This window comes from Acomys minous (genome assembly GCF_964271855.1).
Source record: "Acomys minous genome assembly, chromosome: 17".
Taxonomy (NCBI): domain Eukaryota; kingdom Metazoa; phylum Chordata; class Mammalia; order Rodentia; family Muridae; genus Acomys; species Acomys minous.
In genome coordinates, this window is record NC_140500.1 from 40,728,552 (window position 1) to 41,016,909 (window position 288,358).

Here is a 288,358-nt window from a genome sequence, read left to right on the forward strand (position 1 = left end):
GAAAAAATATCAAAGATGGTAAGCAAATGTTAATAAAATAAAGCTTAAACCACAGAGTGATGAATGCTGAATAATGGAGGAATGCGTGCCCTGGGCTCGTTTTGAAAGTCTCACAAAGCTTCTCTAAAGAAATTACACTAACCTTAAACACAAGTTAGTGCATCTATTGAGGGAAATGAGACATTTCATGCTCTTGGGACAGGAAGGGATTTGGTGGGCTGATAAAGGAGTGAAGGTTTATAGCCTGGGGTCCTAACAGCAGAACACGCAGCCACCACCCCGTGACACACTCATTCACTAGGGAGTGTGTGCCTATGCAGCCAGCATGAGGGGAAAAGAGGGACAGGAAAAGTATGGATCACCACCTCCCCGCCTCATGAAAAAAAGGTCATGGCTGAGTTTGCCAGCACTGAGGATTGTGGTTGCTATTTCCTTGAGAACATGCCGTGTGACAGACAGAACAAAGAGGCAGAGTAGGAGATAACTTAGTTAAGGACTTGATTTACACTGTCCCTTTCCACAGTAGGGACATGTATGTCCTGTGAGGTATTAACACCTTCATCCTCTGGGCTAATCATCAGTGGCCTTTAGGCAGCCTCACAGCATCTTCTGCCATCACACCTCGGAGAAGTCCCAGGTGAGGTAGGTCCTAAGCTCTCTGCACTCAGTCTATTCACATTTGCTTGCTTCAATAGAGACTGACACAAGGTTAATGGAGGCTTAGAGATTCCAAAGCTGCAGAGAAGTAGAAATTTTGATTTAATTCTCAAAACTAGGATGAAGACAGAGAAGAAGATGGAAAAGAAAGAACCTGAAAATTACATCAGACTTTGAAAGTTAATGGAAGATTCCTGCCTTTTTAAATAAAGGAATAGAAAGCCATTCTATTTTCCCCATGTTCATAGTAGAGAAACTTTGTGAGTATATTTACACCTTTAAAATAATCACCTTCTGCCAGGTGATGATAGCATATGCCTTTAATCTCAGCACTCAGGAGGCAAAGGCAGATGGATCTCTGTGGGTTTGAAGACAGACTGGTCTACAGAGTAAGTTCCAGGCTAGCCAGGGTACCAAGAGAAACCTCACCTTAAAAAAACCAATAAAAGCATAATTAATAATAATAATAATAATAATAATAATAATAATAATAATAAAAATACCTACTTTCTACCTTCTGAACTGGAGAAATGGCTCAGTGGCTAAAAGCACTCTCTGTTCTTTTGGAAGACTGAGTTTGGTTCCTTGAACCCATGAAAGTAGCTTCTAAGTGTCTTTAGCTCAAGCTCCAGGGGTCAGGCATCCTCTTATGGCTTCTGTGGGCACCTGTACACATCTACCATACACTCACACAGACACCCATATGAATATAAACATGAAAATGTCTTTAAACAAAAATTACAACCTGTAGATGGTGGACAAGAGATAAAGGGAACCAGAGCAGACTAAAAGTCATTAGCCAAGAGTGGTCTAGGTAAGGTGCTCAAGGTGTGGGAGAAGGGAGAAGATGCAAGAGTGAACAAAACAGCAATAGAGCCTGGTAATGCAAGTAATAAAGAACAGATTTCTCTGGGTAATGATGTCAGAGGTTTAAGCTTGGATGAATTGGACCACCATTCACCAAATTGTACAGTGTAGGGAAACAGGTTTGGAAGCGGAAAACGACGCCTTCATTTTTGAGTTTGAAGTTTCTTTCATAGGGAAAAAAATCAGAGCAAAGAACCTCACAATCCAAAAGAGCACTAGACTAAAAAGTAAGTTAAAGTCATCTGTCTGTACATGGCAATCAAACTCATGGATGGACGAAAGTAATTTTGGCAGACAATAGAATGAGAAAAACCTGCAGGCATAAAGACAGAACAGATAGAGCAGAGGTTGAGGGAATGTCCAACCAATACCTGGCCTAACCAAAGATCCACCCCATGGAAGAGAGCCAACCTCTGACACTATTAATGATACTCTGCTATGCTCGCAGAGTTGTCCTGTGAGAAGCTTCACCCAGCACTTCCAAACAGATGCTGAGACTCATAGCCAAACGGGCAAAGGATAGGGAGTCTAGTGAAAAAGCGAGCGGAAGGATAAAAGGACCCAGAGGTGACAAGAGCTCTGCAAGTTCAACAGAGTCAACAAATCAGGGTCCGGAGGAGCCTGTGGAGTCTGCAGTACCAATCAAGGACCATGCATGGACTGGACCTAGGTCCTCTACGCGGATATAACCTATGAGCAGCTTAGGCTTTATGTGGGTCCACTAATAAGGGGAATGGGGGCCGTCCCTGACATGTACTCTGTTGTCTGCTTTTCGATCATTTCCTCTGGTGGGACTGCCTTGCAAGGCCGTAGGAAACGAGAATGTGCTCAGTCCTGATTTGATTTGATGAGCTGGGGTGGGTTGGTAGGGAGATGTGGGAGGGAGGGTGGCAATGGGAGGAAAGGATTGAGGGGGTTACATCTAGGATGTAAAGTGAGTAAATAAATTAATTAGTAAAAATAATCTTTCACACTGAAAAAAAATTAAAAAAAAAAGAACCTATGATTGAGTCTGCAAAATAAATCTTGGCTCCCATTCTTCCAGCAATTAGCAATGCCAAAAATTTATCAATTTCATTATTTTGTTATTAGCATTTCCAATGTATTTCTGATGAAATTATTATTTTCTATAGAATCAATATTATTTGATATATATGTACATATACATATATATGTATATGTATGTATATATATATATATATATATATATATATATATATATATATATATATATTACCATGGCCGACTTTACATTTTGTATTCTATTACAGACTAGCCAGTAAACCTTACACTCCCTGTAAATTGAAGTTCCTACATACTTGCAGTATAGTACATTATTTTGTTTCTAAATATTTCTTTCAGTAAACACATTTAGGTTTTCCCAGCTTATGCATGTCTTGCAAGAAGGATTCACACATGATTTTAGTACCAAATGCTCAGCCACACAGCACACTAAGTGTCCGTAAGACATCATACTTATCTGACTTAAATCAAATTTGTCTTTGCCATAAGGGATCTCCATAAGTGGGACACCATGAATCCAAAATCATATGGTTTACAAATCTCCGTGTGATACTTTACAGGAAAGCAAATGAGAAAAGCCTCACTTGTGGATATTGTTGCTAATAGGGCAACACAAATATCTCTTTAAAACATTCCAAAAGGCTACTGTGAAAGTCACCCCTGGGAAGAGCTTCTGGTCTTTTTCAGTGCCTCAAAAATGCCAGTGGGATGTGGTATTTCTGGCTCTAGTGTAAGCAACTGAGTTTTCTGAATGTCTACTACTTCTCGGGTGCCCACATTTACTTCTTTGACACAATTAAATACTGGATTTTCCTTCCTTTCCAAGTCGTCACAAAACATTTTAAAACCACTATCATTTGTCATCACATTCAGTAGGTCCACATTCAGCTCAGCACACCTTTCTTCAGAATTTCTAAGTAAACGTAAAGCAGAGCATGCAATAAAAACCGACCAGAGGATAAGAACTACAGATTTACAACTCAAATCACTCCATGTATAATTTCTTGTCCTGGATGGCTCTGTAACATTAACTGACTTGCCGAACTTCCCAGTTCTCTAATTATGTATTTCCAGGTCAAATGTGATAAAGTATCTAATGTGTTTTAGCAAAATATCTTAAATACCAAATTATTCAGTAAATCAGGCATGCCATAAATAAAAGAGCATGTCAAAATTATCTTCTAACCATTTTGTATGTATGGGACCTTGTATATGTTATTAAAAAGACATATTGCTTTTTTTCTGAAAGTAAGTCAACTGAAAACATACACATTGCATTTGTATTCACTGTGACTGTGAACCTGATTGGTGTGTTTTCTAGGCCCTGATGACATCAAGTAGTCTGTCTGTAAACACAGGGATACAAGTAAAATATTTTACTTCTACTGCTTTAAATTTAATTAATTTATGCTTCATTTATAATTTCAGAATCAGCAGAAACCAAGATGAAGCCTAACATGTAAACTCTGCTTTTAACTGAATAGAAAGAGACACAAACATCTTTTGAGTACATGAAGTCAAACTTTTATTTGAAAGCTGAATTCCATGTGTAATGAAAATAGTTTTGAACCATACATGTCCATAAGCATAATACAAATACCGTCTACCACACAAACACATCTCAATTAGGATCTACTGTGAACATTAATCTAAGTGAAAACGGAAAAGCTAATCTGGTGAACCCGCTCTCCATACCTTTTGTCTCTTTGATGATGCAATCAGTTTAAGATACAAAACAAAGTAAGCTTTGGCTCAACCCTACTTATCTCACTACAGGAACACTAAGATACACGTACTACCACAGACCACAAACCAGTCCTATTATAACCAATTTAAAGTTGTTGCAACGCCTTCATGGCATGTAAACATTTTTAGGGTTTCAATTGGCAAATATGTTTTAAATACTTACAAAAGCAGCCGACATCTCTCCTTATTGTCCTCTATCTCTTCCATGAGTATAAAATAGCGTAAGTCCATTGTGCTCTACATTTTTTTTTTTTACAAACATGGGTACATCTAAAATATCAGATGCCTTTATACCAAGAGAATATATCCACCGATTTAACATCTTATAAATATGCATGCAGAATTAGTGGAAAACGCTTTTGTATAGCAAAGACCCTGCTTCATTTTTTTTTCTGATTAAGAATTTTCAATGGCATGTGCAAATTGTACTCCTCACTTAACAGTAGATTTAGTTTATTTTCTGTAGATCTGTTTTCTATAAAAATATATTTATGTGCTTAGAGGGGAAAGAAGTTGAGTTGGTGTATGCGGGGGGTGACTTTTCCATACATAATTTGATTACAGGTTGGGTGATGAAGTTAAAAGGCATCTTAGATTTTGTCACTTGTAAATTTTTCTCGTACAAAAGAACACCCTGTGATAGCGATCATTAGCACTTTGTAGCACAGTTTGAAGTGAATGGTTCAGAAACGTGGCTAAGGTTTCTCTATAAAAATCAGCGCTGGAACCTGGAAGAGAACGTGAATTTTCTTGACCCTTGACCATCTCTCTCTGAGGCTCTCTCCATCGACAACCATTGAGATTATATACAATCACTTACATTAAAGTCATATTGTCAGTAGACTACAGAACATCACTGCAAAACCAACTAAAAACAAAGTCATACATATTAGCAGCTGCCTTATGACTCAGTGGACATTTTCCAAATAATTACTGCCCACTTGTAATCAGTATTGCACATCACAGAGTCTGCCACCCATTGTCTGAGGCAGAAAAAGAATAAAATCTGTTTCAACCTATTGGGTTTGTATTCACTTGAACATATTGAATAATGTAATTCTATAATTAACATCAAAGGAGTCCATAGACCTTGTCCTGCTTTGCTGAAGATTTACAACAGACCAAAACCAAATAGTATTTAAAAGTTTACAGAAGCTAGTAAAAGGTGTTAAAATCCAATCTCACTTTCCAATAACTAATGAAAGAATGATGAAGTCCATTTAGAACAAAATATAAGTATTTGTGTCACCTTCTGACTTAAAGACTATTTAATTCCTAATGAATCAATTTTAACTTTTGGATGTTATTTTCAATCTATGTGACTCTTTCAAAACCACATTTTGACTGATGGCAAAGAAGAAGAGGCAGAATAATAGTGTAATTACTGTCAGTCGCATCTTTTATTTTCTCTGGAGCTCAGTGCTATCGATACAAGGGTACTACAGGTCCTCCCATAGAATAGCATACGGTAATGGCTCTTCCAGAAACCCATGTCCTGGTCATCGGAAGCCCCTGAGGATCACTTTGCACAGCTGGACTCATGGATCCTTACCTCACACAGCATAGGGAACAAAGATGCCTGCCTCTTTTCATTTGGTACTTCCAGGAAAGTAACCGAATATTGAGATTTATGATTAAAAACAAAACAAACAAACAAACAAACAACAACAAAAAACCCAAAGCTTTTTCTGCCTACACATTCTGGAGGATACATGAGATTTAAAAATATGTTTTATATTCATTACTCCATTTGCAATTTTATATGTCCACAATTTTAATCCCCAAACAACATAATCCGTCATATCAATAAAACATGAAAAATGAATAGCATATGCCAGAAATTACACAAACTAAAGTTTGTGAACCAATACCATTTAACATACTAATTTCATATGAGGTCAAAAGTTTACATTAAATGTGAAAGCAAATACTAATATTTACCTATATGTATGCAGAGTCCTTCAAGGCATTTCTAAAACAGTCATTTTAGATGGACTGGTAGCCCACATGCCAGAAACTGAATTCCCTGAATCTGTACTAACTTTGACAGAAGGAAAATATTTTAAAATTGACCATAGCACTACAAATACATCTACAATGTAACATAAACTAACAGGTGTGTAAGAAGTTTTACTGTAAATAACTTTCTTTTGGGGTTGCTGGGGTAGGAATCCACTCCAAAGACTCATTTTGAAAAATATTAGTTCATTTCCTTCATGGTTATACAGTGTGTTATTTTGAGACCACATTCTAGAAGAACAGAATCCAATTCTTCATGTGGTCTTGAATTTGGAATCCCATGTTATGGTGGCTAGCCCCAGAAGAATAAAAACAGTATCTAACTATATATACTCTAGCTGTACAAACATGCTATTCATGTTTTCTTTCTTCAGTTCAAAATAAAACACTATGATTTAAAATGTGTAAGTATTAACATAATTTGTACAATGCATCCATGAAATATATTCAAAGGTACCAGTATATAAACAGAAAGGCTAAAAGCCCTGAACATATAAGTGAGGATACTGAATAAAATCATCAACATCTTTCTGCTCTTAAGATAACCTTTGACCACCACTCCTTTTGCAGCTCCAGTTAGTCCATGTTAAAAAAATAAGAAGAAGAAAGGGAAAGAGAGAAAGAGAGAGAGAGAAGAAGAGAAGAGGAGAGAGATGCAAAGTTGATTCACGGATATGAAAAACAATCATCCAGAAATTGAAAGCATTTAAACTCTGTGTGGAGATGGCAGTCTCTGCGCAAAGAGGAGCTCAATAAATACGAGTTGCATGGTCAGCTAAGACTTTTACTACTAAAAATTTAAATAATAACTTTAGACTGTATAGATTCCATGAATTGTTTAATAATAAGACATTCTATTTCCTTTTTTACATTTTAAATAACCAGCTTGCTTGCTTACAATCTTTTAACCTGTAGTGAATTGAAGTCACTAAAACAGTTTTTAAAAACTAAGTACAATTGTGCATCCAGAGAGAAACCCACACAGTTAGCAACATCAATGTGCACACAATGAACAGGAGAACCAGGGCAGATGTGGACTATGTGAAACAGGAACTTTGGATTAAGTCAAAGTGAATCTAAGTACAGGATTTGCTTTGTGTTCCTCATTTCGAGCACCTGAAAACAAAACCAAAAATGAAACACAGACCTGAAGTGCTTGGCATCTGATTTTTTTTTTCTTTTTGGAGGCAGTGCTATTTTTCTCAGCAAAATTGCAGAATATCAACCTCTAGACATGTGCTGCCACTCCTGTGTAAAAGGCTTTGCTCCCCTGAAGAGACTAGGGAGGTCTGGGCTAGCCAGCCTTGGTGCATGAATGTGCTGGGCCTATGCCCGGAGTGGGAACGTGGCAGTTGAACTTCCATTGCTTTCCACAGATCCTTTCTCCTTAGCTCCAGTGTAGGCCCCAATAAATGATCCATCTTCATTGAATATTGAGTGGTCTCCCTCTCCGTACGCCACTAAACTGTCAGCACTCTCTGTGGGCTGCATGTTCCTATTCAGGGACCGAAGGCTTCCCTTAAGAGGCTTTTCATCACTGTCACTAGAAAACAAAACAAAACAGAACAATAACAACAAAAAAAGTCATTCTCTGGGAGCTCAGATTCACAACCACATATAACAAGACTTCACAAGGTCTAATAGGTTCTATAATTTTCAGGTTAATCATATTAACCTGACATACAGCTGAAAATATACATCTACATGTAAGTATCTAGAAAGGCATAACTAATTGAAGAATACTTTTCTATTATTATTGTTGTTGTTGTTGTTGTTATTATTATTATTATTATTATTATTATTATTATTATTATTATTATTATTATTATTACACTTTTGCTTTCCTTTTAAGTGAGGCATTCCCTTGGGGTGCAGAGATGCAGCATGTTGATTTATATTGAGGCTGTAGTCTGGGTACTCATGTGCTACTAAACTCACAAGCTGAACTGCTAAACCCCAGAATTATAGCAATGGAGGTGGGGCCGTTGGATACTACTAGTTATAAAACAGAGTCCAAGTGAAAGAAATTTGCTCTATTGAAAGGGGCTCCAGAGAGCCACCTTGCTGTTTATGTGGGAGAACCAAAATAAAGGGCACACACGTGAGACATTCAATCTCAGCAGGCATTCCTTCCTTACCTGGATCTCATGGCCCCATCTCCAGAGTTGTGAGAAATGTTTTGTTGTTGTTTATAAGACATTTAGTTATGGCATTTACACCTGTTACTCAGTGGTCAAAGACAGAAGACAAATGTTCCTTTCATTACTTTGTGCTATCCTGTTGCTTCTAGCCCCGTGTTTTGATCGTTTCTCTCTCCTTTTGATTATATAAACTTCCACATTCTTCCACATTTATTCTGTTTTGTTTATTTAGTGTACCCAACAAAATTAATAATTTTTCTTTGATTAAAATTGTTAAAGCATTGTCATTAAATACAGCATGTCACAAGCATACACTCACACACACACAACACCTCTAAGTAGAAGAAACATTTGTTAGGAAGACTAAGGTCTTTATCTCAAAGGAGACGATAAGATAAAATATATAATGAGGAGGTATGAACAATACCTTTAATAATAGAGGAAATGAATGAATTCCTCAAAGAAATATAGAAAAATACAATCAAACAGGTTAAGGAAATGAATAAATCCCTTAAGGAAAATATAAGCAAACAGGAGATAGAAAAAAAAAAACTGTTCAGGACCTGAAAAGGGAAATAGAAACAATAAGGAAAACACAAACTGAGGCAATCCTGGAGACAGGAAAGCTAGGAAAGAGAATGGGAACCACAGATGTAATAATCACCAAAACACAATAAGAGATGGAAGAGAGAATCTCAGGAATAGGAAATGGGATAGAAGAAATCAACACATCAGTCAAAGAAAATGCTAACTATAAAAAGGCTCGGACACAAAACATCCAGGAAAATTGGGACATCCGGAAGAGAGCAAACCTAAATATAATAGTAATAGAAGAAGAAGATTCCCAGATCAAAGCCCCCGAAAATATCTTCAACAAAATCACAAAAGAAAATTTCCATAACATAAAGAGAGAGATACCTAGAAACTTACAAGAAGCCTACAGAACACCAAATAGATTGGACCAAAAAACGAATTCCTCCCACAATATAATAATTAAAACACTAAATGTACAGAACAAAGAAAGTATATTAAAAGCAGAAAAGGATAAGGGCCTAGTAACATACAAGGCAGGCATATTAGAATTACACAAGACTTCTCAACAGAGATCGTAAAAGCCAGAAGGACTTGTGCAGATATCTTGCAGACCCTAAGAGATCACAGATGCCATTCCAGACTACTATACTCAGCAAAACTTTCAGTCACCATAGATGGAGAAGACAATATATTCTATGACAAAAAAAATTTTAAACAATATCTTTCTATTAACCCTGCCTTACCGAGGACACTAGAATGAAAACTACAACAGAACAAGGGTAAATATACCCAAGAAAACACAGAAAATAAATAATTTCACACCATCTCCCCCCAAAAGGGGACACACACACACACACACACACACACACACACACACACACACACACACTCACACACACATACCACCAACAATATTAAAATTACAGGAATCTGCAACCATTGGCCATTAATATCTCTCATCATCAATAGACTCATTTCCTCAATAAAAAGACACATGCTAACAGAATGGATCTGAAAATAGGATCCATCATATTGTTACATACAAGAAACACACCTGAGCAAAAAAGACAGATATTTTCTCAGGCTTGAAAGAGGTTTTCCAAGCAAATGGACCCAAGAAACAAACAGGATTAGCTATTCTAATATCTAATAAAATAGACTTTCAAGTAAAAGTAGTTAAAAGAGAAGGGGAAGGACACTTCATATACATTGATGGAAAAATCCAGCAAGATGATGTCTCAAATGTAAAGGCACCTACATTCATGAAGGAAATACCCCAATGGCTTAAATTACACATTGAATCCAACACATTAATACTGGGAGACTTACAACACTCCACTCTCACTAAAGGACAGATCAAGGAAAGAGAAACTAAACATATAAATAATGAAATGAACCACCGTTGTGAATCAAATGGACCTATCAGATATCTACAGAGCATTTCTTATACTTTTGGTTGTGAGCTTAGCCTTTAATGGCTGAGTGATTTCTTCAGCCCATAATATTTCACCCAAATACAAAAGAGTATGCCTTCTCAGCACCTCATGGAACTGTATCAAAAAATGACCAGCCTCAACAGATTAAAAAAAAATGAAATAACCCCTTATATCTTATAGAACCCATGGAATAAATTTGGAACTCACCAACAACAGACACAAAGCCTACAAGCTCACGGACACTAAACAGCTCTCTACTCAATGACCACTGAGTCAGGGAAGAAATAAATAATGAAATTTAAGACTTTCTAGAATTCAATGAATATGAAGGTACAACATACCCAAACTTATGAGAAACAATGAAATCAGAGCTAAGAAGAAAATTCATAGCACTAAGCACCTTCATAAAGAAATTGAAGAGATCTCAGACTAGCAGCTTAACAGCATACTGAAAGCTCTAGAAGAAACAGAAGCAGACACACTCATACATGGAGTCATGTTCTGCCAAGCAGTTATCCGTGACTCTATACTTTAAGTCTTTACTTATTTCTCTTATGTTGTTCTATCCCCTGAATCCTTGCCATGAAAAATAGTTTTAGTCAGTTATTTTTAATAAATGTTATTTGAACATAGAGGGAAGTAATTTTGTTTCTCTGATTTGTTTTGTTTTGTTTTTTGAAGTCTGGGTTCATGTGTAGAATTTGGTTTGGAACCTCTTTGCTTTTTATAAATGCACATGGCAGAGTTGCAATTTCTGTTTGTGGATGCAACTTTAAATAAGCATTCCCACAATGGTACTACTAAGAATGGATTTAAGATGCTTTGACTAACTAGTTTAAGGGGGACATCACATGTGACATCTGTTTTGCACAGAGCTTCAACAAAGACTATTGATACTAGTTGCTATCCATACGGTAGTTTCAACACACCTCTAGCTCGGTACATAATAATTTGGTTCTTACAAAAATAGATACCATTAGATAGAAAGTAAAAAAGCAAGCAAGCAAGCAAGGAAAAAAGAAAGGAAGGAAGGAAGGAAAGAAGAAACAAAGGAAATGGGGACAGAGAAGTATTAAGAAATCCTTTGGTTAAGTCTACTTTATAAAGTCATCGTGATGTAGTTCCATTACTTTAAGTATAGATAAAGTACTTTCTCCACTTGACAAACCTGATAAAAGTATTCCACCTGATCACAAAATATAAACTTATACTTACCTATATTCACCAAATGTTTCATCTTTTGCTGATTGAACTTCTGGATCTGGGTGTAAGTCTTCCTTTTCTTTTACTGAAACAAAAAGTTTAGAGTAGTGTAACATAACCCAAAGATATTGCAAAGACCTGTCAGCATGGCTGCTGAAAGGTGGACAGTCAAAACACTCTGGCAAAAAAAATTTTAGACCAGTGATACTAGTTTCCTGAGTGATGTGATACACACACACACACACACACACACACACACACACACATGTTCATATATATATATATATATATATATATATATATATATATATATACAGTTACTTTTAAGGATTTTTCTGGGTTCTGTTTTTCTGCTATGGCAGACTTTCATGTAATTCCTCAATATCAAATGAGTACTTTCCTTACTGAAAGAGACCAACTTAGAGAGTTCTGTCCATGAACATAAATACTCAATATTCATTTTTTTATCCAAACTATTGAAGATGTACTTGGCTCCTAACTGACCTATGTCATGAAAACCCTTTACCCCTCCAAATGTTTTGCATTAATATTTTAATTCAACTACCTCTGTAATCAAAACAATCAAGGCTAAGACAGCATTATAAATATGTAATTATTTGAAGGACAGTGAGGTTGGCTCAGTTGGAAAAGTACCTGTCAAACAAGAATAAGGACCTATATTCTACCCAAACACCCACATGAAAAAGCCATACTTGATGAAAACCAGCCATAATCCCATCTCTGGGGAGGTGGAGACAGAAGGATCTCCAAAGCTTGCTGGTTGGCCTGTCTAGCTAAATTTGTAAGTTTCAGGGAGAAATCCTGGGTTAAAAATAAAAAAGCTAAGGTGAGGATGATTGGGGCGGATATTGGATGCTAACCTCTGGCCTCCACATGCATAAACACACCAGAAAATGTGCACATGCCTCCACATTAAAAGCAGTGTAAATTTATTAGAAAATCTGGGACATGAGATGAGTTCTTGATTCTCTTACCTGTAAAAACTCAAGCAAACAAGTCCACATATGCTTACTTTCAGCTGTCCTTCAATGCCAAAGGCTGTTTTGTTTTAAAGGGTCTGACTTGAGGGAGGGCTTCAGAACATGTATGGGCCTCACACTTTGTAAATAGATTTTCTGAAGGATATTCAAAGGGGAATGCTACCTCTCTTTAAAGTTCCTAACGGATGACTTGGAATATCTATTAGTCATTGTGAACATAAGTAATGGCAGTTAAAATTTCAGAGGAACGTTGAAACGTACAACTGTGTCATACTGTTTTATGAAAAATTTTAAGCCTTGTTCTTCATGGTTCTATGTATAAGATAGAGTCCCAGTAAATATTTGGTTGATGAACCATGAGCCAATAAAGAATATTTCCTAAATGTAAACATTATAAAACAAGAGATGCAGGAGTTAAATATTTCTTTCTTTGTAAAAACACAATGAACAGGAAACGAAAGCAGTTAAAATGTACATTAAAAATAACAAGTTGAATTAAAATAAAAATAAACAAGTTAATAAGTAAGATTATTTTATTTTTATTCAAGAGGTAGTGCATTGAATAGAAGTCATGCAGTATAGTAGTGGGAAATGCACCATCAGTAATTCTGTATTCTAATCTAGGTAGTGAAGCCAGTTATCAAAATGTAACAGCACAGAACATCAGAGCCATATACAGGAGCATAGAATCAGAGACATGCTACATGTATATGAGCTCCTTTTAGGGCATTAAAACACACATGTGACTCAGTAATATACCGTCTGTATATCTATGAACAAAAATCTTAAGTGTATAAGTATTATCTCCCTTTAAAGCCTATTTTAATTGTTTTCTATTTAAGATGTATTTCATTTGGTTTATTTGAATGTGTGTGTTTGTGTGAATCCAGGTGCCAGAGAAGACCAGAGGCATCAGATCCTCCTGAAGCTGGAGTTACAGACTATGGTAAATTGCTCAAAATGGTTGCTGGAAACCAAACTCAAGACCTCAAGTATCACTCTAAATCACTGAGCCATCACCCTAGCCCCTATGGTCTCTTTGACATACTAAAAGCAGCCAGGCACAGCGGTGCAGACCATCAATCTCAGTACTTAGAAGGTAGTGGCATAGATGCATCTCTGCGAGTTCGAAGCCACCCTAACCTAACTAGTGAGTGTGAAGCCACTTTTTTGGGTGTTTGTTTGTTTGTTTGTTTTTGAGACAGGGATTCTCTGTGTAGCCCTGGCTGTCCTGCAACTCTCTTTGTAGACCAGGCTGGCCTCGAACTCACAAAGATCCACTTGCTTCTGCCTCCTGAGAGTTTGGATTAAAGGTGTGGACCAGCAGGCCTGGTGCCCACCAGCTTTAATAGTGAAACATTCTTTCAAACGAGTAATTACTTAAAGTAACATTATAGACTATGCATATTTCCTTTGTTTAGTTAATTAAAATGTTTCTCTTTAGTGTAATTCATAACTAATGTACTATAAAGTTTTATCTGTGTAATTAAAAAAGTCTTTTCCATAGAATGGTGCCTAGTAATGAGATCTAAAAGTGAAAAATCACATTAATCCATGGTTTTACCTGAATACTTTCCACCTCTGTTCCTCTTCACAAAGCAAACAGTTAACAATACCAATGTGAGAAGAGCGATTGCACACATCAGTCCGATAAACCAGCCTTGCGTGGAGATGTCATCATATAAGCCGGCGTACTCTGTTGTACAGAGAAGGCACAATGGTGACCTCTGGAATCAGCCCTTGATATTATGTAACACTGGGGAACAATCAACTATAGTATTAAAATAATACATAAATAACCTCTGGTTTCAGGCCATGGGAAATAAAGTCATCTGAAGGGCATTTTGTTGAGAGACACTAGAAAAGCATTCCTTCCTTCCTTCCTAAGGAAGAGACTTTGTCCTGTTGCATTTAGCTCTGAGGATGGGGAATCAGAAAGAATAGTGAAGTTAAATGCAAAAGCAGCAGTGAGCAAACCACAACACAGTTTGCCTGGGTTACAAGAAAATCACCATGGCACCTCTGTGAGCTTTGGTTTGCTTCAGTTTTTCTTTTAGTTTCTGTTATGAACAGGTGTTAATTAGCAGGAAATGCTTTCAGGTGACTACTCTGGTATACCCAGTAAGGGAAACATGGATTATTTTGATGTAATTTCACTTTGGTCATTTTGAAAGGCTATGTATGCCAATAAAATTGAAACCATGACCTTTTTATCTAGTGTACTCTATACTTTTATCACAACATAAAATAATATGATATAATATATATGTAAAATTAAACCATAGGACATGGTGAATTGTCTAATACTACTGCCCGTACAATCTCATTTCTCACCTCTCCCTCTTGTCTCTATTACATCTTGGAAAATGCTATCGTTATCACCCCAATTCTTAGTCATTAGGTGAACAATATGTTCCGCTCCCGGCACAAGTACCTCTACAGGGTGAATCTTTTGGGTAAGATTTACTCCTTCTGTTATCTTCCTTATACCTTTACCTAAGAAAGGTACACAGTTAAATCATGTGAATCTCAATTGTTGAAAAGCAGGAGAGAAATGCAAAAAAAAATCATTTTTTGAGATGAATAAAAAGTCATTTTTAGATTTTTATTTTAAATGGCTCTTGAGTTATCAATGGATCCAGAAAATAACATTTCAAGAATTTTCTCTTAAAATGTTGAAAATGAATAAATGCAATGATGTCATCTCATGGCCATTTACTGATAAAATGATACTATAAATCTGCCTAGTCATGTGAATGGCTCAATACCAAACACAGACTCAAAGAATAACAAAAACAGCTCCAATAAAGTTTTGTATTATTTTAATTTTCACAGTTAATGAAAAGCGGAACACAGCTTCTTTTGGTTTTAAGTGCAGGTTTATAGGTACATTGAGATGGAATTGCTTCACTGAGACTTGAAACATGTGTGAAAATGAATATTTTTCAAGAAGAATTATCAACAATATGTCAAGAACTTAATCATCAAACCTCAGAGTAATAGATGAAAATGAGCCCAGTTTAATTAATATACATTAATTTATGATATTGCAATTAAATGTGTAAAATACTTTGGGCATCAAATGAATAATTTTTCTAGGAATTAACTCAACATAAAAATATAAATTAGTAAATGTTAACAATTTACACATGAAATGAAATGATATCCCTAGTGAGAGTATAATGGATGATGGACGATGAAACTATGTTAAGTGGGCATAGGACACAACAATATTTGGTTATAACTTTTTAATCACAGAATAAAACTTGGTTATATGATACTGAATAACAAAGCATTTCATTACAAATGGCGCCATAGACGAAATAAAGTCAGTTGCAAAGAGAAGCAAAGCCTTTAGAGTGAATTACCATAATAGAATGGAATTAATTATTCCTTCAAAACCCAGAAATATTAGTATATCACTTAATGTAAGTCCTTGAAGAGTAGAAACATAAGTGGTTTATTCAAACCAGAAATGACTTATAAGCATATTCTAACTCCATTCTCCTGACGTTAAGTAGTGAGCCTACCTTCAAACTGGAGTAATAACCAGAAAGCAAAAGTATAAGTATGAAATCCCAATCAAAGGAAGGAGAAGAAATATTTATAGCAATAAATTCTAATTTTAAGAGTTATGCTTTTTTAGAGTTCTCAGTGCAGCTGACATATATATCTTCTGTAGAACTGTATGTATAACATTCAAAAATTACGATGAAGTTTAGTGGAAAAGCAATTATAATTTAAAAGATGGCAATATATGTCTACAGAAGAGAAATCAGTGTCAACAGGGGAAAAGGGCAGTATCGGGAGTACTGAAAATGCACATATCCCTGGAAAAGAACACAAACATCTTAGTACGTTATGTTGTTTTTAAGCAACCAACACAGGGTAGTGAAGAAATAAGCCTCTATATACATAAGCATGTTATCTCTTTAACTTCACTATCTAACAAAGATGTGGCATCAGTTATGAAAACACCCAGAAAGATTTACACAGTCCAAAAAAAAATGTTTGCCAAGCATGATTGCAACCAGCTCCAGTTTTCCAATGTATAAAGTAGAATACAGAGCATGGCTAAGGCAATTCTGTTGTTATTTTTTTCTATGCTTCCTATTGTCCAGAATAGGGCTAACATTTCTCCTGACTGGTGAGCTGTTGCTTCTATCAACACAACAAGCATCTCTATGGCTGGACATCTTAGATGAACAATACGGAAGGTGATTATTTAGTCCAACTACTCTTTGCACTGCTGTAAATTGAACATTTGATGTTAGTTTGAATCCTTGAGAAATAATCTTCTTTAGTGACTAGACCATTGTCATCATCCTAATGTCTAACAATTTTATGAAATTAATGAGCTATTTATTTCATTTGATGTTTGATTCATCCTTAACTCACAGGTTTGAGAGAGATCCTATTTGAAAATACTCTTCGTATATTAGCAACTTTAAGGTTAGAGAAGAAAATATAGATCCAAAGTTTTGTAAATAGGATGGGAACAATAACAGGGAGAAAGTGACAGTAAAGTTCAGATTTAACCATTCCTAGCCGGAACACAATGAGTGATAGTGATTCATTTGTTTTAATGAATCATAACTGTTACATTAATAAATGATGCACGATTTTTTCTTCTTCACTACTCTTCTATTGCCAGTATTTCTCCCACTGATTTGTTTGTAATACCAATCTATAGCTCATAAGACCTCCAAGAACCTAATTATATTTGCCATATATTATTTGTGAAAAAATGAGTTTTCCTTATTGTCCTTTTCTTATTGTCCCCTTATTACTCTTTTCTTTTCCCTTGAATCCTCCTACTCCTGAACACTCTGAACCTCACACAAGTCCCTCTTTCCTAGTTGTTTACGTGACTATAAGTTATTCAGTACATTTTGCTTTACGACTTTTTTTCTTATTTCAGTCTTGATGCACTATGGATATTATATATAGATTAACAAGAAAAATCCAAAAATTTAAAAAAAATTTAAAAAAAGGAAAATTTTGAAATTGTCATTGCAGAGGTAATTTTACAAGGGATATGGTTACAATATAGGGAAAAGATAGAATCATATAATCTAATTATAACTGTACTACATGTGAGATCACAGACTGATAAGTCATTTTTAATTGTTACTTAGCTTGAACCACCAGACAGTAAAATTAAACTTGACAAATGAATTAATGTATTATGAGTCAAGTCACAGAAGTGGTATACATTAGATTCTTTACTGAAAAATACATACCAAAATAAAAGACAAAATTTTTAGACAGAAATATTTTCTAAAGGAAAATATTCTTCTTCTAACCTTGTGAGAACCTATATGATCTCATGTCCACTTATTTTACTTAAGTAGAAATATGGCTCTGACTTCTTATACACTAAGCTATGAACCAGTTGTTCAGAAACCCATAAACTGAACCAGTGTCAACTTTACAAACAAGATCAGGAATGTCTGTATCTACGTCAGTGGTACATAGGAGGGTTGGTTAGTTTGAGACAGTCATTTCTAATTCAGAGACTTGGTTCCTTCACATTAGTACAACTGTGTGAACTTGTAGAAGCATAGGAAGCGTCATGTACTTACTCCCTTCTCCCAGTGTGGCACTTTCCTCACTTATTGGCTTTCCGCATCCTTTTGAGGTGCATGCCCTCAAGTAGAATTTGTATTTGGTTGTTGCATTGAGGTTCGAGAGATGCCAGCTGGATTTAGATGGAGTAGTAACATTGACTTCATTTAATTCCCCAATCTCGTAGGTGTCATTTACTGAAGAAAAAGCAAGAATATTAGTTCTTCAGAGTTCCTCACAGTTGAAGTTACATTGTCTTGAATTTTTTATTTCTATTTATTGAAAAAAATTGCCATCATTATTCATCACTAGCTACTCTTTTAAGGTACAAAGGATTATTATCACTATGTCATCTGAGAGAAGACTGGATTATGCTAGTAGTAAAACTCTTTCCAGGATGAGACTCAGTGACTGGTCATATCTAAACAATTTCATGTCTATAAAGTCTTATTTTTGAGCTATGACTAAAGCTATACTTTTCATTTTGATGTGATGTTTACATACTGAGGTAGAGGGTGTATTGACTCTAAAATGTTCTAAATTTGGTTAACCATTTTCAATCTAATGACACAACTATGGAGAATGGATTATTCTAAGTCTCTCTACATAACTTGCCTGACAAGCAAGCTACTAATTGAGGGTTCTTCACAGGTAAATACGCAGTGGCTTGATATTGGAGCCATTCACGCACCATAGGAAAGTCTGCCTTCTTATGGATCTACTTGTGCTTTGAATCTCCATCACGTTAATTGCTACCTCTGCTCTCTGGCATGTTTGTTCCCTACTCTGGAAGCTGCTTACAGATGGATGGTAAATGCACTTTCCCTAGTGTCTACTGTCTTAGTTAGAAAATAGGAGTCCCATAGAACCTATTATAATTATGAACTGTGAGCACTTAATATCAAGAGAACATGTGGTCTCTGCTACCTGCCTAATTCACATTTACCATTCTTGTGAGAAAAGATATGTGTCATACATAAATGGGTGAACATAGCCCCATTTTAGTAAAATAAAAGTTTACTATTAGAACTCCCAGAGGCTGCAGTTTATCTGTAAGACATTTTCTGAGCCTTGTGTTTTAGGGAATAGTCTTCAATATGGAGCAAGCTAATTCCTCAAACCAAATAAATAAATAAATTTAAAAAAATCATTGGTAAGTTAATTCCAGTTCAAATGTGTACTTACTTATCTGGTACTGTAAGAGATAACCAGTTAAATTTCCATTTAATTTCTTAGGAAGGCCCCAGGATAAAGTGGCTGTATCTTTATCAATTTTGATAACCTTGAGAAAACTTGGCTGTTCAGGCACTAGAAAACAAAAGATCATAAAAGGATACTCATAAACTAATAGATTTCTAGAAAAACAAAGAGCCCCATGAGACCATGCATTTGTAGACACTGAGATGTGAGTTCCTAGGAGCTGTACATTAACTATTAAAAATGAAGGGGACGTTTGACATAGCCATTAGGGAATTTGCATAGATGGCACCCTCCATATTTATTGTCTCACCTCCTTCTGGTGTCTGAAATATATAAGGCTCACTCTCTGGACCAGCTCCTTTGGAATTATAGGCTAGGACTGTTAAGTGAAATTCACTAAAGGCATCTAGGGAAGGAACCATTCCAGAATTGCGCTGTCCTGAAAATCTAAGAATGTTCACTTCTTTGGGATGTGTCCTTCCATCCAACAGACTTTTTGTTTTCCACCAATTTATCTGCAATGAAAACGCAAATCCTTTAACACAGCCACTGTACTAACAGTTGACCTCTTGAAATCAGCTTAAAATCCCAGGCAAGAAACAGATTCAATAGTATCAACTAGGAAGTAAAAAAAAAAAAACAAAATTTTATTTTAAAAAATCAACCTGGTACGAACCTGGTACCCTCTCAGGAGTCCGTGTACTGTTTCCTTAGGAATTGATGACCAGGTAACTTTGACTAATGTACTGTTCATAACATCCACACGATGGATCACAGGAGCTGTACTGGGATCTATAAAGCATTTAAGTTTGATTAGTTTCCAATGATCTGCATACTGGATGACACAATATCTTTCCGAGACTGATCTTCAGAATGTTTAGTCTGGGAAAAGCACTTGTGTACAGTTGGTTTCAAACACTACCAGCAGCTTCTTGTTACAGAGGACTTTCTCAGCCTATAGGAGTTACTGTATTCCATTAAGAAATGATGGTAAGTGATGAGGACAAATGCATGGAAATTTTAATCCACGTACTCTGGGATGTTCCTCAAGGAAAAAAAAAAAGCTCCAGTAACATAAAGTAGCCATTTCAGGATAAGCTTAATATTAATAACCACAGTTGTCTTGATGAGATTTTAGATTATTCATTCATTAATTAGTCAACTTGGCACAAGTAAGGGTCATCAGGGTAAAGGGAACTTCAAACTGAGAAAATGCACCCATTCTCCTTCAGTCATTGCTTTTCGTCAAGTCTATGGAGCAATTTCTTGATACATTGACTGATTTGGGAGGGCCTTGCCCGCTGTGGGTGCCACCCCCACATATGTTGGTGGACCTGGGTTGTACAATAAAGCTGTCTGAATAAGCCAAGTCACCAAGCCAGTAGCAACAATCCTCCATGGCGCGTGCAAGAATCCCTCCCTCCAGGTTCCTGTCTTGAGTTCCTTCCTTGACTTTCCTCCATGATGGAATGTGACCTTAAGAGTTGTAAGCCGAAATATACTCTTTCCTACCGACACTGCTCTTGGTCATGGTCTTTATCCAGCAAAATAAATATACCTAAGAAAACAGTCAACATCAATTGAGCCTGTAATAGGCTTCAGATATTTAGATATTCTGTCAATATCGACTCATATACACTTCTGTAGATTCTTATGGTGTCAGCATTATCATTCCAGTCTACAGAACTCAGATTTCTAACAAGAAGCCATCAAGCCAAATTGCTCATACATGATCTTCTTTGTGTCTTTATACTTGAGTACAATAATTTGACAACTGGTAGAATAATAGAGCACTCATTATTTTTGACTTTTAGCTCTAGATTCAAAGCGTGATTCCAGGTCTTTGAAGAAAGGAAGAATATCTCCTAATGTGCAAAGTTGGCCAATGCTGTCTTTTAATTTTGAAATTATAATTGTAGTAGTTATTATGCTTTTAACATTTAATAATATAACCTCATGACAGCTACTTAAACTTGTGCATATGGGTAGAATATCATATTCAAATATGAGTAGGGATCTCTCCTGTGTTAGGAAGTCGGCAGGCATGCAAGTGTGGCCCCGGGAATTATGTAGACTGTTGCTGTAAGTCCTTGACAAGAAAAGGTAGATCTAACAAAACCTCGAACACCCAGCACCATTGTGTTCCTTCGCTCAGTCTTGTGATGATAGTCCCAAGCCTTTGATTTTCAAAATACAAACAGGTTCCTGAATAAGGCTGACACTTTCAAAGAACTTCTTCTGTTGTTATGATTGGGGTTCTTTTTATTTGTTTTTAAAACTTTATTTCTTTTTTTGTGACACTGATTCATGTGTCCCAGAGCCTCAAATATGTTATGTAGTGAAGGATGACCTTAAATTTCTGATCTCCAAGTCTCTACCTTCTAAATAGTAGAATTATAGCCATTTGCCCTCACATCTAGTGTTATGCCATGCTCACACTCCAACACACAGCTTTGTGCGTTCTGGACCAACACGCTATCAGCAAGCCAAAGTACTTCTTTATCATTCTGTCCTGACCAAGATAAACCTTTCCAGGCATGCACATGTTTTTTTTCTGACTCCCAGGTAATAAAGTCTCTTTGCAAGCAGTAGGTACTTAAAAGTGTTGACACAAACGTGGGAACTTGAAAACGTTCTCGCCGTGTTTTGGATTTAAGGACAAGCCACTTACAGTCTTCCCCTGAATAGAGTGTCACTGACTGCGGCTCAGGCCCAGAGCCAAGCTGATTGATGGCTTGGACTTGAACATCATAAGGAGCATAGACAGAAGGTGTCATCACACGCAGTGTGTGGTTTGTAACTGTTTCCTCTTCCCATTCCTCAGGGGCTCCCTGGGGCTTCCAGCTCACTCTGTACTCCAGTCCTGGCCCATTCTGCTCCATGGATTTCAAAGGCTAAAACAGAAATCATGGTTCATTTGATGTACTTGTTAGATACACTGACCTAAAGACAGCAAGGAATCATGGTAAAGAGTGTAAAAGTAATTGAAAAATAAAGGTAGAGATCTTAACTACGCTCCTTTGAGTCTGAAGCTCTTTTGTCGCTTTATTAGTTTAAATTTACAGGTCAGTCTTCCACCATCCCAAGACATGGGATATCCATACTTTAGGAGCTCTAATTACATACACATGAAAAATATAAATGATCATATGTAAAACAAATAAACTGCAAATAGTTTTTTCAGGTTTTCTCAATCTTCTCCTATATTCTATATTTTCACTACCAAAGAAAAGGAAACTATGTGGCCATGAACTCTTGGATCATGGCTCCTCAAGCAGACTAGTTTCCTCCGCAAGGTCCTGTCCCATCTCCCATGGAAAGAGTGAGATGGGGCCACATTTAATTATGGAAAATGAACAAGTTTGTAGAGACTACGCAGAAGCAGTAATTCCTCTTGCTAACAAATACTTTTGTGACTCCTTGACACAAAACGGCAATTTTGCTTACTTTATTTTACTGTATAGGAAGGCTTTGTGGAAGAGATTGTGACTTTTTTGAAATTGGAATTGGTTAATTCCATATTAGTTTTTAATTAAGAAAAAATTTAAAGAAAAATAATGTGGTTCAAAGCACCAATTTAATTTTAGAATTAGGGGCCATTCATTTAAATGAATGGCTACTTCATTTAAATGATTCAGCTATGTAAAAATTACTTAAAAAGTATTTTCCATGCTAGAGGTTCATTTATATTAAAAGTAATTCTGTCTGTGTATGTGGGTGATTAAATTTCATATAAAATGTTCTTACTATGCTTCTTTATTCAGTAAAACTGGCTAAAATACTTATTAGAAGCATTGGTTATAATTACATTGAAAGCAGCATGCTGTATCAACAAATAATTTTAGTTTTATATTTATTCGAGAGTAACTACTTACACTAATTAGGAGAAAAAATTCAAGGTATAACATGACTCTAATTCCCAGAACTCTTTTTTTATATTTCTAGGTATTAGAAATTATTGCTCAAAATATTTCAGTATAATGTGGGTATTGTATGGGGCCTGGTTTAAATCATTATATCCATTAGGGGCCAAAATATTATCTAAATAAGTAAGATTATGGGATTTTTCAGGATTTATTTTTATTTTGAACTACATGTATGCAGTATGTCTGCGTGTAGGTATGTGCAAGTGAGTGAAGGTTCCCATGGAATCCAAAGATGGCATGAGATCCCCTAGGGCTGAGGTTACAGAAGGTCCTGAGGCACCCATCATGGGTGCTAGGAAACAAAATCAAGCTTCTATAAGACAGTATGTGTTCTTAAACACCCCGCCAATGCTCTAGTCAATGACACAAGATTTTAGATGCAGACTACCATAAGAATTATGTATTTTAATCATTACTGACAATACATATGTAAAATTCAGACTATTCAATTTGATCATATTTTTCCCAAGGAAAAAGACAAATTTAATGTTCTCTGACTCAATTATAATTATAATTAGAAACTGTCCAGTGTTAAGAAAAATTGCTTAGCTATTTTGCCAACTCTTTAGTCCCTTAGCTCCTGAAGGAATTTTGTGCTTTGCTTTGAGGCAATAGTCAACAAGATTTCAATAATTCTCAACAAATATAACAAGAGGTCAGTCTCAGAAGAGCAAGATGAATCAGACGGAAAGGCCGCCAGCCTTCCATTTCACTCACAACCCTGTCCACAAGGCAGAGGTCATCAGAAAGATGTTATTAAGTTAGAGATCTAGGAATCTGGAGATGTCCTTTGAAGGACCTGAGAAGTCTGTGCTGTTGTTAGCAAGACTTATGCATAATATTCTGGAAAAGGAGTCTATGCATCTAACATGTATTCAAAGAGAGCAAAGAGTGAGACAAGGTTATACATATCAATTTAGACACTAATGAGACTGCCACTGTGTCTTAATTATATTTTAAAGAACTACTTGAGATTATTTATTAATTTTAATGACAGAAATTGTATGTGCTTATTGTAGACCACATGTTATTTTGAATGTGTTTACATTGTAAAGAATATAAAAGTTTAAAATCATGTAAGTATGTACTGCACCATGCATATGTATCTTTCTGTAGAGAGAGTAATTAAAATTCACCCTTCTACCAATTTCTAAGAATATAACACATTTTCTAAACAATATTCACTGTGCTGTTTCCTTAATTTTCCATTTAAATGTAGGTGGATTCTTTTTCTTGTAAAACATTCAATGCGTATAATTAAACCTTTAGTGCTTGGGAGTTAAATGCCCGGTCTATGGCCATTTAAGATGATAATTGAAGAACTTTCCATTTCCGTACTTTACCTTGGTGTCTGGGTGAATTTATTCACTTGTTTGTTGTGTAGGTATTATTCATGCATTTTCTTCAAAATTAGTTATGTTATTGAAATCAATTTTTAAAATTTATTTAACCAGGCTTAGCAACAATGGACAGAAACTATCAAGGAAGAAGCATTCTAAAAAGTCCTAAGGTTAAATGTAAATTAGAAGATCTAAATCCATACTTTAATATGACACATTTTTAAGTAAAATAGAATGACATCATCTTACCTTTCTTCTCTCCAACCTCTTCCATGGACTCCTGCCTTGCTCCCTCTCAACATCATAGCCATTTTTTTTATTTGCTATTGTTACACACACACACACACCCTTAAATATATAAATATAACCTGTTCACTACATTTCGATTTACTTGTATGTGTATGATTTCAGGACTAACCACTTGGTAATATAGAGTTTTTATCCATGGGGAAGACTAACTCTTCCTCTCTCAGCATTCCTTAGTTGCCTATAGTTATTTGCCTACAGGTGGAGCCTAAGGCCAACTTAGGTTAAATCATGACTGGGACTGAAAACCTAGACAGTAACTTGAGGCTAGTAAGGTCATTCATGGATCTTAGTGGAGAACCTACCACCACCAACGTACTAAACAAGAATAAGTTTCTAACTGCATTCTTAACATCTATACATACAACTGCAGCTAAGTATGTCTCTCACCCTTCATCAAAGAAACTTCTCTTTGCAATAGAAGGAAAATTTTTAAGAAAATGACCATGGGGTGTCCAGGCCCAGAGGATATACCTAAAGTACAATTCCTGGTTCCAGAAGAAACTTAGAAATTATATAGTGAAATAATGGAATAATGAATGTTATCTCAGCTAATGTAAATTTTTTCTCCAAATTGAAAGAGTGGTTTGATTTAGTGACATTTGCTAGGGATATATTTCTATAGTGTGAGGAATGGAAGATTCTCAGTGTCTGAGTCTAAAGCAGAAAATGACGAGGTTTTCAATCAGAATCAGACTTAAGTGGTCATTAGACCCATGAATCATTTTTTACTGGGGTGGTGGTGGTGTTTGCATGATATTTATTGCATATGATGACTTATTGTGAAAGTTTTTTTCCCCACTGTATTTTAATTGTGAAAGCTTCTAAAATACTTGAAGTAAAATATCAGAAATTTGAAATTCTTCACAACAGATTTCCTCTAGATCAAATTGTTTACCTGTCATTAAATCAATATCCAGGATTAGACCTGATTTTACACCCATTCCTTTTGTCTGTTCTTCAGTTCTTGGAATTGAGCCCAAGCTCTCATTCACTCTATGCAAACACTCTACCATGGATATAAATGTCTAACCCCATTTACAGCAAGTCCAATCACTGACAATAACTCACAATTTTGATTTATTTCCCAATCTTATTCATTGTTCTTAAAAATAATGTGTCATTATAATTATCAAGGCAACTTAAAATGAATAAACAAATAGCAAAAAGAATCAGATTAACTAACACCATAGGGAATACACACCTCCCATTTTATAATCATCTCCTTGGGCTGAGAGGCTTGAACCCTGATGTTCTGTGGATTCTTGTCTGGAGCTGAGAAACAACAAGCAGTAAAAGTTGATTTTTCATTTTATAGTAACCAGTTGGTTTGTATAACTCTGCTTAATCATTCAAAAACCAAATAATTAAATATTTTATTATATTTATTTAATTTCAATAATTCTAGTTTCTAAGAGGATTTAAGACACCTTTGTAGAACACATTTTATGAAGAGGAGTAAGATAGCATTTTCAGAGACCTACAATGGCTATATACTGCATACTACATGATTTAAGACAGGTATCTTAAATTTAAGCCTGCTACTTAAAGTACTAAGCTTGCATTAAAAATGTTTTTGTTTTTAAGATGTACATTCTTTCAGAGTTATTGAGAGAAGTATATGTTGTGCATATATGCCTCTAGGAGAATGAAACTTAATTTCATGTATCAACAAGCAACTTTTCTAGATATCGAATGAAAACAGTATGTAATACCCACTTGAAATACATCCAGGCAGATGTCTTTTAATAGGACCATCCGAATGAGGATTTTAACACTGAGTCTAGTATAAACTAAAGTCATACAAGCACCAGATTCAAAATTTAATTTCCTTTGTTTTTTCCTTAGTCAAAAAAAGTAGATTATATCCCACATGCTTATTTTACTCAAGGAAAGGCAAACACCATATTATGACCACAGTACTACCCAATGCTAACTCAATTATATATATTATTTCTACAATATCTGTGTTGGTGACTCTTAAAATTATTCTGATAATTTATTATTATAATAAGTATAATAAGAAATGCAAAAATGTTAAGTGCATAAGATACTGACACTAATACAGTTTCATATTTTAAAATGATTCTTTATGACCAAAAACATTTCCATAGCTTCCTCTATCCATTGAAACTCCATTTAGAATTTAAATGATGAAATCTGCTTCAAACATGATATTGAGCTGTTGAAAATTAATCAGGGTTGTATTTTCTCACATATGTCCTAATTCCAATCTCCTGTGCACTATCAAATAACTATATAACTCCAAATATTAAGAAAAATACACTTCTGAACTTAGACCCTCTGTTCAGATAGGCAGCACAGTTTTCTTGAGGGTCTCACAATAGAAGAATAGGGACTATTTCTGACATGAACTCTGCCCCGCCCCCACCCCTACGTTGATCACTTCCTGCTGGTGGGACCACAAAGGAAGAGGATACCTTAGCATAGATGAGACTTTATAGGCTGAGGTAAAATGTTAGGGGAGGAGCGCTCCTCTTTCTGAGGACTATGGGAGGGAAAGGAGATGAGGGAGAGGGGTGGGATCGGAAAGCGACGAAGGAGGGGGCTACAACTGGGATATAAAGTGAACAAAGTAAAAGTTAAAAATTAAAAAATCCTCATATCTAAAAAATACAATTCTAACATTGTACATTGCTAATTTGTAGCACTTTTCAAATTATTTGGAGGAATATAAAACCATACATTATATGCTTGATCTTTTTTTTTTTTAATGTGTTCAAAAACAATTGGGCCAATGTAAAATATTCTGTTAGATCCCTGAGGTTGGACTTCCCGTACCTGCTGGTGGAGTTTCATGATAGTCAGATGGCTGGCTTGCGTGACTCCGCCCGACTTCATTCACAGCTATGACCCGGAACTGGTAGTTCACATATGGAGCCAAAGGTAACAAAACCTCTGTTTCATCTCCTTGGACTCTAGTTAGCTCCTCCCACTTTCCAGGTTCCTCTCTGTTCCCTTCAAATTCTACAATGTACTCTGTGGTCAGAAAGTGAACATTACAGCATATTAAATCTGTTGAAGGTCTATCAAAGTTTCTTTGCAATATTAAAAGCTTAAAACAGGAAAAAGGAAAAGGAAATGCCATTGGGGCTGACAGAGAGTGAAGTGTTTTTCTTAAAAGTACGACATGTTCATTTCCCAGAACCTACATAAAAAGTTGGTAGTATGCTGCCAAGAGCCGCCCTGTTGAGGGGGCTCACTAGGCATGTGGGCTGTCTAGGAGGTGATCTGGTGTTTGCAAGGTCTTATACCATGATGTACCCTGAAACTGCTTCCAACCTCTAACATGCTGTCAGGAGCCATTGATTTGGGAAAGTCCAGGAGGCATGAGAGATCTCTGGAGGTGATCCGATATTTGCAAGGTCTGTATCATGATGTGCCCCAGAATTGCTTCCAACCTCTGACTACCCTGTCAATTGTGCACTGCTGCATCTCTCTGAAATCTGGCATTAGAGCCGGGCACGGTGGCGCGTGCCTTTAATCCCAGCACCCAGGGAGGCAGAGGCAGGTGAATCACTGTGAGTCTAAGGCCAGCTTGGTCTACAAAGTGAGTCCAGGACAGCCAGGACTACATTCATGGCCAGCCCGGTCTACAAAGCAAGTCCAGGATAGCCAAGATTACACAGAGAAACCCTGTCTCAAAAAACCAAAAATAAATACATCTGGCATTGGTGTGAATTGTTATTTTCTGGGTACTGACCAGCTCTGATTGAGCAAACTTCCTAGAGGTTCTTATTGAAGATGTACTTTTTGTTATCCAGATGAATTAATCCCTGATTATGGAATTCCTGATTTGGCTCAAATAGTTTTAAAAGTTAAAGTTAGTTTATGGCTGCAATAAATACCTTTGTGGACCTCCAGATGCCTCACTAGGATACCCTACCAGCAGATTTGTGGCTTCAGATAAGCCTCCACCGCAGATGGCACCACGAATCCTGGTATTTGACCATAAATATAGCCAAATTTGTTTAAACTCCATGTGAACTTATGTGGAATGAAGTTACCTAGAGATGTCTGAATTTACTCTGTTTCTTAGAATGAAAGACAGACAAAATTATTGTCCTGCGCTCATAACAAACTAAGAGATAGCTGGATAATGTATAGTCAGGTCCGTCCTAACTGATAAGTTGTATACTCTTGTAAGTGACCCTATTAACCTTAGACCCTGTCAATCTTTGTCATTCTGAACTCACCATGAACTTATGTAATGGATACATAGATAAGAAATGTTTAGATTTAAAACATGTAACCTGTTGTATTTTAGAATTCATCTGCTTTTGTGATTAATTGTACTGTTTTGACTATGAGGTAATTCCCTGTTCTCAGAAGTATAAGTATGGTCTTCTACTATAAACGAAAAGAGAGAGAGAAAAGGAGAGAAAGAAGAGAGAAAGGGAGAGAGCGAGAGAACAGAAGAGAAGAAATAAAGTAGCTCAACTTCAGTTGAAGTTAAGATGCCTGACTTCATCCACCTTTTTTCCTGATCCTCTTCTCTTGAATGTATGTGTGTGAGTGGTTTATTTTCTATCTCTCTCTTACTTCTTATTTCTCTGTAGATTCGCAAATAAGTTAGCAGACTCAGGGCCATCAGCCTTCTATAGCTAATAAGCCTAAGTTTACACCAACTTATTGGAGATCTCCGTAAAGAGGCCTATCTACAGATCAAAGGCCTCCTTTTACGACCCCGTGCAGTTTCTAGCCAAAAGCCGCTTTTACAGCCTCAGCCATAGGAAAAAGGTGGTCAGTTTAAATTCTCCTCAGCCGCGGTACAGCCAGTCCCTAGAGAAGAAACCTTGGGCTCCTTTTCCCTTTCCTTCCTTTTTCTTCTTTCAATCCTGAACGGTTGCCTGAGCCATCAGCTCTGGCCACCCTAGAGATAAAGTGAACAAGAAGGGCACCCGCAATCCAACCCCAGAGAGAATTTACCCTGGACCCTCTCCAGAGCACTAGCCGGGCATTAACAGTATGCATCTGTAATCCTAGGACAAAAAAGGTGCAAACGAGAGAATCCCTAAGGTTCCAAGCAGCTGGCCTAGTCTACAACTCACAGGCCGGTGAGACAGCCTGTCTCAAAAACAGAGAGTCAAACAAACCGAAAGTAGCTAGTGCTTAAGGAAGTTTACCCAATGTTGACATTGATTTCTGTTCTACACACACCCACACATACACGTGTGTGTGTGTGTGTGTGTGTGTGTGTGTGTGTGTGTGTACACACAGGAACTTGTACGCACTAAAACATACACCAGCAACAGAATTGAACAAAGAAGCAATGTCATTTCCAGGAAAAAGAGTAAAATTGGAAAGAATTATTTTGAGTATATTAAGCCAAATTCAGGAATACAAAATTATCTGCCATTTTTCATTCATGGTTCTTAGGTGTATATATATATATATATATATATATATATATATATATATATATATATATATATATATATATATATATATATATGTATGTATGTATATATGATGTGAAAGTAGAGTCAAATCTTTCAAGCTGAACAGGACAAAACATGTGAGCAGGAGATGGGCAGTAGGAGTGAGGGTAGGAAAGTATGGGAGGGGAGTAGATCAAAGTACAGTACATATTTGTTAAAAGACTCAGAAATATATAACCAATCAAATGCACTTTATAAGAGTATTTTAAGGTATTTAATCCACAGGCTGGAGAGAAGAGATGGCTCAACATTTTAGAGCTTGCTGCTTTTACAAAAGACCCAAGTTCAGTTTCCAGCACTCACACAGCAGCCTATGGCCATCTGTAGGCCTAGTTCCGGGACATACAATATCCTCTTCTGACTTCTACAGATATGATATTCATCTATTGCACAGATATACAAGAAGATAAGCACATATACATAAAATAATAAATACATACATGAACCTAATTTATTATGTAATCTACCAATGGTAATTAAAATAGCTATATTATTAATTTGACTTCGCTGGATAAAGACAAAGATCATTTCAAGCCTTCCTACCCCTGATATTGCTGTTGTGGTCATCTCCAGCTTCCCAGGACAGCCGGACACTCCTGTTTTGTCTTTCTGACAAGAGAAGGTTTCCTGGAGGATCTGGAACACCTAATCAGTAAAAAAAAGATTGCTGTAACATGACACTGAGCAGCTTACAGGAGCAATAAGGATGTCGGAGCAGGGACAATATTTTTCAAGGTATTTCAAGATCATTGATCATCAGCCAACTTCAGCTTCCTTAGATGAACTAACTCTCAAAGCTTCCAGTATATTTATAAACCTCTGCTCTGAGGAGGAAGCAGGCTGACGGTAATAATAGTCATTTTATACACTTATGGCTCTTTAAAGTACACAAAGCACTTTTATCTGTGTTATTTTATTTGGTGAGAGTGTTTGTCTCTCTTGGGCACTGATTCAAAGAGGTACCGAGCCTTGGAAATATTTGACTTTTGGCAGTGATTGATGAAAATAACAATAAAATGAAATAAAATACCAAGAAACTACCTGAGAATTTGTCTAAGCTCAGCTCTGCATGTCCTATTGCCGCTATGTTTCTTTGTAAATAAACATAATTTTAATATTTGGGGTGGAAACAAAAGACATCTGTAAAGAAAGTATAGACTGTTGCTTGGTTGCCCTGACCTCCAAACTCCTAGACATCTGCAGGCTCCCTTCCTCTCTCAGACCACTCTGAGCTGTTCACATTTCAGCAGCCCGAGAGCTTCTATTTCAAATGCTGTCTTCTCCACACTATTTCCCTACTGACCATGGAGGTTCTCAAAAGACCATGCTTGCCTGACAGGGCATTAGAATTGCCTGGAGAACAACACTTAACAATAAATGTCACTTGTTTACTGAAAGAAAGTCATCCAGAATGGACACTCGCAGACTTATTGCCTGTGTGATGGTTACACAGGGTCAAGTTTAGGAGACATGGGTCCCTGGTAAATCACTCATTTCTCTGTGAGTGCTCTATGTGCCAACGTGGAACTACAGCATTTTTAAGAGAAAGGATGCCTTATTAATCTTAGTATTGTTCTTGGTGCCTTGCATGTAAGTGTTTTATGACTAAATGAGGATTTGCAAAACATAGTCACTTCAACCATGTATATACGTGTTCTATTAAATCAATAAAAATTATGTCCTGTGGTTGTGGATAAACAAGATAGAGGCTGTGAGCTATGCATAGTTCTTCGACAATTGATCTTAATTTTTATTATAATTAATGACAGTCAGTCCTACATATATTTTCACAGTTTTTGTAGTATGCTTTCCTGGTGTATGCAAAATGTGGGAGGAGATAATTTTATAGTAGAAGATGCATATTAGACACTGGTAGATGTAACATAAACTGGGAAATCAAAGGCGATGACTTATACTTGAGTGTTAAGGTACATGCATCTTTTTGGTACATAATATATATATATATATATTACCAGAGCAAGGGGAGAAGGAGGGAAGGAGGAAGGGAGGGGGCAGGAGGAGGAAGAGGAGAGGAGGAGGAAGAGGAGGAGAGGAGGAGGAGGAGAGGAGAAGGAGGAGGAGGAGAGAGAGAGAGAGAGAGAGAGAGAGAGAGAGAGAGAGAGAGAGAGAGAGAGAGATTGTAAAGAGAAAAATCTTATCTCAAATAAGCTTTACTTTCCAAGTATTCAAGTACATTTGCTTTAGCTTGGAGGAGACGTTAAAGCTACTGTCCACACTGGCCTCTACGATTTCCCAAATTCTTCTAAGTGTTCATTGAAAAAAGCACTTTTTATAGCTTAAAATGGAACATACTTACTTTTAAAGTTTGGTACATGTCTGTGTTCAAATGTCGGGGACTTAAATAAGAAAGTATTTTCCCAGGGCTGGGGTAGGGTATCATGATCAGACTGCTTGCCAGGTGTACAAAAAACCCAGTGCAGTTCTTCCTCCCCCCAAAATGCAGTTCTTCAATAGCATTCTGTACTTGCAAGCTGAGAGAGTTTACTTTACTCTTTAGGACTCACTAAGAACTCAGTCTGTGGTGAGGTTCTCTAGGCCATCACAGTCAATGTGCTCCACTTGAGAGGAGAATCTGATTCCGTGGAACATCATCACATGGAATCAGCAGAGCACAGAGGATTTAGAAGCTGATTCTCTAAGTATTTTATGGAAATAAATTCTGAGCAAGTTAGTTTACATCTAGGCTTTTAAAATATTGTTTCCTAGGATAAAATATTTTAGAAACTACACCTGTGTTCAAAATCATTTTACGGCCAATTATTGGTGTTTTAATCCAACACTAAAAATAAAAAAACCCCACATACTTTAAAACCAAGGAGGCAGTTTTAAAAATTAATACTATCTTATCTAAAATTCTTCAAAATTACTTAAATTTGGCAGATTAACATGTACAGAAATTATATGTATGATCATAGCCACCGTTTATTTAAAAATTACCAGTATCTCATGGTGCCAAATGAAAGATTAATCTGAAGGGTGAATTTTAAGGTTTTAGGGAAATACAGAAGGTGGTACCAAGCATCAGAAAGCCAATCTTTTGTTGCTGCCATCACTCAAAATACTGGGGAAGAAAGCTCCTGTGTCCTAATGTTCTATATTCATGGTGTCTGAGAGGCATGCAGCCTAGCTTACCAAATGTTCAGCTTCTGTGTGTGGTAAATACTGCTGAAATAGTTACTAGATGATTAAGTAGTTACATTTGTAGAGAACTGAAGAAGCTTTCTTACCTAGAGCTAAACATCTCACCCTTTGAATCATGTCTATGCCTTCTGCAATGTAGGATGTACTTGGTGGAACTCAACTTAGTAGCTATTGGCTTCATAAGAAGGGTTCCAACACAGCTGACTGGCTTTTCATAGATGGAAATTGTTAAAGTATCTGTAGCAGGAGAGGTCTCAGATAATAGTTAGTATTATATTAGGAGAAAGTTCTATTTAAAGGCATGTGGGATGAGTGCCCGGAGCCTGTTTCTGAGGTTGACTTGAAATACGAGTGGTGGGAGAATACCTTCAATAGGAATTGTGAAGGAAAAACCTTCCTGGAGGAACTATGACTTTGGCAGTGGGGTTCAGCAAGCCTTCATACAGGAAAGGAGGGGGCATGAGCATCCTCCACACTTCTCAGATTGCTATACATGCAGCATCAGATGAAAACTACAGCTTACTGCTTCTAGTTCCAATTTCAGGTCTTAAACAGTTTTATTCACTTTCTTTTCTCATTTAACTGTATTTTCCTGTATTTCTTTAAGGGATCTATGCAATTCCTTCACCGGTTTGATTGTATTTTCTGGTATTTCTTACTAGACAGAATTCCTAGTGGAGGGAGGGGAACACCAACTCAATCCCAGAAACTTCGATCCAAAATTTATCCTGCCTACAAGATGTGCAGCGATAAAGACAGAGCAAAGGTGGAGGGAATGTCCAACCAATGCCTGGCCCAACCTGAGAATCACGTCATGGGAGAGAGGCAATCCCTGACACTATTAATGATACTCTGCTATACTTGCAGATAGGAGCCTATCAGAGTTGTCCCAGAATGGCTGTCCTCTGAGAGGCTACAACCAGAAGCAGATTGAAACAGATGCTGAGAGTCACAGACAAACTTCGGCTGGAGCACAGGAAGCCTTGCGGAAGAGTGGAGGGAAGGACAAAAGGACCTGGAGGGGGCAGGAGATCCACAAGAAAACCAACAAAGCCAACTAACTTGGACCCAGGGTTTGCTTACAGAGAGTGAAACACCAACCAAGGACCATGCATGGACTGGATCTAGGTCCCCTACAAAGATATACCTGATAGGCATCTTGGTCTTCATGTGGATCCCTTAGTAAGGGGAGCAGGGATATCTCTGACATGGACTCTTTTGTTTGCTTTTTTTTTTTTTTTAATCACTTTCCCCTAGTGAGGCTGCCTTCCCAGGAAAAAGGGTGCACTCAGTCCTATTGCAATTTGAAGTGCTGATGTGGGTTAGGAGGGGGTCTCCCCTTTTCCTAGGGGTATGGGAGGGGGGATATGGGGAAGAGGGAAGTAGACTGGGACCAGGAGGAGAGGAGGCAGGGGCTACGATTGGGATGTAAAGTGAATAAATAAATAATTAAGAAAATACCCTACAGCTTAAGCAATTTGCTGACTTTTTCCACATGGGGCAGGTTTACAGGTTAAAGGGTTGGCAATGAGGCAATGAAGAAAGGCAATTGGGAAACAGCCAGCAGATGGTCTGAAGGTCTGAGAGCTATAAACACTGGTGGTTTCAGGGGGCTAATTGCTATTATTGGCCTAGTGAAGTGTACACACTGTTTTCCAATCAGTACTTTTTAAAAATCAAGTATGTTTGTTTATAGAATACTCGATGTACACGCTCAACTTCCTGGGGCCCTCGGAGGCCAGACAAGTTTCTTGTGTCGAACATAAATGCCAAGCCTTCACCACTGGACACACCCATTCCCCAGTCTTCCACGGAGCTCACTTTTATTTTCAGCTCCACTTCTCTGAACCATAAGAATGGGTGGGTTGAGACCTTTGATTTTTCTTTTTTTTTATCCACTGCCAGCATTGCTTATCTCCTGCTGCTACTGGCAAACTTCTCATGCAGGGAAAATCAATTAAGCATTAATTAAATTCTTTTATGTGAGAAGAGTAGAAATAATTTGAAAATGGTGTTCCAATAAAACAATAACAACAACAACAAACAATCAAATTTCACTGTACGAGCAGAGGCTCACATAATGACTGACTAGAACACGTAGAACCAACGGGAGTCAGGTGCTCAGAGGAAGCAGAGATTTCTCTTCGTTTATTGTCACTTACCCAGGACTGTGACTTGAGTTTCCTCAGAAGTGCTATCAAGAGTGGTTTGGGCAGAACAGGAGTAAATGCCCTGATCCTCCGCTGAGATGTTATATATGGTCAGATTCGCTCCATCAATCACTATTCTGTTGGGGGGTGGGGGGGGGAATGGGAGGCAAACACAAAGTGATTGATGAGGGTAAGAACAGCTGCCAAAGCAGGAATACAGTCTATACACAATGATTCCTACTCCTTTATTGAAGATGATTAAAGGGAGTGATGAAACCAGTTCATCAATGCAAATAGTACCAAGATGGCCACAGATGAACTCCAGGAGTAAAGTATTATAGTATACACACATGACTACACAGTATTAAATGGGATCACATTTTCACAAATTACAAAATCCAACCATCTGTGACCCATGGGTTGTGACAGTGCTCTGGGCTGGCTGCCATAACTAGGAAGCACACTCCCACTGACTGAGCTAGCATGTGTTTACAGAATTCTTATGGTATAAGCAGGGGACCTTATGCAGAATCCAGGAGGATGTACCTGAAAGAACCCCACCCAATTTCACAGGACCATAATATTATAATGGAATCAGATACTACCTCATTTTGCTATTTCTCCTTCCTCTAAGAGTTTGTTTCCCAACTATAATAGTTAAAGCATTTAACGTGTTTGCACACTAGGTGGCAGTCCTGTCCTTCTTTCTGCAAATTATTTCACTTAGCGTTTTAAAATTCAGTTCTATATATTTTGCCAAGCTACAATACTTTGTGCTGGGAACAATTGCATACTGGGCTGGCAAAGCAAGCAAGCAAGCCTCGTGGAGGCAGCCCACTCATTTTTTGTATGACTGACAAATGGATGTATCCCTGGTTTAGGCAAAGCCCCAAGAAATTTTGCCTCAACACTGCTTTCTGTTGCATTACTGCCTTTCCCTGCTTGTCTCATGTATCTGGCATGGCAGATACCTCAATGTCTATAAAGATAACAATATTCCTCCATAGTTGCTACTCTCTCTGTTGGATGAGTTTCCACAGATGATTTTGTAATTCCTGATTATGCTTCTTGAATTGATTCAAGTAAATTAAAAACCCTCCTGCTCTGTGAACCTCCATGTGAATTCCACCAAGAAGGAAAACAAGATTCAAACAAATTAATAATCAAGGAAATACATGCATCCTAGGTTTAGTTCAAGAAGACCCAGGTGTACACCATGATAAGAAAGACCATATGGATATGAAAACAAAGAATATATATATATATCTGTACAAGACAAGACAGATACCTGTTTCTGACAAAAACCTTGACATAAAAATATTATTGCTTTGAACACATAACATACACTTGAAATAAGAAAAAGATAAAACTTCTGCTTTGAACTAATACTGAGAATATATATAAAACTTTAAACTTATAATAAACAAAAATATCTACTTAGATATAGTTCTAATGAAAGAACTTGGACTCAGTAGTCCTACTGAAACTCCTTTTTCATGTAACAATTATATATCTATTTCTGAATGAGGTAACTTTTTCAGATGATATAAAAACCCAGGACAAAAATAAATTTGTTGTTGATTAAAGTTTTCCTCCATTCACCACCCACCAAATATGTGTCGGTCTGTCTGATTGTCTATGTCTTTATGTATGTTTATCAATGATCTGTGGGAGCTCCTTGTGTTTCTGTGAATATGTGGTTTTCTCTTTCTTTTCACTGTGAACAGAGGCACCAAATAGCAAGGCCACCAGCTTGAAAGTTTAAGAGGTAAAGTATAGAGTTTTCCAGTGCAATCAGCAGCCACAAATAGCAAGGCTACTAGCCTAAAATCTTGACAGTTAAAGTGCAGAGAGAAATGGCAGAAACAATCAGCTCCTTGCCCCAAGGGTCTGGAGCAAAAGCCTTTGATCCCTCTTTCTCACCTACAATGCAACTGTCCCACCTCAGTCACCCCTGGACTGCATAGATGGAAATCCTGTTTTGTTTTTTTTTTAACACGGTTTTCACACAAAACACATTCACTCCTTTATCAATTTTATCTTTCATACTACACTTATATACACATTATAAACATGGACCCCCATTACTTTACATCAAGTTCCATTAGATTTAAAATATGTTCACAATATTAGCTATTTAGTTGGAAAAAAAATCCTGTAAGCAAAGTCCACTTTTTGGAAAGGGTGACAGTCCTACGTAACTGAAAATGTTGATGCTAAATTAATAAACTGAAAGTTTTGAAGATCAGAAAACAAATCTTAATCATCCATGCCTGTTCACTGAAGGTATTGCCCCTCATCTGTTTGTATAATGAAAATTTGTCACCAGCACTTTTGTACTATAATAACCTAGGGGCCACAGCTGAGACCTTTGCATTGAGATGTGCCTTATGTATACATACACAGATTTTAACAATGAGGCCAACAAGGTAACAGTTGTGCAAGGAACCAACTAGAGAAATGATGAGTGAATGGTTCAAAAAAAAAATAGTGGTCAATGATGTTAATTGTATTTTTCAAAACCATCAGATCTTAATTCACAATAACATTATCCTTCAGCTGTTTATTCCTTTTTATCAAATCATGTTTTTAAAAAGTGGAGGCAGAAAGACATCAAGCAGCTAGTGTGAGAGTACCAGTATATTAAGTGTCAACATTAGGATCTGGGGATCACTGAGTTTGAGCTCATTCTTTTAAACAAGACCCTGGTGTGGTCTCATCTAAGGAGAGCTTGTGGTGTCTCCAGACCTTTGGAATTACTATGTAAATTCAGATGAGATTTGACTTCAACGTGATAACTTAGCTCTCAATCAAAGACAATACAAGAAGAAACAGAACTGACCTTTGTGCGATTTTAAAAGAAAAAACAGGTGTCTGACTCAATTCTATTGAATTCTATTGATCTCTTTCTATTTTTGATGCACATAAACTCCAGTGATTCTCAACACTTGCGCAAACTTCCTTATTTCTTCTATCTTATGTGTCCCTCCTGTCCAGAATACTCAGAAATGCATCCTCAGCCTTTGCCTACATGAGTTTCATATTCACAGACTCAACCAACTATGGATGGAGAATAGCTTTTAAACTTGTGTCTGTACTAAACAGGTACTTTTTTTTCTTCTCATTTTTCTCTAAATTACATTGTATAATGCCTAGTTGGTGAGCATTCACATTGCATTAGTTATTTAAAAGAATGTAAATAATAAATAAAATAATCAGCATTATATTATCTATATAATTATAAGCAAATAATAATTATAAATCTATAGTTTATATATATATTATATTTAAAATATAATTAAATATATAAAATATATTAAATATATAATCACTTATGTAAAAATAATTATATATTATATATAAATACATTATACACATAAAAATATAAAATAATTAAATATATAAATTAACATATAAATACATAAAGTATATAAATATATAAAATAATATCTAAAACATGAAATCTATGGTTATAAAATATATAATATATGAAATAAATATATAAAATATAATTAAATATAAAATAACCTTATATTTAAAATAATTATGAATATATAATAATATAAATTTTATTGTAAAATACAATAAATAAAAGCATGAGATTTAAATAGACCATCCTTATATAGGATGTTCTTGACTTGACTACCCTTGGACACTTGACTACACAGATTTTGGTGTCTGTTAAGGGTTTTGCAAGCCACTCCTGTATATAGAAGGGCCAGCCAATGTTGGAAATACTTTTAACAGGATGACTAGCATATATAATTGAGGGTTATGGGCAGGAAGGACTTGTTTGAGACTAGCAGGTAGAAGAAGGGAATGGACACCGCCTTTTTGGAAGCAGTATGAACTGTTGTTTTGACAGACAATATGGTACCACAGTTGACCTCTCCTATAGCATCATGGGAGCAGGTAATCTGAGGACAAACCAGTAGTTTTCAGACTCCTGGATCACATACTTACTACCCATGAGCAAGAGCCCCAAACAACAGTTAGAAACACCCTTGACATCTTGTTCTTCCTGTTTTCCCAATGGATCGGGTTGCTCCTAAACCTACGCAGTTAACATGTATCTCACATCTGGCTTCTGCTTCTTACTTTGACAGGAGAAACTATGCTTTACAGAAAATAAATGGCAAAACTAAGAAGGAAAACTTATAAAAGAAACAGAACTAGTAATTTAAAACCTTCTGAGTACTGACTTGAAGAATTAAACATCTGAGTATTTTCTTGTATTTTAATGAAGTTTGAATAATTTTAGCACTATTTTTCTAATGTGTAGTATTACACACACACACACACACACACACACACACACACACACACACTCCTTTCATAGCATTGCACTTACCTGCTATCTTCTGTGCCATTAATTTCAAAAACCTCTCCATCTTTACTCCAGGACAGTTTCAAACTGGGCTGCAAATGTGAGTCACATTGGCTTTCACAGTGTAGCTCAAGAACATGTGATTTATGGATGCGAGGGTTCTTAGGAGAAACTCTGAGCTTTGTAGCATCTGTATGTTTTTCAGTCAAACAAAGGTATTAGTTAGAACTACGGTGCACAGCTCACTTTGTTATTAAACGTCTACAACCTAGGCAACCAAAATTGTCATGACACTGTCACATTCACATGCAAAGTACCCTACTGTAATTTTCTAACCTTGAACCTGAGGAAATCTAGGTGCAAGCACCAATTAATAAGTTAGCAAAATTTCATACTGTTCTTTGCTAAAGTAAGTAACCAAAGTGTGAGCTAATACATGTCTCTAGAAGTTGAAAGTAATATAATTTCTCATTCTCTAGTGTCTAGATATATACTCATGTTATAAGTTGGCAAGTCAGTTTATTTTATATTCACACACTTACTAATTTACAAATCTGAACTGAAATGGTAACGCCCTGAAATAAGTGGACTATCCACGCAAACGTGGAGAACCAGACAACAAGCCCTACAAAAGGGAAGCCTGCATCCCTGCATCTCTGTCCTTACTCAAAGGTGTTCCCAGAGCTTCGGAGGGATGGCACTGTAAATGTTTGATGTTCACTTGTAGAGTGTCTTGCTGAATGAGACAGAGCATACCACTTTAGTATGAAATCAATTGCTACTATCAAAACTATGAAGCCCAAAGACTAATGCATATCAAAGCTGGTCAATCAGCAGCTTTCTAGGATTTCACTGAGGAGGAAAGGCTAATTGACATGGGTGTTCATGGTTTAAGGAGAACAAAAAAGCTTGCCCAAGCTGTCAAGCTGCTTTTTTTTTCTATCCCTGAGATCAAATTTCTATGATCTTGTTAAATGATCAGACAGAAACTGATACTTGGTAACACTTCAAGTTTTCTATTGGAATAAACCAGATCCAAAAATACATCTAGATAGATATTTCTTAACATATATATGGACATCTACCACTAGGGATGTACAGCTATCTGCTAAGAGGACTTAAATCCATAAACGTCACACCTTGCCTTACTAGCACTAGTCTTTCAGAGGAAATGCACTGGAGGGCTTTTGCGAAATGAACAAAGTAATTTCATCAGGTACTCAAAGTTAAATAACAGTGTTTCATCTGAGAAAACAAGTAGCAACTGAACCTCCCATGAGAAGTCATAAAAGAGAAAGACAAAGCAAAATAACAATACTTCTAATATCCAAGTTGGCTGTGATGACGGCTTTTCCCATCGCATTTTCTACCCAACAAGAGTACGACCCTGCATCTTCCTCAGTAGTCCTGTGGATCTCCAGTGTGCCATTTTCATGGGTGTGGTACCGGCTCCCTTCTAGGGGATGTGCTTCATCAGCCACCTCCCTATGGAGATGGAGTTATGAGTCATTTTTTTGTTTGGGATACAATTTTTCCATTATTCAGATATTGTTTATTGATATTATTTAGGCTTATACCTTCTTTGGGTGCTTGGCAGACCTTCTGAAAATTCTGGTGGAGATTTATTTCTTGCTTAGAACTGCCCAGGATGCACATCAGACCTGGCCAACAGACTGTAGCTAAAGGGAACCCAGTTCCCTCCTCATACAGTTGCCAATGTCTGTCTCATAGCTGCTACCACCAAAGAGCTTAATAAATAGTTTCTGGCTTATTTATGGTGAACTCTTTAGTTAATGATCGCTCTAGGATAGCAAATGGGAAATGTAGTAATTGAAACAGATAACCAACCTTCCCAGCCTCCTGCTGTCCTAAGAGAACATTGGTCATTCAGAAATATTATAAGCCAGGGAGTCTTGCCTCTCCTGTGGACATGAATTACACTTACCCTATCAACCTCAGGCTCATTTTCTCCCACATTCATCCATTCTCCAAGCATTTCTTGTCAGAGCCTGATTAACCCTGTACATTTTGTAGTAAGTGATTGCTCGTGCTCACAATTCAAGAGGAAAAATAGGCCACTGGCACAGGCTTTTACAAGTGGGGACTAGGCTGAGAAGGCCATGAGACTTGCCTCAGATGCAAAATTTGAAAGCATTTCAGAAATCAAGGTAAACAACATTTTAATCAAATATTTTAAAAGTCAAAACCAAAACCCCACAATAGGCAAAACATCACAATTTAATTAGACAGGTTATGACTTTGCACTTCCATGGCCTGCCCTCACTACTTTTGCCCTGCTCCAAGCACCATAGAGCAATAACACAAAGATTTCACAGTAAAGTAACCAAGCTCTATCAGTAAAGCAAATAACACAGCAGATGCTTATAGTGATATGTTTAGATTTAAGCAACAATAACATTATTAAAACCAAAACTAATCTTGGTAACATCTTAAGTGTGTTTGTAACTGAGAGTAGACTAATATAAAGAGTTCAGAAGCAATAAGAACCCTTAGACAGACCCGTCACAGACAAAAGAAAGTAATATTTACAAGTGTCTTAGTAAATCATTTTAATTCTTTCTTTTTATGAACACAAATGGCTCTGCAAATTTCATGTGAAAAAAAAATCCTAGAATTCTGGCCAATATTTTCAGGAGAAAAGAGTAATTAAATTTCTTTTTAAAAAATTTTTATTAATTTATTCTTGTTACATCTCAATGGTTATCCCATCCCTTGTATCCTCCCATTCTTCCCTCCCTCCCATTTTCCCCTTATTCCCCTCCCCTATGACTGTTCCTGAGGGGGATTACCTCCCCATGTATATGCTCATAGGGTCTCAAGTCTCTTCTTGGTAACCTGCTGTCCTTCCTGTGAGTGCCACCAGGTCTCCCCCTCCAGGGGACATGGTCAAATATGAGGCACAAGAGTACGTGTGAAAGTCATACCCCACTCTCCACTCAACTGTGGAGAATGTTCTGTCCATTGGCTAGATCTGGGTAGGAGTTTAAAGTTTACTGCCTGTGAGCTAAACAGAGAATTCTCAACAGAGGAATATCAAATGGCTGAGAAACACTTAAAGAAATGCTCGACCTCCTTAGTCATCAGAGAAATGCAAATCAAAACGACACTGAGATTCCATCTTACACCCATCAGAATGGCTAAGATCAATAACTCAACTGACACCTCATGCTGGCGAGGGTGTGGAGAAAGAGGAACACTCCTGCATTGCTGGTGGGAATGCAAACTAGTACAACCACTTTGGAAAGCTATCTGGTGCTTTCTCAGAAAAATGGGAATAGGGCTTCCTCAAGATCCAGCTATTCCACTCCTTGGAATATACCCAGAGGATGCACTACCACACAACAGGGACATATGCTCAACCATGTTCATAGCTGCCTTATTCATAATAGCCAGAACTTGGAAACAACCTACGTGTCCCTCAATAGAAGAATGGATAAAGAAACTGTGGTACATTTACACTATGGAATACTACTCAGCTATTAAAAACAAGGAATTTCCAAAATTTGTGGACAAATGGATTGAACTAGAAATTGTCATAATGAGTGAGTTCACACAGAAGCAAAAAGCGCTAAATGGTATATACTCACTTATATCGAGACACTAGTCCAAGGTGTACGTCCCCATGAAAAACTGTACCTACCAGGATAGTGGGTAAGAGGGGAGGACATCCTATTGAGACTTTAGGTGTGAGAAGCCTGGGAGAAAGAGGAAATAGAAGGATCCAGCGGGTCCTGGAAAACCACAGGCGAGTCTGGGCCCTGGGGTCCTCCACAAACTATGGCAACAGCCAAGGAAAAAATAGGCAGTAAACCTCGAACCCTTACCCGGACTAGCCGATGGACATTCTCCACTGTTGAGTGGAGAAGGAGATCTAACTTTCACATAAACTCTGGTGCCCCATATTTGAACATGTCCCTTGGATGGAGATGCCTGGTGGCACTCAGAAGAAAGATAATAGGTCACCAAGGAGAGACTTGATACCGTATGAGCATATACAGGGGGAGGAGTTCCCCCTCAGACACAGACTTAGGGGAGGGGAGGGGAGTAGGGGGGAAGTGGGAGGAAGGGAGGAATGGGAGGATACATGGGATGGGCTAACAACTGAGATGTAATATGAATAAATTAATTTAAAAAAACAAATAAAAAATAAAGTTTACTGCCTGTATTGTCCTTGTCTGGTGCCTTAGTTTGAGCGGGACCCCTGTGCCCAAATCTGCCTATCATAATGTTCTTCTTGTAGGTTTCAAGGACCCTCTGGATCCTTCTACTTTTCTATTCTCCCATGCTTCTCTCATCTAGAGTCCCAATAGGATGTCCTCCCCTCTGTCCCAGTTTCCTGGGAAGTGAAGGCTTTCATGGGACATGCCCCTTGGGCTAGTATGCCGATATAAGTGAGTATATACTATTTGAGTCTATTAAATTTCATTCCTTATTTCTCAGAGACATTCGCTCACTATAACAACACAAACAGTATAGCCTGCCAAATGACAGCTTAAGAAACCCTCAAGTCATTCTCTTAAGATAACAACAAGCATCCTACCAGATCACTGTGGCCTTGGGTGAAGCAAAGTATTCACAATGTAAGAAAGCACTGTATCCAACCACTGTTGCATAATTTTCTTCATTCTTAGTTTTTATCAGTGGGACAACATCTAGTCAAAAATAATAAAAAACAAGTTTTAAGACTTTTTGCAATATTAGGTACAGAGGACATTTTCAATATCCTTGGCATACTCAGAAGAATGGAAGACTGCTGAACATTTCAGTACAGACTCCTGAATTAGAATATTATCCAAAACCAGCACATTCTGAAAGCATTATTTCATTATGAAGTCCAATTTTTATACATAAAGTGAACCACACTTTGATTTTCTTCCCCATGTTTTATGTTTCAAAATTTCAGTTGAGACTTTAGACTGGAGAGATAGCTCAGTCAGTGAAGAATTTGATATACAAGCATGAGTTTACTCCCCAAAACCTACCAGGAAAAAAAGGCACAAGTTTGTAATCCTGCCAATGAGCATCAAGAAACATGTGATTCCCTGAGGCTCACTGGGAATAGTCCAAGGCTATTTAATAATGTCCAGACCTGTGAGAGATGCTATCTTAAAACTAAAGGTAAATGGTACCTGAGGAATGATATGCAAGGTTGCCCTCTGGCCTCCACATGAACAAAAACACATATATTCCCATAGTAGGTCTAACACCCCCTTGCTCCCTCCCCCAAAAAAATCAGGTCCTTGTGATAATAATTTTAAATGCTTTCCTTCAGCAAATAGCAGGAGAATCTCAGACTTGGGCATGCTTACCTACAACATCAATATTGGCATTGGCAAGTATGGTTCCATGAATATTTGAGGCTTCGCACTGATATACAGCAGTATGATTCGGTTGTAGATTTGTAAAACTGATTTCCCTGGGGAAGAGAACGTCACCAGGAAATGGATGGTCTGAAAGAGAAGAGATAATGTCAGTGTGATAAAGAACAGAATATAAAATATTGATGAACCATTTATTAAATCTGTCACACAGTATCTATATTTTAAGACCAATTTAGGGTGAAAGATAGTTCACTGATGAAAAGTTTTTGCACAGGTGCCTTCTCAGACCATTTTTCATTTGCAACATCTTTTCAAATTATGCTTCCAAAAACTTCATGTTGCCCTACTGCTCACTGCCTCTCTCTATCCTCTGTCATAATAAGATTGGGGGTGACTTGCTTGATATCTGAGTCCTTCTGTGAGCTGACTTACACTTCACCATCTGCATCTAGATGTTAACCAGTACAGAACAGAACAAGAGACCCTAACTGGCCTTAGTCTCTCTTTTGGCAACATTTTTCCTAGCCTATTTTCCCCCTTTTCTACTATTTTTGAATCTGGGACATTATTTTGTGTGCTTTATATTATCATTTAGCATTTCAAGTATGTAGCTCACAAGACTTAATATTCTCTCTGTCTCTGTCTGTCTCTGTCTCTGTCTGTCTGTCTGTCTGTTTCTCTCTCTCTCTCTCTCTCTCTCTCTCTCTCTCTCTCTCTCTCTCTTCCTTCCTTCCCTCCTCCCCTCCCCTATCTTCCTTCTTTTCTTCTTCTTCTTCTTCTTCTTCTTCTTCTTCTTCTTCTTCTTCTTCTTCTTCTCCTCCTCCTCCTCCTCCTCCTCCTCCTCCTCCTCCTCCTCCTCTTCGTAGTTGTCAAGTATACAACATTTTAACATAAATCTAGCCTACTTTCTATGGTGATTTTACTCCATTACTCCAGGGTGTTTTTACACACATCTAAAAACTTGGAACTAGCAACTACTACAAATAAGAGAGAACATGTGAAATTTGCCTTTCTGGGCTGGGGTTACTTAACTAAATATTGTATTTTCTAGTTAAATCCATTTACCCACAATTTACCCACAAATTTCATATTTCATTTTATTTATAGATGATTAGTATTCCATGGTATGTGTGCAACACATTTATATCCTCCATTTATCAGTTGAACTACATTTCCCATCTTGCGTCCATTTCTCATCTATTTGTGAATAGAGTAATCCTGGAAACATTTTCATTCAGAGAACACTGAATAGATTCAACAGCTTGTATTTATATGTCATGTGTGTGTGTGTGTGTGTGTGTGTGTGTGTGTGTGTGTGTGTGTGTAACACTAATGACAAAAGATCAATAATGACTAAAGCAGCCATGAGTTTAGGAGGGAAGGTCCAACAAAAATTAGAGGAAATGATTCAATTATATTTAAATAAAATTTAAAAACACATTAAAAAACACTACTACTAATCCTGGAAATAATTTTTGGAAATTGTAGAACCTAAATTTTTTGTGCACTTATTAGGGGCCCACGAATTCTAGTGGGTATGGCCCACGAATTGTAACATTGTCTCTGCTCATGGCCTTCAGATCAGCATCTGCATGGCTTTATAAATAATACTGTTCTAGAAAATGAATATCCTACAGCATCTGAACCTAAGGTCCAAATTTTGCTAAGACACAACTGAAAGGCAGTAAGAAGAAAATCAACTTGGGCTAGAGTTGTTGACTGAAGGACAATGAGTCAAGAAATTCTAGTTTATATGACGTTAACAAATATTTTCTATCTCCTTGTATTTCTGTCATACAAAATAATAATTACTTTACACTTTATGCTTTTGAAAATAAGGACTACTACACATTGGCAGACTTTTTTATACACTCTTCCTTTCTCTCTCACTGGAGCCATAATGTGTGCATTCCTTCACCCAGCTGTTAAAGCCCTGTCTGTACAGATTACAGTACATTTTCAGCTTCTAAAGGGCAGGCATCACCAAACAATGAGTAAATTTTTGTGGAAATATCTGAAAAAGTACAAGAGATGATATTTTATTCATGAATGTTCCCTGTCAGCAGGCAGAAAAGCAGGTCCTGACTCCCATAGAACTATGAACTATGTGCCTCATCTAAAAAAGAAACTATCCAGAGGTGTATAAGCTGGAGGACTTTGAGGTAGAGAAGCTATGTTGTTAACTAGGTTGGTTCCCGGTAACTACATATTTTTCTTGAAAATCAGAAACTCTTGTCTGGCTATAAAAACAGAAAAGGGTGACTATAAGAAAACGGCCATGCTTGCAATGATGTCAGCTGTGGATATGGAAGAAGAGAGGCCTGGGTGGAGAATGTAGCCAGCCTGTAATGACTAGAGAAATAAAGGGGACGGGTAAAGAAGGACAGGGAAAGTGAAAGAGATACTTTGGTTTCCTTCCCGTTAGACTTGCACTGACCTTCTACTGTACAGAATTATTCAACAGCAAAATTTTCCCAGGCGCAAGCCACCAACTTTCTGCTATAGCAACATCAGAAAGCTAATATAAATCTTGGAGCTAATTTATCGTCTACTTCTTCTGGATTAACAGGATGGATAGCCCTTCTAAGTTCTTTTTTTTTTTTTTTTTTTTTTTTTTTTTTTGCTTTTTCGAGACAGGGTCTCTCTGTGTTAGCCTGGGCTGTCCTGGACTCACTTTGTAGACCAGGCTGGCCTCGAACTCACAGCGATCCGCCCGCCTCTGCCTCCCGAGTGCTGGGATTAAAGGCGTGCGCCACCACGCCCGGCTTCCTTCTAAGTTCTTTAGGAGAAAAACTGTAAAGTGCACCATGAGGGATTCAACCGCTGATCTCATCCTTCATTCCTCTACTACTGCACAGACTCTTAAGGCTGGCAGAGCTAGCCTTGTCATCCCTGTGCTCCTCCTTGTATCCTGGGCCCCAAGAGTAGCTTTGAATAAAAGACGGCATTGTAAAAGAAGAAGAACTAAGACCACATCCTAATGATTAGATGAAAAACAATTAACCCTTACTCAGCTCTCCTTCTTTGAAGAGATATGGAAATTGCTCAATATACTACATACTGCCAAACATCCAAACATCAATTTTCTTAATGTCTCAAGAAAACACAACTTTAAATAGTATATACCAAAATATACTAGTCCTGACATGATGCCAGAATTATTTGTAGATGTTTCTCTTTCATAAGGTCAGTGAGAATAAGACAATATGGTCAGAAAAGCCTCTACTCAAATTCGCTCTTTTCCAAATTTCATGCTAGCCCTGAATTTACTTGTGTCTTGTCCTTAAGTACATACTCTAATTCAGGAGAGCCTCTGTCACTGCATCTGAAAAGTGAAGAATAAAGAGATCTGTATTTCCAAGGACCTCTCAGAAATACTGGATGTCATCTTTGTGGGAATGGATCTACGGGTAATCAACCACTGGACTCACTTGTGCTTAATTTTGAAATAAGATTCATAAAAAAATAGCATTTTCTAAAATTATAAGTCCAAGGAGTTTTCAAATCCTTCTGTCAAATCCAAACTGGCATCACACCTTGGTCCTGTTGCAAGTGTCTGAAGAAAACTGTGCTGAAGAGCTGTGCAAACAGAACAGCTTGCTCTCCTCCAGCCTGGTTAGTTCTGTCCTGCCTATGGTTCCTGAGAGCGTAGCTATACCTGTCTCATCCACCAACGAATCTTGGGATCTACTTTAGAAATATCTACTACCTGACCACTATAACAAAATGTCTATCCTGAGGCCTCGGTGTCTTTCAATCACCATTTTGCAGTCATAGAGTTAAAGGCTGCATTCAAACACCAGACATTTTCATTATCACATGCATTTCAAGGGCTATGAATATACCTCAGTGGGAAAGCACTTGCCTGGCATGTGGGAGCAACCTCAGTTCAAACTCTAGTACCTCACAAACAAACAAAGAAACCATAACATTTGTAACTCATGTTCCTCTATCAAGACCATCTATGACTGGCCATCTGTCATGAATAAATCTCAGGACCTCAATCAGGCCTTGTCAGTTTCTATGCTTATGATGCCTTCATCTACTGATTGCCTTTACCAGCTACCTGGCCCTTCCTCATGCCTCGAGCTTAAGCCAAACTAGACTGTTTTCTTCTCCTTCTCCGGATGCACACACCTCGGGAGTCTTTTAATTTACTCACCTCTCCACTCCAAAAGCACTCACAGACAACCGATGACAGCTGATTTCCTTACCTTCTTCATCCTTCTTCATCTCTCAAAGTATGTACTTTCATAATCATAAACTTACATTGCATCTTGAACTTAACCTAAGCACTTCCTAGACACAAATTTCTCAAATTGATCCCTTCCAACTTATATGTCTTCTTATAAACCATCGAATCTAATTAGTACTGTCTGTTTGTACACAGGTGAATGGTATCCATTGGAGAATCAGTGTTGTCTGTAAGTACCGGGGTGGGCACTATCCACTGGATCATGGGCAACCTTCTACTGGCTATACACCAAATGAAAAACGTCTTCTCTCCTTCAGCATCCATCAAATACCAATAACTCCTTCACTAGGGGTAATGTCTCATAAATCATCCCCACACCCACCAATGCTGGAGTTGTGATGGATAAATCCTAGGCAGTTAAAATACATGCTGTGAGTTCACGGGTGCAATAGCCACTTCGTGTCCAGAAGATGGCGTTTCATAGCACTCTTCTCCATTCTCCAGCCATTATATTGCTTCCGCACCCTTAGTATTCCCTGAATCTCAGAGGGAGATATAGATGTCCCATTTAGGACATCCTAGTACTTTGTCCAGCTCTAGGGATCTATATTAACCACCCTTCCCTACAAGCAGAAGCTCTGTAACCAAGCCAGAGATCAGCCCTAATATGCAGGTTTCATAAGCTGCCTACCTGGGCTATTCCGCATCAGCACAGGCATCCAAGCAGAGAAGCCTGAAATCTTTACCCTCCTGTATCCATCTCCCAGCGTTGTTACTCTGTGTCATATCATGAGCAAAACATTCTCCAGAATGGTGTTTTTGTCAAGCCAAAGAATGAACCCACAAGTCACTGCTATTTTCATCTCTGTTTTGCTTATGAAGATACGGGTTTTAAGAGAGTCAGTCGCATTCTCAGGCACACTACTGTTAAATGTTAGGATGACTATGCAAACACAGGCAGTGTGGCTCCAGAGTTCATAAACCATCAGAGTTCTCTACAGATATATCATGGCCTTGGGTAGCTACTAATTTATCTCCTTCAACACTACCAACTACCACTGCTTCCATTCGGTAGCTTGAGAAACTGAAGCTTAGGGGATTCGGTGACCAGCTGAAGGCCATAGCACTGAGAAGAGTCAGAGCTCAGAGAGGACTTTGCTTTGTGAACCACAAGGAGGCCACACTAATATTGGGAAGCAGGACAAATAACTAAATGGGAGGCAAATACCTAGACTTGATATTTATTTCCTCCATGGAACTACTTACCCAGAACATAACACAGTAGATTCTGTCCTCCTGCCTGAACAAATACATTCAGAATAGCCTCAGCTATGTGTTCAAATAAAAGTTTAGGGACCTGGAGATGGGCACAGTGAGGAATCTGGGCCCTCTGTCCTCGTCCATTTCTGTCTTTCCATGACCACTTAATGTGGACAAGACTCAAGGGGATTTTCTAGTTTTGCCAACTGCAGCTAGGGAGCTATTACTTTATGTAAAGTTTTGAGCTGCACATTTTTTCCTGGCCACAACATAGAGTTAATGTGTAACTAATGGATATTCATGGCAGGGGCAGAGTCCAGGATCAGGGTTGTTGCATGAATGGAAGAAATTTTAATATCCAACTTATGCTTTCATATACTAGGTTACTTTCATCATTCCTTCTCATAGGCAGGAGCAAGTGTTGGTTTGTATTAATCTTTTTGCTAATTGTTATTATTTACTATATTATATAATTAAGTCTGTGCAATAATATATATATATTATATATTATATATATATAATAGTATGTGCAAAAACTTCCAATTGTATCTTCCATTGTATTTGTTGTCAACAATCAAATTGCCCATAAAGAAGTACTTGTTGATTTCCTGGCAATGTATTATGCTAATTCAGCCCATCCAGTCTGCTTCAGACATCATCAAACTGTCTGATCATAGACTATCCCATTCAATTGCTGCCCTCCTCACCAGGTCTTTGTTTGTTTGTTTGTTTGTTTGTTCGTTTGTTTTTAACTCACTTTCAATTGGCAAGCCATTGACTTTCCATTTGATCGTGGGTTGAGGTGACCCTTCTGCTTCACACAACAAGATGCCATTGCTCCCCGTGCTGTACACGGCACTCTGAGGTTTCTTTTTCCAGCTCGGAGGCTCTGAAGACAAAACAAAGAGAATTTCAGAAAGTATACCCTTAGCAAAAGATGCAATTGCTGTAACAGGCCTGCATTTCTACCACAAACCAGCAGAGGGCAGACACCACAAAGTATTCCATTGCAGCAGCTCCTTTGGTTAAATTCAGTAAAGGAAGGTGGGTGTACTCTGTGTGTGTGTGTGTGTGTGTGTGTGTATGCGTACTTAAATTACACTCTGAATCTGTATATAAATCAACATACCAAAAATATATAGCTGCTTTAGTATACATTTCGCCAGCAGAAACATGAGGGAGGACTAAGCAGACGGTTACTCATTTAGGACTGGCTACTGTTTCTCCTCAAGCTGCAACAAAGTAGCTGGAATGTGGGTGTGCAAGACACAGACTCAAAGAGCCCCTTAAATAACAGTAAATTTTGCAAAACCTTGTTCTCGATGATTGACTATAGCATTTACATATCATGTCTATACCAACTTGCATTGCATAACTTATCAACTTGGAAAACATAATTTGCTAGAGATACTCTTCTTCCAAAGAGTCAGGCGGAGAACCTGAGAACACTTCATTTTTGCTTTTGAAACAAAGTGGCAAACACAGAAATAAGTGTTCTTCATCTTTTGATGCATATAAGTTTAAATATGTAACTGTAATTTGAGTCTCAGAACAAAAGGAGACAATTGTCTTAAGTTCAAATAGTACTGTCATATAGGTCAACAATCAGTATAAGACTAGAACTGTGCAAGTGTAACTATTATTATTATTATTATCATCATCATCATCATCATCATCATCATCATCATCGATATTTTGCCTGCATGCATGGCTATGTACCATTTCATTGGATGCCTGGTGCCCAAAGAGACCAGAAGAAGGCATCAGATCCCTTGACAGGAGTTAAAGACAGTTGTGAGCTAACACTATATATGCTGAGAACTAAACCAGGGCCTTCAGAAAGAACAGCCAGTCCTTTCAACCACTGAGCCATCTCTCCACACCCATGTAGATGGTTGATAATTAATCTCAGAATTAGTTTAATAAGATTTTAAAATAATAATTCCCATCAACTTTAGCATGGTCATTTTTCCCTTTCAACTATGAATTTCTGTCTTGATTCAAAAGGAAAAAATTGAAAGATATGTACATGTATAAAATAAAAATAGCTTTTAAATGAGTTTAGTAAAGGAAATTACACTGGAAAAATCAAGTAGTCTATGTGTAAGTAAGAGGCATATCTTTAGAATCTCTCCACAGTGTTAATTTCCATTTAAATACCTGTGTTTGTAATAGATTAATCTAAAAACATTGAGACATTTATCATAAAGTTCAATGGCCTAAATTTCTGAAGGGAAGGGTGCCTATATGGCACTGGTTTTTTTTTCCTTTTCTTTTTATTAATTTATTCTTGTTCCATCTCAATGGTTATCCCATCCCTTGTATCCTCCCATTCTTCCCTCCCTCCCATTTCCACCTTATTACCCTCCCCTATGACTGTTCCTGAGGGGGATTACCTCCCCCTGTATATGCTCATAGGGTATCAAGTCTCTTCTTGGTAATCTGGTTTTTAAAGGTTTATTTTTTATATATGTAGGGGGTCTTATATGTACTGATGGGCAACATATGTGTTGGGAACCATAATCAGGTCCTCTGAAACAGCATCACATGCTCCTAAACACTAAAACATCTCTCTACGCCCTCTCCTTATAATTTTTTTCTTCCACTTTTTATATAACCACAACAAAATTCAGTATGTGCAAGTTAGAGGGGGAGGCTCCATTATGATGCAAACCATCGTTGTTCATAGTAGAAACCACGACTGTTCCTTTCCAACTGTGCAACAATAAAGATCCTGTAATGAAAGTATTCCTTCATTGCCTCTGTATAAAATCAATTTTCTAATAACTATTCTCAGTCCAAGAATTTAATTGACATTTGTTATGAATACATCTTTGAACACACATATTGAAGATACATCACTGATAGGATCAGGTGAAGAGGTGAGATATCGCCTCATCTAACCTTTGACCTTTGGAGAAATCATCTACTTTTTTTTTTTTTTTTAGGATCATCAATGAAAGAATCCTCATTTCCTACCCTTGCCACTCCATGTGTCTCACTACAGAGCCTATGGGGGAAACAGCTTGGAGATGCATGGCTATGGAGGCAGTTCCTCATTCACTGGCATCTTATGCCTGAAAGCTAGTAGTCAAGGTCAGTGCAGCTGTACAGTTGAGTCTTTGAACTCCCACCCCCCATCCCCATCTATCAACTGACTCAGGAAGTTTCACACATTTGGTGGTTGATAGAAATAATCACTATACATTAGCTTGGACCTTCTTCATAAGTTTTAAAAACACTTCTGCACTCACATGGGTGTTTCTCTCCCTTTTGTCCTTAAGCCTCTGGGTCCTGAGCTGATTGTAGACACTGTCATGAAATGACAGAGAAACTTCAAACCTGGATATGACTGTGTTAAGTGCAGCCAAGGCTGAGATTCTCACTGTTGACTTCACTGGCTGAATAGTTAGTAGTTCAAACAGTCAGTACTGAGAGTCCTTAGACTAGTTATCTCTAGGGAGACAAGGATGAGGCTCACTGTCTTGGTTCTTCCTGGTTTTGCAGAGTGTCAGGCTCAGAATAGATGTATTCATTGGGTAGCATTTTAAGTACCATTTAATAAATATCTAAAGACTTAAGAAGACATAAGAAATCAAAAACCTAAAGCACCTTGGATGGGAAATAGTTCTCACTGTCTGGTCATTTACTTTCACATGACATAAATTTAATGAACATATTATTCAACTGTTACTTGCATCACAAAAGACATTGTTGTTAGCTTGGTAGCTTGATGGGAAACTCAGGGAAGCTACCATGCAGGGTCAAAGAACTGGCAGAAGTTTACCAAAGTTCACATCACACACCTGCATGATGGGTAAGAGCTAGTCAAGGGGTTCCAGAAAAGGACGGGGAAGCCTGAAATGTAGGGAAAGAAACCATGATGCCCCACTTTTTTCTCCACATGTCTAACATATGTGATGGGTGATAAAAGTTACTAAGGCTAAAACTTGACCCAATTAGTCATAATTATAAACAAAATGAAAGACGATAAATTCAATTTATGGTGTCCAAAATGGAGATGTCAATGCATGAATCCTGACAACATTATGAGCAAGTGAACAGTGTTTACTACGAGACCCAAAACAAAACAGCAGAGAAAATTTGATGTCTATGACACATGTAACACCGTGGACATTTTTAGTAATTTTTGAAAAAATGGCAGATGTCTACTTAATCATTATATTTTTTATTTTTGTGGGACAAGAGCTCATATATGTCAGTCGGGTCTCTGCTTGCTATGTGGCTAAGGATAACCAATAAATGGCTGATTCTCCTGCCTCTACCTCCCAAGTGCTGGAATACAGGAGTGTTCCATCAGACCCAGTTTATGTGTGCTGGGGTTGAACAAAGCCTTAGTGAACATTAAGTAAGCATTCTACAACTTCTTAGGAATACATTTATTAACTCAAAATAAGCTATTGTTTATGATGTCAGTGATTGGACTGAGTTTCAGTTTATGGCCTTTGGCACTGCAGGGCATACCGGGTAGCATTAAGGGTTGCCTGGGTGTGCAAAAATAATTCATATTATGTTTTTTAAATTTAACAGATTGATATGATTCTAAAGTGGGAAACATAAACACTGTTGGCGGGAGATTTTCTTTTTATATATTATCAATTTAAGTGTAGCTGATATTCTGATGTCAGGAATTATGTTTCATGTGATATTCTTATGTATCTTTTGTCTTTATTATTATCATCTGAGTGTGTGTCCACCACAGTGCACCTGTGGCAGGCAACTTTAGAGAATCAGTTTTCTCCTTTTATCTTCATGTAGATTCTAGAGCTACAATTCAGTGTTGCAGAAAGCTCCTTTCCCTCACCGAGCTGTTCCCTAAATCTTCACTACACCTCTTGTTATAGAATACATAATAATCCACATTTTAGGTATCCAGAAAGTATGATTCTGTCTATTGAAGACACCACCACTGTTTTTCTCATGCAAAACATGGTATTTGACTTGCAATCTGATTACATATTTAGGCTGCTATAGTTTAAAGTACAAGTTCTTGGAATTTGAGCTTCAGAATAGGAAAGAAAAAATGACAGACAGATTAGGATGCAAACTAGGCTTGAACATAGCTGCACAGGTTATTTTCACAATGGAATAGAATCTCAGAATACATGATAGAACGGCTTTCTCCCCACAGGACAGTTCTGATTTAATTCGGGTTTCCAAATAAAAGGATGAAAAGAAAAAGGATTATACAAGGATACAAAAGAAAATGTAACCAAGACCAAGTCCTGTCTCCTGATGACTATCGATTGACCTTTCAGGCTACTGTTTTTTTCCTTTTAGGGAGGAAAACATTTCTTGAAAGCAGTCCACCCTTCCCATGCATGTGTGAGGAGAAGGTAAATCATGCTTTATGCGAAATGATTCAATAATATTCATAAAAACAATATTTACTTCTCAGCATCACTAATAGCTATTTTAACAAATATGAAGAGAATTATTCAAGAAACCTATATACCTTTGGAATCCTACAGTCAACATTTTAAGTTGCATAATTAATTTTACTTGTATAATATTTTTTGCCACATTTGCAATTCTTTTGAAAGCTTTGGTCTTAATAGCCAAGAAAACCGAGGCCAGATTGTTAAAATATTCAGCTACCGTAGCAGAGCAGCAGCCATCTGGAAGGATTTCTAACAGTCAGCAACTCGGAGGAGAAGCAGCTAATAATTATGCATGTCTGGTTCAGTGTGTGTGTGTGTGTGTGTGTGTGTGTGTGTGTGTGTGTGTATGTATGTATGAGTGTGTGTGTTTGTGTATGTGTTTGTGGGTGTTTGTATGTATGTATGAGTGTGTGTGTGTTTGTATATGTATGTGTATGTGTGTGTATGTGCATGTGTGTGTGTGTGTTTGTGTGTGTGTGTACTTGAGAAACACAAGGGCTAATAAATATATCCCCATCAGAAGATGTAGTCAAATTATAGAGAAGTGTTAAATAATGCCTAAAATTATAGACATGTCTCTCAAACTTCTGAATGTATTTTTGAATAATTTATTGTCAGAGGAATATATTACTACTGCCAGATGTTGATGTTAATGTCTAACATTGTGTTCTCTCCTATACAGGTTTTGCTTTGTTGATCCAAAAATTGAATTCTCTTCTCTGTTTTCCTGTTCTCTCTTCAAATAAGAAAATAGTATAGAGAAGCTATGATTGTTAGTCCAAAAAAGGACATGATTCAGTCAATTATTATAACATTTATTTGTGAATGAAATTTGTGTCTGGGTATCTTTTCTTTCCCACTAAGTTAAAAAAAAAAAAGAATATCACTGAAGTGCCCTTGCACAAGCTGAAGTTTTAAACGTGAATTTTATCAGAATATTAATGGAGACCTTACAGCCCTAGTTCATCAACCAACAGCCTGGAAGAGATGATCATCTTCCATTGCTAACTCAACAGAGCACTAAATGAGCACAAAGGTACAAGGTAGCATCCACTCCACTCATTTGAGTGATACAGAGAGAAAGCCTAAGTGCGACCCAACCGATGAGAAGCAGTCTCTGCCAATCAAATTCACAGCAGGATCAGGCAACCTACCAATCCCCCCCCCACTCTCCCAGCCACAACCCAGATATCTAATTTCTGTGGCTGCTACTTAATGAGAGTAATGTCACCATCACAGACTTTCTCAATTACAAGAAAAGAAGAAAAAGAGTTGAAAATCTCAGTTAATTAGAAATGTTCAGTTTTTACAGGGAGAAAAGATGAACATAATGTGTTTTGGTACTGTTTGATAAAAAAAATTAATATTTGCACAATATGGGTCTCTTTGTATTTCAGTGTAAGTGATATATTGAATACCAGGTACAGAACACAAAATGCTGGAATGAGGATAAAGCTAAGATAATTCATCTGACACCCTCATTTCTTTCACAGAGAACCCAAGGAGTAGAAGAAAGAAGCTGAGTACTATAAACACAGCAGCTGAGTGACAAGATTATCAAGCACTCCAAATCTCCTTCTACGGTCCTTGCATAATGTTTGATTTCATGATCATGACCTAATTTATGAGCATCATGTATGCACTATAATAAAAATCATTTCATGCAATAAAACCTTACAGGAGGGTAGGTTTAATGACTATTTAAACTGACCCTGGAAATGGTATACGTTCAGTCCCCTAACATGAGCTCTCTTCTTGGCATTTGTGCCTTCCATATGGTTTGAGAAAATAAATTACAAGCCTGATTAATTAAATGTAGTGTTACTCAGTGCCCACACTACAAGAAAACCCACAAACCAATGATCAACTTTGATACACACACACACACATACACACACACACACACACACACACACACACACACACGGCTGAGACCAAGTCTGTGAGTGCTGTGCACTTATTTTTCTCTCTGAAGTAAAAAATTAAAATCCAAATGGAGGATATACCTTCTACTATGACATGGAAATCATGACTGGCTTTTCCCAACACATTGTTGGCTGTACAGCGATAATGTCCTTCGTCCTGGTAGGAGATGTTTTCTATCTTCATCATGTTATTTTCTGTTACTTTTGTTTCATTTCCTGTTGGTAGTTCACTACCAAGTTTGGCCCACTTGACCTTTGGGGTTGGTCTGCAAGAAATATAATGAGTGCATAGATAAATGAACATCAACTATAAATAATCTCTCATGGCCCACCTACTACCATGTTGACTTTATATATTCACCGAGTTTGACCAGACTTACCAATGGACACACCAGCGTGGGAAGTGTCAGAGTTGAACAGGCACAGCCATCATAAGCCCCTTTAATAGTCTACTCCCTAGGAATCTTGTCCCCTACATTAAAGGGGCTGACTCCACGTGACTGCCCAATCAATGAAGCTCTATGCACGATGAATAATTGAAACCCAAAGAAATAATATTAAAAGATATTTGTCAAGTGTGAAATTCTCCCCGTGGTCAGAGATCAACAGCTCTTCTCCCTGTGTAACTTTCAACAACTTGGCACAGTAGGCTCCACAGGCCAGCAGAGGCAAGCAACAATTTCCCGTTGAATCCTAATGAAGCCAGTTTTTGGCTAAAGTGGCTCAGGAGTGGAGCCAAGTGCGTGGGTTGGATGTAGGAGCAGCTCTTTCATTCTGGGGCAGCTTGGAGCATCCAGCACAGACCTTGCTTTCCTCCTCTGTGTGGAACAGAGGGAAAGAGAGAAGAGCCTGGAATCTCCCTAATTCTCAAGCATTAGGAGATGGGCTCACCAGATCAAAACAATCAGAAGCAAAACAAAAGGTGTGGATAACCTCTTGTCATCTGCCTCACAATGAAGGGATTTTAGGAGAGAGGGCCAATTCAAACAGGTTGATGAAAAATCCCATCTCAAAATTGGGGGTGGAGCAGTGACAACCTATGACTACTGTTACTTCGTAATGTCACTGGCAAATAACTATAAGTTGGGGACCACTTGGCTTTTTCCTCCTACAAGACAGGAAAACACATTTTTCAGTTAATTACCATATTCCTGGTTACTAGTTAATACTCTGAGAAAGCTCTAAAGGTCTTACTGGCATCATTTTCCCAGCATCACAACAGAAGTACCAAGAAGATGATTAATAACACTTATCAGACTTAAAAATTTATAATTTTTCTTAGTGGCTTCTACTTGATTCTGCTGGATGTGCTTAATCCTGATTCAACTGGGTGTGCAGTGGTGGGTTGGTAAGGGGTAGCTTCTCTCTTCTGAGGAGAGGGGAAGGCGAGAAAGGGGGAAAAGGGTGGGAGAAGATGCCTTCGGGATATAAAGTGAAATAAATAAACAAACAGACAAACAAATAAGAATCCATCCTTATTGCATGGCCTTATGCTTGTGATCAATCTTTCCATTTGGCAGCAATAAATAAAATTTCAAAATGTATTTGTTATTATTTTATGTTTATGAGTGGTTTGTCTACATGTATATATGTGCACCACATGCATGTCTGATGACTGGTGGCCAGAAAAAGCTTTGTATCCCCTAAGACTGGGGTTTCATATGGCTGTGAACCATCATGTAGGTGCTGGGAATTGAATCAGGCCCTCTGCAAGAGCAGCCAGTGATGTTATCCACTGAGTATCTGTCCAGCTCCAACAGTTCAACTGTCTCAAATTGTTTAAGTTATTTCAAATAACTTGCTCACACATAAAATGGATAAATATAGCACAATTATTAGGAAACAATTATATTTGAAGGAAAGATGGAGTTCTTTTTATAAACACTTGCTATTTTCTCTCAAGTCCAAAGGAATTAACAGCCCAGATTTGTAACAACACCCTTTTTATTGACCATCCACAGCTCACGTGGCAAATGTCCTCAGGAAAGGGTCACTGCAGTCAGATGGACGCATGTGGGAGTATAATCATTAGCAGTTGAATTCTAGAAAGCATGCCACAAACAGTACTCAGAGTCAAAATCTCCTACCTGCTGCTTTTTATACCGGCTGTCAAAATGGCAATCTGCCAAGTAACAGGCTGCCCTGGACCATATTCACTCCCAAGAAGGTTTTCACTGGTCTGTACTTTAGCAACGCAAGCATTTCACTTTCCTCAAATTCATCGTCTACATCTGTTCTTGAAAGAAATTATTTCTCTAACTCTCCTCACTTTTTATAATCAAATTAAATGATTTACATTAGATTAACATGGCATCACAAGTAGGTATGGTTTATTAAGCTAAGCTAGTTTCTATTATATTCTGGACAGTTCTGTTTTGTTTGCTTGCTTGCTTTAGTTTTAAGGAGCACTTGCTAACAGAATGAAAGCAATGACAGGTTGAAGAAAAATATGTTGTTTAACGGGTTTTTGGTTTTGTTTTGTTTTCTTTTATTTTTCATATCAGCACATTACTTTGTAACTTCTAATATTTGCTTCAGTTCTTAGGTGGGTAATTTTTCTTCTGATTCTTGGTTAAAAATACAGGATCCATAGAAAGCATATATCCTTAAACTCATGATAAGTCTGCTTTCATTTCACACAGTGTGAATGTGAATTATTAAAACAGCATCTTCTCACAGATGGGAAGATGGCAGGGATGTAAACACCTTTCTTTCCTATTAAGAGTCAAAATATTACTTTACTCTTCTCCATCCTCAGGAAATCTATAAACTCTATGCTTTCCAACCTGCGTATCTCTCCAGAAGATTCCCTGACTTAATTAATATAATCAATATGTGTATGGGGGAGTGATGTGTGTGTGTGTGTGTGTGTGTGTGTGTGTGTGCATGTGTGTGTACATGCATGTGCATAAAAACACAGGGCAGAGGAAGACTTCTGGTGTTCTGCTCTCTCACTTGCCACCTTAGTTGCTCCTCCCCCAATGCCAGGGTTACAAGGTTGCAGTCATGTCTGACTTTTAGAGTGCAGAGAACTCAAACTCAGGTCCTCAAGGTTGCACAGAAGGCATTTTAACCAGCAGCCCAGACATTTTTTTTTATTATCATTATTTACTCAAATGTGTAATTTATGAAAACACCTCAGAGCAGATGCAATGGTTCTCACTGGTTTTCCTGTTTCAACCCAAAGGGTTCATTTGGTTAAAATAATATATTGGTGTGAGTTATATTTAGAGGAGTTTGTAGGGTTGCATGAGCTTCAGGTTCCATTCAGCTTGGAGAAGCACTATTGAGTCACTGTGCGCTCTGTGGCCTGGATTTGCCTAACCTGCAAGCGGGAATAATTAAGCCATGGACTGTTGGGAGGCCACATGAATTAAGGGTGCAGAGGACAAATAACTACCATGGTGGTAAGCCTTCTGGCAAATCATTTCAGTAGTATTGTCTTCATTCAAAGGAAGACCAGACAGACAAAATGGAAAGCTCAACTCAAACCAATTATGAGGGGAAAGTGCTTCTGACAGAGCTTCAGGATTCTTCCTCTTCAAAGAGCAACAACTCTTATGGACGTCCATTTTCTTTTTCCTCTGTGCCTCGCAACTTCCCAGTCCCTACAAGGCCACACCAGGGAATTTCTGGAAGTGGAACACAATTTTGAACAGATGCCAATCACCTCAGGAAATAAATGATATCATTGGCAGGAAATGATGGAGGAAAGTCCCTAAAAGGTTTAACTGACTCAAGGAATTAAGCCGAATAATGACAAAGCCTGAAAGAATTTAATTTCCAGTACTATAAATAGGCACCAATACCAGGTGGTTAACCACGAGTAACAGCAGATGGCAAGACTTTGATCTTCTCATGGAAAAGACAAACCAGGGCTAGAGAGAAGGCTTAGTAGGTAAGAGCACTTGCTGTTCTGACAGATGACCTGTGTAATTGCCAGCATCCGCGCAGTGCCTCACAACCCTCAGGGACTCTATTGCCTCTTCCTGGCTCTGTGAGCACTGCACACATCTAGTGCACAGACATACTATAAGTCAAAATACTCATGCACACAAAATAAAGACAATTCTTTAAAAAACACACGGAGACCAAACTATCTCTGTAGAGGTCATGTGACAACATATTGTAATAAAGTATTACTGAACATTGGTGATTTAAGGCTGTGAGTAACATGGCTGAAAAGAGAAATGTATAGAAGTTGTACAATAATTTTAAACCATTCATTTTCTTCACAATCTAATTTTAAACAAATCATTCAAATGTTTCCCTGAATTATGAACAAAGGTGAATTTTATTTTATTTATTTCTACTCTTAATTACTATTTAATGTAATGAAATTTAATGCATTTCAAATCCTAGCTGATTAAAGAGACTTCCATTATTTGCAAAATGATTGCATCTCAAATTAATAAACTGGAAGATGGAATGCCTTTCTCCAGAGCGTTTCTGATAGGAGACTGTCAAGTCAGTGGGAATACTTGTAGAAACGGGTGCCCGTATGACCTTGGCCACAGTTACATAAATGTACAGTAGTCACTCAGCTAAGGCAAGAATTTTAGGAGATGACAAAAATGTCAACCCTTAGGCCTTTGGTGGAAGAAATAAAACATGACATTGCAGTTGGAGATGTGAGGAAAACCCAGGGGACCAGACTTTGACATCTATTTCCCAGGAAATTTCATGATCAGACCTGCTTTTGCACAAAACAAAGGAAGGGCAATAAAAATAAATAAAGGCTCTAGGAAATTAAAAAGGGAGTAGTGTAGTGGGCTGGCAAAACTGAAGAGAATCTCATGAGCCCATCAGGCCACAGAAACCCCAAAGAAATGGAAATTTACTTGGGAATCTTATGCTGAGTGAAAGAAAGTAGGCCATTCAGAGGGGAACTAGTGTCCTCTGGAAAGAGATTTTAGACTTCTAACAACCTGTTATTCCACCAAATAGGATGAGATTGAAATCTAGACAATGGTTGATGAGTCAGCAGCATGTTGGGTCACACCTGGGTTTTCTTCAGTGTGCACATCCTTGGACCTCTATTTAAACTTTACCTCACTTCAGTATCAGAACACAGACCTGAGAGGGGTCTCCAGATTATTTTATTCCACTGTCCAATATGGGAATGTTGCTTAAATATTTTTGTTTGTTTTCCTTGATTAACTTTATTCTTTAAATCAGCTTATTGAAAATAGGTGGCTGGACCTGGCTTGGAGCACAGGCCGTGCCCTCCTATAGTATAATCGCATTGGCACTGGTACCTTATAAAATGTGGTGGGACAAGAGAATAGAGAAAAACAAAGTATAGCTTACAAAAGATGGGTGAATACTAATGCACATGCTGAGGTTTGCCTTTATCCCTGCATTCCCGATAACATGATAAAGATGATAAAGATAATTGATCTATAAGTCAATTGACCTATTTGTCCATTTCAGTTGCAGCCTTAATTCTATATAAGAAAGCACAAATGTGTTTCTCCAGAGATACATGAACATAATTTATCTATGTAATGTAATAACTTAAGAGCATGCATGTAGCAATGTCTTGATTTCTCTGTCTTTGTAACACTAGATGGGAGAAGGTCTGGCCAGAAGCCAGGGTACTCACAGGCCCTCTGCAAAACACTCCAGCAACAGGGTATCCCCTTTGAGGAAAGTCATTGAGGATGAGCTGCCACTTTGTGCAGGAGGCAACAGAAGTTTGGGTTTCCTTTGCTTGATGGAATTTGCTGGAACACAAAAAAAGAAGAGTCACTTCCCTCTCCTATAATGACTGCAAAATCTATGGTTCCATTCTTTTTGTTGTTGTTGTTGCTTTGGTTTGATTTTTTGAGACAGCTTGTCTCTGTGTAGCCTTGGTTGTCTTGAATTCACTTTGGAGACCAGGGCAGTCTTGAACTCACAGAGGTCTGCCCGCCTCTGCCTCCCTGAGTGCTGGGATTACAGGCATGGGTCACTGCACCCTGCTTACCAAGTCATTCGTAAAGCATAATTTCATATCTTTTATGTATATATTTTGTGGTGTATTTCCTCTTAAATAGACTTCTCTCAACGGAGGAAGCATGTGGTTTTCCATTTCTTTTCCAGCTTTTACAAATGTTACAAGATATACCACCTGTCCCTTTTCAGACAAGAAGTTAATTGATAGTCTGACTTTGTATTCTACAGTTTGACCACATCTTGACATTTTTTATTATATGTGTCTATTTAATTTATTGATCTAAGTATTAGATAGGATTTCTTCTAAAAACACAGCTTCTGGGGGTACTTCTTTGAGAATTCAGACTGAGGAATCTTACAGTAGACAATAGGCATTCATGAATTTATTTAGCTCTTCAGTAAATTCCTTCTAGTCTCAGATCCTTAAGGATACATACTGTTTTAAGAAATGATTCATAATAAGTCTCCCCACTAGATACAAACTGGAAAGTTTCATTTCTTCTTAGTAATTTTGAAATATGATGATTAATTAGGACACTTCATTCACACTATACTTTGATTTCTTTTCCAAAAGTTAAATTGTTTTTTTTTGTTATATCCACTGCCAATGTGACTTTAATTTTTGTGGAAATAAAGTAAATAGATAACATCCTGATATCCAAAGAGGATGTGTAAGATGCAGGAAGTGTAGTATAGTGTGCTTTGCATTTCCTTGAATGTATTTATATAGTAGAGATGACTTTTGAATATGTACTTTATGGAACATTGTTTTGTTTGTTTTATAGTACTTGAAGATGTATACATAGATTACTAATCTTACAGAAAATGATGCTGGAGATGAATCAGCATATGAGAAATGGTACCCTAAAAGGAGCCCTCATCCACTTGTGATGACCTCAGCAGTATATTAGAAATACTAACTGAAGGCCCCAGTCCACATAATGTAAAGAGTATTTATTTCATTATTTAGTTCAGATATTAATTCAAGCATCTTAGATAAAATGCAAGCTCTGATGGATGTTTTATAGGAAAAATAAATAAAATTTCCAAGATTCTATAGGCAAGAAAATTGGAGGTCTTTTGAAAACTGCTTTCTTTTTCAGTGAGATTGAATAGAAGTTCATCAACTGTTCTGACAAGTCTCCCAAGTAAAAATGAGTCATTTAACTTTATGAAACCCAGTGTTTGTCTAGTTGTCTTGAAACTCTATCAACCTTCTGTGCCATTTCTGACCTATTAGAAAACTATAGTTATATATGTTCCTTAGATATAATTAAATATCACATGTTAAGATCACACACATGTATACATATCTCTTTGCATAAATTCTAAAGGACTGTGATAATAGAACCTCATATGTTGAAGGGTTACTTTACAGAAGAAATATTGGCATTCTTTCTAATAAACTCTTGGAATAATACATCAAGGAAAAAAATCAAACTGAGATGACAATGAACGACTAAAGGTAAAAATCGATGCCCAAAGTCTCAATATGGCCAACTTACCATGGGTACTATTTTCTGTGGATGAACTTGAATCATTAGCATGCTTTACTGAAACAAAAAAAGATGGAAGAAACTAATACAAACATAATGGTAGATGCTGACATCAAGAAAGTACATAAAGTCATGTATTTATTTGAGGAAAATTACAAAATGAAGTACAGCCATGCCCATTTGTGTACTGTCTATGGCAATACAATTTTTACACTTATACATATATATGTATATATACACACATTTGTATGTACATATATATTATATATGGAGCTTCAACTTGAAGTTATGAAGAGACAAGTGATGACTCTACTATGATAATGATTTCAAGCTACTGAAAGGCTTCATAAGGAAGACCCCACACATTGTATGCACACAACGTAATGGACCAGTCATGGACCACATCAGACGATGAAATGGTCATGCCACCCTTCTGCTTTACCAGGACCAATTATTCAGCCAGAAAGCGGCTGCGATTATCCTTTGCCTTTGAATCTTCCCACTTTGCCTTTCACTAATTACTGCTTTCCTTTAGGGAATGCAGACATGCATTCACAGAATCAAGGAGGAAATCGAAAATCAATTCAGATAACTTTGCCAATTTGGGAGGGACAAAAAAAAGCTTGATGTGATTTATATATATATATATATATATATATATATATATATATATATATATATATGTGATTTTTCTTTTGATTCAGTTTTGGTCTCCTTCCCTTCCAGCTTGCTAATTTATCCAAGGTCACGATGAGCCCGTGCCTGAGATGTGCTTTGTGCTCACTGACAATGAGAAGATCCGGCAGACACCAAATGAAACACATTCGTATTGTGAATTGAGATTTGATTTTCTGGCTGCCAGAGTCAGAGCTACTGTGGATCTGCAGCTGCAGATGTCTAGATCATCTGTATGAAGTCTCTAGAGTTAAACAAAACAATGACGGGAAATACCAACCGGCTTTAAATGGCTTCGGCAAGAAGAATGAAATTATGCATATTTGCATTCAGCACGAGTGAAGGAAGAATAAATTATCTGAACTTACAACTGTTCACGGTTAGTTTCATTGGCATTTTTTGTACAATTGTCCTTAATTTTGGAAATGCGGCGAAGCAACAGTAATCATTCCGACTGTCTTTTTCTTCCACATTTGCAAAGTACAGATCTCCCTTTTGGCTCATGTACATTCGCTCATTTTGAGTAATGTGTTCTAGTTCTGCAAGGAAAAGAAAAGCCTTGTCAGTGAAATCGGCTGCATCAGACATTCTCATTTTTATTTCTTTCATGTGATTTGTATTATGATGTTTCTTGTTTGCTTTTCCTAGTTTTAGACAGTCTGGTCTTAATACAAGAGCAGCGAGCAAGCAAACAGCTAAAAGAATAAGCAACAGTGAAATCCGTGGAAGGCCAAGTGTCTCACAGATAGACTGCCGGGCTAGGTGTTCCATCTCTACTTACCAAGTGGCCTCTACCTTTGCTTTGGCTTAGCTGAAAACTGTTCAGTTCAGATAACAAAGAGTTGCTATCTTTATTTTCTATGCATGCTGTTTCTCTGAAACTGTGCTCCTCAAAACTGATGTCTGCACCACTGATCACCCTGCACTGCATGCAGCTGTCTAATTCTAGGATGCATGAAAGCTATATGCTTTGGCTGCGTCTCAGAGCCAATCCACTCACTTCCCGTCTGAATGCAGTACAAATATGATGTACCTATGTAGTATAATGAGAAAACACCCACAGGACAGCGCGGAAGCATGTGACAGAACGGGCTTTGCAAGTAGATGTTTGACGTCAGGAATCACCAAAGTGATTTGGAGGAGTAAACACAAAGGCTGACACTGAAAGTCTTGTAGGTCATTGTTTTTAGCAGGTAGAACTAGCGAAAACTGTAATACTAAACCAACAACACAACCCAAGTTGCTTCAATTCTGACCTAGCCTACATTCCAAAGAGAAAGATTATGGAGGCACGCTTTTTCACTGGCATGTCCTAGCATATGAATAACCCCATTCAATACTGTAAAATCAAGGCACATAGTGATTTTATAGTGCCTTCATATTGTAGTTTATATTTGGGAGGAATAATGGAATCTCAAATGTATCTAATTTTGAAATTAATTTGTTTCTACAGCATAACCAACCACACATGGATAATTACTTTCATTGTGTTATATACATAATTCATGGAATTAAAGTGACCTCAGTTAAAGAGCAAAACGCTACTTACCAATATTCATCCAATAGATGTGCAAAGGTGGGAAGCCTTTGGGTGGGTTGCAAGGCAGGACAATGGAATCCCCTTCTTCTACATCTATGGGTTCAATTTTTTCTTTTGGGAATTTTGGAACACCTGGCAAAATGATCACCATGAGCTACTCACTTTTAATATATCATTAGTATTTTCTATGCTATTAATCACCATTTATATTCTTTTTGTTATATGAAAAAAGAGTAACTAGGAAATTCTTATTCTCACATCTACCCTACACAGGTCAATATAATTAAGAATTTGTTGTGATGAGGCTGCCTGCAGACCTTCTCTTGTCTGTGCTTGGAACAGAGGAACAGAGAGAGGAAAGCGCTACAGGCAGCCTCATCACACCAGATTCTTAATTATATTTACCTCTGTAGGGTAAATGTGAGAAAAAGGATATGGGGCACTGAATTATTTAGTTGTTCTTTTTTATTATAAGGTTAGAATAAATTGTTTCTGTTTGTTAAAAAATTCAAGTTTGATTCACATGTACTTTATTCTGAGACGATATGGGGTTCTGTCAAGGCACTTTGAGATGCTCTACCAAGAAAACTTGCTATTTGCTTCTATAAAATTCACTTGCAAAATGTTTATGTTACAAAGTCTTTTGTTTATACTTTTTTCCTATAAAAGGAGGTCTAAAAATTAGCCTCACATAGTACTCTTAAATCCAACTTTGCAAAGTCAGTCCTATGCAAAAAGACTCAATGCCATAATAGAAAACTGAATCCATGAATACATCAAACAGATAGTCCACCATGATCAAATAGGCTTCATTCCAGAGATGCAGAGATATTCAATATACAAAAATCAAATAATGTAATCAACTATATAGAACTAAAAGAAAAAAAACATGATTATCTCATTCACTGCAGAAAAACAATTTGACAAAACTTAATATCCCTTTATGATTAAAGTTTGGGGGTGATTAGGGATACAAGGGAAATACCTAAGCATAATAAAGGCCATTTACAACAAGTTTATAGAAAACATCAGCTTAAATGGAGAGAAACTCAAAACAACTCTGCAAAAATAATTTTCACTAAAATACATAGCTATTCAACATACTGCTTGAAGTCTTACCTAGAACAATAAGACAACTGAAGATCAAGAGTATACAAATCAGAAAGAGAGAAGTCAAAATATTGGTATGTACAGATGATAAGGTAGTATACATAGGTGACCCTATATTCCACTGGGGAATTTCTACAGCTGATAAACACCTCCAGCAAAGTTACTGGATAGAATATTAATTCACAAAAATCAGTAGCCAGCTCTCTATTTAAATGGGAAATGGGCTCAGAAAGAAAATTGGAAATAATACCTTTCACAATAGCCTCAAATACTATAAAATAACTTAGGATAACTCTAACCAAGAAAGTGAAAGACTTGCATGATAAAACTTCAACTCTTTGAAGAAAGAAGCTGAAGAAGATTCTGAAGATGGAAAGATCTCCCATGGTCATGATTTAGTAGGATTAACATAATAAAATGGCCATCCTACCACAAAGCAATCAACAGATTCAATACAGACCCCATCAAAATTCAACATCCTTAGCCACCAAGGCTACTTTGAGATTCCATCTTACACCTATCCAAAGACTAAGATCAAAACCACAAGTGACAGCTCATGCTTGTGATGACGTTGAGGAAGGAGAACACTCCCGCATAGCTGGTGGAAGTGAAAACTTTTATAGCCACTATGGAAACCAATATGGTAGCTCTTCAGAAAATTAGAAATTAATCTACCTCATGATCCAACAATACCACTCTTGGGCATGTGCCCATAAGATACTCTATCCTACCACAGGGACATTTGCACAGCCATATTCATTGCAGCTTCGTTCATAATAACCAGAAAGGGGAAGCAACCCAGATGTTCTTTAACCGAAGAATGAATAAGGAAAATGTGGCACCTTTACAGGTAGGAGTATTAATCGGCTAATTAAAAAAAAAAGTGACATCATGAGACTTGCAGGCAAAATAACTAGAATTCAATCATGTGAGTGAGGTAACATAGACCCAGAAAGATAAACATGATGTATATTAACTAATAAGGGAACATTTGGACATTAAACTGATGATAACCAAGATACAATCCATAGACCCAGAGAGGTTAGTTAAAGAGGAAGACTCTAGAGGGGGTGCAGGGATCTCCCTCGGCGGAGAAATAGAATAGATTTTAAGGGAGTGTGTGGGGCCTGGAATAGGAAATCAGGTGAAGGCCAGATGGGGTGGAGAATGCAGGGAGAGGCAACTGGAATTGGGGGAACATTTGGGAGCTGGTGTGGAAACACAGTGCAGTGGAAACTTCCTAGGATATAAGAACTCTTTTATTCTGATAGGGACTATTAGAGTGCTAATAAGGACTCCTAGTAATGGCAGATACAGACTCTCAACTGACCATCTCTCATAGGCAGGCAGGGCTTCCAGTGGTGAGATTGGTTGCATTCAATTGAGTTCTTGGACAAATGATTCCCAAGGAAATCCCTAAGAACCCAGGCTGTTGTTAGGATACAATGTTGCTCTCTGAAAAATGACAGTGAGGTCCCATTGCTGAGTACAAGATTTCCATAGTTTAATTCACTTGGAGATGATGAGCTGGTGCCCTCTATGGAGAACTCACACCTACGTTCTAGTCTCTTTGGTACAGGAAGGTACTCTTCAGGCTATCAAAAGAAAAATATGGTCACCAACCCAGTGACAAAACCTTTGACTTACGATATGTCCTGCCTGAAAAATACACTAAGGAAATAGTGGCACAAAACTTGTGAGAGAGTAGCCAAACACGGTCTGATTTTACCTAAGGCTTCCTCCACAAGAAGGAACCCACAGCCAACATTACTTGGGTAGCCAAGAACCAGAGACTAGGCAGCCTAGAGATCTAGGGTAAACCCGAAATATCAATAAAAATGACTCGTAATGATATTCTGCTATACTCATAGTTCAGTACTCTTTCCAGTTATCATCAGAAAGGGTTCCTCGACCAGGAGATGGGAACAGATACAGAGACCTATAGCAAGACATTATTTGGAGAAAAAGTTTTAATGGGAGGTCTCCATCAAATCCCTCTCCTCAGATATCATGAAATCCTGTGGAAGAGGAGGCAGAAAACTTCTAAGGATCAAGAGGCGACGGAGGACACCAGGAGAACAAGGCCCTCAGAATCAGGTAATCAATACTAATATAAGCTCAGAGAGACTTCAGCAGCAAGAATAGGGCTTCCACAAGTCTTCACCAGGTCCTCTGTGTGTGTGTATATATATATATATATATATATATATATATATATATATATATATATATATATATATATATATATTAGCTATTAGCTTACTATTTTTTATGAGATTTCTGACTTTGAGAACAAGTGGGTCTCTGACTCCTGTGCCTGCTCTATGGGCTCTTTCCTCCTCCCGTGTTAGTGTGGCCAACTTCAATACGATAGCCTTGCTTGTTCTTATTTTTATATTTTATTTACCTGTTCCCTCAGCATGCAGAAAAGTCTAATGATTCAGACAAATAAAGCAGCCAGTGAAGTGCTAGAAACCTTACATTTATTAAGTTTAGATCATGAAAATTCAAGTCCCCAAATTGTAAACATGTAATTAGTTGAGTGGACATCTAATCCATCCATAATATAAAGGAAAAGAAAAGACAATTTATACATTTACCAAGCCCTTAAACACACATTGTAAATCTTCAGAACGGCTTTCAGTGAAAGACGAAATTAGTACCAGAAAACAGGGAAGATTATATATTGCCTAATTTTAAGGTCTCAGAAGAGATATTGGTGAAGAAATTAATTAATCTGGACTGGTTCATTATTATTTGCTGACCTTGAAACTTCTAGTCTTTACTATTGGAGATCAGGAACATTTTAACATTTATAATACATGCTCTCTTTTGCTTTATGTTGCTGTAATGAGCATCATGAACTAAAGCAATTTGGGGAGGAGAGGTTTACTGGACGTATATGTGCAGGTCCCAATCTATTATTGAGGGAAATGAGGACAAGAACTCAAGTAGAAATTGAAGCAAAAATCACGGCAGGATGCTGATGCTGTGCTTACCTCTGGCCCATGCTCAGACAGCTTTCTTTTACAGCCTAGACCTACCTAGGGTTTGATCAGCCCAAGAGTAGGCTGCACCTCCCTACAACTGTCATCATTCAAAACAATCCCTCATAGACATGGTCATGGGCCAATATGATCTGGACAATTGCTCAGGTGCGGCTCTTTCTTCCCAGATGATTGTAGGTTGTGTCAAAATTCTTGTGAGAACCGGTGAGGACAACGTGAAATTGCATTACACAACACAGCAGCAGCCATAGAGACAAATTTAAATCAGATAAAGAAATGACTTCACTTGAAAACTACTCTGAAAGTGACTGACTGATTGCAATTCATTGGTTATACCCATAGCATTGTTTATCAAGGACAGATACAATAAGTTTAGTCTTAGGCAACAGTCTGTGCTCACACCTGGCAATTCCACTCCTTTGGCTTGCTATTAGATTCCAAGGGAGCGCTCCATAAACAGAAAAACATGATCATCCAGACTAGACCTGACCCTGATTGGTCTATCCGCGAAGGGATCAGAATCCACCTTCTTGTCATTTCTACTTAAGCAAGGCTTCACACTTGCTCAGAAATCCCATTATGACCCAGCCTGAATGAAATCAACCTCCCCTGACTACATAATGATAGTGTAGACCTACTTGTACCAGCATGTGAAAGACTCGACAACTTCCCGTTCTTCGTGGTACTCTGATAAGCCCTCTTCATGTCCATTGTTCAACACAGTGCACCCATATCTAGTATTCACTTATGAATGTGGGTTATATTTTAATATCTGCATTCACAGCTGGCTTCTTGAAGCTAAGACAATTTGTATGGAAAAGCTATCCCATAGACAAGATGACTAGGAACTGACTTACCCACTTCATTCAAGATACAGCCAAACTGCAAACAGAAGCTCTGTTGGAGCCTTACAACTTCAGGTACTGTCTGGAAACTCATCACTTCAATTTTCTCAATATTCAGGAATAAAAGCACCTCTTCTTACTTAGCAGAGATATTATTTGAAAATGATAGTCTATCTAGAGCACTGGGTCTCAACAGTAAAATTACGGTTATGAAGTAGTTACAAAAATGCAATGGTTGGGGCCCACCGCAGCCTGAAGAACTGGGTGGCATCATTAGATTGAGGACCACTGGTCTAGAAGGTCCTCTTGGACAAACTGGGGAATACTGGAATTGTTCTAACATTAGATTATGATTGTTTTCATTTACAATAACTGAAGCTATGAATAATAGCTTAAGTTTTAAAAAGGCAGAATATGTAGTGCAGGTTATGACAGATCAGGAAAGCACATGGAGAAAGTTATTCAGAAACCTGAAGGATGCTTATTATTAGAGAGTCAAAATATAAGCATTTATGTCATCAGTTTAAACTTCAATAGTGGAAAAGGGAAAAGAGTATCCGTCTCCACACACTCTACTCACAGCTGCAGCATGTAGCCATTCTTGTTTTGCTATGGTATGCCAAATCACTAACACTAAGGCTTTAGTAAGTATTCCCAAAATGCCCATGTGTTCAATGCTATGTATCCATGGACTCTTCTGGGAGCTGGTAGGACTTTTGACAGATGAGGCCAAATGATAAAGCTTCGGGTTACTCGGAATGTAATCTTGAAAGGAAATATGGGACTATGGCTTTTTCTCATATTCTTTGCTCTCGAGATCACACTGTAGGAAGATTTTACTCCTGCACATATTCCCATCACAATGTGCTTCCATAATTCTAGCCCAAAACAATAATGTCAACCCTTCATGTACTGGACAATACAAACAAAACAAAACAACAAAACAAAAACAAAAACAAAAAAACACAACCAAAAAAACAAAAAAAAAATCAAATGAACCTACATTTCTTTATAAATTGATTACCTCAGGGGTTTTGTCATAGTGGTAGAAAGCTGAGGAATACAACCAGGACAATAGCTAGCACAGGAAGGGAGACTAAAAATGATTTGTTGACTAAGTCACTAACAGGGCCCTATTCCATAGATATTCCACTTAGTTAATGGATTTGTCATGTATGCATAACTGATGAGATCAATCTATTTGTTGGGCTTTTTCTCTTATCCCTTCCCTACCAAACTCAAATATGATACTGTAAAAATAGAAAACTAAACACTGTGAATAAAAGTCTTCATTAAATTAAATAACAATACGATAACATAGAGATCAAAAGCCCTAAAACTAGAGTCACCAACTTCCCAACAATATGAAAATAAAAATTTCAGTCAGCTTAAGATAAAATCCATTGTTAAATAAGGAAGCTTAAAATGGTCTTATTCATGAACTCTGAAGGACAAGAGTGGTGTCAGATGATGAAGTATTTTCAGAACAGCCTGGAAATGATGTTAAGAAATCTAATTCATTTTACTCATTTCTACAACAGCAGAGAAAGAGAGCAATTACCTATATTAAAGCCCTGAGCTTTGATCCACAACTTTTAACTGCAACGAGGTCATAATCTGGCCAGAATTATCCCCATACTATCATCATTTCATTGTTAATATTTACATAATGAAAAAATATTTTCAAATTCTGTTAATTGCTGTATCTTATATGCAACTGCCCCATTTCTTTCCCTGTAGCAGGTCTAGCTACTGCCTTTTCCTTTGTCTCCATAGCAACCACTGGAATTCAGGTTAAGGACCACCACAATACCCTGTCTTTTACAATGCACATTTAATCTCTCTTTCATCCTGTATTTTTAATGCCATTTCAGTTAAAATATGTATAATAAAGACATAGATACGAAAACACAGACACAAAGCACTCTTCATGCAAAGAAAAATCAGTATATCTCTGGAAAAATATAAAACTAAATTTTCATTTCAATAAATTCTTCCTCAGGTTTGCTGGATCCATAGGAGCAGAAGCTCAGATTAGAGAGGGCTGACTATATATTAGCTGGTTTCATGACTCTCAGACACAATGTTCATGGCAATACTATTTTTTGATCCAGAATTTATAGACATTTCTAGCTGAATGTCATTTAACGCCTAAATGTGGTTTGGAAGTCTCCACATCACATCTCTGCCGACAGATTTTACTAAGATTATCTCAATCCAGGATAGCCACTTCAGAGGGATTAGCATGTCACATGCAGGTTCGTTTTGAATATTTAAAGAGACTATTAGTGAAACTAACTAGATGATACAGAGGAAGAGAGGAGTAGGATGGAAATTTTTTTATACACTGCCCACTCCACCAAGAACTTTACTATCTTCCACCTGGTGCTGACTCCAGCCCCTCCCATCTCCATTGGTTGTAATTAGTATCCACAATATTGTGTTTAGTGTTCTCTTGTTTTTCATTAAAAATTTCCCAATTAAAATTATATTTCTAATCAATATTTCATATGGGTTTACAAACCTTAAACTGAAGTAAAATCATGCCATATGTATTTATATAAGATTTGCTTTTATAGCTCCAAGTATTCCTGATTTTCTATACTGCTGGAAAACATTTTCTGCATGATTATGTGAAAATTTATTTATAATACACACTGAATATTCCTCTAAAAACTAAACTACTGTTAAACATTCTACAAGGCCGAACTTCACACTAACTAGAATGTAAGGGACTTTGGAGAGTGGGAATGTTGCAAGTCTAGAGCTAAATTATCTATTCTCCTTAATAGCCACTCAATCACCTTTATGACCCTCATACAAATTCTTATAAGATATACAAAAACATCTTTATCACTCTTCAGATCAAACTATAAATGTCATCAGACAGCATTACCTGTAGCAGAGATTTCCTCACTGCACTATAACCTATCTGCCGGATGTGCCCACCAACCTATTTTTAAAATTTTTTAATTTATTACTTTCTTTGTTCCATTAGTATAAAAATGGCATGAACTTTTGCTAGAGTAGAATGCTAAATTTGGGGCAACTTGGATCTGTGTTGTCAGGCCACTAATTCTAGAACAAATTATCTCTTCCTGTGATGTGAAAGCAAAGTCTTTCCAACAGTATATTCCACTATAAGTGAATTATTAGATCTGTCATGTATGTGCACTTATATGTGTGCAAATAAGTAAACACATATAAAACAAACACAGAAATGTTGGTGCCCACAGATCGCTGGTGTTTGGAAAGAAGGCACAAACACCTGGGCAGGCTGGTGTGTGGCGGGAAGGCACAAACACCTGGGCAGGGAAGAGCATAACATCTTAAATGAATGCTATCTTTAAGGAAGAGGAGACAAAACATCCAAGTATGAGGGATGAAAATATGCCTTTGTTTCTTAAGATGAAACCCTAACAGGAGAGAGAAGACACTACAAATAGATACTTGCGTCCTTTACTTTGGCTTTTACACTACTGTCTTTTTTTCCGCATTTAAGCTTACTGTGTTTAACATGAACACAGAACTCTGAACTGAAGCTAAAGGATGAAGAGAAGAAGGAAGGATGGAAGAAAGGACGGAAGGATGGAAGGAAGGATGGAAGGATGGAAGGAAGGAATCTACCCGACTCTATACATCTATTAAAGCAATGAAGTTGAAAACAGAGATCTTGACTAGACCCAGAATGGTGAATTCTTACCTCCACAAAATGAGGTCTTTTTATTTTCTTTTCAAAAATTGAAGAATGTTAAAACCTCAGTGTCAGCTATCATTATTGCTTCAATACGCTATATAATGAGGTACTTAATTTCTAGAAAATTAAGGTGAGTTTTGACTGTTGTGTGGAGTTAGAAACCTGAGATCAGGGAAAACAAATGAGTGGCTATTTCATACACATAGGTAAATTACTTTAATGGTTACACAATCAAAAAATCAGTGATAATTTTAGAAAATGACAGTTTTAACTGCAAAGGGCTGACAGTTTGTCATGATTTTTACTTATTGATGACATTGCCAGTGGCTGGTTCTACCCTCCTGCAGGGAAATGACTGTGTTTAACTGAAGTATCCAGCTAGCTTTGCTCCATGTGACAGTAAGCTAAGACAGTGCCTAGAAACTCTCAAAGCATTTAAAGGCCTATAAACAAGTGTTTGTGCTTATTGTCTTAGGACTCTGTGATTTAAATGGCATATTTTATCCTTCTGGAGTCACAAGAAGGCAACATGAGGAATACAGGCCCCGAAACGCTGGAAGAACTGCACTAAATTGTATTTCCAAAGTCTGTCTTTGTGTTGATGGAGAGATGTTGAGATCATCTGTTAGTGAAACTGAGCTAAATTTAGCTAATAATAAATTTAATCATCATAACATATGGAAAGTAATTACTTTCCCCCGGGTTAGATAGTAAGTTATTGAAACACAGCATGATTGTGCTGCTTTCTGAAAAAAAAAATCTAACTGTAAATGTCAAGATTCTGAAGAAAAATTTTCTAATGAATGAAATACACATTGATTAAACTCCTACTGATTCATTTCTTTAGATGGCATTTCGTCTACTTAACACTTTACTAGACCAGCTGTCAATGAAATCTCTACCTGAACACTTACCTGGTACTATGAACTCTATTTCTTCTGATACGGCAGTTCCGAGTCTATTAGATGCAAAGCAGCGGTATTTTCCTTGAAAATGAGAGATGTGTCCCTCATTTGGGATCTTGAATGTGCCTGAATTGTTAGATACAATTATCCGAGGGTCAGAAAGATCAAAAGGCTTGTCATCTTTAGTCCATGAAAATCTAGAAAATAAAGTAAAGTTGGTGACATTTCTGTTTTTTAAAAGTATTTTAATAAAGAAATGCACAAATGGTAAAACCAAGACAATTAATGAGTTTTAAGTATACATAAAAGATCTTAACAGTGTATAAAGACAACTTCAAGAAACCTTACAAGCAAGGAAAATATAGTAAATGTGAGAGAAGAGATGAGGAAATTTTATCCTCTCTTAAATTGAAGTTTTATTAAAATGTTTTCCATTAGAGATATGATTCAGATCATTGATATACATTAGCACATTAGGTAAAGACAAATATAGAATGTGCTTCTCTATGTGTAGGTTTCTGTGTAGAAAATGTGCACACGCGCATGCACCGCCCCCCCCCACACACACAAGCAAATTGCATTAATTCCCTTTTACTGGTATTTTCAAGTGTTTGGCATATTTAAATCCATGTTGAGTATATAATTTTTCCAGTTAAAATTTCTCAGTTTTACAATAGCATTAAAAATAATTTTATGATGATGACATGTTTGTCATAGATTTTCCCACTTCAATGTGTTTCCCTTTATAAACAATTCACTGGTAAGAATCTCTATAGATTTACATTTGATAAATTTATTTATTTCCCACTATTTCTGTAGGGAAATTATTTATAAATGCAGAGAGTAGATAAGTAGGAAAAGGTGCCTATAGCTTTAGAAAAATATTCTAGAATTTTATTTGAGTAAAATATTCACAGTTAAGCTCTACTCATGTATGAATAATTTCATCAATTATAATGTAAAAAGGCTTGTGTGTCATACATAAAATAAATACATTTTAATTTTGTAGACTTAACTACCATTTACTTACAAATTCAATTCTTCAATCATATGTAGACTTGTATTCTACCTTACGATAGTTGCATTAAGATAGCATACAGTCAATACTATCCAAGTATATTTACTAATAGGCACTTACTTTGGTTCTGGGTTTCCTTTAGCTTCACATTCAATTTGAAAATACTCATCAAAGGGAAAGGCCACTTGCACATATGACTGCTTTATTATTGTTGGAACCTGTTGAACTGAATGTCAAGGCAATATAGTTTAAGAATGAGGTTTTCAAACACGGGACAAGATTAAATCATAGAGGACAACTTGTGCTTTCTATATCGATAACTCTGGTGGTTTGATGATTTATCTTCATTGCCAATTTGCCTGCACATGGGAATCACTCAGGAGACACATGACAACATGCATCTAGCTGGGAGTTTCCAAAAAGGTTTAATTGAGAAGACATCCTGAACGTGAAATGTGAGCAACACCATCCAATGGGCGGGAGACATGGATGAAGGAAGATGGAGTAGCCAATTGAACACCATTCATCCTTCTTTGCTTCCAGACTATAGGTGTATTTAGCATATTTCACCCTATTGATATCCTGCATCTCTTTTGATAGTTCTTCTATTATAAAGTATGCTTGCTTTCCATCTCTCTTTCCACTTAATAATGTTTCATTAGATATCCTTGACATTTCAGACTTTTCTATTAATGGATTATCAATGTATGATAAATATACAGATATGGTTATCATGAAACTGACTCTGGAGATAAGTACTAAAATAATTTTAAAAACAATGCATGATTACAGCACTATTTATAGCTTGAAACCAATGACTAATAGCACATTAAAAACCGGTAAAACCCATATTTGTGGCAAAAGATTTTTCTTGATGCCAATTTATTGTTGTTTGATAAATCCTTTCTACAATATTCCTTGATATTGATTCTTCTCACTTATGAGATTTTTTTTATCTATCTTTCCCACTTGAATTGTTATTCTTCCTTTTAAAGTCAATTTAAAATAAGAGTACATAAAATGTATGGATGCTGAAGACAGATTCTTGGATTAAATTTTGAAATAGGTCCAAGATAATTATATACATAATGCTGTACTTCAGGTGAACACTCAATAACTCCCAAGTTGAGACAATTTTTACTACAATTCTGACGACCATTACTTTATATTATTGGTTTATATGGAAATACAAAGCAGTAAACAGAAGTAGTGAGAATTGACTTTGGAACATATTTTTTGAGGAATGCAATTTGTAGATTAGTGACTGATTACCTAGCACTCTTCTACAGCAAAGGTACAGCTAGGACCATCAACCTTGTGACACTGGACAAGGTCTTGACTTCTTTGCTTTCCTAAAAATTGCAAGGTACCCAAAGTGTTCCTGATCAACTGGATTATAAATAACACTGTTAACTACACCAAAAGTTTAAACTGAATGATTTTACTTATTGAATCTTTAAAAGTAATTTCATAGTATGTTAAAATAAACATCCTTTTCTGAAAAACACTAAATATCAGAAGAGTTGCATTATTTTACATGACCGCAGAGCTAACATTTCTAAAGAGATGGCAGTGGGATTTTTATATATGCTTCTTCATTCTTTCTGTAATACGCTGATATGACTAAACATGTACAAAGTCAGCTTCCCATAAACATGTAAATAAAAAGAATGGGAAAATATTACAGTCAGATGATTCAGATTATTGTTTTTCTTAAATGTATATTACATTATGAAATATAAAACATAACTAATATGTTTCTTCTTATTCTATCACTGAACAAATTTACCAAATATTTGGCCTGTGGAATTTTTTGTACCAACACACAATAGTCTTTAGAAAAACTATGGGTTTGCTGAGCTATGTAGATTTGACAAACATTCATACATTTTGTCATAGACAATCAAATTTTCACTTGGCTTAATGCCACCACCGATGTAATCAGGATATCCACTGATGTTTGAGAGACAGAAGTCTTCTACAAGTCTAATTTTTTTTCTGGAACACTCAGATTTGGTCATTGACAGGTACCATTTATATTGCCAGGTTATCTTGATGTGTCACACTGACCTGGTTCATTTTGAGGAAAAATATCTGCCGATAAACATCAGACCAAACCATAATTTATCTGCCAGTTGTGCTTTCAAGTAAAAATAGGGTATGGGCAGAAGCAACAACATAATCAAGAAATCAGAAAATCCTTTTGCCTTAATGCAGCAGAATTATTTTATGTCTACATTACAATATTTCTATACATTACAGTGTATCCCTGTGGTATTAAGAGGCAGAAAGTCACCCAAGTTAATACTGTTCTATGGGCTCAGCCATTTTAACAATGGCAGAATTGTTTTGGTTTAGATGTATATGAACATGAGTGCCTATTGGGCAGCTCAGTGCTCATGCCATCATTCGTGTTAGGGAAAATGAAAATTTCCTACTACAAACAGATTTTTTAAAAAATCAGTACAGATGAAAATGACAGTAAATGGGAAAAGACATGCACTGGGAGAGGGATATTCACTGGGGAATTATGTTCAAAACACTTGGATCTCACAGGCCATTTAAATGTATCCCTGAGATCCTGAGGCATCCACAGAACCATCATTTAAGCATCAATAGCCGGCTTATATAATAACCAGTGACCTTCTCAATTTTAAAATTGAATTCATTTTCTTGTTTGCCTAATGAATTGAACAAGTCACTATGTTGCACATAATAACTCAAAATCAGGCTTTATCCCATGGATATAGATCACCACTTTAGTATTTGCTAAAAGCATCCATATCCTCTTTGGCAGTGGTCTCACTTATGATTAATGCAATTTCTAAATAGAGTGGTATTGAGCTTCTTGCAGGTTCACTCTGTTTCAGTCTATTGCAGTTACAAATGGTGAGGGAAAGGCTCAACAGCACCAGTCCCAAAGACACCAGCTAATAACTTGAGAACAACTTGTTTATTACAACATTATTCTTTTTTAAATTTGCTAAGGTTGTAAAGGCTCTGCCATAGCTAATTATTCAGGGAAAGGAGCTAATAACCTCTGGGTGTTTGTATGAATATATATATTCCACATTACAAATCCTTTCCTCTATAATTAGGCCAATTACAGAGACACCAGACTCGTTGACATTCAAATTGGATACCTGCCTTGGTTGCATTTACTAGTGAGTGCTCTAGAGTGCCAAAATAAATGGGCAATATTCGGTTGCTCTGAAAACATGCTATTAATATTTCATAACAATTGTCTGAGGACATTACAGCATGAGCGTTTATAAGTAAATGAGACTATCAGAATAATAATAAATGACATGAGCTGGTACAAAATTTCACATCCTTCATTACTGAAGAATAAGTGAAAAACATGGAGAAAGAATGTATTTATTAGAGTTTAAGGTCAGAGGTTTGAATCGGCAATAGCAAGTGCATCCCTATGGCCCTTAACTTGGCCCCGCACTCTTACAGGAAAGTCTAAGGGGTCAGAGAGTTAGCTCCATAGTGAAAAGCACTTGCTGCCCTTCCAAGGGACCTACGTTTGCTGCCCAGAACACATATGGTGGTACACAATCATCTGTAATTCCAGTCCCAGGGTATCTTTAGGCTTCCTTTGGCACCAGGCCTGCACAGGCAGACACACATGCAGGCAAAAGAAAACAAACACTAAAACCACAAAAATACACATAATTTCTTTAAAACTGAGACTCTAATAAATATGAGGTTAAATTATATTTTCAGATGGTTGCTGATGAATTTTGATACTCTTGCCTTAGATGTAAGATTTAAGCCACCTATGAAAAGAAATATACATGTGTACGTAAACATATAGGTATGTAGAACAGGAAGTGAACTTCCTCAGCAGATGAGAATACACCAACTGAGGCTCAACCATCTGTAAGAATAGAAGAGAATGTGATTCCTTTAACTTGAGGACTCAAAGACAGTACTGGACTACCAGAACACTGGGTGGTGTAAAACAGCTTCTTTAAAGTAATTAGAAGTGACAGTCAGAGGTGACTTTAAAACACATCAGAAGTGGCTTTCTTGATGGCTAGTTATATTAAGTCTAAGTACTTCAAAAGGAAAAATTTGCCCTAATATTAATACTTTTAAAATATTTATTAGATTGTCTGGGGTAAAGACTTTCTTTAAAATTCACATGGTCCTTTCTTTCTTTTCAGATCCTATCTCCATACCTACGAAAGAAAGATTAAAGGAAAAGAGAGATGTCCCTGAATCTAACCTAGTTTTCTCTCTGTGTAAGACTAATAATAACTTATAACCACCTCCCAATGAAATCTGTAGACCAAGAAAACAAACAGAATCCTACCCAACCCGCCTTAGAGGAACTGGGATGTAGTTCTCTTAAAGTTTCTGCAGGCTCATTTATATACCTTATATATAAGGTATATATATATATATATATATATATATATATATATATATATATGTGTGTGTGTGTGTGTGTGTGTGTGTGTGTGTGTGTGTGTGTGTGTGTGTATAATCTGCAGGCTATTTATATTCCTTATAAAGCCTCCTCCTCCTAAATTGAGGAAAATGGTTAAGCAAGCCAGGAATTGCATTTTGTGGTCCAGTTTCTAAATGGCAAGCATCAAAGAACCTCCATATGGAGTTGGCTTCCAGTGTGTCAATCAAGCCACTGGGAAAAATGTCCTCATATCTGCCACAGACAGAATTCTGCTTAAAAATGGGCAAACATAGATGTAAGCTGAGTCGATGGCCGAACTCAGCCAAGACAGGATAAGCAAGTCCTCAATACTTCCTGCCTTGCAAATATGTCTGGCAGAGATATTAGGCTCAAAGGCCAAAGATGATCCTCCAATGTTATATAGTGTTTGATGACTGTTAAGGCAGTAAATTGTCCTAGTCATTTTTTCATTTTGGAAGCTACTAACCTGCACTGCCTCTTCACTCATGCATTTAAGTTTTATTCCTTCTCAAGTCTCTGATGGGGGCTGATGACCAGATAGTTTAGAGTTACAATCAAGTTCAGTTGGTTAGGGGATAAGATCTTTTTAGATCAAGATGAATGATTTGAGTTAACATAGATGAGATATGATAGATATTGATTTTCATTCAGAAATTTAGACCCAACAAAGTAGGAAAGATGTTTACTTCAAGTTTGACCAATACAAATAGCCAAATCACTATGAATGTAACATTTATATAACTCATGAGTGTCTCATGGTTCTTCCTGCTGTATGTAGTTTATTTTATTCATGTGTAATAATATAAATGTATAAGTTAAAAAAGAAACAATAAAATATTTTTAAAATCACATGATTCATAGAATTCTTTCTTTCTTTCTTTCTTTCTTTCTTACTCTTTTCTCTCTTTTTTATAGACAGTGTATTTCTGTGTAGTTTTGCCTGTCCAGGAAATTGCTTTGTAGATCAGACTGGCCTTGAACTCACAGAGAACACCTGCCTCTGCATCCTAAGTGCTGTGATTAAAGATGAATAGTGCCACCGCCAGGCTTGAAATGTTAATTTTCAATGCTGAGATTCTGATAAACAAATGTTTCTTACAACCTTCAACAAAGTACACAGTAGAAATAAAGAATACTAGTGGAAACACATAGTAAAATGCCTGAATCACAACTAAAAGACATTGTATAAGTATATATTATATACTATTATATATACATATGTATATATATTTGCACTATAGAGTATGTTAGATTGGGAGACAATATTGGGTCATATGAGTTTGGGCTCTAACATGACTTTTGGTTATTTTCATAATTCACTATTTCCATTTGAAGTGCAAATTGTTTTGGGAAAGTATATGAGCCTTCTGGATCTGGAGAGATGGCTGACTGTTTAAGACAACACACTGCTATTGCAAACGACCTAGCTATGGTTCCCAGTTCCAGTGTCAAACCCATTACTCCAGCTCGAGGATGATCTGACACCCTCTTCTGGCCTCTGAAGGCACATTCACTCACATGCACATACTTACACCTGAACACACATATAAATATTTGAAAAGACACTAAATCCTTTTAAAAAGGTTTATCCAATTCCTTTTTGTTATAGTTTTAATGTTAGTGATTTATAAATTATAATTGTCATTAAAATAACTAACCTAAGCATATAACAGTAAAAGCTTCTTATAATAGTCCATCCTAGACATATGACAAATATAACCGGATGTGTGAGTTATGTTTCGTTTAATAGTCTATGATTATATGAAAAGCAAAACAACTAAGTTGAAAAGTTATGAGAACAGCTAAATATCCCAAGCCAAGCCTGGAAAGTACAGCTGTGAATTTTCATTATAGTTCAGAAGTAGGACCAAAAAGTTACCTTCTCAGTCCACATGTCTTTTACTTAAAACACAGACACAAACTTCCATAGCAGGGATCAGACTTTGTGCTTTTACCTGAGAGTGGTATCTCAGCTGTTGACAATTTTAACAGGAGGAGAATCAGACCTAGGGACAGTCCTCTCCCAGACAATGGCAACCCCATCGCTCTTCGGAAAGGAGTCAACACACAAAGACTGAAAAAAAAATGTTTCTTGTTCTTTCTGCTCACAACTGAGGAAAATGTGTGGAACCTGGAAAAGTAGCCCAGAGAAACAGGGTATTAGTTAATATACTTTAAAATGTGAACACAGCAGAAACTAAACACCAGCCTAATGAACCTCTTATCTAATAATATCACAAAACATGAGTTTTACTCTTCACGTTCAAGACAAAACGATAGTTAATATTTGATATATTGTAAGCCATGAGCCAATCCAATGAATCCCATTTGTAAGTCTGAGTAAGATTTACATGGAAAGCTGTTCCTTACATTGTAACGAGATAATGACTTCGTTCATTTGATTCAGAAAGTAATCATTTCTCAATCAATTCTTTATATTAATATTCAGGATTATAAAGACAAATCTTGGGGTCTTCTTTTAAAGTACATCTCGTATTCAAAATTTCACAACATAAGATGGTAACAGTAAGGAAATAGTGGAGGGGCTTAGGGAGATAGAGTCAGTTAGGAAAGCGCTAATCATGCAAGCATAAGGGACTGAGTTTGAATCCAGAAATGCACAGCAAAAAGACCAGGGGAGAGCAGGGGTGAAAGCACAGAAGGCCTGCTGAAACAAGAGAAACTGACAATCTCTGTGACAAGCTGGAGACCTAAGTCAGGGTAGGTTTCTGGGAGGATGTGGCGGAGACTGGAGCTGAGACACTTAGTAGCAGGGGCCATGGAGGCTGAAGAGGACACCTCTAACTAGACAAGACTCCTAGTGGAGGGAAGAGAACCAACTCCGATAGGCTCCACCCAGCAGCGGTTTGAAACTGATGCTGAGACTCACTGCCAAACATACGGCCAAAACATACAGAGTCCAGTGTAAAAGTGGCGGATGGGGAAGGAGAAGGATCTGGAGGTGACAGAAACTCCACAAGAAACCAACAAAGCTAACTATCCAGGGCCCAGAGGGGTTGTGGAGACTGAAGCACCAACCAAGGACCATGCATGGACTGGACCAAGCCCCTTCTCCCCAATCCTTCCCCCTCCCCACCAGCTCCCACCCCCTACCCCCACCCCCACCCTCGCTCCCACCCCCTACCTCCATCCCCCCCATCCCCGCCCACCAGCACAGATGCAGCCAATGGGCAGCTCAGGTTTCATGTGGGTCATCTAGTAAGGGGAACAGGAGCTGTCTTTGACACAGACTCTGTTGTCTGCTTTTTGATCACTTCCTCCTAGCAAGACTACCTTGCCAGGCCATGAGGTGGAGTTGGGGGGTGGGAGGGCGGGGTGCCGGGGCAATTGACAAGCTCAGTCCAGATGCTACTTGAAGAGCTGTGGTGGGTGAATAGAGGAGCTTTGCTTTTCTGAGGAATAGGTGAGGCGGGAGAGAGGAAGAGGGAGGGAGGGTGGAATTCAGAGAAGAGGAATAGGGCTGTGATCAGGATGTAACATGAATAAATACATTTTTTAAAGAGCAAATAACTAAAATAAATAAATAAAACAAAAAATCTAATGTCTCTAAATTCTTTAAGTTAGAGTTAAAAATAAAAAGCCCATTGTGGTTGCTCTTGGCTATAAAACAAAACCAGTTCTGGGAAAGCAGATAATGGAGGATTCCTGGAGCTCACTGACTAGCTACTATGGCTGATTGGTTAGTTATATCGTCTAATAGAAGCCCTGTCCTAAAGAGTGACAATGATATGATTAGGACCACCAGATAGGTGAAAGATTCATGTATTCATGTATGCAACTCTCAAAGCATAAAAAGTAAAAATTTTAAAGGGAGAAAGGGATGAAGGGAGATATCCAGTGTTGACCCTTGGCTTCTGTATGCACACATAGACACACACACACACACACACACACACACACACACACACACACACATACAGTCACTCATGGACATATACAAACCTCCATTTCCATATATGCACACACATGTACACACGTATGTACACACAGACTAGACAAATGGAGAAAGACAGATACTTTAAGTGTAATTCACAAATATGTTGTTGTTTCAAGCAGAAGAAAAGTAATCAGTTGATTTTCATTTGAAAATACAACATGGATTAATATTTTCGTTTCTTTCCTTCTACTATTATTTCATTTTTCTCCATGAAATATTATGGTATCATCTTCATTCATATCATGCATAATATCATCCTGAGAAGGTAATTTGCTCCAGAATGTGACTGTTTTCAAGAATACTATTCCTATAAAAATAAATTATTTTATTTGCTCATTAATTATTACAAAAACAAACATATCATTAAATTTAAGTTTATTCCAAGTATGTAGGGTTTTCACCTCAAATGGGAACTCAAGAGATTAAAGGAACTGAGCAGACAGCTCAGTAACAGGTCCTTGAATTCTATTGTCAGCACTGCAAAACCAGAAGAAAGAGGCTGCAGAGCCTATTGGCTCAGGTTCTTTTCCTGTTGCAATGGTAAAAATATTCTGACAACTTAATGGATAAAATGTTTATTTTAGCTCAGATTTTAAGGCACAGTGTATTATGATGGGGAAATCAAGGCAGCAAGACCTTAAAGAGCTTGGCCACATTGCTTTCAAATCCAGAAACTAACATGACCCTTCTGTGACCCTTTTGCCCCATACAAAGTCCAAGAACCGAGCCAGAGGTTGACACCACCCACAACAGATGGGCTCTCACACCTCAGCTATCACAACCAAGATAATGCCCCACACCAATCTCTTAAAGGATGCTAGACTCTGTCAAGTTGACAATTAACCATAGACACTACATTGGCTTCTCTATACATGCGCCAGTAGGTCACATTTAAAGTAAAACACAGAAAGAAAGAAAGAAAGAAAGAAAGAAAGAAAGAAAGAAAGAAAGAAAGAAACAGCAGCAAACAACAACATTTTTTAATGATTCGGGGAATATTCATTGACAGCAATTCTTTTTGTATTTTGACTCTGAGAAATTTTGCAATGACCGTGAAGGACAAGACTCTTTTCTATTACACTCTTCTCAGAAGATATGAATCAGGAAAACATTTTATTTTGTGCATTTTAAAAAATTTGTCAGATCTTAACTGTCCATCTGGAAAACAGGAACTTCAAAACCGAAGTTATCCTTGTTTGCTGAAGAATATTTGAAAATGTGATAACTGATATAACTAATTTAATCTATGTCACCACTTTGATGATTGACAGCTCATTTTCCTTGTGGCAATAACTTACTCTAATCAACAAAATAAAATGCATAAATACATCATCCTTATCTGAGTGTTACACATTAGCATAAAGTTGCATGACACTCCAAAAAATGTTAATGTCCAAAGAAAATATTAACATCTTCCCTTTGAATTTTTGTTTCCTCTCCTTTTTAGACAGTTGGTAATAATTATCTGATTTTACGACCTATAGTGATATGTGCCACTCCTAGCCTATATTGTTTAATATTCATTACCTTAATATTTAATAGTGATGGCTTCAATAGCATCTCACATATGCGTCTAATGAATTGCTCTCTATTTGCCAGGAGCAGAGCTTTTTAAACCATGATGATGTCAAGAGGTTGTATTTCCAAGTTAGTGTCTAATATATCATCATAACCAGAAATAAGGTCAACCAACTAAGTCAGAACTAATTTATTATTTCCTCTGATTTAGACTAATGAGTCAAATGGTCTCTAATTGATGTAATAAAGTAGCTCATAGAAACCTGTTGCTCAGGAGCATCCATCTGACTTGGAAATTTAATGGTTATAGTTCCAAGTAAATGCATGGTAAACCAAGACATACTATCCCATAAGAGAACATGGTAGAGTTCTGGTACTCTATGCTTGTAATTCCTGCACTCTGCAGGAGAATCATAGGTCAACTTGGTATGCATAGTAAGTTCCAGTCCTGCTAATGTTTCATAGAAACCATCACAAAACAAACAAACAAACAAACAAACAAATGGTATTACACTGAATCCAGCCTTACAATAAAGGTGACATGCTTAGATGCATATCAAATTCCAGAATACAGCTTATTCTTCTGAATTTCTATAGAAGCTTCACTCAATTTACCTGCAGTGTGCATGCTCATAAGATCTGAAAATAAATCATTAAAAGGCAAAATATGAGACTACTTTTAAGCAAGGCTTCAATAATAAAGCCAGAAGCTCCAAGTAGCTCCCAGACTGAGGAAGAAGGCAAGCCTTAATTTTACTGTCAGAAACATAAAGGGTGCATTGTTAGGTAATTCTATTTTGAAACAGAAAACAGCAATAAAATTATAATTCTATTTATCTCCCTTAAAGGAATTTGAATTTCATGACTCATGCCAGAGCTCCAAGATAAAAGCACTAATTGGAGCGCATGGGTAGAGCTGACACATAAGACAATTGTAAGATATAAAAAGCTATTTTGAGGTTCGGTTGCACAGAGACAATTTCTAATAGCTTAGATTTATGACATTGACTATAATGCAAGAGAAATCAAATTAATTTCGTGAGTCTCAAAATTGGATAAAGCTCTCTTATTGTTTTAGCACGTTGTTGGAATTAGATTTATTTGTTACATGACAGAATAGAAGAAAACAAACACCTAGACGTCACACCATACATCTGGCCCTTCTGATTAGCTGAGCTTCTCTGGACAACTAAGCTGGAGAAGAATTAATAACAGGTCACTTTAGAGGCATTAGCTTAGATGGGGACAAGCAGATACTTTCCAAAGTGCTGTTTCTAATGCACCAACTACAATGAGAATTCAGAGATCCAGCTGAATATGGTTTATTTCATTGTAGTGCTATAGACCAAGCCTAGGGTCTCTGGCACGGCAGACAAATGCCTTACAACTGAGCTATATTCTCAATTTTCTCTGATGTGTTAAGAATTCCAAGGAGACACATCTATCAACAATTACTCCCTTAAGTTGATCTTATGCATTTAGAAAGGAAAAGAGGGGAGGATACGCTTTTGTTGACTCCATTTTGCCTCCTGAGACAATAATGGATTACTGATTCCTGTTGAGCAACCAGGATAGCAATCATCCTGAATGAGGTAAACCAGACCTAGAAAGATACACTTGGTATGTACTCACTTATAAGTGGATTTTAACCAGATAATATAGTGTAATGGTACTACAAGCCACCGATCCAAAGAAACCAAGGAGAGCCTAAGGGAAGATGCTTGAGTCTCACTCAAAACAGGAAATGAAAATAGGCATCCTAAGTAGATGGATGGGAGGAAATAGGTAGGAGATGGGGCAGCAAGAATAAAGGAAGTGGGGATCAGGTGGTTGGGGAGAGAGGAAGGTTAGTGATGAGAAGAACCAGCAGAGATAACATAAATCTGAGGAGAGTGCATCTCTGAGACAGGAGAGACTCCTGGGAGTCTGGGGGGTGATGAGGTGACCCTAGCTGAGACTCCAAGCAACAAATGTTAAGGAGCATAAAGTCAGTACTTCCTAGAGCCAGATGGTACTCCCAGTGGAGGAAAGGGGACACCAACACCAACATAAACCTTTCACCTAAAATGTGTCTTTCCTATAGGAAGTCCAGGGACAAATATGGAATAAAGATTGAGAGAATAGCAAATCCAAGACTGGCCCAGATTGAGACGTAGCCCACGGGAGAGGGCAGACCACTGCCTCTATTAATGATTCTCTACTATGCTTGGAGATAAGAGCCCAGTAAACCTGTCTTCTGACAGGTTTGTCCAGCAGCTGATGGAGACAGATGCAGAGACCAAAAGCCAAGCAATGGGCTGAGCACAGGGAGGGCTGTAGAAGAATGGGAAGAAGGATAGAAGGTGGCAGAAGGAGAGTTCAAGGACACCACAAAAAACTTACAGTGTAATCTAACCTGGGTCCATGGGAGCTCAAAGGGACTAAAGCACCAACTAACGAGCTTGGATGGACAGAACCTAGACCATCTAGATAGATGTAGCAAGTGTACAGCTTGGTTATCATGTGTTTTCCCCTAACACTAGGAGCAGGACTGTCTCTGAATCTGCTACCTACCACTGGGTAACTTTCGTCTATCTGGGGACTTGGCGATACCGTGGAAGATTCATACCAATTGGGGGCTCCCCTCCACTAGGAGGAAAAAGAGGGAGAGTTGGGAGGAGGGGAGTGGGGTTTGAGACTGGGAGGAGATGAGGGAGGGGACTGAGATTGGGATGTAGAGTGATTAATAAATAAATAAATAAATAAATAAATGGAAAAATAACAGATGCACTTTACATCCCTATTGTAATCCTAGCTGTAAGGGCTATTCTTGGTTGTCAACTTGACTGCCTCTGGAATGACCTACAATCCAGAAATGGAAGGGGGTCTGTGTGAGAGAGATTCTGTTTAAAGTTGATGAATCCACTTCTGGCCCAGACATTTGAGGTAGAAAGACACACACCTTTGATATGGATCTTAAGGGATGATTAAAGTTCAACTTTTCATCTGAGCCACACTGTCTGCTGGAAGCCTATATAAGGACATCGAATGAGGAAGTTTTTGTTCTTTGCCTGTTAGCACATCCATGTCTTCACTGGCATTGGATCCTACATTTTTTTTTTTGATTCCAGCAGATACTGAAGATCAGCTGAGACATCCAGCCTTGTAGACTGAGCTATTACTAGATTCTTGGTCTTTCCATTCACAGCCAGCCATTGTTAGACTAGCTAGTTTGCACTCTGTATAGTCATCTAATAAATCTTCTTTTTATAGATGGAGAGAGAATCAATCTATAAATTTTGTTACTCTAGATAAAGTTGACTAGTACACTAGGCAAAGCCCAGCCAACTAGCAAAAAGAAACTCATCCTAAAGCAGCCAGGTCAAAATCACTTGTCAACTGAACACACATTTGAGAAGCAGCTCTGTTTATTAGTTATAACTAGCAAAGGACAGGGGCTCCTCCCAAAGAAACAATATACTATGGAATAATAGTATACTATTCTTGCAGACAATCCAGTTGTTTTTTTAGGCTAGCTTGCAATAGCTATTATGTTATCCAGATGGACAAGCACAAAATAATTAGTGTATTATTGATACATGTTAAAGCTCTGAAATATATATTACTTTGTCTCTTTTAAGGCATGCATTTTATGTTTCCATTAAAAAGACATTTTTGCCATTTCTGAGTTTAGTTAATAATAATTATTTCCCAATATTCACTCATTCCTTGCATATTCAAAACCAGCCCAAATATTTCAGCAGTAGTAAGTTAATAATCTTAAACCAAAGGTAGTTGATTTGGTTTTTTATTGGTTTTTTTTTTTGTGTGTGTGTGTGTGTGTGTGTGTGTGTGTGTGTGTGTGTGTTTTGAGAAAGGGTTTCTCTGTGTAGCCTTGGCAGTCTTAGACTCACTTTGTAGACCCAGGTGGTCTGCTTGCTTCTGCCTCCTGAATGCTGGGATTAAAGGTGTGGGCCACCATGCCAGACTAGTAGCTAAATTTGTAATTCTAAGGCCCAGTGACACTTACTTGAATGAAGAAGAAGAAGAAGAAGAAGAAGAAGAAGAAGAAGAAGAAGAAGAAGAAGAAGAAGAAGAAGAAGAAGAAGAAGAAGAAGAAAACAATCAAAAACAGAAAGACAGACTTGCTAAGGCTGGCATGCAATCCACATCTTATTTAATCCCTTTGGACATAAAGGCACAAAATCAGTGTTATCTATGCACCTGGTAAATACTATGAGTCAATGCATTTTTTATTGGTTTAAGATGTTATAAAGTTAGAGTAAATAAAAATATAAGTCCAATTCACAGTAATCATTTAAATCCTGACAGCTTTGAATACACTCAGGATACATTTTCATCTTTATTTTGTATTTTGTTTATTCATTCTGCAGTAATTTTTATTGGACTCTGCTTTGAGGTCTATAACAAAATATAAGATGAATTTAAAAAGTTCCGAATTTTCATTGTATATAAACACACACATTTCATCCTTATAAATCGAACATAAGGAAAGGACTTTCCAGATTAGTTCTGTCTCTGGCTGCTGTTGCCCAATTCTGAATAATGACCATTCCTTAATAATCACTGTTTTTCTTCACTTAACAATAACAGTGTCATGTTTACTAATAACCCTTGACCTGAGAGTTCTCTAATGTTCCTCATGAATTGTAAATACATTCATTTTCTGTTTAGAAAATAAACCCTATTGAAATTTGTATGCTGGAATTTAAAAGACCAGAGGTCTCTGCTTCATCATAAAGGGAGAAATCTGAACAGTATGGAGAATTACCAGCCGCATTAGAACAGAAGCAAATCCGGGACAATACATGTTGCTTCCGTGATACTTTATTTATCTTTTTGGAATTTTCTATTTGCAATTATTCACAAACCTATTCAGGACAAATTTCTAAAGAGAGAATAGAATATGGCATATCAAAAGAAATAAAAAAAACTATTATGATCAGTCTTTGAAAAGGAGATGTGTGGCTACCGCTAAAAGGGCTGAAACACAAAGCAGAAACGTCAATAACACTCCATCTGCCCTTTATCTCTTAGAATATACGCAACTAAAAAGAACTAAAAGAAAAAAGAAAAAGACTATGTGATGGTCCTTTTCTTCAAGGAGCAGCACCAAGCTATCACAGCTACCATGAACTCCAAATAATGTTGCATACTCTAAATCATTAAACATTTTTACTCAGGATGCTTGAAATACAACAACATATTTTTTCTAAGCCAACAGGAACAAGTATAATATGGTACTGGTATCCAAATAAAGAACAGGATGGGTTTATATAACAGTAGGAACCACTGCTCTAACTTGAAATTGTGTGAATTTTCTCATCCCTGCACATGAAAAGGACTTTAAAAATCACCAAGCTGCATCCAGAAAGGTGTCTTAGACAAAAACCATTTGACACTTTAACGATGGAAGGGAAGTCACCTTCACTTCCCTCTGACCTCAAATGCTCCTTTATGAAATCCCTTTTTATGCAATTGTCAGTCTGCAGTAAAAGATTCCCCCTTATTTGAAATCAGGTCATTGTTGGAGTAAGAGGTCCAGCAATTTCCATAAGCCTGACGTGTGATTGGAATCATTCAACACCTTGAAAGTGAGGAAGGCTAAACACACAGAAAATTAAAAGGCTTTTGTTCAGTCACCTGCTTGGCTCATATCATGAATCAATTTACACATGCCATAAACAGAGTAATCTGGAAATAAGTGTTAATGGCTTTTCACTCTGAAAACAAAGGGAATACTAAGCGGTATAGCCATATCCATTTAGGCTGTGTTTCATGTCACCGAAGTGACAAGACAAAGGAATTCCTTGAAGTGTTAATTCATCCTTCCTGCAGAGGTGGCATATTTTCATACAATGGATGAAAAAGTGTGGGTTCTATTACAAACCAAGTGATTTCATTGAAAAAATGTCAATTTTTGTTAGTAATTATATGAGATCCATTAATATCTTTAAATAGCAAAATAATGTGGTTTAACATTGATAGCCATACTGTTGAATATAATATGCAAAATTGATACACACTAGTTTTTCTCTTTGTTAGTCTACACATCTAACAAACAGTATTCTGTAAAGCGAATTGTACTTTATTTGATGGGATATTGGCAAGAAAACTACCCCAAACCAAAGTCATGCAGACATAGAGAAAATTATTTTACTTTCCAATATGAAAGTTATCTTCTGTGTATTTTTCACAAAATAATTTATATAGTGTTGACTATCATCTATGGGGTATTTTAAAAGACATATAAAACTGCATAGGTCATAAATGTATAGCTAGCAAATGTTTCGATATGCACAAATCTAGGTAATTTCTCATATCACCTAGCTACAGCATAGCATTAGCTTCTTCTATAGCAGACTCCAGGTGGATTTTATCCTATAATAGAGTACACTTTACAGGAGAATAAATCTCACAGTGTTCCCCAGTCTTGATTTACTTCTTACTTCATCACAAACAAGGTAGTTTCTCTCCTCCAATTGATATTTGCTTTATGTATGGACCATTTTAACACACGCCATGACTAGAGTGTCCTACTGTTTATTTAGTGGGGAAGAACGATGGATCTTAATATGTTTATAGTGTACGGCACCTGTAAATGATCACCCTAGTGTTAGACACACTGATGCTCTAATTTTCTTAGTAAATAGTTGCGTGGTAAACAATGATGTATTGAATTGCATTGATAGACATTTGGGGATTCCTACAAAACTCAGATTTGACTACAGAATCTATACTTCAGAGTTCTTAGTTTTCACTAAAGGAGCTAGAAAACATCAAACTCACATAAAGCCCTGGGTGTTCATGTCTACTGCAGCCTTATGCATAAAACTTATCACTAGTAAGGAATGGGTATAGGTGTTCTTAGTTGTTTTATGTTACTATAACAAGTACCATGACCCAAAGCACCTTGGGGAAGACAGGGTTTATTTAGCATTTAAGTCCTTTTTGTTTTAAAGATTTATTTATTTATTTGTTTAAAGATTTATTATGGATATAGTGCTCTACCTGCTTGTACCCCTATAGGCCAGAAGAGTGAATTAGATCACATTATGGATGGTGAACCACCATATGGTTGCTGGGAATTGAACTCAGGACCTCTGGAAGAGCAGTCAGTGCTCTTAACTGCTGAGCCATCTCTCCAGCCCTATCTGCTGAGTCCTAATCACAGCTGGTATCTAAGGCCAATCAGGGCAGGAACTGAAGCAGGAACAAAGGCAGCAAATATGGACAGAAGCTGCTTACTAGCTTGTTCTTCATGATCCCTCTGCTTGTTTCTTTGGTGTGACCCACCACTATCAGGCCAGAGATAACAACCTCCACAGTGGGTTGTCCCACATCAATCATTTGTCAAGAAACTATCGACAGAACCGCCTATAGACCAATCTGATTGAAGCACTTCTTTTTCCCAATTCAAGATGGCTAGATGACTCTAGTTAGTGTGAAGTTGACAAAAACTAATGAGTGCAGTAGGCAATACATAAACACACTGTGGTGCATCTGTTGTGTAGAATATTGTTGCTGTAAATAAATAAATGATCAAGCTGTGAAAAAAATCAAAATATGAAAAAAAATAAGTGCATTTTGTTTAGTTAAAGAAACCAATTTGAGGCAAGGGGTCCACCAACTTCACTCTTATAATTGTGTGGAAGACAGTCATGTCATCAATGATTTCAGAGATTAGGAGTTAAAGAGGAAAAAGAAGAAGAAGAACAGAGAAAACACTGTGTGAAATACAGTGGTAAACACATATCAAGGTCACCAAGAGCACATCTCAGCCTGCCTGCATATGGGAGACAATTATGATGGTTAAGGTAAGTTCTTCAACTATAATACATGTATCACTCTGGTAAGGCCATCAGTAATGTGGTGCTGTGTATGTGTGGGTGCCGAGAAATCTCTCTATACCTCTTATTCAATTTTTCTGTGAATTCAAAAGGTTTTCTAAACTGAAATCTACATAAAATCTCTGCAATATACAGGAAAAGGCAATAATAACAATTACATCAGATATCTAACATGTCACATATAAGGCAACTTCAGTAAAAATTTTAAATTAAAGAAAGGATCCTTGCAATCTCCCCTACAGTGTTCTCTATCTAGGGTCATGCCCCCCCAAAAAAAAATCACAGAAGACTACAGTCACCTCTTCATACATGAATCTTGGTATCCATCTGGCAATTCAAAAATCTTTGATGTCTAGTAATTTCTTTTATTTTGTCACCATCTATTCTTCTCTACTCTCTCTGTTTTATTTCCCCCTCCTTCCTTCCTTCTGAACTTTGCTAAGTACCATGTAAAAACATTAAAAATATAGGATGGAAATTGTTTTCAGTAGTGATAAATATTAAAATATTTTATATTGTCTAAAAACCAATAATATAAAACTAACCACCATCAAGAACTTTTAAACTTGAAAAAGATGATAACGTATATACAATGATTGGGCATAACTAAATATCACATATAATAATAGCAGGGTAATTAGAAAAAATACATTTAAGTTATGAACATTTTTAATGTTTTCCATGTCTCTGTGTTAGTCAAATATTTGTAGTGAGCACACAATGCTCATAAAGCTGAAATTTAGATGAAAATGTAGCTCAATGAGAGAATTCTGGCCTACTAGCTGCAAGGTTCTGAGTCAGTTCCAAACACTAGGAAATAATAAGTGAAAAGATTCAACTTATGCACAACCTCAATGATATATTTGCATTGAATTAATTTACACATTTTTTTAAAAGCACATTTTCTGAGGCTGGTGTCATGTTCTACCCAACATTATTGTGCCTGACATAGAGTGACACTCAATAGCTCTCCCAGGGAAAAGATGAATAAATTTAATACATATCTCACAAAAAATATATTATACATATAGAACATCAATTAAATTTTAAATATTTTTTGCACTCACACAAAGATAACTTTAAAAATATGTTTCCTAAAATATCTGTTAAAGTAAATCCAGTTTTGAATGTTTAAAACATTTCAGGTACACATCGCTTGGTTTGCAGAGATAGTTTTATAAAGGCCATCAGAAATAGAGGAGTTAGTGAATCTCATTAATTTTATCAATATTTGGTTTAAGGTTAACTCTATTCACAGAAGTTAGTGGTTCTGACAAGTTCCAACAAGCTCAAAGCATTGAATTTTCTTAGGTTTGCTTTTCAAATATTTAAGCATAGATGCAGTACTTATGTGAGTGGTACTGCACTTTAATCTATCTTATAAGTAGGATTATATGAAATCTGAAAGGAGTTAGTTAAAAATTTGATAAGCTCTCAACTATAGAATAATCAGCTATTATATTTAGTTTAGGTAGCTGACTTATTTTTAAATGTTCTGGGTAGTGGCTGGTTTGTTATCATGATGAGTTTAAGAAGAGAGTTTGGGGTGGAAATAAAATGCTAAATATTTACAGAACCACAAAAAATATACAGACTGAAGATAGTTTAGTTCTACTTCTAATGCTACTCAATCCTTCAATGAGCAATTTACTTTCTGAGTCTGATTAGAAAATAGTTGATTAAAACCATCATCTTGTCTACATCAAAGGAACTGGCTTTGCAAGGCTCTGTCACAATGCCACAAAGATTTAATAGCTGGTGTCCACTGAGCTATGAGATATGTAGTTTGATGGGTGTTTGTATCCCCCAAAATATATATGTGTATACAGGCACATATGTGCATAACATTTCTAATATAGGTTTCAATGTCTGGAAAACCTCAAGTTAAGGCTTGCCACACAAAACCTGATAGCCAGTCGATAAGATAAATTATCATCACTTTTAAGACTTAGGAATGGCTAACAACTACAAAAAGAACTTAGCTGGAAAAATAAAGAAGTTATATTAGGTCAAGATACACATAAATAGGACCTGTCCCTTGGGCTAGTGTCCAGTAATAAGTGAGTATAAAGTCTGCACCTACCAGGAAACGGGGATAGAGGTGAGGACATCCTATTGAGACTCTAGATGAGGAAAATATAGGGGATAGGCAAGTAGGGGGACCCAGAGGGTCCTAGAAACCTACAAGAAGAACATTATGATGGGTGGATCTGAGCCCAGGGATTCTGCTTGATCTAAGGCACCAACCATGGACAAAACGTGCAGTCATCATCAAACCCCTACCCAGATCTAGCCAAGGGACAGAACATTCTCCACAGCTAAGTGGAGACTGGGGACTGACTTTCACATGTCCCTTTGTTGGGGAGGCCCAATGGCACTCGGAGGAAGGATAGCGGACTACCAAGAAAAGACTTGATACCCTAGCACCATATTCAGGGGGAGGAGGTCCCCCACAGTCACAGTCATAGGGAAGGGGATTGGGGTGAAAGTGGGAGGGAGGGAGGAATGGGAGGATGCATGGGATGGGATAGAAAATGAGATGTAATAGGAATTATTTTGAATTTTCAATAAAAATGTGTTATTATTTAAAAAAAGATACACATAAATAAATCATGATTAGCTGTAATATCTGTGTGGAAGAACCAGTATGGAAAGCAAAATTTACCAATATGCAAAAGCTAAAAACATTGTCTTAGTTACTTCTCTGCTGCAATGAAGACACACAGTGTACAATGCAACTTAAAGAAGAAAGAGTTTATGAGGGCTTATAGATTCAGTGAGTGAGTTCATGACCATCCTGGTGTATAGCATGGCAGCAGGTAGGAATGGAGCTGGAGTAGTAGCAGAGAGCTAGTGTGTGTGTGTGTGTGTGTGTGTGTGTGTGTGTATGTGTGTGTGTGTGTGTGTGTGTGTGTGTGTGTGTGCGTGCGCGCGCGCGTAGGAGAGAGGGGGCAGGGGGGAGGAGGGAAGGAAGGAGGAGTAGAAGAAGAGGAAGAGAGAGAGGGAGAGAGGGTGCAGTGCAGGAGGGGAGAGAAATGTGAAACTAATTAGGAATGGCATGGATTTTTGAAACTTAAATTATACATTTTCTCCAGCATAGTGACATATACTAATCAGTCTCAAGCAGTTGCACCAATCACAGACCAGGCATTCAAACAGGAGTCTATGGAGAATATTGTCATTCAAACCATCACAGACAGTAATCTTAACCTAAGGTTGTTCACAGAGTTTAAGCACATGCATTCCAACCTAAGTATTGAATATATTTTCCAACAATTGAAAAGTACTTATGGATCTTCCAGCAACCAGATGGACACAACTATCAACTGCTAGAGAACATTAAATACTACAGTGTAATGTTAATTAAATTAGAGTCAGCATTACAATAATACATGGGTGGGCATCTCTAACTTCTGTTCTCCCATGTCTATGATATTTTATAGACAGTGTGTTGTTGCAATCATTTTGTTTTGGATTCACACTTTTTGCTTTCTCCAAAGCAAAAAGTACCCGTAACAATTTATCCTATTTTAACTTTTATTCACTTTACATTTCAATTGTAGTTCCCTCTCTCATCTTCTCCTGGTCCTACCCTTCTACCCTCTTTCCCTCTATTCCTCTCCCCTAGTTCTCAGAGACAGGGAGCCCTTCTTCCCTACCAATTGACCCCAGCCAAGTAAGTCTCATGAGGACTGCCTGCATCCTCTTCCTCTGTGGCCTGATAAAATACCTTACCAACAAGAAGTGATCAAAGACCAGGCAATGGAGCCCATGGCAAAGACAGGCCCTGCTCTCCATAATAGGAACCCATATGGAGACTGAGCTGCCTATTGGCTACATCTGAGTGAGGGTCCTATGTCCTCTCCATGAATGGTCCTTGTTTGGTGCATCAGTGTCTGCAGGCCCCCCTAGAATCAGATTTGTTGACTCCGTTGGTCTTGTGGAGTTCCTGCCCCCTCTAGGTCTTTCTGTCTCCCCACTCTTCCATAGGCTTCCTGCATTCTGCCCAAAGTTTGGCTGTGAGACTCAGCTTCCACTTCGATTCCTTGTTGAGTGTACTCTTTCAGAGGGCATCTATGTTTTTCGTTGTTGTTCTTGTTTTTTCTCATGGTAACTAGATTTATTTTTTAAACACATTTATAATTGAAAAATAAAATAATTCATATTACATCTCATTTGCTATCCCATCCCATGCATCCTCCCATTCTTCCCCCCCTCCCACTTTCACCCCATTCCCCTTCCCTATGACTGTGACTGAGGGGGACCTCCTCCTCCTGAATATGATGCTAGGGTATCAAGTCTCTTCTTGGTAGTCTGCTATCTTTCCTGTGAGTGCCATTCGGCCTCCCTAACAAGAGGACATGGCCAAATATGGGGCATCAGAGATCTCGTGTGAAAGTCAAGGACATCTATGTTTTAAGTATCTGAAGGCCATAGGGAAATATAAACGCTTTTATTTTCTCCCCATAACTTGTAGTTTATCAGTTCAACAATCCCATTGGAAAGTAACTTAAATAAGAAATTAAGAAAGATAAGCAAGAAGTCATATATTAAATGGCTAATAAACATACTGAGAAATACTTGATAGCAGTAATCACCAGGAAGATGAAAGCAAAACCACACCAAGTATTTATGAAATATTTTCTCATACAAATCAATATTGCAAGCAACAAAAACAATAACAAAAATAAAATTGTGATAAGAATTTACAGAAAGGACACTCTTAGATGTTATTTTTGGGATTGCAAGTAGTGTAATAGCTATGGGAAATAGTTTGGGTTTGTAACAAGAAATGAAAAATACATCTACAATCAGTAAGCAAGCAATTTGCCTCCTCAGTACACATTCAAAAATACGAAGTCAAAAGTTACAAAGGATGCCTTCAGAGGCTGCTGAATTGGTAGAGGTCTTGCCTAACATGGACAGAGCCCTGGTTTTGGTACTGAGGGCCTCACAAATAAGGTATGGTGGCACATAAAAGTATTCAAGAGGTAGACACAGAAGGGTCAGAATTTCACAACCACCTAGGGACACTGAATGGAAGGTCAAGATCAGCTTCAATAGTATGGGACAAAAAAAGTAAGAAAAAATATATGTGTACTCTCATGTTCAGTACAGTATTATTCACAGGAGACAGATATGTAACCAACTTAAATGCTCACCAACATAGAAATGAATTTAAAAAATGTGGTATGCATTCACAATGGAACATTATTCCTCAGTAAATAAGTCTCTAAAATGCTGTCAGAAATTAGGCACAACAAAAATAAATACTGTGTGATTTTGTTATAAAATTTAGGGATTACAATCTGTGCACCAAGTCATGTCTGGCCACTCATCCTCAATAAACTAATTAAAGAAGTCAAAGCGAAGGTGAAAAGCTGGACCAGGGTGTTTGCTTGATGTGACCACATTACAAAGATGGACAGAAAGACCCAGTGAATGCCTCATGTCTGCCTTAAGATGCATAAAGTGAAATCAAAGTTTAACTAGGAGGACCAGGCCACATACAACTAAGCAATCCCACAAGGTCTTGTTCACTACTGATTCATTGTTATCTGAGCTTTGGCCTCATCCTATACAGTGATCTGACACATTATTAAAACTGTGTCAGGTCTCTTTCTAGGAGAGTTAAGTTTTCTCTAGCTCTGGTGTCTTCTCCTTACTTCAGAATGAGATTCCTGGGGAAACGTCCATTTCTTTGGGGTCAGTTGTTTCAATAGTCTGATAGTCAGACTGAAAGATACAAGAATTTCTTTAGAATATCTTCAGTTGTCAGACATGTTAAAATTTACTCTTATTAAATTCAGAGGGTTGACTGGTGTTTATTTAAAATGGTGGAGCAGAGAGAAGTATGGACAGGCATGTTTATGAGTAAAAAGAAATAGCCCGGGAATAAGTTTTAGTGTTCTGTTACATTAAAGGGTGACTGCAATTAGCAGTGTTGTTTCATGTACATAAAAATAACCAGAAAGGAAGATTTTTAAATATTTGCATTACAATGAGATAATAAATGATCAACGTTTGACATGATGGCCAACCACATCAGTTGACCTTCATGCCACATGATCACTTACCCACATACCACAATCTACTCCAGAAATATGTACAGTTGCTACTTATCAATTTAAACATAAGTTAATTAAAATTTAAAAGCCTTAATCTATAAATATATCCCTCTGGTCAATTCAAAACCTTCAGAAGACTCATGGAGCAGTAAATCAACTGGAATTAAATCAATTTAGGGCACATTATATAAATAATATTTATGCATAACCACATGCCAGAGGTGTCTAAATAGGATTTATTTATGCAAATTCATACAGAAGCTATAAGCTTTTATTACAATACTCTACTCATTGTCCAAATGCTAAGATATGTTTCAAGTGGTTTTGATGCCGTCATTCTACAAATGGTAAAAGGCAGCCATCCTGCTCAAGTCTCATGGTAGAAAGTATGATTTTTCAGGCACTTATGCGAAATTTATAAAGACCATATCATTTCCGTTGGCTCATCTTCTGCTCAGTTGATGACATTAGAGCTGACAAACTTGATTGATCATCCTGAGGTCTTTTATGAGAAAAATTAATGCAGAATCCTGGGCCAATGACCTAGCTCCTCAAACCATCTATATATCGTGCCCTCTTCCCATGAATATCAAATAAGAACTGAAAAGCAATATCAGCTTATATGCCATTTTAAACTCAGTACCTTCTTTTATTTGAGTGATAATAATACAACATTCTGGGCTGGAACTATACAGTTTCCAAAAATTACTTATCTCTAATGAACACTGGCTTTTGAGTCTAATAATAATACTATTGCTTTTGTATCATGTGTCATTTTAATCTATTTTTATTTCATAATCAAAACAGAATATTGTAAAAGAAAATCATGTCAAAGAACATTATAAAGCAAGAAAATGAAAGAAAATGCATCTTTGTTCTTCACATTTCTAACAGGAAACATGCAAAAAGTGACAAACATTAGTATTTGCTTAGATAGTGCATATATTATAGATAATGTGTAGTAGTGTATTTTATAGTAAATTACAGGTATCTAGGGTCTTATACTAAGTGATAAAAGTCCAGTGTGTAGAATCTACATCAAACAGATAATAATTAAGGGACTTCTCTCAGGAAATTCACAGTAATTTCTTATTTTAAATGTTTTTAAAAGAATCAGTCAGAAAAACACTGTCAACAATCTTAGTTGTATCATGATAAAACTTCTGTAACTATAATATAATTAATGCAGAGGTCACTGAAATAGTGTGATATCCCTTAAGTTTATCTACATTTGCTAACATTAATTCACTCATTTGATATTTAAGAACAAAGAGCATTCAACATTGTTGGTGGATTTTTCTCTTATCTTTGTGACTAGGAAGAGAATACTGCAGCCACTAAAATATCCTCAGAGATTACAGTGACAGAGTACAAAGTGCTCCAGAAATCTTTGATGAGACCTGTGGTGAAATAAAATAACTTTTACCCAGGCAATTTTGGCCCTGAAATTGGGATCTTCCCCTTGAATAGAAGGATTGAAATTATCATTCTTTGCTACTTACATGCCATTAGCACTAATAAATTATAGTACTAGAGAGCTGATGTTTTCATGAGGACTGTGGTGTGTCATGTAATTTAAATTCAACGAAGCTAACACAGTCAGAAAAAGGAATAAATTTTATCCATGATCACACAAGGATACAGTATAATTTATTAAGGGGTAATTGACAAAAGAAAAGCTCTTGGTCACTTAAAGAACAACTTCTTTTTTGAAGGAGGAGCTATAGACAAGGAGGCTGTTTACATACAGTAATTGCACAATAGCAACAACAAAACCATGATAGAGCACCTTTAGACGAAAAGTGATTCTCACAGCAAGAACTCTACATTTGTCCTTACACTTCCAGCTGGACAGTGTTGAATCTCAGCAAGGGTGTACATAATTGTAAAAGGACTTCATTTTCTCAACAACCAAAAGTCATTTTCACTGAAGTGTTCATTTATTAAGTTAAGGCTAACGTTGTTCGAATAGGAGCTGCTACTCAAGCAAATCCCCATGGGTTGTCTGGGGCTTTGGCAGGGAATTGTATTAAGCAGAAAGGAATGGTGTGGTTGTTGTTGTGCTTTCTATTTTATTCACTTTTCCCCTTCACTGGGGATAGAGCTATCTAGTTTCCCCCCCACACACCTACAGATGTGTTATCTACCATTTGAAGTATTAAGTGTCCTAAAATTGTGGTCTACAGACTATTTTTCTGTGCCTGAGGAAACTGATAAGAAAGGCTTGATGAGGGTCAAGTCTGTTGTAATCCAGACCTCTATGGAGGTGAGTCATCCTTTCTATTTTTCCCTAACTCTTTAGCACTCCATTTCTGTGCTGTTACCATCAAGATAAAGAATTGATTGAATAACCATTTAAAAATAACAATGTACAACATCATCTCATTTCGTGTAAGAACATAGATCAGCATTCTTACTGTGTTTGAGAAGTTCATAGAACGTAACGCTAACTCCCCTATCTCATACTCTGTAGCTCCAACTACACATCATTTACTTCCCCAATACTTCAAGCAATCTATTGTCGTATGCCTTGTCTCATCATTTCTGAGACCTTTTGTCTGGTGACAACTTGATAGCAACTCCTTATCCTTCAGGTCTCAACTTGCCTCCACTTCTTTAGACTGTTTATCAACCACACAATGCTATCTGCATAAAAGAAGAATTGCCTTGTGAGAACAATTACCTGCAGTTGGTGTTGTAAATTCCTTAATAACTGCTCATCCTTCTTTTTGTACTATACACCCATGAGAGCAAGAACTAGTTGGTGATACACCACAACCCCCCCCCCCACATACTATATACTCATTACAAAGGTTATTGTCTTTCATGTACTTGCTACCTAATGAATGGGTGAACTGAACAGTGGTTTAGTATCCCTTACATAAAAATGATAAATATTGCAGGATGTAATGATTTTATTCACTAACATAATGCCACAAGTGGAAAATTCCACACCTGACCTCAGTTGAAGTTTTGTAAACTGTAAGCACATTAACGTAGGTAGCCCTGATGAGTAGCTCCAGACTGTGAATAAAAGATTAACACAAAGCCAAAAGAAATTCTTTTTATTTAGAATGAGTTCTGTGTGCAGGATGATGCCATGTGGGCACAATATTTCAAAATCAGGAAGATTTAAAATCTGCAATGCTGCTGATGTGAAACAGAGCCCAGAAAGGGTTAACTTCCTTGCGCATACACAGCATCTATGTGAGAAAAATGATTAAACAGTAACAATGAAATTTGAACAGCCTTTTGTCCTATGTCCTTGTAAAGTCCTTGTTATGTAATATGGTTTCCATCACAGATTCATAAAATTAACTAATCTCAAATCCATATCTCTTACCCAATCCTTCCTTGGAATCAGATGGATTCTTATTTACTTATCCGATAAATTAATTGAAGATAAACTACAACAGTCAAACCCTTTAAATCAGAAGGACCAAAGCAATGTTAACATAATCCTCCTGTGTTGATTCCTAAGTCTGTAGCCTAACTCACTATTTGCCCTAGTGACCCCAGAGCAAAGCTCCAGTGTCCATTAAAGAACCAAAGCAGAGGGTAGGCTAGCACAGTATTGCACGGTAGTATTCCATATCCCAAGCCAACAAAAGCCTGTTATTTTATCCATTGATCATGTAGGGTATTTTTATAGTAGTAGAAAACTAACACACAATACAAAATCCATATGCTGACATACTATCACTTTCCTGAACACAGCATGGAGAAGAGTGAAGATTAGCTATGTGTACTTAGGTGGAAATGGCTGGCAGCTTGGAGGTACATCAGCACAGTCAGTTAACTATACACTCTAGCCCTGGACCTGACAGCCACACCAGACCTATGCAATAGGTTGGCTATCTGCAGGCTAATCTAGTTCTGTAATCACTAGCCCACTGAGATGGGCCAGAAAACATTCCCCATATGAGAGCAAAGGATTTCCAATATTAAAATCAATTTGACTTCCTGTTGTTAACCAAGGGTCTATTTCTTTAGTCCTGCAGAGACAAGGAAAAAAAACAAAACAAAACCGGAGCTCTCTTTGAAGTTAACAAAAGCTTAAGGTCAGATCATCTCCATGGGATACAAAGCAAACCCAGGCAGAAGTAGCAGCTAAATAGTATTTGAAGTGCTCGAGCAGGGAAGCACTTCTGTAGTACAGTGTTCATTCATTATTCGATAGAGCTTTGTTCTGTCCACTGTGTTTGAAGCAGTGTATGATTATAAAACATAATATGTTCTTTCTCCCATTGATTAAAATAGCACTACTCTTTGAGAATTGTTATTCTATTTGTTCTGACCATACTGAAAGCCATGTTAAGCCAGGCATCCATTTCACCCATGGTTCTCATTTTACCTGATGCCTCCTAATAATTCTAAACTATTCTAACAGTTCAGAAAGACGGAATACAAAGAACAATATGGGCACTTCCATTTCCTCTCCTTTTAAAAGGTTATGCTTTCTAGCCTCTGCCACCTCTTTTCCTATTCTTTTATCTTTATTATTTATCATCTTTTCTCTCAACGTCTCTGTCTCTTTCCATGCGTGTGTTTTTGTGTATATATAAGTCTGTGTGTGCATGTGCCTATGAGATTGGAGATTTGGGTTTCGTCACACTAGGCTAGCACTCTTCCTTTAGGCTGCATCCACAGTTCACTCCTGTCCCTTTCATAAATGACTCTTTGTCTCCTATCCAGGTATACATGGTAGATATTATCTGTATTATCAAATACTAACTTCGTGAAATCTCCACACCACCTGTGCCCTGATGTTTCTTGCTCATCATTCCTATATGTTATCCACATTAATATGATTTCCCTACATACCATGCTAACACAATTATATGGCCATATGTATAAAAATAAAAAAAAACATATGATTAGTAGTTATCTGGTCTCCAATTTAAACAATTATTTCTTCTTTATTGTTTTATTTATATACATATGCAGGCCATGATACAATGGATAACCACCTTCCCCCTCTCATTCTCTTTCTTCTCTCTAATTTCCTCCCTTCTTCTTCTTCCCATGTACTTTAGTCCAGCTATAGGCCTATGACTCAAGCTATGCATTCATTTGGGTTTACCCTTTCCCAGAAATAGTGATGTGTTCGGGAGATGAGGCTGTGACCCTAGTGGGCTACCACATTCTCTCTCTGAGAAATTCTGAAGCCTGCTTTCCTCTCTGTGCAAGAAATTACAAAACCATGAGTCAGACATTTGCAATGACCATGACTCTAACCCCTGGAAGAGTCAGTGAAAAATAAGCTGATGCAGACACAAAGAGAAGGAAAGAAGTATGAGAGAGAGAGAGAGAGAGAGAGAGAGAGAGAGAGAGAGAGGAGACTGAGAGAAGACCGAGAGAGAAGAGGAGAGAGAGAGTGAGAGAGGAAAGAGAGACAGAGAGACAAAGAAAGTGAGAGAGAGAGAGAGAGAGAGAGAGAGAGAGAGAGAGAGAGAGAGAGAAGAGAAGAAAAGAGAAGAGCAGAGAAGAGACGAGAGAGGGAGAGTAGAGAGAGGGGGGATATGAGACGCAGGCAGCATATTTTAACAGGATCTCTAAAGCTAGAATCACCCAAGGTTTGCACAATTTACAGGTATGAAATGGTAAATCCCATTTTACTACTTAAATTGACCTAGATTTTTTACTTAAAATCAGAATCTTAACCTTATAAAAGATATAAGCTGAATATATTATACTGACTTACAGATATAAGCCTAATTATGTGCTAGGACAGGAAGAAATATCAATTAAGTATAAAAATTAATAACCAAGTACATCATGGGATGCAAGGGTAGTTATTTCTGAGGAGGCACAAACCACCTCCAAGTAGCACCTTCCAATGAACATGACACATGAATCACAACTCTTATAAAGGAGCCTGAAGTTCTCTCATATAATTTAAAACATAAATGGATCAGTAGTTGGCATGGAAGTTAAAAGAGTATTATTTTGAGGAAGAATTGTATTTCAGTTCTACATTCCCTCAGATTCTGACCTCTAAACACAAACCAAATGACATAGATTCACTGTGAATATTTAACAGTATAGATGCACAGACAAACATAACCCTGGACTATGTAAAATGCAACGTCACCCTTTTTGTACATAAGCACCAGCCAGCTAGTGTCAGTCAGGAGCAAAGAGTTAATAATAAATGAAGTACAGAAGAAAAGTGAATCTTTGCTTGGCTTCCTCGGCCTTTGTCTTCTTTGACAATAGTGTTTAACTGGCACCTTGATGCTTTCAATTTAGATTAAATATCCAAGGGCATACAATTGACCTTCGTGTGTGTGTGTGTGTGTGTGTGTGTGTATTACTTAGGGGATCTCAGTTAAAGATGAGTGATTACACTTTTGTGTGAATTGCTTACCAAGAAAAAAACATTATCAGTTTTGCGTCTACCATCACTTTCTCAACATGATTCCTTTCTACTTCCTAATGTGCTTTTTTTGTGGTAGTTTCTCTGATGATGGTTTTGTTTTTAAGTATTACACTTTAATCTCCATTTGTCTTCCTAATCAACACTTTTACCCATTAGTCAAAGGGCAAGCAGTGTTTAAGCAGCTGCTTCTTCTGTACCACTGGGGCACTAGCAACTCCCATAGTTAAATATTGCATGCTCTACAACTCTGTGCTTAGCTTTCAGAGCATGGTGACTATTCATGTAAGAAACACAATCCTGTATAGACCTTCACTCCTTCATCCTTTCTTTCTCAAGAAGTGCCAGGTCAGCTCCCTTCCTAAACCCTCTTGGATTTGAGGTGCATATGTTGAAGTGGGGAGATTAGAAACATATTAGCAGCTTCCAAAATGAGAATAACTTGCTCTCCCCGTATACTCAGGTAATTCATTTAATTCTTTCTCAAGTCTCTGATGGGGTAGAAGACCAGATAGTTTAGTTTTACAATGAAGCTTAGTTGTTTTGGGGCTAGGATGTTTTTTAGGTCTAGATATATGTTTTAAGTTGATAATTATTAGATATGATAGATATTGATTTACATTCAGAAGTTTAGACTCACCAAGATAGGAAAGATGTTTTTTTCAAGGCTGCCAAATACCAATAGCCAAAAACATTATGAATGTCACATTTATATAATTCTTGATTATATATTATATTATAGAATATATTATATTATATATGATTTTTCTTGTTGTAGGTAGTTTATTGTATATATATGTGCAATAATATTAATGTATATGTAGAAAAAGAAGAAAAGAAACAAAAAATTAAAAAATGTAGGAAAACTTTAAAAAATGAAAACCAAACATGTCTTTTAAATTGACAGAAGTGATAGAAGCATATTAATCACTACAACAAAGAAGGGGATGGGGAGCAAGAGGAGCCAGAGGGAGAAAAAATTGGGTAACAGTAAACTGTTTGCACTACAAATTATCAACATTTTAGTAAAAATCTTCAAAGACTAATCTAAACTAGCCTTTGAACATCAAGGTGTTGAACACATGGGGATTAAATAAATATTAATTTATCAACAAAATAGGATAAACAGTGGCATTAAACTATGCCATGTGGGCATGAACTTTCTTGTATGTTCACGGATGAAGGACTTGAAGTCTAGAGTCAACCCTGCAAGTGAAAAACATGGTCCATCCTGGGATGAAAATAAACCAAAGTCACCGGTTATGTTGCCTATTTCAATTTCAGTTTGTCCATATCCACACTGTTGCCAACACATTGCTTTCTTCATTTAGACAGAGAAGACTGTGCCTAGGGAGATGGCTCAGAGGATAGAGTGCTTAATGTGCAAGCATGAGGACTTCACTTCAGATCCTCAGAACCCATGGAAATGCCAAGTGTGAAAGCACATAGTCATAGCTCCAGCTCTGGGAAGACAGACATGAGGAGAGTCCCTGGGCTTTGTTGGAAAGCCAGTCTAGTTTAATTAGTATAGATTCTGTGTGAGGTCTGATCTCAAAACAATAAGGGAGAGAACGACAAAGGAAAAGACTTTATAACAACATCTACATAGATCCACACATATTTATATAGAAGAACATGTGCAGAGAAACACAACACACACACACACACACACACACACACACACACACACACACGTTCATGCACAAAAATAAAAAATAAGAAGAGAAACTAAAAACAACATTTGGCACAAGCAAGTGTCATCTACTAAGAGAAATGTGTCTATCAGACTGGCCTGTAAGGCAAGTATCTGGGTGAATTTACATGATTCATGATTGATGTAGGTGTGTGCAGGCCACTAGAGTTGGTGCTACTCCTGGGGTCCTCTGTAGTGTATAAATAAAAGTAAATAAATAAAAGGCAAATTGTGGAGCAGGCCAGCTAGAACTCTTGCCCATGGCCTCTGCTTCTATGCCTGCCTCCAGGTTCCTACTTTGAGAGCCTACCCCAATTTCCCTTCATGAAAGGCTGTAAAATGTAAGGTAAAATAAGCCCTTTCCACATCAGTTTGCTTTTGATTATGATGTTTTACTCAAGATTTGGAAGCAAACTAGTGCAAAATTAAATATATTATGAGGAGAAATAAAGTTGCACATGTTCTAACAATATACATTCTGCTGCTTGCTTTTCTTAAATACAGAATACCCATGGCTTGCATAGAAGTTTCATTGTATTAGATATTAGTTCTTATAATTTTAGATTACTAAGCTTATACAATGTGAGCATAGTTTGCATGCAAATGTTGTGTCACTTTATAAGTATTTTGCATTTTTAATGATTCATGAAACAAATCTTATGAGAATGGTAGAGGTATAACTCTATCTTAAACACAATTTAGCATATATCTACCTTCCACAACTAGTAAAACTGGTGAATACTCAAAATAAGGTAGAAAATGGAGAAATGCCCTTGTAATTAATTTTAGAATCACAGCCACAATATAATTAGAGTAGTTTTAAAATCTCATATAATTAAACACAGCCATCCCTCACATATCTGTTGGGAATTGGTTCCAAGACCTCAATGCATTTCTTATGTAAATTTACATAATACATCCATATAACCTTTGTATTTCTTCTGTCTACATAATATATGCATGTAACCTTTATATTTCCTCTTTCTCAAGGTCTCTCTATATTACTTACGATCCACAACACAATGGAAATGCTACACGGTTACTCATCATATGTTATATTCTATGCATCTAAGAAATAACAATGCAAAATAGTTTTGCATGGGTTTTTCACGCCTATAAAAATTACCTTAGAAACTATTTTAAGGGAGGATGAATTATTTTGACTTAGTGTATCAGCACTCTCAACTCACTGTGGCAAAAAAAAAAAAAAAAAAAAAAAAAAAAAAAGACACAATGAAGCAGAGTAACTCAAAACAGCCAAGAGAAAAAAGAGAATGCTTACATCATTCGGATTTCTCCTTCTTTATTTTTTATTTACATTCTTTCACTCCCCTTAATGAGATGGCAATACCAATATCCTGTTTGGAAACTTTTTCATAGATAATCCTGTACACATACACACACACACACACACACACACACACACACACACACACACACACACAGAGTCTCCTAGACACTTTTTCTTTTCTTCCTTTTTTTTTAATTAAAAAATTATATATTCACTTTACATCCCAATGGCAACTCCCTTCCCTCTGCCCTTGTCCACCTTCTCCTCAGAAAAGAGGAGCTATCCCACAATAACCCACCCCAGCACATCAAGTCACCTCAGGACTGAGCTCATCCTCATCTACTGAGGGCAGGCAAGGAAGTCCCATTAAGGGGAAGTGATCGACATCAGGGAAAGAATCCATATCATAGACAGTACACCTTGCTCAACTTACTAGGGGACCCACATGAAGATCAAACTGCCTATTAGTTACTTATGCATAAGAGGCCCAGGTCCAGTCCACGTATGCTCTTTGTTAGTGCTTCAGTCTCTGAAAGTCCTCATGGGTGTAGGTTAGCTAACTTTTGTCAAGAATTCTTGTGGCTTTCTTGTCCCCTCGGGGTCTTTCGGTCCTTCCCCCACAACTCTTCTGCTGAATTTCCTGAGCTCTGCCTGATGCTTGGTTGTGAGTCTCAGCATCTGATTTAATCATCTGCTAGACTTGTAGTGGTGGGAGGGGAACAGCAATCCACCCACCAAACCTTTTACCCAAGGTTTGTCCTTCTTGCAGGTTGTGCAGAGATAAGGATAAATCTAGACCCAAGGAAGCTGAACAAACTTTTGAACCAACCAAGGACAATGCATGAAGTAAAACTAGATTCCCTGTTCAGATATAGCCAGTGGACAGCTTGTTCTCCAAGGTTGTGGGGAGAGCGGAGGACTGCCTTTTGACATGAACTCTGATAACTTCCCTTAGTGGGGAGGCTCTCAGCAGCACACAGAGGAAGGGGATGTAGGCTATCCAGATAGACATTAGGGCTGTGATCATATGGTGGGGGAAGAGGTCACCTTCTGTCAGATGTCTGGAGGGAAATAGGGCAGAAGAGGAAGGGAGGGTGGGAACAGGAAGATACAAGAGAGGGGATAACAATGAGAATGTAATCTGAATAAATTATAGTAAATTAAAATTTTAAAAAAGAATGCAGGACAATGCAATCACTATGAACAACTGTGGAGGTCCCTCAAAAACATGAACATTGAATTACTTTATGATTCATCCAGCACCAAAGAAAATGAAATAAATTAATTGAAAAGAAAAAAAAAAAGGATAGAATGGAGACTGAGGGAATTTCCAACTGATGCCTGGTCCAACCCACAACCCACCCCATGAGAGAGAGCCAACCTTGGACAGCATTAATGATACTCTGCTATGTTTACAGACAGGAGTATAGCATAACTGTCTTAGGCACATTTCAATCAACTCATTGAAGACTCACTATCACAAATCAATCACTTACATTACAGAGAACAACTTATCATACAAAGTATATACATTAGTATCCCCAAGACCTAATGGCGCCGAATCTTCATATGGGTTTTCTGATAGGAAAAGAGAAGTGAAGGTAGCAGGTGTTGGACAGAATCTCAACCAACTAGCTTTTACACAACTGGGCCTTTGCTTTCTGAATACACATTCCAATGTATGTTTGTTTCCTTTTTCTTTGCTATTATTTTCAGAAAAATAAGGAAGTTTCATATAATCTTGAATTCAAGATATTCATCTTCCAGCTGTTTTCTTTATAAGTTTGCAACTGCAGCTTGAAACTTTAAAACATGCATAAAATATTATTATTTTATAAGATAGCATTTACTGTATTAACTAACCATAAACACTAATACAACTGTATATATATCCAAACACCAATCAATAGACTTTTATTGGATTTTCCTGCAAACCCATGAGTCAGGTTGATTCAAAATATTGACAATAACCATAGAAACTTTACTTAGATAAAACATCAATTCTCTCTCTCAATAGCATTTACCTCCCAGGGTGTGGTGAGTCAAACTTACCAATTATGTGTTACATGTTAATTTCCACTATGGTCTTATAATCACTATTTCTGATAAAATAATCTTTATTAGAAGAGAATTGTTTATTTTCAAGGAGACTTAATGAATGCCTGCAGCAACTGACTCTCGGTTTTTCACAAATAAAATAGCACCAAGCAAAAATACACCAAAGCCAAGCAGAAAATCTTGATTAAATAAAAATCCCAGATAACCCATACAGCCCCCCAGTGCCTACAAAAATCAAGCCTCATTCAAGCAAAGGTCCCGCCTTTGCAGTAACAACACAGGTGCTGACAGTCCTGACTTAAGTATCTTTAATGGAAACGATGGATCTGTCACTTGGATATTTTTACAGGATTGAAAATATAGAGTCAGCATTTCTAGAGTGTCAATTTGTCAGTAGCACTTTTATGATTTCCAGAGCATGTGCACAGGCAGAAAAATGCAATAAAGCATGAGATAAAAAATAATAGACATTTTCTAACTCCTGGGAAAGTGAAAGATGAATCATTTCTGCCTTATCTTTTTCTTCCTCAGCACTGGGACCAAGATGATCATTTGGATTCAAGGATGAACTTGTGTCCTGGCTCAGAAAGGCCATTTCCAAACACGCAAAGGTTACATTTGTAGGACGAGCTGCAAGAGACAGTTTTCCAGCTGTGAAGCTCTGCTGGACCAGCCAAGTCAGCAGGATGTTTAAAAATTTTCTCCTGCAGAAAAATGTTCCAAAAGATGCCAGACTGGTCCAAGCTTCATTACATCCACTTGCAATCACTCTGAAAAGCTACAGACCAAATGCTTCTCTCAGGGCCAGAATAAGTATGTATCCGCTAAGATTTGTTTCAAAAAGAGAAACAGAGAAAATATGACCTTCATGGCAATTTATTTGTAAAGCAACACTGGCTTTAACAGAAAGTAGTAATACTCAGAAAATTTTTATTTCTTGCATATTGAAGGTAAACTAATTATTTGATTTGGAGGTTTCAGTCAATAATCACCAAAATATTGTCATGATGAAGCTAAGTATCTATTTACATGGATGAATTTTATTCTGGTAAATGTTTTTATCTCCTCTGAGGCAAAAGGATAAAGTTAAAATTAAAACCAACACAAGAATGCTGGTAATTTATTTATGCAATTTGTTTTATAGTTGACTACAACAATGATAAAACATAAGTAAATTATTTTTATAATAGTAGAGAAGTATATATATCCAATATATGTAATGCCATCATGTGTATATATTATGTATTTCCTGGGGATTAATGCTAAATCCTTTTAGTTTAATAATTAAAAGATTAGTACAGTTTCTTTTGTTAGCCAAACTCTTCCTCGTGTCCTTGAATTACAAGAATTGCTAATTTATTATTTACATTTAAATCTACAGACACATGAACACACATATACAATGAATACACATATATGCATACACTTTTTCATTTTTCTTTTTTTTTATTAAATAAATTGTTGATTAATTTATTCTTGTTACATCTCAATGGTTATCCCATCCCTTGTATCCTCCCATTCTTCCCTCCCTCCCATTTTCCCCTTATTCCCCTCCCCTATGACTGTGACTGAGGGGGATTACCTCCCCTTGTATATGCTCATAGGGTATCAAGTCTCTTCTTGGTAACCTGCTGTCCTTCCTCTGAGTGCCACCAGGTCTCTCCCTCCAAGGGACATGGTCAAATATGAGGCACCAGAGTACGTGAGAAAGTCATACCCCACTCTCCACCCAACTGTGGAGAATGTTCTGCCCATTGGCTATGCATACACACTTATACATACAAATTTACACACACACACACACACACACACATGCACACTCGTGTTGTAACAATGAGATCTGTATAATCTATATAGGTATGCTATAGATTATCATTCATAATGTTATACTATTAACAATAACTAAAGGCACAATCAGAATAGTTTACATGTAATTCCAACTATGTTCACTTTTGTAGCATCTAATATTCACTACAATTTCATAGGCTACCAAATGAGAGAAAACTCATTCACTTCCTTGAGAAAACCTTTAACCGGATGCTTACTCCAGAAACAAGTTGAGAGGTAAGAAGTGGAGAAAGATGAAGACATGACTCTTTCCTAAATTATACTAGTCAGGCATGACTAATTAGAATTTGTCACTCAATTAAACAAATAAGAATCCAAGACATGAAAGGAAATACAAAACAAATGTCATCCATTGGTTTCCTAAGTGACACCAGAAATATAGTTTCTCTTTCCTAACCTAAAATGCATAGAGAGCTGGTCCTCATTATTAACAGGTTTCCTAAGACAAAATGTTTACAGTCATTTCCAGATACACACAGAGCCAAAACTTTACATTGTGTAAAAAACAAAACAAACAAACAAACAAACAAACAAAACAACACTCCCAGAAGATAAAAAAGACTACCATGTCTTTTCATTCTGGCTCTTGGATTGTAAGCAATACCCTTGAACAGTCTATTTAGTTTTTCTAACTTTTATCCTTTCTCTTGGTGATCATACTATTTAAAATACTTGAACTTTACAGTGCTGTGGTGGAGTGCTAACTAGTGTTCCTGAGAACACAAAGGTCATGCTGTACCTTGTGCTTTGGGCAAGGTGATCTGGGCAGTTGTAGTGCTCTATATATGAGTATCATGTTACTGAAAAAATTTGTGTCTTAAAGAATGTTTCATTAAAGAGAAACACATAAACCATTACAAGTGTATGTACTGATCACATGAGAAAACAGAGACCTGAGGTCTGTAGGAAGCAGCCTCTATGTTCCACCCAGGAGCAGCCTTCAGTGTTCGCTGCTGATGTTAGGGAACACTACTACTGTGAATAATAAAGCATGACTAAAAGCTTGTGCTTTTATTATCATCACTATTTTATATTTCTCCTTATTAATGGATTAGTATCAGAATAAAATCAGTTATCATAATCTACAGAAAAGATGAATATTGAGGATTTAAAACAAAGTGTTGCAAAGTAATTTCCATAATGAAAAAAATCAAGTTTTCTGTCTCTAAAATAAATGAAAACATACCAAATTGTACTATTATGACTACTATTAGTACTGAGGATAGAATTCATGGGGTTCTGTGTGTCAGCAGAGCTTGCCTTCACCCAGCTCCGTCCCCAACCCTATTAAGTGTACCTTTATTCCCTGAAGTGTTATATGAACATTTAATTCACCAGTTTGTCTTAAGTTAACAAGTTTGTTTAAAGAGAGAAAATAAAGGAATTGAAGCAAAGCAAAGAACAGAATATTATTGCTTTTCATAGGAATTCTAGGCACCCATTTCCCATGTATCCCCCAGAATGCATTGCATGTGCCATTTGACTTATTCTCTAGTGCTGCAAGAGACAGCATTAAGTCTATATAAAAAAAATGGACCAGTGAAATTGGTGGAAAAATGAATTAACAAATTTAAGATGTGATTTGTTTTTAAAGTGAGACAATGTTTAAGAAGACTAAATTAAATAAATTTAAGTTTCTTAACATATTTCTTCACTGCTTAATCAGGTTTGTTCCCAATTCTGTGTAACAGAAAACTGCTTCTTCATATAAAGCCATGTAAAGACAGGTGCTCTGGTTCTGTGACTTTATGTTCCTTAAGGTGATCCTGTGTGGCCAAAACCTGGCACACAGAGGGCAAATATAGAATACACTCCACATGTGCCATTTGTCAGGAAAATGCTGAGCCTTGACTAGTAGACTGGAGTTTGGCAACAAAGCACTTGTATACTCTGACATGGGCCATTCCTGTGACAAACAACATTTGGGAAACAGCAACCCAGGGGTTCAGGGAGAAATAGAAGCAATGGATCTGAGCCAAAAGACAGACTCAGTGGAACAGTAAATCTGTAACCTTGACCTCATTAGCAGCAAACTGTAACCAATTGCTAATTACCTTATGGCAGCATTGTAAATTGCATGTGCGTATGTAAATTGTGCATGTGTGCATGCAAATTCTTTAGGTGTTTAGCACCTGGTGCGTGAAAAGATTTTATACAATGATGAGAGTTATGGACGGTAGACTCTAGAATGCATAACCAATAAACTCTAATAGAAAATAAAGGTAAAAACTTGAAGTAGAATCCATGAGGTACCCTTCAATTGGCTTTTATTATGTCGTGTCATTCATTCATAGTTATTAAGTCAATGCAACATAGACTGTTGAAAAATGTAGGTTCAATGCTGCATGTATGCACTACCAGAAAAAACATAAGCTTCCCTTTTAAAGGAAGGTTTCTCAACCTGTGGCTTGTATTGAGCAGTCGAATGACCTTTCACAGGGGTAAAATAAGTCCATCAGAAAACACAAATATTTACATTATAATTCATAACAGTAGCAAAATTACAATCATGAAGTAACAAATAATTTTATAGTTGGGGGTGACCACAACATGAAGAACTGTATTAAAGGGTCACAGTATTAGGAAGGGTGAAAATCACTCTTTTAAAGAGAAGCTGAAATACATATTGGAAAGCGGGATGCCATCACTAAACTAAGTACTTTCTTTTAAAAATCTAGTCACTAAACACTTAAGTACCACAAACTGAAGATCAGCATTTATAATCCATGTAGGAGAAAGTTTATATTTATTTTCATATTTACATAGAGGCACCTCAATCACTTTCCTAAAGCAGCACTCTGGAAAAATGACCATGGAATCATCTTCCCTCACATCTCAGCACATCGTGGTGTGCAAGACAAGGTGGGGAAACAAATGGATTATTAACCTCGCCTATGGTGAGTGTGGTTTGAGAGAAGAATGAATTAATGCTGCTCTAATGCCAAAGCCATTTGTCCCTGTGAAAACTCAAGGAGAAAGCTATACCTGGTGTGAGACATAAAGAACTGAGCTCAGAAGGAAACCCCATGTGTTTTCTCTCACATGTGGAATCTAGGTGGTAAAGCCAGAAAGATCGAAGGAAATTCTTTAGAAAGAAGTAGACCACGGAGCAGAGGGAAAAACAGCAAGAAGGAAAAAGATATGACATCAGTTTTTATATACATTTATAGTAATGAGAGGGGAAATTGGCCAGAGAGAAGTATAATTCAGAAAAGTGAATAAATCATCTAAAGCTAGAAACACCATTCTCTTTTTTTTTTTTCTATTTCAAGCATCAATGTACATGCCCAACTTGGTCATAATAAGCAGTGACAACACAAACAAGAAAATCCTGGATTTTTTTACGTTTAATCCCTTCTGGGATAGGTAATCATTGTTGAATAAAGATGTTATTTATTTGTGGACTTGCCAAGCTCATGTTATTTAAAAACATATTATTTGTCCCTATTTTATAGATGAGTAGACAGAGGTAGTATATAAATCATTTGCCCAAAGTCACACAGATATAAAGCAATCCATTTTCCCTTCAGAACACAACGGAACTTGTGAATCTTGCCTTTTTAAATTCTTTTAAGACAATATTAAGGAAAATTAGAAACTGTTATCTACTCTAACTTGCTTTTATCCCTTTAATCACCTCTTGAATTCAGCATTCTGGATTTTGTACTCAACTAATCAAATGCAGTCTAAAAGTATACACCGACTTCTCTCTTGCTTTTAAATGCCAATAGTATTTGCAGAGAAAACAGTGGAAGGGCTTCTCCATATCTCATTAAAACGCCCAGTCACTGAGCTGTAATGCTGCTTCCTTAAGAATGAACTATGTTATTTTTTAAACCCATCTCCTCATCGAGATGGTTAGCTTGCAACTCCAGTTTTGATTTGTTCTATCACATAGCATAAAAGATGAAGCTGAGATCAGCCCATTATTGGAGTTAATATCATAATCAAGCTTTCACACAGCCTCTCACCTGCAAAAGGTAACATTACTTTGAAAAGGCAACCATACACAAGGCCCTTCTATTTAACTGGAAATATCCCCAACCATAAAAATCTGTAATGCTTTATTTGATTAGTCAAAGAAGGACAGAATAGATTCTGTAGTGCTGTGCACTTAATGTTCTTAACCACTTCCAATGGAATTATAAGACTAGAGTACTCAAACGATTTTAATTTTCAACTTCCACTGGATATAATCATCTAAGATACAATTCAGTTCGCTCAGCCTAGACATTTCGGAAGATTATCTTGGTCCGATTTAAATTTATGGAAAAACTGAGGAGTCCTGAGTAATGGCCCTGGAGCTGCTAAGATTGGAAAATGAAAATAAAAATATGCATTGCTCCTCTGATGTTTTTCCAATACATCAGACTACAGTTGTCCTAGAAATAGTTTTCCTCTAGTCACCATCATTTCTCCAAATGACATACAGTGCCATGGAAACTGAAATCGTATTTACCTTGCTCTCCAAACACCTCCTGGTCCTTGCCTTACAGAAATCTTCAAGTCATGCATATTTCATATTTAGTTTTCAATGGCTTCTTAGATTTTGTCATGGCCCAGGGACCTATGTGGCGTAAGGACCACATAGCCACACTGAAAAGGTTAGATAGACTTCTTAATGAACAAGTGTTTACCACACAGTACTGTGGAGTTATCTTTTTCACAAGCTTAAGTACATAATAGTTTGACAAACTGTGAGACCCTCTCTGCACACACAATATGAATTGTTTGGATTCCATAAGAAATAAGCCAATATGCATGAATAATTCATGCCCATCTCTGCTTCTCTGTCATTATTCAGCTCTTAGGTTAATGTCATCATAGAAAGCCCTGCCTCATCTAACAATAGGTCACCTTCTTACCTTTCCTTCTCAACTCTACTTAATTATATAAAAAAAAATACAGTGAAAAGTTTTATTGAATTACTTGTTGAATTCTTTCTAGTTTTAAGAAGACTTCATGGGTTTCATGGAGGCAAAAACATTTCACCAGTTTTTTCACACTAAATGAAAAACAGCGCATAAAAAAATGAACAGCGATGTTTGTGGAATGAGATGATCAAAGAAGTCTATACGCAGGAGCACAAATGTCTGAAAAATCGAGTCATCCATGTAACAAACTGCCCCGTTCTTAGTCATTGCTATAAAGAGATCTGAGTGAGACACATTATGACGACAAAGAAGGAGAGAATAGCCTTATCCCAGTGGCTGTCTCCAGGCAGGACATGCTCAGAACAACTATGGGGAAAAGTGACTTACAGTAAAAGATTAAAAAAAAAAAAAGATAAAATGCTGTGAAATATCTGGTGAAAACCCCTTCCCCATAATGGAAAAATAGGGAAACAGGCACATAGGCACATTCAGGGCTAAGCAGCAAAATGAACAGATATCAATTCTGCCATAACAATAGGCATACTAAACAATTTGGCTTCATTATCTCTGAGACTTCAAAAGAGTGCTATGGGTGAAAGTCCAGCATTAACTTTAAATGCTAAAAGCAAAGAACAACGGAGAAGGGAAGCAAGAAGCTAGAGTTAAGACCCAAAGACCTGAATATGAAGCCTCTTCCTGCTATGTCCTTGGAGCCATATGAACCCCCAACTTCCTCAACCATTTGAAGAGAGGCAGCAAGGTGGAAGATTGCCTTGAGTGGGTGTAGCAGTTGCCAATAAAGAGCTGTTTAACCAGTCAACTGGGCAGAAGGACAGGAAGTGCAGGGGAGAATTTCCAGGGGAAGGAGAGCAACAGGAGGAGGATGGCCAAGCAAGTGGCTGGAAAAAAAGACTGAGGGAATAGAAGCCACCCCAGGAGTCATCAGACTGGCAAGGTAATGGGTTATATGTGCTGACGGTGTTAGGATTAGAGTAGCTCAGATTCTGCCAGCATAGGGTTTGCAGCTTAAAGATAAACCATAGTCTCTGTATCTGTTCTTTGGGAACTAGCTGGTTAAAGAAAACTACTGCCTTAATAATTTACTGTGATAAGTAATGTAGGAAGAATAAAAGGTACTTCTACACAGCAGTAATAAAGAATAATTCTGAAACCTGCACAATTATAGGAAAACTAAGGAATCTAACACAATTGGAGTGTTTCTCAACCTGAACACTGTGGAAATTCCACAGTGGATAATTACTGCAAAATAATCCTTACTGTGTAAATATTCTGCATGTTGAAGAATTTACAAACATCATCGAGCACCACCCTTGAAAAGTACTACTTAGTAGAACAAGTTCTAGCAATCAAAGATATCTCTGAACAATGCCTGATGTCTCCGGGGACAAAATCAACAAAGTTGATTTACACTGTGATATAGAATGTGATACTATTAGTTAAAAAGTGTTCATCAAGGAAAGAATATAAGGGAGGGGATGAAACGGCATAACAAAGGAGGCGAGGAGGTCAAATCTTGTTTTCTATCATATAAACAATGTAGATTGAAACCAAAAATATATTGTGTTGTGTATATGCAATTTTTTATAGGTGCACATGCACCAATAGAAAGGGAACTCTTTGGAAGTGGAGGAAATGGACCATTAAAAGTGATGGAAGAGAGACAAGGGAAGGTTGTTGGAGGGTGACTAGAAGAAAAATATAATGGCATATAGAAATAGAACTATTGTTAAAAATAATTAGTGGGTATAAAATGTTAAAAAATATTTTTAAAAATATTTATGGGAGTAAAAAAAAAAAAAGAAAGAAATGCTCCAGCCAACAGATTGTATGAATATGACATTACACTTTTTATAAGCTACCTTAAAAAGACTAGGTAGGGGTAAAGAGGTTGCTCTTTTTCTATTACCCATGAACGAACACTTATTTTAGTCTTGCCAAACAAGCAAACCTCTCTTAGGTCTTTTAATTATCCTTCACCTATTTCTTCTCATAATGTTACTCAGCTAATGGGGATTAGAGGGACGTTGTAACATGATAGACAGTTCTGATTCCTTTCAATGAAGTTACAACACTGAAACAGATTCGAGTATATCTTTTATCAGTTATAAAAAAAATAATTTTTCAGAGATAATGCAATGCCTCAGTCAGTAATGTGCTTGTTATGAAAGCAGTAAGACCTGAGTTTCCACCCTCGAAACCCATGTTCCAAAATGAGCACCGTGGCAGGGAGATCCCATAAGCCCATTGCTTGGGGATAGGAGTGGGCCTTGTTTGGCTAAATTGGTGAGCTCCAGGTTCAGTAAGAGACTCTGTCTCAAAAAAAAAAAAAAAAGTAGATAGAAGTTGAAGAGGATACCCAGTTTTGGCTCTGACCTCCAAATATGCTTGCATATTAAACACACACACACACACACACACACACACACACACACACACACACATACACATACACACACACACTGCATACACAATAAAAATAATAAGCTTTCCACATAGATTTTTATCAAAATTTTACAGTTATTAGTTTTTCTGAGAATAATAAAATTTCCTAAAATATTTACATATACATATTATAGTTAATTAAAATGGAATTACCCAATAACATGGTGGTATATATCCTACAAGTTACCACAGGCTAACAAAAACAAAAAACAACCCCCTCCCCAAAAAAGCCCCAGTGTCTGGAATGGGGTAACAGTTCTGAAGTTGTTGGCCAGTGAAATTCCAAAGATCCTCAAACATCATAGGCCATTGCTATTGCTCTAGGTAACACACCATAACTTTACTGTGAACTCTATCAATGAAGACAACACACTCGCGAGTCACAAAACATAGAGGTATTAAGCTGGTACACACCAAGAAGTTCCATACCTTCTATCTAGATCTCATAGTTCTGGAAGTTGTTATGTGCATCACCAAAACAAAGTAATATCCAATCTTAGGCATTAGTGAGAGAGAGAGAGTTACAGTAATGATCTGCCTAGACAGACATGCCTACTGGTACAATAGTAACAGGACCATCATGGGAGTAAACAACCACTTTGTCCTTGTCTTTACGGACCAGTCTACATTAAACAAGTACCTGACTCCATTATCATGGTCAAGAACACATGTCTAGGTGTGTCATAACATCTGGGGGAAATTGACTACTATTGCTCTGCTAAGGAACATAGTGTTAAACAAATCCTAATGACTTATCACTATATCCATAGATTGTGCCTCTCTCAGCCCTCATCAGAGAAGCTTCCTTTTGCAGTAGACGGTGATTGATACAGAGACTTCCAACTGGTATAGGTCCAGAAATTCAGACACTACAGAATTTTCCGGCTTACGTGGAACTAAATAACATGCCCTCCTCCTAAGACTCATAACGGAAGAGAGGCAGAGAGATTATAAAAGCCAGAGGTGATGGGTGACTACAAAGAAAACCACATTTTCAGGAAACAGTAGAGCAGTTGTATGACCTCATAGTACCTCTAACAACATGCACAAGACTTGGGAGAGCTCAAGCCAGACAAAAATCCCAGCACAAAACTGGGAGCTGGATTTGAAACTCCACGTCTTTGCAAGCAGCTGCTGGAAAATGATAGTTGGAAAAGGATGTGGCCCCTGTTACTTCAATGACGATCCGGTGGAAAAATCACATATTTAATAATATATGGGAAGCACAAGTTGGAATCGATGGGTTTGTGGGGGAAAATGGACAAAAAGTCGGATGGTTAATGAATTGAGGGAACATGACTCTGGGAAGAATTAGGAAAGTAGGATGACTACAGACCAAATACATGGCACAAAAGTCTCAAAGAAAGGAAAATAAAAGTATTTATTTAAAACGTTTGTTCTTATCTTTAAAAAGTCTAGCCACTTTGCAAAGTTGTGTAATTATAATCAAATAAGTGAGATAAGCATTTTATAAAACAACGAAAATAGATTACTTAGCACACAGATTTAGAAGTTCATGACCAAAATGTTTAGTTTGTTTAGTTTGAGAGGAACCTCTGGTGGAAGTGCCAGATGACAATATCTATCATCCTATTTTGACATACATCACTCACATCATGAAGCAGGAAACAGAAAAACTAAGAGAAAGAGGTGCTGCAGTCTACTCTAAGAGTTGTCACCCTCCCGTTAAGTCTCGCCTCTCACCCATACTCCTCTAAGTAATCCCCCAATAAAACCCATTAATTCACCATTCTGGACTTTGGTGCAATTACTTCTTTGTTGTGTCCTGAGTTCCATTTCTGGGGAGAGTAGAACTCTGTGTTACATCTCTCCAGCAAATGTCACTCATGCAACTGTCATCACCATTGCTGGCATTCAATTAAATGTCTTCAGACTACCAAGAAGTTTGAAATGTGTTTTATATTACCAAATAAATTATTACAGGGCCTTAGTCCAAAATACAGACACAAGAGAGCACTCCTACTGCCCTGTTTTTATTTATTTTTCTTTCCTATGCATTTTGGCTGGTAAAAAAAAATCAGACTTTGTTCCACACATAACCATAATCAGCAGTTGAAAATACTGCATTTTTTTTAAAGAAAAAGAGATCTGCATTTTTATGCAATGATTTTACACCCAGACTAAAATGAAAAAAAGAGCCTGGCAAGTTAGAGGCATTAACACATTTTCAAGTAACTTCTCAAGTGTAATTTTATTTTCCCTCGGCTCAGCATTTCATTTTTATAGCTTCTATTAATCAAAGCTGAGCAGGCTTTAAGTCTCCAGTTCCTGCTTCAGATTTCCAAACAATGGCTGTCCACCTTCCTCTCTGTCTCTGGTGCTATCTCCCGGGGTCCCCATTGTTTTAACATAGCTTTCTTTCTACCCTATTCCTTCAATCATCACAACTCTACCATCCTTTGAGAGCAGTGGCTATCAATTTCTGAAACCGCAGAACAAGGACAAATGTTCAGACTTCCCCAGGGAATTCACTGAATAATAAAGACCATTTAAGAAATGCCAGGAGAAATTGATTACTCCACGAGTCAGAACAACCAACTCAGATAGGAGAAGAACAACACCATTTAGTCATAGAACTGGTGAGAGAAAAAGGGGGCAAAGACAACTACATTCATCTTGTTCTGCATTGTATTTGGATATCAGAATTCCCAGAAGCTAAGACATATTTAAAGAAGAGAATAGCTGTAAAAAGTAACCCTGTCTTCAACTGAAATAAATATTTTAGGATGCTGCAGACATGCAAAAAGGTAAGCAGAAAGATCTAAAATCAATATAGGGATGGAAGGACCTAGTTATTCTGCCTACTGATAAGTCACTTGGCCAAAAAGTATTATTACACTGAGATACAAAGCTGAGACTACAAGGCTCTTCTCTGTTTTATGATTAAAAGTGTCTGCTAAGTAGTGGTTAAGGATTTAAATATTTCTGTAATCCACTTTTCTCAATTTTGCAATTAGTTTGAGTGTCATGGTCTCATAAATCACCCTTTTAACTATTCCTATAATAATACTAATATGTAAACATGATAAAATAAGGAATCAGATGATGTTCTCTGTTTCTTGAAACCATCAAAAGCTCAGGATGGATTAATAGGTGTCTCTGAAACTTCCCAGATCTTTCTTCTGGAGGACTCAAAATAATACAGCTTGGCATAGCAGACAACACTTGTAATCTCAGAACTATGAAGGTGAAAGCATGAGAATCAAAAGATAAAGGCCAGTCTTGGCTATTGAGTACATTCATGACCAGCCTGGGCTACATGAGATCCTGTCTCAGAAAACACAAAACAAAACAGAAGTGTACATATTATCTCTCTTTGTTCTAATATTGACAGAGTTCAGATATAAAATCATTACCTCCTGTGTCAGATTTGCAGAGAGCCACTACGATGCTCATTAACTACCATTCTTAATGAATATCAGTGTGTGTCCTGTAGACACATACATAAGCCCAGGACACCAAATTTACCAGGCTATTTTAAATGTCATAAGCTTCCAAATATAATTTTGTCTCATTCATTTCATGGCTAATGCTAAAAAGCAAGGAATAAAGGGGAAAAACAACAGGTTAATTTTATGTCAATCACAAAATCCTCCTGACAGGTGTCGCCATATGTTACGACAAGATCTCCTGGCCATGGGTCATTGCTTTGAAAGGAACTAAAGGATGCTTGGGGGACTGTGACACAGCGAAGGTCCCCTGGGACCTCACACAGTATCTCCTGACAGGTACAGAATTAACTCACGGCATTATGGTATTTTACAAAACATGACAGCTCTCAGATTCATTGCCACTTAACACAGTGGGGGCTGGGGAGAAGAATCAGGACGTGTAGTAAGTAAATTCAGTGCACTCTTCTATGAGAATATCTAAATGATTTTAATCACACAAGGCAGTGGAAATACATAGATGATAACCAAAGTGTTTCTTCTTCTTCTTCTTCTTCTTCTTCTTCTTCTTCTTCTTCTTCTTCTTCTTCTTCTTCTTCTTCTCTTGTGGCATTCATGTAATTTAAATTTGCTCCCTAGCCTAATTTCCATAAATCTGATGAATAAAGTATTCAGCATGATATGTTGAAGGGTGCTTTATTTCTTTTGTTTTCATGTGGAAATGAATTCTTTAATAGATATTAATATAGTCATAGACTTGTGCAATCATTACCATTTATCTACTTTCATTATATATGTATTTATTTTTATTTTTACATATATATTTATATTATTACACATATATACAATAAGCTACCTATAGCAAGAATAACCATGACACAATCAGAAATATATAAATGTTACATTCTTAGTGTTTGCCTATTTGTATTTGAGAGCCATGAAAAAACATCTTTCTTATCTTGGCCCCTCTAAAATTCTGAATGTAAATGAATGTCCATTACATCTTGTCATTATCAACTTAAAACATCTATCTAGATCTAAAAACATCTTAACCCCTAAACAACTAAGCTTCATTGTAAAACTAAGCTACCTGGTCTTCTACCCCATCAGGGACATGAGAAGGAATAAACTTGATTACCTGAATATGCTGCAAGTACAGAATAGTAGCTTTCCAAATGAGAAGATGACAGAGACAGTTTTCTACCTGAATAGCCATGGAAAACGCTCTATTTGTTGGAACATCTCCTTCAACCTTCTGGCCCAATATATCAGACATATTTGTGAGTTAGGAAATGTTGAGCACTTGCTTACCCTGTCTTGGCAGAGTTTGGCTGTTGACTCTGCCTGCATCCAAGCTTTCCCTTTTTTAGGCAGAATTCTGTCTGTGGTAGAAACTAGGACCTTTTGTCCAGTGGCTTGTTAACCACATTTGAAGACATCTCCATAAGGAGGGTCTTTGATGCTCATCATCCTCTTTGAGGTAGGCTGGGTGTTGCCACGAGCTAATCTGTCTCATTGTCAATGAATCATTAAAATAATAAAAACACATTTTAAATGCCATATTCTGCATGTCTCTGAGGTTAGAATCAGACTATCTGCCCTAGCTAAGATGTAAATTCTTGTGATAAAAGTAGACTAGTGATTGACATGACCATGATTTGATTAGCTAACAATTAACTTGTATACCTTTATTTCTTCTTGAACTGAAACAGGTGTTTCACTCAGCAGCTTAGGAAGCAGTTAGGATTCCCCACTTCCATCCCCCAACACACACACGCACACACACATGCACACACACAAGAACTCACACGTAGTCCATGCCTTTGCTTAACACAATGAGGCATACATGCTCAAGCTCTAAGCTTTATAGTTATAGTGCGTGCATGGAGGTATGCTCTGTAAACTGTGATCATTGCACTACTCATTGCAGAAAGGGAGACGTTAGCAGAGGAAAGCAACACATTTACACCATGTGATAAATACAGTCTCACAAGCTTTCCGCAGCATTTCTGAGTTAATTCTCTATAACCTCAAGTTCAGTGTCATGTCAAAGATGACAGAAGGAATCAGATGGAAAAGATGGAATAAATGGATTAATAGGAAAAAAAGTTAAATAAAATAAGTTATTTCTAGCCTTTGAATTCCAAATATAAGTTCTAAATGCCACCTTTAAAACATATTTCACAGCATAAGGAAAGGGAAATAAGTTATAAATAAAATATGACAATTTGAAAATAAAAGCAATTTATGGTTCTGAAGAAGATAAAAGTAACACAGGAAAATAAATCCAGGAGAGCTGAGAATAAGAAAACACACCAGACATGATGCTATGTTATTCCATCTAAAAACAAAATGAGATCTCCAAATGTTGTGTGTATATGCAAACAGACACCAAAGAGTGGACTCTGACTGCACCCTGTGATGGTCAGTTTCTCACTCCTGATTATTTTTTGTGTTTTTTTCAAAATAAATTTCTGCTTTTATATTTTGTATCAGAATTCATTCATGATTCCAAGATCTATTCATTTACACGGACACTATTCAATTATGTGACATGGACTACCTTAATATTTAATGACATTCTTCCATGCCTAAGACGATGTATAAATTTTAAAATCCATATGTATTTGGTGTGTATAAGTTATGTCCTAGACTTAATAAGAGAGAATTTATAGCATAGACAATGAGTCACACATTATCACAAGAGCTTCATATGTAATTAATTCAGTCTTACTAATAATTATCCAAAGAGGCACGGACCATGAATTCTTTAAATTTTCAAACATGGCCATGTGGGTTCAGAAAAGTCATTTCAACAAGCTGTTAAAAGAATTTTCTTCAACTGAACCCTGGCCTACAGCCCACACTCTTAACCTCTGTGCTCAGAACCACAGGGTTCTTTTCTGGGCTAGGATACAAAAAAAAAAAAAAAAAAAAAAAAAAAAAACTTTAGTCCTGAGGCTTTTCTAGAGCTTCCAATTCTTGCTTTTGTCTCTTCTGGAAGCCCCATGTGCAAAGGACAGGGAGCTGCAGGGATACGGCGGACACTGTAAAACACCTAGTGTCATCACAGCAGGCTCCAGTAAGCTTTTCCTCATCTTTGCTCCACACAAAGTCTGTGAAGAATGGTTGCTACAGGTTAGCATTTTAACTGTTCCAGCCTTTAGAAGCCAAAATGATTCAGTCGGTATATCTCATTGACTGCCCATAATATGTATATATCATCTATATTATAGCATATAAACATGTATGAGAACTATAAAACCAGTAATGACTGGAGACATCTAATTTTGAATAATTTTAGAAGAAAAACAGAAACTAGTGATTCAGACTTAGAATTCAGCAGGTCTGTAACCCAACTCCTCCCATTATTTATATTTAAACATGACTATTAAACAAAATACTTACCATCAGAGTTTCCACCTGTTAAATGGGGTTTGAGGATTAAATGGGATAAAATATTAAATTCCTAGCAAATGATTGGGCATATACATTCAAGTAACAGTATGCATACAATAAAGTTTAAGTTACTTATATTTCCTTTCATTTAAGGCTGTTTTTATATAGGTATTTTTTTTTCAAAGTAAGAACTATTCTTTTGACTCATAATAATGCCTTTTCTTTAATCTCAGCAAATAAAGATTTCTCACTGTAGAAAAGTAACAGGTGTATGAGATTCTGCATTCAACATTCTCATGAACAGGTGATAAGGTAGACCACCAAGAAAAGGCAACACTTGGTCCCTATGAGTCTACTTAGCCCTGGCAGTAATGCCTTAAAAACCATCTGCTACCTTGCTTTGTACCATAGTAGTGATATTTACTACAAATGACACGACTGCGTCATTGCATATAACAACTAAAACAATGCACAGATATTTTTTCATAGAGAGGAGGAAAAGCTGGACAAAATATTTCTACTGATACCAATTAACAAAAACAAGAAAATTTAATGTGGAAGTTAAAAAATCATCCGTGTACAACTGAAACACAAGTAGAATATTTACTTCTGTCCTGCAAATTATTGACTTGTTTTATCAACCTGACAGTGGAAGTCCAGTAAAGAATTGGAAGTTTCAAATAAATAATTTTAGCATATATAATGCTTTAATAAAATGTTAGAATAGTGCTATATATCATGGCAATCAGAATGCTGAAGAGCTTACCATTAAGCAGCTGTGTGAATTTAAGCAGTGATTATTCACTCCCTAAAAGAGGAAGTGTTGTCGTTAGTAAATAGGTAGACTAATATTAGGCCACAGGCTAATGTAAGAATTAAGCACCACATTAAGAATGGAAGATAGAGTGCTGGGAAGAGCAGTGATCCATACTAAGAGAATGACTTGCCTAAATGGTTTTGTTACAAAAGGGAAATATTGTTCCTTCCATTATGAAATTGCTGAAGATATGTCACAAAGTCCACTAGAATAAGAAATGAAGATGCCACCAGGGTCATAGCAAAATATGCAGAAAGGAAGAAGAAAGTGTCGATAATGTTTCTTGCATGTTAGAAGTTGGGTAAGTGATCATGCAAATGAATCAGGTACTTATTTATTGATTTCAACAGGTAAGACTCTATGTTATAAGTTATTGTGGGAAATGTCTCAATTGATTATAACTGCACGCTCCCAGAAATAGCCAAATACTCATTATAAGTCTGGAGGATTAAATTAGCATACTGAGAAGCAAATGTGCTGGTGGTAATAAGAAGTGACTGGCTGCTAGTTATCAGCTTCCACCTCAGTGGAGAAGAAACAAGGAAGTATCAATGAACACACCACAAAGCTGCAACATCTGGAGCTAGAATGTTGTTGGTTAATGACCTTGAAAAGCAATTCTTTCCTCCTTTAGCTAATCTGAATATTAGGCATATTTATCCTGCTTATCCAAGGATAGCTTTAGTCAGCTTAATGGTTTTGAATATACTAATTTTAGCATAGTTTCTTTTAGTCAAATATATTTAAATTTAAACAGTAAGATTTTAAATATCAGTGAGAGAGGGAAGAGGGGGAAAGAAAGACACACACACATACACACACACACGCGCGCACACACACACACACACACACAGAGAGAGAGAGAGAGAGAGAGAGAGAGAGAGAGAGAGAGAGAGAGAGAGAGAGAGAGGTTTTAGAGTTAACAGAACTCTTGTTTTAATCTTGATCTGTTTTTAACAGTCTATCCAGAGATGGTGAGTCCCAGGAAGTACTCATTGAGCTGAGATGTGGGAGGCTGAATTGGCCAGTTAAATAAGAAGAAAGTTAGTGAAGCCCATGGCTATGCACAGGTGGAAGGTTTATCTTCAGCAGACCAGGAAGCATACATGGATGAAATAAGATCTATAGTTGGGAAGCTAGTATACTGAAAGGGAATTTTTTTCAGAGTGGAGCCAACAAATTATTGGGTACAATTCCGTAGTTCTTTTGGTAATGGTTTAGGAACTTACCTTTACCAAAGAGAAATAAAAGATCATCAAATTTGAAGTACAACAGTACTGTGGCTAGACTTGTATTTCATAAAGTACTACTCTCTAGGCCTAGAGTGGAAAATTACCAGAAAAGGAACATATCTACATCACAGCTAAATTTATTGAATGTATACTGCCCATCCACTGTCTCATTGACATAAAGCCAGGGATATTATAATTTGAAAACAAGAAGCATTTATGTTAGCTATTTCTCTGGCTGTAATGTGAAATCTTGCCCACACGATCATGTGTTTGAACACCTGCACCCCAGATGGTAATTCTGGCCTAGAAAGCTGTGGAGGACTTGGGACTGGCATCTAACTAGTAGATGTGGGTCACTGAGAGAGGATCTAGAAGGTTATATTTACATGACTATCCATCTCAAATTCCCTACTTCCTAGTTAGTCACATCATTGGGATCTGACGCTTCATGATCCTGCCAGCAGACTGAAATGCTCATGCCACCATGCCTCTCCCTCATAGCAGACCCAAGTCCCCTGAAACCACCATGAGACAAATTAAATCCATCTTTTCTTAAGTTGTTTCTGTCAGGAATTTACCCGGAGCAATAAGAAAAGCAATTAATACCTATATGTATTATTCTTCTTTTGTGAAAGAACACATTTAAAAAAAAAAAAAAGAAAAAGAAAACATGTCTCTACATCAGCATCCATGATGCCAATGATTTGATGACACTTTTAATTTTGTCCTTACACAAGAAAAGGGAGACAATGAAAGACAAATGTGGATATACTAAATTCAGCTTCAAGCAAATATTGATGAGACTTAATGGTAAAGCAATAAAAGTCTTTAGAAACCAGGTAATGAATAAGATTAAAGGAGATAATGCAGAGGCTAAGAGGAAAATGATTACACTTGGGAGTGACAATTATGGCTAGAGAATTAAAGAGCTTAAGTATTTATGAGGGAAAAAAGAACAGCTAAGCTAAGCCATATTGATCCAGGTATTTGGATGAGGAAATCTTCTCTTGGCCTGGAGTAGGGAGAATCAGAGGATATAGTAAAATGGTCAGGGGTAGACCAAACTATTCTGCTCCTGGAACCTATACCAAAAAGTTCTAGTTATGTGATATACTCGCTTAACAATGGGAAAGAGACTGGAAAGTGTACCTTGATTTCATAAGGAACTTAATTTATTCCCAACTCCCACTGTTGCTGACACAGTGTTATATTACCACATTCCCTGGTTTTCCTTGGTCTTGTTCTTTATTTCACTGGAACAATTCTGTCCCAGATGCTCACAGAGCTGTACCTGGTTCTGATCCACAGTCTGAAAGTACCACATCAAAGAGATTTTCCTGGGCCATCTCATGTGCAGCAGTATCATCTAAATTGAACTGAAACATTCTCTCCAAGAAAGAAGGAATGCTCACTAGCTTCAGGAAGGAAACAAACTAAGGAGTCTGGGAAACCTGAAATTTACAGGATTCACAGGGTCCGTCCTCAGCTGTTAGAAGCAACTAACAACTCCTAGGGAAATGCAGTCTCTGCCTGGAAGTCCTGCAGAGGGATCCAGGGTTGCAGCCTCTACAAATTGGGCTGAAGTGAACTTTCAGTGACAGAGTTAGTTTAGAGTCATCCATGATCCTGTCACTCTCCCCTCAGCCCCACTCTTGTAAGTAACCTCAGAAAGCTCTGCAGTTTGCCAAGCTGCCTTCAGTGGGTGTCAGTATCCAAATCCATCTTCATTGCCTTATATGGGTGAGGAAGCATTTGTTCCCACTTCTCCAGGAAAAGTCACACAACATCCAACTGAAACTAGTCAGGGTTCTGACTTACCTTCTTTACTAAGAAACATTGTCGTTTGATGCTTTGTTTTCTCTTCGTTGACCCCCCCCCTCTCTATAACAATTAGACTGAACTTCAATAATGGAAGAACTTGATCATTTTCACTCTATACCATCAGCACCAAATGCTTGGAAATCATAGTAATTAAAAGAGTGCTGGGAATGTGGCCAAATATGGGGCACCAGTGTTCGTGTGAAAGTCAGACCCTACTCTCTACTCAACTGTGGACAATGTCCTGTCCATTGGCTAGATCTAGGTAGGGGTTCGAAGTTTACTGCACATATTGTCCTTGGCTGGTGCCATACTTTGAGCAGGACCCCTGCCCATCATAATGTTCTTCTTGTAGGTTTCTAGGACCCTCTGGATCCTTCTGTTTCCCCATTCTTCCGTGCTTCTCTCACCTAGAGTCCCAATAGAATGTCCTCCCTTCTGTCTCACTTTTCTGGTAAGTGAAGACTTTCACAGGGAGGCCTAGTGGTACTCAGAGGAAGGATAGCAGGCTACCAAGAAGAGACTTGATACCCTATGAGCATATACAGAGGGAGGAGGTCCCCCTCAGTCACAGTCATAGGGGAGGGGAGTAAGGGGAAAATGGGAGGGAGGGAGAAATGGGAGGATACAAGGAATAGGGTAATAATTGAGATGTAATATGAATAAATTAATAAAATATATTTTTAAAAAGTGCTGGATAAAGCAAGATGGAATGACTGGGAGGATGAATATTGTTGAGAGTGAATACATGTTAAACTGTCATTTAAAAAGATATTTTATTAATTTATTCATATTACATCTCAATTGTTAGCCCTTCCCTTGTATCCTCCCATTCCTCCCTCCCTTCCACTTTTCCCCTACTCCCCTCCTCTTATGTCTGTGACTGAGGGGGACCTCCACCCCCTGTATATGCTCATAGGGTATCAAGTTAAACCACCATATCAATGAACATAAATCCTGAATTGTCTTAAATAAAAAATGACACATTATTTCCTGCTTTTGTCATGTGCTTGTATGAATGTCATGCTTTTAGTCGCAATACTGACGTGACAGTAAAGTGCACAATGACCATGTAAATGGGCTAATTAATAATTAACTTGTCTGTATTAGTAACATTAGTAGCATCATTCACATGTGATATTCAGAAATAGAAGACTCTCAAATGCTGAAACCCCAGTGCGTTGTAGGAAGCATCTATTACCATGACTTCAGAGCCTGCATGTATCAAAACACTGTTTTATCACAATGTGGCTTTTAATAGCTGGAAATATGACTACCAAGTAGAAATGTCACAAAAACATGATCTCCTCTCAACATGAAAGATGACTTTTCATAAGAGTGCTTCAGACACAGCGTACATATTAAGTGGAGGAATGATAATGCTTCCCCAGCACACAGCCCTCCTGGCCACATTTATCAATGTTCACTTTGATTTGCCATTCCTCTCTGCAGCCTCTCTGAAGCTATTTTTGAGATAACCGTATCACACGTTTCATGATTTCTAAAGCTTAGCATGAAAGTGTCAGCGTCCTAAGCTCTGTGTCCCTCGCTTTCTGTTGATGCAGTGTCCATTCCCATTTACAAGCTGTTGGCAGTTTTCCTCCAACCTAACAAATGAAGACTCTCAATATGCAGCCCCCTTTATTTTATCTTGTGAAACACTCTGTGTGTGTTGTTTAAGGTTTACCCATAAGAAGAGTCCTTGCAAAAAGCCTTTGGGTAAGTATTTTTTCCACATAAGATTGCAAATGAGCCCTTTGACAATTAATTTGAATAGATTTTTACATCATAAATCTTTAATAAACAATTGTTATTGTTACTCATTAGTAAGTTCTAGGAGCTACTGTATGCCTTCATACCCTGTCTCATCAGAGCTTCAGTAGCACAATAAGGCACAAACATATCCTGGCCTTTTATAGGATAAATTGAAATCAAGGTGAAAATGACTTGCCCCAATTCAGGAGTCGCATTTTGAGGTTGTTAGAAATAGCCTTCACTTCCCTCCATTTCCTTCCCAGAGCTTCAGGAAATGATTCTTAAGCCAAAATATGACTTTTTAAAAAAGTTAGACTGGAGAAGTAGTCCTGGCTCTTCATAGTGTGAAGTATTTAAAACATGATCATAAACTCTTTAACATCTCCCACCAAAGAGATTAGGTCTATCTCTCTCTTCTGTCACTCAATTTAGCCTTTGTGAATAACAATAATAATGATGATGATGATGATAATAGTAAAAATAATAATTTATGAATTTGTAAAAGAGTAAGAGGAACATGGGAGAGATTGGAAAGAGGAAACCAAGGAAGTGAATGATGTAATTATACTTTGATTAAAATAAAAATGTATTAAGGGAAAGAAAATTTGAAATAATGTTACCTCTTCCTAATTCTCTTAAGGGCCTTGCTCTATCTAAATGAGACCACATACTGAAGTATAAAATGTGACTGCCCTGGAAATTTATTAGATATAGGTCACAGGAAGATGCTTTGGTCAGTAGGTCAAGTTGACCTTCCAACTATCAACAGGCATCAATTTTCAGCCACAGCATAGAGACTTTGAACATATCATAATCAAAATGAACCTTGGTATTTTTACTCTATTCACCATCTTAACTGTGTGTACACTAAAAGTGCCTACCAAGAAGTGTTCTCATTATTAACTCTCAAAATATTGTGCAGTATGTTGGTTTCTGGATTTTCCCTTCCAAACCCTCAACCTCTAATTGGCTAGGAAAAAAATATTAAACATGGGTGTCTAATTCTGCCACAATAAAACAGAAAGCCCTTAGAATTATCCAGTTTAGCTGTCACTAGTGACATATGAGCCTGAAAGTGTTTACTTTACTACACTTTTTCGTAAAATTTTTCTTCCTCATCTCTCTACAATATCTCATTATTCCAGAATCTTGATGACATGACCTACCAGTAGAACTCAATCTAATTTAAAATGCACCCCTTCCTCATTTTTGGCCAGGCCTATAACTGGAAATAAATAAAGTGAGAAAAAGAACTCATTGTCTTCTTTTATTTCTCCCATGGTGGACTTAGAATCATCAACACAATTCCAGCCCAGCTCTGGAATTGGATAAGCCCCAGCCCCACCTCCTGCGCCTCCTGTCACTACTACTGCTATGTTTGAGCCTGTTAGGGCCCCTTAGGGTCAAATGTCTGCATGTCAGTGGTAGTTCAGCTACTTAATATGAAATGTGTGTGATGTAGAGAACGTGACTGTAATCTTAAGGAATCCAAACTATAATAATAATAATAATAATAATAATAATAATAATAATAATAATAATAATATAGGCTTCCCACAGCCCACTTTACACCTGGTTCTGAGGTATATTTTGTCTGTCCGACACTGGTGAAGGAATACATGAATAAATTCATTATTAACTTAAATAACCTAAAAGTGCCCACATATCTTTCTTTTTTAATAGCTGCCTATATGTCGAATAAGTTTCCTCCACTTGGCTTTTAGATGTCAACGCGTGGAAAGCACTGTGAGGAGGACTTCTCCCTTGAGAGAATTATGAATGGTTCGCAAAGTAAAGGTGAAAACATTTCAGTAACTTCTACCCCCAGGTTTACTTCATGTCTTGCAGTGCACAAGATGCATAACTGTGAGCGCACTTAAGGAAGTTGAAATTTTTTTCAATTCTTAAGATGCACTAGGGATAGACTCTAAGCCTTGTTTTTATTTTTTGTTTTTATTTCCCTATGGAGTAAATACACTGTCTCTAGTTAATACTTGGAAAATAAAAACAACAACTACAACATACAGTGCCTGCTTCAGCATCCTTTTGCCGTATCCTTCCAGTTCTCAAAAGGTTTAAAGCTAGTATTGTGGCTACTGTCTGAAAAGGTTCTCTGTCTCCACACCTTTCATTCTGAAATACTGGAAAACAAAAACGAACACTTTCTTTTCTTTTTAAGATTTATTTATTTTTATGTACACAGTGCTCTGCCTGCATCTATGTCTGTAGGCCAGAAAAGGGCATTAGATCACATTATAGATGGTTGTGAGCCACCATGTGGTTGCTGGGAATTGAACTCAGGACTTTTGGAAGAGAATTCAGTACTCTTAATTTCTAAGTCATATCTTCAGCCTCAACACTTTATTTCTTATTTCCTATTATTATAAATATTTCTATTTTTTATGTGTGCTCATAGGACTATAAGATGTATAGATGTCTCAAATTTTATTATTAAATTTGAGAGATACATTTAAAATATGTATGATAATTTTTAAATAATGAAAAATCTACACTAATGGTATTATGGAGTTTAATTCAAAACATATACTGACAGCACAATCAATCATTCACTTTATATATTTTCCCTTTTACATGCTAATATTTCTATAAAACTTCATATTATTCTGAATTAATTTACATAATATAATAATATAAACCATAAGAGTTTGAGAAACTTATAACCATTTTTATGCAAGCAATTGTATCTACTAGCATATTTGGAGTAAGACTCAACAAAATATGTGATACTGGCAATAAAGATGAATTCAACAAACTACCAATTGGGCTAAAACCCCAAATTACCAACAGTGATGTAAACACCAAAGCAATGTTTTATAGCAAAGACAGCTTGAGTTAGAATTGACAGAAGAACAGATCAAACCCAGGGTTTAAAGTGACAAGATTGATGTATATGAAATCTCACAATCTCTTTAATAAAATATTGAGGCTAAAGAGATGGCTTAGTGTTTAAGAGCACTTGCTGTTCTTCCAGGGGACCTGAGTTAAGTTGTCAGAACTCATGCTGGGTCCCTCATAACATCTTATAACTAGTTCCTAAAGGATCTAACACCTGTGATCTCTAAAAATGTATAGCCCGCCCCCCACCTCCTACTCCCCCCCCCCCCACACACATACACTTAATTTAAAATGACTTTTAAAAAAGAAAATGTAGATATGGCCTGAGGAAATGACTCAATCAGAAAAATTATTTGCTTCACAAATATGACTACCTACCTGACTCAGTCATCCACAGCATGTGTCTTGTGTGCATGTTATCTCAGAGCTGTGAAAGGTAAAGACAGGAGGAGCACTGGGCTTGTTGGCTGCTGAGATAGATCCAGGTCCAGTGAGAAACCAAATATTAAGGAAATAAAACAGAAAGTGATAGACACTCTGGTTTCTTCAATGCTCACCTATATATACTTGTGTCCATTACACAGAGGGGGGGGGGAGCTGGGCTGAAATTTAGCATCAGCATTTCCTTGTTACTTGAAGAATGATTCACATAATGAATCCATTTTCTTCAGAAAATACCTTAAGGAGAGTGTTACGTGTTGAATACTTAATATTTTCTTCTTTTTTACAACAATATAATGGTGTAATTGAATGTGAAGTAGTTTTCCTTCTGAGATACACACAATAGTTTCATTATGTATTAATGTTAAAATCAATAAGGAAAATGACATAATGTATAAAGTGATTTTATATATTACAAAAGGAAATTTCACAAATGTAATTTTAATTTTCAGCTTCTATCAGAATAAATCAAGCATAGTCATAATTTTATGATGCTAGTGACTAGAAACTTCACAGTGTTAATTTTTCTAATGAAGTAAAGAGAATATAAAGGAGAAATCTCTGGGCATAAAATAAAAGAAAATTAATAATCCCATTGACCCCCAAGGCTTGAACCATCTCATATTGATTAATTAGATTCTTATGCAAAATAAGTTACTACTAGGGCAAGAAAGGAATTCTCATTAAAGTATTTGCCTGGGAGTCACTAGGGGAAGATGGCGAAGCACTTTTTAGCATAATTCTGAACAGAGCTCTTGCTACCTAGTAACAATGCCTTAACCAAAATGGTATCACCTGCTTGTTTAATATTCAATAAACATCAGAGAATCCTTCCCTCTGTGAAATATGAAATATAATCAGGAAATAACAAATGGATGCAAGGAACCTGGTATACCAGTCCAAACAGCAAGGAGGACAAACTACACAGGTGAATGAAGCACAGTTGCCAACACATGCATTATAGAAGACTGGATGCCTAACACGTTAAGTGTAGGTAAGTAAAGATGACTGCAGAGTCCTCAGATGATCAGGACGTAGTATGACTACTATAATATGAGGTATAAAAGCACCGTGGAGTGCCCTGGCTTTATCATCTGGTAGGCGCTCAGTTCTCATCTCATCCTGAACGTTCTGAATCAACATTACCAGTCCTACTCAGGTTATTAGTGTACACCAAAGCTCTATCTTGATGTTGCTGACAGGAAGGCTGTACGTTTATAGTTCTGTAAGAGCATCCACAATACCAATTTGTCTCTTAGAGAAAACTATAAAAACACACAAGTTCCTTTATAGTTTCCATCAACTCCATAGAAATTTATATTTTATGTAACAATAGACATCCTACTATATAGATAGATAGAGCTCCAAGTCCTTAGGCAGCTGTTGTCCTTGAGCTCCTCTGACTCAGTAAGAATTGATACAGAGATATGTCTTCATTTGCCAGTCACTAGAATTACTCCTATAAGCCCTAATCACTGCTATCTGTAGGTCCAGAGAAAAGAAGATTTGAGCTAAGACCACCATAGCTATGGAAGCACATCCACACTAAGTCGCATGCCTCTTCGTTGTACAAAAATGAAAGGTCTTTTCTCTCAGATTAACTGTATGCTTCAAAGATGACCTTCACACTAATTGCTGAGAGATGACTACGAGAGCACCACCTGGGAGGACAAGTTTTCAAAAACCAGGTGACCTGTTATTTGCTTTTGCTTTGTTTCGTTTTGTTTTATCTCTTCTTGAAATGCTTGGTTTGTTATTTGTTTTTTTTTTTTAAAGTCATGTTATTTTTCCCTAGTCTCAAAGTAGCTTAAAGTGTTTTGAACACTGAAAATCTCTGCTATCACTGAAGATTACTCAGCACTTTATCTCCAGAATCCATCAAGTCTAAAACCCTTCACATTCCAACTCACTGATGTTCTTCCTTCACTCAGAAAACTATCGGTCCAGACTTTCCATCACCACAACTCCCATACTCAGTCTTTGCACTTAGACCATGGAGAATTCTACAAGCATACCTTCCCTTATCAAGACTTTAAAGCCACAGAAAATAGAACCTGCACTTCCCCCTGAAATCTAGTATGAGCCCCAGTTAATCATCCAAAGGGAGATTTCTTTAATTAGTAATGTACGCTAATTCAATGACAGCTTAGCGATGTCAAAGGAAATCGTCACTGAGCCCTTGCTATGTTTTCTAAGCACCCAAATGTCATCACCTGGCTTACGCACTTAACAGTCTATCAAGAAAGCATTCCAGTGGTCTCTGCTTTATAAGGCTAACTGAAACACAGAGATGTTAGGCGCTTTGGCCAAGTTCACACAACTGGCAGGTGATGGGAGATGTAGCATGAACCTCAGCTGTTTGTCTTCTATGCCTACTTTCTTAGTACCTGTGCAACACCAGCTCTTAATTCACATTATTCAAATAACAGACAAGGCACTAGGTACACAGTAGGCCTACTTGTAAACTGGTTGTGTTACTAACACCTTTAATGCTGGAGGCATAAAGATTTTAAAAAATCTAATGACCCTGTTTCATGATGGGTCTGATTATGAGTAAATTTACAAAAAGTGCTGTCTTATGTGGAGGAGGGCTGTAGCTATCTGTGGCTCTTTCCTAATGTGTAACACTAACAGGGTTTTCAGTGTTGTCAAGATCAAGAACCAGAAAGCAGTGACTGGAAAGGAATGTTTACACAGTGTGGTAGATGTCTCATTCACTAAGCACTCTGGTCTTTTATGCAAAACATCTATTGTGAAAAGGGACAGAAGGTCTTTGTTTTCCAAAATGACACATTTCTCCAACTACCCAAAGAAGACTACTTATTAATCAGAATGTTCTTTGTTAAAAGGCCAAGGATCATCCATTCTGATTTAGATTATAAAGATGGTCCTCTAGCTTCCCAAATAGCCCCCAGACTCTGAGATTGGCCAGAATAAGGGGTGGGGCTTGGCCAGATTTCCTTGGGTTCTACAATCTCTGCTTGAAACACATTAGGCCTAATTATATGTGTAGGCCAAGCACAAGTGATTTAGAACAGGGGCATTTTGTTTGTGAGTCCTATTATTTCTTAAAGACAGTTCTCAACAAAAGTATTCTCATGGTGTTTTGAAAGTGTGGCTTTCAAAACTGCTTTATCTGACATGTTTATTAGGAAAACCATGTGACCTTCTTACTGCTGAGTACTTAACTTCTACCGCAAATGCAAAATAAGAGATTTTCAAGTTCCTCTTTAAAATTATACTCTAGCATTGTAAAGAGAGCAATAAAACCATATTTATGAAGGGGCATCCTTTATTGTGTGGGTTTGCTTTAAAATTGGCCCATAAGGAAATAATTTATTTGTTCTATTCATGTGGCAGTGGGTTCAGTGTCATTTCAATAGTGCACATAAAAAGATTCACTCAAGTCATTTAACGACTAATTGCTTATGCCTACAATAAAGTCTGAATGACCCAGAAAAAGAACAACATCCCATGAAAAAAAAATTCAAAACTTCAAACTCTAGGGCATTTCTGCACATCCAGAAATCCACAGTACAGTTTGTTAGGATTACCTATTTTAGCCAAGCAACAGAACCAAAGGGCAGTCTCTAAAATCAATGCTGCTACTCTACTACTACTGAGCACAGAACATGGATATGGTCAAATTACACATCTTATACAAATGCTTGCAGCTGTCAATAGTACAAAAAAGATCTGCTATCATTCAAGCCACTCCAATGTACAGTAAGCCAAACACAGTTGTAGTAAATATTTCTTGTGTTACAGGAGCTGCAAAAAGCTAGCAATAAGAAGGGCAGAAGCAATTACATGCATAACTCAAAGAAATAATATGATTTGTGACAAAAAGGGACTTGACAAATAAATTTTGTGAATAGCTCATGAATAAGGATGCAGATTTTTACGTGCTTGAATGAGGTGGTCTAGAAAGAAATGCAAGTGGGAAAAAAGGGATTTGTATGGAACGTTATGTAACATATCCCTTCACTGTTAAGTTTCCAGTGACAAATAAATGGTTCCTGTTCTTAGCAAAGCATCTTTTAAAAAATGGCAAGCAAGAAGCATGATCCAGGAGTAAAATGAAGTAGAAAATTCAGAGCCATTTCACTGTAAATGAAACATTTTGAGTGAGGTGGTAGAGCAGTCAATTGGCTTTGGTTTGCTTATTTCCCTCAACTATTCCAAGAGTTGTAACACTTTTTAAGGCACCAATTACACCCTTGTGTTAAGATGGAATTAGGTCTGTCAGACAGCCAAGAGTTCATGTCCCAGCTTCCAACAGGTTACGGGCATGGGAGAGAGCAGGAGATCACTTGGGCTCTGGATCTTCATGCTAGGGCAACTGAATTCTAGCTGGGTCCAATTTGTCTAGCAGAAAGATCTTTAAAATAACCTATTCTACTCTAAGCTGAGTGTGGTGGTGCACAGCTTTAATCCCAGCATTCAGGAGGCATAGACAGCCAGAGTGCTGTGAGTTTGAGACCAGCTCGGTCTATAAAGTGAGTCCAGGACAGCCAAGGCTAACACAGAGAGACTCTGTCTCAAAAACCCAAAAACAAACAAATAAATAAATAAATAAATAAATAAATAAATAAAACCAATTCTATAAGCTATAATTCCTTGAACTGCATTTAAACCAGTGTTCAGATTTCAAAGTCATTGAGAATTCTTTTTTTAATATATTTTATTAATTTACTCATATTACATTTCAATTGTTATCCCATTCCTTGTATCCTCCCATTCCTCCCTCCTTCCCATTTTCCCCTTACTCCCCACCCCTATGACTGTGACTGAGGGTTACCTCCTCCCCCTGTATATGCTCATAGGATATCGAGTCTCTTCTTGGTAGCCTGCTATCCTTCCTCTGAGTGCCACCAGGCCTCCTCATCCAGGAGACATGGTCAAATATGGGGCACTAGAATTTGTGTGAAAGTCAGACGAGAATTCTTCAAGCAAGGAGTCTTGACCTTAAACAAGGTCAATAGAAAGATGCCATCAAGGATTGACAATGGATAGTTGTTACAGTTTTGCCTCCCAGACCCAATCTCCAGGAATAATGACTCCTGAGACTCAAAGTATATATTTAAACAAACCTAAACCATATAGCTAAGCATTTATCTGACTAACTTATTATTTAAAATGACCCATTTAAACTAATACACATTTTACCATGGGGCTGGTTACTTCTGCTCAGGTACCATGCAGCTGTCCTCACAGCTTGCTGAGTGCATATCCTGTGCCTGGCTCTATCCCCAGGATCCCTTCTGCCTACAAGATGTCCCACCTCCTATTGCCTACCTGAGCTATTGGCTATTAGCTTTCTATCGACAGGTGATACTTCCAATACAACAGATTCTTTCTACAGATAGTAGACCTACTTGTTAAATGAAAGAGAGAAAGATAGCTCTAGAAACCTTAATGGGTATATTCGTACAGATGTGTTTTGTACAGTTTGCATAATAGCATCTTTGAGACCATTTCCTAAACATTAGGTGTTACAGCATTTAATATCTTATTTCTTTGGGAATAACAGAAGGGTGACTAGAGTAGTCTTACTGTGGGGCAGAGCAATTATCATCCAGAGCTAAGCAGAGATGTCTATATGAGAATAAGTATTTTCTCCATTACTTCAATCCCCCAGTGCTCTTAACAATTCATGAAGCCTGATCATTAACATTGAACTGTCTGGTCCCTATTGTAGACTGTGTAGACCCACATAGCAAACTCTGCTATAAGCCACCCACTACCAACTAAATCACCAACCTTGAGAAGCTATTAATATATATTATTGACTTTCCATCACAATCTTAAAGACTGAATTATGACCCAGACTTATCTGTATTCTACAATCACTACCCTTTCATTCATAGTTATTTTATTCTGATAAATACAGGTTTAGCTATTCTACAACTGCCCTTAGACACTGGAGCTTCTAATTGTAAAGTCACATGTTCTATTTTTTTTTTTTTTTTGCTTCTAATCTGATAGATACACTATAAATAACAAAGTCCTGTGGGTCAATGATTGGGATATATTTTTTTCAGTGTCATCCTTCCATGATTCACACATTTTTACATCTTAACTAAATAAAATTTTCACTTTAAAGATCACACAGATGGTAAATAGAAATTTTAAAATGGATTTTTAATTTTAGGCTTAATTTCGGTAGCAGCTGATCCACTGTGTTCAATGATGCTCTGTGGGGAAATGACAATGTTTTCTAATTTTGTGTTTCCTCCTTTCTCTTATTTCTTTCTCATTCCCTCTTCCTTTCTACTTCCCATCTTTTGACTTCTTTTTGTTTCCCCTTTCCCTACCTTCTTTTTTTTCTTCCTTTCTCCCCTTCCTTCATTTTTTTCTCCTATCTTTCTCTTTCCTACTTTTACTAACTTGATCTCAAAGCTTCTATGACAATACTCATTATATAAACAAATACAGTGATAAACAGAACAACACAGACTGAGAAATAGATGCAGTGAGCTTGCTTGTTTGTGCCCTGTTTGATGACTCATGTTTGAAATACTGAAGCTTATTTCTGTGTAAGGATCAAGGAAATCATGAGATGTGTCCCTTTTAAATAGCTAGAAGCAGAGTGAGGGGCCACATCATTAATGTGCTAATATCTTAACTAATATATTTAAATAACTAATAATTTAAATGACTCTCATTTTCTTTTTTTTTAATTAATTTTCTCCTTTTTTTCCTCTCCTTTATTAATTTATTCTTGTTACATCTCAATGGTTATCCCATCCCTTGTATCCTCCCATTCTTCCCTCCCTCCCATTTTCCCCTTATTCCCCTCCCCTATGACTGTTCCTGAGGGGGATTACCTCCCCCTGTATATGCTCATAGGGTATCAAGTCTCTTCTTGGTAACCTGCTGTCCTTCCTCTGAGTGCCACCAGGTCTCCCCCTCCAGGGGACATGGTCAAAGGTGAGGTACCAGAGTATGTGAGAAAGTAATATCCCACTCTCCACTTTACTGTGGAGAGTGTTCTGTCCATTGGCTAGATCTAGGTAGGGGTTTAAGATTTACCGCCTGTATTGTCCTTGACTGGTGCCTTAGTTTGAGCGGGACCCCTGTGCCCAAATCTGCCTATCATAATGTTCTACTTGTAGGCTTCTAGGACCCTCTGGATCCTTCTACTTTGCCATTCTCCCATGATTTCAAACACGGTCCACTGCTCGCAGCCATCTTGGATCCCCCTCATTTTCTTTTGAGGAAAAAGATAGAATTATTTCATAAGTAAGTAGGACAGACAATGGGTTTTTCAAACTATCAAAATCAAAAAATAATAATTTATGGCAATCTGATGGCCACAGAACTGTAGATGCCTTCTGGAAAGGTCTGTGAAAAATAATTATATTTAAAAACCATTTTGTATTCCTTAACCTTATTTGTTGCTTATTGCTCTTCCCAGATATTTTATTAGTAATGAAATTTATAGGAAAATAAGAGTTTCTCCTTCCAAATAGAGCTTATGTATGGAACTTTTCTTTCTGTTGTCTGCCTTTTGACCCATTTATACAATTATTCCTAGCTATGTCAATTACATAACATTGTTTAAAGATTTACCCGGGTCTGACCTGAGAAGTTGTAGCATTCTACTTATACCCACAGTGTGTCTGTCCTTGCTCTCACACTGGCCTGAGAATGTGCTAAGACACAGGAGCAAATGATCAAGTTTAGCACCATGGTCCACACAGGATCTAACAGGTTCTTTTAAAACAACAAAGTTATGTTACAACAAATGCTATGCAATAGAGGATAGTTAACTGCATATTAGTTGTCCACTAATGTGCAAATAAAGTTAAATTTTGAATAAATATGGCCAAGTCAATGCATTGATTCATATGAAAGTTACAATACATTAAGAGCATGAAGTAAGATAGGATTTTTTTTTTAATTTTAGTGTTTCTTGAACTGAACATCGTTCTAGTTATATATCAGTCACATTAACATTTTAATATGTAGGTGAACACATTCCTGCACATTCCTGAGCTCTATTGCCTTTTTTTCATTATATACCCAAGACTGTTTTTGAACTTGAGAATCCTCCTGCTTCACCTTCAGTGTTTATATACCAAACAGATACCTTTGACAAATTTTAATTCTTTATCCCAAGAAAGGAACATAGGAATGCACATTACAATGGTACACTAAATCCTTCTTCACTTATTCATTTAAGAATTATATTATGGCTAATATATGTTAAATACTATGATGGTTCACATCATCATCATAATCATCATTATCATCATAATACAAAGTACCTATTTCATGAAGTTATTCAATGTATAAATCATTGGGAAAAATTCCTGGCAGTGATAAAAACAAGAAATAAAAATAAACCAGGACCAATCTAATAGTGAAAATGGCAGACCAGATAGGAAGCCATGTTATATGTGGGGCAGATCTGTATGATAAAATAATGTGATCATAAGTGGGTCATTGACCAGACTTTGAGAAGTATTTCTTAGCATGAAACAGGCAAAGTAAAAATGAAAAGAATGCCTAGCTTGTCCACTTTAACTAAAGTCTCATGTCTTCCTGTGTCTTCTAATTTCTTTCCATCCTTGATTGTTTAATAGTATTTTAGTGAAATTCCTGTCTTGGCCCATCTCTAACACATACACACACACACACACACACACACACACACACACACACACACACACACACACTCACATTACATATATGTTAATTAAAAACATGAGGCCACAGACTTAACATGAAAATAAATCATAGAAGTAATTAGTGATAAAATTGCTAAAGTCTTTTGGAAGGGAAAATTCAAGTAGCTGGAGAAATTTTCTTATAGAAGACAGGAGTCAGGTAAGCCATTAAACATGTCTTCACATATATGAAATTCCCAGGAAAAGTAGGTTAAGCTTTTTCTGGTCTCAAATGGTAGAAATATTCAAAATAGGAAGGAAAAAAATCCTGCAAGAAAGATTTGAGAACTTTTAGAAACAGAACTCTAGCTTTGGGTGATATAAATACAGTCTTAGGACCCTGGGGAAAGAGACCCCCTTATTAAAACCTATGAAAGTTTATAACAGTAGTCACTGAAGGGTCAGTCTCCCATCACCATAAAAAGCCCCTAAGATAAGTCTTTCATAAAGGAAATGTTATGGTCTACAGCTGTAGAGGCTGTCACAGGTTGGCCACATTGCTGTGCATCTGCACAGACACTTGTGCAGGACAGAAGTGGATGGTAGGGTAAGTTTCTAACCTCATAGTCAGGAAGTGAGAGCAGAAAAGCCAACTGCTGACATCCTGTTCTTCTTTCAAAAACAGACATCCAATGACCTCAAGACCTCCTAACCAACAGTGCCACTGTGGGGTACAGGCTCTTACACACTGACCTGTGTGGGATAACAAAGTCCACCACATCAAAGTGGGTGGCAACTGAAAGGCCTTCAAAACCCAAAGAGTGGTTGTATTGATTGCCTCTGGTCCCACGGACTCTGATTCATAACTCTGTGACTCATTATGGCATAGCTGGGGCCCACATGAAACAATACTTGCTCTTACTGTCTGAGACCCTTATGCCAGAAACCATATGTGGGGCTGCCGAGACAAACTCAACATGAGAAAAAGTGAAGGTTTCAAGTTGATGCCACTGCCCTGTAAGATGATGCTTCATAAACCCTCCAAATGTCTCTCTTGTTGGGGCTTGTGTCAGGTAAGCCCACCAGACACACATCCACATATTGACTCCTTAGGAATCGGTCAACCAAGTTCCAGGCACACTCTATATAGCTCCATCAAAATGAGACAACAAACTAATAAAATTTGTTGTTCTCAATCCACTTAAGTGGCACAGTCATGATTTTTCCTCAGAACTTTGTGTTACTTGTATTTATACTTAATTGAGTTACATTTCTATTTATATTGAAGCTTCTTAAGATAAACATGTGTGCTCTGACTAACACAATTGAGAAATCAGCCATACTTCCTGAGTATGTATCAAAGACAAAATAGTAATGTTTTAAATACATTCCTTGGCCAGCTGGATTTCTAGTGGATCTGTTCTCTCTTGTAAACAACACTGCAAGGAGTAAAGATGTAGCTCAGTTGGTACGCGCTTGCCTAGGGTGTAAGGAGCCCTCAGTACAACTGCCTGCAACACACAATGCTGGGGCTATAATCTCAACATAGGGATGACAGAGGAGGAGATATGAACATCAGAATTTCAGTGTCTTAATTGGCTACATGGTAAGTTCAAAGCCAACCTGGGCCACATGACACCCTGACTAAACAGAAGAAACCTAAAACTGATTTTAAAATTTAAAAACTTTTAGCACTTAGACCTTTCTTCTTTACAAATTCTGTTACTATCAAGGGCACATGTATATTTGTATGACTAGTGTGCAAGGGTTCGCCAATACCAGGGTACAAAGGAGAAACTTATAGGAAGTCTTTTTCAAGTCAGTTTTCTTCTTTTACCTTCATGCTGGGCCATCTCACTGTTCCAAATATTTAGGCATTTCATAATGATTAATGCAGTATAATTTAGTGTCTCTCTGAGTGTGTATGCATACAAATGTTATCAGTAACAAAATTAAATGTAGTGACCCTCTGAATGATTGATAGTTATAAGTGGACTATAAATGATAATTGCTTATAAAGAGGATTTGTACTCATGAAATTCTAAAAAATATTTATATTTCCTTTTACTCTTAAGAGCTAGAGCTCTGCTCATTTTATTGCAGGAGGCAAAATAATTTGTCTTTACTAAACCACATTCAGTTGACTCATTGAGTAAAACAATCTTTGCCCTGAAAATAATGGCTTTTTTTCAGATTAAAATTCTAGTAGGAATACAATGAAAATATTAAGAATAAAAGATCTATGAATAGGGTTATATGAAAAATTACTGTGTCAAAGGTTGTAACTCAAGAATGATTTCATGGGACAGAAATGGGTCCCAAAGGGCAGAATTATTGTACTTAAAGGTGGAATAAAAAGTCCTGGTACAGGAATGCAAAAAGGGGAACAAACAGTAGAAAAATCAATTTTGGCTTCCTCATGTGTTTCATTTATGTGGACCCTCTCCAAAGCTCAGGTGTTAAAACCTAATGAATAGACTGATAGCCGTGAGTGCTGTGGCCTTGAGAAGGTAATTGAAACAGGGTTCCTCCTTTAGGAATGAGATAAGAGCCCCTATTCAAGTGTTGTCACATAAGCTCTGGCTTGGATACCCTTGCAATGCCACCCTGAGAGGAATGGGTGCCTCCTATGCTGGAAAGCAAAATAAAAGTGTTAAAAGTGAATAAAGTAAGTAAAAATAAGGAGATGGCATTTCTGGCCTTAAAATATATGCGTATAATGTCACATATGGTAGCTGACTTGATGAAAAAGCTCAAGAGATATTCAATTTGTGACTTCTGATATATTCAAGAAAAACATGCATATAATTCTGATTAGGGCGTATGTTTTATATTTTACTCATTAATGTGTATGTGCGCGCGCGTGTGTGTGTGTGTGTGTGTGTGTGTGTGTGTGTGTGTGTGTGTGTATGTGTGTGTGTGTATGTTCAAGTTTCTGTCCTCCTGTGAGTGTATGGCTGCATTCACATGTATTGGTATGTGTGTGTGTGTGTGTGTGTGTGTGTGTGTGTGTGTGTGTGTATGTTCAAGTGTCTGTGCTTCTGTGAGTGTGTGGCTGCATTTACATGTATTGACATGTGTATGTGTGTGTGTGTATGTGTTCAAGTTTATGTGCTCCTGTTAGTGTGTGGCTGCATGCACATGTATTGACATGTGGGGGTGGGGCAGTTGTTGGCCTCAGTGTCTTCCCTTGGCTTCTTTCTGCCTCATTGTTTTCTTTGTTTTGAGACACAGTCTCACTCTGTAGCTTGGAACTCTCTATGTCTATCAGGCTGGCCTCCAACTCACAAAGATCAACCACCCTCTGCTTCCCAAACACTGGGATTAAAAGCTTGCACAACTGTTGTCTGTCCCCACCTCTTTTGGTGCACAGTTTCTCACAAAGTCTGCAGCTCTTTATTCAGGGCTAGGCAATAGGCTGCAGAAATCCTTCCGTCTCGGTCTCTCCAGAGCTACAACGGCAGATGTGTCTCCATACTCATTTATTCTTGTTTTGTTTCTGTTTTTGCTTTGCCTTTAAGATGGGTCCTGGCATACTGAGTTTAGGTCATCATGCATTTCCAGGAAGCATTTTACTGTCTGAACCATCTTCCTGCCCTGGGACTATATAAAAAAATAAAAAGGCTAGTACTTCCTTTCTTTTTTTCTTTACTCATTTATTAGCCCAAAGTTTATTTTCTACTGGATGGTAAAGATTTTTCCATAGATTATGACAGAGAGTTTCCATGTATCCACTGGACAAATAAAACATACACTTCAATAATAAACATAATAACTAAGGCATAAAGCGTGAGAAATAACAACAGTTAAACTGATGGATGGTGGCATGTGTTTAATATACTGTATTACTAAATTGCATTAGAAGGTCACCAAAATAAAGAAAGTGAAACAGATTTAAGAGACTTCAATAGCACACAAAGCAAAGCCATATAGATGGCAAAGAGAAAAAAGAGTCCTGGGTGCTGAGATTAAAGGCACGCACCAGCATACCTGGCTTATTTGAGGCCAAACTGGTCTACAAAGCAAGTCCAGAACAGCCAAAGCTACACAGAGAAACCCTGTCTCAAACAAACAAACAAACAAAAACAACAACAAAAACAAAACAACAAAACAAAACAAAAAACCCTTAGTTCCCTTAGTTTTAGGAACATAACCACTACTAATGCCATATTGCTGATTCTCTGTCCTGCTTATTTGCTGTTGTCATTCTTTGAGTCCAGTTCTGTTATTATACAATGAGTTCAGTGCATCCCAAGAAAAGAATCTGAATGTCCAGCATTGCATGATTAAGGTATAAGAGGATGTCCGCACACCTCTGTGGCCACTACAATAAAATAGTGTGATGGTTCCTGAGCCTTTATCAATATGGAATGTAGACTATACCTGTTATATGAATACACCTGTTCAAAATGTCTGCTCTATTATTTCTTCTTTAATCATTTCCTCTTTAACCAAAGCTCCAAGACATAAGAAACTGTCAAAAGCCCAACACCATTAGTTACTTCTGAAGGTCAAACTTGAGCCCTCTGCAATCACGTCTCCTGTAACCACATCTCCTAAGCACATGCTTGCAACCACCAGACAATTAGGCCTCACTAATGTTGGTTTCTATATATTTATATGATGGTAACCATAATTATTTCATTACTTTAATTAATGTATGCTAATCAGTTTCCCACCCAACAGGAAGGCATGATAATTGGACATTTGCAAATGAAAAGTGCATCCAGACAGAGGTTGACAACATTGAATATTTTACAAGGGAAAAAAATGAAAAGGCAAATCAACATAAAATATCATTTAATGCAGTAATGAGTGAGACAGACAGAAAATAATTGGCCAGTTTAAGCAAAGCCAATTCACATCAGGGTCTGTGTGCTTTCAATTCAGGTATGTGTGTATTGTACTAGGAAACCTGACATGGACGGAGAGCTGACTCTTACTCAATAAACACAGTTGATCTTGAGTAACTCAACCTCTTGTTTATCTAACCCATAATTAGGCACAATAGCACAGGAGCATCCTACTGACTGTGTTTAATTTGTGCTCCCTAAGTCTGAAATGGGAAGTTTCAGCATATGTATCATGCAGATTTTAAAGGCGAAGTTGGCAAATTTAAAAAATATAAAACATGCAAGAGAGAAAAGCATGCATCTAGGTTCCTTTTTCTAAGCATGTCACTGACATGCGTACTGACACTCATGTGCATATGCCCCCACAGAAATTACATGTTTAGCATCATCAAAAGCAAACTCCATCAAGCTAAAACAATAGTGATGTAAGTAAAGCATAGTGTCAAAAAGAGGCACCGATGAAAGTAAATATTTACGTATTTAAATAAAAATAAGAAATAAAATTAATGATTTTCACTTCATCTAAAACAAAATACAATTTATTTCTAACATCAAAAAACCTCAGAACTATTATTCCCCATTTTATTTTCTTATGATTGTGGACCTGCACATGCACATGCTCATGAAGAATCCAGAGATCTCCCCCAGATGTCCCATAGGCCTACCTTCTGTCTTGAGACAGAGTTTCTCAGTAAGACCCAGGGCTTGTTGATTATGCTAGACAGGCTCCAGCAAACTCCAAGGATTCCTCACCTTTATCTTCCCTGTGCTGGGTTTAAAGGTGTACACCATCATGCCTAGGTTTTTAATGGATGCTATGGATTGATTTCAAGTCCTCATACTTGTGCAGAAAGCATTTTACTGAATAAGCTATCGCCTCGGCTCATAGTCTATATTTCAGAAGAAACCCTGACGTTTTCTTAGTTGTCTTCACAGACTGAAAACCTTGTTGAAACTTTTGATTTCTCAACACTTGACCATACAGTTCTTGCACATCAATTTCCAACTCGGCTTGATATTTTTATTCGAGAAACTGAATTTATTCTAAGCCAGGCCATAAAAATGTGACAATTACCAAGAGAATGATTTAAGAAACCACGATGGGAAATTGGAACATCCCACTGACACCCTAGTGGCTTTTTCGTTAAAGAAATGTCTGCTCTTGATGTAAAGCAGAAATTATTAAAATGTGCATCGAGGAAGTGTAAGTAGAGTCCCTGTAACACAGAGCTCTCTATTCGACTCTGTTTTCCTAAAGTGACACTTCTCCTGACCTCATGCTTTTCACAGTTTCTGTACAAAAACTACCAGCTTGGAAAGTAATTGGGAATCAAAACAGGGAGTGCTCTTGAAATCATTTAACTCTTTGGGAATAATAGGCAGTTTAAATTCTATGGGCTAAGATGGAATTTCCCAAAACCACACTGCAAGTCACCTGGAGTGTGCAGCGGAGGCTGCTGACTTGAGGAAGCATGCAGTCTGCTTCTGAGAGGTCCAGAGCTTGTGTGTCAGAGAGGTTCGCTAATGTGCTCAAAACCCAGTCAGAAGTTGCTAGGTTAGATCTGCGTTTCATAGTTTCCTGCATCTAAGCACCATTCTTTTAATAAATCACCTGAAATATTGGTCCCTATATTGCAAGTAGATTGATTTTTTTCCATGGACACATGCACAAAAGACCATGCCAAAGAAAGACAAAAGCATGCTAACAAGTGCTGCAAACACTTCAGGGATTGGGCAACCTTTGCAGCCCCTCTCCTCCTCTTGTTTACTTTTCATATTATTTCCAGTGAGGTGTCAATGCCTCAGAGAAGGCATTTTCTGAGCACAGCAGGTCAAATTCCCATGTAACTCCCACTTCCAGAGCTCAGTGGAGCAGCAGCTTTGTACGTGTCTGGATGACAGTGTAAGTAATCTACGCCTGCCCTAAGACATTAAACCTTTCCAAAGGCAAGAGCTGTGTCTATTGTTCCTAAGGACGGCATCCTTTGCTGAAAGGTACTTTCTAGTAAAAATAATTATTGAATGAATAAGTAAATGCATCTAAAATGTTTAACTCGTAAAAAGCATCAAACGCTTTCTTTTCAGACAACGAGAAAGAAATCCAATAAAATTTTCACTACTCTTATAGTACAGGTTCAAAGTGGTAAGACATGTATTAGGCACAATGACATTAAGATACAATGTATAGAAATTGATAAAGGTCGGAATGCAATCTCAAAATTATCACATAAGTATGAGATTTGTTTTGATGGGTTACAGAGATGGCTCGGTAATTAAGTGGGGGTTCTGCCCTTGCACTGGACCTGGATCCCTTCTCCCAGAACCTTCATCGGACAGCTTATAACCTCCTGTAACACCAGGTGGTTAGTGCCTCTGGCCTCCATGGGTACTCATGTGCATATGCCCCAGGGAGGAACACAGACACACAGCAAAAAAATAAAGTATTAAAATATTTTTAAAGGAAGTAGTTGTAAAACAGTAAACCCAGAAAGAGCTATTTGCCATCCCTGCATTGGGCTCAAGTCTGTTTATGAAGTTTCCTTTTTGTTAGGTGGACCACCCTGTCTCCTCTCCACAGCACCAGGTAAATCATTATATCCACAGACCGAAGGCAGGCACACAGATGGGTCTGCACAAACACCTTGAAAAACAGCCTTATCTTCCACTAGCCCCTTACATACATTTGCCTTCCAATAATGGACTCTACATGCAAGCCCATTGTTCTTGGTCCTATCACTTCCACTCAATGTAACTTTTCTAAAAATGGTGTATACATCTGGTGTCTGACTGCTGTTTGGGATTTCCATATATTTCTATGATATTATCTGTGCATCACTAATATCAAATACAATGTGCATGTCCTTTCTCCAATTCTCAGATCGTTAATTTGATTTTCAAACACAGGCACAGATAACAGGAGTACAGGGAAAGCATATTTTCATTCCTGCAAAATGTTTAGACACAGCTAGTAAGTGAGCTATACTCAGTTTATATAAAGAAAAAATATCTAGTGTTTAAAAAATGCACAATTATCATGTTAGCATAGACTAGAGTCTCTGACTCAATAGAAAGTTAATCACTAGTATCTCAAGTAGAAAATTATGTGCCTATTGTTTGCAATTGTGAAAAGATCCTTACTGTATGCAAGCAAGGGCTAGAGACAGAGAAACATTACTGCAGTGACAAGCACTGCCTAATTTGTATCTGCAAACAAATTACCTGCGCCAACCGTGCCAGCTTCTCACACTTTCAAAGGTGGGACTCAGGCACACTGTAAAAATAATTTCCACTCTTCTAATTTTGTGTGCTGGCCTTAAGAAAGTGAGATTATATTATACTGCATTCTCAGAGAGCTTTGATGTAAGACTTCTGTTTCCTCCTTCTCTTTGCTTTTCCCTTCCCCTCCCCATAGGGCAGGGGTGCTGTGTTATATGTGCAGATCCTAATCTTTGATCTTTGTGCATGAGGTTTCTTTCCACCGCAGGATCATTTATGACAGGCTAAATTAGTCTTTGATCAGAGACTTTGATTTACTTCTTAATGCCCTACTTCATCACTGGGCTCTCAGATGTGTCTGCTCCCATCCTGCCTAGTTCAGTGGCGATAGTCATGATGTATTTTATTGGTATGTTTCTTTCCCAAGGCCTCAAATATTTGCACATGTGTGCAATCCAATATAACCCAATGTTTGGGGAAGATGCCTAGGATTTGTCTCCATGTTATACATGCTATTTTTCTCCAACATGACTGCCTTAGGGCAAAAAGAGAATTTTTGTGGGAGGAAACACAATTTTCTCCTTCAATTTGATTTTGCTTGAAGTCATTTGTTTGGTGGCAGTATGTGATTTCATGGGTATTTTATGTATGTGAGACATCTCTTCCACTCTTTAAATAATTCATTTAAATATCAATGTAAGAGCCAAAAAGTTTTCTTATTAAAATGAGCACCCAAGTTTTGCTGCAGTCTAGTTTTTTTTAAAGATCATGTTATTCACTTTTTTCTTTGTAATGGAATAGCAACTTTTTTTTTTTTTTTTGCTTTTGTGGATGGATTCTGCTTCCTGAACTTGGAAAAAAAATGAAAAGTCAATGTAGCATAAAAAATATCTATGAAAAAAAAATGTCTATGAAGGAAAAAGGTAAGCCTATTAAAATCTTAAAACCAGTGAACTAAGGGAACCCAGAGGAAAATTTTGGAGATAAAGGATATGTCTACTACCTTGATTGTGGATGGTCCTACAGGTATTTGCATATATCCAAATGCTAAAATTTTACATGTGAAATACATATATAAATTCATATTGTCAATGTTCCCTGTTGTGAGATTAAGGAAAAAAACATAGATTAACAGTGCCCACAGAAAGAAAAGGATTGCAATATGATCATGTATGTAAAGCTTCACAAGGCAATTCATCACACAGTGCTCACTTCGTAATCTCTAGATTGTGGAATTCTATTTTCCAAGGGACATAAAATCTACTTGTAGCATCTTAACAGTATATTTGTCTATCTCAGCTTCCCTTCAGAGCCCTTGCTGAATTTTCATGCCTTGGAAATCACATTTATTTGTATGTACGTGATTTGAGTAAAACCAACTTGAATAAAACTCCAGTTGAAACAAATGAATTTTTGGCAACTTGAGACCAGAATTAAGTATGCAAATTGGAGGTACTCCAAGGAACATCCAAGAGAGGAGGGAAGGAAGCCCAGTACTAGGCTAAGGAAGAAAGCAAGGCTTCTCTGCATGCCACTGTGAGGGTAAATAACAATAAAGCGAGATAACAGTTCATAAATATTTAAAAGGTGTAAACATCAAATATGGATAGAAGTGATTAATTTTATGACAAGGGCATGGTGCTCTTTTGATGCATTCATATCACTGGGAAGGAAAAGGATTCTGTTTACTGTCAGCAACATGAAATATGACACATTAATTATTTATGCACAATATTCTAGCGTTGATGGACTCTTTTATTGCCTCTGCAAGCCCCATCTCAAGAGATGCTGAAAAACTACACTTAATTATCCAACAGAGGGGAGATTTTTCCAAGGAGGTCCATTTTACTGGTTTCCAAAAAGAACTTCTTGAAAGGAGAATTTGACTTTGCATAATATGCATGAATGGGAACATACATTTTCCTCCTAATAGTCCTGAGGGGAATGAGCTAGAGCCAATGCCAGTAACAAGACCAGGATCCACCTGGCTATCTGGGGCTATCAGGGACTGATAGATTAGAAAGCATTAAAACTCATCACGGCTCATGTTGAAATGGAATTGGAAACCTTTAGCAAGAATGCCAAGGCAATTACAGGATCCAGAGAAGCAGTCCAGGAACCTCCCAGCACAGGTGTCCAAAGGACCATCCATTACAGGAGCCTTTCTAGGCTCCGTTCCTCATGTTCCCTCCTACTCTCCCTGCTCCCCATGTTTATAGAGTGTGGTGCACCCCAGGTTCTATTCTAAGTGATAATTATGGAAAATAGATGGAAACAGGATCAAACAAGCTACATTTATGTACTATACAGAACTTGTTGTACAGAAAAACTTTTACAATAGAGAGTTTCTTCTATTTTCTCATCTTTAGGGGACATACACCAAGCTCACATAAGTGTGTCAGTAGTCTGTGCCAGTGGACTTGGAGAGTCAATGTCAAATACTCAAACCTTCATAAAACCTTCATAGATTAGCTATGGAAGGTAGCTCTAGACTTCATTCACATGATAGCCCTTTACTGAGGCTAAATGAAAATATCAGTCTGTCTTCTGGACTGTCATGACATGGAGCCGAGGTCTTGGCATAAAAGAACACATCAAAATCCATAAATCAGTAGGAAGAGCAGTGAAAACAGATAAGCACCATCAGTCAGTCTGGGTGTGTGCCCCAAGGTGACCTTTTGTTCCGTGTATTATCATGAACTCCTACAACAAAACCATCTTTTCTGTCATTCATCTACGTAGGCTGCCCGTTAAGACGCATGAGCAATAAATACTTTTTAGATAAATTAGATGGCTATGTCAGTGAATGACATGTAAGAGTAAACATGTATGCATTTCATAGGCACAAATTCAACCTCAAAAAAACCACATTCTAACATTTATAAATTGGGAACTTAGTAAAGGCAGACAAATTAGCATTCATTTCTTTCAGAGCAAATAATTTTATTCTCTTAAAAACTGTTTTTGTAGAGTCTCTATAACAAGGGAGATTACAAAAAGAAAATTAAGGTAGATTGTGTGTGTGTGTGTGTGTGTGTGTGTGTGTGTGTGTGTGTGTGTGTGTGTGTGTGTATTCTATGACCATGATCCCACACAGCTTTTCTGGAAGCTACAAGACTAATTTTTCAAGTATCACAATGAAAACTGAGAAAAATTTTATAGAATTAAAATAAGTGACAGAATAATTTATCTATAAAATAATTATAGAATAAAAAATCGATCATCAAAAACACAAGAAAGAAATGTAATTCACCAGAACCAAGGGAGGGATGAACAGCAATGAAGGAACAGTAGTGTACTTCACTGATTTATGTCTATTTTCATGTCAACTGATATAATTATTAAATGTATATTTTCCTGACACAATGACAATTAGGCTTCCTATGGTAGGAGAGAAGTGTTTCCTTTTTGTTTTTGTTTATTTGATAATTGACTGCATTGTCTTATATTTTTATTTGGGGGCACTTCATTGTTTTACTGGGATGTTTTGTATTCTTCTGAACTCAAGGCTACTTTACCACCTAACGATGCACCTTGTCCCATGTGTATGATACTTGACCCTTTAATTTCTTAGAAGAGTTACCTAAGTATCTGACAAATTAGAAATTTATTACAAGTAAAGTCATAAAAGGGCTTTAACAGAATAAATGCAGCCTTTATAAAAGTTATCATCAAAAGACCTAAGTAATCAGATTTCCAGAGGAATTTTCAATCAGAGTATTAGAAGATATCACACATGGTTTATGATCTTGTAATAGACATGCAGATTAACTGGACTTAACATGTTCCAAGTCGAAGACACAAATACACAGAGGGAAAGACACTGCACTAAGAGACAAAGAGGCTAAGCAATTTTCAAAGCACACACAGTGCCCTCAAATATTTATTCCTGGACTAGCCCTGACTTCATTTAAAACGCCTCTAGAGGTTATCAGAAGTTAAATACTGCTAACAGTAAGTCAAAGTCAAGTTGCCCAGTCCATTTTCATATTGAATCATTAAGATCCCATTGATAATTTATATAGCAAAAAGTCCTGCATTTATCAAATGATACCATAATTGTTCAGGTACAGTATTCTGTCATTGACAAAATGAGCACTTAAGTGAGAAAACATTTTATATTATTAAGAATGAATATTTCAAATCACTTTGTGCTGAAACTGGAGAGTGACATTAGTTGTTGATATTTTTTATGAATAGACTACAATATTACAGACCAAGCATAACATTGATAAGCATGATTAAAACAGTGAGATTTGTGATTTGCATGTATATTATACACACACACACACACACACACACACACACACATATATATATATATATATATATAATGCAATCACAGTCCATATGCTATACCTATATGTAAGTACAACTCTTTTCCCAGTATTAGAATTAGAAAATATAGGTTTAAACACAGATAGCTTCCTTGGAGGAAAATCACTATGTGTCTGTAATCCTTCAAAACAGACTTGATAACTTTCAAATTCTAAGGAATTGGGTATCATACATCCTAGAATTGCAGCAATTTGATAAAACATCAACTGAAGAATCAAGTCACATTTGACATTAATCCAAATCCTAGGAGCAGCTCAAACTCCCTCCAGGGATCAGGCTCTTTGACCCCTAAAAACATCAAGGTTCCTAAGAAGTTAACCTTCTTAGAACTCAGGAACCAAATTCATTTTCCCATTAAAAACTTCACTGAGATAAATACAGTCAAGATTTCATTTTCAAATATGCCAAGAGGTCAGCCAACAAGAAAAATAACTTTAATGGAAGATATTTCATCTTAAAAATATTTTAATTTACCACACACATACATGCTTGCAAAGATCACACACAGCCACACATACGTACTCATACAGATACATATGCACTCATGCAAACACATACACAGATGCACACACACATATGTACATTAACTCACACATATACACACACATACACACACACACTATTATGTATCTTGTTTATACATTCCCACAAGAATAGTGAATATCCAATTTCCATGACAATTTTTATTCCTTGTTTCTTTATCTGGCTATATGTGTGTATTTTGTTATGGGATAATTAAACACAGTATGCATGCATAAAGGGATTGATTAAAGCAAATAATCTTACCAGAGAATTCAGTTCCACTATGGTCTGCCTGGAGTATCAAGGCAGGATCATTGTGTACAGTGTACAGCACCTAGGGATAGACCAGAAGCTACAGTTTTAGAGATAATATCCAGCTATGAAGAAACTTTTAAATGAACTTTTGTCATTAGTCTATGAAACATATTCTAATTTAATTCCTCCTCCCACTTTACATGAAAAAACAAACCAATATGTAAATACCTAATAGCATTGCTGTGTTGCTCAGAATTCTGGGACTTTCTGTCTCAGAACATCAGAAGTCAATGGGTAGACACGCACAGAAAGTCATGTAGCCACACTTCACATAGGCAGCCCCTGCCCTCACAGATTAAGGTACTTGTGAGCAGACCATAGCTTATTAAAGTTCATCCCTGACAGTCCTCCTCAAAGTGTTATGCCTGCCAGCCACTTCCTTTGATCTGGTGCTGTGACCTACACATCTAAATAAAATAACACTACTAAAATAAGAAGAGTTATATTAAAACAAAAACAAAAACACTCCAGGCTTAATAAAAGCCTGGAATTTCTTAACATTTAGAAACCGGACCACAAAAGCTAATCCTACCTTGTTTAATCATTTTCCCCCAACTTTATTTGGGCCCCTACAAAAGTATTATTCATCCCAAATCAGCCAGAAGAAACTTTAAGAGAATGGCACCCCATTTCCATTAAGGCGGGTTGGGTAGGCTTTTGGTGGCTTTCTTGGGCTCTAGATGTTTATTTTCATTGGGAGGTGGTTATAAGTTGTTGTTGGTGTTATTCAGAGAAAAAATAAGGTTGGATTCATGGATGTCTCTCTTCCTTTATCTTTATTTCTTAGGTTTGGAGATTGTGCTTGGAAAGAAAGAAGGGGGAACATAGAAACATAAAGGGATGGTATATAGGATGATTACTAAATCTACTCCTAAACTTAAGGCATTAATTGTTACTCACGTGGTTATTTTTAATTCATTGGTATAGAATTTTGTATATTGACACAAAATAAGTTTAATTTTGATAGATTGGTATAAAATTCAAATTAAAATAAAATTTCACACACATTATATATATTTCTCTATATATTTTACATATATATATATATATATATATTTCTACTCTAATATAAGGCATTATACCCATACACCTCAATTATAATACAAGGTTTATTTCCAATACTCTGAAAGTGCTCTTGCAGGTTGTTTAGGATAATTAAGTAATACAAGTTAATTGTTAGTTGATCGAATCATGTTCATGTCAATTACTAGTCCATTTTTATCACAAGAATATACATCCTAGGTTTAACAAATACATATGATTTTATAGATAGATAAAATAAAGTAGATAAGGTCTTTAAAAACTTCAGAGGCCTACAGAATAAGGCATTTTAATATGTTTTTATGATCATAAATATTCTTTTACAATAAGACAAGTTAACTCCTGGCAAAACCCAGCCTACCTCAAACAAAATGATGCACGTTAAAGAACCTCCTTATGGAGACAGCTTCAAATGTGGTAAAAAAAAAAAAAGCCACTGGGCAAAATGTTCTCATTTCTGCCACACACCAAATTCTGCCTAAAAATGAACAAGCTTGGATGTATGCAGAGTTGATAGCCAAACTCTGAGAAGACCAGGTAAGCAAGTTCGCAATAGTTCCAGCCTCACAGGTATGTCTGTCAGATATATCGAGCCATAAGGCTGAAGAAGATGCTCCAACATTATAGAGAGTTTTGAGTGATTGATCAGGCAGCAAACTGTCCCTGTCATTTTCTCATTTTGGAAGCTGGTAACTTGCACTTCCTGTTTACTCAAATAATTTTATTTCTTCTCAAGTCTCTGATGAGGTTGAAGTCTAGATAGTTTAGTTTTACAATTAAGGTTAGTTGTTTAGGGGTTAAGATGTTTTTGCGTCTAGATAGACATTTTTAGGTGGATAGAGATGAGATATGATAGCTATTGATTTACATTCAGAATTGTAGAGTCACCAAGATAGGAAAGATGTTTTCTCCAAGGTTGCCAAATACAGATAGGCAAAACACTACGAAAGTAATACTTCATAATCACTTCGTGGTCCTTCTTGCTATGTGTAGTTTATTGTATATATGTGTAATAATATAAATGTATATGTAAAAATATAATTTAAAAAATTAAAAAAAAAAAGGTACTCCAAAAAACAGACCTCCGTCAATTACAGAGTCAACATAGCCTTCTATTCAAGAGGCCATTTCCCACCCACAGGGGTTCATGCCAAGATCCCATCTTTTAACAAATCAAAGTGTGAAATGAAGGATGTATTTCAATCAATATACAAAGCCTTTTATTGTTAATTCACAGATCAGTTGAGGCTTGGCACTCAGACTCTAGGGGAGCATCCCTAAGCTGGTTTTCTGATTCAGACCCACGAACACACCTCTGATGAGCTTAGCTTTTCTTTCAGGCAGCAAAGAGTAGGTGTAAGTCAAGGAGATTTTATACGTCAAAATTTAATAAGCAGCATTCAAATTGGCTAAATCTCATCTAGTAATCCTAAAGTAATCTGAGAGAAGTTGCTAATTAAGGGGATTTTAAAAATTATAACTTCCTTGACATTAAAGGAAAGTAAAGACTTTTTAAAATATATGCAAGTAACCTTCTATTGCAAGCATTTACTGGCAATCGCTTTGGCCCTGATCCAAAAGCTGTTGCCAAGGAGTTCTAAACAGATTGTGATGCCTCCAGAGAGATCCTTACACTGGTATACTGGGAAGAAAAATTCCAAGCTAGCAAGTAAAAGAAAGTCCCTATTGCCGTGCAATTGACCAAGTGACACACTGCACAGACTGTGCCCTGTACACTTTTGTTTAGCAACTTCCTTTCAATCCCATTAGGCTGGTTTCTGAAGCCATTATTTTTTTGCTTGATTATTCCAAATAGAATTGCTTATGGGCAGCTAACAATGCACAAAACAGCACTTTGTGTGGCTCTCAAGCTGTGGGTTAGTGGTACACACCACTAGAGCACACTGAGGTTTATTGGTTTCTGGAGGCAAATTGACAATGTTTACTTATCTAGAGAAATACACAGGCTAAAGTCATTCTGTGCTGTTCGGCATCCTACGGGTTACAAATAATCTTTCACTGAGAGAAAAGAAAATGCAGTGTTTGCACAGATGGATTTTGAGGGAGGCTTTCTGATCCACCGGATCTCTATTCAAGGCTGAAGTTAAATGATACAAGGTTCAATATGCTTTTATTATTCAAGTGATAAGGATGCCGCATAGTCAGTGTATTGCACAGTTCGGGGTCCAACTTTTGCTGTTCAGATATTCAGCCTTTGTGAAGACAACCCCTCAAAACCCATTCATGTCATTACATGGGTGCCAACAGGTCCCAATTTTTCACCACTATCAAGAACACCCATGACAATAGAGATCAGATTCTGTGCTGACATTCTTAACTTGGGGTTTTGAAGTATTTGGCATCAAGTAGGGGGGCTGTGGCTACCGATCAGACATATTTGTATGCTCACTGAGGCTGACTGGGCCGGCTGAGCACGCTCATCAGCCTCATTCAGCCTTAGTTGTGGAAGCATTCTCATTAATCATGGATATCAGTTCTTAGCTAGTCACACCCCCTGCTCTCTCTCTCTCTCTCTCTCTCTCTCTCTCTCTCTCTCTCTCTCTCTCTGTGTGTGTGTGTGTGTGTGTGTGTGCTCGTGCACACACATATGTGATTCATTTTCATATATATTAAGGATAATCCTTGAGCTATTTGGTTTTGTTTCATGATCCAGATATATGACCTTCTAAAAGGTGTGTATAAACAACCCTTAGATTATATGAAAACATATTCATACACATGATTATTTTTATCTTACTTAAACAAAATGATTTCCTCTCTATCATATTTCCTTATGATACATGCTAGAACTAGTGAAATTTAGTGCAAGTGTGTGTGTGTGTGTGTGTGTGTGTGTGTGTGTATGTGTGTGTGTACATATATGTATAGAGTCCAACAGAGTCATGATGTAGGCAAACATACAAGTAGATAATGCCATTGTAGTCTAATAAAATACCTTTCAAACTCTGCTGCTATTCCATTTAACTGACTATGTGATCCTTTAAGTTAAATTACTCTAGAAAGTATTTATTCTCTCTCACTACTGCTGCGACTTGGTATTAATGTCTTACTTCTTATTCCCAGTGAAAAATACTTTTATTCCCGACATCCCTAAGATTCTTCAACTTAAGAAACATGAGTAATTATAAGCACCAAAGTTAACAGGAGAATTGACAGGGATACTTACGACTGATTGTGAGTAATCTAAAAGTATAAGAAAAAAGTGGACGTTTGGCTAATTTTTTTTTACATAAATAAGAAATTGTAAGATAGACACAACAATGTAGTTGACCTTTAATCTATTGAAGAGAAGATGCAGAAAAAGAGAATTTATACTGGAGTGCGAGACAGTGCTTTCTCAAGGATGAAGGTAGTAAGAAGTATATACGATGGGCCACTTTGGAAATAAGTGTGGACATATCTATCTGAAAAAAAAATGTAAGATAGAAGCTCTGAATTAGTTCATCTCTGGCCCAGATAACCTGCTACTAGGAGCATCTTGCAGAGGAGAGGCTGCCTCACAGCTGAACATAGTGTTTTTCACACAATGCTGTAAGCAGGCCTATGAAGTTTTTATGTGTTCAGCAAGATAAGACGTGCTCTTTCCTGATGCTGGAGGAAAAGCAGGCTGCATAAGTCCTTAGAGATCTGTCACTTTTCAACATGATGTCTTCCTAAAATAGTTTCAAGGTGAGTTTATCTTCAGCTACTGTGTTACAGCCAGAGCTATATAAATTGCAATCCCATCTTTGACAAAGTAAAAGATGGGGCAAAAAGCCTATCACTAGGTTCTACTTTGAGCACTTAACAAAGTGACATGCTTCGCTGGTTGCTGCAATGTTAGTGTCACTGCATGGCTAAATACAGCCTGGATGAGGTTCTAATTGAATGCATGCAAGCCGCACATGTAATAAATGGTGAGTGACACTCCATAGGTCCTTAACTCGACAAGCCCAGGTGTGAATGTCATACCCAGAGCAGGAAGAAGCACATTTTGATGGGATCTATCAAGAGAGGCAAGAACAAAAGGAACAGCAAGAGTGCTAAGGTGATAGCCGGTGTGTGCACTCTGACTGGGTGAGCTGACACTGGTGGTACGGGCTCTGATAATCCCAGTTATCTAATTGGCAAACAAAGAACCGTAGAATCATCCTTGAAGCGTAGGTTTAAAGAGTTTAACTTACATTCTAAAAGGCTCAGCACAGCAGGGATATAGAAGATACTCAATGAGCTGAAGAGGCTTTCGTAACAGCATTTCCTAGCCCTGTATCACGCCAAGTCAGGCCATCAGGTCAGCATCGCTAGTTTCCTACATGATAAGCTCCTGTACTCAAACTCAACCAATAAAAAGAAACAACATGGTACCCCAGATGACACCTACGTATGAATCTTGAGAACTCCTGGGTAAGTCACATGTCTGAGTAGCTACATGCATTTATCCTCCAAGGAGAGAAAGTGGCTTCTTTGTGATACTATAGGTATTTTTACGAGTTCTTTAAGAGCAGGGAAAAGGAAGTTACTTATCAAACTGTCGGATATCCATTCCTTAACACATGTATAAAAATTAAAAAGCCTTTTCCAAATGTGTGTGTTTGTAATGGAAAATGTTTCCTTTTTCTTTGTCCATGAAAACCTGCTTAGTATCAATTGACCTGTAGCACTGCAGATGTTCTGGTGATTTAAAAAATAATCATTAGGAAAAGCTGACACATCTCAGCTGTGGTCAATATTGGGTCAATAAACTTAAGAAGTTAGGATTGAAAACATCTCTTTTTCTATCATCAGTAGACATTTACCTGGCAGGAATGAGCTCTTCTGTACTCAAACTCTATGTCAGATATTCAATACATGTTTGTTGAGTGACTATATATTTTAAACAGTGAAATGATGTATGATGCATATAATAGTCCCTGGGACATGAGTCAGTAAATGAACAAAAATGAGCACACAGAAGAAATTGCATGGTAAAGCTAGCAAAAAAAATTATGCACAATAAAATACAACCCCCCCAAAAGGATCTTTGTATGAACAATATGAAGATGCTGATTATTTTTTCTAAAAATGACCCTGAAACAGGACTCAAAAAATAGTTCCTCTTTCTGATTACTATTGGAGAATTTGTTCACTAAAAATTACCTTTCAAACATGTCAATCTTAGATATACTACATGCTTTCTTAGTTATGTTTCTATTGGTGTGATAAAACACCATGACTACAAACCGCTTGGGAAAGAAGGGGCTTATTTCACGTAAGAGCTGACAGTCCTTCCTGGAAGAAAGTCAGGGCAGACCACGAAAGTAAAAAGTGGGGAAAAGCCTGTTGAGGAGAGGAAGGGGGCTGCTTATTGTCTTGCTTTTCTTGACTGGCTCTGCTTGCTTTCTAATACACACCATGATTATGTGACCAGGGATCGCACCACCCACAGAGGCCTAGGCCCTCCCATATCAATCACCAGTCAAGAAAATGTCCAATAGACTTGTCAAAAGGCAATGTGATGGAGGCATTTTCTCAATTGGTGCTCCTCTTCCTGGATGACTCTAGTTTGTGTCAAGTAAACAAAAAACAAAACAAACAAGACAAAAATAAGAGTGTTGGACACTGTGATGAGCTATTTATATATAATTTCATCTAATGAAACTATTCCCCAAACTAGATAGCACAGACCAAGATTCTATAGAAGATTATTGGAATTCACAAGCAAGTTGCCAGGAATGAGTATCAAAGCCTGACCTGGCACCCAGTCCAGAAAGCTCCAAAGCCTCTGCCTTTGCTATACTAGACTGCCTACCAACACTGCATTATTCCAGTAAAATATCTCGAGCTTTCTTGGAAAAAAAGTTGCCGCAACTGCCCTCCATCTTATCATTTTTAAAATCAATAGTCTGCAAGAGGCTAACACTATAATATAGACAAATCAGCAAAAATGGTTTAGGTCCAAGTCCTGAGTTCTACTGAGCTTGGTTTCTAGTTCTGGAACTAACACTACTTCTAACAGACTTTTAAAAACAAACAATAACACAATATGGCCTTCAGAGTCCTTATCCAAGGGTAGTTTTAACTGAATGAGGTTTTTTTTGCTATTGCATTTGTTTTTGTTGTGTTTCATTTTCCTGCCTGTCTGATTGGTTTCCCCCCCAAATGCTATGAATTAAAGCAAAAAAAAAAATGTTCTCTTTTAATGAAAGTGAATGAGGCAGCAAGGAGCAACTACACTACTCAAGATGTAGGGAATTTGGCAACTTATGGTCCCTTCAGTAATAAATCTAGCAGAGGTCTGTGGAGAAGGTTAGAAACTAGAAAATATACTGTAGAAAGATGAATACACAGAATAAGATAGAAGCAATAAATAGGACTCTGCTTACACAGTCTGAGGTTTCTGGAACTTGGAAGAGAGTTTTCCTTTCAGAAATAAAACTGGAAACAAAATCACATACAATAAAATTTTAATTCTATTACTGTAACCAGCTACAGAAGCAAAGAGATCCCAGAGACATCGACACATGCTTCTGTCCAATGTATCCATACTACATTCAAAGAAAGAAAGAACTGTATATTTATTTCATCTCTACCACTTGAAAATATTCTGGGAGGCAAAGGGATTTTTTTCCAAATCTACGACTTTCCAAGCAGACGTCAGCCTGGAAGGTGCTGAGTGGCACTAGTGTGATCAGTAACACTTCGGAATGTAAGGGTTGGGCCCAACTCTAGCATGCAAAGAACAGTGAATAACTAAGCTCAATCTATTTATATCACCTTGGAAATCACCTCTCTCCTCATATATGAACATGGCAAAATCCCCTAGAAAAACAAGAGTTACCAATGTGGAACATTGCTGTTTTCAAGAACACTTTAAGGCTGCAGGCTACCATGAAACATTCAGATTCATTATTTAACACTGGGTGGTCTTCCAAAACTTTTATTAACAACATCCACTCATGTACAGCCAACCCACAATGTTCCCAAGATTAAAGAAGATACTTGTGCTTATCAAAATCAGGAAGCGTCAAAGTCCATTTTCCAGAGTCCACAGTCCTGGTTTGTCTGTCTCCTGTTGACCACTATGAAAGAACAAAATATCCCATCCCATAGTGTGTACAAGAAACTTCAGATCTCAGCAGACTCAGGATTAGCTCTGGAAAGACTATTTTTTTCTAAAATAAATTAACTATAAAGGAAAATTCTTGTCTTTGTCACAGTCCTATTACTGTGAGGAGACACTATGATCAAGTCATCTTTTATAAAGAATTTGAGGCTTCAGAGTGACATAAATGAAGGCAGGCACTGAAGAAGTAGCTGAGAGCTACATCCTGATCCACAAGCAGATGGAGAGAAAGAGAGAGAGAAAGAGACAGAGACAGAGACAGAGACAGAGACAGACAGAGAGAGACAGAGAGACAGAGAGAGACAGAGAGATAGACAGAGAGAGACAGAGAGAGAGACACACAGAGACAGAGAGAGACAGAGAGAGACAGAGAGACAGAGAGAGACACAGAGAGAGACAGAGACAGAGAGACAGAGAGAAACAGAGACAGAGACAGAGAAAGAGACAGAGACAGAGACAGAGACAGAGACTCTGAGCTTGGCATGGGCTTTTGAAAACTCAGTGACCACTGTCAGTGTTACACTTCCTCCAACAAGACTACACCTCCTAACCCTTCTGATCCTTTCAAATAGTGTCATTCCCTAGTGACCAAGCATCCAAAGATGTGATCCTATGCGGGCCACTCTTATTCACACCATCATATTTATTGTCAAGGAAAACTCAGTGTGTTAAGAAAGCAGCCAGCAGGTGGCTTCAGGCTCTTGTAGCTGACCCTACTTTCCCCTGAAAAGATTTAGTCTAAGATGGAGGTTGTGAAATGTTGCCTCAGTGGTGATGGCAATGGGGCGGTGGTGGTGGTGACATTATCTGACCCTTTGGCAGTTCCTACTGGGTGCCCTTTCTCCCTCAGTCTTCCATAGCCTGATGCTCCCACCCTCATCCAAGAAGCTCTTTCCTTATTATCACCATGCCCACATGCACACGTTTGGTTCCCTCAGCATCACCACACCTATATTCTCATATGTCGTTTTTACTCCTATTGTCTCTTTATTTATAGATTTTTTAAAAGACCACCAGAGTGTAAAGAGTGAATTAGGAATATCCATATGTCATCATGGGATCAGATAACGGAAGTAGTTTGTCTTCTCATAACTACTAAAGATAGCATACATTTCAAAGGAAGTTGTGTTCAAAATGGTATTGAAGGCAGCAGGAAAAATGGCAGTGTTTCAAGTTAAAAATAAAGAGATAACTATCTAGGTCTCAAAATGGACCTAGCTCTGATATGACATTATTTCCTGAGTCAATTGGAGAGCACTTTCCCAGTAGTGAAATGACCATTAAAAATGTTCCCTAGCAGTTCCAGAACTAGTTCGAACACAAGCATTATGTTGCATAAAATTCTAACATGTATGATATTAGTCACTAAGCCTGACCAAACTTGCTGGTTTGTTGAGCGTTTAAGGTAAGTGTCAACCTCCAATAACAAGATATCTCAATGCAGGGCTAACTATCTGCCAGGAAGGTTCTGTGGGTTCTTTCTTTCTTTCTTTCTTTCTTTCTTTCTTTCTTTCTTCCTTCCTTCCTTCCCTTCTTTCTTTTTTGTTTTGCTTTGTTTTAAACAAGCTCTTTATCAAAAAAAAAAAAAAAAGGAAATAAAGTAAAACAAAAAATTCTAAGCATAAAAAAGATAGCAATTGCCTAAGGTTATGTAGTCATTTCTTCAGAAACATTTTAAAAGGTAATATAGGAGTTTTCCATGTACTTTTAAGATAGAGTATTACTCTTTCTGACTGTAGGCTTAGTGCCAAACAATTTCAAACATGATTTAAAAGCAGAATTAGAGTTCCTTAAAACTGTACATATGAAAACTACCTGAAAGTCTGTCAGTTACATTTAGGTATGCAAAGAAATTATCATGGTTGTTATGAAGACTTTCTATCCCTGAGGCATTGACAATACAAGGGTCCCCTTGTTTATTCATTCACGTGTTACTTTATTGGTGAGTTACTCTGTGTCTGGAGTAATAGTTGAGATGCACCGCTAAGTGTGAGGGCCTCTGCCCTCAAAACGGGAACTGTTCTAAAGAAATGCTGTTCTCAAGATAATAGTCCCTATTTCTCACTCGAGTCTCTGCACCTGCTACTGTCGTATAAACAGTTGCATAAGAACTTTTAAACCACAAATCCTTACACTAGTCATTTGTGGACCCAAGACTATGGGGCTTTACATCAGTTCCCCAAAGAAAACCAAGAGCTACGTTCTCTATGCTCCTTTGAGATATGGCTGAGTTTCACAACTCTGTGACTGCCCACTAAAGTGTATCAACACTTGCCTTCATTATGTCTTAATAACTCCTTAGTCTTTCACTCCAGTGCACCTCAGAACATAGTGAGGAATTCTTTTGTGGCTTCACTATTCCAGAAATGAGAAATTCACTTTCTGTGCCGGAAATCACTCAGGAAGGGTTTGGAGATGACAACTGGTTAAAGTATGTAAGTGTGGGGTGATTTGTCCTATTATGAAAGTAAAGAATATTCATTGCACAGATTTGGCAAAATAAACATTTATATATGTGCAATATGTGTACACACACACATAATTATATATACATATTTCCATAATAAAATGAAAGATGTCAAAGGCGTTAACTAGTCACATCACTGGAGATTTCTAAAAACTCTCTTTTCTAAAATTAAACTTTGGTAAATTATACCATAGTTTGTTTTCTGACTTATGTCCATTAAACAGGATTAGAAGTTGTAAAAACATAAATCAAAATGGTCAGTGGAGTCCTTACTATAAGCAGATCACAAAGCAGTCAATACATATGTTCTTATGGTAAACAAGGTTTCCAATCTTGTTTGTGAGAGTGTCAGAGTATTAGTCTTTACAGCAAAGAAAAAAGTAAGGTTGATTTTAAAGGTCATAAAGCCTCTGACTTCAAGTGTGTTCAGTAGCCTTTCCAGCATTATTATCTGAAACACCTCTACACTAGATAGGAAGTCTATTTTGTGAGTTTATTTGTTGTTGAAATTCTTGAATTTAATCTGGCATGAGACTAATGAGGAGCATAAGGGGCCCTTTTCCTGTCCAGTGCCTGACCACACCCTGTTTGCCCTGCTTCTTTTTATCCTGCCTCACATCCTGAGAGCTCTGCCTTTGTGTTTAGTGGATTTTTAAAGCATAAGCTTGATACCATATTTACATACAAACTAAGTTTAGCTAAAACACTAATGTAGGTTCAAATATCAATGTAAAAAGATCATTATTAAATATTTTAAGTTTATATAAGACATTGATATATGGTCAAACACCAATGTAAAAGGATGCTTAAAAACTACAATTTAAAATAGAGAAATTTCGGCAATAACATAGCTACCTGATTATAATACAACTGTTAAGAATTTTAAAATGAATTTTCAAAGACAAGTGAGTACTAAGAGAAGCTTAAAAATAATATCATCACAATAATGATTAATAATAAAATAAAACACCACAAATTTGATGTAAATGCAATCTAAACTTTTGCAGAGAAAGAATTCTGTGCACTTAAATTTACTCAGGAAATGACACTGGAAGAAGTGCATCAACTGGCAAGTCCTATTCTTTATGGGAGGAAACAGAAAAGGAGGAATAGTTTGAATTTCATAAATACGTCTTCAATAATCATGAATAATTTGTATAGAAAACTAAAATTTAAGAAATAATACTTCTTCATTATCATGGCCATAGATTCTTTGCTTACGTAGTAATGGCAAAATATATGAAACAAAAAAAAGAGAGTCATGGTCTTCCAGTTTGTTAGCTGGGGCTGGGCTTGGGAGTCAAGAGGTAGAGCTCAGAATCATACAAGAGCAGGAAACAGTGAAGAAGATATATTGAGTGTGAGAGGTGGTTGATGAGGAATATGAGGGTAGGGAATAGATCATAAAGAGAGATGCAGCTGATTAGGTGGGCTGAAATGACAGTGAGCAAAGCCCTGGGTGTCATGCTTAAGTAATTAGCCTTCATCTTCTAACCACTGTAGGTATTAGTAGAAAATGACAAGATCAGATTTATATGTCAGGGATATAACTCTGGTTTGACAACTTTATAGACTCAGAATCAATTAAAGTTTCAATGACATTGGATGTCCTGATTTACCAAGAATGAAATAAGAAGGCCTGGGGTGATAGCTCCATTGGTTAAATTCTTGCCTTGCAAGTATGAGGACCTGAATTCACTATCCCAGAGCTTAAGTTAGAAAGTGTTGGCCTGGCAGCCTACAGCTATAATCTTACAGCTGGGGAGGGAGAAACAAGTAAAAAATCCCTGGGCTCATTGATAGTCAACCTGGCTTCCTTACCATGTCCCCGACCAATGATACACTGTGTCTCAAACAAATTAATGGTGGTACTTAAGGAATGACATTCAAGTTTGTATTCCACCCATCCCCTCACATACATATTTATACATATGCACACAAATGTGTGTGTGTGTATGTGTGTGAAAGAGAGAGAGAAAGAGAGGAGAGAGAGAAGGAAAGAGAGACAGAGAGAGAGAGAGGGGGGGGGAGAGAGAGGAGAGAGAGAGAGAGAGAGAGAGAGAGAGAGAGAGAGAGAGAGAGAAGGGGGAGAGAGAGAGAGAGGAGAGAGAGAGAAGGAGAGAGAGAGAGAGAGAGAGAGAGAGAGAGAGAGAGAGAGAGAGAGAATGACAAAAGGTAGGAAAGAAAGCACTCAACTGATTTGAGGATGGCTTAAGTTCAATGGTTACCTCATGGGAAGAAAAAATTCCTTGATTCTTTCAGCAAATAGTCTTTAACTGCAAGGGAGTGGGGAGCCAGATACATTTCTAGACAATTATGAAAAGTTCATGGATCCTAAAAGCACCCATTCTGGCACTTACTAGCTGCATGCCTTCAGGTCTGTCACAATCTCTCTGAACTGTTCCTCAGTTTTCATTTTAACTGGAGCTAACAAACAGCTCCCAGATTCCCAGTGACAGCCTACAAAAGAAAGCTGCATAACTTAGTGAACATCTAACAGAAGGACAATTATTATGCATGAGCCCAACAGCCCATGGATGCTGATGGTAAGAAACAGCTCAAGGGCGTTCACTTAACTTAGAGAACTGTGAAACTAAGTAGCTCATCATTAGTACATGAGTAACTCAAGTACTTTAACATATGTCTAAAACTGCTATGAAGAGACCCAGTGAGGCTTCAAAAGAGAAGTAGGCTGTAACTACTGATATTATCTAAATAATACCAGTGGTTTAATGTCTAATTCAATACAAATAAAATGTTTATTAATATTAACTATTACATAGTGTGTGTAAAAATTCAATGGTAAATCTCCCAGCTCATTAGTGTGCTACTTGCCTACTATGCATGGGGCCCTGGACTTGATTCATAGCACCACAGAAAAATAAAATAAAGCTCTCCACTAGAAAGGATACAGCAGGACAGTGTGTAGAGAGAGCTTTGTCAGTCTACTTAAGTTCTACTAGTAATCTGATGATGTGGAGACTGGGAGTTCCAAGCCCAGAATCTCCTTTCAGTGTGCCTGGTGCCAGGCTCTCCCCCGCCCCCCCCCCTGCAACCCCCTCTCTCTGAGATGAATGTGTCAATGCTAAATGTAACTATTTCAGTCAACATCTGTCACTCTTCTAGTTTGCTTGTTTAATCCTGATCCAGCACATTAGTCAGAAATGTAGGGAAACTTGGAGATTTTTAGAACAGAAGTAAAAACTTCACTGCAGATATCATGAAAAATATTCATTAAAAGAAGGTTATATTGGGATATGAGCACTGAGAATATAGTTGAGGAATGTAACTCATTTAGGGCAAGTTTCATTTGGATTGGCAAAATCTACATATCTATTTCTGAATGAATATTTCAGTTGATATGAATTTCTTTAGATGTTAAAGTTGATGTTTGATAGGAATTAGATCTATATATGAATTCAAACCTAGTGTACAAACGTTGAAACTAATATTACTTATGAGCTGGGCACTCTCTTCTCTTTATAACATTGTGCACCTGTAAAGAAGTGACAGAGGTGACATTCTTAGTAGTGGTACCAATGTTAAAGAGAGGAAGGAAAGAAGGAGAAAATGGCTACTTAGTCATGGGAAATAAATCCCTAAGTAAAATGTAAGTTTACAATAAATATAAGGAAGGTGATCAGATCTCTGGATTCTATCCCCTGCATCTGTGTTTTATGAGTGCATGGTGTACTGTTTGGTGTATGAGTATGTAATATGTGTGTGGTATGTGCACATATGTGTTAGCAGGCCCAATAGCAAAGGCTATAGGAGCACGCCAGGTGCCCTACTCTATTGCTTTCTGTCAAAGTTTCCCCCTGAACCCTGAGATTTCCATATCTTGTCTAGATTGTCTAGCTAACAAGCTTCAAAGATCTGTATCTGTTCTTCCACCATTCTGGGATTGGAGGGAAATGCAGCCACACACCACTTTGGACACGAAGGCTAGGGATATACTCAAGTCCTTATGCTTGAGCAAAAAGCGCTCTTCTTATCCAATGAGAAATTGGCCTAATATACCCACTCTGTAGTTTTTCCTTTGGTTCTAGGACTTATTTATGTTATAAGATAGGTATTCTACAGCAGAGAAATTCAGTTACGAACCCTTATCAAATATAAACTAATAAAACAAAATGCGCCTCCTCTTGGTGCCCACCACTCTAAAGGTAGGCAATGCTATTAATGTGAGAGGAAACCTCATGATTAACTTGTTAAGGAGTTCCTACCTCTGATGATAACACAAACACATTTAAAAGTATGGGATTTCTAGTGACTCTCAAACCATGCACGTGTCCTCAGGCACACTCACTGAACATAGTAAGACATTGACCCATTCAAAGTATTTAGTACAGAGTTGAACTGTAAAGCAGAATGTGAAAGGGTGTTTCACAACTGACAGCATTCTAACAAAGGTGTGTTTGATCTGCAAAAGAACCGTGTGCTTATGTTACAAGAATAATTTCAAAATGAGGAAGTAGAAATTCAGAAGGCTGAATTAACTCTTTAAAGTCAGATATAATATATGACAAGCTACAATGGTTGAACACAGAACTTAAGTACTGTGATTTCAATTCATAAATTATAGATAAAATGTCTATTTTCTGTAAGGACAGTGGTTTGTATTTTATGAAGGTGGTCCATTTACAATGGCACAAAACCCTCTTAGTCTTTACTATGAAAAGAAGACATTTCCCCCCAAGCATCAACTGGTAGTTGTTACAAAGAAGCAAGCAAGCTGTGGACCCGTCGCTTTTTTATTCAGGATGGTGTCAATTATAAGCGTTTACTTTCATCTATTCCTGCTTAAAGCGAATGACACAAAAGCCAGAGTGCTTCCACTTCCTTAGACTCTCCACATAATCCAGCCATCATATAAGAGCTCAAAAGACTTCTTATTTTCCATTCATTACATCTTTGCTGCTCAGAATTTATTATACAAGGGGCCCTTTGATGGTGCAGAAAGGAGCGCTTTTTCAATCTCTGGCAGCAGAGTGTTGAAGAGAGCCCTTGCAGGGACAGTTCATCACTCTGCATATATGCTAAGTACCCACTTGGCACAGGATTGTTCTTTCTATTGGACTTTCATGGCAAGCACAAACTCACAGGAATGATGGGGGGAGCAGGGAGAAGAGCAAGAATCTGTTTCCCCCAAACAAACAAACAAACAAACAAAAACAAGGAGTGATTCCTGTTTTCATTTCAAAATACGATGCTGTAATGGGATGAGAGAATCTTTGTCTCATGAAGCAGAGCCTGAGTTGTGGGGGAAGGATGTGGGGCAAGAGCAGGTGAATGACTTTTATAAAGGCCAAGATACAAGTCTGATGTACTAAATATATATCTATATGTAATCTAAAGTATAAAGACTTAGCTCAAGCTCAAATATAACAACTAAGATCATTTTCTCTTTTTCCCCAAATAATATATGATGACAGAGTTTACTGTGAATCAATCCATAATAATATCATTAAAATCCCAATTACAGGGAGCATTTCATAGTCCCTTAGAAAAAAAGAAAGTGTAGCAGCTGAATGGTAACCTATTATCTAGAGAATTCCGGGAAAAAGAAGATTTTTAATCTTTCTAAATCCACAAATATTTTCCCTCTCTTTACTAAGGTTGAATTTTAAAGTTAGATGTGCTGGAGTGCTGTGAAGGTAAGATGCCATTTAGATGTCCATAGGACATGGACTCTGTTCTGAGGAGCTCAAGCCTTTGTGGTTGGAGAAGTACAAAAATTTCTTACATAATGCTTCAGTTTAGTTCACACCTGGGGTGAGCACAACTGAATCTGCTTCTTTATCTCAGTAAAAGCTTGTGAGGCCACACAGGCATGGGGGAGGCTGACTGGTCAGAGAACCTTTTGTCACAACACCATTCTCCCTTGTCACGTTTTTACACACCAATAATAAAAAATAATGGAGCTTCAGAAAGATGCAACAATCAGAAAAAAAACGTTATGACCAATTTATGATAAATTGTATTGGTCTTAAAACATGCTGGCAGAAATTATAATTAGTAAGAAGTGAAATGTAACACCACTTTCAGATAAAAAGCAGGATCCCCTTGGAAATAACACATGGGGTTAATACAAAAATCAATGTTCACCATGCTGGATGCTTGCAAAATTACACAATTAATCCTGTGTAAACTAACCTATCAGTGATGCACACTACAGGGTTGCTGACGACTGCTAGATGGCAGAGTGTATTAAAGAGGGAGAACTTTAATGAGCTCCCATGAGACTCTAAAGATTTAAATCACCTTTTTTTCCTTCCTAAAAGAATATTCTATTCTATCTAATAGATACTGCTCTTCATATCTCATGAATACATGGCCAATCCCACTATTGAATCAACAGCCAGAAACTAGAAGACAGGCTAGGCTGAGTCTAAAATATGTTACTGAGCTGATTTCAATGTATTGGAGGGCTTAGAGATCCACACAAGATGCCACTTTGGCCTCATCATGGAAACTCTCATGCATAATCTATTTCCATCCCATATTATTGGACTCTCAGAGGCTAATGAGCAGTTAGAAAATTGCATTTTTCACATACTACATATACCACATGAAGATATACAGTCTTGTGTGCATTTGATATCTGCTAGTCTGTTTTATTCCATAGCAGGGAAATACAAATAAACTAACCTCTTAGGTGCAGTCATCATCATTAAAACAAAACAATCTATTTCTTCTGTTACTTGAGTAAATTTGAGTGAAAATAAATGTATCTACATTCCTATGCAAATACCTCACCAAATTCTTATCCATCTAAGCAGACAATTATGCACAGATTAAAAGGAAAATAAAATTTTCTGCTGATTGGGAGATGTCTTTAAAACATTTAATCAACACTTGGATTGACTATAATCTTATCCAAAAGCATACCACCTGGATAGAGGCTAAATGATTCTTCAAATACTCCCCTGTGTTTTCATTACACAGTTAATTGAATGGAAATTGCCCTGAAAAACATATTATTGTTAAAAGCATACATTCCAACAGCACCGTTACATTTGTTCTTAACTTTCTATGACCGTATGCTTTAGTCATGACTTCAGTCTAGGAACAGATCAAATCTGCAAAGGCACTGCTTTCCTCTGTTGGAAAAGCTGTCACAATAAATAGACTAGTGGATGGATGGATGGATGGATGGATGGACAGATTAGTGAACAGATGGGTAGACAGATAAAGGTAAAATATAATATCTGTCAGAACAGAGTAAAGAGGAACTCAGTCATCATCTTCTCACAGGTCGTCTGACAGGAACTGTTTGGTTTCCTCTGTTCTGACTCCACTCTTAGAAGCTCACACACAGCAAACAGAGTGCAGGCAGTGTAACAAAAAAAAAAAACCCTAATGGGCCAGATGCGGAAAGCAATGAATTCAGGGGTCTAATGGAACAAAGAAAATGGAGGATAGAGGTGATAAGGGGAAAAGCTACAGGGAGAAAATAGATAAAGATGCACAAAGGGCATGAATGTGCTAGAGCTGTTAGCTGTAAAGGGGGCCTTGCCTGTGTGATACATCAGCATGAAAAGAGAGCCAATGGTCCACATATGTTACTGTTTGCAGGCTGCAGACACTTCCCATCACTGTTTGATTTCAGTCTCATGGCTTTGAAAGCATTCTACACACACACACACACACACACACACACACACACACACCACACCACACCACACCATGTACTGTCTATCAGAAGAAGATGAATCTTTTAGTCATGATTTTTGTGTTACAAAACCAGAAGGTTTTAGAAAAACATTAATGATTTTTGCCTGTGTGTTTGTGCTTATCTTTCCCCTCCAGCAGAAAGGCACAGAACGTGCTCACACAATGCTAGAAATTGGCCCTGGAAATTCAGAACCTCATTAGAGCTCGTACACATGAACAGTGTTGTCCTTGGCTCCAGCTTCAGCTCTGTCTTCAGTGCACAGTCATTCTCCTTTGTCTATGCCTCTCCTCATATAGCTTTTCTACTAAGAAGATTTTTAAAGTAGAAGGTAGCAGTCACAGAAGAGGAAGTGGGACCTACAAATCCCTTCCATTTTTTAAAATAGACATCCTAGGTGGGGTTTAGTAATGCAAAAATAAGGTGCCTATTGGATGGAGTGGGAGGGGATCAGCGAGCAGGTAAATAGCAGCCATTCTCCTTTCAAGCCTTGGTGATGCTTACACCTGTTATGATTATACACAGTGTAAACATTAATTTTACCTAGAAAGACTCCTGGTGAAATTATTTACCTAAAATAATTTACATGAATTAACCTGCCATGCATTTCAGCTTTTGCCAAAGATTTCCCCTGCTCCCAACAAGAAAATATTTTGACAAAATCTAAGACACACTTCTCATGCTCCTTTCAAAATTTCTCCCTTGTGAAGTCTATCCAGAAAAGAATGTTTCCTTTATTGAACTACCTGCTAAGCACTGTAGGAAGGCAACATGCCATGGAGAGTAACAGAAAAGAGAGAAGTTGAAAGTCCTGGGCCTAGCAAGCAAAAGAGTTCAGTGGATAGAACTCTTGCCACACAGCATGAGGACTTGATGTTGGATCCCTAGCACCCATGAAAAAGGCCAGGTTCAGGAGGGAATGAACAATCCCAGCACAGGAGAGACAGAGACTGGAAAATCCTATAGTCATACAGGCTAGCCAGTATGGTTGACTCAATGAGCTCTGAGTTCAATGAGAGACCTTGCCTCAAAATACAGGGTGGAGATCAATTGAGAAAGATACCAGTTTGTCAGCATTTGGTCTACACACACACACACACACACACACACACACACACACACACACTGTAATTATTGTAGAGCAAACTATTTTCTCTAAAAAAAAATACTAATGTGTTTTCACATTAAAAGACAATTACTCAGTAGTCTCTATTCTCTCAAAATTCCATCTTTAAATTTCTATAATAAACTACATACAGCAAGAAGAACCATGAAATAATCAGGAATTATATTAATATTACATTCATAGTGCTTTGGCCATTTGTATTTGGCAACCTTGAAAGAAAACATATTTCCTGTCTTGGTGAGTCTGAAAATCTGAAGGTAAATCAATATCTATCATATCTCATCTCTATCAATTTAAAAGAATTTTAGTGCCAGAGAAGAATTGCTTAGTTACTTGTGTGTGTGTTGGGAGAGGGGGGATGAGTGTGTGTCACTCTGTGTATATTTCAATTGTGTTGTTTGAGTCACCTTACATATTTGTTTTGTTAGCTATGAACTATTTCCTAAGAAAGGAGATGCACTCCAAGGATTACTTGAGAAATATTAGAGAGCTCTCTAATTTACATTCATTTTCAAGCTTCAGAGACACAAATTTGGTACAGAACTCTAGACACCAAACAGATGGTGGTCAGTACAATTTGCACCAAAGCACACACCCTTCGCTTTATAATCACCCACCTTTTGTAGCCAACTGCATGTTCTCTAATGCTTCAAGTTGTTTATTACTGGCCTTGAACTCAGCAGAAATATTTTTACTTATTCAGTCATCTGTAAATCTATACAGATTTATTCCACTGAATTCTTAAAAATTTTAAGGTAAAAGAGTTTTAAATCTGAACATGGATCTAACAATACCAGAAAATTCAGCAAACACAAATTTAGCAACTGCTTTGTCTTAGTCACTGTTCTAACAGTTTTAAAAATAGTTTATGTATGACTTGGGACAGTGTTCTAAGATTATCCCTATTATTTATACCTTTTATAATAATAGTGGTTACTGTAAAAACTGCCCATAGTATGAATAGGGAATTGCTCTCAAGAGAAAGGGTATAACCACCTACACACATTATTTTAGCTCTATGAGTCAACATTTACAGCACATTGCCTCCTAACATGCACTTCTAGTGCAGCTATGTGCCCCAGTAACACTTCACTTATGTAACAGTGTTTGAGACGAGATAGAGAAAATGGTACCTCCAGCCCATTCGCCAAAATGCTGCTTGACATGCCACAAGCTGAAAAGACTTTGAAGAGTGACATGGATGAATAAAATAATGACCATCAAAATGTTCACGCCCCAGTTCACAGCTTCTATGAACGTATAATCTTACACCCCAGGTGTGACTTTGAAAATGAGATGCAATGACTTAGGAATCTTAAAATTAAAATACTGACTCTGAGCATGTGGATAGGTCCAATGTAATCTAAAGTTTCTCTACAGGAGAACAAGACTATGCACAGGTAATATGGCAATAGAGCAGAGACATAGAAAGACAGTGAAGTGTCCTATTTGGCATTGAAATGAAAGAAGATGCCACACAGCCAAAGTATGCAAGCAGCCTGTATAAGCTAAAATAGAAAAAGTACCAGTCTCTGCAGAGTAGCTACAGGAACACAAGCAACAACCGCACAAACACCTTGTCATTTGGCTATCTGACCTCCACAGTGCTAAAAGAGCAAATTATGTAGTCTAAAGACACCATTTGATGCAATTGGTCACTGAAAAAAAAAAACCAGAAATGGATAAGAGGCATTCATTCCTAATTGGTCTGCTACCTACTCTGGAGTTGACATAAAAACATATCTTAATCCTCTCCTATAATTCCTCCTCAACTGACTTATAATATACTAACTAGTGTAAACATAACTTTGAAATTATCTCAGCTTCTTTGTTAATATATTGAAACGCAAAACAGATAATGAAAATGCTATCTAAAATTAATGTATATTGATATTTTTTCCTTATTTGCCTAGTAGCCCCACTAAGACCTCATGTGCATGCACATATGTGTGTGAAGTTGAGCACAGAGCATGAGTATGCAGAGGCTGGAGAACACTGTCTCTCCTTTGTCCATGCCACTGATGTTCCTCTGAGATAGGGTTTCTCACTGATGGAGTCAGACTGGTGGTCAGTAGGTCTTGTGATCTACTTGTCTTAGTTCCTCATAGTGCTGGAGTTACCGGCAGGGAAATCCAGGCCAGGATATTTTTTCCTTTATAAAGTTCTCAAAATCCAAACTCAATTCTTCTTTCTTGCAAAAGAGCTTTTATCCACTGATTCATACGCCCAACCTCAGAACTCAAGATTTCAGTTTAACAGAATATAAGAGCTTCCTAAAAATTTCCTTCTACATCTTGTATTTCCTTTACCCATACCAAAAGAACCAATAAAATTTACCTCATGACAAATTCACTTTTGTATTTTCAATAAAGATTATAGTCTTAGCTGAGCTTTCCCTAGTTTACATAATAAATACCATCTGCAAATAGCAATCTGAAACTTGTTTTTTTTTATGTGAAATTCTTTGAATATCTTTGAAATCTATATTTGGACACTTTCTTCAGACATCAAGTTACATATCTCATATGTACATGTTAAGTTATAAATTAATATATGTTATGTGTTAAGTATTCAATCTCTATATAGTTACATATTCAAGCTCTTTTGTTGTTTTTGATAGGCATTCTTGGGTTTTTGTTTTGTTTTGTTTTTATGTCTCTAAAATCTTGCAGGGAAAACATTTGCATATTTCTCATTGAGCACACGTGTGAAGGTTTCTTTTGAATGATCTTCTGAGGCAGAATGTTGGAGGCATCATGTGGCACAAACACTTCCAACTTTACAAGCTCTGATAGGAAAAATGTTTTCTTTAAGGCTATCAAATACAAATAGTCAAAACACTAAGAATGCAACATTTATATAAATCCTGATTGTGTCATGGTTCTTCTTGCCACAGGTAGTTTATTGTCTATACATGTAACAATATAAATGTATATGTAAATAATAAAAATGTCTAATTAATAAAAAAGGAAAAAACAAAAAACAAACAAACAAAAAATGAGATTTTTCCAATCTTCACTCAATTGACCAGGACCTGAGTATTCCCAATTATTGGTGTCTTTACAACATACCTCAGCATGTATGATCTTTGTTAGAGCCCAATAAATGGTAGTTTCCTAATATTTTTAAAATTAGAGTATTAGGATAAGATTTCCATATAATCCAGGTAATAAATATCACAAAGTAAAGCATAGACACCGTTGGTAAAAGGCAGGCATAAACCCTGAGTTTAGAGGCCAGCTTTCATCCACTGAATAGCACAAGCAATGGAGCAAATACCAGGACAGCCTGGGATACATGAAGCCCAGTTTTAGCAAACAAAGAAGCAAACAAAAAAATCTTCAACTCAAAAAGCTACAGTTCATACAAACATACTGCTTTAAAAATGTACCACAGCCTATAGTCAGTCTTTTGTCCCCTGACAGTATTAGACATTAAGGGTTTTGTTTGAGTTCCTTCAGTCTTGACTTTAACAGACTATCGCATTAATGAGTTCACACAACATTTAGCCTTTCCCTTAGACTACTTAGGAAAGTCCTTTTCATGGCTGTATATGTTTGTAGGTTATTCCTTTTTATTGTTTAATAATATCTCTTGGATAGATGAACCATGCTTTGTTTTTTCTGTGGCTTTAATTGTGTTGCCTTGGTTACACACAATAGTGAAATTCTATTATATTGTTGGCTATGAACATTTTCCATTGTATTGTGCTTCTATTTATCAATGTGAACAGAAAGTATTTCTTCAGGTAATTCTTTTGTTCTTTGTGTCATTTTCTGAGGAAGTCTTGGATACCATCATTTTAAAGTCAATACCCAAAGCCTGAATTTGCTTTCCCTAAAGTATCAATTGCAAAACACATAACATCACTAATAAGGCAAGCCAAAGTTAGGAATTTGGTCTGACATCAACATAATTTATTTTCAAATCAATCAACTTTACCTTTCAAGGGTAAAAAGAAATGTAGATATTCTTTTTCCAATGACTTGAAGAAAGCATGATACACACGAATATACAGGAATAACTGAAGGTTATAATGTCCATTTGATGTGGTCATTGTCCAATTTTTATCAACACATATTGGGCTTGAAACCAACCAATTAAAAATGTCTTCTATTTTCTGCATCTAACTCACAGCTTCTGTGAGAATTAGAGTATATTCTCCTTGTGCAGAATGCATAAAACAATCCCTCTTTTTTTTTTTTTTACAAGAGTTTGTTCTCATCCACAGCAAATATTCACTAAATATTACCCAGAACAGCACTGAACCCTTTCAGAGGTCACTCACTCACTATGTAAGTCAACAGTTGGGAAATAGATGCGGAAACTGTGCCATTGCACAAGTCCTCCTTTATCCCTTATTTCTTTTTACTTTTTTTCTCCTTTATTAATTTATTCTTGTTAGATCTCAATGGTTATCCCATCCCTTGTATCCTCCCATTCTTCCCTCCCTCCCATTTTCCCCTTATTCCCCTCCCCTATGACTGTCCCCTCCCCCTGTATATGCTCATAGGGTATCAAGTCAGAGGAAGGACAGCAGGTTACCAAGAAGAGACTTGATATCCCTTATTTCTTAGAGAGGTTTCCTGTATCCAGGGGCTATGAATTAAAATTTACAACCCTTATTGAAACCGTTTTGTTTTAATATAAGCACACTAAATAAAATTGCAACAGCTTTGCTTACAAATATTTATTTATGACACTCTAGCTCAAATCTAAGCCTTTCTCATCTCCAGGGTAGAATACCAATTGGTCTCCATCATTAACACAGCAATCTGCTTCTTGTGAAATGTGTTCCTTGTACATTTGCTGTTGTTTGAGCATAAACTGCATTGATTTTTGCTTGCCTTCTTAGATTTCTTTGATGTTTCTACAGAACATTTTCTATTTTGATGTACATGAAGAATGTTGCCTTATATGATCAGCTCTAAATTTACATACTGCTGGACAGTGGCCGACACACTCATTGCTCTACAGGTCCTAGCCTGTGTTGACTCTAAATAACACCAAGCCATGTCACCTACACACACACACACACACACACACACACACACACACACACACACACACACACAAACACACACATACTACCTCACTCTGGGTCTGTCTCTCTTCACTTCTGGCTCATTCCCTGCTTTCTTTCTTTCCTTTCTGGCTCAGCTTAAAAGACACCTTTTCAGAAAATCCTTTTGACTATGCTCTTCCAATTTTTCTCTTTCATGAGCCTTTGTTTCTTTCCTGGAATGATTTTTATGTCTTTACTTATTTATTGACTAACATTCCTAGTGAAGGCTACTGTGGGAGGACAAAAGATTTATCTTCATCACAATGTTAGCACACTGTCGGGGATTTAGTCTCAGCTCCATAAATATTTGATGAATGAAAGAATGGACAATAGAATGAATGAATGAATGAATGAACGAATGAAACCAAGCTACATACATATGCATAAACACACTTCATATGAAGGCACTAACTCTTCTTTCCCCCAGCTTCGGTCTGAGAGCACAAATATATTTCTGTAGGTAAATTTTTTTCAGTGTGTGATAATGTTGTTTCCCAGCAGGAATCTGTTCAAACCAAATTAGTCTGGAACTACACAGACGGCATTGCCTTCCCAAGGTACACAGGGCTAAAGAAGGGGCGGGGGAATAGAGCTACTAAAATCCCCTTCATAAGCAGACTTTTAAACCATTAATCAGCCCAAGTAGCTTGTAGCAGATTGAGAACAAAAGGTCGCTGAGATGCACGGACACTAATTCCAGGTAATTTAATATCATACGTCACTCTAGTGAAAATATTGACAAAGAAGAAGAATGTGATTTGCTTTCTTTCCGCGTTGCTGGGTTTCACGATAGCTTCAGAGCTTCTGTTAGACAGTTCTGTAAACCAGCACTAAGGAAGAATACTGGGTGTAGCATCTGCAAAACCTGGCCAAAAATGGCCACATTTAGCTTCCCTTTCCTCAAAATCTATGAGTGTTTTGGTGAACGATGCCAAGTGTTTACAGAGGATGTCTACCAAATGCACTGATTATGCCATCGACAGATGGCATTAGCAGACAATTTGGAAGATCAGGTTCTTCTGGTAAGGCTATGTGCTCCTAAAGATATATCAGAGAACAAGCTATTTTATAGTATTTTAAAAATTATTTAATGTTCATGATTCTGTCAATGTGTATGCATGTGTTTATGCACACATAGGTACCAGTGTCTGTAAGGCCAGAAGAAGATGTCAGAGCCTCTAGATCTGAAAGCACAACTGGTTGTGAGCTTCATGCCATGAGTCCTTGGGGCTTTACAGAGAAAAGTATGGACAAAGATGAACACATCTGTGGCTTTGAAGCTGTGGTTTTGCCTGTGTTGTTTCAAAACTGACTCACAAGTTTTCTGAAATATGCATTCGTGTTACTTAACCTGATCATAGTAAAAAGAATACACAGACATAGAGGATTTGCTTTTGTTCAGATTGTACTCAAGAAAGATCAAAGTTGAAGCCATGAGACATAAAAGATTTTACACACACACACACACACACACACACACACACACACACACACACACACTTTATAACTGTGTCATGTATCTTCAGAGATACAATCTCAGAGTTTTGCTTTGAGATTTTTGCTTATTCATTTCTCTGCATAATATGGATCCCCAGATGCTGGCCATTAGAGGCAATGACTTGCACTTTAACTCAGTTTTGAAAAGAAGCCAATAGGTGTACCAGGCTGGCAGTAATTGTCAATCCTCCTTTTGAATCCTCCACAGTGCTACCTTACAGGTATGTCATTTTCATGCCTGACAACAATTTCCCATTTAATAAGTAAAACTCTAAATATTCCTAAGACCATTTTCCATAATATTAAATATGCCCCTTTTAAACATCAGAGCCTTATGTCCATTTCTGTTTTTTTTAGACAAGGTCTTGTTTATAGCCCAAACTAGCCCAATCTAGCCTCATCCAGCTAGTCACATTTTTCTGCCTCCCCAGAAATGCTGAGATCACAAGCATGTGCAACCAGACTCTGAAAACTATCAGATAGTCAATATAGCTGATTACTTTCATTTCTTTAAATTATAGTATCATTTCCCATAGCATTTTGCCTACATTTTCTGTTGTATTTTAGTGACTAGGATTCAATCCTGTGTTATTATTTTTAAACCATTCCTAAAAATATCAAGTGTCACTAAGAACATTCATTTCATCAATTTGTAGTGGTAAAAAAATGAACAGAGGGAGAGAGAGAAAGAGAGAGAGAGAGAGAGAGAGAGAGAGAGAGAGAGAGAGAGAGAGAGAGAATTCTTTAGTTTAAGCGATCTAGGATGGAATCAAATAAATGAGCACTACACACCCTTTTCAAATGTCAATCTATAAGCTTATGACAGAGATGCTTCAGTGCACAGAATCATTCTATAATTAATCACCTAGTGTGTGGCGAAGAAGAAGAAGATGTCATTTTTGCTCCTAGTAAACATAGACTAGGCGCCTGACAATTTTGAAGACATTTTTCAAGCACAGCCTAAGAGAGGGTACTCAACACAAAGAAAGTAGAGGCTTTGTGTGTGTGTGTGTGTGTGTGTGTGTGTGTGTGTGTGAGAGAGAGAGAGAGAGAGAGAGAGAGAGAGAGAGAGAGAGAGAGAGAGAGAGAGAGAATATGTGTGTGAAAAAGAAAGAGAATAAGGCCTTGGAAGAAGCCAGAGTCCCTGCTTATTGATATTGCTAAATGCAAAGAAGAAACTAACCTAGGTGAAAAATAAGGCTGACACTGTGGCGTTTTGTTGTCTGTCTTCCCATGAACAGGTGATTTCAGGATCCTCTCAGAACTGACGTGAGCTGCACTAGGTTATTGAAACCAGCGATCTAGGATGGAATCAATATTCCTGCATTCAGCTTCTTGTCAACAGAGAAAACAATGAGCCCGATTGATATATACTCTTTAGAAGAAGCCACCTTCTGCCTATATTTGGATTTCTCTGACAAGACTCCAAATTAGAAAGTCTCTAGCTTTATGAAAGAGAGGCAAAACCCCTCAGAACATGAGAATGGTATTTATGTCAAATTTTACCACCTCAGACGGTTTTATCAAAGAATATTACAAGGTGATAAACACTGTTAAAAATTAGATTTTTGGTTACAAAAGGCTGATCACAAAAGAATTCCTTCTTTGCTTTTAAAATGTGAATCTCTTCTACAATTCTTTTGAACAATACACAAGTAGCTCTTCTCTAGTTTGGACATCTGTTTTAGCGTGTCTGAATATTCGTATTTGATTTTTCACAACTTACACTGCCTGATATTTGGGTCTGTACCCCAGATCTTTAGCTCTTTCATTAAACTCAAGCTTCCCTCCAGGAAGATACCAGACTTAGAAAAGAGGCAAATGTACTCAGATTGATATCTCCTAGACATACGTTTAGGGGTAACTATAAGTCTCTTGAGACCAGCAGATGGATATAAATCACCCTGGAATTCACGTATCAGCACTGTGGTTTTCCACATATCAGCAGCATCATAGATGTTCATTTAATGATTAAATGTGGGAGAAAATTAAGAAAGAAGAGTGTGGAAAATGGCTCCTAGTGGGTTGTCTCTGTTGTTCTTTCTGTTGCTGACATAAAAGCAACTTAATGGGGGAACAGCTTATTCTGACTCACAGGGAACAGTTCATCGTGATGGGGAGTCAAGTCAGCAGAAGCATGGGGCAGGTGGTCACACCCACGGTCAGGAAGAGAGAGCGAATGAATGCAGTCTGCTCCTCCGTTCCCTTTTCCCCGTTATATTCTCCAGGACCCCAACTGGAGAGTGGTGCCATCCACTGTGTGTGTCTTCACACTTTACATAATGTAATCAAGGACCCCCCCTTACAATGGCCATGGGGTCCACCTCCTAGATGATTCTAAGTTCTTTCCATTTGACAGTCAACTCCAAGCATCACTGCACTGTTTGGGCCCTTCTGGCGCTCCTGTGTGTCTCTGCCCTGAGATAGCCTTAGTGTGTGCTTTGTGCAGGGCATAAGGGAGTTCAGTTCATCACAGGAATGCCAATCCCTGCAAATCCTCCCTCCATCTTATGGACTACAAAGGCCTGCAGGTGTTAATCTGTCATCAGCAGCAGGCAAATGGTACAAACCTCCCAAGTTTTAAAGATAGAGAAGACAGAAGAGCAGGCCTGTGTCAGATGACAGTATCTAATTAGAACGTGGTAGTTTCTGCTGCTTTCACCCTGCTAATGTTTATGGTTACTTTTCACTGTTGGCCACTGGCATGACTGTTGCACATTAATTAGTGAAAAAAAAAACCTGCACATATATACATCAATATGTATTTGTGTGTGTGTGTGTGCATATACATACATAATTAATGAGCAGGTTAAAAATTTTAGTGAACTATATGAGGTGGTACTAAGATGTTTGGGGTACAAAGAGTTTGGGGTAACATGTCTTAGAGAATGAATCTCCGGTGACTGGTTCCTTTAGAAGAAAGGACAGTACAAAGCCCTGTTAGAGCCTAGAAGCCTGGGAGGAGGGGGCAGGGAGCTGTTGTGCTGGAGGGTCTCTAAGGATACAAGGATGTAGAGAAGAATAATTAAGCCAAATGCAACTTAAGGTGGGAAGCAAGTGTGACAGTTCCTTGGCTAGAAAAGCCAGGGGGAGCCAAGGGGGATTTTCAGAAAGTAAGTGAAGTCCTGGTCAAACTGACAAGCGAGAAAGGAGATTTGAACAGCGACATTTAGGCCTTAGTAGAGAGGAGAGGCTATGCAAGACAGAAATCCAGTGAGACTTGCAGTGGTCTAGTGGTTCAAAGACATAACAAGGAGTTTTTTTTTTTCAGAACAGCTGAGGGGGAAATAAATCTATGTGCCTAGGAGAAAATAGAAACAGGTTTTATAGTTGTTTCAAAGGATAGAAAATGGCAAGTTGCCAAAGCAAAACAAGAAAAAAGTGATCTGCGCTGTAGCAAAATTACTGCACTTTATCAAAAGGAACTCTGGGAGAATTGGAGAGAGAAATTGCTGTGTGAAACTCCCTGTGCCTCACTACCACTCCGCCTTTCAGGCAGCTCTCACCAGAAGTGTTATTTACAAGACTTCAGGTTTTATTGTCTGAAAATGAAACCTATATAAGAAATTTGCATACTCTTGTGAACTCAAGTTTCCTTGCACGCCTCTGTAAACTTGGGTTCCAGGCTACAGATCCTATAAGGCCAAATTAAATTTCTCACCATGGAGAGTTGGAATGTTTCAGATGAAAAGGCATCCTTTCCTCACCAATGCATTTAGCAAATATGTTGAGGCAAGCCTTTTTTTTTTGTTTATTAAATCTCTTCTCCAATAGGACATTTCAATCACACAATCTGCATCTTTGTTTCTGATTCAGTCATTCAAAACCATCACTTATTTCCTTTGGAGCAAGAGGTGTACTGCCAGCTGACATTCTGATTAAGTCCAGATGAGCCATCATGGAAATAAGGCAAAAATCTGATAGCCTGAGAACTCCTGGTCCTGATAGTTCTGTGAGTTCTGTTTAAGTTTTTGCTTATGAAATTATCATAAGCATCAGTTAAATGTACATGATAGCTTCCACTCAAAAGCAATTCAATCACCAATGTAAAATTAAGCAATACATAGTATTTTAAAGTTATATATGTTGCCTATGTCAGTAAGTTACCTTGTGGAATATAAAAAATATTCTTTAATATTCTACAAGTGCTTTTGCCAAAACAACAAGAGACTGTAATGTATTTGTGTTTATCACAAGTGAGTCAGAGCTTCCTTAGAATAAGGATGATACTCCATACACTTTGTAATAAATGGGAGGAATAGGGAAACATGCGAGGAAGGATTTGGCAGCAAGACATAGGCAGATAGTAGAGGACACGAGTACACAGATGAACCTCTACCAGGCATGACTTCAGTTCTTTACTATCAAAGAGCCTTGAAGGGGAAAGGAGTAGACCAAAGAAGCTGCCCCAGCTGTCTATCCTTGACCAACTTCAGGTTCTGTGCTTCTGCAATACGGCGGGTAAATATAATAACTGTGGTTGTGATGGACACTCCGGGCCCCTTTGCATTATAGACTGCTTTTGTGAGCTACAGGTAAGAGATCCCTACAGTCAAATCCATCCTCATCATTTCACAGCAAACAGTCTACTTCCTTTTCCACTGTGACTTCCACGGCTATGAAAGGAAAATAGAAAGCACTCTATTCTCTCGCACATGGAGCCAGGCAACCCTGGGCATTGGAAACAGCAGGCATCTCTGTTCCTGGCACGTGAAGTTCACAGTGAATGGCCCTTTGGAATCCGCTAAGTGATTTCTTGGTTCTCACAAGTTCAAACCATTTCAAAGAGAATTGAAGGGTGGGGGTGGGGTGGGGTGGGGGATGAATCTAAACAAATCTGCAGAAAAGAAAAGAAATCAGAGCACTTTGCTCAACTCAAGAATCTTAGTCTACAGTATTCACATGCAACACAGTGCCCCTTTCTCTCATCTCACTGATGCTCACTTCTGCAAACACCATAGCATCTTATAGGGACAGATGCACACATTAGAAAAGTGTGTGCTATGCATGCAAGGAGGCCTAAGTCAAACCAAAGTAAGAAAAAATACCTCTCTCTCTCTCTCTCTCTCTCTCTCTCTCTCTCTCTCTCTCTCTCTCTCTCACACACACACACACACACACACACACACACACACACACATCTAAAAATAAAATAGAATTTTAAAAACAGAAGTAAAAGATTAAAATACTATACTCCCTTAGAACACAGTATCTCTCTGACAGATTAAAAAAACTTTTTTTTTTTTGGTAATTCAACGCTGTGGTTTATAAATAGTATATGAAAAGAGATAATAATTACCAGTTTACAATTAATATGACAAAATGGCTAAGATAATAAATATATGAGATGCGGTTTACTTGGCTTACAATCTCAGAGGCTTTACATCATGATTGATTGTCCCTGTCACAATGAGCCTCTAAAGAATGAGGACTAAGTGGCAATGTAAAATTGTTTTCTGGATAGCCAGCAGGCAGAGAATAGAGGAAGAACAGAGGCCAAGTGTTCCTTTTCCTTTGAAATCCTTTTCCATTGAAACCCATGGACCTCCAACTGGAACCACTTCCAAAAGGTTCTACCACCTTACTGTAGATTTATCTGCCTTGAAGGCATAGTAGCTGGTTCCATAATTCTGTTCATGAACATTTCTATTTTTCCCTATCTACTAGAATCTGCCAGTGAGAAACCTAGATGGGCACTTCCACTGAATCTTGATTTTTTTCAAAACTAATCTTTAGTAGAATAGTTGAGATTGCAAATAAGATTTTAGAACCCTAAGCCATAATAAAAAGAACAATGGCATGACTAAAGAGTCTAGTAGATAGCGCTTTGAGCCACAAGAAAAGCAAGCAGGGCCACATAGGTTCCATGTGGCCTTTCTTGCCACACATTTCACAGAATGAAGCCATCATGGCTTACCAACCCATTGAGGCAACCCCTGAGCAGCACCATAGCGTCTCAAGTATTGTACTGTAATGACCCAACTGTGTTCTGCTTGAGTCCCTGATTTGAAGTGTCATGATACATCACAATTTTATTGTTTGCGCTTATGGGACAGTTTTCCACGTATCAACAGATAAGTGGAAAATGTTCTTCCGCACCTTACATAACTCGCTAAGTGGACACACTTGAGAATCATTTGTTAAATATCTCCTCTCATAACTAGTGTGATGGCAATTCTGTGTTGTCAAACTGACTATATCTGTAATTGACAAAAGCCAACATGGCTGAGTATACCTGAGGGGATTTCTTAAATAAATTAAATCACTTTAAGTGGGAAAATGCAGTTTTAATCTAGATTTTTGAGATGGCAATACATAACTTTAATCCAAAAAAATGTTTGAGGTGAAAAGATCTCTCTTTAATCTGGACCACACCTTCTGATGGCAGACTATATAAAGGACATGCAAGAGGCATCTTGCTCTCCTTGCCTGCGTGCTCTTGCTCTCGCTGGCAAGTCTTTTCTTTCACTGGCAGTAGAGCCAACATCTTTGAGATTCTGGTGTACACTGAGCACCAGTTGAGCATCCAGGCTCATGAACTGCACAGTTACTAGACTCTTGGATCTTGAGTTAGTGGAGAGCCATAGTTGGACTAGCTGGACCACAACATGTAAGACATTATAATAAACCATATATATATATACATATATGATTAAATATGTGTTTAAATATGTATGTGTATAGCATATATTCTATAGGTTTTACTTTTCTAGAGAACCCTGACTAATACAACTATACATAAGCTATACATTTTCTTCTCAATGACAAACTGCTTGCTTATTTCTCAACTGATACCATAAGGATCATATATGTAAGTATTCATCTGTTATCCATGGTCATGCCATCTTGTAAATTTCTCCATTTTGTTGAACTGCCTCAATTACAGTAGCTACAGTCATTTGCATTTCAGGAAGTAAGGTAGTTTGCATTCCTAGATTCTTGTCTTCCCTGTCCCATCAAGCCTCGATAATGCCAGCCAGGAAAAACCTTTCTTGATCACTTTAACTGAATACTCACTGGATATGGCATACTGGGGACTACAAAGAAAACAATATGTTTATCACCTCTACTCCTGTGAAAATGACACAAGCCCCACTCTAACATTACAGGGTGATCTCTCCTCACACAAGCAGTCATTCTGCTGTCTGTGGTATTGCTATATCTTCTCATATGCTGCTTTTAAAAAAAGACAGTCCATCTCAGTGTCCCCCTAGCAATCCAAATCCCAGACCTTTTAATATCTCCTGAATTCAAGTTATGTTGCCACATGGTGAATTCTCTACATGCAGTTCAATGAAAGTTTCGAGTACTTTCAAGCAAAAGACGAAAACAGAATAAGTCTGACTTCAGAAGTCAATCCGATGAGGATAGTACTTACACAGCATGGCTTCCCTGTGCAAAATCTATCTTAAAATATGTGCCACAACTAACCTGCAATGGACAATCAAAAGCCCTGCCTATGACCAATAGCACCTGTTCTGGATACTTATTAATGTACTGATTCTAAAATTAACTCTTTGAAAAGGTTCTGTTGAGGATTTAGTCTTATTAAAACAGTTAGAGTCCAGTGAAAGAGTAGTTCCACCTGACAGTCAGATAAATGAGCTTTATTCCAAGAGGTAAAGTACCACAAAGCATGTCCTTTATGTTGAACTATTTTGTAACCTCAGTTTCATTATCCATATGAGTGTTGGGTTATTCCATTCTTTAATTTAATGTTCTCTTTCTTTATGAAAAGATACTGGCTGTAACTTCTTTCCTTTGTGAACAAGTCTGAAAGAATAATATGCCATCTACATAGTGTGGTACATACTTTTATCTACTAAAACTAAATAGGTGATTTATTCATTCAAATTGTTCTAAAATAAAAGAAAATAGAGACTGAGGAAGGGCTTTCCATAACAAAATGTTGTGCTGTACAGCAATGATTTTTCTTGATCAGAAAGCCAGATTTGTGTACCAATAAAGCCCTTTTCATTCAAATGTCAGGATGGTTGAAAAATGTGAAGTTAGCTGCTGATGGCCTTGGGCAGGCATCAATACAGTCACTGATTTATACTTTTATTCTTATTTGCTATGGTGAAACATTTTTAAAGTGATCATTCTTTTGGAAATATGTGAGAAGGAGATACATTACTCAATATGATTCTGTATTTTAGGATATTTATAGAGATTGAAATAAATTTGGTGGATTTAATACTACATGCTAGTTATAATAACTTATTCCTTTAAGAAGTTAGTTTACAAAATCCAAGCCTTTTGATTTTATTTTTTAATATTTGTGAGCTGAGAGAATACGCATAATTATTTGATTTTTCAACTGTAATCTTAGTAATGAGTTATAAATACTGCAAAATAATTTCCTCTCATGCATAAACATATCTACCACCATCCATGAGTTCATTTCATTCTTGGTATAAGTGCCAAGCAATGAAAAAGATTAAGTAGAGCTCAACCTTCAAAGATAATAAACTACAATATACAGGCAGATGGGTAAAAAGCCCAGAAGTTAATGACCCATTCCTTTTATAAACCACAAAAATAAAGGTGCAGCCCAACTTGTTTCTCATGGAGGACAGAGCTTGGCTCTTTCTAGAGACAGGCAGAAGATCCAAGCTCAGTATTCAGATGAGCTTAGGAAATGACAGGACACAACTTTCTGTCCTTTCTCACCAGCTCTGTATGTGGAGGGGCAAAGGGAGCAGAACCTATACTTAATTGAGGCAGTAAATACTAGGTTGTAGCAGATTGTTTTACTGTTAAATACAGTAATGGGTTTTTAATGGCTCCTGTCCAAAATTACACTAGAGAAAAATGGTTTATTAGTAATAATAATAGCTGACACCTTTATCTTCAAAGCACTTTACAAATATTAGCTCATTAATCCTCCAACTGCCACTGCAAAGGGACAGTAAATGCTGTTCCTATCCTCAGTTTACAGCTGGTGGAGCAGGAAAATAGAAGATAGCTTTCAAAAGCTTTTGTGTACAGATGTCAGTTTCCAATTTAAACAATTCATATCAATTTTAAAATGTGAATGGAAGGCATTCCCTCTAATGGTAACCCCCACCCACCACACATTTTTCTTTATTAAAGGGACATTGTTTAAGGTCAAATCTGATTTATTTGACCTTGGCTCACCAAGGCACATACTAAGTTGCACGTGAACTCCTTAGTCCTTTAATATTGCTTCAAGTGCATTAATTGTATACAAAATCTGTTCAGTCTAAATCAATTACATGCAGAAATGTGCAGGCATAAGAAAAGTAGACTGTTGAAACCCTTTTAAATCTATCTCCTCTGAGAATTTCCAGAGGTCATAAAACAAAGTAGAATCCAGGTCAATTTTTAAAAGTTATTTTACTTTTTATTTATTTTTATTTTATCTATTTGTTTTGATCTCTACAGAGAACAGTACATCACTAAACAATAATAAATATCTCCAAGTAGTCAGTCAATTATTCATACACATGTAGGCTGTAGGCTGCAGATGTTAAAATTGTTATTTTTGCTTCCTTGCATATTGCCATGCCAATGTTCTGAACTTCTTCTTGTCGTTATGCACTCTATGCAGTATTCTTTATTGTGAGCCAGTGTATTAAATCTGTGATAACAGATGCACTGAATAGAGCAAGTTAAGACAATCTTTATTTTCATAACACAATGATAAATGTTCTTTTTGAGAAACCAAGTACTGTATTCTAAAGAAGCAGACAGGGGTTAAACAAATGCCTAACAGCATATATAATGGAAGGAGTTGGGACCTCCAATCTGCACAAAAGTTTGTTTGTTCCTCAAATTTGTCAGGGAATTTAATTGCCAAGTTTCTCTCTCAGTGGCCCTTTCTTACTATGACTACAGTGCAAGAAAGATTTCAAAATCTCTTCTTAAATAACAGTGTAGCTAGGATAGTTATGTGTCGCATAACATTTTAGAAAGACTCCTTTTTTAAATCTACTCTTCTCATGTTTACCTTGAATGATTGGGTACTTCACATGTAAGTTTGAATAGATAACAAGGAAAAATGCTAGTCTATAGTGAAAATCAGAGTGGGAACTTAAGGGAGAGAGACATTGATAGACACTGTATATTTTGAGAATGAAATGTCTGAAAAGAGAAAGGATGCAGAAATGGTACAGTGGGCTCAACGCAGCACAGAGTCAGAGCAAAAGGCTAAGGAAAAAGAGCTGGATATTTCTGTCTCTGTGCAGTCATTGCCACTTGCTAGCAATACCATACCACTCTCAGCATGGCCCCTTCTCTGTCTATACTATCTGGCTTAAAATGAGGTATTAAGACATTGGTACTCTCCTCAAATTACTGACATGGAGATTGTAAACACCGTGTAAATGTTTGGCAGTGGTAGATGGAATTATTTAAGTAGCTTAGATTTCAGCTTTACTCTGACAGCTAGCACAAAGGAAATATTCGATGAATGGTTAATTTGTAGATGGAGAATCCATATAATGCCTAGTCTGATCTCAAATTCATAATATCCTTATTTCAGCTCGGCTTGGACTACAGATACGTGTGACAATATTTAGTTAAATAAAACTTCATAAAGTGACTGATTACTTTTACTGTTGCATAAGAAAGCCCCTGGCCCTACCCCCTTACAAAACCATACAAATACATACAATAAAATTGAGGAAACTTCATCAAAACCTACTCCCTATTTTGGGTAAGACTGAATTCAGTCCTGGGAGTGGAAATGGTGACATCTGTAGTATTTTCCTAGATTTATTACAGAGTTCACTAGTTCACATAGTATTTCTTGATTTGAAGAAAAAAAAAAGTTGACACTGTTTGTATGTTTCATCATTGGTTTCAAATAAGGAGCCAGATGAAAAATATGAAGGCAATAGAGTAAGTATTCATTTGGGTTACAAATGAAGTTCTCTAAGCTTTCCTTCCTATTTTTACCCCACCACCTGACTGGCTTTTTGACTTTGGGTTAATTTTTTAACATATAACGTGGGCTACTAGCTTCTCTTCTTCTGTTAACCATGTTATAAAAGTCAAGAAGGTATATGAATATTCTCTAAAAAGCATATCGTGCTTACACAATATGTGGTATTAAAGTTTAAATGACCATTTCATGAGTAATTTTCTGAATTAGTGGAAAAAGCAGTTTTGAGTGGTAGAGTCCCCAAATAGGTCAGTATTTATTTTCTTCCAAGTTTGTTTGTAGATGATGTAATTTACTTCTCTTGGCTCCATTAAAGTGTAAGACAGCTCATAATGAATGGATATTGTCATATTCTTTAGCAAAGGTCTTCAGTACAGTAGTACACTCTGTTCACAATCAACTCTAATAGCATCATCAAAATTTACTGCATTCTTCTTACCTACTTATATTCTATAATTGTGGAGAATGCCTCCTCCCTCAGCTTCAGAAGCACAGATTTCCCAGCAATACACCCTTACTCTGATTTTTCTTTCTTTCCTTGTGTATATAAGATTGCCAAAGACAGGGATGTCCTGCAAAGATCCAAATGTCCAGATGACACTGGTGCTCGATTGCCACTGTTACTTGAGCCCTGACTTTCCATGCACAGCAACCATAGTCTCCAAATTGCAGCAAAGCTTTCCTTGGGGCAAGGACTTCTGCTCAAAGAGCAAACCTGATTCCATAGAAGCTGATTTTGGCATTCTCCTTACCATTGTATCAGCTCTAGCCTTGGAAAGCAGAGAATATCCGGGGGGTGGGGTGGACAGTTTGTTCTGAAGGTTGGGGTCCACAGCTGAAGACTCCTGTTTATCTACATTTTATCCATTTTATCTACTTCATATCATATGTGACTATGAACTTGCCCATCTGGGATGATAAAAAAAATGGAGGAAAGTAAAATAAAGGAAAAGGGCTAAAGTTGACCTTAAATGCAAATGTAGTGAGGCATATTCAGGGTTATTTATGGCAACTCAAGCACTTTCATTACTCACATTCTATAAATTGGAAGTATGCAAAGTATAATGAGTGTTTTTGAAAATCTATCAAATCCCATCTATTGTGGACTCACATCCATCATGCTGTGTTCTGAGATAGCTGTCCTCTACAGATACAGGTCTCCTTCACTTCTGACTATGGGTCAGTTTTGATACTCTGTAGAAGGAGCAGCATCTGTTGGAACAGGGAGAAGACGTTGTCTTGTGGCTGGACACTAGTTCTATGCCTCTGCCAAAAGCCACAAGTTCAACACAGTCTTCTCCTAGTGACTTCTGTTTTGACTTTAAGATGAAGGCCAGTTACATCCTCAATGTTGCTTGACAAACTGTTGATTTCCCTTAAAAAAGATGCAGACTTCTATTTATAACCCCTTTGTTTGGCTCTTTGGAATATGAAAATATTGTAGAGGGAGAGAGGAGGGAGAGAGAGGGAAGAGAGACAGAGAGACAGAGACAGAGACAGACAGAGAGAGAGAGAGAGAGAGAGAGAGAGAGAGAGAGAGAGAGAGAGTTTTACCAAGACCAGCTAAAATCAATGAGTCTTTCCGTATCCCCCAAAGGGGTGTGTGCCATTGAGCCATTCAATCAGACCAATGGCAATCTCTAACATACAGAGTCTCAGGTCAAGTTATATGATTTGTTTTCCAATATGAGACATGCATAAAAATCTTAGAAGCTCCACATTTTATGTATTACATAAAATATGTAATTAGAAATTTCTTGGGGCCAGCCAGACAAAATACATATTCGTGTTATATTCAATCCACAGGTCATTCATTTGATAGACTACAGTTTACCCTTTTATTTGACACTGCACAAAAGTCTTTAAACTTAAACTCACCTACAAGGTAATTGTATCCAAACATAATTACTCTTCCTACCTCATTTGAAACCATAACATAAAACACATCTGTATTCAGATCTCAAAAGCTCCAGGTTTCTTGATCTTTAAGCCTGTTCTAAATCTATGAACCTAGTGTGGCCATTTACATCCACAAAATTATATTGGCCCCTCTTCTACCATCTTCATAGAGACATCTGGTTGAAAAATGAAATTATACTCAGTAAATGCAAAGAGCACTTAAGATGCTTTCAATTAACAAAATGTTGTTTGAGACAAAGAGTTTAGTAAGAAAAGTCTCAGAGACTGGACAAAGATGTTTTCTTCTCCAACCAAACTTCATGGCAACAAGACAACTGTTAGTCAGTACTCAGGCCTGCAGCATCTAAGGGAAGATGTGTAGACCTAAGGTAATCATGGAAGGACACTAGACTCTCAATGCAAGCCCCACCAGACCCTGATTGAATAGGTGTGAGATACGTATGTCTCATTTTTGCCACAAGCAAGAACCATGTCTCAAGATCCATGAAACACCTGGCAGAGTCACTGTTCAGATATGTGCATGTAATTCATATAGGTAAAAATCTGATGGTACCATGGATCACAGCTCACACGTGTTCGTACACAACGGGTGACACAAGCACCTTTATGTGTTTTTGTTCATTCACACACTAAGGGTGGTATAGAGAGATGAAAATGAATTTAAAAGCTGGAAATTAACCAGCAGTTAATAAGTGCTACTGGGCTCTATAGACAGAGTGTGGTCTTATATAATGGTCACAGTAACAAGCACAAGCTAGGTGTGTAAGCCGTTTTCACAAGTGAAATCAATCTGAAATCAAAATGACATAGTTACAGCACCTGAGAGCTGGCCATTTCAATTTTGAACCCTGGTAGCCTGACTACAAAGCCATTCCATTTAGCCATCACAACAACGTGCTTTCTACCATGCCAGGGACGGTAAGGGTTTATGAGGTGCATAAAATGGAACACATGCCCTCAAGAATTTACAGTCTGAAAATGGAATTGTGATGTGCACTAAAATTCATAGGCTGTACGGGGAAATGGTATGATTGTCACTCTCAGAGTAAGAAAAAAAAAAAGGTGATCATGAGAGGGGAGCCAGTGGTTGTGTGTGCTTCCTATTTCTGTAACCCCTGAGGAAATAAGCCACAGGCAAACATCACAAGGAAAAATGTGGCAAGATATAGTCAAAGCACAAATGTATTGATGTGTTTTCCAAATTCAATTCATTTATTATTGTCATCGCTATCTGCCAGTGTCATTGGAGTTGGATGTTTATGTCTACCTTAAAATTACTCGATTGTCAGGTCAACTGATGAACCGTGAATTTACATCATAGCTTAAAGGATTTATCTCACCTCAACCTACTCTACTTCAAGCTCTCTGCTTCATTCTTAATTATTTTCATGAAGACACCTAAACATAGTCCAATTGATTTCCAAAAAAGATACACAATTTATTTTCTTTTGGTGGAAATAAATTCTGTGAAAATGAAACAAATGCCGTCTAGCTAAAATTCTGAAATATACAAAACAGTGTACGCTTTTTATATTGTCATTATCTAAACACAATGGAAAGGTAAACAGGATCATTTCTGAACCTGCAATACATAAAATCTCAATTAGTTATGGTCTATTTGTGCACTCACTAAAAACATTTGTTAACAAAACAGAATTTTCTAGTTTACTGGATAAATATACCAGAAGAAACTGCAGAATAATGTTGGGTTGCCAAGCAACCACAGCTCTACTCTCTCTTGTTTGTGATCAATCCGACTCATTCATCAAGCTTCCTAACATACTGCTGGAGAATTTCAACTAATTTGATTTTCTTGGGGGAAATTATAGTGACTTTTGGTAACACAATAACACTTTCATTCTCAGAAGATAAACTTAGATGTTCTTTTGATCAAAGGGATGTGTTAATTCATTATTCTCTACATGGTGCTAATGAGAAAGCTATAATTAACTAACCACACTATTGCAACACACATACAATAAACTGCAGCAATTAGTAATGTTTAAAGTGTTAACCAGCCCTCAAAATTAGAAAATGCACACTCCGTTTTCTAATAAATATATTCAGAAAAGAGAAGGCACCATATCTAATTAAATTGAGAATTGTTTCCAGTCCCTCCCAAGAGGGAGGAAAGACACGTGGTCTCCAAAATGTGAGAGCTTTCACTTTAATAGCAGAGAAAATGGCTCAGTGCCAAATCTACTTGTAGGTAGGCTCAAAGTGCTGGGGAACAACGCAATCCTCTCTCTCAAAGAATGCTTAGCACAATATTTTTTCCAGGAATGAATAGAAAGAATATTATGCTTTCATTCATTACCTCTGTTAACTTAGCATATTGTATGTAAATCACCATAATAATTGCATTCTGTTCAGACTGAATTAGTTAGGATGATGCTGTAATCAAAATGTTCATAATTGAAAATACAGTATTCTCAGCGTTGGTTTAAAAAAAGAGCATGAAACACTGATCGAATCAGAAAATATAGTTCATCACTGCAAGCAGCCTCAGTAGGAGGCAAGTTCCTCCTCTTGATTACACCTTGACACGTTAATTAGTCCCCCGAATTCAGGGTTCAACACCTTCCAATCTGTCATGTTCTCTGCTGCTGCCCTTTGTCTGGAGTAGGAAGCTTTTTCCAAGTGCACAGCTGCTTAGATTTTTCAAAGGAAAATAGAAAAAATGGGGGAAAGTGAAATCTCTGTTTCCAGAGCAGATGACATTCTATCATAGTGTTGGCTGCCATCAATCAAAGGGCAAAATAATTTCCAATAAATAGAACATTCAATGCCAGAGCTCCTGGGAAACAATATGTAAATGATCACATGCATTTCAGACAAGCTGTCACACTAATTCCTCCAGGTCCCTTTTAAAGATGACATACCCACTGTGCAGGTGAGTGCTGCAATGCTTACAGAAAAGCAGCAGGCGCTACATGATACCTGAACTGGTACCCAGAGCATTTCCTAAAGAACCACCCTTTCCTGCTTGACATCAGTTCCTCTCTGTTACTTCCTTTTCCCTTCTCAGTTAGAACTAATAGGACAGCAGCTCTTACTTATTTCTTCAGAAAGATGAATCTGGTTAAATTATCTAAACAAAACAACTTTAGGTATAACATATCTATTTTAAAATATTTCAGAAGAATAAAGGCATGCTTCTATGAAGGTAATGCTTTTCTCATTGAGATGTATTTCAAAAAATCATGAAAATGTTTGTGATAGTAGTAGCTGCCTATCTTAAGTGTTTAAAATTTACCCAAATACATCTATATTTTAGTAAGAAAATATTCTTTAAAATTGAGTTAAAACTAGTTGCCTAATTAGGACTGGGAAGTATTAAGTTATAGATACCAGCGTGTTGTGCATGATATAAACTCTTGTTACACAACACCAGATATGTAAAACTTACACAACCATAAGGTGCTTGCAAGGAAGGATGGGTCTGTCCTATATTTGCAAACCTCAGGAGAAGTCAAGTGATGACAATAGAGCACACACTTTGCCACCATTAGGAAAGGTAAATCTATTGGAGCACTGAAGACCCTAAGAGGGAACATCCAGGTATATATTAGCCTGTCTAGCCAACTTAATTTGTGAAAGCCATAGGCTGAGGTATCACAGAGACTGAAGATGAGACAAGCCCAACTGCAGCATTAGCAGGTGAAAGATGGAGTTCAAATCGTAGATACAGAATTATGGGAGAAACTGGATTTTCTTGTGGCCAGTGGTTTCGCGAGCAGCTTTCTACCCTCCGTGTGCCTAGCACTGGACTCAGAGCCAACCTGCTAACAACTGCTCAGTTTTTCTCTTTCAATTTGCTAAAAACCAGACTTACGAGTTGAACGGAGTGTTAAAATTTTTTTATTAAATGTTATTGTCTAAAATTAGAAAGCACAGAATTCTGCCCTCAATAAAAAAATGCTGAGAAACAACAATCTACCACATCTAATTAATTTGAGAATTAATTGAAACAGTAAAAACACCAAGGACAGCTAACTTCTGAATGATAATTATTCATCAGAGACAGCTTGTAAATTGTCCACTTGGATAATCTCATTCCAGCCTTCCAACTCAAAATGAGATGCTTTGATACCTATTATTAAAAAGAGGGAAACTGATGCACACAGTAAATGTCTCCTCCCACTCACACATCCCTGAGGAGGTAGAACTAGAATTCCTAGCGGGCGGGCGGCGGGGGCAGAGGGGGAGGGGGCTCCAAGAATCTACCTTGATGTACCTTCAAGAGTTCCTTAGCTCAGGACCTAAGAGCACGGTCGGTGCAAACCTCCCCTTGCGACCAGCGGGAGCGCGCTGTGCTGCGCGCGCCTTCAGCTAGCTGCCCCTGGCAAGCTCTTCACAGATCTGGCCGGTGGGGCAGTATTGATTGCCTTTCTCCCTAGGCTGAGTCAGAGGCTCCTTCCCCGCCCAGCCGCTCACTGGTACTCACACCTGACTGTGCTTGGTGGCTCCGCTGCACTCCCCGCCCACCCTCTCCGCCCGACCTCAGGCCACCCACCCAGCTCCCTCTCCCAGCGTTGGGCTCCAATACCTGGACCTTGATGCCGCTGTTCTTCCCAGATTTTTCATAGAAATTCCTCAGCCCTGCCCCTGGGTGAGAAAGTGAGGTTCTTTGCAACCCCAAGGGGAGTGGGGATGGAGACAGCTGGAAGTCTCCAGCTTCTCGGCTCCAATCCCAGTTCTCTAAATTAATTACTTGCTCCTTGCTCCCTCCCTACGCACACTTTCACTCGAGGGAGGAAAAAAATAGGGAGAGGCAGAGAAAGAAGACAAGGAGAGGCACAAAGAGCTAAAAGGGACTGTCCGTGACTGGCATCTCCAGATCTCCGGGCTAGGCTACCAGGGAGCTATGGCAACCGGGATCCCTGGTCTACCCTTTAGCCTCAACGGTGTTCTGATGAGGTGAGAGTGCTGTCTCCGTCTTTTCCCCTAACGCAACCACGGTTCACAGATCGCTCATTCCAGGCTGGAGGCATTTGAGGAACGCCAGCCACTGCAACCAAGAATTATCTCTAGAGACTAGAGACTAACAGCTAGATGGGGGCTTTGAGGCTGGGTGGGAAAATCTGGACCCCCAAGACCTAGAGGTGGGCAGTGCAGAAAAGTGTACGACCAGCCCCAGCCCCTGAAGGCTACAATCTACGGAGGGCATAATCCTCTCCGGAGGATAAGGAGGGGGGCGGTGGCTATGTTGGAAGAAAGACAGGTCAGCCTACCGAAGGTTGGGAGCTTGAAGGTGCACGGGTCCCCTGAAGCTTTTTTTACTCCATCCACTGCCCTGGAGCTGTCAAAAATCAAACCTTAGCCACCTGCGGGGCACGGAAAGGCGGCTCCTCTACTCAGGTTAGAGAAGGGACCTTGAGCCACTCCCATTTTGGGCAAGGATGGAATCCTGTGTTGTGCACCATTTCCCTTTGATATAGAGTTGCTCTTTTTCCAAAAGCAATCCCTCGATTTCCCTCCACCTGGCTCAAAGAGTTAGCTTAAGGCCAGATAGAGAGAGCTCAATCCATAGCATGACAGGCGCCGCGTATAGACTCACCTGAGCCGCCTCTGATATCCCATCTGTGGGGTGCCTTCCTTTGAGGAAACTTCTTAAGCCGCCTCACAGGGGCAAGAGGGACCAAAGAGGTCCAGCAGCGCCTCTGGGCGGATCCAGGCGAGTTTCTCCTTGGGCACTCCCCGCTGATCCACGCCCTGGTTTGCCCACAGAGCTCCGGTCTGTCCCCTCCTGCTGTTGGCACAGGTCTCCAGAAGGCTGGACCTGTTCAAGCTTGCACTGGAGCTTGCACCGGTATCCACGCCCTCCTGCCAGAGACTGGCTTGCGCCTCTTCTCCGCTGTCCCCCGGATCTGCTCTGCTACCTTCACCCACAAGGCTTCTTTTCCCTCCCTTTTACACTCTCCCTTGGGACAAGCGGCAGTTACAAGCTTTAGACTGTGGTTTTATGAAAAGCAGGGGACAAAGACAAAAGTTTGCTTGTCATTTTTATCATCTCTAAGCCAAAAGAGGCAGGATCGCTGCCGGTTCGCCAGTCAAGAAGCCTAAAAAGAAACCCCTCCCCTCACCTCCCTCTCCCACCCTTCTCCGTTCATATTACACACACAGGCTTCCAGTTTGTTTTACCCTTTGCTGCGTGGTGAAGGGGTGCGGTGCCTTGTACCTCTTTAAATAAAGTCTTGCTGGATTTGCTTCTTCATTTGGGGAGGTGGTGGGACTTGCAGTAATTTAATTTACAAAAAAGCCATTTCCATTAGCTGTCAAATCAGTGCAGGCATAAATTTAAAAAGCTCTTCTACTGTTATCTAATGTATAATTTGTGCTCCTCTACCATCTGTACCTCTCCAGATTGGACACTGACGGTTTCCTATGTATTCTCTATTAATTTAATGCTAAAGAATAAAAGATCTTTTTGCTCATTCACAGTGCAAAAAAAAAAAATCCATTCCTGATGCCTTTTTACCAACAAATGGATGTTTTGGGGAGGATGTATAGAGAAATCACAAACTTTGGCACTCTAACTGATGAGCACACTCCTTCATTTTTCTTCCACACATTGATTATATGTTCCAAAATATGTATACAATATTGCTTTTAAAAATCCTATTGCATTTAAGTGCTCTTTGATGGTAATGAAATTACTGACTATTAACTTTTACTCCACCAAGTCTTTGAGATTGATCTTACAGTCTTGTTTTGTTCTCATCTGGTGCACTAAGCAATGAGGACATTTATTGCTGTGTGCTACCCTCAGAGTGGATGTCACTACTGGGACCAAAGAGAAGGGAGGAGACTCAAGATTCTGACTCAGAAGCACTTGCATCAAATATTTTGAAATGAGTAAATGGACTTTTCCATGTTCATAATTGCTAACCTTGAGGCCTCAACGCTGTTAGTTCGTGTGTGGGCACAATTCCTACTGACTGCGCTGGCACATTACAAATGCAAGTGAGGGCAGGATGTGTCCTAAGTTTAAATTGTGCTACTGGAGTGATTCCTCTGCCTGAGGCATCATTATTCATGGGGCATGTTTTCTAAAGCAGAAACAAAGAAAACTGAAATAAAGTCCAACAAGGAAAATACTGAGCCTGTAGGAAACCATTTCCAAGATTTAGGATCCCCAAGAGAGACACAAAGCCAAGTTGGTCTCAAATTCACCACCTTCTGGGGTGGCATTTCCTGGCGGGAGGGAGGGTGACTGAAAATTCTATTTTGGCCAGAGTAACAGACTTTTTAAAAACTCAGCTTTTCCTTCACTGGTGACTGTTGGATGGACTTATTAAGATCATTACTGAGCAGGCAGATTATAGATAATAGATGTGAGATAGGTAAGTAGGCAGATAGATAGGCAGACAAACAGATATATGGAAAAAATAGGTACTCAGATTTGAAGAAAGAAGAAAGGAGGGAGATACAATTTTCCAGTTTTCTCAGTGTTAGTAAACACTTGAGAAACTCAAAGATCATATCTTCCATTTGAAATGAAATGTTCTAAATCATATTAGGTAACACCAAGGTTCAATAACCTAAACAGCAACAACAACAAAAACAAAACACAGTGTTAGTCTTTCATAACGGTTCTCATTAAAAATACACACACACACAGCTAGGCATGGTGGTGAGACACACACACACACACACTTCTGAGCCTCTGATACTGCATAAAACTGCATATCGATTGGAAACATTAATAGTTGCCTGTGGCCAGCCAGAAACAATAAGTAAGTCAGCATATAGCAACTCACCTATACCCTAGGCAACCAAACTTTCAGAAAGAAAAAAAGGAAGGAAAATACTTGGATGGAGGAGGGAGGGAGGGAAGACAAATGATGAGCCAAGAAAGAAAAAGACTGCTTTCTCTGAGATCTGCTCAGAAGAAGCAGACACCTTTAAAAAAATCTGTATTGAAAAAGTACCTCACCACCTTGGTCTCCATGTGTGAGACCATATTTTTATACAGTAGCAAATGTGGGCAACCCAGCTATGCTTGCTGGCCAGAGGAACAGCCCCCAGCAAGTCTGGAACCAGAAGATGCCCTTCAGCCAGAATGAAAGGCTGTGAAAGGTGCCTTCTGCTGCTGTTGTGGGCTTCTTTCCACTGTCTGACACGTCCCCACTCTGCACACACCCCTGATCTGAAAGAGATGCTAGGGAGGAAATACTACCTTCAAATCTGATCACACTGGCTTTGAAAGGTGTGAATTTTTCCTTCTCGTGATGAATGAAGACCCTGTCAATTGAAAACACTACTACTGGACCACAAAGGATGGGGGGGGGGGATGGGTTTTCTCATAAATAGAAGCAGAAGGTGAGAGAGATAGGCCAGTGGACTGGAAACACATAAAGGGTATCAAAAGCTGGGGCAATTTTTTTTTCTGCTTTTCCTGGTGATTTACTGCCTATCCTCTGCCTGAAGCATCGTTTGGTATGATTCCCAGGGCTGGGGCTATTGTAAGAGTACTGCCTTTTGGCAAAGCCAAGTAGCTAGTGATAATGGCATCATTCCTAGAAAAATTGTTTAGTGGAAGAGCTGTAGTGTTGGAAAAGGCACTGCAGTCTAGCAGTCCCTAATAGTCACAGATCGACTGGGGTTTTCTGGCCAACTGCTGTAATAAAAAGGAAAGCAGGATGTTCCTCTGAGGAAAAGATCCTTCAAAGGCAACCTTGGAAACACAAAGCAGACTCCTTCTGCTTAGAAACTAACAAAGCTAAAGACCAGAACAGTGACTCGGCAGAACCACAGAGAGTCTGTCCTCCTTTTACTTGTCCTTTCATTCAAGAACAAAAGGACATGCATTAAAAATCAAAGGATGATAATTCTGGGACAAATAAGGTAACTCCTCCCTCCCTCATTTCATGCCCTGAATCATTAACATATGGGTTTTGGCCCCAGGAGCTCATAGAATCAGATATCTTTAATGGATTATTAATGAGCTATGGAATAAGTCAGTAGGTGCTATGAAATCTCAGGGTTCAGGCATCCATTGACTACTTCAGCAAATCAGTAAGATGTCCAACCCTGCAAACTGAAATGCCTAAAATATCTAAGTTACTGTCCCATTGCTGGTTTGCTCCAAAGTCCCATGTCATCAGAATTGATCTCAAAGACCCACAAATTGTATTCTAGGGTACTTCTTAGTTGTTCGGCAGAAGCTCTGGTGTTTCTTAAAGGATGAAAAATGTATCTACATGCCACTATTTCCAATGTAATATGAAAACATTTAATCAGGTAAAATATTCACCTATAGCTTCTTTTTTATATTTGTAGACAGTACAGTTTAGATTTTTTTCAAAGCTGTACAAGCGGTTAGTGGCCTAGGATGTACTTATAAAAACATCTTCTGATGCCATGCCACTTTAAGACATAGCAAAGCACTTTGAAGATAACATTATATATCTCATTTCTGTTATTCCAAACAAGACAAAGACAGAGGGGAGAGGAGAGAATAGGATGATAGGACTGATCTCATATAAGGGCTGATCTCAGCAGAGCCAAAATAAAGATTCTTAGTCGTTATCTTTTATTTTGTCTTTGTGACTTTGAAAATAAGTAGAGAAAAAGTAGACACCAAGAAAATTTGATTACCATAAAGCTTTTTTTAGAAGGCATTGACTATTCCCCCAATATGTTGTCAGTTTTATATGGCCATCTACAAAGTGGGAGACTAAGCTTAGCTCTATGTCTAAATTCTTGCTAAAGAGATAAGAAGAGAAATAGGCAAATTTTCAGATCATCTACCTAAGATAACACGGACTAACTCTTTGGGTTCTAGTTAATAGTGGAAGCCTTATGCTGAGAATGACAAAAGAACCCTCATTAGCCTAAATCCTCACATGGCTATGGGTCAGAGTCTACCTACTAGTATGAAATGTGCACATCTCTCTTCTTCAAGCCAGTCTTTCATGGTCTTTTTTATATAAAACAGTATAAATGTTAAGTAAGGCAACCATAACTTCTAGCATCAGAACAAGTTTAGAAGTAAATCAAGAATGGGCTAGGGTGAATATTTGTTGGTGCTACTTTCCCGGTACATCTGCATTCATTTACTTTAACTGACCCTAGGAAAACATATCACCCATGTTTGCATGGCTGAGCTAAGTCTGTACCCAATGTTCCCTCTCTACCCAGGATCCAAGTGCACAAAACAGGCTTCTACCCAGACTTTTATATACTTGGGAAAAAGCAAAGAAAGGCAACAGAAACAATCAGAGCCAATAGAAACCAATGAAAGGCTTCTGACTTTGGTTACTGTATGTCTCCTACATGCCTGTGTGTCAAAGTCTTGGGGTCAAAACTGTCACTATTGGGTGCTAGTGGAGCTATTGAGAGGTGGACTCTAGCTCCCTCTCCTTAGATCATATAAAAAAATACCATTAAAAAAGAATTGTGCCTCTCTAATCCCTTCTTTATCCTCTTTCTTCCCTGATTTGTAGTGTAAGCATTTTTTTATATGCATGTCTTTCATGTTGTACACTCGGTTGCTATAGGCTAAGTGACTGGGTGAAGTAATGACACACAGCAGCCTACTAAGTTTTGAACTGAAATAAACACTACATTTAACTATAGTGACAGAAATCAGACTGGGACTTGTGACTACACTAACGGGGAAAAAAAAGTTAAAGATTACTCAGCAAGTCTGAAGTAAGCCAGATAAAGTGGCTGCTTGCAATTATCAGTCTATCTAAAACTCACATGAGCTTAGTGGAAAAAAAAAAAAAGGAGAGACAGATAACTGACAATCTGATTCAAAGATCCAGATCTGCAGCCAAGCTGACAGCTTACTGTTTGCTTAAAGCAGAAACTGGAATAAAAGTTGGGATGGCAAATGAAATCAACACCACATCAGAAAGCCAGTCTTTCAGGGTCATAAGCCATGTTCACGTTGGCTAGGAATCCTAGGAATACAAAGTGTTCCCAACATAAGAAGATCAATAAATAGAATCTAATCCATTAACAGACTGAAGGATAAAAAAAGATACAGAATCCTCAGTATCTCAACAAATTCAGAAAACAAATTTAGTAAAATTCCTCATGTTATGATGAAAACTTGTTTGTATAGTGGGTATAATACTTCATGTGAAACATCAGCTGGTGAGACGGATTCATGGGTAAAGATGCTTGGTACCGCTGCTGACTATCAGAACTCTATTCTTGAGACATACATGGTGGTAAGGGAGAGCCAAATCAGGTTGTTCCCTGATTTCCATGCAGGCACCATGGCACACCCACACATATACATATATACACACAATAAATACATGTGAAAATAATATACCTTATATCATATTGGAGTGGTAAATGTTAAATATGTTTCTCGTGGGACAAGGACTAAGACAAGGACTAAACCTTTCACAACATTTTATACCACTGAAAGTCTTAAAAAGAACAAGAGAAAGAGATAAGGAAGCACCAAACTGAAAGGAAGTAAAATTATCTATGACTTCAGAGCATGTGGTTTTATACATAGAAAAATTTAACATTCTATAAAAAAAAATCAGTGGGAACTGATCTTAGGAATGGTTCCGAATACAAAGATTAATGTTGTAAAATATCATATTTATGTGCCAGTAAAAGGAAAAACTAAAAAGAATAGCCCATTCATAACAGCTTCAAAATATCTTAATAAGACATGTAACCATGAAAAGGAAAGATCCCTACAATGAAAATTCTCAAATGCTGCTGAAAGAAATTATAGAGAACACAAGAAAATAAAAAGAAACCTGTGTTCATGGATCAGAAGAAGCAACTAAGTTATGTTGAGCATAATTCTTATACTAGTTACATTTGTCATTGCTATCACTAAATTCCTGGCAGAAGGCACCTTCACAACATGAAGGAATATTTTCCCTGATGATTTAAGTAATATTACAGTTCACCATGGCTAGAAGGTTTGGTGGCAGAAGCATTAATTGGCTGGCCATGTTGCATACATAGTCAGGACACAGGATAAACGCTGGTACTCAAATGACTTGCTTCCCCTCAACTTCTTGGAGTCCTTGACATCAAACTAGGGATGGTGTCATCCAAGCTCAGTGTATGTCTTCTCTCATCAATTAAACATCTCTGGAAACCCTCTCCTAGATACATCCAGATGACCAAAATTATGTCTCCTACATGATTCCAAATCCTGGCAATTTGTCAATGAATAGTAACCTTCACACCACTGGAAGCCATCTATAGATTCTATTCTATTTCTTCTCAAAACATAGTATTTTTCTCATGGAAACAGAAAATAAAGAAATCTCTAAACTTCATATGGAGTCATGAAAGCCTAAGCAATCTTGAGCACAAACAAAACAAACAAAAAGCTGAGGCATTATTACACTTGACTTCAAAACATGCTATGAAACTATGATGACCAAATATCATTGTTGAACCATATAAAAGACAAATAGCTAAAGCAATGGAATAAAATAAGAGGACACAGATGTTAACCTACATTCATATAGATGATTATATATTGATAAAGTCATCAAGGCACTGTATAAATTGACAGTCTATTCAATAAATGGTATTAGAAAATTAGATACAGAGAAACAAAACTAGCACACATCAAAACTAAATCAGAATAAGAAACTCAAATAGATATCTGAAACTCTGAATTTACTATAAGAAAACAAAGGGGAAACATTTCAAGGTGTTGGTACAGGGAGATAATTTTTAGCGTAGACTCCAAAGACAAAGGATTAAAGAAATATAAAGACAGACAAATCAGATTATAACAAGATGCTTTTTTTGAACAAAGGAAATAAAAAACAGAAACAAGACAACCTAAAGAATGGTAGAAAATAATTTCCCAAGTATTGATCTCACAGGGGATTAATATCTAGACTATGCACACTCCTTCAAAACCTTAAACATAAGTCAAATAATACAATTTTAACATGAACTGGACCATGAGGCTAAAGGGATAGAGCAGAACAAAGAGAGGAATGAATGAAAAAGCTGTGTGGATGCCTGCTATTTTAAAACTCATAAAATGTTAATTTTAGAGAAGGTTTGAATGAAGATACCCTGTGTGGGTAAATAACACTTCTCCAATAGGCCAATGGTTATTCATTTAAAAATCTGGTATTAGTTGTAGGATACCTCCCTATTAGTTGTTGGCCAGAAAGGCCCCAAAGGCACCAAAACATTAAAAGCTATAGTCAATATACTTGGTTGCACACAGAAATATATCATAATATATTATTATTATTATTAATGACACTGGGCACTTGGATTGTAGGACATGGAAAAGTCAAGCAGGATCTAAACAGTAAGTTTCCTCCTTGTTGACAATCACAGGCCTCAAAGGTTCTACAAAAGCTGCTTGAGAAAAAAAAAAAAAAAGAAAAACAATTGTCTTCCAACACAGCTGTGGAGTGCATGAGCTACAGTAATGACCTATCTAGAAAATATGCCTGCCAGTGCAATAGTGGTACAACTGTTATGGGAGATGCCAACCACAATTTGCTTGCATTTTTTTTTAGTAGCAGCATTCATTTCTCTTTGTTTTCTAACTGTGGATGCAACATGACCTGTCATATCCTGATCCTGTTAGCAAATCTTCTTGCCTTGGCACATTGTAATGTTTCATAAACTATGGGACAAGAATAAATTCATATCTTTAAATTCCTGTGTGTCACATACTTCGCACTAACAATAATACAATTAACCAATACAAGCAGTGTGTTCAACTTAACAGGGAACTTATACCTTGTACTGTAAACCTGTTCAAACATCAACATTCTTCCTTGGGACCTGTTCTTAGATCACAAACTGCTGGCGTGTGACACACTAAATTAACAGAAACAAATCTGTTTTTAACAATGAATATGTTGTGTTCCATTTCCTTTAAAGGATAAACAAGATTATGGATTTGATTTTATGTTCGTTTTCAGAATATCAAACAGACAAGTCCATTGAAGCATTCAAAACTATGTGCTACACTTCAAGTCTCCCACAGAAAAAGCCAGATTGAGTAGTGTGCACTTGCAATGGTAAAATGTGAGGTGAGACAAGGTATGGTCCTGAAGCCAGCAGGTCAGCTTGCTTGGAACAGCAGACAAGAGAGGCAGTACCTCAAACAAAGATGAAGAGTGAAACATCACTTCTAAAAACTAGGCACTGACCTCAATCTATATTCCATAACGCATACACATGTGCACACATGCACACATGCACACACACACACACACACACACACACACACACACACACACACACACAAGAAATAAAGTGTTGTGAATAAGCACAAGAAAAGCCCAAAGATGTGTTTCCATTCATAACCCTTTGTCTAGAGAAACTATTCAAATGCGTAAGCAACATAAACCTTTCTTCTTTTAGAACAAACCAAAATTATTACCACCAGAACTGCACTATAAGACACAGTAAAAGTGGTTTTTAAGGCTAAAGGAAATGATGCCATATGGAAACTCAATTCCATTTGGAGGAGAACAGACTATTGGCAATGGTAAATATGCTGATAAATATAAAAGGCTATTTTTCTTTCCATTTACTTATAATATATATATGTTTGTCGAAGCCAAAATGGCTTAGCTCCTGCTTGCAATAAAACTAAGATAATTTACTAACATCCTTGAAAATGAATTTACACATCCACATAAAATATCATTTCATATATGAAGATTTATTATAATCATCCCTATCTCCTGAATAAAAATGAATCATCTTTAAAATGTTAGTTTCATCTAGTGTTTTATTATTGGCACAACCACAGAAGCCTGCAGATATTTCACAGAAACATCAGGCCAGTTAAATAAAAGAAAAAATATTTTCACATCTAAATTTTACAGTACTTCTCTAGAAGAAAGAGATGATGAAATTATGATTTAGTCACTGGGCTTTTTGCTGATGAGAATGCAAAGCACTTGACCATTTGCAGTTGAAAACAAAATGGAACAAATATAGCTAGTGCATTTCAAAATAAAAGACTCACATTTTGTCTAAATGTGAGTAAATTGCACCAGGAGTACAGAGTGAGTTTCAATTGAGTACGATGTGGAATTTTTTGCCACTATCATTATTAGAAAATTACTTGTGAGAGAAACAGCTAGCACTGAACTGCTAAATACCTTGCAATATAATTAGCCATAATCTTGTACATCACACATGATTTATTTCCTTTATCTAGTGTAAGGTATGTTTGGAAGATAGTTCATTTTTGTCCTCAAATGACACTGAAAAAAATGAAGTTACCATTATTTGGTTACAGACTTGTGGAGAACTAAATCTAATCACTATGAATAATGACAGAAATTATTTTTCTTATGGAATTTTATCTAATACTATACTATATTATATTATATTATATTATATTATATTGGTTCTATCAAGTAGATGTCAGATAGCGTGGGCAGAAAGCAACGATGTTAGTTTTTAGAAGTATATATTCTAAATGGTAGAATAAAAATACATGCAAAATATCATAATATGGACCAGGTGTGGTGTTACTTGCCTAAGCCTATGACAGGAGGATCAAGAGTTAGAAATCTGCCTAGACTACACAGTGAGACCTTGTCTCAAAAAAGAAAAAGAAAAGAAAAAGAAAAATGAAAAAAGAAAAATGAAATGAATAAGTGTTATTTTGTATGATCAGAAAACAGTAATAATGGGAAAAAGAAAAATAAACAAAGAACATATTATATACAGATAAATCCTCATTTAGAAAATACATTTATGCTATTTTTCATACTCCTTGAGAAAGATTTATCAATAAAACAGAGGAAAAGCAAGTTTTCATTAAATGCTATTCAACTTAAATAAAAGGTAACTTGTTATTTATCTTTTACTGTAATACTACCTAGAAACCTAGTTGTGTTTTAATTAGTGTGGGTCCTAGAAAGTTGAAATATAGTAAAAATATAAAAATCTTCCCCAAAATATGTCATGAAGTAAAACAGCAACATGGTGAAATATCTTAAAGTACTTTTGAAATAATTTTGACTTGCTAATCTGATACTTGCAATGCTTTATTTCTGATGGTTTGAATATAAAACGTGAATAAACCATCACCAATTGTGCTAGATTTTGAAGGTGGTAATGGGCACTTAACTTCTCTAAAAGTTTGTGAATCAAGCGTGGCATATGTTCCACGCTTGACGAATTACACACATCCATTATAAGCTCCTAAAAAGAAAGGATTCCCATACCAACCTTCAAACCCTCCACAGGAATTTATTCCAGCCATAACTCCCCACCGATGACAGAGCAAAGCAACATAAAATGGGGACTCCACCAAAGGGATTGTTATTGGAAGGGTCAGAAATGTTTCCCCGTAAAACACTGTCAGAGCCTTGGTGTTTTGTTCTGTTTTACATTTAGGCCAATAAACTCCTACCCTGTAAGTTATAGGGTTTTCTCACCATCATGTGATTAAAGAGGTAAGGTAAAACAGCCCCCTTTAGAATTACCACAAAGAGAGAAAAGACAGCATCATCCCTGGAATAATGACTGTGGTTTTGTTCACATCCTTTAGCAAGTGAAGTGGCCTCCTTGGGAATTGGTGTTTAAATGGAATTCCAACCATGGGGAACATCAGCAATTGTATATTTACTACTGTCTGTAGGCATAGTTGTGTATATTTGTCAAAGATGGATGGCTTTGTTTTTGCTTTTGACTCCCAAGAGACTGGTCTTTAGTAAAACGATATTGTAAAACAAAACAAATTTTAAAAACACACACAAAAAAAAAATTCCCAAAATTCTGTGGTTCATTAAAGCAAATATGGTGGGCATTTAATTAAGAATAATTAATAAATAAAAGGAATAGGGGCAGAAAAAAAGAATAGTATGATTCAGAATAACAAATATCTCATCTAGAAAGCAAATATTTTTATATTTACAACACACTTTTTGAGATATGACCTGGTCAGTAAAATGTATACTATGCTAGAGTGAAATGGTAATGTAAATTTTTTTTGTTTTGTTTTTGTTTTGTTTGTTTTTGGAGACAGGATCTCTCTGTATTAGCCACGTTGACAGTCCTGGATTCACTTTGTAGACCTGGCTGGCCTCGAACTCACAGCATCTGGCTGCCTCTGCCTCCCGTGTGATTAAAAGTGTGCCCCACCATGCTCTGGGGAGGGGGGATGCTTAATGTAAATCTACATGAAAAGAGTGTTTCAGAATTTTAAAGGAAATGGAGACCTACAGCCAGGTGCACAGCAAGTAGCTAATAACTTTGTATCCTGTGAAACCAAGGCCCTGCAAGAATTTCCCCAAATGCACAAGTGAGGCTGAGGTGAGATTTGTTAATTATTCCAGTGCTTTCATATACAGGAGAGATAGCCTGCAACACCATCTAAATCACCAACTCAAATGTATACACATGCACACACACACACACACACACACACACACACACAATGTGCATGTGTTAAGCATACTGCCTACCCTCAAAGGAGATTGCTGATTTTCTAAATGTTCTGGATAAGTGCATCATTAACCTATCTCAAAGTTTCCTGTGTAATTAAAGCATTCAGGACGGAAAATCACAGAGGCCATCTTGAATACATCCAAGAAACAATATTTCTACTCTTATCTGGAGTTGGAGAGGTTCACTACCTCTTAACAGCACAATCCAAACCAAGTGGTATCCTGTGGAGATTTGCAGCTTTGGCCATTTTAGGTGTCCTTTTCATCTCAAATGAAACTCAGATAACAGTACCGTGCGGAGGCCCATTCAGGCCTTGAATGAAACTGGAGCATCCTGCTACGAGTGGGGCGGCACAGACAGGATGTGCTGCTAGCTTGCCACACCAAAGTGAATGCTTCAGGGATTAAAAAAGAAAAAAAAAAGGCCTTCCAATTGCAGGTATGTATTACTTTCCCTAGGTAAAATGCTTTTCCAAAGGGTATCTTTCCCCTTTTTAACACATTTCTGTAGCAGTCGGATTCTTCTGAATAGCCACTTCATCGCGGCCCTTTCTTTATAAGTGAGTGCATGACATGGTGGATGGCCAAGTTACAAGCAAAACCTATTTTATCCTGAGAGGCGAACTATTATGGATTTATGGATTGTTCCTTAGCCTTTATAGTCATAACACACAATCAAAACCATAAATCTATCTTAGGAATATCAGAGAAGATATTTCCGTTTCAATTTTTTCTTCTATCACTGGAGAAGACAGTGGTGTTGTTCACTATTAAGCAGAAACCAGGAATAGAATACATTTTAAAAGAAGAAGAAGAATAAAAGGATAACAAAATAAAATGTAATAAAATAAAACAAAAACTACCACATCGGGGTTGAATAAAACAAACAAGTAGAAGGAAAAGAGCCCAAGAGAAGGCATAAAAATCAGAAACCCATTCTTTTACACACTCAGGAATCCAATAAATGCACAACACCGCAAACCATAATATACATGCAGAGGACCTGGTATAGGCCCTATGAATGCTGCCTCAGTCTCTATAAGGTCCTAAGAGCTTTGCTCATGTTGCTTTAGAGGACCTTGTTTCCTTGCTGTCCTCTATCCCCACAGGGCAACTAGTTTCTCAGTCTTGGTTATCCAAGCAATGTTGGATATGGGTTTTATCTGATGGAGTGGGCCTTAACTCAAGTCAGATAGTAATTGGTTACTCTAGCAAACTTTGTGCCACTATTGCCCTAACATATCCTGTAGACAGGATGCCATTGTAAATCATAGGGTACGGGTTTGCCATGGTGTTTACATTTCTCTTTTGGTATCATGCAGAGAGTATCTTTCCGTACAAAAGACACTGGAACACAGGGTCTTTTCTTAAGCCTCTAAGGAGGCACCAGCCCAAGTTCTATCTTTAATGAGTGGTACAGGTGTTGTCTTCAGCAATGGGGCCTTGCTGTCAGTTTGTGGAGAGCAACCTAAAGTCTTGGCACCAGCCTGGGTTGTTTGGGAATTCCTATAGGACCCATTTGGCCAACAACTCAATCAGTTCTAACCCAGTCCCAGTACTGACAGCTTCATTCTCACTCTCATCAGAATGGCTAAGACTAAAAAATAAATAAATGATAGCTCATGCAGGCTAGGATGTGGAGTAAAAGGAACACTCATCCATTGATGGAGGAAGTGCAAACTTATATAGCTACTGTGGAATTCAGGAAACAATCTCATCAGGAAGATAAGAATTTATCTACCCTAAGATCCAGCTATACCATTCTTAGGCATAATCCCAAAGGATGGTTCATCTTACCCCAGAGACACTGGCTCAACCACATTCACCACTGCTCTATTCAAAATAGGCAGAAATTGGAAATGGCCTAGATGCTCCTCAAAAGAATAATAGATAGAGAAAATGTGGTACATTGAAATAATGGTGTTTTAGCCATTGAAAATGACATCATGAGATTACAGGTGAATAGATTGGCCTAGAAAGAAGTCTTCCTGAGTGAAGTGTCCCAGACTCAGAAAGACAAATGCGGTATGCTTTCTCTTACATATAAACATTATCTGTTAAATCAATGATAACTAAGCTACAATCTTTAGTACCACAGAGGTTAGAATATACTAAGGGACTGAGGGCTATGGATAGATCTTGTTAGGAAATGGAAATGAATAGATAGTTATGGATGGATAGGTGGCACAGGAACCAAAGGATCAAGTAGCGAGGAGGGAGAGGAACAGTAGAGAAAAAGATAGCTCAAATTAAGGGGTATTTGAGGGGTAGTATGGAAACCTAATAATGTTAAAGCTTCCTAAAATGTATACATGTGAAAATGGTCTAATGAGATCATGAGGTGATGGGGGAGACAGAGCCCCATCCGAATACTTTATCACCAAAATAATCAAGTTCTTAAGCGTCATGAAAATTGCACTCAGTTGATTTTTCAATTCACAGCAGTAGAGACTACATGACAGCTACTGTCCGTAGCATTGTCTTGTAACGAAGTATCTCACACATTTTAATAAATAAATAAAATAGATGCCATCTCACCCTACCAGAAATAAAAATGACAAAATAAATTTATTTTCCCCAAAATGATGTAATTCATAAATCCTGATTTTTTATCGAAATCAAAAAAGTTGTATTTCAATAATGCCTACTTGAAGAATGTCTCCCAGGTAAAAAAAAACTAAGTGAAAAACAAGCCATTCTTCCTTTATATATTGCAATGCAGTGCATAATGGGAAATTATGTAACTGAACTTAACAGTGGTCTGGCAGAGACTGCATAAAGGAATTAGAGGATCATTATATGATTTTTAAGCCATTCTAAAATTAATTATTCTAAAATTAATAATATTCCATTACTCAAATGTCTAAGTCACAGCATGGTAAACAGGACAACTCTGTCTCTTGGCTTGCTATTAGAGGCCATCTTAGTTATCGATAGGGAGTCACACCTGAAACATGAAGCCAGCAGAAATGACATATCTTAGTCTAGTTTTGGGCTTTGTTTTGTTTTGTTTTGTTTTCATCACCACACACTAGATGGCTTCACTTTGTATGACCTTATCAAGTGTCCTTTCAGGTTTTACAAATAATATTCATGGTAGTAGTAATATTAATGGCTGACTTTTATTGTGGTTTTTCACATATTTAGAATAGAGCTATATTCTTCTGGCCTGCTATGCCAAAGCCAAAGCTTGAAAGATAAAAAGGCCTTGTCTATTGTAGGTAATGTACAACTCTCCTGCCATAACATTATCATAATCAGAAAACATCTACTATGTATGCATAAAACAAGTGAGTAAGAAAAAGGCAAAGCAATCAATTTGTATTTTAAAAAGTATTAAAAAGCAAGAGAAACAGGCATCATGGCTCCTGTTTATAACCCCCATACTAGAAAGTTAGAGGCATATAGATTACTGATTAAGTTGCAAGTCAGCCTAAGCTACTTCCAAGTCAGGCTAGGACACAACGGAGACTACACTAGCTGTTGGTGCCTGTTTTGCTTTAGTTTTTATTTATTTTGTCAACTCGACACAAACTAGAGACATCTGTGAAGAGAGAACCTCAGTTGAGAAAATGCCTTCACCATATTGAATTTCCTTGGTTGGTCTAGGAATAGCCAGGTCACTATGGGCTTATGAGCTCTGAGCAGGTAATGGCCGGCTGTGAAAGAGAACAAGCCAGCAAACGTCATTCCTTTTCTGTTATAGTTCCTGCTTTCAGGTTTCTGCCTGGAGTTCCAGCGGTGACTTCTCCCTGTATTCTCTCCATGATAAGGTGTGAACAGAGAATTGTAAGCTGAAATGAAACTTTTCCTCTTCTCATTTGGCCATTGTTTTATCACAGCAATAGAAGGTTAACTAGAACACTGTGTAAATAATGCAAACAAACTATACATATGGCTATTGCCAAAGTTCAATTTGGTGAACCAATATGTTTTATTGGGGGTTACTTAAAGGATTATGGTTGAAGAGTTAATTATAGGAGCAGAAATGACTCAAAGATAGCCAGCCATATCACCCAACATCCAGCAAGGGTGACAGCTCACTAAGCAGAGAACATGGAGTATATGGCACAAGCCTACAGACAGCTCAGGAGTTTGAAGTATGTCTTTTCCAGGTGCCTTAGTAGGTCTAAACCAAGCTGCTTGGCTGGTTTCTGCTTCTTCCAGGCAGCTAGTCTAGTAGCTGGTCTGGTCTGAGAGCCTTTTTAATTCTTTTATGCCAACTCTGTTATATCCCATTGTTTACTCTGACAAGAAGGGGCCTAGTCAATCCAGTCAATTTTAGGGACTTCCTGAAGCTATTTTGTGTTGATTACCTTCCTGCTTAAAGAGCTTTCTGCATGATAAAATGTTTTGAACTCAGAGAGAAATATTTTGCTTATGCAACAAAGGTAGCATAATAAAAATGGGAGAGAAAAAAAAAGCCGGGTGTGGTGGTGCATGCCTTTAATCCCAGCACTTGGGAGGCAGAGGCAGGTGGATCACTGTGAGTTCGAGGCCAGCCTGGTCTACAAAGTGAATCCAGGACAGCCAAGGCTACACAGAGAGACTCTGTCTCGAAAAACCAAAAAAAAAAACACAAACAAACCCAAAACCAAAAAAAAAAAAAAACCAAAAACAAACAAAAAAAATAAAAATAAAAATGGGAGAGAATAATGTCAAGGAACTCCTTTATAACTATCCAAGAAAAATAAAGGGCTTTGCACTTGGAAAAGTCACTGTTGAATGGGACAAACAGTAGTAGTTCTGGGAACCTAGAAATTCCATGATATTGAGGATGAAATTATTGAGGGAAGTCAAGTCTTAGTAAATCCTCAAATATAGACTAGTAGTCTATACAGATTTAATCATTTGATCTACACAAAAAGCAAGCTTCTAAATTTGTTACTGTAGTGTGTGTGTATGTTTGTGATATATGTATATGAACATATGACAACACAGATCCATGCCCACATGTGCAGAGCAAGAAGCAAGGCGTTGAATGTCTTTGTCCAGTTCTCTCCCCCACATTGCATGAGCACTGAAGTGGAATCTTACTGCTTAGGATATGCTTTCTGGTCAGCAAGCTCTGGAGATCCACCCCACAGACACTCCTCTTCTATGCTGGGGCCACGGGCATGCACAACCATGGCTGGCTTTTTACATGGGTGCTAAGGATTTAAACTCAGGTTCAAAGTCTAATATAAATAATCTCAATCCATTTAGTGAAAACATTTCTTATCTTCGATATTAGACTTTTCTAGACTGCAACAGCTATTTATTGTTAGATCTCCAAATCCAACCAGTATTCCCAGTAAGATTAATGGAAACATCTTTATCCCAAGTTAGCTATTTTTTCCATCTTCTTAATTATATAAAACTTTTCACACTTGAGATTCTGGTAAGCCATGATACAAAGATGACTAGTGTAATCAATATTCCAGCCTCTTCTTGTTCTTGGGCACAGAGCTAGAGTAGAATTCCTTCGGTGCCTTCTTTCTGATAGAATGTTGTACCTGACTTCTGGTAAACAGTATAGAGAAAAGAAATATGTGATATTTAAGACTAGCTATAAAACAACAAACAAACAAACAAACAAACAAACAAACAAAACCAAAAAACCAAACTTCCAGTAATGTTTCTCTCCATCTGTGTGGTTAGATTCAAAGAAGAAAACAGCACAGTGGCAAGAGAAGGCATGGAAGGCTCCAGACAGCTTGAAGAAATAGTTAGGAATGTAGCTCAGCTGGTAATAGTGCTTGTTGTACAAGCATGGGAACATAGGTTTGTTCACCAAAATCCACATTAAAAAGCTGGGTGTGGTAAATAGACATACCTATAATCTTAATGCTTAAGAAGCAGAGAGACTAGAGCCTGTGGGATTTACTCACCAGCCAGCCTGACCTATTTAGTGGGCTCCAAATCACTGGATAGACCCAATCTCAAAAGGGGGTGGAGTGGGGCAGGAGGGGTGGTGGAAGGGTAGATGAGACCTGAGAAAGAACATGTCAGATTTTCCTGTGGCCTCCACATGTGTGTCCACAAACATAAGTGCATTGGTACTTGTAGTCACATATGTTCCCTCATCCCTACTCCCCCACGTGCATGATGCACTCATGCGGATACATACACATACACACACACACACACACACACACACACACACACACACACACACAGAGAGAGAGAGAGAGAGAGAGAGAGAGAGAGAGAAAGAGAGAGAATATCCCACTTTGAATGATCATAATAAACTTATAACACAATTACTAAAATCTATTCCATAAAGCCATTGAACGTTGGAAAATAGGTTGGATTTTTGTTTATAAAAGTTTTCATTAATTACTTTGACTAATAAAATACCTAAAGCAGGTGTACTTCCCTAAGTAAAAGGACAGCTTTACATCTCAGCATTTCCAGTGTAATGATCAGGTCATTAAAGAAGCATTTTTCTTTGCAAAGTCTGAGCCATTATAATATGCATCTGCTTATGCTAATTTAGCATTTATTCAGGTACACTATGGTTCTATTTTCATCATTTCTGTGAAGGGCAGCATACGGCACTGTTAGGGTTTTCATGACAATACATCACAGACAAGAAAGCTTAATCAACAGAAATTCATCATCTCCCAGTCCTGGGGGCTCACGTCTGCAATCAAGGTCTGTGCCAGGTGAGTTGCCCTTGAGGCCCTTCTCCTTGGCTTAGAAATGCCATTTCTGTGTCTTCATAATGATCTCTCTTCTGTGCCTTCATGCAAGATACTCCTTTTATAAAAATATCCAATTAAGACTCAACCTTATGGTCACATTTTAACTTATATGCCTTCTTTAAGACCCTATTTACAAAGACAGTAACATTTGGTGATGCTGCAGTCCACTGTTTCAATGTGGTAATTAGACATTTAAGTTGGAAACGCTCAGCTGTGTCAGGAACAAAAAACTAGCATGCGTTTCATCTCTGTCCCTTCAACCCCTCCACCATATTTAGGGCCACCTAGACTACACATACAGTTTTCGGAACGAAAGGTACATGGATTTTGATTACCATCTTCTGGATTTTTCTCATGCTTTCTTTCTTCTGCCTCAAAAACATGCTACTAACTGGTCAAAAAGTTCACACATATTTTGAGCTGCTCAGTAAAACACAGATCATAATTTTATACTTGCTATGACCAGAATTCCAACACTGCAATTAAAACCTTGGAGTTTTAATCACTTATTCCTTTGTTTTTAGGAGATGGGTTCCCATAGTGTAGAATGGTCCCTGCTCAGCATTCCAAGTCCTGCAAGTGTGCTGTGCCTTCAATTTTCTATAATGCTTGCTTGCATCCAAAAGTGACAACGATCTGGGAGTGGCGCTATAGTCTTGTGTGTACGTGGAGGATGGTGAAGGAACTACGGTAGTAGTAGTAGGATTGCAAAAGCCAAGGATAGCTACATATCAGTTAAGTCCAGCAAAACCCTGTCTCAAAATAGTAACTACAACAACAAACAAACAATAACTAAAGATATTCTCCCTAACAGTATAGCTGTTTGTGTTTGCCTAACCCTCAGCATCAAGGTTCTTGACTCCTTGCTTCTGAACACAAGTACTGCCATCTTGAATTGTCATTGAACCCACATACCCATTAGTTCTACAGTGCAATGCTGCTGATTCATAGGTGGAATTCCATTAAGCTTTCTCTTAGGACCTATGCCAGGCTGTATTTCCACTAGTTGTACTCAGCATATTGTTAGTATAATAATATTCACCATTATCACTTCAATTAACCTTCCCACTTTTTTGTTAATCTCTACAACTGCTTTCTCTGATGACAGGATGAAATAGATGGATCTCCGAGAATTTGGAGCATCTTACTCGAGGTTACACACCTGGAAGGTAGCAGAACACACTTGAACTTGAGTATGTCTTCTCTGATTCGAGTATTTTTAAATATATTCTGCACATTCATGCAGAAGCTTCTTATCTGGGAACATGCCATGCATGAGCTTTGATGGATGTGATTCACGCTGTGCCGCAAATAGGAGCATGCCATTCCATCAGCTGACAACACATGTGTATGTAGTTCAGGATCATTTTAGTCTCTGCTACTATGGAGAGAGGGGAAACTTCTTATTCACTTGAGGATAGCTATGTATTAGCTTTTCAGCACATGTAAAGTCTACTGTATTAAGTGGATGCCTCACAAAAGACACACATATTAAGGTGAAAATGATGACTGTATTAAGTGTCACATCATAAATAGAGGATATCCTTATTATGATAGGTTATTATTTGTTTGAAAAGAAACAATAATAGAAAAATTAAGATTTAATTTTAATTTAATTATAGTTTCACTTATAATTTCTTCTCTCTTACCTATAGCAACGGAATAGCATGGTTGTAAAAGTCATTTTCTTGTATCATTTTTTTCAGTGCAACCAGATTAAAGAACTTAATGTTAGTCTGGATACAGTGGCCCATGCCTATAATCCTAGCATTCAGGGAGGCAGAGGCAGGTGGATTTCTGTGAGTTAAAGCCCAGCATGGTCTACAAAGTGAGTCCAGCACAGTTAAGGATACACAGAGAAAGCCGTTCTACAAAAACAAAAAAAGTTGATGCAATTAGTTATATAAATGACCTATTTGTTATTTATCAATTTTCAATATGAATATGATCCAATGTAAAAACTGATAGTATCTGTGTAGCCTTGCCTATCCAGACTCATTTTATAGACCAGACTGGCCTTGAACTCTGCCTCTTCATCCCTGAGTGCTAGGATTACAGGCGTGTAAAATTGATATTATTTAAAAATACATTTGTAGAATATTTGTTGATTCAATTTTAAAAATCATAATCATTCTTTTTCAGCTCCAGCATGCCTCCAACAAACTGCTAACATTCGAGCAATGTTTTGTATGTGTTATTCTGTTAACTGGCTGGATTGTGAACACCACTTTTGAAGAAAGAGCAGAGTTGCTAAATCAATATTACTATTAAAGCTGCATAATTAATTAGTAACATATTTTCAGGCTTCAGAAGGCAATTACACATGAATCAGCACCTATGTAAATAAGGGTTGGCTTCATAAAAGACCAATGTTGTGATCAATGAAGTTATAAAAACAATAACAACCAAGATCACACAGATTGTCCAAATTGATTTCCTTGAAACAACACAAATATATTTGCATATGTCCTATTTAAACATTCCTTTTTCTTTAGTGTTAGCAGTATTCTTGCAAGATCTGAAGGCTCAATTCACAGAACTTCTTTTACTGTCTGTATTCCTGGGCAGTCTATAAATGGAAAAATAGCCACCGGGCCCCAAGTGAGAATCTTCCCATTTCCAATGAACTGTCTTGGTTTGACAGAAATGCATCTGGGCAGAGATGAATGTAGTCAGGTTCTTCAGAATGAGCAAGCGCTTACACTGCATTTAGAAGGCATGCTGGTAAAAGGCAAATGAGGTCTAAATTTAGCTTGAACTGTGGTGAAGTGGATAAAGAGTGATTATAGCTATTTGTTCTGATGAGGTTAGTAGCTTGGATCATGACCTCTTGAGAAAAGTAAGATAGAGCGTTATAATGGACTTTTCTTAATCTAATGTAGAAACGACATTGAATGATGGTTCTTAATTAGCATCCTCCTCTTCACCTGCATTTGGTGTGCCACACTCATATTTGCCTATAGCATCTGTGAAATACAAAGCTAAGACTCAAAAGACAAGGGCCTTATTTCTCTTCGTAATGAGGGAGTAAGTGCAACAAATTTAAATAGGTTCTGTGCAAATGAAGAAAGATATGTTGGTTTCCATTATGCACATATGACACAGATTTGTATTTTATGGTCCCAAGAATGATATAAAATAGACCCAGCACAAAACATCTATCTTTTTTATAAAGCAAAACTGGATAAGGGATATTATCTATCATTTATACAATATAAAAGAAAGCAAGGCAGAGAAGCAAGGGAGTGGAAGTTGACTGTTTTCAAAGGCTTTGTGTGGCAAAAGGACTGAACAGCCTATGCACGTTAGTTCATCTTATGTTTAATGATGCAAGGAAGGAGGGCCAGATTTATTTTCTCCTTACTGTTTAATGAAATACCCAGCTATCCACCATTCTACTTTATGAAATAAGAAAGATAAAATAATATACAGGTCTATAAGTCCTTCTTCAATTAACCTATTGTCTGGTTCGTGACTTCTGGCTCACCTGGTCTCTCATTCTGAAGCATTTTAAAGCTCCTTGAATGTTTTCTTTGACTAAAGGCTACTAAAGACCCTAAAAACTCATAAGTGGCTTGTGGTGGCATATAGGAGAGGAGAAAGTGATGGTGCTTGCTGTTCTTACACATGCTTTAAGATAAATTAATATCAGGAGTTGAAATTAACATTCAAAATCCACCCTACATTCTTATCTTGAAAAGCAACCTAAGGCTAGCAAGTCAGAGAAGCCCAGTGGATAAATGGAAAAACCAGATTCTGCTTTCCTCAGGAGAACAGGCTGTTAAATCCCTGCTGGATCGTGCAAATTAACCATTTCCCAAAACCAACCTTTTCTTTTTGCCCTAGGATAACCTGATCAAATTTCCTGGATTCATTTTCTCTATTGGCAGTAATGTGAAACTGAAGAAGCTCTGTCAGATCTAAAGCCAATTTCAAAAGCAAGCCTGCTCCTTAGGGAAAAGGCTGCCATGTGAAGGCAAGATTGAGTTAGTAGTTAAATCCCATCTTCAAATGCCACCAACTGTCTTAAGAGAAAGTGATATTAAAAGGAGAGGGAGGAAAGGTGAGCAAACATCCCGAAGAGGAATAAATCAGATTGAAGAAAATAAAAAATAAATAAAAATAAAGGTAAGCCATAAAATGAAGACAGAAAAGAATCTTAGGCATGAGGGACTATGAAAAAAAAGCTCAAGCGATGGGATAACAATTGAGATATAAAATGAATAAATTAATAAAATATATTATTAAAAAAAAGAAAAAAGAAAAACAAAACTCATGAGTGATTTAGATGGATTAACCTGGGACCCAAAAGTGAAATCCACAAGGCATCTGCACAAACAATTGTACATTCCTCACTTTGATTACTATGTAGAAATGTTGATATAAGGGGATATCTCAAAATACTTTCCAAGTCATAATAGTTGAATATATAATCCTGCCTTTTTGTAACTAATAATGTATTGATACTATAAGGATTACTTGAAAAATAGGAAATTATTTAGGCATTTACCTCATGAAATATCATTGATAAAAAAGAGTTTTGATACGTTTTAATATTTGAGAAAATTTAGGTGATATTTTGAAGATGTATTAGGTTTTTAGTATTAATTATTGGAGATTATTGCTATTATTAATTACATATCGACTATAGTCAGAGTCTATAGCTCGAAATATTAGCTATTTGAAAAATAATTTTAAATAATCAAAGGAAAACTGAAGGGTTATTTTCAGTTGTTTAATGAGCCATGCTATGCAATATATACAAGATACAAGTCACAAGTCCATGCCCAAAGCTTAGAGCAGAGACATTGAGGCTTGCAATTAGTCTTTCTTCTCTCTCTCTCTCTCTCTCTCTCTCTCTCTCTCTCTCTCTCTCTGTGTGTGTGTGTGTGTGTGTGTATGTATATGTATGTTCATCCACACCCATTAAAAATGTGGGTTTTATTTGTATGGAGTGTTAAATATCTGAAGCATCAAGTCCTTATAATGATAGAAACTCTAGCAGCTATGTATCCTTCACTGGTCATTTTGTGTCTCCTAGTTAGATGGAATGGTTGTAATGATTCCAAATTCTCTTTTATCTCAGAAGCATTTACATTCTTAGTTCATTAAGGTTATGCATACACAGGTAAGTAATGAAGACATTCTCTAGATTGTTCACAAAAGAGAAGAGGGGTGTGTGTGTGTGTGTGTGTGTGTGTGTGTGTGTGTGAGAGAGAGAGAGAGAGAGAGAGAGAGAGAGAGAGAGAGAGAGAGAGAGAGAGAGAGAGAGAGAGAGAGAGATGGAGATAGAACAACAGACAGTCAGAGTGAGAAAACTACTCATGACCATCAGCTATTCTTTTCCAATTAGCTTTCCAGGTAATTACTCATTTGATGTCTATATGCAACAGTAACAATCTCATAATTACAATTACAAATAGTTTAAACAAAAGAAACCTGTTTCTGGGGGTGAAAGCCAGGGTCCTTTAGATGTTGAGTATGTGTTTCACCATTAAAACATCCTCCCTACCCCTCGCACTCTTTATATGTCTCAAATATTGGAGGATTTTTAGTAATGTCTGATAGCTATATAGCATGACTGTGTCTCTATCTAAGCAATAGACCTTGTGTGCCATTTCTTTCTGTATTCCTAAAGATGTGTTTTACTTGACTTTATTTATTATTTACACATTTGATATCAGTGGATTGTAGTGTCCTATACTCTAGAATCCTGCCAACCCTTAGGTAACAATTAAGTGAGTAATAATAATGATAATTTTAATCGCTGATAATCAGCCAAATATTCACTGAGAACTGATTTTACATGATGCTCTTTCGAAACGTGGGTTTTCTATGTAGCCTTGGCTATCCAGAGACCATGGCCTCGAACTCAGAAATCTGTTTACCTATGCCTACTGAATGTTGGGATTAAAGGTGTGCTCTAACACTGCCCACTTCATTTCTAAATTTTTCAGTACTCATTTACTGACTACAGTAATTTTTAAAGAGGGAATGCTACTATTCATATTTTATAGAGGAGGGTGAAGATAAGCCCAGGAACCATTTTTCTACCTCCATTTGCAAACATGAGAATTGCCTGCAATATCTTATTTGCTTCAAATGCTGTTCCTCACACAATCTATATCCCTATGTAGAATTTAGTTTGCAGTTTACCCACCCTGGTTCAAATACCATTCTTTTTTTTTTTTCAAATACCATTCTTATAACCAGGTAAAGTGAGCAGTTTAAAAAAAAGGAAAGGAAATATTTTTTAAAAATAAACCAAAAAACACAAGTTCCTGTGTTAATATTTTCACTAGGTCACCATCCACATATACATTTCAAATCTTCCACTTGAATGTAGTGAAAAACCAGATTGTTGTGACTTAGATACTTTAAAGGAAGTGATTAATAATTTTAATATAAACAGTGATGATAGTTTCATAGAGGAAGATGGCTCCACAGTTAGGAACACTTGCACTTGCCATTCTTGCAGAGGTCTAGGGTTATGTTCCCAGAACCTGCACGATACCTCACTACTGCCTATAATCCCAATACCAAGGAATCTGACACCCTCCCTGACCTCCATAGTTGTTGAGTACATGTGGTACATTACATACATACAGTAGCTACACTCTAACACATAAAATTAAAAAAAAAATATTTTAGAAATAGCTACTTTCTGCTAATTAAAATAGTACTATACTTTGTATGCTATGTCTGAAAGTATCAACTACACATATAGAGAATAAAAGTATAATTGTAGACTTGGAAGAAAGTAATTAAAAACCAAAGGTAAATGAAAAGGACTGCTAGATAGAGAAGCAACATGAAATAAATAAATTATGATTTCAGCACCTCCCTTTCTTGAAAACCTGTTATGTGAACCAATATGAGGGACACTCAGATTTCTCACACTGCTTGGAGAAGTCTGAGCATAACGTCTATTCAAGAAAACACAGCCACAAGATGACTGAAGCCAGATTAAGTCAAGTGTAGGTCATCAAATGATGCAGTGCTTTCTCATGATATTTCTACTTGCTGAATTAAAAAGAAATGGTATATTCCAAGGAGTGGAATAGCTGGGTCTTGAGGAAGCCCTATTCCCATTTTTCTGAGATAGCACCAGATAGATTTCCAAAGTGGTTGTACTAGTTTGCATTCCCACCAGCAATGAAGGAGTGTTCCTCTCTCCCCACATCCTCACCAGCATGTGGTGTTGCTTGAATTTTTGATCTTAGCCATTCTGATGGGTGTAAGATGGAATCTCAGAATTGTTTGATTTGCATTTCCCTGATGATTAAGGAGGTTGAGCATTTCTTTAAGTGTTTCTCAGACATTTGATATTCCTCTGTTGAGAAATCTCTGTTTAGTTCCAAGCCTCATTTCTCAATTGGGTTATTTGGTTTGGTGGTGTTTAATTTCTTGAGTTCTTTATATATTTTGGATATTAGACCTTTGTCAGATGTAGGGTTGGTGAAGATCTTTTCCCAGTCTGCAGGGGTCCCACTCAAACTAAGGCCAAGGACAATACAGGCGGTAAACCTTAAATCCCTACCCAGATCTAGCCAATGGACAGAACATTCTCCACAGTAGAGTGGAGAGTGGGATATTACTTTCTCACATACTCTAGTGCCTCACCTCATGTCCCCTGGAGGGGGAGACCTGGTGGCACTCAGAGGAAGGACAGCAGGTTACCAAGAAGAGACTTGATACCCTATGAGCATATACAGGGGGAGGTAATCCCCCTCAGGAACAGTCATAGGGGAGGGGAATAAGGGTAAAATGGGAGGGAGGGAAGAATGGGAGGATACAAGGGATGGGATAACCATTGAGTTGTAACAAGAATAAATTAATAAAGGGGGAAAAAAAGAAATGGATAAAATTTATTTCATGTCATTCCGGGAAGAAATGTACTCTGACTTTCTGGAATGTTTTGTCTTCCTCATCTAAGTAATTCTTGATTAATACTGTGCATATTTGAAATTTCAAAATGAAAGAAAGATATATTTAAAAGAACAGGTGTATAGAAGATATTTTTCTTTTAATAGTATTCCTTATTTTGAAAATGAATGCCTTTTTAAGAGAATAGTCATAAATTTTAAATTAGTGAACCCATTAATGTAGCCCAGGTGATGTTTCTACAGCTCAAAAAGTACTGATTTATTTTAAATAAAAACTTATTTTACTAAGTGAGTAGGAATGGTAAGTTCTTGTTTATTCCTTGGCTACTGTTTAAAAAGCCAAAGGGCCACCTGTCACCTGTCATACTGGGCACACCTCCTCTAACAGCAGATGAAGATGAACTACATTTGGATTTTAAAGAAATGACATAGAGTTTCTTACCTCTGTATACATCTGACCATTTACTATCAGTTATCATCTTTGTTATGCAAAGCTGAATCTGGCAATAATTCATGATCTTTCACTTGAAAAAATAAGAACTTGGAAAGAAATAGATGTATGTAGTGAATTTCAAGAGTAGTAAGTTCACACTCATATTGAAAGATAACTAAATACCTTGCTATCATCACACAGTATCTCAAAATAAGTCTCATAACAGTTGAAGATTTTACACATCTATCTATAAGAGTACATATCTTCAGGGTTTTTTATATGTGGTGATGGATGTTGGGAGGATAGTCAAACTAAAGGGCCATGCAGAGTGATTAAGAAAAATGGAGAGATGGGTATTTGAATAATAGTGTCCACATTTGGATGTTGAATATGGATCATGAATTGTGCTTGTTGTTTGTCTTTTTTACCTTAAGTAGTTCTAATAAAAATAATAAAAAGGGGGTATTGAAAATAGAAATGTTTGTCAATAGAGACAGAAATGTTCCCTTTGAGTAAAGAATAGGTCAATCGACAAAGTAGGCACCTAAGAGCCTTCTGGAATGTGGAATACTCCAGCTGAGCATGGCTCCAGTGGCCCAAATTCAGTTTTATATACACTCACCGGCATTTGCTTGTTTATTTAACTTCCAGTGGCCCATAAGAAAAAGGAAGACAACATCTGCCAGGGCTATGAATCTTTCCTTTTTTGCTCTTGCTTACCGCAGGCCACTGAGCTCCACTAGTCGCCTCTCTAATACATGCTGTGAGTGTTCAATGCATTCTTTTGGACCTCTCTTGACCAGAAGTGTGGTAGTGAGCAGCTCTTTAGGTGACATTAGTGATCTATCTTAAATGAATGGCACCAGAGCTGACTTATGCCATCCTTCCCAGCCACAGAAGTTTGGGTTTTGCATTAAGCTGCATTGTTCGGAGATTTCCTACTATTCCCACACAACTTTCCTTGACAGTATCTGTAGTTTCTTTCCTCCAGTGGATACACCTTACTCTCCTCTCCCTTTGTTGTTTTATTTATAGTTCTAAGGTTTATCAACATCATCTCTCTTAGCCTTTTATTAACTGGTTTAGAGGATGAGTCTAGGTTCCGTAAAACATACATTTAACTTGTTTGATTGCAAAACACATCATCCTATTTATAAGAAAATTAAGCGGTACAATTCACAAGGAATGCAGAAAGATAAAACATTAGTATTTAACTGTGTAATCAAATATTGACAGAATTTTGAAGTTGTGAATTTTATGGTGGAATGGCATTTATCCCTTTTACATAATGGATTTGCTTATTGTACATGTAGATTATGTCCATCAAAATGCACACAATGACATCTACTTGGCTTCGGAAGGAGAAAAGGCAATATTATTTTGCATTTATAAAATTAGGACTTGATTTTTGATTATTTGTTTTGAGAGACAACCTAATATAAGCATCTTCTTCTGTCAATCTTAGATATGAATCATTTCCATTTTGTCAACAAGAAAATGTGAAGTTGAAGATAATCAAAGAACATGTGATGATGGCTGAAGATAACAATCTTTCCATTCTGGTTTCACAGACTCTGCAAGAAAGCCACAGGCAAACAAAAGCATTAGCATCTAGGCTTTCCAAATGAGTAATAGACACAATTACAATGCATCAGTTTACGCAATTGATAGTCAATGTGATTTCTCAGGTATAACTTAGACAGACTGGAAAGATTGCTTTACACAGCAACCATGTGTCCATGATCGCCAAAATACCCATCACACTGAATAATACGTAGCAAGATGAGGAAAGTCCAAGTCCCATATCAGGCAGATTGTGTGTCTATCCCATGCACACATTCATCGTAAAAATGCCATACATTGTGCTGAAGAAGAGAACAAAATGCTGTCCCTATTATCAGGGAGGGTAGATGAGAGAAAGAGATAACATTAATTAAATCACTACAGAATTACACACACACACACACACACACACACACACACACACACACTTATAACTGAAATGTGCATTAAGAAGGGAGAAAGCTGCTACCAATTTGTTCCAAATGGTAATACATTAGTTCAGAAATCCTAGTGAAAGAGGAACACTTACACTATTGAGATAATACAATATGAAATGATGAAGGAAAAAATTACTATACAAAGAAGAGAATTAAATAAAGTTCAGGTGGAACAGGCAACAGGTAAACTGCTGCCATGAGAGTATCTTAGTGCATCAGAGGCGCTAAAGAGAGAGCCTTCCTGTAACATAGGTATGAGACTGTGGCATCATATTGAGACTCCAGAGAAAAAGTGTCCTGTGGGTCAGGGTGCAGCATTTGTTTTGCTTTATGTGCACATTCTTTTAGTAGGATGAGGAGGCACAACCAAACTTACATTACTGTATAACTGTTGCCTTGCTTTCAAAGCATGTAACTGATTACAGGAGAAAAATCAAGGAAATACCCAGTGATGTTTACAGCCTATAATACAAAAAGCAAGCAAGTCTTCCATCTCAATATTAAAGTTGATAGTACCAAAATCAGAAGAATCACAAAGAACATGTTGTTAGAAACAGATGACTGGCCAAAATGTCACCTTATTTTTCTGAAAAGAATGTGACCTTAACTTATTTAATTAGCGCTATGAACTGCCAATAGCTCCAAGGTTCAGGCTTGGACTTGGTAACTCCTCCAAAGTCCATTATATAATTCTTTTATCCAATATAGTATGTTTAATACTTCAGGAATTTCACATCATGCACCCTGATCACACTCAGTTCCCAGTCCTCCCATGTTTCCCACATTGTGAACTCTCCCCAACACAAAATAAAATAGAATTAAGAATAAAAAAATTTTAAAGTCCAGTTTGTGTTATCCATACACTCGCTGGATGCCTTCCCCTTAAATAGAACTAAGTCCTCCTTCCCCCCACCCCCGCACCCCTGCCAGAGGCCATCAGTTGTGGAGAGCTACACTTCAGCAACAATAGCACATTTTTAAAAAAAGTTCTTTTCATTGGCTTCCTGTTTATGCTGATATTCTGGACATGCATTATAGTCCAGTGGTGTTCACAGAAGCATTACACGGCCCTCTTCCTCAACTGTGTATCTAAACTCATTGACATCACTGCAAGCATAGATCATGTGCTTCCACATGGTTCCTGGTGACAGAATGGACATGGATATGGCACCCATTTGCAGTAGAACCATGGATCCAGACAAGGGCCTCAGAGGCAGAATGGCCTCTGAATATCAACATAGTCCCAGGATGCAATACAGACCATGGACATCCACCTGGCCCTCAGTGGCAACACGAGCCATGCACATCAACACAGACCTGGTCAGAGTATGACCAAGGTCCCAGATATGGCCCTCAATGGCAGCAGGGACTCAGACAATAGCATGGTCCCAGGAGGCTACATGGGCCACTCACTTCAACATGGCCCTCAGTGGCATCATGGCCCATGGACAATGACATAGCTTCTGGCAGCCACATGGACCATTTACATTTACATAATGAACACAGACTCACACATGGCACTCAACAGCTACATAGAACAAGGACATCAACATAGCCTCAGGTGACTACACAAGCCTCTTATTGACATGGCTTCTGTCCTGTAGCATGGCTCTTGGGCATCAACATGGCTTGGAATATACACATGGCCTTGGATGCTAACATGGGCCACAGAAATCACCATGGGCCAAGGCGTATTAAGACCACTGACTTACTTACTCATGAACTTCAGTGGGAGCATAGACCACAGACCTCAATATGTCTTCAATGGCTACACAGACCACTCAATTTAACACATGTCCCCATCCCTCACCAGTAAGCAAAACCAAAGAACATCACGAAGGGTTCAGTCAGTTGACCAGAGCACATACATCCACATGGATCTCCAACTTCTTCATAGCCTAGGACAGCAGCATGGACCACAGACCCTCAGGTGGTATCATGGACCATGGTGGTCCTCCAAGGAGGTCCAATCCAGAAAGTAAACCATTACTCAGCTTGGTCCTCTGACATTGTCCAGGGCCACGGGGATCCCACAGTGAGGCAGTGTGTTCTGCAGCTGAATCTGAGTCTGCATAACCTCCAGGTGTAAAATGTGTGGTTTTTAAAAATGTTTTTTTTTCTTTTTAAATGCTTCTTTTAATGTTGTCTGTTTTTCTCACAAACTATAATGAGTTCTCTTAACTCCTGGCCAGCCTTCCTCCCAGTTTCCAGTCCAGCCCCTTCAAACATTTCTCCCAATTGCTCTTCCCTCAGCTCCCCAACAGTGTGCTTAACTTGCCTCTTATCTCAGTTTTCACAATACTATCAGCTCCAAACTACAGCAACTGTTCTAGCCTATCTGCTCAGCTCAGCTTCTTCTGCCTCAAAAATTGTTGGGAACAAGCGAAAGAAACATTTTCTAAGTTCTTTTATTTTACTTTCAGGCTTCATTTAATCATATGGGGAAAACTAAGTTCAAGTTTCCATGCCCTAGGGAAGCTGGGGACTTCCCAGTAGAACAGCTTCTGTGGGAAGAAGACAGTTTGTCTGAGTCCAGCCATCTCAGAGATAACTTGTAAAAAGACAGTTGTCTGAGTCTAGCCATCTTTGAAACCTCTTGCTGGTAGGGCCAACTAAGTTTATGTTCTCAGGCCCAGGAACCTACTCCTATCCTAAATAATGGGAAAATCCATTACTTAACCCCTTATGTCAAAATGAGATTGCACAATGCTACAGCCCACCCCTACCCCCTCACTTTATGATTTCATTCTTTAAATATGGTATATAATGTCCCTTCAGGGTCATAGCTCACTCCTGAGTCTATTCTGCAGCCCTCTTCAATCAGTATCTGTGTGATTACATTAAATTTTTGTCATCTGCATTGACCTGGTGTTTAAGCACATCCCATAACACTGTCACTGTCTTCTCTTCTCACTCTGTTAGCCCAATTCACTTTCAACTGTCTCCTAACAATATTTTCTCTGGTTCTTCTTTTCTTTAGTCCTATTCTTTTTTATTCCTGCACCAGCTGTTTTCTCTGACCCTACTCTCTGACCCTACCTTTGTGTCAGCTGGACCCTACTACCACTCTTCCTCAGCCTCTGCTCCTTTTTGCATCTTCTCCTGTTCCCAGAAGTCCAAGAGGCAACCAATACTGAAGCTCATAGGGTCAATTGGAGGTCCTTTAAAGGGACAAAAAAATAAATACATCCAGGCTATTGCATACCATCTGCCAACCTTACTGGACAATGAAATGTTCCACATGTTCTTCTGTCAACCTCAGCCCTCTTACACATCTGTCACCGCTGTCACGTCTCTAGTTCTGCCTCTCTCAACAATAAATATATTACTCCAATTGTCTTTCCTTCTCACCTCTCCAAAACATATATGTTTATTGTAGTGGCACTCACCTGGCTTCTATCATGCCTCCTTACATGGAGATGACCCCCATTTATGTACATTTTAACTGGCTTAACCTTCTCTAGGTCTTAGGCTGGAAAGCAAATCTGCTTTGGGTTCTTGAGTCAATAGCCATGTCATATCCGGTACGTACTATTTCACTGCACTCTTCCCTATCTTGCAGCTTTTGCATTACTTTTGCCCCTTCTGCAATGGTTGAGTGTTGATTGATATAGATAACCTGTCTATGGTTGAGCACTCACAACTGTTTACTCTCAACCCTTTGCACAGTTATGAATATCTGCATTAACCATGATGCATGGCAAAATTAAGCTTTTCTGACCAAAGTAAAGAGCAATACAAATATTTATAAGACAGTTTGGTAACAAGCCCATTTAGCAAAATGACAGTGATGGGAAGCCACAGAGTACACAACCTCCCTAGCCACATTGTTGTTGTTGTTGTTGTCGTTAAAATAAGGTTTACAGTCACGGACAGGAAAGTGCACATAGATATAGTGGAACATTTTGCACATTCTTATCTGTATTCAACTGAATCTCAATGTTCCACTCTGGGCTCCCCAGAATGACCCTGACAGTTTTCCTTGTAGACACCTATGGACACTTGATTTTTGACAAAGAAGCCAAATCCATACAATGGAAAAAAGACGGCATCTTCAACAAATGGTGCTAGTCTAACCAGATAGCTACACTTAGAAAAATACAAATAGATCCAAATTCATCACCCTGCACAAAACTGAAGTCCAAATGGGTTAAAGACCACAACATAAAACTGGAAACCCTAAATATTAGAAGAAAAAAGTGGGGAAGAGCCTTTAACTCACTGGCACAGGAGACATCTTCCTGAACAGAACACCAACAGCTCAGGCTCTAGGGTCAACAGTTAATAATTGGGATCTAAAGAAACGGTAAAGCTTTTGTTAGGCAAAGGACAGTGTCCACAAAACAAAATGACAGCCTACAGACTGAGAGAAGAGCTTCACTATCACCAAACCAAATAGCCCTATTTTAAAAAGTAGTACAGAGCTAAACAGAGAATTCTCAACAGAAGAATATCAAATGACTGAGAAACACGTAAAGAAATGCTCAATATCCCCAGTCATTAAGGAAATGCAAATAAAAAAGACTCTGAGATTCCACCTTATACCTACCTGAATGGCTAAGATAAAAAATTCAAGTGACAGCACATGCTGGGGAGGATGTGGAGAAAAGGGAACACTCCTCCATTGCTAGTGAGATGCAAACTTGTATAACCACTTTGGAAACCAATATTTCTCAGGAAATTGGGAATAATTCTACCTCAAGACCAACCCATTCTAGGAATATACGTGAAAGTTTCTCCACCATACAACAAGGACATTTGTTCAACTATGTTCAAAGCAGCTTTATTTGTAATAGCTAGAATCTAGAAACAACATAGAAGTCCCTCAACTGAGGAATGGATAAAGAAACTGGGGTACATCAACACAGCTGAATACTATTCAGCTATTAAAAGCAAGGAAATATTGAAATTTGCTAGTAAATCAATGGAACTAGAAAGGATCATAGTCATAGGGGAAAGGAGCAAGGGGAAAATGGGAGGGAGGGAGGAATGGGAGGATACAAGGGATGGGATAACAATTGAAATGTAATACGAATAAATTAATAAAATATATTTTTAAAAAAGAAAGAATCATCTGTCTGTAAGATAAGACAGACCCAGAAATATGCTCATGGTATATACTCACTCAGAAGTGGATATTTAGCCACACAATACAGGGTAACCACACTACAATACAGAGACTGATGCACCAACCAAGACCATGTATAATATGGACCTAGACCCTCTGCTCAGATGTAGTAGATAGGCAGCACAGTCTTCCCACAATAAGGAGAATAGGGACTACTACTGACAACTTCGAAGAAAGTTTCCAATCACAATTGGTCCACCATTTCAGACTGTCCCACACAGGACTTCTATTAATCCTGGAATTTCTCAACATTTAGAAACTGGACCACAAATGCTCTTCCTAGCTTCTTTAACCATTCTCCCCAATTTTATTTGTGCTCCTACAAAGCTATTATTCCTCCCAAATCAGCTTGAAAGAAATCTTAAGAGAACAATGCCCCATTTCCCTTAAGGGGAGTTTGGTAGGTTTTTGGTTGCTGTCGTGGGCTATAGATGTTTACTTTCATGTGGAGTTGGTTATAACTTATTATTGGTCTTATACAGAGAGAAAATGAGTTTGGACCCAGGGATGTCTCTTCTTTCCTTTTATCTTTCTTTCTTAGATATGGAGATAGGGGTTGAAAAGAAAGAAGGGGGAATATAAAATATATAGGAGTGATAACTCAAAAAGTAGATTATTGAATCTACTCCTCAACTTAAGGTGTTGTTACTCACAAGGTTATTTTTAATTCACTGGTATAGAATTTTATATATTGATGCAAAATAAGTTTAATTTAGATATACTGTTATAGAATCCAAATTTAATATTATTCTTCACACACATTATCTATACTCCTACTCTAATGTGGTATTGTAACCATACAACTCAACTATAATACAAAGGTTACTTTCAATACTTTGAAAGTACTATAACAGTTTAGGATAACTAATATAAGTTAATTGTCAGTTAGTCAAATCATGCTCATGTCAATTACTAGTCTATTTTATCACAAGAATACATATCCTAGACTTAACAGATAGGTATGTATCTATCATCAGATAATGTAAAATAGATAGATGTGGTCCTTAAAAATCTCAGAGACCTATAGAATAGGGTATTTAAAGAGGTTGTTATTATTTTAAATATTTTTGACAAAAACGTTAAATCCCAGCAATGCCCAGACTCCTCAAAGAACATGATGAGCATCAAAGAACCTCGTTATGGAGATGACTTCAAGTGTGGCAAACCAGGCACTGGACAAAATAGCCTCCTTTCAGCCACAGACAGAATTCTGCCTTAAAATGGGCAAGCTTTGATGCAGGCAGAGTTGATGGCCAAACTTTGCCAAGCCAGGGTAAGCAAGTCTTCAATAGGTCTTGCCATACAAATATCTCTGTCAGATATACTGGGCTGGGTGGCTGAAGATGATGCTCCAAAGTTATAGAGTTTTGGGTGATCGTCCCAGCAGCAAACTGTCTCTGTCATTTTTTTTTTCCATTTTGGAAGCTGCCAACCTGCACTTCGTGTTTACTCGGGTAATTTATTTCATCCCTTCTCAATTCTGATGGGGTTGAAGATTACATAGATTAATTTTACAATTTAGCTTAGGTGTTAAGAATTTTTAGGTTTGACAGATGTTGTAAGTTGGTAGAGATTATATACGATAATTATGGGTTTGTATTCAGAGTTTTAGACTCATTAAGATAGAAAAGATGTTTTCTTCAAGGTTGCCCAATACATATAACCAACACACTATCATGTAACATTCATATAATTCCTGATTGTTTCATCATTTTCCTTGTTAAATGTTGTTTATTGTATATATGTGTAATATTATCAATGTATATGTAAAATAAATTAATTTAAAATTTTTTTAAAGAATAGGTACTCTTAAATACACTGATGTAATCAAGTTTAGGTGCATAGTGCTGGTAACGCCTATTGTCAGTATCTCATCCATGAATTAAGATGGAGGTTTGAGCTGACGTTCAAACATAAGAATCAAAACATTTTCTCTATTTGGAACTTACTCTGGAATACCAACAATCCAAGGGCAATTGCTTGCCAGAGTGTGTTTTACCTTCAACAATGTGAGGGCTTTCTACTAAACAATTCATATATTTATTGTCCATTTCCTAGAAGAATGAAGGTATACTTTCTTGGTTGTTCCTGTAAAACTGCAGATACTGGCAAAAAAATGAACCTTACCATTTTGGACTTGTCAATTATTATCAACTGAATTTTCATAATTGTTAGTTTTAGCAGTGTTTCTTGCTTGGGGAAACAACATTGTCTTCATCTAACATTATGTCTCCAAGATGACAGAAATGGAATGGAGTGAGATTGTGCTTAAATTTTAAAAGAGGCATGACCAATAAATATTTATAACAAACAAAAGAAAGTTGTCATTTTATGTGACAATGATAGCTACTTTAGTGGCTTCATTGTAAAGCTAAATTAATGTTGTCATGTGAGCATATTCTAAAAGTGAGTAATATACCAGTTTTATCCTCAAGAATATTTTTAAGTGTTAATTTTTGTAAATTGAATAAATAATGAAAAAACTATTTTTATGTGTGTGTGTGTGTGTGTGTGTGTGTGTGTGCAAGTGCCCAGAATCTAGAATTATAAGTGGTTGTGAGCCACCTGAAATGAGTGCTGTGAACATAACTTGGGTCCTCTGGAAGAGAAGCAAATGCTCTTAACAACTGATGCATCCTTAAGACACATATTCTCTGATCTTTGAAATGACTCTACAACCTATTTATAGAGATATCTAGGTTCATTGCTGTTCTTTCTAACAGCAAGAAAATGAAATCAGGCTAGATATCCATCAACAGACATGAATGAATAACGAAAACTAGTACATGTAAACTATGCCATTTTACTCAGCAGCAAATAAAGGTGAAATTTAGGGGGGAAATGATGGAGTTGGAACACGTTATATAAAATAGGATAGAAGTCTCAGAAAGAAAAATATTGTATATCTATGTCATGTGTGAGCCTTAGCCTCTACGTGCTATAAGAATGTCTGATATGGCATATAATGTTGTATATTATATTATATTAATTATATTATATTATTATAATATATATGTAACAGTATTTAACAGATATGACTGAGCATGGACTCAGGGCTCATGATAGGAAACTAGGAAAGGGTGATAAAGACTTCAAAATGCATGTTTTAAGGAGATGGCACATGAGAGGATAGAACAAAAGTGAAGAAAATGGTGGAAGGGGACATGGAGATGGGGAGAGTAGAATGTAGGAGAGAAACAACTAAAATAAAACATTAGAAAATTCCATATGGAAACAAACTACATTGTAAACTAACTCAAAAAACAAGTATCCCAAAAAATATCACATGCAAAAAACAACTAAGCATGACGGTGTATATGTTTCTTTCCGTGTTTCTTCCTCACTGCTTCTTTTAAAACCACTAGAACTCAACTATATAGAGGCTTGCCCCAAATGACCTTATCTAATCATTTTAAGTATTTGCAAAGCTCCCACCTCTAAGAACCATGATTGGATCGAGACCTTGACTTTATAAATCCTCACCATGAGGATTAACTGTCAACACATCAAGACTTGGATAGTTCAACCTCATCTAAATGGTAATACTCATTAATATACTTCTTTTCCTTTTTTGCTTTCCAAATCCTCCATGTTTAGAAGAGTGTTTGGTTCCTTATGGGTCTCAGCACGGAAGTATAAAATGCCTAGAATAGAGTCCTCGTTCAAGGCTGCAGCTCAAGGGTCTTAGTGAAGTAATTTATAATCTGCTCACAGCTCTCCAGGCTTTTTCACCTCTAATGAATTCAGTGTTTTCTTTCTTCCAGCATCTTGGATCCTCTGAGCATAACATGCTCTCTACACCTCTGCTTCTTTCTGTCTGCAATGTCTTTCCTGGAATCTTTCAAGGCTTTATCATCCAGTTTGGAATGCTATACAAACCAGCTCACTTCATATTAAACAAACAGATGTAACAGTCCAGATAAAAGATGCACTCTCTCCTATTTTTTTCTTGTTTTCTCCATTTTTTGTCACTACTTTGCAATTTTCTCTTTACAGAAGTTTAATGATTCTGGCATGTAGGGTATTTATAGATTAGAAAAAATAAGATTTCACATATATTAAGCAGTCATATTTCATATGCATATGAATTTATGTATCCCAAGATAACTCCACTCTCTAAATGATTGAAGATGACTTTGAACTTTTGATATTTCTATCTTCACCTCTTAAATATCAGGATTACAGGCACATATCAAAAGCCAATTTGTGCAGTGCTGAAGATAGAATCCAGCTTTGTGCATTCGAGGTGAAGATTTCACCAAAAGATTTACACGTCTAGCCTGTGTGCCATTTTGAAGTCACTGTCCTCCCTGTCTCTGTCTCTGTCTGTCTCTCTCTTTCTTTCTCTCCTTAATTATCTTCATTGTGGATGGTAACTCTCTAAATGACACGTTAAGCACCTCTGCTATCAGAAGCCTATCAACTCATCAGGTTTTCAAGTCTGACTCATAGTATTTTTCTCTTGAAAGACCACTCTAGAGTTTGGCTTGATTAGTCATGTTTTCTGCTGCATTCCAGGAGCTGTAAGGCTGACCTTCACGACAACACTTTGTAAACTACATTACACCAAAGGTTTCCATTTAAACATGTGGCTTCCATGTACTCTTTGTTTGGATTTGAATATTTGAGAGCAGAATCCATATATTTTTACATCATTACTACCACAGCATATTAAGTCTCTCATTAGTGACATGCCTTACTGGCTTATCTCAAAGAATAGATTACAAAGTGGGCGAAAGTGAGTATGATGTAAAGAACAGCTAGAGTTTGGTTTACAAAAAATTTTAGACTGCCATGAGCAGATTATCTCTGCCCTTCATTAAAATACTAAAAACCTGATGATACTTGGAGGAAAACTGAAGCCAATGTATTTCTTTTAGCAATGACGTGAACTAATAATGAATACTTTTAGGATCATGAAGCAAAAGATCAAGTTAAAGAAACATGAATGCGTGCTTTCTTTTGAATGCACTACACTGACTTTGCTACCCCCCTCAGCTGCTCACATATGTTACCAATGTACTTCCCTAGTACATTTGTGATAAACTTTAAGCTACAGTAAACATATAGAAATCAGCTGTAAGTTGTTGATAAGACTACCATTTGTACTTTGATTTACAAATAAATCAACATACAAACCTGCCTCTTGTACAATAAGACACAAAGAAACAGATGTATTGTGTGTGGAAGTAATTAATGGGTACCCCAAAGGCATCTACATCTCCAGATTCCTCACTTTCTGTTGGTTGTTAACACTGTGTGTGTGTATGTGTGTGTGTGTGTGTGTGTGTGTGTGTGTGTGTGTTCGCGTGCATGCGTGCCTCTGCTTCTGGTTATGAGGGCCAACGTGACACAGTCATGTACTTCATGCTATAAACAGAAGTTGTTCAAGGTGAGCTCTTTTTCCTAACCAAAAGGAGTGGCAGCTGCAGGTGTGAAGAGCCTCCCACATGGTGCTGGGGATGCTCACCCAGGCCCATATGCTTTTACTTAAAGAACCATCATTGGATGGTTCAATAAACAAGGTGATAATTGAGCAAAATTTATTAGAGTTTATTCATCAAAGATAACAATAACAATTTTCATTTGATTTATAATTATTAAGGAAAGTTCATTAAGTGGTACAAAAAATTATATCTTTACATCTACATTTTATGAAGATTACATCTTCATAAAAATTACATTACCCTATAAAATGTTCTGTTTACTCAGGAATAATGCTTGAAGAATCTTGGAGTGAAAAAAGTAGTTAGTTTAAGGTAAGAATCTATGGATGCCTTTAAAACCGTAAAAGAAGCTAGAAAGAATTAGCAGGTACAGTAAATTTAAGTGAGGCAAGAGAGCTAGACTAATGAGTCCCAGGAATGTATTTTATTAGGATTTATGCTCATTCTGCTTGGATCTTTCCAAAGCAAGACTTCCACACTGGAGAATAAGATGTTTAACAGAGATTACACTTTAATAGCCAAAACCACTGGAGCTTTTTCAGGGAATTTTCAGTAAGAGTTCCCTGAATTCAGTTCATATTTCATCATAAAATTAACCACAATCTGGACCATCTTCCATAATGAATCCAGAGATAAGAGTTATGAACATAAATGAGTCATAAAAATTAAAAGAAAAATAACTGCAAAGCACCTCAAACTGCTGATTTTGAATGTAAATATAAGCATACTTCAGATTCAGGAAAAGATCACAAAAGGTAGAATTGTGATAATCAATAAACAATATCAGTATAATGGACTAACCTTATGTAGCATGTCATTCAATGCGGAAACAAAAATTGAATAAATATACAAATGTATCCAATACAGCCAGGAAGAGGTATAGAGTGTTAACTATAAGAATATATAATAAATGGACTTAAACAAATCTGGAGTGTTATCAGGGTTTTTCTAAACAATCTGGCCACTTAATATCTAAAGATTGAAATGGAAGGCTGCATACATATGAAAGTTACTGGTGCTGTGAAAGCACTTTGCTAAAGAAGAGTTACTAAAGTTAGAGAAACATTAATTGGAAGAGATTTTGAAGATTATCTATTGTAGACAAGGATGATGGTACCTTAACTAAGAAAAATTTTTTTCTCCTTTATTAATTTATTCTTGTTACATCTCAATGGTTATCCCATCCCTTGTATCCTCCCATTCTTCCCTCCCTCCCATTTTCCCCTTATTCCCCTCCCCTATGACTGTTCCTCAGGAGGATTACCTCCCCCTGTATATGCTCATAGGGTATCAAGTCTCTTCTTGGTAACCTGCTGTCCTTCCTCTGAGTGCCACCAGGTCTCCCCCTCCAGGGGACATGGTCAAAGGTGAGGCACCAAAGTATGTGAGAAAGTCATATCCCACTCTCCACTCTACTGTGGAGAGTGTTCTGTCCATTGTCTAGATCTGGGTAGGGGTTTAAGGTTTACCGCCTGTATTGTCCTTGGCTGGTGCCTTAGTTTGAGCAGGACCCCTGTGCCCAAATCTGCCTATCATAATGTTCTACTTGTAGGTTTCTAGGACCCTCTGGATCCTTCTACTTTGCCATTCTCCCATGATTCTCTCATCTAGAGTCCCAATAGAATGTCCTCCCCTCTGTCTCAGTTTCCCGGTAAGTGAAGGCTTTCATGGGACATGCCCCTTGGGCTAATATGCAGATATAAGTGAGTATATACCATTTGAGTCTTTCTGCTTCTGGGTTAACTCACTCATTATGATCATTTCTAGCTCAATCCATTTATCCACAAATTTCGGGAATTCCTTGTTTTTAATAGCTGAATAGTATTCCATAGTGTATATGTACCACAGTTTCTTTATCCATTCTTCTATTGAGGGACACATAGGTTGTTTCCATGTTCTGGCTATAGCCAGAAAATTTTTTTCTGGTACCAGTAATCTCATAGTGGATATAGCTATAGAAAATTATTACAGTGACAAAGCTCAGACATCCTTGGTACCTGGTACCTGGAACCCAGAGATTAGAAGGGTAAATGAGAAGGCAACATTGATGAACTTGGTGACAGAGTTCTTCAAAGCCCTCCCTTCAAAACTGAAATGGCTTTAAAATGGCAGCTTTTCTGCTCTGCTCATAGTACTTTGGTCCCAAGAACATTAACACTAGCTAACACCTTTTTCTTTCTTCGTCATGCAAGCTTGTCTAGTTAGAAGGAAAATGTAGAACTCTGAAGAAAGTATAATTGAGCATGAACCAGAATTAGGGAATATGTTAAGTAGTAGCTTGAGGTGAGGGCGGTTGGAGCATCCGTTACAAATAGCAGTGGAGTTCGCCCACGAAAGCCTTCACTTACCGGGAAACTGAGACAGAGGGGAGGACATTCTAGTAGGACTCTAGATGAGAGAAGAATGGGAGAATGGCAAAGTAGAAGGATCCAGAGGGTCCTAGAAGCCTACAAGTAGAACATTATGATAGGCAGATTTGGGCTCAGGGGTCCTGCTCAAACTAAGGCACCAGCCAAGGACAATACAGGCGGTAAACCTTAAACCCCTACCCAGATCTAGACAATGGACAGAACATTCTCCACAGTAGAGTGGAGAGTGGGATATGACTTTCTCACATACTCTGGTGCCTCACCTTTGACCATGTCCCCTGGAGGGGGTGACCTAGTGGCACTCAGAGGAAAAATAGCAGGTTACCAAGAAGAGACTTGATACCCTATGAACATATACTGGGGGAGGTAATCCCCCTCAGGAACAGTCATAGGGGAGGGGAATAAGGGGAAAATGGGAGGGAGGGAAGAATGGGAGGATACAAGGGATGGGATAACCATTGAGATGTAACAAAAATAAATTAATAAAGGAGAAAAAAATGAAAAAAAAGAATTTTGAGGAGAAAGCCGCATAGTGCTTTCAGGATATAGTGATCACAATGGAAAAATACAAAGATATCCTTGCCAATCACCTTCTTTTTCCATTGCACCAGAAAGGATTCTGAGATATCTACATAAACAAACAAGTTGGCAGTATCATTTGCCTAAGCAATACAATTAGTTTGAGAAACAGAACAGAAATCAGGGAAGTAATAATGATTATCCTTGGGCCTAGGAGAAGCATAACAAGTCCTTAATATTTGTCATAGTTATTGTTTTATTGCTGTGAAGAGAAACCATGACCAAAGCAATTTATAAAATAAAGCATTTAATTGGGGGCTTGCTTATTGTTTCAAAGGGTTAGTTCATGATCACCATGGGAGGGAGCAGCAAGCAGCCAGTGCTGGCATTGGAGCAGATTCTGAAAGCTTACATCTTATTCACAGGAGAGTGGGAGGTGGGGGGCCCAGGGGGGGCCTGGCATGAGCTTTTGAAACCTCAAAGCCCTCCTCTTATGACACACTTCCTCCTAGAAGTCCACACCTTCTAACTCTTCTGAAAAAGTCCACTAACTGGGAAACTGGTGTGGATGTATTTTAGGAGAGTGAAACCTATTTTTCAATTAAAAAGGAATATAAAATAAAAATTTTAAGTAACAACGTCTATTATAAGCTTTAAATATACATGTAAAATGACAGGGAGATGGTTCAGTTAATAAATTGCCTAGCCAATTTGGAAAGAACTAGAACATAAAAACACAGCATCACAAGTGTGTAAACCCAACTTCTGTCTGGACAGAGACATGAGATCCCTGTACCTCATTGGCCAGACAGCTCAGACAAAGAGATGAAGGCCATGCTCAGGAACAGACCATACCTCAAAAAATAAGGTGGAGAGTATCCAAGGAAACATTCAAACTTGACCTCTATTCTATTTGTGCCTACACACATATATGTATACACTTGTGCAAACACATTGACAAGTATATATAGCATACATACACTCACACATATTCACACACACACAACTACATGTATAGGAATGAGGAAGCAACAAAAATGTTTAAAAGGCACAGAATTTTTGAGTAAATATGAAATTCCTGGAGCCTGGTTGCACAATATCAATATATTATGACTATATTTACTATTACTGAACTGTACACTTAGGATAGTTAATTTGATAGATTTTATGCTGTATGATATTACCAAAATCATAATATTTTAATTTTAAAATGTAAAACACCATTGCAGAAACATTTTCAGAGTAAAAACAAATAAATGTTGTGGTCAATAAAAATACTGCCTACCCCTAGATGTATAGATCACTCAGAAAAAGAATAAGCAAGGGGGAAAATAGTAATTCCTTTAGGTATTGTGACATTGATTTCCTTTCTTTTCATTTGCTTGGCTACTAGGATCCCTTTTGCCTGCTCTAAGATTCCTCACCTAGGGCATAAGACTCATAATTGATTTAGTTTCTTAGGAACAATCTTGATCAATATTCTTAGGAGAAAGGTTGTTGATCATTACAGTAGTGGACGTTATGGGGGGGGAAGGCTTTGAGTCCTGAAACCTTACAATAACCACATCTACATTTGTGGCTGTGCACTTCTTAGACCCTAAACAGGAATACAATTCACAGTTAAATGGGTTTGTATGGGGCTATTCTGTGGAATGGAGAGCAAATGGTACAGAGATCAAGTTTTTGCCAATATGGCTTGACTTTGAGCAAGTGACCTATCTTCAGTTCTTTTCATACAGAAAAGACTGATTCCAAAACAACAAAGGGAAACACAACCTTGTTGGTCAGACAAGACCTCTTACTGCAGAAACAACACATTTGCATTAGTACCCATGCTTACAATGTAGTTCATAATTTTACTAAATCTCAGTTTTCTCCCCCTGAAGAAGAGCTCTTCAGCCGTGATCTATTGCTCTTCTGACTAATGTATTCTGACATCTGAAGCAGTTTCCAGGGAATTACAGGACTATATATTATTATTATGATGCCTTGCACATTTTCATCGATGATTTCTTTCCCCTTTGCATGCACATCAACTATACAAACACACATATATAACTCTGCATGTGCACCAGATGTGAAGCTGCCTGTGTCTGTGTAAGAGAGTTGTTCAAAACTCTAGAGAAAAGCTCTTTCTGCATCACAGCTGTAATATCGGTGTGCTTTCAGGATTGGATTTGTAAAATATCGAGCCTTTCAGTCAACAACGTCTATTTGGCTCCATGAATGCAACACACCTGAGCTTTATCCTGAGTGGTGGGACTCTGGATGAGGAAGGCTGGGAAGGAGAAACCTGCAGTGAACAGTATCTGAGGATGCTGACAGAAAACATTTCCCTGTTGATGGTATAAAAACTTTCAGGAAAGGGGTATTTATACATTTAGACAGGATTAAAAGAAATGACTAATAGTGAAGTCTAGATTTTGTCAGCATCAGAAAATCATTGCCACACTGAAGGAAAGGGGGAGACCAGAGTGAAGCTGTGGGGCAGTTGTTGCCTGACAAGGGCAGTAAAGGTTGAAAGCACGTACACTCCATCAGAAAGTGTGCTCAGAGCTAGAAGGAAGTGGATCAAGAAAGAAACTCTGCTCAGCCAGTCTGCATTCTGATCTCCTAGCTATATCTATCATCACCCATTTTCTATATCAAGGATTCTCAAACTCAAGTATTTGTCAGCCTCTTAAAAGACTAATTAGAATAGAATACTGGTTCTCGACTTAACAGTTTTGCTAGCCTTGATGGGGGGGGGGGAACCTCCACGTTTTCCAGAATAACAGAAATCTCCACTGAGTGAAAGTGGTGGTGATAGGCATGCTGCTGGCTGTGGGACTCCACTCAGCTATTTAGCATTTTTCAGAAATAACCAGGAAGAAGGACCAGAGATGTGATTACTAAACAGTTCTCCATCTTTAGGCAAATGCATAAGAGAGATGAGAGCCAGTATAAGGCCTTACTTGTACAAAATAATGAGCACAAGGAGAAGGATCCTCTCTTCAGTCACAGAAGCCTAGGAGTAAAATGCTATTTAATCAGTAGCTTTTGTGTATAATATCCAGCCGCACTGCCTGGCAAGATGGTGGAGTAGGTATTTGTGCTTGTCACCAAACCTGTTGACTTGAGTTCAAACCTTGACTCAGCTGGTAAAAGGAGGGAACTGACTCTTGAAAGTTGTCCTCTGACTGCCATAGGCATGCAGTGGCAAGTGTGCATCCCCACAATACAATAACTAAGTAAATAAAATGCATGTTTTTAAATCTAGCTGTGGGAAATAGCAAGAATCTCCATTCTCACTGGAAAGATGCAGTTGTGTAAATGAACGTGGGGAACAAAGCAAGATGCCAGTTCTCAGATTATGAACAGAGGCATCACCTATACTAAGAGCAAAATGAACTTTACACAAGACTACAGAGATAAAGGGGAAGGAAAGACCTAGGCAGTCAATAACCCAAAACAAACTTTAAGGTTATAGAATGGTATCAAGTAATCCTTGATACTCTATTGCTAGCTACTGCCTGAACACTTCTTCCATTTTTCATGTCTGTAAGGTAGGATTGATCTTTTTAAATGGTGTAGAATATTCAACCCTTCTAACTTGTAGCAAACTCTACAAAATGAAAAAACAAACACAAGCAAAGGCAGAGAGACCATTTTAGTATCTTACTAACATATTTATGTATATATACATATGCATGTATATGAAAACAAAGACACATATATGTACACATGCATCATTGTATATAGACGTATGCCTAAATTTATAGAAATAGATATATAAATATATATACACATAAATATATATATTTATACATACATATATAGATTTGTATTGTACTAAACAGTGGTATAAATGAAAATGAAGATGGAAAACCTTCATTATCAGTTTTTCCTGGGTGCTAATAACAATGTAATTTTAGGCCCTACTCCACAGACAATGAAGATAACACTCTGAGATCTTCAAGCTAAAGATGTTTCCAGGTGATTCTTCAGCATGTGGAAGTTTGAAAAAATATGAATAAAACCATTGCTTCTGAGTTTGATCACACATTGGAGTCATAGTAAAATATTCCATCCCTATCTTATTTAATGAATTTCTGATTTAATTGTTGCATAGGAGGCCTAGAAAAGAACACAAAAACTTTCGCATGAAAGACCTGCTGTTACTTTAATAATTAAAAAATGGGGTTTCTTTATTCTTCCTCGCAAATAGGAATCATCATGTGAACTTTTCTCTTCCCTGGAATGTTAGTAATCAAGATGCAAATAGATATTTGAAAACTTAAACATCAGGCTTGATCTCTTGGGTCACATTTGGGAAGCTGCAAATTACCCTGTTGGAAAGCCAAATCTTACCTGAAAGATGGATTAAGGACTCATAGAGAAAAAGGAAGATGGTGCTTGGTCAGTCACCAGGAATATACAACCCTATTAAGTAATTTTATCAGATGATTAAATAAAATACCCCTGCTAAGACTAGTAGATACACTATCTTGATAAAAAAAAAACATTTACAATTGCAAAACAAGGTTATTATTTTAAAGATATATGTTATAGGATGGATGATTATACAACAATAAAGATCTGATACAAGATATGACCCAGATATCTGTATATATGAAAATTCAACAGCAATATTTGAATACTGGTTCAAACTATGTCTATATGTGAATGAAAATTGGCATTACCTAGGCTTTCTGTGCTGTAATTTTGTTTATATTTTTATTTTCTTACATTATTCTTGTTAAGTTTTGTTTTTGCCAATCTAAGGATTGAATGTGGAACTTCCCAGACACATCATCCTACTGAGCTATACTATTGCTCCTCCCTGATTCATTTGCATTCCTGGCAAAGGACTTACTACATTACCTAGGCTGCTGTTGAACTTACTCTGTAGCTCAGGCAGACATCCCTAGACTCTGTATTTGTCCTGCCAGTAGACCCTGTTATCCAAAAAGCTTTCAAAAGTGACCATAACTGAGAGACTAAAGATGAATCATAGTGGTAGAGTATTTGCTTAGTATGCTCAAGGCCCTGGGTCCAATCTAAAGCAGCAGGCCCAAAATAATGATGGATGACCACAATCTAAAAATTTTTGAATCACTGGTAAAGAGAATAGACTATGGGATTTTGTATAATTTTAGACTTAGATCAAATACACTACAAATTATAAGGAGCCTTTTTATATTTTTGTTGATGGAAAAATTTAAAGTCATCTATTTCTTTATTCGTCATAATGCAAAGGACAGAAAACTAACAAGAAAGGTTTAAACATACATACTTAATGCTTTGGTGAAGAATTTTCTGTATGTCTTATCTCATGAGATAAAAAATACTTCTATTGACAAAGGCTGGGTCCTTCACACTATCCTAAAGATACTTAGTTCTCTTTCTCTCTAGTTATCATATACTTAGGAAACCATTGGTGTTTCATTGTCTGTATACATGAAGAATACCCCAAATTTTATACTTAATGTCTCTGTTAATATAATAAAAATTACAAACTTTTATAAAGGATCAAGAAATCTAGCTGTTCTTGAAATTTCAACAACTGATAGCAATCCTGAGCTTTTTATCATAAAAAATAATCTGAAGCATACATGCTTCATGGTCTCCAGATCATGAGGGGATCTGTATACAGTCTTCTGTATACAAAGGACTGCTTCATTCTCAGGTCCTCAGGGAACCACAGAAGACAGAGTATTTTGTTTCTTCAGTTGCTTATTTTCTTGTCTTCCCAAAAGACTGCATTTGGCTATCTAATTACCTTCTTTCTCAAGCTTTTGTTTGTTAGATAATATGCCTGATTCTTCCAATTCCAATTTGATAATCAAATATGTTGTTTTATTCTTTACATGTGTGTGTGTGTGTGTGTGTGTGTGTGTGTGTGTGTGTGTATGCATCTATATACATATGTTTACATGTGGGTTGCTGCATGTCTGTGGGGGGGTGGATTATGTGTGGTTCTTGTGTGTATGTGGGTGGCTTCTAGACTTCTAGAATTTTCTTTATTGTTCTTGTACCTTATTTTTCAGGCAGGATCTTGCTATCAAACTTAGCAATATGGCTAGTTTTGTTAGCCTCCTTTCCCCAGGCATCGCCTGCCTCATTCAAAAGCTGGAATCACACTACTGTAGTGAATATAAACATGTTTTTCTTTTTATCTGAAGTGTGGGACTTAAAACAGACTTGTGTGTGAGCTTGTAGAGTTGTCCACCAGGAACAAACTTGTAAGAGGACACTCGGTGTTTGTCTGCTAGAAGAGGAACTGCCTCTTTTGGGGGCATGGTATTTGCCAGCTGATAAACATACGAGTATGGACTCTGAGAGGAGAAATATATGAGCCCCAAACAAGAGGCTTGGCTTTTTGATTTTGCCTAAACTGCTGTTTAACAGGTCTGCTGGAATCTTGACAAAGACTAGGTCTAAAAAGGTCTCCTCCTGTCACCATTAGCCTCTTTTCTCTCCTATGTAAGGTAGATGGGTTGGAAGAGAATTATATGCATTAAAGAACCCCAAATAAAGTAGGCTTGTAAAAGTTCACAGCCTACACACCACAATCATATGACATTTACAAAGGTTCTGGGGGTTCTACGCTGGGTTCTTGTGACACTGCAGCTAGCACTTTAACCCATGGGCTATCTGCTCATCTGAAATGGCAACATATTTGAAGTGAGAGGCAGCCTCAGAAAGAAACCATAACAACGTCAAATATGCAGAGGATAGTTTAGTAGGCACTTCTTGACACATGACTGAACTATCTTAAAGAGGGTGGCCGTAGTCACTTGATATTTACACTTCCATGAATTATGTATGTTCTTCCCTTTTCATGTGTATGTATGTGGCGTTCTTGTTTCACTGTGTGCATAGATTCTCATGCACATGAGGGCACATATAAGTGAAGACCTGAGGTTGATGTCAGAACTCATTCTCCATACCTCTGTTATTTTGTTCACTTGGATAGCATCTCAAAATCCAACCCAGAACCCATCTATATGCTAGTCAGTTTACTCTGTGGTCTCCATACCATGCTGTAATTACAGCAGGGCTGCATGACCACCCAATATTTACAGAGGTTCCGCAGATTCAAAGCCCTGCTCTCAAGCCTCTGAAACAAATGTTTTAACCACTGCCCAACCTCCCAGCCCTACCTGCCATTAATTCCAATCACTTCTCACATTTGAGCAGATAGTTCTGAGGTGCCTTAAGTCATGGTTTTTCTCCAGAGCTAATGAAGGAATCAAGTCATTTCTAAATTAGACAAAATGATTCACACTAACACTTTCTGGTGGCATATATATGTTACTTCATGGTAAAGAATTTCCAAATACTAATTTAATTAATACAGTTTTAGATCTTTTATCATGGCTTGAAAATTGCATCTTTGTTTCCCTGTACTCCAGGTCAAACACTAAAGGAAATTTATTAAATATTAGCTTAGTTTGATCATCTGTGTAACTATGCAAGAAAATTTTAATAATAAAGAAGGAACCGGTGTAAAAATGTGATGAATCACTTTGCTACAGTGTAATATAAACCTTAACTGGGGTGATGAATGCTGCTGTATTACGGGAGAAGCTGGGATAGTGAAAATGTGTTAAATATGTGTTTTCCGATAAATGAAGACACTCATCCACAAATATTCTATAGCAGACATAATATTACTTTCATAGTGAGGCAAAAACCGTTCTTCATAGGGAAAAATGGCTTAAAGGAAGCTTTCTGGAAAAGAGAATATACACAACAGAATATTGGATAGCATCAGAGTATTTTGTGAAACACCTTTAGAATATGTTTTGTTTTGTTTTTTTAATCATTCCTTAATATATAATTAATTGATTTTCAAAAATTATTCCTGAATGCAAATGCTAATTTTCAGGACTGAAAGTGAAAGAAAGCCATTAAAAACTGAAGCCCCTGAGGTTAAGAATTCATTAACACATGGAACACATCTAAGTATTTTCTGAGCTTCCCTCGCATGGATAGTAGCAAATGACAAATAGAGCTAATGGAAGGGTCACAGTGTCTACGTATCAGGCCTATGGTGTCTGTATCCCAGGATCTTACAAAGCACAGACAATAGACTAAAAGATTCATATCCTGTTAGGAGACATGTTGTCTTCTCTGTGGAAACTGGGTGTCTTGTGTTCTTTTTAGGGCATTCCACTTCATTGGCCTGCTAACATTTTTTAATGCAAATTCTTGTTTAATTTTTTCCTTTGTTCTTATATCTACTCAGACAGCTTGAACCATAGGCTTAATACTTATGTATGTTTCATATTTTTCTATTATCTACTTCTGCCTTAAATATTAGAAATGGTTTTTTTTTCTGAGCACTCCTTTGACTCTTTCTTGTATTATCCTAATGCTTAAATGTCTAAGTCAGTTTCAAGATCCAAATTATGCTTTTAACAAAGATCTCCTGCTCCAGATTTATTTTCAAACATGTGCATGATATAGCTTTCAAATATTCATGTTTTGCTATTCCTTAATTCTGCCTCTTTTAATTTATCTTGATTTAATTATTTAGTCATTGTTATCTATTCTTGGAGATTATATTAGGATTATTCATTTCAACCTAAAACATAATTCTTTTGGTGAATGACTCATATGCTTATCATTACGTGTACTTTTGCCAAGTGTAGTGATGTATACCTATGTTCCTAGCACTTGGGAGGTGAAGGCAGGGGGATGAGCCATTTAAGGGTACCCTTAAATACACCAAACAATCATCACTGTAGCAAAATGAATATTGATAATGCAATTTAATTTACATTTATGAATTCTACTTTTAAACTATATTCTGTTTTGAGATAGGGCCTCATATAGTGCAGATAGGATGCAAAATCCCTCTGAAGCTGAGGATGACCTTGAATTCCTGATCCTCCTTCCTCTACCACTGGAGTGTGGAGTGTTGGTTTTCTCAGTGTGAGGCATGTCTTGTTTTCGCCTTGTTGGGAGTTGGTCCCAGAGCTTTATACAAGTTAAGCAAGTACTCTACCAACTGAGACACATCCTAAGCTCCATATTATGTTTCTTTTTTTTTAAATTTTTTTATTAATTTATTCTTGTTACATCTCAATGGTTATCCTATCCCTTGTATCCTCCCATTCTTCCCTCCCTCCCATTTTCTCCTTATTCCCCTCCCCTATGACTGTTCCTGAGGGGGATTTCCTCCCCCTGTATATGCATATAGGGTATCAAGTTTCTTGTTGGTAAGGCACCAGCCAAGGACAATATAGGCAGTAACTTTAAACCCCTACCCAGATCTAGCCAATGGACAGAACATTCTCCACAGTAGAGTGGAGAGTGGGGTATGACTTTCACATGAACTCTGGTGCCTCATATTTGATCATGTTCCCTGGAGGGGGAGACCTGGTGGCACTCATATTATGTTTCTTAATGAGGTGACATTTATCATTTGTAATTTATAAATATCTAATGCTGCATTAAAGTGTTACCACTTATTTGGTGTTACAAACAGCACACATTTCTAAGTTCATAGTTTCTGTGGGTGAAAAATGCATGCAGAGTTTGACTCCTCTCTTTCAGAGTCCCTCATGGATGCCATGAAGGTATTGATCAAGCCCATGGTCAATAACCCCATGCTCATCAGTGAAGGATGTGATTCATATACTTGCAACCTGTTGGACTGAAGTCCTCCATTTTTTTTTTTGCAGGTTGTTCAGTAAAAGACACAATATGAGTCCTTCCATTAATCTCTTAAAATATTGGTTCTTGGCTTCTCCAAAGTCAATGAGGGAAAGAGACTCCTAGGACTATATGTATAGCAGTCTTGTAAAACACATACATAACATCATCATCCCTTGGCCTCTACTGGTTGCATTTGGTTGGAGGTCATATGATCTACCCATCCAAGGGAGTGAAGACTAGGATATTTTCCTAGATTTATCCCTCCACAGAAGGAAACCATGGGCAGAAACATTTGGCTTTCTTTGAATTGTCATAAAGATAAAAAGAAATAACAGAAGGAATGGCCTTGTGAAAGTATTCATATTACCAGAATGATTCTAAAAAGGATATTAGATGCCTAATGTGGCCTTTGAAAGTTTGATAAAGCCTATTTCTACATCATCCTGCCAATGTGACATGACTTCTTTAAGATACTGTTGAGAGCTTCTCTAGATTACTCCTTAGTATTATCAATGACATTCACCAGAAATGGGAGGCATTATTATAAAAAACAAAATAAAGCAAACAAATACCACAGAAAAATTTGCAAACTGGAAGCCATAGCGTTGGAACAACGTAAGTTCTGATGAAAGAAAGTGAGTAGCTAGATTACAGAGGAATTCCCCGCCTGGATTTCGACACTATCCACTTAGGAAAATGAGGATGGCAAGGTACCAATTCCTCACTGCTCAATATCGACATATGATTATATGTTGTAGTTAACTGGTCAAGTCTGGATGGAAAAATTTATCTTGCTGTTTGAAACAACATCCTAAGTTTGCTATGTGGTTCTTCCAAGAACGCCGTAGACTTGTGATGCTTGACCCTGTACTTAGTGAGCAAACAGATTCCATTATGAATTCTGGTACCATTAGATTCATGAGAACTTTATTAGAGGTACAGCATTTTTGTAAGGTTCATGCTGTTCCTATGGCATGCTTCAAGTAGACAGAGTTCTTAAGAATTTATAGGGGAAAAAGGAGTCTGGATAGTCAAATTTCTATCCTCTACTACCATTATGTGCCTATAATATTTAATCATTTTTTTGGTAAAATCTACTGTTTTATTATATTTTATAGAAGACATTATACCTGAAATGATATAAAGATGTAGGTGTTTCCCTGATAACTAAGGATGTTGAGCATTTCTTTAAGTGGTTTTCAGCCATTTGATGTTTCTCTGTTGGGAATTCTCTGTTTAGCTCTGTACCCCATATTTATATTGGATTATTTTGTTTGGTGGTGTTTAATTTCTTGAGTTCTTTACATATTTTGGATTTTAGCCCTTTGTCAGATGTAGGGTTGGTGAAGATCTTCTTCCAGTCTGTAGGCTGTTGTTTTGTTCAGATGTGACAGTGTCCTTTGCCTTACAGAAAGTTTTCAGTTTCATGAGGTCCCATTTAATAATTGTTGATCTTACAGCCTGAGCTGTTGGTGTTCTGTTCAGGAAGTTGTCCCTTCTGTCAATGAACTCAGGAGATGTCCTCTGAGAGACCCCACCCAACAGCATATCAGGACAGAAGCTAGGACTCACTGCTGGACTACTGGTAGAGCACTGAGAATGGAATGGAAGAATGGCGAGATGAAAGCACCCAGAGGATTCAGACACCACAAAAGGAGACAATTAAGACTGGCATATCTGGACCCAGGGGGGCTTAAACAAACTGTTGCACCAACCCAGGAAAACGTATGCAGTAAACCTAGACCCTCTGTTCAGATCTGGCTAATGGACAGCTCATTCTCCACGGTTGTGGAGAGAGCAGGGGCTCCCTCTGACATGAACTCTGGAGCTCCCACTTTAAGCATATCCCCTTGGTGGGGAGGCCTGGCAGCACACAGAGGAAGGGGAAGCAGGCTATCCAGATGAGACTTGATAGGCTGTTGTCATATGGTAGGTGAGGAGGTCATCTGCTGTCAGAGGTCTAGGGCAAAGGAATAAGACAGCAGAGCAAAGGAGGGTGGGAACACAAAGATACAAGTGAGGGGATAACTATTAAGATGTGTCTGAATAAATAATAAAGTTTAAAAAAGATATAAGTGTGAGGTTCGCAATAGGGAAGCTGCACATACATACTCACAGTGGTTGTGACAATATATTAGAAGACCTGTGCCAGCTCAAGCCAGACAAAGTCTTAGCATATGTATAAAATGAGTGATCTATCTAAGAGTATATGGGATAGGAAAAAAAGAATATGAACAGAATGCAATGTATGAATTCCTCAAGGAATTAATTATATATATATATATATGTATATATATATATATATATATATATATATATATATATGTAAACCAGAAGCTAGTATCTATACAGAAGTAGTCTAAATGGAGTCTGTGATTATAAATCTGACAAATGGCATCCAATATTCCATATTCAGAACATAATAATTGCCTTCGTTAAACATTTTTTGGAAGCCTAACATAATTTTTACTGGGAATTAAGAATGACAGCTTGGAGTAAGACTGGTGGAGGCCTTAATCTCTCTTTTAATAATTATTCTGACCCTAGGCAAGTTACACAATTATCTGTGCCTCAGTTTCATCATCTTTGAAAGTGAACATATTACTCTTCAAATAGAGTTGTTTATGGGATTAAACCAATTAATTAGTACCACACACTTACATGGTATGTACAACGTGGTTAATAAGTATTAGCTGTTTTCATAATAACACTATGCAATAGAAATAGATTAAAGAGAGAGACAAACTATGGCCTTTGAAAATTAAATAAGATTTATGAAACAGAAATCCTTGTAGATGTGAATATAATTAGCAATCATGAATTCTGACTTCACATTCCTGTTTTATCAGCTCCTTAATAGTTTATAAAATATACAGACAACTAACCGATTTCCACATGTGCCTAGATTACAGTATTGTTTTATTCTTAAAGGGGACGTTGGATGGAATTAAAAACAATACAGGTGGTTTCTCAAATTCTAATAGCAACTGTGTAATGAAAAGAGCCTTTGTTGTCCAGTATAATTAATACATTACCCCTTTTAAATCCAAAGGCAATGACTACTTTTGGTAAATAATCTAGGCACCAATATGTGTCAAACATTCCACATTAAATTGCTATCATTTGGATTACAGATGTCTGTGGTTTACAAGCCCTCCCTGGTGCTTTCCCAGCAGCAACGTGCAACTAAATCAGAACAGAACATGAGGATTTGGAAGAAGTAATTTGAATGTATTAGAAGGCATTGCACAGAAGTTGTAGTTTACATTCATGCTCAGGCTTGAGCTATGCTAATACATCGCTCAGACTCAAAAAGCGTATCTCTTTCCTTTTTTCCTTCACTTTGTATGTGGAAATTTATGGATGAAATTTTTTCATTGACTGATGGTGAGAGCACTTCACAATTAAACCTCTGATTGAAGGAAGAGGAGCTCTCTAGAATGCTTTCCATATCTTCAGTTGCCCAGACCATCCCAGGACTTTTTCAATAATTTGCCTTTTGCATGCTAATTGCTACTAGTGTGCACACAATATTGGACATCAAAGGCTTTGGAACTCACAAATATTTTTTATAAGAACTGATCAAGTATTAATAGCCTCCAGGAGATGCCACTTCATTCTTTCTCTATTGTGCCAGTCTTTGTTTTTGGGATTAGGACAAAACATAGTAGAGTTTATATAACTCTGAAGTTGTGTATTTATGAAGGATGGAGGTAGTCTTTAGCACAACAGAAAGAGAAGACTCATTCACTAAACAGTGACTTCAGACAGCAGAGACCTCAGCTAAGGTGGAAGGTATCCAATTTAGAGTGCCTCTGTCTTAAAAATGCATCTATTCATTTTGATATGTGAACACCTGTGTCTCAGTTACTTGAACAAAATATCCTGCTGATTTCACATACCACTGAACAACAAATATACAACGTCATTGTCTGAAGATATGAATTTTACACACACATGCACACACACAATTTGGCAGTACAGTGTACTTATCCAGTAAGAAATAAATGAGGAAATACATTTAAGCAGCATAACAGAAGACTTTCTTTCCATAATGCTTAGCCTTATAATGAAGAAGTAATACAGGATTGGTGCACACTGGATAAGATACAGCTGTCTGGTACTGTATTCTAGGGCCTAGTGCAAGGTAATCAGTGTCTTATTTCTCAGTTTTTACATCCTTAAAATTTTAACAGGAATGATACATATATCATAAAAGCCCCATGAAATTAAGTTAAATGATATTAAAGGGGAGCATCCTAAGACTAATAACTATTGGATGGAAGAGGCATAATTACATAAATAAACAACAATGACAAGAGACTGTATTTTCCCAAGACAAGTGAAAAATAAAATGTATGCAGTATGAGAAAAATCCTTCAAACCATAGGATCTTTTATATACCACTAATAAAAATTAAAATACAACAAAATTTTTTTCATGTTGAGGCAGATATTTTATTTGGATCATCATAGTTGGGGCTATAGTCTATAGGTGATGTAAAATGTGCTATGGAAATGCCCTTAAGCATCATGAGACATACTGTTTCAGTTTGCACTGGAGTCACCCATCCATCCTGGCAGTGTCTGCCTGGCTTTGTATGCAGGCACTTCCAGGAGAGCTACATTTGCCATGTAGAAAAAGATTTTGACAGTTAGCTCTTTCAGGAGAAATGGTGTTATTAATATCTTTCTAATGAATTTACCTCTATTTTAATCTCATGATTATTCCACTTTTACAATGAACAAAAAATGTTTAGCTCTTATTTTTTTTAAAAAAAACTAACAATCATAGAGGAAAATGTACAATGTGATACATTAGGTAAAAATATTTATTGGATTGAGTGTACTGAGGGAGGACATAATATAATGTCATTTAAATGCAAATAATTTTAATTTTATACCTAACGTTCATTGAGCTCTGTGGGGTAAATAGTCAATATTCTTAGGTGTACCTGCTTAGTGACCCAGTAATTCTATGAAATAGGTAGCATTATAATTCCAGCTGCTGCATTGACTGTCAACTTCTCAGTATTAAACAGTGTTCTTCCACTGAGTTTGATTTCTAGACTTTTTACTTTTTACTTTGAAACATTGTCTCACTAATTTGTCTATGTTATCTTAGAATTAACTCTGCTTGCCAAGGATAATATGAACTGTGGTCTTCCTGCCTCAGTCTACCCAGTAGCTGAACCCAGAAGTTCAGAATATTTCTAGTTTTACACATAAAACAGTGGAGGCACTGAAGGAATTAAAACCTAATAATAACTTATTTGTTATAGATGACTGGGATGTAGATGCTTGTAGTCGCATTTTATAGTCAGTCAGTTCCTTTATTTGTTAAGCAAAGTTCACTCCACCACCCAAAGTAACAGTTTACATTGTCTTTATATTTCATTTTTACTGATTTTTTTATTTGGTGGAAGAAATTGAGGTGCTGTAGCAGTTACCTTTCTATTACTGTAAAGGAACATCATATTCAAGGCAACTAATAGAAGGAACCATTCATTTGATCGTAGAGTTTTAGAAAGATAACAGGATCAGGCATGGTGGCTGGAATAGCCAGGTGAGGGCTCACATCATGCAGCAAAAAACATGAAGCAGTGAAATCAAGCTAGAAATGGTATGACTCTGTAACTTCTCAGCGCCACCTCCAGTGACATACTTTCCCCAAAGCCCATGACTTCCAAACCTCCGAGACAGTGCTATCAATTGAGAACAGTGATTCAAATGTCTAAGTCTATGAGCAACACTAATTACTCAAACTGCCACACAGGTCCTGAAAGAGAGAGTAATGTTTGCTTGTTTGTTTGGCTTACAAAAAAAAATAAAATAGAATTAGGGCTTGGAACCAGCCAATCAATCAACAACATAAATTGACAGTTATGTTTTCTGTTCAATGGAAACTTGGCTCACTTATTTTTCTGCTTAGAGAGGATTTTCTTATTGTTATTAAGGTTGATTCTTCCAGAAATATCTTGTTTTCCATGTGCTGGTATCTCTAGCATGAAACACGTCAATGTGTCTCATGATGGTGATTGTGTAGATAGGACAGTGGTTCTCAAACTGTAGGTACTGACCACCTTAGGCAAACCCCTATCTCCAAAAATATTTACATTATGATTCATAACAGTAACAAATTTATAGTTATGAAGTAGCAATGAAAATTATTTTATAGTTGGAGGTCATCATGCTATGAGGAACCGTATTAAAGGGCTGCAGTAGTGGGAAGATTGAGAACCACGTCAGGCTAGAAGAGGACAATGGATTCCCTGGAGCTAGAGTTACAAGTGCTGGTGTGCTGCCTGGTGTAAGTGATGGGAACTGATGCTGTGCAGAAGCAACAAACACTTTTAACCCGTGGAACATCTCTGTCACAGAGAATCTTTCCATAAGACAAAAAAAAAATGCCAAAACAAAATAAAATGAATCAAAAAGCCCACAAAAATGCTATCGAGATTGTTTTGGTTTGTGTTTGCCAACTATGTATTTTTTGGGTTTCTTTCTTTCCTTCTTCTTTCTTTTGTCCTTACTTTCTAATTTTCTTTAGTTTCTTTCAGAAATAAAGAGAAAAATAACATAGATATGACAGTGAAGAGGTTCTGGCAGGAGCTAGGGAATGGGAAAACATGAACAAAATATATATATTTTGACAAAGAACTTTTGTTAATAAAAACTATAAAATATATCTCATTAAAGTACTTAAATGATAAAGATTTTATTGAAACTATCTTTTTAAAAATATATTTTATTAATTTATTCACATTACATCTCAATTGTTATCCCATCCCTTGTATCCTCACATTCCTCCCTCCCTTCCATTTTCCCCTTACTCCCTTCCCCTATGACTGTGACTGAGGGGGACCTCCTCCCCATGTATATGCTCATAGGGTATCTTTAAAGAAAAGAACCAATAAGAAGTTCAGACAAGTTCAAACAACAAGGATGCACTGTAGTGAAGTGGTGCCAACTTCAGGAACCCGAACCTGGTGCCAGCAGGCATGCCCCCCTGGGTCCACATCCAGCAGCCTTGATGTTCTCCTTTTGGTGCTCCTGAACCCTCTGGGTCCTTAAAGCACCCCCATTTTCCATACCACTCTGAGCACTACACCTGGAGTCCCACAGTGTATCCCAGCATCTGTCATGATCCCCAGCTTGGTGGAGTCTCTCAGAGGACATCTATGCTGAGCTAATAATCACCTATAAGTGAGTATATAACATGAGTGTCTTTCTGGGACTGGGTGACCTCATTGAGGATAATCACTTTTAGTTCCTGCAAATGTCAATATTTCCTTGTTTTTAATAGCTGAGTAGAATTCCATTGTGTAAATGTAGCACCATTTCTTTATGCATTCTTTGGTTGATGGACATCTAGGTTGTTTCCAGATTCTGGTTATTATGAATAAAGCTGCTATGAACATAGTTGAGCAAATGTCCTTGTTGTATGGTAGAACATCTTTCGGGTCCATACCCAGGAGTGGTATAACTGAGTCTTGAGGTAGAATTATTCCCAATTTTCTGAGAAAGCACCAGATTGATTTCCAAAGTGGTTGTACAGATTTGCACTTCCACCAGCAATTGGAGACGTGTTCCCCTTTCTTCACATCTTCACCAGCATGTGCTGTCACTTGAGTTTTTTTTATCTTAGCAGTTCTGGGGGGTGAAAGACGGAATCTCAGAGTCCTTTGGTTTGCATTTTCCTGTTGACTAGAGACATCATTGAGCATTTCTTTAAGTTTTCTCAGCTATTCAGCATTCTTCTGCTTAGAATTCTCTGCTTAGTTCTGTACCCTGTTTTTTTAAATAGTTTGAGACCCAATAGCATCAAAAGCACAACCATTAAGCTAATAAAAGCAAAGTAAAACATAACAGAAAACCCAAAACAAAACGCACAACTCATAATAAATAATTGAATGAAATAGAGAAACATGAATCCATATAAATATAAATAGATGACCAGTTGAAATGCAAAGGATTGTCTTTTCCTAAAATTCTACTTCCCAACAAAGTAATAAGTGGCTATAAAATAAAAGGCACTAGCTTTAGAGAAAATTGAGGCACCTGGGATAGGGAGATTGCTAAGTAGGTAAAATGTTTATTGTGCAAGGGCAAAGACCTTATACAGGGTGTGTAGCACTCATGTATATATTAACACAGCAGCATAAATGTCTATAATCCCAAAATTCTTAGAGGGAGATGGGAGTGAGCACAGGAGAATCTCCAAAGCTCACTGGACAGTTAGTCTGACATACACAAAAATGACCAAAAGACCCTGCCTCAAATAAGATAGATGATAAGAACAGATTCCCCCACCTGTTCTCTGATCTCCACCTTTGCACCTGGCCTCCGAAGTGTGAAAATACACAATCTGAAGATATATATGTACATATATGAATATATAATCTGAATCAAATGGTAAAAATTAACAAACAGAATGAGACCAATAGAAATGACAAGCCCTTGGAACGTGCAAAGGAAGGACATCTCTTTCTAATCTTAAAGATGTCTTCTAAGTGTGGTTGGAGTGTGGTTTTGAAGGTAGCCTGCCTATGATCCTCAAAAGTGGCAAGTCATAAATTAAATAGACAGAGAAGCTGCCCCACACCCCAGACATTAAAGAGACACCAGACAGTGTGCGCGGTGACTGTGAATGAGGTCATCTGGCAGCAAAGGACATTGTTGAGGCAGTCTGTGAACTTTGAATGTGATTTGAAGACCAGATGGAAGAAATTTATCAATTCTTATTTCCTGATTGCACTGTGGCAATAAAAGGATATCTGTGTTTCAAGGCTGCCAGGCAGTAGCGGGGAGAAGAGTCAGTAGCTTACCTTGAGATGTTTTAGGAAAAGCTTTCTAGTAGCATAATTGTGATTTTTTTTTTTTTAGTAAATCTGTAATCTTTCCAAATTTTGTTCTTTGTTTAATTTTGGTTCCAGAGATCATTCTTCACATGTTTTCTATCACTGGACTACAGCCACAGGTCCTATTCCATTTTTTAAAGGATGCTATTTTTGCTTTTAGACAGTGTTTGACTCCTGATTGGCCTAGAATTAAACCAGTCTGGCCTCAAACTCACAGAGATCTGTCTGTATGCACCTCCCCAGTGCTGGGATCAAGAGTGTGGCAGCATTGGCAAACCTAATGTTTCAGAGAATTGTATTTTCTCTCTAAATAAGATCAATAATAATTTATCTAGCTCCCAATGAAAATAAAAATCTATCACCTACGAAAGCAACCAAAAACCTACCCAACCCCCTTGAGGAAAATGTGGCATCATTCTCTTAAGGTTTCTTCAGGCTGACTTGGGATGAATAATACCTTTGTAGAGGCCCAAATAAAATTGAGGAGAATGATTAAATAAGCTAGTAATAGCATTTGTGTTCCATTTTATAAATGCTGAGAAACTCCAGGCTTAATTACAGATCTATATAGGACAATCTGAAATGATGGACCAATTGGAATTGGAAGCTTTCTTTAAAGCTGACCTAGGAGCTTTCTTGTTCTGATGAGTAACAGCAACTGAAGCACTTGGTGCTGGAACATGAAGGATGTAGGATGTCAGCATCCAGCATACTGAGAGGAATGAATCCTGTCAGGTCTGTTCTAGTGTCAGTGTCCGGTTCTTTTGTTCTGAAAACATATAATTTCTCACAAGCATTGTACAGTCCTAAAATTATAAATGTATAAATCAAGTCTCTGATGGAGTTGAAGATGGAATAGACTAGTTTTACAATTAAGCTTAGTTGTCTTGGGGTTAAGATATTTTTAAGTTTAGATAGATGTTTTAAGTTGGTAATGAGATATGATAGATATTGATTTACATTCAGTATTTTAGACTCACCAATATAGCAAAGATGTTTTCTTCAACGCTGCCAAATACAAATAGCCAAAATACTATGAATGTAACACACACAGACACACAGACACACACACACACACATACACACACACACACACACACACACACACACACACACACACCAATTTCCAGATTGTTGAGCCATCTCTCCTGCCCAATGCTCCATTTTTAAAAATAAAGTTTGAAGTCTCACACTTTCCCATAATATAACACAATCTAGTATATTTTCTGATTACAGGACCTAAAGACTCTGATTTTTTTTTTGACAATATCTGCATTTGAATGAATGTCACAGAGCTTTTACTTTTGGTCGGCTTTCATATGCATTATGTCATAGATTTTTGCTCCCCTAGAGAATTCTTATGTAATTCCATTATTTCTCTGCTCACTGTATATCTCACTGTGATCTATTTACACACTGTACCTTGAGACATAAGGATAATATGGAAAATCAATTGTTTAGAAAATGGAATGAATGCAAGTCCCGGGCACACACCATTCTCGTACTAGGTTTCAAATGTGCTACTTAATTCTATTTTAGAGTAAAATCAGATAAAGCCAAAATTCTATTAATATTACCAAAGTTTACGGAGCCTCCAAAGTGATTAGCCACAAAGAAATTTTAATTAGTTTGATCAAATCTGCCTTTTAAGCAGTTGGGAATTTGGAGATCCAAGAAAATGTTGTCCTTAAGCTGCTTTGTCTGAGAGGAACGCAAGAGTAGCTCCCTGCCAACAAAACACAATTTGTATGCAGCCACATTCCCCCACAGTTATCTTCATCTCCGTGTGTGTATGGGGAGGGGGAGTGGTTCAGGATAACAGTTCAGCTAAGGTAGACATGATACTGAAAATTGAGTAATGGTATTAAGGCAAACAATATGGATTATTAACACTTTATTTTACATAAGCCTCATAAAACAATGGGTCTTGCATAGCCAGTCTGTGCTGGGAAGGCACAGGCTTATCGCGTTGCCATGGATCAGTGTGAGTTTCCTTTTGCAAGCAGTTCTGACTAGGGTTGGGAGCCAAGTTCTTTTCTGACTGTGTCTATGTGGAGACTTCATTTCAGACACCTTGGGCTAGAGCAGCATGTAAATTGTCAGGAAAAAATATTGCTAGCCTGAAGCGACCGATAAAGCCAGTTGCACAGCCAAATGTGCAGATTTGGCAAACCAGCTGTTTTCCTCTGCTAGAGAAATGATCGTGCCCTGTTCTTGCTAAGCAAATTCAGCCAGCATCACAATTGAGTATATACTGCAATACAACCCAAGGCTTTTGTAGAAGCTTAAACAAAGGCTATTCAGTGTTTGTGTGGTATTTTGATGATTGTTTCTTCACCTGTTACTTATATAGAAGTTTCAAACATTGAGGACTAGAATATATAAATCAAACTCTCATGTCCTTGCATTTAAGTATTTAAAAACGGATGGGGGGAGGGGACGAGAAATGAGCAGATGATAAGAACAGTAGGTAATTTATTATGTTTCTCAAATACCAGTTCACAAGTACAGTACCCCTGTGTATTTTGCTCATTACCTTTGCTTTTATCAGTATGTAGAAAGGTCTCCATCAGATGCCTGTCTTTAAAAGGTTCGTGTATGGGATACAAAGAATCAATTTCTGTTTCCGTCATGGATTAGAACAATTACTTTAAACTTGTTAAAGACTTACCAAGTGAGGCTTGAACCCCAGGAAAGAAAAATGAAAACCCTCTCTCCTTATTACTTCTTTAAGAAAATGGCTTTCAGCTTCATTTCTCAGTCATGTCAAAAAGCAACCCAAACCAAATACTTCTTATAGTATTATTAATTCTTCTTTTTTTAAATTCTGTAAATGTCAAACATGATAAGATATAATAGATAGATACTGACCAAGGAGCAACATTCTTGTATCAAGGGGTATATTGAGTATATTAGTCTGTCTTATATTACCATAACAAAACAATGGAGGCTGGCTGACACATAAAGAAATAAACAATATTTGGTTCATGACTGTAGTGTCTTTAGGGTAAAAGTATCATAATACTGTCATCTTAATGTGGGGTTATTCTAGCTGTTTCACAACATGATAGAAAAATAGAAAGGACTGGCCATAAATAAAAAGGACCTGTGGCCTTGGGGGTGTCCTCACTTTGTAATAATCTATTGAGAACTAAGTCACTCCTCTGAAGCCCAAACTTATCTGTGAGATTAACATTAATCAATTCATGAAGATGGAGTCCCATGATCCAACAATCACTCATCTCTGAAAGATTTCCAACTGACTATCAACACACAGTGGGTGGGGCATCTGCCTGAAAAATTTATGGGAGCTATAATGTACACAGAGTATAGTATTAGGGGTAATTGAAGCAAAGACTCAGAAGTAAATGATGTTCATCTATCTATCTATCTATCTATCTATCTATCTATCTATCTATTTGTATAGTATGTCTATATACTTATGTATGCCTGTGTGCTTATGAATGCACATGTATGTTTGTATGTGTATTTCCTTGTGTGTTAGTGTGTGTGTGTGTGTGTGTACATATAGAGACCAGAGGTTAATATGGGGTACCTTTCTCAATTTTTCTATATATTACTTTTTGAAATAGGGCTTTTCATGATTACCAATTCATTTAGGCTGGCTGGCCACCAAGTCCCAGGGGTCTGCCTATCTCTGTCTCCCCAGATCTGGCTTTACAGAAGTCCACAGCCACACCCAGTATTTTACACAGGCAATAAGAATCTGACCTCAGGTCCTCACCTATAGCAAGCACTTTATCCACCAAGTCTTTTTCCTCGCACTCAGATAAACCCTATAAAATTTGAAGTTAGAAATGTGTTTAGTTGACCTAAGTGTTGTAGTATTTAAAGAGAAGTAGACGGTTATGTAAACTGTGTCTAATGAAAAACCAGATAAGGGTGGGGAGTGTGCATAGTGATGCTGCTCTTACCATTAAAGATGTCAGGTGTGCTGTGCAAATGAGGCGGTGGTGACTTTTTCTGTATGAATCTTTGGTCTGGGCTCACTGCCCTGCTTTTTGTCTTCAGCCTGCTTGAAATCTTACTAATAAAACTTGTCATTGTGAAATTACCATTGCACTCGGCTAAGTGTTTCCTACACATTCGCTCATTAATCTTTTAAAAACATACTTCCAGCTTGATATTTCTATTCCTACAAAAAAGAAAATGAAATAAGGGATGTGAGTGCTTAAATGTTAATTGTTTGTTTAGCAAGAATCAGACTCAGGCTTGCCTGTGCCTTGTGATTTTCAAAATTGAAGAGGTGAAATGAAAGTGACCCATTTTATTCTGAATGTCTTAAGACCAATGATTGTCTCAAAAGAACAATCAGTGTGTATTTGCATTTTATCAACCTAGTCTTTCTTGCTTACTGTCTTTGTGACCAGTGAGTACTAAGCTATTTAAGCCATAGATGCTATTTTGGTGGACATAAGAATCACTTCCAAGATCTGCTAAGTGAGAACTGCAGTGTGCACAGTGCATTAAAGGACACTTTCACTAAAACAACCAGTTAATTCTTATGGAAGTGGGCCATGCATGCACAGGCAAATTCATTTGACTATTTCAGTAGCTCCTCAAATTTGCTCACACAGTGAGAGAGGGATAATGATCTTCCTGGCATTTATCAAACAGCCCAAGGATAAATATGTTACCTGCATGTTAAAATCAGTTTTTGTAAACCAAAGTTAGTCACTGGGTGCCTAAAATCCTCATACATGGAAGGGACCAGAAGGAGGGCCAAGCATTTGAGGACACCTTGCACTGCAGGCTAGACTTTGTCTCAAAACAGCAAACAAACTAACTAAATCTTGGATGTTTTATATCAGTATTTATTTGTTTCCTTTTTATTTTGGCTTTAAAATGAAAAAAAAAGAATGCCATTTTGTAGCCCAGATTAATCTAAGACTGAATATATAGTGAAGGATGACCTTGTACATTGGTCTTCACTTTTAAGTGCTGGGGTTAAAGGTGTGCCACCACTGCCATGAATCCTTTAAATGATTATATAAATATTCATTTATTGAATACCTACTATGAGTCAGATGCTAGTAACAGGGTTGAAGCAGGCATCAGTATAGAATAAGCATCTGCTCACACAGGGTCTTGAAAAGCAAACCCTAACAAAATAAAGAAATAAAATTAACAAAAATGATGTAGAATGCTTTGTGATAAGGGAGTCCTTTTGCTTGAATTTTCAGAAAAAAATAAACTTCTTGGAGGAGGTGGCACAGAATAGAGCTCAAGACAAAAATCTAGTCAAAGAAAAGGCCAGAAAGAGGAGCAGAGGGACACAAGTTATGAACTAAGCTTCTCATTTGTATTTAAGGTAGGATACTTGGTCTGAGGAAGACAAGAGAGAGAGAGAGGGGGGGGGGAGGGGGAGGGGAGGGGGAGGGGAGAGGGAGAGGGAGAGGGAGAGGGAGAGAGACCCAGACAGACAGAGACAGACAAAGACAAAGACAAACACAGAGATACAGAGACGACAGAGGAGAAAAATCAGACAGAGTACAACTGCCAGTTTAAATTACCTAAATGTAAAGACAATGAAGGGTTCCAGGGGAAGTAATGGAGTGTCGACCTTGCTATACTCTGAAATAATGTACAAAAGGGTTTATCGTGTTGTCCAGCATTGTATGGTCCCGTCACGTTACAGAATGTTTTGAATTTACTTTTCCCTGAGTCTTTTTCACAGATCAGGTTGGTCCATTTTCTTTCACTAATGCTAGGAGCAAACCTTTTCTATATTGTTCTTCACTTCCTATATTGTTCCAAAACATCTGGAAACCCATTTCCTCATGTGTAGAATTTGGGAATTTTTGTGTTTGTGTATGTCATTCACAAGTTCCTGGGCCTGTGACACCTGTCTATCCGGGATTAACACAAATCACATATTGTGCTGTCTGAATGTCTCTATGGGAGCAAAACTACGATTGACCTTCTCTGACACATGGGGATGTGATCTTTGGAAATTTATTTATTCTAGTGACTCTGCTGTGTACACCTGGGGCAGCCACACATGCTTGTAAGACTAGCATTGCCTGAACATCAAGGTGCATAATATGTACCTGGCTTCGATAGTCCTGAGTTTCAAGTGTCATGACCATTGGCATAACAGAAAATACAGATGTGACTAGAACCAATGGATGCCTTGGAGCCAGACACTAAACTGGACTTCCTCTGGCAGAAACATTCCAGAGAATATTTCTGTAATTTCCTGTAGAGGAAAACTAGGTCACATATGGCAGCAGATAGAGAACTGGGAACCTGAATCAGGAACTGGTTTGATAGATAATATTTCTCACCATTCCTCTGTAATGAACCTTGACCAAATGCAGAGTTTGCTATTGGAACTTATGGGGCTTTCTGGCAAAATACTGAGGTTGGGACTATTAGAAACATGCCCAACACTTATTTCAGCTGGTGGAAAAGCATAGTTTTTATGTTTGTTTATTTAGTTTATTCTGACTTGGTGACTTTCCCACTGTCTTCTTTATTCTTCTTGCTACTTTACCACTAGATTCAAGTTTTATACAGAGACATGCAAGAGATGCACAACTACACATATATTAAATGTGTTTATCTTTAGTTTTCAACTTGCAGTTTGTATTCTGTGGGGGGAAGAATTTGACTCGTTTTTACTCTTGGAGCCTGATGAGCATATCTAAATCCCTGAAATTTCCTACTAGGTTCTTTGGTGTTAATGAGTCCTTTGGATGACACTGAAGTTTATGGACAGCAGATAAGCCATCTTGGGTACTGATGAGCAGAAAACCCAGGCATGACATCAGCAAATTGGGATTTTGAGTGGAATGAAGGGTAGACGGAGCTGGGGATGCATCATAGCTTTATAAGCAAAGAACCAATCTATCCAGCCCCCCCAAAAAAAACTCTGAACATCAAAGTTTGATGGAACCTTCTAGGTGATGAACATATTTATGTGGCTAGAGGGTGAAGTACTCTGATTCCAAAAGGAGATGTATTTTGAACCTTCCTAAACTCACCCCTCTGTTCCTTTGTTTGCTGGTTTTACATTGTACATTTTATTCTAAAATTTCAGTCAAACGCATGGCCCTTTCCTGAGTTCCATGATTTAATGTGAAAGATAGGTATCAGGAAGTTGTCAACTTCATAACCAGACTTCCAAAAATGGAGGAAGAGAATTTTCACATCTCACTTGCTTAGACTCACTTAGACATTCTTGTTGAAAGACTTGTCCTTTTAACCTGTGGGGAGTTTGACGCTAGACACTGTTGGTTACTTCTAAATCTCAATTAAAGAAAGCACAATACAGATACACCAGGGAAAGTCTGTGTGCCATTCAGAATTCTTCAGAGAAACAGTCCAAGAGACACATATAGACCCATGATGGGATTTGTTACGGGTTTGGCTAGTGTGATTACAGATACTGTAAAGGCTGCAGGTGTGTTTCCTGAAAGCTGGAGAACAAAGAAAGCAATACTACCACTCAGTCTGTGTCAAAAGCCTGAGAAAACAATAGCTGAATCAATGGCACAGCTTCCATGCCAAGGCCAAAAGCATGAGAACCAAGACTAATGGATGCTGGATTAAACAGGGAGATTTGTTTCCTTTCAGTCCTTGTGGAATCAATTCTGCTGGTGAACATTGGTGAATGTGAGTGCTCCATGGTTCATAGTCTAGTTATTAAAATGCTGACCTCCTCAAGGAACACCCTCATAGACAGATCTAGAAATAGGTCTTTAACTCTCTGGGCATACCTTAATTTAATAAACCTGACATAAAACTAACCATTATGATCTGACAGAATAAAAGACACACATCTTCTAAGACAGTGCATGGTGGCTAATAACCAATATTTCACATTACTATTTTTTAAAGTTCCTTTGAGAATAATATACAGTGAGGACTGAATTAGCTTCACTGGTAGAAGAGATTTATAGCTAGAGATCCTTATTTTTCATTTGAGTACAATTGCTAAGTCAGTTTGTCTCACATTAATTTGTGTGTGTGTGTGTGTCTATGTGTGTACGTATGTGCAAGCACTTGTCCGTGGGTGATGATAAAAATGGTGCTAAGTAAATATTTGGTGTCTAATTTAAGTTAAATTTCTTTTGATGGCTCAGTATAACCCCTGTATTTCTCTTCTGTCTCTGCCTCTCTCCAGTCGTATCCTACAAGCCAGATTAGTCTAGAACTTAGTTTGTAGCTTAGGCTACTTTAAATTTATGATCCTCCTGCTTCCTCTTCCTATCAGTGTGCCACTTGATTGGCTTCAAAGTATCTTTTCTTTTCCCTTTTTTATTAATTTATTCTTGTTATATCTCAATGGTTATCCCATCCCTTGTATCCTCCCATTCTTCCCTCCCTCCCATTTTCCCCTTATTCCCCTCCTCTATGACTGTTCCTGAGGGGGATTACCTCTCCCTGTATATGCTCATAGGGCATCAAGTCTCTTCTTGGTAACCTGCTGTCCTTCCTCTGAGTGCCACCAGGTCTCCCCCTCCAGGGGACATGGTCAAAGGTGAGGCACCAGAGTATGTGAGAAAGTAATATCCCACTCTCCACTCTACTGTGGAGAATACAGCACATATTATGAGAAGACGAATGTTCAGTGGTGGAGAATGTTCTTCCTTTTTTTTTTTTTTTTTTTTTACACGACTGGAAAATATCCATGTAATCCCCTCAGAGGAGGGTCCAATCAGACCAGAAGAGGTGCAATAGTCATAGGCATACCATAGAAATAGATTTGTCTACATTTTCATACTTATTCTTTTCCCAGTCCCCATTGCTCCACATCCAAGGAAAAACAAAGGCATTTTGGCACTAGGATTAGGGATTTTAGAAGTCATTTTATGAAATCATCAGTGCTGCACTGAAAATGAAAGGATGGGTGTTAGATACATGGGGTTTTGGCAAGAGGAAGGAATTTGGGATTAACACACATGAATAGGAAAAGAGCAGTCAATTATGAGTGATATCCAGGGAAAGACCCTAACCATTATTTGGAATAAGTTCTCTTTGTATTGGAAGACAATTCTTTCTTAAACAAAAACTTGAATTCTTTGGAAATCTACTTACCCGGACTCCTTCCATCTCTGTTGCTTCAACTCATTTGCATGATTAGTCTAGAGAACAATTCATCATCCCTCTTTTACACATCTGATGTTCTAAAGGTCACCTGGCAAGTCAGAGATGACATTGGTCATATCCTCTGGGGTGCTTTCTAATCACTGCACTTCCTCCCCAGTGCTTTGGGTGTCTGGCACATTTGTAATTGACAGAAGGATAACAATGCAATCTGGCTGGCTTCCAAAACCATTCTCAAAAGAGACAGGATGGTGTGAGGTAGCTAAATTGCCCATATCCATCCCCTAGTACTCTGAAAGGCAGATTGTGATAGCATGAGGGGTATAGAAAAAATGGAAATAAAGAAATTCTGTAATGGGGGTCACTGTTTGCATCTGTAATTTAAAGAGAAAAGACATGTAATTCACTTTGAAGCTGGATAAGCAGGTTGTGTGTGAAAATAGACATGGATGCTTTGGAAAATCTTTGGCTATCTTTAGAAATTTCCAGCCTGCTTCTGCCTTTGATACCCTTTCTTTTCACTAGCACTCTGCACAGGGAACTTTTCTTGCAGATAAAAGCTTTAGGAGCCTCCCTGATTTCTGAGTGATGCTTAACCACACTGGTCCAGGTAAAAGTGCCTGTCTTCAAAATGATGTATATACTCCAGTGTAGAGAGAATTGCACCAATCATGGCTGAAATAAGTTGGAAAGTGTGGAATAATGGTCCTCTCCCTTTAAAATGTGGACATAGTAGAGATGATGTTTCTTTAGCAGCAGGTATTAGTAGGATATGTGTTTAACTGGTGTATCATATGCAGGAATCTATAAGTCTGTTGACAACTTTGTATTAAACTGCTGAAATCCTGTATAAAGATCATGTCTTAATGACAAAGACTTTTGTTGTTTTGTATAAATGCAAGGTATTATGATCCTGAAATAAACTCCGTAAACAGAACAGCAGAATCTTTCTAATAGCTGAAAGCATAAGTAAGTATACCAGTTTGATTGTTGTCCTGTCAAATATGATATATGGCAGTGCATGGTCTTGCCAAGTTAAGAAAGCATTTTTGTGGTTCAATTTTTGTCCTAAATGAAGTAGATACTTAGGTAGTACTAATTATTTGTATATTTTGGGTTGCATTCTGGGATGGATGGCCTTTGCCATATCTTTTCATGGTGGTTCTGATTAGAGCAGCCACTTATTTTAACCGATACTGTTGATGCTTGCTACAATCTCAAAAGGAATTTTGCCATTCTGTGTTTTTGTCTTTCCGTTGCCACCAAAATAAAGTCGTTTTTTCAAGCTATCCCATTGGTCACAGGATACAGGAAACAGATGAGGGAATATCTGGAAGATAAATCTTCTAGGGAACTTGCCAGTCAAGCCAAACTTGAGTAGATTCCTCAGCTTCCCTGAAATTATATATTATAACAACAAGTCATCGCTGTGTGCACCCATGAACTTGGTGATGGTTTTCTCTCCAGCAAGAGCTAGAGAATTCCAGGCTAGAGATAAAGCTTCAGTGTTGCGTTGTTTAATAAAAATTTTGTGGAAGAATTGGAATGATGGCTCAGTAGTTAAGAGCACTTACTGCTCTTACAGAGGATCTGGGTTCAGTTTCCAGCACCCACCTCAGACGATCCTTCACTTCCAAAGGTTTCTGCATACACAGGATACACACACACACACACTAACAGAGACACACTTACAGCCACATGAGGAAAATAAAATATTTCTTTTAAAAAACTACTTTTGGAAAATTCTAAATGGATAAAAGTGTTAATGGATGTTGCAGGGCAATCAGCACTGTATCACATCATTTGTTTCCAACCTCTATACTTTTACCTTCAAGGGTCCCTTCTAGAAACTAGGTATGGTGTTTATTAAGTGTCAAGCCCAAAACGACAAGCAATCACAGTGTTTCTGACCCTTGCTTGGGAGTCAAAGGCATGTGCTTGATGCTCTAGCAATGGACTTCAGGTATCCTATAAACAGTGCTGACCCTGTTCCCACGAGTGTGCAGAGACCTGGTTCACTGCACACCACACTGAAACTGATTGAAGCCCTTAGCTTTGAAAATCACTAAGAGAAGAAGTAAAAAGGGAAGTAAAAGGTTTGGACACTGCTGTGCTTTTACTGAATTCAAATATTGAGTAACAATATTACAGATAAGGATATATGTGCCTGTTGACTTCCTATTTGGTACATGTCCCCCCACTGCCTAGGGCTTGGAAAGTTCCATGCAGCCGTAAATATTAGTCAAATCTGCACTTGTAAGAAATCTCTCAATGCCACCTATGAAGTTCTAAAAGCTACAGTCTAACATGACCTAACATACAGAGTTAGGGCAAAGTAATGTATTGAATAAATAAAGAATCCTTTCAAAAGAGTCAGTCTTTTAAAAACTGTCAGAATTCAAGATAGACATGGATGTTTTACATTTTGTAGGGAGTATGCTTCTTTTTTTTTTTCATATATTTTATTTCTAGTTTCTTACAGTCAGATACACGCCTTATTTCTTGTTGAAGTCTTTGGAGACACATTCTGAAACTGAAACCAATAGAATTACTCTGGCATTTTGCAATAAATTTCCCAGACTCAGCTGAGAAGGCTCCCATGGAAGGCTTTTCATAATTGAGCTCTAGAAGGCGTATGCACACTGACAGGTGATATTCATGCACAAAAATTTAACAGTAACAATTTCATTGTGCTGAAGTTTTAACTAACATCTGTACGTTGGAGATTCATGGCAGCTTAATCTAGCAGAGGTCTCTTGCCTAGGTCTCAGGGTTCTATATTCAACCAGACATATGTATATCTGCACATAAGTGCCCCAAGGCACCTCAGATTAAGATAAGCAAATCGAAGTCCATCCTATTCTGTCCTCATTTTTTCTTCCTGGATTGCCTGTCTCAATTAATGACCTCACCATCCATCTAGTTACTTAAACTATCATCCTTGATACACTTTGATTAATCTTCTTTCTACGTTTTTCACTCCCTATTTGCACAACAGCCTGCCAATTTCACCCTACAAGTGCTTTTGAAATATATGTCCTCATTTATAATCCCTGTTTTCCCAAGATCCTCAACTGAAGTGTAACTCCTCCAGGGAATAAATCCTTAAGTAAAAGATAGCCAGGTCAGTCTCACAAACAGGATGTCTTCTAGAACTGGACTTGCTAAGATTCCAGCGCCTTAGCCTGGACTTGCACCTCACTTGTACAGGGAGGACTCCTATATTATCGAGGATCTCATTTTTGCTTCACTCCTCTCTAGCTGTTTCTCAACAACCCCAGCCTCAGTTTCTTCTTCACTAACAAGCATTCTGCCTTTCTCAGAATGCCATGATCTCTAAAAGAGTTAGTACAGTAAGCCATATAGGGTACTTCCCAGTACAGAATGAGCAGGCTATACACCCTTTTCAGGCTCCATCATTTCACTTTGGGAACCTGCACGCACCTGTTCATTCCCTACAGCAGCAGCATGTTGCTGTTTCTTGCTAACTTATATCTTTTATTATAAGGTAATAATACAGGGTACACTAGAGAGATTGACTCAAAAGCAAAGTTTAGGGGGAAATAGCAGAGGCTGGCCACATGGGCAGTGGATGCTAAGGCAGGCCACAGGCTTATTTAAGATGGAAATTAACAAATGAAAATGGAAGTTGTTTTGAAACAAAACCATTGGTTACAAGGACTTGATGCAGAGGGCAGTGTCAGATATTTGCTGATATTTCTTATTAGATGACTGGCTTATTTAGAGTTATTCCATATTGTCTTTAGTTTTGTTTTGTGTATCTGTGATGCAGAGCACACGTGTTTGGGGAGGTGTATGTGCATCCTTCCATGAGGAATGCAGAGGTAGATGTTTGCTATTTTCCCCAGCCTTTAATTATCTATCTATCTATCTATCTATCTATCTATCTATCTATCTATCCATCTATCATCTATCTATCTATCTATCTATCTATCTATCTATCTATCTATCTGAGACAGGGTCTCTTACAGAATGTACAGCACACAGATTCCACTACAGTGGCTGATATTGATACCCAGGAATGCTCCTGTCCCCAGCTTTCCAGTTGTAGGATAACAAGTGCATGTGGCCATGCCTGGCTTTTTTATATGGGTGCTACAAATTGAACTCATGCTTGAACTTCTGCCTGTGCAGATGTTGGCAATTTTTTCTGTTTAATCTGAACATAAAGTTCTATATTTGTGTATGCTGCAAAAAACTAAATCTCACATTAGCACTATTATTATTATACAGAGTAATGTATATAGTGTATTCTGAAATACGTGCACAAATGGTCTCATATTCAGCCTGGTTTGTTTAGCTATAAGAACAAAGATCTTTGAGCAGGAGTGAGTCCCTTCCACCTCTCCTATCCCGACTATATGTTTTCCCACATGATTCCTGTCTCCTAGGTTTCCTCTCATTGCTGTCTATGCATGGGTCCTCCTCCAATTTTTACCTCTTGAGCTTGTTGGTTTTTATTGTCAGTTTGACACAATGTAGAGTCACCTGGGAAAAGGTGGCCTAAATTGAAGAATTACTCTGATCAGATAAGTCAATGGCCTTGTCTGTGAGAGATTTTTCTTGACTGACAATTGATGTGGGAAGGGCCAGCCTACCATTAAGTGGCACTTTGCCTTGACAAGAGGGCCTGGGACGTATATGAAAGCGAGCTGAGCATGAGCTATTGAGTAAGCGACTAAGCAGCCTTCCTCCATTGTTTCTGCTTCAGTTCCTGCCCTGACTTCCCTTTGGTAACAAATTGTGACATAGGAATGGAAGTAGATATAACAAGAAATAAAACATTTTCTCCCCTAAATGGTTTTTTGACTTTTACTTTGTAGTCACAGTAACAAGAAGCCAACTGGAATAATGTTCCTCCTCTTTCTCCTTTCCTATTTCTTTTCAACCACTTCCCTTTTCTGCAATGTGAGAGTTCCATTACTCTGCATCCTCATAGGCTTTAACTCTCTAGACTATGTCTAGAAATAAAGAGCACAGGCCAAATCTTCCTCCAACTCCTGTCTTTGTAAAACAGAGCTGTCTGAGAATGTAGCCATGCTCATTCATCTATTCTATTTCCATCTTTGACAGCTTCAAACTACAGTGGCAGGATTGAGTAGCTGGGCCAGAGACAATGCCAGCCCACAGGGCTTGGCTTATCTATTTGTGGAACCAGTATCTCAAACCTTGCCTTCAGAGACTTCATCCTGCCTCACATCTTTGAAAGCCATCTGTTATCCTCAATAATCATAGGTTAATGTCATTGACCCATTCCTCTTATGTGCTCCACACTGGTATTTAAAAGTATTTCGGAATAGGACAGCAATGAAGGTAACAGGGCTTGAGCAAGGTACATGGTTCTCACTGCCCCTTGGCATGGAGGCCTGGTGGTACTCAGAGGAAGGATAAGCATGCTCCCAAGACAAGATTTGATAGGCTGTGACCAGATGTATGGGAGGGGAATAGGGTGAAGGAGGGAGGAGTGGGAGGATACAAATGAGAGGATAACAAGTGAATGTAATCTGAATAAATTAAATTTACGAAGAAGCTAAAAAAAGGTACCTGGTTTTGAACCTTCCCTTTGCCTAAATATGAGACTTTAAATGTATATCTAGTTGCTCCATGACTCCTATTCCACTTATACCCAATGAAGATGATAATACCAGCCGTATTTCACAAGGTGCCAAGAATTAAAGTGTTAATTAGATGTCACAGGGAACAATTTTGGTAGTTACCTTTCTCTACTCTGCATGCAGTTTATGAAGAGCTCTAGATCAAGCATATTTATAATTTGCATACCTGACCATCTCCATCACTAACCACAATATGCTTCCATGATACATCACCTGAACAGTGGCTTGCCTCACTGTCTTTTCAGCTTTACTTTTATACCTTCTCTGTTACTCAGGATTAAACTAGCAACCAAACAATCTTTTAAAATCCTAATTGCATCACACCATTCTTTAGCATAAAATCCCTCACTGTCTTCTCCACAGGCTTAAAATAAAATCCAAACCCATCACTGTTGACTTGCAGAGCTCTCCCAGCACTGCCTCCATCTTTTCTCCATGCTCTATCTTCTGCACACACTGCCCTTCATTTTCTATTATGTTAGCTTGCTTATTTCTCACCATGTATAAACAACTTGACTTTGCCAGGAGCCTTTGTACCTAATGTCCTCTATGCCTAGAAGAATTTGCCCTTAAATGTTTCTATAGTTTATTTTCTATTTAATTTAGATTTTATTTTAAATGTGACATTTTTCACACTCTCTCTGTCTCTTTGTCTGTCTGTCTGTCTGTCTGTCTGTCTCTCTATCATCTATCTATCTATCTATCTATCTATCTATCTATCTATCTATCTGAGACAGGGTCTCTTACAGAATGTACAGCACACAGATTCCACTACAGTGGCTGATATTGATACCCAGGAATGCTCCTGTCCCCAGCTTTCCAGTAAAGTATGCTTTCTATTGCTGTATACTGTTGTAGTCATTTTTGTTGTTTGTTTTTTGTAGCATCTTCATACCACTCCTCTCTGTCTAGTTTGATTTCTGTGGCGGCTCCAATAAAACATTCTGACCAAAAGTAACTTAGGGAAGAGGAAAGAGTTTACTTGGCTTATACTTCCAGCTTACAATCTGTTCTTGAGGGAAGTTAGGACAAGAACTCAAAGTGGGTATCCAGAAGCAGGAACCACAGAGGAGAGCAATTGTTGGTTTCCTTCCTCTCTTTGTCCATGGCTCATTCTTTTATACAACTTAGGACTTCATGCCTAAGGACGCTGCCTACGATGGACTGAGCATTCCCATAATGATTACAATTCACACTGTCTCATACAATCCCATAGCCCAGTGTGGTCTAGGTAATGATGTCTCTATTGAGACACCATCCTCAGGTGACTCTATGCTTGGTCAAATTTGACCATTGAAACTAATTAAGATAATCATTTGCTCAAAAACCAGTTTTGTTTAGTGCATCATTACTGATATCAATTTCCTCAGTCTCATTTGCTGGCTCATGGATCCATCCTAACTTGTGCTTCTTATTCTTTGAATCAAACTGCCTCAGTTAAGTGAAGCATCCTCACATCGCTCCAGCAGCCGCTTGTCATTCCCACACTTGGTTTCTAAAACCTTTTCTCTCCTTTCACCCCTTATAAAACTCTCTTCTCCAATGTGAAATCACTTGTTTAAGTATGATCTGCTTCAGGAAGTCTTGTCCAATTACTTCTGACTTCTTCATTAGGGACAAATGTCTGTGACTACACACTGAGCCGGACTGCCACACTGAGTCTATTTCCTTCCTCAAGAAAAAAGGGAGGCCATAGGAACAATCAATCCATGAGGCATAGCTTAGCCTGGATTCTTCCAAAGAATGGGACCTGATGCACTGCCTCTATTTGGGAAGTGATCCCAGTGTTGAGGAATAAATGTTTACACCTTGTTTCCTTTCCTTGGGGCAATTTCCTTTGAACAGGAAAACTTTTACAAACAAGAATTCTTATTGATCTCATATTGCTATCTTAAGGTGTTCATAGGAACTCAATAGATATTTCAGTATCAAAATAAAGCATAGAGTAACTTGCAAAGACAGGAATGACAGTTTCATAAATAGTCATTATTGATCTTTTATTTTAAAGAATGGACCAATCCAGAACCAATAGCACACGCATACATCTTTGAGAGTTTCTGTTGGTATGTGGACTTCAAGGTCTATATGGACATAGAAAATTTTAGCCTTTTAAAACCATGTCAAAAAGAATAAATAGTTGCATGCCAGCTGCTCTCATAACTACTTTCTCTGAAAAGATCATTTCAGACCTCCAGACAAAATATTAAACTTTAATCAGCTCTAGCCCTAGCCTGCATTTTCTTGTTTTATTTTCCCCATCTGTTTGTATTTGTATGCACTATATTTTGCTGAAATTGGGACTACAAAATGACGAAAAGAACATTTTTGTTTTTATGGTTGAGAGAGTCTTAGAAAAATGGTTTACCGCTTAAAATAATCTACATTGGGCGAGGCATTGCTTGGACTTGTACATTCCATTTTTAGACTTAAAAGAACATCTTCTTTTCTCCTTGTGCAGTTCCTGAGAGATGTGGAGAATCATGTGGAGTAGAAGAAGAGTTCCTGGGGTGCATTTCAAAACTCAGGAGCAAATACGCTCTGGTTCAGTTTCAAGACCAACACATTTTCTCCTTGTGCGCTTTTGAAATGCATTGCAATGTATGTATTATACCACAAATTTCCTTGAAAAAACAATCTGAACCTCTACATTTAATGTGAGAATTATTTTTATTTGATTTTACAAATAATGTATTTTACAGGGCTGGAAATATGGCTCAGCAGTTAAGAGTACTTGTTCTTGCAGAGAATCCAGGCCTGATTTCCAGCACACACATTGTGCCTTACAACCATTCCAGATTCCAATTTTGGAGACTATGACACTCTCATATGATCTTCACACATACCAGGTAATATATACTTGATTGCACTCAAATAGATGCACCTAAAAGAAAGTAAACCTTAAAAGTGGCATACTTTGAAATGATACACATTTATGTAAAAGTGGAAAAAAATTGAGGATGGTCACATAACATGGTAGAGTATTTGCTTATAAAAATACTTCTCAACATTCATTATATATATACAGTATTCATTTTGTGATATTAAAATGTTATCAAGGTAGGATGCTATATCTACTGCTTGGGAAAGGACTCTTTTTAAAATGTAGCCATTCTTTGGCTAAGATCAATAACTCAACTGACACCACTTGCTGCCGAGGGTCTGGAGAAAGAGGAACACTCCTTCATTGCTGGTGGGAATGCAAACTAGTACAACCACTTTGGAAAGCTATTTGGCGCTTTCTCAGAAAAATGGGAATAGGGCTTCCTCAAGACCCAGCTATTCCACTCCTTGGAATATACCCAGAAGATGCACTACCACACAACAGGGACATATGCTCAACCATGTTCATAGCTGCCTTATTCATAATAGCCAGAACTTGGAAACAACCTACATGTCCCTCAGTAGAAGAATGGATAAAGAAACTATGGTACATCTACACTATGGAATACTACTCAGCTATTAGAAACAAGGAATTTCCAAAATTTGTGGACAAATGGATTGAACTAGAAATTGTCATAATGAGTGAGTTCACACAGAAGCAAAAAGAGCTAAATGGTATATACTCACTTATATCAAGACACTAGTCCAAGTTGTACGTCCCCATGAAAAACTGTACCTACCAGGAAAGTGGGTAAGAGGGGAGGACATCCTATTGAGACTTTAGGTGTGAGAAGCCTGGGAGAATGAGGAAATAGCAGGATCCAGCGGGTCCTGGAAAACTATAGGCGAGTCTGGGCCCTGGGGTCCTCCGCAAACTATGGCAACATCCAAGGAAAATATAGGCAGTAAACCTTGAACCCCTACCCAGACTAAGCCGAAGGACAGGACATACTCCACTGTTGAGTGGAGAAGGAGATCTGACTTTCACACAAACTCTGGTGCCCCATATTTGAACATGTCCCTTGGATGGAGATGACTGGTGGCACTCAGAGGAAGGACAAAAAGTCACCAAGGAGAGACTTGATACCCTATGAGCATATACAGGGGGAGGAGGTCCCCCTCAGACACAGACATAAGGGAGGGGAGTAGGGGAGAAGTGGGAGGAAAGGAGGAATGGGAGGATACAAGGGATGGGCTAACAACTGAGATGTAATATGAATAAATTAATTTAAAAAGTAAAAATAAATAAATAAAATGTAGCCATTCTTTATGAATATTTTCCATGATAGAGCATACTCTTCAGCAACGTAATCATGGCATCTCTATCACTAAGAACTCTCTAGATTTCTCAAAGTGGGCCACTAACACATTATATGGCTCTACTAAAAGACAAAGAACAAACTCAGAGTCACATATTAAGTATCAACTAATTGAACTCTTCCAGCCATGATGAATTCAATTGGTGGACATGTATTTCTCATATTTTTTTTCAGCATTTCATTTTGACATTAGCTATTCCCCTTTATTTGAAGAAACAGTACTACCATTGCATGGCCAGCTTCCTTGATTGGCTAATCTGTTCTTTGGAGAAATGTGAGTAATCTAAATTGACAGGATTCATATATATGAAGGAAGGAAGAATATTTCTTGATATACATATAGAAATGCTGTGATTAGGCGTAGTGGTCCCTGACTCTTACTCTTTGTTGCATTCATTGTTTGAGTGAGGAAATCCTAGAAGCTTGGGAATAAGAAAAAGAAAGGGTGGACATGGACTAAGGTGTCAGAGAGGGAATGGCAGTATTCTAGATCAAACTACACCTCGGTCTACAACCACTCTGGTATTTCAGAGTTGAACTAGACAGTCCATTATTGTTTGTACTTGTTTGGTTTTACTCATGAGAAGGTCTCACGTAGTACACCGGGCGGTCCTTGAACTGGTAATATTCTTACTTCAACTTCCCAAATGTTTGGAGTACAGGCATATACTATAATGTCTAGTACCTACTGTATTCTTTTATGGCCTTTTACTATTGATTTGGCTAAAGTAGTTTGGTCAGAATTTCTGTTAGCTTCTAAATAATAATTGTAATAGACAATCCCATTAAATGCCCTGTAAATAAAATAAACTCTCAATCTCATACTTTTTATCAGTGTTATTTTAATGCACCATTAATAACTATACCTTTGTAACATGGTAATTGTGATCTGATAGGAACCTGGGAAATCAACAGTTCATGAGTTTGATTTGCTTTGTATTTCCTATCCACTGTGGAATAGGTTTTTACACTGTAAGCCATTATTTTAAGAGTCTATTTAGTTCCCTGAGATGAGGCCTATGTATGGTAAATGTAGAACAAAAATGTGATGAGTAGGTGAACAAATGATTGAATTTGCTACATGAGGAGCCCCAAGAGTTTCTATTTAAAGACACATTGATCCCCCAAGGCTACAATCAAATACTCAATCAAACACACCGTGCAACATACAGTGTTTTCCATAGTCCTTCAGTTTTATACAGCAGTAAAAAACTTCATTGTGTTTATTGCACTTTTTCAAAATGAAATGTAAGCTGAACTTTAAAAAACATAAATTCAGCTTCCAGGAAGAATGCTATAAAGTCCCACTGAGACTTAAACACAGATGATAAAAGGGTTTGCTAAGTATCGACTTTTGAATTCCAGTTATCTGAGGAGTCCTGGAAAGGTTCATGAAAGCAAAGTCTGAAGCTGGAAAGATTTTGGCCTCTTTCTGGCCTATGGGATCATATTTTATACCCCAGGAGTAGTGTTTCAGACTTCAGACAAGGGAAGAGAGAGCTCCATGCTGTGTTTTCCTATTCTAGCACAGAGCAGTACATTTCACAATTTTCTCCTTCTCCATCATTAAAAATTGTTCAGATTTCCTAAAAAAGACTCTGTTAACATGAATTGAAAGTGACAAATAATGAATGAACAGTTTAGTGATTTGATTTTCATTTATGTGTCTATTTAGTTTTGAGTATGTTTGTTTCTTTGTTTGAGACAGGGTCTCAGTTGACATAGACTTCATATATATACCAGACTGTTCTTTAACTTATGGAGATATGCCTTCCCCTGCCTCCTAAGTGCTGGAATTAAAGTATATACTACAACAACCAGCAGGTTTAGTTCTTATAATTAAGGTTAAGCCCATTTTTAATTAAGTTAAGTCCATTTTAATGTCAAAGGAATAAAAAATTTAACAACAGGTTACTAAAGATATAGCTGTCAGAAACGAAGCCTTAACAAATGGCTACAGCAATATAGGGTATAGGGCACCTCTTCTGAGAGGCTGTTTCTTTTATCACATATGCCAAGAGGACTGATACCTCTAATAATTTTTTCTATTTCTTGCACTAAAAGCATCTGTACATATTTATTTTCTTTTGATGGTCTTCTACAATTGCTACCACTGAACATAATATGCCATTGCGAAACATATACTCCTCTCAGGTTTCCATGTGCACAGGTCCAGAGAGGAAAAGGAAAACCAACACCCAAAGGATTCAACCCAGTAAGGATATGCAATCTCACTGAAGAGTGTTATCCTTCAGTGTTATAATGTAAGTCAAGAAGGAGCCACAGAAGTTTGTGTCTTTTGAAAATGCTCTTCTTCATTTCTCTCTCCCATCAAGATGAGCAAGCTCTTGGTCCCATCTGTCTGCTTGGATATGGTGATATGATAGTTTGTGTTAACTGTCAATTGATAGGATCTGAAATCACCTTAGAGTCAGGAGCCCAGACATACCAGCAAATGATTACTTATATTGGGTTAGCCTCTGGTTACGCTTATGAGATAATATCTTTTTTTCTCCTCATTACAAGATTTTACTTGTATCCTTGGCCTTATATTTACAAAAACCAACCTGCCTCCACCTCTTAAATATTGGGATTAAAGACATACCCCATGCCTAGCCATTGGGGAGTAGATTGATTGGCTCCACTGAAGTGGGAAGGTCCACCCTAATAGTGAATGTCACTAGTCATTGGGCTTGGGTCCTGGACTGTGTTAAAAGGAAAAAACGTCTCTGAACATAGCATCTTTTTTCTCTTCTTCCTGTTTGTGGCTACAACTTGACCACCTTACATCTATCTACTGCCACTAGGACATGCCACTAGCCATAATGAACTGTATCTTCAAACAGTGTCAGCATTGGATCTCACTGTCTTTTCTGGCCCTTTGCTGTCCCTCCCCATCTCATAAAGCTACTCATAGAGCTGTCTAGGCCTACAGGGATGTCATAAGCATTTTTTTTTCTCAGCTGCGTAGTGTCCTTGTTGCTTTAATTAGGCTGTATTTCTTCCAATGGCTCCCCATTTTCTGATAAGTCTCAAGGGTTTTTCCTTCTTCCTACACATTGCTGTACCATGGCATGTGGAGACAGGAGAGATGTCCCACTTCTCATCATGGCTAAATCTAAAACATTCTTGTTGGGAGATGAATTGTTCTGCTTGGACTGTTTTTCCAAGATCAGACTATGCAACCTATTGCCTTTTGCTTTCCATTTGTCTCTCTAATTATTTTTCTCTCTCTGTAGAATGTTTCTTCCTGGAAAGTGTCATGTTTTTAACCACGGAAAGTACCATTATTCCTGATGATTTATGAAGCTACATGGATCATATTTATGGGCGTATCCTCCATATTTCGTGGCCTTTTCTTCTTGAATGTTAATATAGTCTTGTGTCGGTTAGTATTATGTCACCTTGGTTCAAGCTAGAGTCATTTGGGTAAAGGGAATCTCACTCAAGAAAATGCCTTCTTAAGATGAGCTCACAGGAAATTATACAGAGCATTTTCTTTGTTAATAATTGATATAAGAGAACCCAGCCCATTGTGGGTGGTGTCAATTTAGGTATTCCTAAATTGCTTTTGATTTGGTATTTTATCGCATCAATATAAATATTAACTAATATAAGCCTAACTCAGAAACTCTATATCAGAATCAAATGCTTGGTAGCTCTGTTCATCAATAGTGTATCACAGCTGCCTCTTTATAGTACCCCAGTCTAACAGTGCTTCAGCCCTGTGGAAGGCCTAATGATTTGATACCATTGTTCATTCCTTTTCCTTGCTCCCTCCCCTGTAATCCTTCTCTTCTTTACTTACTTTGGTCATTCATCT

At 37.5% G+C, this 288,358-nt stretch overlaps 1 protein-coding gene across 6 annotated transcripts; it reads right to left on the bottom strand.

The window, feature by feature from the left end:
- Positions 1–4,048: 4,048 nt before the first annotated feature.
- Positions 4,049–204,993, bottom strand: CHL1 (cell adhesion molecule L1 like). 6 transcript variants are annotated; one of them, XM_084766822.1, is made up of 29 exons: positions 204,817–204,993; positions 160,404–160,473; positions 138,712–138,832; positions 84,823–84,998; positions 78,544–78,649; positions 77,415–77,602; positions 67,850–67,972; positions 66,669–66,839; positions 65,635–65,682; positions 63,798–63,918; positions 58,274–58,458; positions 51,623–51,754; positions 45,399–45,539; positions 44,630–44,741; positions 41,387–41,553; positions 40,093–40,258; positions 35,754–35,878; positions 30,973–31,074; positions 27,770–27,967; positions 26,172–26,242; positions 22,067–22,289; positions 20,072–20,187; positions 19,706–19,910; positions 19,381–19,503; positions 18,213–18,392; positions 14,962–15,123; positions 14,192–14,323; positions 11,639–11,711; positions 4,049–7,855 (listed from the first exon to the last, which is right to left on the bottom strand). In XM_084766822.1, the coding sequence occupies exons 3-29, from the start codon at positions 138,774–138,776 to the stop codon at positions 7,639–7,641; spliced, it is 3,828 nt and encodes a 1,275-aa protein (XP_084622948.1). In that variant the 5' UTR covers positions 138,777–138,832; positions 160,404–160,473; positions 204,817–204,993; the 3' UTR covers positions 4,049–7,638. The 6 variants fall into 6 exon arrangements, with proteins under 6 accessions (XP_084622948.1, XP_084622949.1, XP_084622951.1 ...); XM_084766823.1 differs by lacking the exon at positions 204,817–204,993 and adding an exon at positions 203,806–203,941; XM_084766825.1 differs by lacking the exon at positions 138,712–138,832.
- Positions 204,994–288,358: the final 83,365 nt, after the last annotated feature.

Excerpts from the sequence above, each read along its gene's own strand:
- CHL1 (XM_084766822.1), bottom strand. The coding sequence starts at position 138,776 with ATGCTGATGCTAAATTTCAGCCCAGCTCCCCCCCCCCTCTGTGTAATG. Across the intron at positions 44,742-45,398 it reads TGCCAATATTGATGTTGTAG|ATGTTGTCCCACTGATAAAA; the intron begins GTAAGCATGCCC and ends ATTTTTGACTAG. Across the intron at positions 40,259-41,386 it reads AGCCAACTTGGATATTAGAA|ATGCTACAAAGCTCAGAGTT; the intron begins GTATTGTTATTT and ends AAAAACATACAG.